Source organism: Antechinus flavipes, chromosome 1 (assembly GCF_016432865.1).
Source record: "Antechinus flavipes isolate AdamAnt ecotype Samford, QLD, Australia chromosome 1, AdamAnt_v2, whole genome shotgun sequence".
NCBI classification, from domain to species: Eukaryota; Metazoa; Chordata; class Mammalia; order Dasyuromorphia; family Dasyuridae; genus Antechinus; species Antechinus flavipes.
The window spans coordinates 216120107-216405417 of NC_067398.1; the positions used below are offsets into that span (position 1 = coordinate 216120107).

At 35.7% G+C, this 285311-nt stretch overlaps 5 protein-coding genes across 13 annotated transcripts; 3 read left to right on the forward strand and 2 right to left on the reverse strand.

The window, feature by feature from the left end:
- The first annotated feature begins 39984 nt into the window (after window positions 1-39984).
- Window positions 39985-44215, forward strand: MFAP4 (microfibril associated protein 4). The gene is made up of 6 exons (XM_051996618.1): window positions 39985-40076; window positions 40499-40574; window positions 41020-41174; window positions 41578-41674; window positions 41820-42002; window positions 42493-44215. Exons 1-6 carry the CDS (start codon window positions 40071-40073, stop codon window positions 42738-42740), a joined length of 765 nt encoding a protein of 254 aa, XP_051852578.1. The 5' UTR covers window positions 39985-40070; the 3' UTR covers window positions 42741-44215.
- Window positions 44216-44352: 137 nt separating this feature from the next.
- MAPK7 (mitogen-activated protein kinase 7) lies at window positions 44353-58735 on the reverse strand. 5 transcript variants are annotated; one of them, XM_051996607.1, is made up of 7 exons: window positions 58717-58735; window positions 51290-51545; window positions 49804-49969; window positions 48351-49429; window positions 47637-48205; window positions 47207-47340; window positions 44353-44845 (listed from the first exon to the last, which is right to left on the reverse strand). In XM_051996607.1, the coding sequence occupies exons 2-7, from the start codon at window positions 51525-51527 to the stop codon at window positions 44692-44694; spliced, it is 2340 nt and encodes a 779-aa protein (XP_051852567.1). In that variant the 5' UTR covers window positions 51528-51545; window positions 58717-58735; the 3' UTR covers window positions 44353-44691. The 5 variants fall into 5 exon arrangements, with proteins under 5 accessions (XP_051852567.1, XP_051852561.1, XP_051852547.1 ...); XM_051996601.1 differs by lacking the exon at window positions 58717-58735 and adding an exon at window positions 51969-52079; XM_051996587.1 differs by lacking the exon at window positions 58717-58735 and adding an exon at window positions 51863-51921.
- A 5948-nt stretch (window positions 58736-64683) lies between these two features.
- Window positions 64684-88033, forward strand: LOC127561351 (serine protease 33-like). The gene is made up of 6 exons (XM_051996628.1): window positions 64684-64855; window positions 81316-81476; window positions 84109-84256; window positions 85523-85782; window positions 86958-87124; window positions 87270-88033. The coding sequence occupies exons 2-6, from the start codon at window positions 81419-81421 to the stop codon at window positions 87468-87470; spliced, it is 834 nt and encodes a 277-aa protein (XP_051852588.1). The 5' UTR covers window positions 64684-64855; window positions 81316-81418; the 3' UTR covers window positions 87471-88033.
- Window positions 88034-92033: 4000 nt separating this feature from the next.
- B9D1 (B9 domain containing 1) lies at window positions 92034-138523 on the forward strand. Of its 2 annotated transcripts, XM_051996652.1 has the most exons (7): window positions 92050-92239; window positions 95439-95507; window positions 97412-97523; window positions 101200-101296; window positions 106031-106093; window positions 117324-117391; window positions 121166-121521. In XM_051996652.1, exons 1-7 carry the CDS (start codon window positions 92177-92179, stop codon window positions 121306-121308), a joined length of 615 nt encoding a protein of 204 aa, XP_051852612.1. In that variant the 5' UTR covers window positions 92050-92176; the 3' UTR covers window positions 121309-121521. The 2 variants fall into 2 exon arrangements, with proteins under 2 accessions (XP_051852617.1, XP_051852612.1); XM_051996657.1 differs by lacking the exons at window positions 117324-117391; window positions 121166-121521 and adding an exon at window positions 134340-138523 and having other exon boundaries at window positions 92034-92239.
- A 928-nt stretch (window positions 138524-139451) lies between these two features.
- EPN2 (epsin 2) lies at window positions 139452-227556 on the reverse strand. Of its 4 annotated transcripts, none has more exons than XM_051996639.1 (11): window positions 226610-227556; window positions 210407-210577; window positions 199659-200416; window positions 197615-197788; window positions 170164-170276; window positions 167674-167766; window positions 167143-167299; window positions 154388-154561; window positions 153483-153569; window positions 150563-150778; window positions 139452-143540 (listed from the first exon to the last, which is right to left on the reverse strand). In XM_051996639.1, exons 3-11 carry the CDS (start codon window positions 200251-200253, stop codon window positions 143215-143217), a joined length of 1935 nt encoding a protein of 644 aa, XP_051852599.1. In that variant the 5' UTR covers window positions 200254-200416; window positions 210407-210577; window positions 226610-227556; the 3' UTR covers window positions 139452-143214. The 4 variants fall into 4 exon arrangements, with proteins under 4 accessions (XP_051852599.1, XP_051852605.1, XP_051852595.1 ...); XM_051996645.1 differs by lacking the exon at window positions 226610-227556 and adding an exon at window positions 225974-226596; XM_051996635.1 differs by lacking the exon at window positions 210407-210577.
- Between the last annotated feature and the right edge of the window lie 57755 nt (window positions 227557-285311).

The window sequence follows — 285311 nt, forward strand, 5'->3', positions numbered from 1 at the left end:
GATCTGATTTTTCTTGTGCAGCAAGATTATCGTATAAATATGTATACATATATTGTATTTAACATATATTTTAACATGTTTAGCATATATTGAATTACTTGCCTTCTAAGGGAGAGGAAGGGGAGACGAAAGGAAAAATTTGGAACAGAAAATTTTGTAAGGTCAATGTTGAAAAATTACCATGCATATGTTTTGAAAATAAAAAGCTTTTTTAAAAAAGGAAAAAAAAATTGCCCCCAAAATCTCAGGTCCAAAGAATAAACTAGGAATTGGAAGAATCCACTAATCATCTTCTGAAGGATATACCAAAATGAAATTTCCCAGGAATATTATAACCAAATTCCAAACCTCTCATATCAAGGAGAAAATATTGCACACAGCTAGAATGAAGCAATTCAAATATCATGGATCCACAGTTAGAAATTGCACAAACTTCCATAATAAAAGATTGGAAGATTTAGAATATGATATTCCAGAAGGAAAATGAAATAGTATTACAATCAAAAATCACCTACCAAGCAAAATTGAGTATAATCCTCCAGGAAAAGAATGGATATTGAAAGAAATAGTGGACCTTTAGGAATTCCTGATGAAGAGACCAGAGATGAATAGAAAATTTGACATTCAAACAGAAGATTCAAGAGAATCATAAAAAGGTAAACATAATCATCATAAGGAACTCAGTGTAGTTAAACTGTCTATATTCCTAAATGGAAAGATGGTATCTGTTAACTACAAAGAACTTCAACATTATTAGGGCATTTAGAAGGAGTCTGCATAGATAGAGGGAATCATTATGAATTGATTATGTTAAGATAATCTCTAAAAGAAAATGTAGAGGTGAAAAGAAGGAATGCATTGGGATAAGGGGGAAAGAAAAGATAGAATGGGGCAAATTTTCTCATATAAAAAGGGTGTCTTATTGCAAATAATTTATGTAATATAAAACTTAATTGTCCTTTAAATCATAGTTGTACTTGTTGCAGATTTTTTTTTCTTTGATTTGTCAATTCTGAATTTTGTCTATAGCATTCCTCGATATGTTCAGGGTAAGGTTTCTTTTAAGAGGTTACTTGTGGATTTCTTTTATTTTCATTTTACCCTCTGGTATTAATTTATTTATGTTGTTTTCTTCCATAGTTTCTTATAATATAATGTAACATTTTCAATGAACCTGGTAATTCTTTTTTTCTAAGCTAGTTGCATTTGATAAGATATGTCTTATAGTTGTTTATTTGGACTTTTTTTTTTTCCAGTTGTTTGACTTAGTCCTTGAGTTCTATTTGTTGCAATCTTTTTTGACCAAGCAGCTCATTGAAAATGAGTCATGTTTTCTGCTTTCTGTTTTCCTTTTGATTTTTTCCTTCCTGATTTCTCAATTTATTTCAATCTAATTTTTAAAAATTTCCACTTAATTTCTTCCAGTCATTCCCGTAGACCTTGTGGACAAAATATTTTTTCTTCTGAGGTCCTTATATAATTGTTGTGAGGTTATTTTGTTCTTCTGGGTTTACTTATTGGGCCTCAATCATATATAGTGATTTTGTGTTCAGATAAGATCCCTAGGATGCCCTCAGATCAAAAAGACTTTATGTGATTGGGCCATTTTATGGCTTTAAATGATCAGGAAGTCCCCAGCAAGTCTGGGGTGAGGATGGGGGAAAAAAGAGGGGAACAATTTGAATTGAGGCTCAAATTAATAACATTACAGAAAGATATTCCCAGTTCTTAGGATAACTCCTAGCACTCTGAGAGCAAAATATAGCCGATATTTCTCTGGAAGAGTTAGTCTAAGTTAAGAGTCAGTTTGAATTAGTTTTTTTTTTTTGAATGTTTGATAGCATTAATATAAATCAATTTGGTACTGGGAATTTTCTCCTTTGGGAATTCAGTTATGGCTTATTCAAATTTTTTCTCCCTGATATTGAAAATTCTTTTCTCTTTTGTTAATATGGATATTTTACATTTTTGTAAATATTTATGCATGTTATTTGATATCAATATTGTTGGCAAATAACTAGATAAAACCGTTTCTAACAATTTCCTTTATTTTCTCTTAAATTGCTAATTGTCCTTTTTTATTTTTGATATTATAATTTGAGTTTTCTCTTTCTTTTTACAAAATCAAATTAGTCCAAAAACCAGATTTTAGTTTTATCATCAGTTCATTTTTTTTTGCTTTGAATTTTAAGAATTTATGTTTTTGTATTTAGATGAGACTTTTTTGATTTATTGGGGATTTTTTAGTTGCATGCCCAATCATTTTTCTCTTCTTTCTTTTGTTAATTAAACTGTTCAGTAATATGAATTTTCCCTTAAAAATTCCTTTGGTTGAGTTCCAAAAGTTTTGATATTTTGTCTCTTTGCTAACTCTTTGAAGAAATTATCTTTTGTTTCTATGATTTATTCTTTTGACTTACCTGTTCATTAGGCTTATATTATTTAATCTACATTTGAATTTGAATCCTTTCTTCAAATATTCTTTATTGATTATGCTTTTTCTTTCATTGTGGTCATGAAATTATAAATTTTCTATTTCTGCTTTTCTGCATTTGTTTTTGAGATTTTTATATTCTTAGCAATTTTGGTTTTGGTTTTGGTTATGGTTCCATGCACAACTGTTCAATGTGTTTATTCTTTTATTTTTCCATTTAGTAATTCATGTTAAAGTTCAGCCCTGCTTCTGGACTGGAAGGGGGAACTATCTCAAGCTTCAAGTTTTTTGTGCTGTTGTTTTCAGAGCTACTTTGGGGGTCTGAAAGTTTTCAGTTCTTTCAAGGGTGTATGATGTAAAGAGAGGTATGATCATTGCTCTTTTGGCTTATGCTCTAACTCATGAGGTTTCCTTTAAGCCCCAGAACCACAACCAGGGCCCCTGTTTTCCTGTGACCACAAGAGTTCTTCCTCTATCTTGTCCTGTAAGAACAATTCAAGTAAGTAATACTGCTCCTTTCTATCCTAGACTTGAGACAAGGTCCCTGACTCTCTTTTGAGTGGCCAGAAGCACTTCTCTTTGCCCTGGAACTGTGACCATGGCTGCTGCTCCCCTAGGCAAATACCAGAGCTAATGTTCCTCTTTACTTTGGGACTGTGCCTCTTCACTATGTATGGACCATGCAATAAGGTCCTACATCAGGACTAACAAAGGGTTTCCAGTAATTCCCTTCTGATTACTGGTCCAATCCCTCTATGGTCTGAGTTCTGAGAGCTCCCAAAGCATCTGACTCACTTAGTCCACTCCACTAGACCCACTCTAAGACCCAGCAATTATAACACAGACCTGCTGGGGACCATCACCACCCCAAAGAAACAAATCTTTTCCACTGACCTCAAAAGTTGTTTGGGGCTGGAAATTTGTTTCACCCTGTCCTTTTGCTGAGTCTACTATTCCAAAATTCAATTTGACGTGTTATTTCAAAGTTTTTTGGAGAGGAATTTACGAGTGTTTAGGTAAATTTCTGCTACTCCACCATCTTGGCTCTATCCTTTCACCCGATTTAATAATTCAAAGAGATCTTTTACATTTTAGGTGCTTAACTTCTTTCTTGTTCATTTTTTTTAGTTAAATTTGTCCAGATATTAGAAAGAAACATTAAAGATTCTTCTAGTTATATTTTGCTAAATCTTTCTCCCTGTAATTTGATTAACTTTGCTTTTAGATACTTAGATACAACACCATTGGGTGCATGTTCTAAGTATTGATATTTTATTGTCTATGGTGCATTCAGTGCCTTTATATTAAGTAATGTTATTATTTCATTATTTTATGCTTTCCCTATTTATCACTTTTAATTGTGGGGTTTTTTTCCTCCACTATTGCCTTGTCTGAGATTATGATTAGGACCCTTGAGTTTTCCTAAAGCATAATCAATTCAATTCCAGCCCTAATTTTTTATAAAGCTTTTTATTTCAAAACATATGCTTAGTTTTCAATATTCACCCTTGCAAAATCTTGCATTCCAAATTTTTTTCTCCCTCCCTTCCTCTGCTCCTCCCCTAGCTGGCAAATAATCCAATATATGTTAAACATGTGCAATTCTTCTATTTATATTTCTACAATTATCATGCTGCACATGAAAAATCAGATCAAAAAGGAAAAAAATGAGAAAGAAAACAAAGAACAAGCAAACAACAACAAAAAGAATGAAAATACTATATTGTTATTCATACTCAATTCCCACAGTCCTCTCTCTGAGAGCAGATAGCTCTCTTCATCACAAGACTATTGGAACTGGCCTGCGTCATCTTAATGTTGAAAAGAACCATGTCCATCAGAATTGATCATCATATAATCTTACTGTTGACTTGTGCAATGATCTCCTGGTTCTGCTCACTTCACTCAGCAGCAGTTCATGGAAATCTCTCCAGGCCTTTCAGAAATCATCCCGCTAGTCATTTCTTATAGAACAATAATATTCCATAATATTCATTTATCATAACTTATTCAGCCATTCCCCAAACTGATGGGCATCCACTCAATTTCCAGTTCCTTGACACTACAAAAAGAGATGCTATAAATATTTTTGCACATGTGGGTCCTTTTCCCTTTTTTAATGATCTCTTTGAGATACAGATCCCGTAGAAATACTGCTGGATCAAAGCATATGCACTTTGATAGCCCTTTGGATATAGTTCCAAATTACTGTCCAGAAGTGTTGGATCAATTCACAACTCCACCTATAATGTATTAGTGTCCCAGTTTTCCCACATCCCCTTCAACATTCATCATTATTTTTTTTCTGTCATCTTCGCCAATCTGAGCTGTGTAGTGGTACTTCAGAGTTGTCTTAATTTGTATTTCTCTAATCAATAGTTCTTTAGAGCATTTTTCATATGACTAGAAAGGATTTTAATTTCTTCATTTGAAAACTGTTCATATCCTTTGACCATTTATCAATTGGAGAATGGCTTGAATTCTTATAAATTTGAGTCAGTTCTCTATATATTTTAGAAATGAGGCCTTTATCAGAATCCTTGGATGTAAAAAGTTTCCCCCAGTTTACTGTTTCCCTTATAATATTGTCTGCATTGATTTTGTTTGTATAAAAACTTTTTAATTTGATATAATCAAAGTTATCCATTTTGCATTCCATAATGTACTCTTGCTCTTCTTTGGCCGCAAATTCCTTTCTTCTCCACAGATATGAGAGGCAGATTATCTTTTGTTATTTTAATTTGCTTATAGTATAACTGTTTATGTCTAAATCATGAACCTAATTTGACCTTATCTTAGTATAGGTTGTTAGGTTTGGGTCAATGTCTTGTTTCTGCCATACTAATTTCCAATTTTCCCAGCAATTTTTGTGTAACAGTGAGTTCTTATCCCAGAAGTTGAGTACTGTGTCTTGTGAATCTAACCTATTCCACTGATAGACTTCTTTATTTCTTAGCCTGTACCAAATGGTTTTGATAACTGCCACTTTATATATTATAGATCTGGTACAGCTAGGTTACCTTCATTTGGATTTTTTTTTCCCATTAATTCCCTTGAAATTCTTGACCTTTTGATTTTCCAGATGAACTTTCTTAATATTTTTTCTAGCTCTGTAAGATAATTTCTTAGGAGTTTGAATAGTATGACACTGAATAAGTAGATTCGTTTAGGTAGAATTGTCATTTTTACTATATTAGCTTGACCTACCCATGAGCATTTGATATTCTTCCAATTGATTAGATCTGATTTGATGTGCAAAGTGTTTAATAAATTGTTTATATAGTTCCTGACTTTGTTTTGGCAGATAGATTCCCAAATATTTATATTATCAGCTCTTCATCTTTTAAAATTTTTAAATTTAGTAGTAATTTATTTTTCTAATTACATCTAAAGATAGCTTTCAACATTCAATGTTGTAAGATTTTGAGCCCCAAATTTTCTTTTCTCCTTCCCTCTCCTATCTCATTTTCCCCCATAGAGCAAGCAATTTGATATAGGTTAACATTCTTTCATTTTTAATTTTATGTAAGATGTTCTATTTCAAATATGCAGAACAACATATTGGTGAATTCTGTTTTGTAATTCATCTTGCTACTCTACACTGTTGTTTTGTGGGTGAGATTACATTTGTGATTATGGTAGTTAACTGTTTATTTCCTTTCATCATATCCTCTTATATTCTTTTTTTTTTCCTACAACTTCCATTTTTACATAGATGAAGAAAGCAGTGAAGGGGAAAAAAGGATGTGATTAACACTAGAAATCTTTAGCTGAAGGCAGTTAAATGCCACAGTGGATAGAGTACTGGGCTTGAAGTCAAGAAAGAGATCTGAATTCAAATCGGCTCTCAGACACTTGCTATGTGACTCTGGGCAAGTCATTTAACCCTCTTTGCCTCAATTTTCTCATCTGTAAAATGATCTGAAGAAGGCAATGGCAAACTATTCCAGCATTTTAAAAAAAATTTTCAATAGTATTTTACTTTTCTAAATACATGTAAAGAGAGTTTTCAACATTCATTTTTGTAAGACTGTTCCAATTTTTCTCCCTCCCTCCCTTACTTCTCCTTTTCCCAGCAAGCAATCTGACATAGGTTAAATATGTGCAATTTTAAAAAATATATTTCTATATTTGTCATATTTTGCAAGAAAAATAAGGCCAAAAAAGTGAAAATACTATGCTTTCCATATTAAGTATCCATAGTTCTCTCTCTGAATGCAGAGGGCATTTTTCATCCCAAGTCTGTTGATTTCCATTATCTTTTGCCAAGAAAACTCTCAAAAAAGCAGGTCATGAAGATTTGGACATAATTGAAAATGATTTAACAACAATCTTCAACTAATGTGCTTTGAATATATTCCATTGCCTGTCCCATCTTTCTTTTGTTTAGACCTCTATCAATGCTCTCACATTGTGATTTTTTTTCACTCACCCCTTACAATCTATACTCCAGAGTTGAAGTTTGTTTTTCTTTGACTATTCCCTCCAAAGCTCTACTCTTACTCTTAAATAAAGAGAGGGCTGGGTCTGGAATCAGGAAGACCTGAGTTCAAATTTGACCTCAAAAACTTATTAGCTGCGTGACCATGGGCAAGTCTTTTAAGTGCTGACTCAGTTTCCTCATCTGTAAAACTGGGATAATAATATTATCTATGTTACAAGATTGTGGAGAGAATAGAATGAGATAATAATTGTAAAGCACTTTATAGTGCTTTATATAGTACTTTATATAGTGCTTAGCACATAGTGAGTGCTATATAAATTTTAATTATTACTATTATTATCTCTCTCTCCTCTTCCTGTTGATATCTGTTTCCCTGTTGTGTTTAAGGCATTTCTACACCAAATTCTTTGTGTATGTGTTCAACCTTCTCTTTCCAATTCAGATGATAATTATAGTAGTAATAATAACTAATATTTGAGCCTTCCTAGGAGCCAGGCACTGTGCTAAGTACTTTACAATTACTATCTCATTTGATCTTCACAACATTTTTGTGTCATGGATTCCTCTGGAAATCTGGGGAAATCCATGGACCTCTTCATAGAATGATATTTTAAATACATAAAATTAAATATATAGGATTTCCAAGAGGACCACTTATATTGAAATACAGTTATGAACTTTTAAAAATAAGTTTATGAATTCCAGGTTAAGAACCCTTGAAACAACATGATTCAGATCCACATTCCCTACCTCTCCCTCTTTCTTCCATGTTTGTATACTTCTCTGTATACCAAGCGATTAATTAGGTGTTATAGTGGATAAAGCACTAGATCTGAGTCCAAATCCAGGCTCAGGTACTTCCTGGTTGTGTGACTTGGGCACTTATTCACTGCCTGACTCATTTTCTTCAACTGTAAAATGTGGATAATAATTATAAATTTTCCACTCCTGTCCCTCATTTCTTTCCTAGTGAATTCTTTTTTTGCACTAACTTTTTTTCCTCTCTTAAGACCAACAAAACTCAACAAAACCATCTTTATTTTATTTAATGCCATCTTTGACTCTTGAAAACATTAGGATTCTGAAAGCACCTTGTTTCTTCTCCAGTTATTGCAATGTAATCACTTCATCATCATTTAGACCCTTCTCAAATATATTTGCTGTTTAAGTTTCTCTTTACTATTGTGTTTACATTTCAAGGTTTCTACTCAACTTTAATCTTTTTATATAATGGGCTGAAGTTCTTGAAGTTCCCATTGCACTGAGGTCCCCCTTAGCACTTGAGGCTAATTAGCAATTGGGCAATACTCTATTAATATATGCTTGGAGAAAGAATGGTCCTGCCCACTCTCTGTGCAAGTTTGATGTGTTGTATAGGAGATTGTGTAGAAGAGTTGGTGGGTAGAGTGAGAGAAGCAAAGGAACTGCTGGCCGGAGTCATGTTGCAATTGCTCTTACTTCATATTGCCATTCCCCTATCCCCAACCCCTCCCCCGCAAAGAATAAAGATCAAGCATTTTCCCTTATTCTGACTCCAGCTGATTTTAACATACTCTGGGTGCTAACCGAGGTCATCACATTTTTATTAGAAAGGCTTTAAAGAACTCTATTTCATTTAATGTCTATATTTTTCATTTAGGATTATTCTCACTCTTGCAAGCTAAATTATTCGTGTTTCTATGCCTTTATTTTCTTTTGGGGAATATCATATTGCAAGATTTTTTTTCCCTTAAAATACTATAGTTATCACCAAGTTTTATATGATGCTGACTGTGGTCCCTTGGTACTGTACCTCTTTCTTTTTGACTATTTGCAGCACTTTTTTTCTTTTTCCTTCCTTCCTTCCTTCCTTCCTTCCTTCCTTCCTTCCTTCCTTCCTTCCTTCCTTCCTTCTTTCTTTCTTTCTTTCTTTCTTTCTTTCTTTCTTTCTTTCTTTTTCTTTCTTTCTTTCTTTCTTTCTTTCTTTCTTTTTCTTTTTTCTTTTTCTTTCTTTCTTTGTTTCTTTTTATTTCTTTCTTTCTTTTTAAAAGTATTTTATTTTTTCAAATACATGCAAATATAGTTTTCAACATTCACCTTTGCAAAAACCCATTGTTCCAAATTTTTCTTCCTCTGTCTCTCTCCTACTTACCCAAGATAGCAAACAATCTGATATAGGTTAAACATGTTCAATTCTTCCAAATATATTATTCATCATGTTTTCAGTACTTCTGACCTGGAAGCTAGGTAATACAGTGGACAGAGTACTGTATGTGGAATCCAAAGACCTGAGTTTGAATCCTGCCTCAGACACTAGCTGTGTGATTCTGGGTTAATCACGTTATCTCCATGTGAGTCTCACTTTCCTCATACATAAAACAAGCATAATAATAGAATCTACTTCCAGAGTTATTGTGAAAATAAAATGAATGAACATTTGTAAGTCTTTGCAAACTAGCTATTATTATTATGACAATCCTTAGAGTTTTAAAATTTCTCTCAAGGTATTACTAATGGATTCTTTTTATTTTTCTTTTATCCTCTAGTTCCAATAGATCTGGACAGATTTGGGTTTTTTTGTTTGTTTGTTTGTTTTTTAATGATTGCTTCAAATAAAACAATTAACAATGGCTTTCAGGAAATTCAATGATTCTTAAACCATCTCTTTACTAAGTCCATAAAGTCACTAAATGGATCTAGTAATAGAACCATGAGGCCTATAACCTGAAAGGATATAAAATATTTATAGCTTTGTTTTGTTTTGGAAAAATATAAAAGGGTATTTATTATTTTTAAAAGAACTAAGAATGTGAGCATATATGATCAAATGTAGATAGATTAGGAAATATTGCAGTAAGAGAAAGAATAAGCATTTATCTTAGGCATTAATTTTATTCATGGCAAATTAGAAACATATAACCATCTCTGATACTGTTGTGGGAAAAAGAAGCAACATAATTATATTAACCAGTTTAAGTGGATTATGAATGTTTAACGATAGTGATACTTTTTATAGTGGTAAAGAATTACAAACTGTGGGAGCATCCATCATTTGGGGAATGACTGGACAAAATAATGAGATAGGAGTGCAAGAGAATATTATTGCCCCATAAAAAGTGACAAAAGGGATGGTTTTAGAGAAACCTGGGAATAATTATATGAATTAATACAGATTAAAGTGAACAAACCAGGAGAAAAACTTATCCAAGGACAACAGCACTTTAAAGAAAAACAACCTTAAAAGACTTAAGAATTCTGTTCAAAGTAATTATCAACTATAACTTTAGAGAACTAATGATGACACATGCTGCCTACCTGTTAACAGAGCAGGGATAGACATAAGATACAGAATGAGATATTTTTGGACATGGATAATATCAGATTTTGTTTTACTTGGCTATATATATTTGTTACAAGGATTTTGCTTTTTGAAGGGGTTTATTTATTTGAAGGGGTTGTTTTTTACTGTTCTTTAGTTGGTGAGGGAAAAAAGGAATGTGGGAAATGTGGGGAATAATATTCCGCCCTGCAAAAAATGAAAAGAGATAAGGACAAAAACCAGAAGGATAGCTTTGGTAGTTATAATAAAATAGTTTGATAATTAAAATTAAGCACTACATAATAGAGAACTTCCGTTTTATGTGCAATTTTTTCCTCTGTTCTATAATGTATATGGAAATGTCTATTTTATTTGGTGTTTGTAAAGTTTAGAATTTTAAAAATAAAATGAAATTTTAAAAGTTTCTCCACCTATTTTCTTTGCCAATAATTTTTAACAGACAATGACTTACCTTTTATTCTTTATGTTTAATCTTTTGATTTTGTTCTAATATTTCTTCTTATCTCATAGAGTCATTGAGTTCTGTTTTGTTTCTTTCTAATTTTCAAGATGTCTGCTATTTGAGGAATATATTTTTTATCTTTTCTTCTAAGTTATTTATTTTCCTTCCACTTTTTTCATCTCCACAGCTCTTCTTTCAGTTTTTATTTCATTTAAAAATCTCTGGCTTCATTTCTTCTTGGTACTCTTGTAGTCCTTGTGGCAGGTTAGGGGGATAAGAGAAACTAATCAAGGAATTTTGCCTTTATCCTTCCCATTATTTTCATAAAGCACGTCAGCAATTGCTAGAAGGATCATACCAGAGCCTTACCTAGACAATCTGGGAAATTAATGTACCAGCTGTAGTCCAAGCACACATCCTGAATTTTAAGTTCCTAGTTTTGCCTATTCAGATGAAGTTGTCCCTTCAGGAGTGAAGAGTCCTAAGTCTCATACTTCTATTTCTCCTCCCATCTATCCTATGATTCCCATCTATCCCCTTCTCCTCTTCCTGAGGCAGAATTACCAAATAATGTCTCATGTCAGAAATTTTTAAGTTCTTTACCTCTGACCTTATAGGTCTGGATTTGGAAGAGGGAGAAATGACAGGGTTATAATGCATATCTTCTATATAATCTTAAGTAGCAGATTCTGAGTCCTTAGTACTCAGCCTAGTTCATATTTTGGGTAACTGAGGACAGACAGTGTCTGTGATTAACATTCATGAAACATCTTCTTTGTGTAACAGTGTGCTGGGCTCTAGGGGAGACCTTAAACTTAGAAAAGACCCTGCCCTAGTCTAAGGATGAGAGGGATAGTTCACTTTGGGATCAGCCTAGAGGAAGGTACTAGAGAAAAAGTTCTGAGAATACCAATAAAGCTATAGGTAGTGGAGAAAACTCTTAGAAGAGAATTCAGAAACAATTAAATATAGAAGAGATTAGGATTTATCAAGAAATACTTACTGATGATTTTAAAAAGTCATGGAGAGACCATTGCAGAATGGAATGAATAGAGTCAGAAGAAAAATTTATACCATAACATCAATATAATGTTATAGTATAACATCAATATTCTAAAAATGAAAAAAATTGAGAACTTTCATAAATCGATGAAGAATGAAATGAAACAATCTGTACAATAGCAACTCTGAGTTCAACCTCTCAAAAAACAAGTAACTTTGAAAACTGTAAAAACTATGATTCTAGAAGAGTAATGGTGAAACTTGCTATTCAGTACAGAAAAGTGATAGAGTTAGGATTTTATAAACATCCATTAAGGAAGTTTGTTTAGATTGAAAATGAAGATTTAATGGCATATGGGGTAAAAGGAAGTTCTAGAAAACAGTTCATTCATAATTTTTAAAATTGAGAGGTAGGGGGTGATAGAGATATGAAATGTTTCATGTACTTGCATGACTTTTTGATGAAATCACTGTACTATTAGTTTTACCTTATTGCTTCACTTTGTTGCAAGAGCATTCTCAAAAGGTGAGAATGATCTAAAAATGATCTATAAACCTGATCATTTAAGAGCAAAGCATTTCAATAAAAATTAGAAAAAAGAAATAAATATAAGTTCATTATATACAGAGTTGGGTTTTTTGTTTTTGTTTTTGGTTTTGGTTTTGGGTTTTTTGGAGGGTTTTTTGTTTTGTTTTGTTTTGTTTTTTGGTACCTGTATCCTTGGTCTAGTACAAGGTGTGATAGGTATTTAATAATACTTATTGATTCTGTGAATACCTTAGCTAATTCTCAGCAATACAATGATTCATGACAGCTCCAAAGGCCTCGATGAAGAGTGTGATTCACTTCCAGAGAAAGAACTGATGGAGTATAAATGCAGATTGAAGCATACTATTTTTCTTTTCTTGTTTTTTGGTCTCTGTTTTCTTTTACATGATTAAAATGGAAATATGTTTTGTATAATTGATCATGTATAACCTGTATTAAACTTCTTTTTTTTTTTCAAGGAGAAGGGAGGAGAGGGAGAAAATTTGGAAATCAATTTTTTAAAAATTGAATATTAAAAATTTTTACATGTAATTGGAAAGAATCAAATATTTTTAGAAATAGTGCTTGTTGACTTTGGGAGGGGGAAAGAAATCTTTTCTGAGAGTTATATACATGGCACTGTCCTGGACAAAGCAAGAGAAACAAAGATGTGCAAGGCACAATCCCTTTCCTCAGGAACCCTACATATGGTATCACTGAAAATACATATGAAACGTCAACTAAAACCATGATAAATATAATGGGTCATAGGGTTATTCTATAGGGGACTTAGGGTAACTAGATGAGGACTAGATAACTATAGGGAAGGTGATCTAAAAGGAGACTACCTGGGTCTGGTCTAATTTTCCTCAGAATTTATTCTCCTCAATTAATTATATGTTTACTCACTAGGGTATAAGTACTTGGACAATAATTCCCCAAAAGTGCTAATATGACTTCACAGGGCACATGGTAAAAGACCTTTGGGGTTCCAAGACCAGGCTTTACTCTCCAAGGAAGAAAATCAATGTCTGAGGTGGAATAATGGTAACTGGATACATGATTCTGAAGGAAAGAAAGCTGGGTGACAGTCCAGGGTAAAGAAAAGAACCCTCCTCTTTCAGCAAGCTGAGTGGGAAGGAATCTGGAATAAAGAACTAGAAGCCAAAAGGGATAGCTTCTGGGTTCTGGGAGAAGATTGAAACTTGGGCTGTGAAGGGAAATAGAATTATATTATCATAGATTCCCAGACAGGCAGTTATATGGTTAAATGAGTTGAGAATTGGGTCTAGAGTAAAAAATATGAACTAAAATCTGACCACATATAGTAGTTGTGTGACCCTGGGAAAGTCACTTAACTCTGCTTCAGTTTCCCCATCTGTAAAATGAGCTGAAAAAGGAAATGGCAAACCACTCCAGTATCTTTGTCAAGAAAACCCAAATGGGGTTACAAAGAGTCAGACATGACTGAACAGCAATGAAAACAAACCTTACTTCATATATAAAGTAACTGAGGCTTAGAGATGTTAAGAATCCAGCCTCTAAAGCTTATTATCCAGTCAACTTTGTTCAGCCAACTCACCTTCTCGGAGGCTCAGTTTCCTCATCTGTAAAAACTTTGCTAATTACCCTCTGAAGACGTCTAGTTCTGAATCCATGACATTATAGTACTACGTGCATAGGTTGTAGGTATAATAAATTTGGGGTATCAAAGGAGAGACTTAGAAGAGTAGTGTTTGGATTCTGAAAGGAAAGTGGAGTCTTTGAGCTAGAGATGAGAATCATGCAATATTCACCATTTCTTCCCCTCCCACAAATGTCCAGCACAAACCAGGAAGTTTTGGTATTCTTCCAGAGGAATTTGTAGTTAGGGAGAGGCAAATACTGATTCAGTACTAATGGGAGAATTTCCTCTTCCTGCTTTAAAAGATTAAATCGAAGTCACCCCGCCCTGTATGATCTTCCTTCCCATAGACAAACCTATTGTCTCCCCAAGCCAATTGCCTTCCCCTCCCAGGTTTCAGTTGCCAAGGGTTCTTTCCTCCCCATGTTTCATTTCCCTCGCAGATCTGGCATCTGGTTAACTCTCCTTTTGACCTTTGATCCTCATTTGGCTGATGATAATTTTTGAAGTTACTGGTCTCAGAAAGAAAAAAATATTTATTCAAAACCAGCCTCTGAGGGCTGATATTCTCTGGGTACCAGTTACATAGACCGACAAATAGACATTAACTTTTCCAAGACCCAAACTTTCTAGACTTCACCCAATTGCCCTCAAATTTAGTCCCTTCTACTAGTTCACTTCACTCATCAATGCACATAAGTCTCTCCAGGCCTCTCTGAAATCATTCTGCTAATCGTTTCTTACAGAATAATAATATTCTATTACATTTTTATACCACAACTTATTTAACCATTCCCCAATTTATGGGCACACACTCAATTTCCAGTTTCTTGCCACTACAAAAAGGGCTGCCACAAACATTTTTTGCACATGTGGGTCCTTTACCCTTTTCTATGATCTTTTTAGGATACAAACCCAGTAGAGATATGGCTGGATCAAATGGTGTGCACAGTTTGAGAGTCCTTTGGTCATAGTTCCAAATTGCTCTCCAGAATGGTTGGATCGGATCACAACTCCACCAACAATGTATCAATATCCCAGTTTTCCCACATCCCCTCCAACATTCATCATTATCTTTTGCTGTCATCTTAGCCAATCTGAGGGGTGTGAAGTGGTGCCTCCGAGTTGTCTTAATTTGCATTTCTCTAATCTATAGTGATTTAGAGCATTTTTCCTAAAGTCACAGGTAATTTAAAGTTTCTGGGAAATTCTTAAGGGAAGAAAAAAGCAGGGAAAGAACAGAAAATATTGGAGATTTACTTGCAATTTGAAATGAAAATTAATTCATCAGCAAAGACAGTTTGCTGAGCCTTAGTCAAATGGCCAGCTTTGGTTATCTAGTTTTGATTATCTACCTGTCTCCTTTCTCAACAACTGTTTGAATCCCTCCCAGGTCTCAGTCCTCCTGAGTTCTCATCACCTGGACTCCTCAAGTCCCCATGCCTTGGAGCAAGGAGTAAGGCAGATCATCAGGCATCCTACATGTACCAGTCTGGATGAGCCTTTGTTTCCCCATCTAGTTATTCCTGAGCCTAGCTATGAGGTGGAATTGTTACTGCATGATTGGTTATAAAACAGAGCTAAGGAAGCTTTATCCTGTCATGTATGTGCTCTCAGGCTGAAACCTGAAGGACCTGTTTTGATGCTATTATAATCGTGTTCCTGCTTTTTCCTCTTATAGCAAGATTCTATAACCAGAGCAAATGGTCAGTAGCAGCCATGAGCCCAATACAAGTATCCCAGGGGACATAATGGTTTTCTAGATCTTAAAAATGCTTTCTTTTTCATACTATTGCATAAAGACTCACAATTTCTTTTTGCCTTTGAAGGGGCAAATCCAGGAGAATATAACCCCTACCAATTACCATGGACAGTTATGTCCATAACATGGAGGTAGCTCAGGGCTTCCATGACAGTCCCCCACATATTTGGACAGGGCCTAGCTATCCAGTATGTGGATTATATCTTGATCTTCAGCTCCATCTGAGAGGCTTCTCTGACTGCGCCATAAAAACCATTACCTTTCTGGCTTCCTGAGGAGATATAGGTAAACCAGGTTACCTATCAGTCTGTTAAGTGTTTGGGCCATGAATTAACTCCCTCCTTCCTTTTATTCACAGTTGAGAGGAAGCAATCTTATCACTGAACCTTCCTCAAAGAAACAGCTGAGTACTTTCCTGAGCATACCTGCAAGATTCTGACACAACTCCCCTTGAATGAGGTTCTGATCAGGTTTTTAAGACCCTGAAAGCTAATGTACTCTTTTGCCCCAGCCTTGACTAAACCTGACTAAACCCTGACTAAAGCCTTTTATGCTATATGTTGATGGAAGGTGGGTCAGGTCCTAGAGATCTCCACTCAGTCTCTGGAACCCTATCCCAGACTCCTTGCTTACTTTGTGTTTTTGGGGTGACCCTCCTACCTTAGAGCAGTAGCTGCCATAGCCCTTCTAATTGAGAAAGTCTCTAAGCTCATCCTAGACTGACCACTGGAGATTCTAACTCCCCAGCGGGTTCAGACTCAGAGTTTTAGAAGTAAAGAAAGGAATGAGAGTGAACATCTATTCTGACTCCAAATATGCCTTTCATGTTCTGAATGCTAATGGGGTTATATGGAAAGAAAGGGGACTTTTGACAACAAAAGCAAATAAATAAATAATTCCCCCATTAAATATATGCAGGGGTAATTCTACAATTATTGCAAGCTGTCCATGAGGTTTCTGTTATGTTTTGTAAAAGATAGCATAAAGGGGATTCACTTAAGGCCAAGGGAAACAGGCCGGCAGTTTCAGCAGCTGCCTGTTTGCCTCCAACCATGGTACCTTTATTCCCCAACTCCTTAACTCCTACACTCCCTCACAGCTCCCAGGAACAAGCCTTTGTTAAAGAAAGGGGGTACACCCTTTCTCCTCTGGAAGGTTTCAAACACCTCCAGGCCAACTTCTAATCCCGGGTAGCAGCCAGTGTAAACTTTTCTTTGGCCCACACTAAGCTACTCACTTTGGAAAACATGCTCTCCAATCCCTTCTGAAACTTATTTTCACTGGTCACAAGCTAGGAGAAACAGGTCTGTCAGGCCTGCCTAGTAGGTGCCCAAGTAAATTCTGAAAGGGGCTATTAAACCCATCTTGCAGCCTATCTGGAGAAGGGATACTTAGGGAAGGACTGGCAGGTGGATTTTATACATATGCCGCCTTGCAGGGACTTCAAACTGCTTTTGGGTTTTGTTGACACTTTTATGAATTGGGTAAAAGGCTTCTCTTGTAACACTGAAAAGACTCAGAGGTTTTTGCTAAAGGAGAAAAAAAAGCATTTAAAATTATTATCTCCACTCTGCATGTAATCCTTTCTATGCCTTTTAAATGCTCAATCCCTTTTAAAAATTATGGTGCTTGCATCCTAGGTCACCTGAACATTCCTTTCACTGTGTATAAGAATACTGTTCTACTCATTTTCCCTACTCCTTTGAAGAGACAAAAGCAGGGATTTGGGGGAAATGTTCTTTGGTATTTATCCTAGGAAAAGCTGTCTGGATGTGAGACATTCATAATAGCCTCATCTACCTGACACCCCCCAAGTTTTCCTCTGGGTGGGGTTCCTGGTTACTGTCCTTAGTAACTCCCATATTAATTCCACTTTTAATTATTCTTTTTTTGCTCATATTTGGCCCCTGCATTTTTAACCTGCTTGTGAGATTTGTGTCCTCCAGACTCCAAGCTATGAACTCCTAACTACTTGTTCAACCTGAATACCATGGGCTAACTGATTCTGACACTCAGCACCCCCACAAATCTGCTCCCATCATCTTCAAATTGTGTGTCTGAACACCACTAAGCAGGGATCCCTTATCAGCATGAAGCAGCTGCAGAAGATAAGAGGTTCATCTCTTTGTCCCGGATGAATTTGAGGTTCAAACTGCCTGAGGGAGAAAATGATGGGCTACAGCTTCTAGGGGAAACATAACAATGAGAAGGTCCCCTGACCTTAGAGTGCTTCTGTTTTAACAATCTATCTGTCAATGATTTTAAAGTTTTCTAGCTTTAGAAATCAGTGATCCTGAGATTCCCTGACCTTAGAGTGCCATTGTTCTAATAATCTATCTGTCAATGATTCTAAAATCTTCTGGCCTTAAAATAGTCCTATAAACATTACTGACTGTCAGATAATCTGTTGGTCAGTGATAATCAAGTTCAAATAGTTAACAGACCAACCTGCAAACATACCTATAAGCCATAAAATTAGCAAATAAGTAATATGAAGCCCTGGTCTAACTTTGTCCTATAAATCTATCTTCTTTCTCTTGGTCCCTTGCTAAATTCTTTTGGAACTTAGCCTACTTCAATTGGCATTAAAATTACAATAAACTTTGCCCCTTGACTTGGATATGGGTTCAAACCTGCAAATTCTTTTGAGACACCTCATGACAGCAGTCTGAGACCCCATTTTTGGGGGGTCCCTTCTGAACCTCAACAGAAGTATTTATTAACATCAATCCTTCATTCCTAGTTTCACTGCAACTGCTTTCAATTTGATGGGGCAGAGGTACAAAGGCACATACACACACACACACACACATACACACACACACACACACAACTTCTCTCTTCTATAAAATAAGAGGAACTGGGCTAACTAATCCCTAATGTCCTTTACTATCCTCTATGATTCCATGAATGTCACTTTTGCCATGAAGCCTTCTCAGATCCTTTTGTTGTTCAGTTGTTTTTCAGTCATGGCCTGCTCTTCTTAACCCCATTTGGTCTTTTCTTGGCAAAGATACTCAAGTGATTTGTTGTTTCCTTCTATGTTTATTTTACAGATAAGAAAACTGAGGCAAGCAGGATTAAGTGACTTGCCTAAAGTCACACAGCTTGTAAATATTTAAGACCATATTTCAACTCAAGAAGTCTTCCTGTCTCTAGTGCAGAAACCCTTTTCCCCAAAGATCCCTTAGCTAAAAGTAATTTATCCTGCCTACGGACTGACATAGTTCATTGGACCATAAGTTTAGAACTAGAAGAGATCTTAGAAATCATTTAGTGCAGGGGTTCTTAACCTTTTTGGTTGTCATAGGCTCCTTTTGAAATCTATGGATTCCCCAGAATTATGTTTTTAATTACTTCAAATAAAATATATAGGATTATATGTAAATTTCCTTAAGGGCATCTTTGAACTCTTCACAGCCAAATGAAGGCATTAAATTAAATTAGTTAATTAATATATAATATAATATTTATAATATATACCATTATAATATAATTACTTAATAACATACTATAATTAATAATATAATTATTTAATTAATTAAATGCACCTTGAAGGCATTTAATAAATGTCTATAAACTAAAGGAGTTAAGTAGGTTTTATTCAGAGAACAGTAGTAGACTAGGGTCTAGAACCCTAGTCTTGAAAACTCCCAGGCCAGCTTTCTCTCCCATTGCACCAGAATACTGATATTAGAGCCTAGATTGGAGGTGGTTGCTTCCTAAAGTGTTTAAACAGTCTATTGATGTTTTTTAGTTAAATTCCATAGAATAGAAAACTAAAATGATATGGGGAAATGTAGAGGCAAAAGTAACCAGTCTTTGAAGAATCACTGAATAATTAATTAATCAACAATTATTTCTTAAGAACCTATTATTTATTAGAAATGCTAGCTTTGGCAATAAGAGTTGAGAAAGAGATTAAAGGAATTAGAGTAGGCAATTAGGAAACCAAATTATCACTCTTTGCTGATAATATGATGGTATACTTAGATTCTAAAAATTCTACTAAAAAGCTATTAGAAACAATCCATACCTTTAGCAAAGTTGCAGGATACAAAATAAACCAACATAAGTCATCAGCATTCTTATATATCACTAACAAAATCCAACAGTTAGAGTTACAAAGAGAAATTCCATTTAAAGTAACTACTGATAGTATAAAATATTTAGGAATCTATCTGCCAAGGGAAAATCAGAAACTTTATGAGCAAAACTACAAAACACTTTCCACACAAATTAAGTCTGATCTAACCAACTGGAAAAATATTAAATGCTCTTGAATTGGGCAAGCAAATATAATAAAGATGACAATACTACCTAAACTAATCTATTTATTTAGCGCTATACCAATCAGACTCCCAAAAAACTATTTAATGACCTAGAAAAAATAACAACAAAGTTCATATGGAAAAACAAAAGGTCAAGAGTTTCAAGGGAATTAATGAAAAAAAAAATCAAATGAAGGTGGCCTAGCTATACCAGATCTAAAATTATATTACAAAGCAGCAGTTACCAAAACCATTTGGTATTGGCTAAGAAATAGACTAGTTGATCAATGGAATAGGTTAGGTCCAAAGGACAAAACAGCCAATATCTTTAATAATCTAGTATTTGACAAACCAAAGACCCAAGTTTTTGGGATAAGAACTCACTATTTGACAAAAATTGCTGGGAAAATTGGAAACTAGTATGGTAGAAACTAGGCATTGACCCACACTTAATACCGGACACCAAGAGAAGGTCAAAATGGGTTCATGACTTAGACATAAAGAATGAGATTATAAATAAATTGAAAGAATATAGGATAGTTTACCTCTCGGATCTGTGAAAGAGGAAGGAATTTATGACCAAAGAAGAACTAGAGATCACTATTGACCACAAAATAGAAAAATTTGATTATATCAAATTGAAAAATTTTTATACAAACAAAACAAATGCAGACAAGATTAGAAGGGAAACAATAAACTGGGAAAACATTTTTACAGTCAAAGGTTCTGATAAAGGCCTCATTTCCAAAATATATAGAGAATTGACTCTAATTTATAAGAAATCAAGCCATTCTCCAATTGATAAATGGTCAAAGGATATGAACAGACAATTCTCAGATGAAGAAATTAAAACTATTTATAGCCATATGAAAATATGCTCCAAGTCATTATTAATCAGAGAAATGCAAATTAAGACAACTCTGAGATACCACTGCATACCTGTCAGATTGGCCAGAGTGACAGGAAAAGATAATGCAGAATGCTGGAGGGGATGGGGAAAAACAGGGACACTGATACATTGTTGGTGGAATTGTGAACACATCCAGCCATTCTGGAGAGCAATCTGGAACTATGCTCAAAAAGTTATCAAACTGTGCATACCCTTTGATCCAGCAGTGTTTCTACTGGGCTTATATCCCAAAGAGATACTAAAGAAGGGAAAGGGACCTGTATGTGCCAAAATGTTTGTGGCAGCCCTGTTTGTAGTGGCTAGAAACTGGAAACTGAATGGATGCCCATCAATTGGAGAATGGCTGGGTAAATTGTAGTATATGAATGTTATAGAATATTATTGTTCTGTAAGAAATGACCAGCAGGATGAATACAGAGAGGACTGGCGAGATTTACATGAACTGATGCTAAGTGAAATGAGCAGAACCAGGAGAGAGGGAAGGAAGTCATGGAGTTACTAGCCCTCCATGTGAAGAAGTGTTGCTTTCAGAGAGAGGGAGAGCAGGGAAGAGGTTGGTCCATCTGAAAAGGACAGAGAAAAGTGGATGGTGCAATATAGGGTTGGAGAAGTTAAAGGCTTTCTTTATGGGAGGGAGAAAACAAATAGACTGCACAGATTTAGATTTTATTCTGATGAAATCTCTTTCACTGTGCTCTATTGCCCTCAGGAGGCAGCTGGGTACCACAGTAGATAAGACACTGGGCCTGAAGTCCAAAAGATTTAAGTTCTAATCCAATCTCAGATATTTCCTAACTATGTAATCCTGAGAAAGTCACCCAATCTTTATATTTTTCTTAAATTGTAAAATGGGAATAATAATAGCATCTACCATCAAGGGATATTATGAAGATAAAATGAGATAATATTTGTATAAAGTGCTTAGCACAGTGCCTGGAATTTAGTTGTTGTCATATAAATTTTTATTTTCTCTTTCCCCTTTCCTTTTTAGAGCAAGAAATTTCTCTTTAAAGTGTTGGAGATATGGCAGGAGTGAGGATTGGATTTCCTACTATTCACAGAATATGAGAGCCAAAAGGTACAAAATCATCATTCTTTAAGATGAAGAAAATCTAGAGGCCAAACTGGGAAAGTGATTTTACCTAAGGCCACTTAACCCAAAATATTCTTAAACTTTTTCTACTCATTCACCAAAGAAATTGTTTTCACCCCTGATATGTAGGTATATAAAATAGGTATATAAATCAAACATTTACTAATAATAAATCACGATTTCATGACTCCCACATTCAGTTACAAGACCCCATATGGAATCTTGACCCATGGGTAAAGAAGCTAGGATCTAGACAGTGATGGGGTATACCCCAGGATTCAAATCTGGGTCTACTGTTCTTTCTACTACTACATCTTTTTTTTTTTTTTTTGAGGGATGAGTTCCTTGAGATTTTCTTTTCAAGGTAAGAGATTATACCTTAAATATAAGATAAATATACAAATTTACTAAATATATATATTTATATATAATATAAAATATAAAATAGCCTGCTTGATTACTAATTGAAAGTCATTTCTCCAGTCCAATCATATTACCTCCATTTTTAATCTGGACATCTCTGCTTTACCATCCTATTTAAATAACATGTACTCTGAACTTGGGACCCAACAAAGAAGAAATGTCCTCCAAGGATAGGTGGTAGCTGGAGGAGGTTCAACTTCAGGTATATAAGGTAGGGGGAGGAGTCACTTGACAGTGAAAGGGAGAAGGAGAGCCAGAGATTTAATCAGTACACAGGATCCCAGGCCAAAATTCACCAGGGACAAACAAACTCTTGGGAAAACAGCCAAGACATGTTTCTATTAGGTCTTTAGAGAACTCACAAGGCACTGAAACAAGGAATTAGTCTTCAGCTAAATTCCAAGTCCAGATACACCCCCACAAGTTAAAAACAACATTTCCAGACCTCCCTCTCTTTTTTTGCAAAGAAAGGGGAAAATGGGTGTGGTATATTGCCTGTCCTATTAGCCACTGTTGATTTGTTGCTTGCAAAATTGCTTTTTTTCCACTCTTTTAAATTTTTCATTATACCAGATAAGGAGGGAAAGACATACTTGGCAAGGAAGATAATGGAAAAACAAAAGAAATCAATGAAATTTTTTTTAGGAAAAGAAAAAGAGAACATAACAGTTATGTTTAAAGGGTGGAGGGTCACTGAGTTCAGTAATTTTGGTTATCACCAGGACCTAGACTGAACTGCTGATAAAGCTTCTAATCACCATTGTTCTTTAATTTCTCTTCTCAATATGATGATCTTTAGCTGGAATATACCAAATTAGATGATTTTTTTTTCTCCTCCAAATCAGTTGGATGAATTTTTAATCAAATCAATAAAATTAAAGGACATTTATTAAGCATTTACTGTGTGTAAATGCTAAGCCCTGGGGAGATATAAAATTCAAGTAAAACAAAGTTATTGACTTAATGAAACCTAGTCTAATAGGAAACTAACCATGTTATTTTTAAGCCTCAGTTTACTCACCTGGCTTGTGGGAAAATAGCTCTTCCTCATTCAACATATATTAAGGGGAAATATCCAGAAATAAAATGGACTTCCTTAGAGATAATGAAGTATTCAAAAAGGGGCTGGATGACCACTTGTAGGGAATGTTGGTGGATGAGAAGGTGAGAAATAGATTTTGAAGGGAAGATGAGTTCAGTTTTGTATCTGTTGAGTTTTGAAGTCTTGGTGAAGTAACTAGGAGTAAAGCTTCGAGAGGTAGTTGAAAATAAAGGATTGAGAGTGGTTGGATGTAGGTACAAAACATCTGATAGAGGCCATAATTAAAATCTTAAGAATGGTTGAGTTTATTGAAGGAGAGAGTACAGAAGAGGAAAAAATAGGACTAAGGAGACAGAACCTGTCCCCTCCTGAATTCTCTCTTCTTTCTTTCTGACTTCAAAGACATCATTCTCTCTTGTTGAGTATGTGTAGTTTGGTGGAGGAAAAGAGGGGTGTTTCCCTGTCTCTTTAAGAGTTTCTTCTTAGTCTTCTTTGCTGGCTGCTTAATTGACTATAAATTCTTAAGGTTCTGTCCATTGCTTTCTTCTCTTCTCGCTGTAGATTCTCTCCCTTGTTAATCTTCTTCATTCTCATGGCTTCAGCTGATATCTTTGTATAGATAACTATCAAGTAAACCTGGAAAGACTTTATGAATTGATACAAAGTGAAATAAACAGAATTAGGAAGTCATTTTATACAATCACAATAATAATGTAAAGATACACATTTTTCAAAGACTTAGGACCTCTGATCAATACAATCACCAGCCACAATTCCAAAAGACTCATGAAATTATCTATCTTCAGAAAGAAAACTAATGGTCTCAGTGCAGATTGAAGCATAGTTTCTTTTCTTTTTTTTATACATGGCAAATGTGGAAATTTGGTTTGTTTGATTATACATAATTGTAATGAAGTGATTTTTTGCTTTGTTAATGGGGTGGAAGAGAAAAGTAGAAAAGAGAAAATACAAAACTGAAGAGAAAATTTTAAAGTTAAATTTTAAAAAATAGATGACTACCATATAGAGATATTTGTCTCCAACTTTTATTTTGAATTCTAGATCTGTTTCCAACTACCTACAGGCCATCTCCACTGGTACCTCAGATTCAACAAACTATGGGCATTATAATTGCCCAATTTGCTAGAAAAATCACTGAGATAGAGCTCTGAAACAATGGTACTTTATTAAAATGTCCATGATTCCTTCTAACAAAGGAGACCTAAGATCTTCCTCATGATCTGAGATGTCCCCTTCCTGTAGGGACTTATTTTTATAAAGTTTGATACCAGGTTTGAAACCTGAACGCTCTAGAAGGGGGCTACACAAAATACAGAATCCCATTGGTTGATAGACCTTACCTCTAGAGGCAAAAACAATATATCAGCCAATAAATGATATTCCCAGTAAGGGGGTCGCAGGTTGGGCAAAGTATGGGGTATCTCCACTAAGTGGTTATAACATGGTCATAAGATGTTCACCTGTTCATGTTGGAAGAGAGGAAGTGGCCCAGAGGCACAAAAATAAATTGAGGGGCTTTCCAAGAATGGAGATATCTGTCAGCATTCTTGTGGTTGTGTAAATGAGTTTCATAACTGATAAATAAGTATTACATTACATTAGAGTTTGAGGTCTGCTCTAAAAACTGAGTATAAGAACATATTTTATCTAATTATCTATATGTCATTTATATAAACTATCAAACTGATTAATACTGATTCAAATAGAATAAGGGTCTTCATGAATCATCTCTCACAAAACACAACATAAAATTCAGCATCTTATCTCCTAAACTTGTTCTTTAGACTGATTTCACTTTCTGCCTATGGCAGCATTATTCATTCAGCCTCCTACATTTATGATGTAAGAATCTCTTCTCCCTCAACTCTCACCCAATCTTTTGCTTGTGTTTTTATTGAGTCTTGGTCTTCAAATCTCTTGAAATCATTACCTGGTACAGGGCCTTATGTTACTCAACTTGATTATCATAATAGATTCCCTTTTTTTTTTTTTTTTTAACATTCACTTTTAAATTTTGAGTTCTAAATTCTCTGTCCCTCCAGCCACTTCCCTATCCATTGAGGAGGCAAGTAATATTACATTTACATCATATATATAATGCCATAAAAATTCTAATTTTGTTTTTCATTTACCTATTTGTTTATCTAATAGATTCTTAATAGGTGAGTTCTCACTTTCACTCTTTTCCTACTCTAGTCTTACTAAGTGAAAGGTATTATACTGCTGATGTAAATAAAAAAAACAAAACAAAAACCAGTTCTTGTCCTCAAGGAGCTTACAGTTCACTGAGAAGATACAACAAAGAAACAGATAATTAAAAACATGAAAACTTGAGGAGGGAGAGAATCTAACAACTAAAGGAATAAGGAAGAGCTTTCCATAAAAGATGACACCTCAATTGCACCTAGAAGGAAACCAGAGATTCCAAGAAAGAAGAGAATTTATTCCAATTTTGGAGGACAATCTCTCTAAAAGTATGGAGGAGTTAGATGATAGAGAAACTCAGGGAATAATGTTAGGTAGCTGGGTTCAATCATAGAACACATAAGAGAGAGGGATTTAAGGCTTTAAATGTCAATCTGAGGAAATTGGTTTTCTAGGCCATATAAACGAAATAAAGTCTCTTGGTGATCTATTGTGTTTAAGGATCATGTATATGCAAATGACTTCCCAAGCAATTTTCTTATGGACCTTTCCACTGAATGTCCTGACAAAATCTCAAATACATTCAAAACATAGCTCATTATCTTTCTCCCTAAGCTGACCTTCTTTCAAACTTCTCTATTTCTTCTTGCATCAGTCAATTGCGATATCATATCCATTCTGCCCCATTAGCATCACTTACATTTGTCCCCCTTTTTCCACTTGCTTGACCTATCATCTTAGTACAAGTACTTTTCACCTGGACTATTGTAATGGTTTCATAGAGCATCCATCCATTCTTTTTTTTGTTCTCTGGAGCATCCAGGTGGTACAGTACAGAGAATGCTAGGCTTGGACCAGGAAGACTTCAATTCAAATTCAGGCTTAAATACTAGTTGTGTGACCCTGGGCAAGTCATTTAATTTCTTCCTCCCTCAATTTTCTGAACTGTAAAATAAGAATAATAATAGCACCCACATCTCAGGGTTGTTGTGAGGATAAAAGAAGATAGTACCTGCAGATTAGCTTAGTGACTGGCCTATAGTAGGCATTTAAAATCAATTCCTTCTTTCTTTTTTTTTTTTTCTTTCTTCCTTCCTCTCCAATCTGCCCTTCACAGAGTTGCCAAAATAATCTTTCTAAAGCACAACTCTGATTATGCCATTCCCTGGCATTTTCAGTGCCAAGAAATTTCAATTGCCTCCAAGCTGAAATGCATGCTCCTCAACTTGGCCAAATTAGTCATTTGTATGTATAGCTATAGTAATATTACTACTTTGATCAAACATTTAGCTATTTATTTGGCTCTCTAGTAAATTTCAAAGGCGGTGAACAATTTTGATGAAATTTGCTCTACTTGATAATTTCAGAATCAGAAATTCAGATAATTTCACTGTATACAAACATGAAATTAAGTGAAATTTATACAATTCATTTATTTTAGAGTCAAATAGCATCAGCAAGTCTTTTATTTTTTTTTAATTTAAGCCAGGTCTTTATTATTATAATTAAAGCTTTTTATTTTCAAAACATATCCATAGAAGATTTTCAATAGTCACCCTTGCAAAACCTTGTGTTACAAATTTTTCTTCCTTCTTTCCCTCCACCCTCTCTCTAGATGGCAAGTAATCCAATATCGGTTAACATGCAATTCTTCTATACATATCTCCACATTTATCATGTTGCACAAGGAAAATCAGATCAAAAAGGGAAAAATGAGAAAGAAAACAAAGAACAAGTAAATAACAACAAAAAGAGTGAAAATGCTATGTTGTGATCTACACTTAGTCCCCGGAGTCTCTCTCTGATTGTAGATGGCTTTCATCGCACAAGACCATTGGAACTGGCCTGAATTATCTCATTCTTGAAAAGAGCCACAGTCCATCAGAATTGATCATTGTATAGTCTTATTGTTTCTGTGTACAATGATCTCCTGGTCTTGATCAATTCACTCAGCATCAATTCATGTAGGTCTCTCTAGATTGCTCTAAAATCATCCTGTTGCTATTTCTTACAGAACAATAATATTCCATAACATTCATATACCATAATTTATTCAGCCATTCTCTAACTGATGGGCATCCACTTAGTCTCCAGTTTCTTGCCAAGTCCTTTTTAAAAAAAAAAAAATCCTCTCTTCTCAAGATTGAGGACTGTCTGAAATCATAAAAAGGAAGACTCATTATTTATGGTAAAAGAAACAAACCAGACTGATCTAGTAAAGCAATTGTCATATATAAATTGCCCTTATTTTTTTTCTAGACCTGTCATATTACTGTGGGAAGACCTCCTAGAAAGGAAACTCCATCCACTGATGCAGATGGCAGTTCTATAATCTATAATTTTAGACAGTTGCTTGGGGGCACTGGGAAGTTAAGAAATTTTACTGAAGTCAACTGGGAGATTAAAATGTTTTACCAAGCTCAACACAATTTTGATTGCTGCAATGTATTCCATAATGTCTTATCTCTATAACTTTAAACCTCTGCTTATGATATATAACAATAATTCATGTCTACTATTTAGGATTTTTTAATGAAGTCTCAGACTTTATGAGTTAACCAACAATAAATTTAAATGAATTAATATAAATTGCTAGTAAATGTGTATTATACACATCTATATATAGCTATATTGTCAAATTGAGGTATTTTCTCCTTAACTATTAGAATCTTGGGGACTCCTCTTCCTCCCCTCCCCCAGATCAGTATTTATATATAGAATCCAAAGAGAAAGTTCTAAGCAAAGGCTCTATTGTTCGCTGCCTCTGATTATGCCTCCTACTCATTTCCCTTGGCAATGGAAAGAGATATTTAGAAAGAAAAGAAAACTCAAGATTATTCAATTATTAACTATGTATTTTACCCTAATTTCATTGTTTGGCCTTATGCCTCTAAATTATTGAGAAGATTTGTTCCTGCTTCCAAAACTGTAATAGTGTTGAGCCCAACCCATATGAAATAGGATGTTTTGTTGTGTTTCTTTTTTGTTTTGTTTTATGGAGGGTTATAGGACTTTTTGGTAGCATTCTCATATCCGTAGATAACAAATCCTAATTAGAGGAGCCTTTGGTTATAGGATTTCCATCCCATTCAATCAATCACTGCCAGAGCATCTTAGGAACTATAAAACAAAAACATTCATTCTTCAAGTTCTTCAGTGAACTAAGACTAATGGAGGTACTGGTATTCTGAGATTTATCCAGATAGATGAAGAAACAAATGGAGACACAGACACCTGAGGGCTAACTAAGGAGCACAGAGTCCAGGCTCCAGTCTTCCTGAACCCTCCAACAGCAACAAAAAAATCCTTCAAAAATAAACCTCTTTAGATCAAGAAAGTTCATAGGTTCATAGGATAATAGATTCATAGTTGATAAAAGTGGAAATATATTTAGAAGAATTATATATGTTTAACCTATATTTGTCTAGGGAAGAGGGGTAGGAGGAAAGAAGGGAAAACATTTTGGAATACAAGGTTTTGCAAGGGTGACTATTGAAGTCTATTTTTGCATGTATTTTGAAAATAAAAAAAAAACTATTATTAAAAATACCTTTTATCTAAGCATAATTTTAGAGTTTATTAATGAAGATTGTTTACCACCTGATTAAGGAGATAATAGACTCAATATAAAGAATGAGACGTGCATTTTGTGTCCAATGTGAGACCTCCTATGCTTGACTGTGAACATTTGTTAAAAGATTTTTGCCTTCCTTTTTTCAGAAGAGAAGGAGATAGGAAGAAAAGAAAACAAATGTTTGTAATATCTGTAAAGTGCTTAATACAGAACCTGATACAGAGCAGGTGTTCAATAAATGCTTATTCTCGTCCCCAACTTGTCAATTAGAGAAAAAAAAAAGAAAGAAAAGAAACTTCAGCAAATTTTATTTAGAAATAAAAATGCTTACTTTGTTGGTTGGTTCATTCAAAAAAAAAGATTCACAGCTGGAAGGAATAGTAGAGGTCATCAAGTCCAGCAGCAGCTCCTCACTTCCCCATTTTACAGCTGGGAAAATTGAAGCATAGGTAGGTCAAGTGACTTGTCCAGGGTCATAAAGCTAGAAAGTGTTTAGGTAGGATTTTAACCCAGGTCCCCTTAATTCTAAGTTTCTTGCCCTATACCCTGGATCCCATACTGTCTCTGCTTCTTCCCTGCATGTGGCAATTAGCTTATCACAAAAATATTCATTTAGAAGATAATTACCCTAATGAAGTAATATAGAGAGTTTGGAGAGTTTGATCAGTTCCTCTTTTCAATTATTTTCCGACGGACCAAAAGTAACTGTGACTTGATTAGAAAAAAGAGTAAGGTACCAAAACAGTACTTTGTCCAAAGTTTCAGAGCTTTCTACATCATGACATCCTGCTTCTTACATTAGTCTCAGATGAGAAATATGATGATATTTTATTTTGTCTTAGAAAGAGATAATGTCTTAGGGGAAAGAAGTTTGAATTTGGAAACACAAAAGTAGATCTAAAAATCTGCTCTGTCCCTTACTCAATCTAGGAATTTGGGGAAGCCATTTCCCTTCCTCCTCATTTATAAAAGAAGGGCAGCAGATTAGATCATCGATAAGATTCTTTATAATCTTGACATTCTATAATTCTAAAAATTATAACAATGACAAACTCTACCTGAAGCCACATTTAAACTCAGGTCTTTGTGACTCCAGGCTTGGTGTTCTACTTATTGTGTCCCCCAGCTGCTATAAAAATATATATAAAATTACAAACTATCAAGAATGTATTAGAAAAGAAAGCAAAGAAAATCTGATTCCCATCATCCTTTATCAGTTTTAAGGGAGAAAGAAAGGGCAAGAGATATCTCTCAGGAGGATTCTTGTAATGATAATCCAAGCAGAATATGATATTTTTAAAATAACCTTCCCCTAATCCAGTGGTTCTCAAACTTTTGTTTTCAGTATCTTTATCCTATTAAAAATTATTGAGGATCTCTCTTTTGTTTATCTGGATTATATTTATAGACATTTACCATATTGGAAATAAAAACTATTTTTGAATTTGTAGACCCTCTAAAAGGGTTTCAGAGATCCCCAGGATTCTCTAGACCATACTTTGAGAACCACTACTTAACCCTTCTATACTATCTAGCCACTATCCCAGGTCTCTATTTCTTCAGCATCTCAAATCCTTGCCTTTTCCCCTCTAGAGCTAGAGACTGAAAAGAATAGATTTGACCTTATCCTGGAAGCTTCTGCAAGCTTTGCTGGTTATTTAGCTGGTACAGTGCCCTAGGCTGCACACTAAAAGGGCTTGCATTTGCCAAAGGAGGCTCATTAGAGGCTATATCCTAGCAGAAGGTAATAAAGAAAAGGAAGTGGCTCTGAAGAAGCCGCAGGTGGTAGCAGAGGGCAGCCTGGTAAATACAAAACCTGCAGAAAAATCTAGAGAGAGGACATGATGTCCAGAGTGATGGAGAAGGAATGTAATACATGACACACCCAGCAGAGAGCAGCATGATGATATCATTAGATAATATCAGCAGTTCTGCAGCATTGGAGGGAGGAGGAACCACAATCATATGTAAAATCTGATTATATGTATCTCCACATATATTCTCCATGTGTGCTCTGACTACACTGGTTCCTAGTCCATGTTCCCTAGCCATATATTTCCCCAGGGATCCCTCCTTGTGTATAAATCTGTAATCTTCCCTACTCATGATATGGCAAACCATGGGAATACATACAATGTGTATGCATATGGAAAAAAAAAATTATCACTGAATTTTTGAGGGGTTTTTGCTTGTTTTTGCTTTGGACTCGAGTGTCTGGTTGGCTGGTAAAAGGACATTGATGAAGGCTTTGACCTAAAGTTTTGAGTAAGTGCTAACCCACAGAGTATATCAAGCTGGGGTAACTTTTAGGAAGACCATGTTTTAGGGGATCCTTGGGTGGTATACTTCCTTTAAAATTTTTTTATTTATTTATATTTGTTTATTTTTGGTGGTATACTTCCTTATGCATAAATATGATGTCTTTCTTCAAAAACTCAACCTACTGAATAAAAGTTCAGATTCTACATGCATCTACAAATTCACTATGTTTATCTACATGAATTTTGGAAAACTGCAGGTCTATGAATGAAAGTTTAGCTCCCCCTACAATCTTTTTTTTTAGAATTACAATCTATAATTTTTATTTTACCCTTTGCAACTAATACAGTGCTATGCTTTGATGACTTATAAAACTTGCCCCTGGTATATAGGGAAATCCTAAGATTAAAAAAGGATTTTTAGATGTCAATCAAGTTGAATCTCATTTTATAGATTAGGGCTTCTTAACTTTTTTGCACATAAGACCCATTTTCACCTAAGAAATTTTTTTTGATCCCAAGTATATAAGTATATAAAATAGGCATGCAAATTAAATATTCACTGATAATAAATGATAACTTCACAACCCCCACATTTGGTTACATGACCCCATGTGGGGTTATGATCCACAGTTTAAGAAGTTTTGTTATAGGTGATAAAACAGGTTCTGAGAGATTTGGTATCTTTCCTGAAGTTATTCAGCCTGTATAATTAAATGGCAGTCAATCTTTAAAATCAATCTCATCTTACTGCAAATCCAGGGAAATGATTTCATGATTTATATCACAATAATAATATCTGCGACATACAAAGGCTAAGTTTAGAAAAAACAAGATTCTCATAATTAACAAGCTTCATAATTTAGTATTTAGAATTTAGATCTAGTATATAGAATTTAGTATTGGAATGTGCCTTTAAACACTAGAGAAAGGTAGGGAGGAAATATGTTGATAGATAGAATATGGATCAACACTATTCAAATGTCACTTGGATGACTTTTCTACTTGGTCCCAAAGGTTACCTTAGGAGCTGAGAGTAGAGATTAACCTAAGTATAAAAAAGAAATTTAGGTATTATGTAAAGACATATTTCCCAAGAATCAGAGCTCTCCACATTGCCTCCTAAGTTCATGAATTGCCCATCATTCAATTTCTTTAAGCAAAGATTAGATGACCACTTGTCAAGTTTGATGTGGAAAGGAAGTGGTTTGCTCATCATTTGAAATCTTTGGATTATCAGTGATTACCATTAGTTTTGGAAAGCAATCAGGTATACCTTTCAAGTAGGGACTTGTGGGTTTGCTTCCAATTTTGAGCATCTGCCTTAGGGTACAAACCGAGAAGACTCCTTATTTTGTCAACATGGATTGTCTTTTCTTTTCTAGAAAGCTAACTTCTACTATCCCTCTTCTATTTTAAGGTAAAAAGAAAGGTCAAGAGACCTTTCAAAAGGAATGGCATCAGAAAAAGTGAGTTGGGCCAAGCAATGTTTGTAAGTAGCTGTAAGAATACGGGGTCACTTCTCATTTTTAAAGTATATAGAGAATTGACTCAAATTTATAAGAATACAATCTATTCCCCAATTGACAAATCCCCAAAGGTTATGAACAGACTATTTTCAGATGAAATTAAAGCCATCAATGGTCATATGAAAAAAAATGTTCTAAATCATTATTGATTAGAAAAATACAAATTCATACCTCTCAAATTAGCTAAGGTGACAGGAAAAGATAATGAAAAATGTTTGAGAAGATGTGGAAAAACTGGGACACTAATGGATTCTTGGTGGAGTTGTGAAACAATACAAACATGCTGGAGAGTAATTTGGAACTCCAAAGGGCTATAAAACTGTGCATACCCTTTGATCCAGCAGTTGAATCTGTAATCTAAAGAGATCATGAAAAAGGGAAAAGGATCCACAAGTGCAAAAATGTTTGTAGCAGCCCTTTTGATAGTGGCAAGGAACTGGAAACTGGGTGGATGCCAATCAGGGAATGGCTGAGTAAGTTATGGTATATGAATGTAATGGAATATTATTGTTCTGTAAGAAATGATCAGTAGGATGACATCAGAAAGATCTGGAAAGACTTACATGAACTGATGCTGAGTGAAATGAGTAGAACCAAGAGAACACTGTAGAGAGCAACAACAAGATTATGTGATGATCAACTCTGATGGATTTGGCTCTTTTCAACAATGAGATGGCTAATTCCAATAGACATGATGGAGAGAGCCATCTGCATTCCGAAAGAGTATTGTAGGGACTGAATATGGATCACAACATAGTATTTTCGACTTTTTTGTTATTGTTTTTTTCTTTCTCATTTTTTCCCTTTTTGGTCTGGTTTTTCTTGTATAGCATGATAAATATGGAGATATGTTTAGAAGAATTGCACATGTTTAACTTACATTGGATTGCTTGTTATTGAGGGAAAGAGGTGGGGAAAGAGGAAGGAAAAAAATTTGGAATACAAGGTTTTACAAAGACGAATGTTGAAACTTTTATTTGTATGTATTTAGAAAAATATTATTTTTAAAAAAGATCATGGCCATTGCAAAACACAAAACTACATTCTCAGATGGTATGTGGAGATAAAGAACCATTGTCAATTTATACCATAATGTAAAATCCAGCAGATTACATTAAAGGGACAAATAGAGAAGGAATGAGAGGGAAAGAGCTCACTCCACACTGTCCCCTCAAATAGGGGTAAGATAAAAAGACTGTAGCTGAGCCAGACAAGACTATCAGGAGTCAACAAAGTGTAGCTGTCCCCATTGGTTGAGAATTATGATAGTGATACTCTTCTCCCCACTAGGACAACATGTATCTATTCCGAAGCTTATCTCTGCTTCTTTAGAATCTGTTTTGTATTTCTTTCCACCTGGTGTCTAGAATGCTAAGATAAAACTATGATTAACTCAATGCATTCCTAATCTGTATTTCATTAGCTCAAAGGAAGAGAAGACTATAAGTTACACAAGGGAGATTCTCTTTCCAATGGATTCTTAATTTTTCTCTTGGATCCCTAACAGCTAAAAACTCAAAATGGCCCAAAGAACTTTTGGTTTTTTTAATGATAGCACATTATTAACCACCCCATCCCTCAAAGCATGTATCAAAATAAATCTGGGCATCCTGGATTACCCTGAGCACAAATGAAACTAAGATGTTGGGAGGAGGTTTGGTAAATAGAAGCAGGAGAAGCTTCCATTGTTCTCTTCAAATCAGACTAAAAGCCCCATTCTCCCCCAATACTTCCTCTCAAACCCAGGAACACTTTAAGATATGATATAGGAAAAAAATAGCCCTCCTAAAGAGGAGGGTGAGAGGTAGATGGAAAGGGAGTATCTAATTTTACTCAGATGACTGCATACTACTTCTGTTAGATGAATCAAGTTCAAACTATTTTGACATCCAAGTCCTTCCATAATTTGCATTTCAAGCTTTGTCTCACAACTTATGCTCCATTCTCAAATGGTGTGTGGAGTAAGGAATCATTTGTCAGTTTCTACCATAATGTAAAAACTCAGCATTATGTTAAAAGGACAGAGAAAGAATGAGAGAGGGAAAGAGGTTATTCACATTATTGTCCCATAGGACTCCTATGCTCCAACCAAAATGGACCATTTGCTGTTCTCTATATGTGTTATGAGCTATCTTATCTCTTTGACTTAATTCAGACTATTCCCTCTACTTCCACTTTTGCCTGCTATTATATCTATCCTTTAAGATACAGCTCAAATTTTATTTCTTTCATGAATCTTTCTCTCATCTCCCCACCTTTCATCTTTCAGAGCTCCCACAGCACTGGTTTTTCATTTAATATCTACTGATTTTATCTTATTTTGTATTACAGTTTGTGTATATGCCTTGTCTCTATTAGATTGTGAGTTCCATTAGGGTAGGAACTGTGGCTTGTTTAATTATATCTTTCTCAACACCTAGCACAATGTTCTGCCAATAGCAGATGCTCAATAAATGTTTGTTGAAGTAAAAGGAGATAGAAAAGGGGGGGTAGGAGTTGAAAAATGAAGAATTAGAAAAAAAGAAAGGAAAATAAGAATTAGAACTAAAGAAAAACCTCAGAGATTACCTAATTTAATTTACATATTTTATGTTTGGGGAAACTGAGGTAAAGGTTGTGACTTGGTCCAGATCATTCAATATTAAGTGGAAGAGCTAAGATTCAAACTTGAGCTTTCTGACTTCAAATCATTTAAGAAAGAAAAGAAAGAGGAGGTAAGGATATAAGAGATAAAGAAGATAGCCAGCATGACTATGTTTCCATATATTAAATTATCCTTTCCTTCAGAAAAGCATTTATATCTGCTTCTTTGGAGTCTATTTTCTGTCCACCTAGTCTCTAAAACTGAGTATTAAGAGAAAACTGTGGTTAGCTCATTGCATTATTTGCTCAAAGTTAAAAGAGAGGAAGACTATGGCAAACTACATAAAAGAGAAACTTTTCTGTAACTTGGATTTCTAATAACTGGAGGGTTCAAGATAACCTGAAGTTTTGTTTTCACAATTTTTTTTGATAGAATATTGTTAAATTCCCCCAAAGCAAGTATCAAAATGAATGTGAACCCTCTGGTTTTCTGCCTCAGTCCCTAATCCCATCTTCCCTGGTATACATGTAAACAGAAGCAATTGGAAGAGATCTCATTTATGTAGAGTCTTCTAGAGTCAGGGACCAAAAATCAGTCTTTTTGTGATGACCCTCTTCAAATTTATGTGAGCTAGTCCTTGAACAATGAACATATAGTGGTCTCAAAAGACTCAGTGTGGTTTTAAACTTTTGTTGTTTAGTAGTTTTTCAGTCATGTCCAACTCTTTGTGAGGAAAAGGGGGAAATTGAAGCAAACAAGGTTAAAGGATCTGTCCAGAATCACACACTAGTAAGAGTCTGAGGCTAGACTTGAATCCAGGTTTTCCTGACTTTAAGGGTTGATGCTCTATCCACTGTAACACCTAACTGTCCTGTGGTTTTAAGCTACTAAAACTAAAAACTGCATTAAGCTTGCCAAAGTTTAAAACCATAATAAGACTTCTGAGGACCTGCTCTATTATCAATCTCAAAGCTTTTTTGTTTTAAAAAGATTTATTAAATCACAGCACTCTCTGGAAATAGCTCCAAACTCTCTCTCTCTTTCCCTCCTTCCCCTCTCCATTCCTTGAGAAGGCCAGCAACTTGATATAGATTAAACATATGCAGTCAGACAAAACATATTTCCACATTACCTATGTTTTGAAAGAAAACATACAAAAAAAGTGGGCTTCAATCTGCATTCAGAGTCCATCAGTTCTTTCTCTGGAGATGAATAGCATTTTTCAACACAAGTCCTTTGGAATTGTCTTGAGTTATTGTATTACTGAAAATAGCTAAGTTATTCAGTTATTGAATAGTCTAAAAACCCAAGGTCACTACTTTTCCATGATGAGAAATCCAGATTTAAGAATAGGACTTTGGTGGAGAAACAGTGGTATAAATAATTCCCAATAGGCAAGAGTTCAAGTCTTTCATGTCTGAGTTTTAGAATGTATAATGTTTTGAGCAGCAGCTTTACCTTCCTAATTGTGTTTTCTGAGATTTGCACTAAACTTAGCCTGCATTTCTGGAATTTAGAAAAGTCAATAGTGAAAAACATCATCCTGAAGTATTCAGCCAAAGATTAACAATGGAGAAATTATACACTATCTTATAAGTAGAAAAGACCAAGGAAAGATAGATTTCTGGGTATGAGAGCTCCATTTTCATCCCTCTCATTTCCTGAAGCCAGTTTAATCACATTTAGCTTTTGGCATACCAATACCACACTAATTTCCCAAGTATATCCAGATTCAAGTATGCATCCAATGATTTCAGAAAAATCTGTAAAGTCTTATGCGAACGTTAAAACAAAGTGAATGAGCAGGACCAGGAAAACATTGTATATAGTAACAGTAGTAACCGAATGTGAAAGACTTAGTTGTTTTCAGTAATACAATAATCCAAGACACTTCCTAAGGACTTATGATAAAAAATGTTATCCACTCTCAGAGTAAGAACTGACAGAATCTAAATACAGATAGAAGCATGCTTTTTTTTAGCCTTCTTTTTTCCCCTTTATTAAAGTTTTTTATTTTTCAAACCATATGTGTGGACAATTTTTCAACATTAGCCCTTGCAAAATCTTGTGTTCCAATTTTCCCCCCTTTCCTCATGCCCTTCCCCAGATAGCAAGTAGTCCAATAGATGTTAAATATGGTAGAAATATATGTTAAATCCAATATATGCATACATATTTATACAATTATTGTGCCACACAAGAAAAATCAAATCAAACCAATAAAAAAAGGGGGAAAAAAAGAAGCAAAATAAATGCAAGCAAACAACAACAAAAAAAGTGAAAATGGTATGTTGTGAGCCACATTCAGCTCCCACAGTCTTCTCTCTGGGTGTAGATGGCTCTCTTTATTACTGAACAAGTGAAACTGGTTTGAATCATCTCATTGTTGAAGAGAATCACATCTATCAGAATTAGTCATTGTATAATCTTCTTGTGTATCATGATCTCCTGGTTCTGCTCATTTCACTTAGCACCAGTTCATGTAGGTCTCTCCAGGTCTTTCTGAAATCATCCTGCTGGTCATTTCTTACAGAATAATAATATCCCATAACATCCATATCCCATAATTTATTCAGCCATTCTCCAACTGAGGAGCATCCATTCAGTTTCCAGTTTCTGGCCACTACAAAGAGGGCTGCCACAAACATTCTTGCACATTTGGGTCCCTTTCCCTTCTTTAAGATCTCTTTGGGATATAAGCCCAGTATTGGCACTGCTGGATCAAGGGGTATGCACAGTTTGATAAACTCTTTGAGCATAGTTCCAAACTGCTGTCCAGAATGGTTGCATCCTATCACAGTTCCACCAACAATGTATTAGTGTCCCAGTAGAAGCATCCTTTAAAAAAAAAAAAAAAAACACTTTTTTGGTTTGGTTTTTTTTTTTCTTTGTTTATTTTGGTCTGTTTTTTCTTTCACAACATGGCTAATATGGAGATGAATTGCATGATTGTATACATATAATCCATATCAAATTACTTTCCTTCTCACAGAAGGAGGAAAGATAGGAAGAGAGAATTTGGAGCTCAAATTTTTTTAGAAAACAAATGTTAAAAATTTAGTTTACATGTAATTGGAAAATCAAGTATCCTTCTAGGGCACAATTATTGCAGAATGCAGCCCTGTCTTTCTAGGTGCTTTTCTGGAGTGGATTGCTTTGATTTCCAATCCTACACTTGTGTCTTTCCCAGAACGATTCTTCTCACCACAGTCTCCCAGACCTGCCTTGAATTTCTGCAGTGGAATCTGGGAGTTCCAAAGTAGGCTCTTGTTTGGCTTCAGTGACCCTAGTTCTATTTTGAAACTAATTGGGACCGGTTTTATACAAGGCCAACCTTTCTTTTTCTGCTATCTTCATCTCAATCTCTTCCCACAGCTCTGCAAACTTGAGTCTGCCCTTGCTAGTCAGACATCAGGTGTCCTCACACATCCTTGCCATATACCATCCCCTTGGTTATTTTGCCCTTCAAAAGGCAAAAGTTCTTGAAAGCTATGGGGAAGAATGAGAGTTCTCTGAGATAAGAAATCCTCTTTAAAGTAATTCAGAGAAACCAAGACACCAAAAAAAAAAAAAAAAAAAAAAAAAAAACACAGGAGAGACTAAGACTGATACTGATCTGAGGTGAGAAGACTGGTAACAAGACAAGTTATCATTATGTATAGAAATGGAGGAATCATGTGAACTGGGATTGATTGGGATAAACTGAGAGAAAAGCCGTGAGAAAGAGACTGGGCACAAAAAGGAGACGGAGGTGGGGGTGCTGCTGGCTCAAACTGGGGACAGACAGAGAGGCTGGAGTGGGGACAGAGTCTGTGCTCACAGCTCAGAAATGTCCTAGCTTAGCCAGCAAACACGACTTGGCCCCCTTTACCCCTCCTCACTCACCCTCTAACCTCCAGCAATCTGTTCCCCCTCACGGCATCCTTACTAGATTCCCAAGAGACAGAGTTAAGTCCTAAGACAGGGGCTCACAAATTAGGTATCTTGTCTTTTTCCATTCTCCACTCCCCTCATATAACCTTGGCACCTTGCCTTTCAGTCTCCATTTGTTTTCCCTTTCTAGAATTCAGGCTTACTACTTCAAAACCCTCATTTCTCCCTATTGGGCTCTATTCCCTTCCAAACCCCCCTCCGGGGGGGGGAAGAGGGGGGATGACTGATTAAATGCAGATCAGAAAAAAGAAGAGAAAATAAACAGATGTCTGCAGGGGGAACCATTGGGAAAAGGAAGAATATGGAGAGGGCTAAAATAGGATAGCTGAGAGCAAGAGTAGAAAGTGGGAACTGCAATGATAAGCTGAGAACAAGGAGATCAGAGCATCTCTAACTTGAGAGGAAAGTAGAGTCTCACAAGAGAACACATGGGTTGGGGGGCTAGGACGCTGGGTCCAGCAATGAGTTAACGTCTACTGTGGTTTTTCTCAGACAGCCTGTAATGAGAGCCAGGTGTCCCACTGGCCCCATTCCCATTCACCCCCACCCCTGACCCCCTCCTTCTTCTAGTGTAAACTGATCCTGTTTCAGTAAGGGAAGGGGGAGGGGGAGATTGCAGACAAGGGGGTGGGGGGGAGGGATCTGGGAAGACCTGGCTGGTGCTCAGACAAATAACTCTGTCCTGTCCCAGCACTGCAGAGAGAGAACAGCCTCCGAGCTGAGCGGACAACATGAAGGTATTGGGAAAAAACTTGGCTCTAGACAGGAATCTCCTACCAGAAAGGCCACTATTATGGCCTAGCATGAATCTGTCACCTAAGGGAGACTCTTACACAATTAGAAATGACTACCTTTTATGTGGGTACAATAAACTGAGAGGATGCAAAGGATGCTGGAGGGAGATAAAATTAAGAGTGATGGAAACTAGTTGTTTCCCATTATGATTTGGGATGGAAGGAGGCCTTATCATATAGGGGACTGTTAAGTTGGTCAGGGGTATTAGATTTTTGGAAATTAATCAAAGGAAGGACATTTTTTTTGGGGGGGGATGAAATACTATCTCTCAAGTAAGAATCTTAAAACATCAAACTGACTTTAGGGTTGATGTTGGAAATTTCCGGGTTCCTGTATATGTAACTATTTATCTTCTACTCTCCAGGTCTCTCTGTTGCTGCTCTTCTTCTTCCTTCATACTCCCTGCTGCTCCTCTCAGTCTTCTAGAATCCGGGGAGACGGTAAGTTGCTAATCAGGGACATTCACATCCCAATCCCTTGACAAAAGGGGGCTAAGGTGATGCAGGGAAAAGCATTCCTTTGAATCAGAGGGATAGGATGAAAAGCATTCCTTTGAATCAGAGGGATAGGAAGGGTGGAGACAGTTCTGAACCAGGGACATCAAAAGCATCTCGTTAGGAGTAGAGATGGCAGTGGTGGAAGTAAAGAGATAGTGCACTAAACAGGCAATCAGGAGACGTAAGTTCAAATCTCAGTTCTGTCACTGACTTGCTGAGGAACTTTAGCTCAGTATGTCAGCAAAATGACAGCTTTGGAAAACATCTCATTTAGCTTCTTGGATCTATAAAAAAGCAAGGTTTTCCACCCCCATAGAAAATCAGGTTGGGAGTTGAGAATTCGTTCACCCCAGAGAATAACTGATATTCTTTGTTCTTTTTCTCTTAGCTCTGGAAAAACCCTGCGCTCAGCAACCCCTGGACTGTGATGACATCTATGCGCAGGGTTACCGAGCTGATGGGGTTTACCTTATCTATCCCTCAGGACCCAGTGTTCCCGTGCCAGTCTTCTGTGATATGAACACTGATGAGGGCAAATGGACGGTAAGACACACGAGTGCTACTAAGCTTTCACAAGGCAGGGAGACTAGCGGTGAAAGCAGCAATCTAAGCTGTGTGATTAATTGCTTAATTGCTTTGGATTCCTATTCCTCCATCTATAAAATGAGTACTGTACTAGATGAGCTCTAAGATCACGTTTGGCTGACTCTTGGATTCTATAAAAAAGGAGGATCAGGGAAACTAGGTAAAAAGAGAGGAAAATCTTAGAAAGTGGAGGCATTTTATAAAAAGAACATGATGCTGTTTGAGGAGAGACCAGTAAGTGAAGGAAAAGCTGAAAACAGAAATTGATTCAAGGGATACCAGAATCAATTTCAAATAAAACTCATACTCTCTCCCCCCATCAGGCTTTACCCAGTTCAGTTTCCTACTTTCTTGGCTCCAGGTTTTCCAGAAGAGATTCAATGGTTCTGTCAGCTTCTTCAGAGGCTGGAATGACTACAAGCTGGGTTTTGGTCGAGCTGATGGGGAGTACTGGCTGGGTAAGGTGAAAAGAGAACGGGGGCCTGGAGGGCAGACGTCTAGGAAGGGTGTGGAGGCTGAGAGACAGCCAGGGACTGATGACTTGAATTCTGAGGTGGGAGCATTGGGAGACTGACAGGCTCCTAACCTCCCTTGGCCTTCTAGGGCTGCAGAACATCCACCTCCTGACTCTGAAGCAAAAGTATGAGCTGCGTGTAGACTTGGAAGACTTTGAGAACAATACAGCCCATGCCAAGTACACAGAATTCTCTATTTCCCCCAATGCTATCAACGCAGAGGAAGATGGCTACACTCTCTATGTAACCGGTTTTGAAGATGGGGGAGCAGGTAACACTCCACTCTGTCCCCATTCCTCTCGGCTATTTCCCCGCCATTCCCCAGTTTTGGTCATTTGGAGATGAGGGCCCTGGGGAAGGAGAGATGACTAGACGCTGGCACTACCAGACTGGTCCCCAAGCCTGAGGCCCTCACATTCCCTCTGAGGTCCCACCCACCTTCCCCTCCCACATCTGGCAGGATCCACAGCTGAGACAGGGCCAAACTTCAGCCTCAGCCTTGGCACCAAAAGGAAGCTAGTCCGTTTGCTCCAAGCCTTCTGCTTCCCTCTCCCCATCACAGAGCAGATGTTTTCCTTAATTTCAGAAGCACATTTGTCTAACATCTGGTACGGGTGGGGGAGGTAGCTATCTTCCCTTGCCCGCAGTGTGCCATATAGCTCTCATTGTCATATTCTACTGCAGTCACTCTCCACTCATAGCCATTCAATCTTTACAATCAATTCTCCAACCTGTACTCTCCTTTCCTCCCTTCTTCCCAGGTGATTCTCTTTCCTACCACAGTGGCCAGAAATTCTCCACCTTTGACCAGGACCAGGACCAATTTGTGCAGAACTGTGCAGTACTCTCATCTGGAGCCTTCTGGTTCCGGAGCTGTCACTTTGCCAATCTCAATGGCTTCTATCTGGGGGGGAACCATGTTTCCTATGCCAATGGTATCAACTGGGCCCAGTGGAAAGGATTCTATTATTCCCTTAAGCGTACTGAGATGAAAATTCGTCGTATCTGAGAGTAGCATCCCTTCATATAACAATTATAACCCTCCTTCTTTTCTTTCATCCGGCTCTCTATTTAGCTACTGACTTATGTGGCTATTCATTTTTCTACTGACTTCCCAGTCCTTGTATTTTTGTTATTTGTCAGTTAACACTTATTCCTGGGTCCTGAGCTAATGGCCTTTGCCTTTACTCAGCTAGTATCAGTCCCACCTAGTTTTAATTCATTTTTATGCCCAGATAACACTGAGGAAAGTGTTATACTGGATACAAGGCAGCCTTGGAGTTAAGACGAGCTGGGTCCAAGTTCTCTAATACAGATTACTTAAACTATCCTGGTGACATCATGTAATCTGTGTCGAACAACAACTCTATGACAACTACAGATAAATGATCTGACTATAGGAATAGGATTTTTAAACATGAAATTCTCCTTATCAATTAAATCACTTGTCTAGACCAAACAAAAAACCCAAACCCAACAAAACTTTGCTATTATTTAGCTGTTAAATCCCTTACCCCAGATCTAGTTTATTTTAATGTCCAGCTAATACCACTATCTCTAACTTAAGGCCAAATTACATAATGTTTCTCTCTCCCTAAAAAGGCTGAACGAATGGTTAACCTCTGTCATCTGAGTAGAGCTGCTTCCTAACTGTGCCCCCAGATTTTTTAATGAGCTGTGCTCACAGACTACCCAAGGAATAAGCTTAGTTTAGCTGTCATACTTAGCTACAAACTACATATTCACTCCCGAAATGGTTGATTTGTGACATATGATTATGATTGTCATTGGGAATCACCAGAGTCAGTAGTTCATTAATTGTGGTCTCTTAAATTCCAACTTGGAGCCAGCTGCCTTTGGCCATCTTCCACAGTTGTCAATTCTTTACTCCAGGGCCAGCTAATATCGTGCTGTCACAATGAGCTGTTATTATGTCCCACTGCAGATCCAACTCCACTCTAATGTTTATCTATAATGGCTGCCAATTCTCCTACCCTAGAACTCTACTAGTGTCATCATATCCTTTCCTGAAACCTCATTCTACTTCAGAGGTGAGTATCAGAAATGGCCACACTCCAGTACCAGCTGTTCCTAACCTTTATTACTTCCAAAGCTAGTTAGTTGCTTTCTGTTCTATTTCCCAGTTTATATTATATACTATTGATGAAAATATGTAAGTTCCAGCCGTCCCACCCCATCCAATCAAGTGCATTTTAGTGGCAAGTATAAGGAAAGGTGGAAAAGAAATGATTCATTGATGGGATAAAACTATCTTACTACAATACCTTAAGTCTATTCCCAGTCAGCAGCAACTACATTCCTTCAGATTGTGTTCAGGCAGGAAAACAGAACCCATCACTACAACAGTTTACTGGGAGCATAAAGTAGAGAACAAATAGGATGAAGAGTAGATCAGCTAAGAACACAGCAAAGTGAGAACCACAATTTGTCAATAAACCTACAGGAATACCCAATCTAAAGAAACCGTTTCTTCTGTTGATGGCTTGAAAGAACTTAGTAGACTTTCAACTGACTCATAAAACTAGGCAATCTGCTCTCCCAATGTTTTCCCTTTCAAATGTTTCCCTCAATTCCCAAAATGACATTTAAGGAGACAGAAGTAAGGATCATCTTATATTTTACTGTTCCCACAACAATAGGAATGTAAAAACAAACAAACAATTCAATACTGGAAGTGGCAGCTCTGAGTGGTGATAGGCAACAGAATTTCCTGAAGCCCTCTTAATTTCCCCAGAGTTTTACAGATACTAAGGCTTCCACCTAAGGTTGCAGGGTGAATTTGAGATGAACCTGAAGAATACATTGATACTCTTATTCTCCCCATCAAAACACGGATTGTACGTGTTTTGAAGCTTCCTTTCTAGATCTTGTCTTTGACCTAAAATGAAAAATTTAGTTCCCCTGTCCCCAGTTTGAGCCTGATTTGTAATATCTTGTCTTCAAGGCTCCTGAAGGTCAGGCAGGTCAGCCAGCAGCATAGGAGAGTCCATCTGGATCTCCCGTTGTAGAGATTCAATATCAGCTGGATTCATCCCATGGCCCTCTAGCCAATCAGTAAGCAGAGAGGCTGATAGTGGGGCTGAGTCAGCTTGGCTACAGGAAGAGAAGAGAACAGAGAAGGGAATAGAACATTAATTAATCAGCAAGGTCAAATTGTATCCCATGACTTAAGAATAAGGGTTCTTAACCTGGGATCCATTACCTGGAGTAAACATTTTTTTATATGTTAATAACTATCAATATAATTGGTTTCCTTTGTAATATATATTTTTACTTTATGTACAGACAGTTCTCACTGATGTAAGTGGATTGTTCCATAGACCTCTATGTAAATTGATTTTTAGGTAATGTGAATTTGCCCCAGCCACCCAATTCACTTAGCCTACATAACAAAGAAATACATAAATACCTTTACAAATGTCATAAAATGAATATATATTAAATACTATACCAAGATAATAAACAGAATTATGAAATGAAAGGTAAAGTTCATAAAGTATGCATAGAACTGTACTATAAAATTAACATAGCTATTCAGTATGCTGCTCCTTCCTTACCCACTGCACTTAGCCTTTATCACTAGTGTCTGTCTGTGCAATCTTTTTATTTCCTTGTATACTGACAATAGCAAGTACTATTCTCTTCAACAGGTCTTTGAACTTTTAAAAATCTTGAAGTATTTGGATCCATCTTTTCAATATAAGAAAAAAAAATCACTCAAATGACAAAATATTTCTGCCAACAAATTCAGTTGGCAATTAGCAACAGGTTAGACTGCAGTTCTAAAATTTCCTTCTTTTCTTCTATAATCTTTGCAGCTAGTAGCTCAATCATATTCTCAACTGACAGTTCTCCATGAAACTCAATAAATAGTAATACCCAACTCCTTAACATCATATACATCCATTTCTAGCTCCAATTCTTGTGCTAATTTTATAATCCTATTTCTCACTTCTTCAAATTCACAAAAATCAGGAATGAATTATAGTCACACTTTTTCCAAACTCTCTTCATACATGCTTCTGTTATATCTTCCCATGCAATATTCAGGATTGCACAGTAAATATTATAGGACTTCCAGAAATCTCTCAATGTCAAATGCCAATCCACATCCAAAGCTTCAATTGCTTGGGTAAAATTTAAATTTAAATCATTCAAATGGAGAGATTGAATTAGGCCATTATCCAAAATAAGTAGAATCTTGAAAGAAATTATCATTATCATTATATAACTTCTTGACTTAGAAAATGAAACAGTGTATAAATAATTATTCAAAGATGATAGGGATTATATTGAAGGGTTAATGAAATAATGCACAATTGATGTTGCCTAGCTAATTTCTCTTTAATGTTCTGGGATATTCTGAGTGGTGCACAAGAAGAGGTTTTAATTTGTAATTCCCAGATGCATTCAATGCAAGCAGAAGAGTTACTCTATTTTTCAAAAGTCTATGCCTCAGCATCATTTTTCTTCCATCAAAATGTAGATTCAAGATGGCATTCTTTGATAAAATAAACCAGTTTTGTGTATAATAAAGATTTGCTTCATGCAAGTAGGGTCTTTATTCACTATTTTTTGCAAGAACTATGGGACCTTCTTTGCTTTTTCAGTATCTGCACTAGCAGCTACTTCTGACACTTGAACATTATGAAATTTACAATTATACAAACCAGCCACTATTTACTGCAAATGCCTATGATCCTTCAGGTTACTTTATTTTTAAATCTTCAAAAAAGCTTCCAGTCTTAGCTTGAATTTTTATTGAGTCTGGTCTTCTATCCACAGTTAAGTTTTTCCATTTCTAGAACAGCACCTTCTCTTTGTTTTAATAGACATGTCAACTTAATGCAAAGCACCACCTTTTTTATGTTCCTTTATTGGGAAGCAGTCTTAACAATGATGTTCACACATACACTGCATGACTAAGTTCACATGCTATTGATGACAATGTTTGTCCCCTTTCATATTTTCTAATTATTTTCATTCCATGTCTATTGGTTTACATTTATACGATGGTTTACTCTTTCTCTCAAAGATATGTTTCCTGCCAATCATGGCAAAAATATAAGGATAATTATTGAGTATAGGGAAAGGCACAGTAGCACTCACTGTCTGCAGATTCACAGGAACTGACTTAGAGATGCTTCTCAGCTTCCCACCACCATTTATGTTGACCATAACATACAGCATCTAATTGTATAGCATCTGTTTTGCATAAGGAATTTTCATAATTTTTGGAATACAAATTTCTTTTAGAATTTTTTATGTAAAGTCAAATTTGTACAATGTGAATATATGTAAGGCAAGATATGTAAGGCAAGACCTAACAATATTTGAAAACCTTATTCTGAGAAGAGGGTCTATGCACAAAACAGATTAAGAATCTTTGCCTCCAAGATTCCTTCTCTTAGCTTTGTTCCTTTCAATTCTCTCTTAAACCATATCATCACTCACCTGTCATGAGGTCCATCAGCCACACCCATATCAAAAGACTGATTGAGGAATTCCTCCAAATCAAAGCCAACTCCATACCCAGCACCACTGCCCTTTGGGGTTCCCGAGAAAACAGGGGGCAATAGGTCATCCACCTGCAGAAGGGAAACAGAATGACTAAAATTCAGGTGGTTATTATAAACTATTCTCTTTTCCAAGAGTACTGTGAAGAGTCCATGTCCATCTCTATTCCTGAACTAACTAGAATATATGAATCTCTATAGACATACCCAGTGAATCTCCTTTTATCTTCACTGTAACTTTCCAAGAAACCCCAAAGAACCCCTAAATCCTACCTTTAAGTTTATTCCCTTTCTACTAAGCTTAAATAACACTCAAGCTGCCATGGCCTTAACCAAGATACTTCCACATACTCAATCTTTCTCCTCACCTGTGACTTAGATAGCTGTTGAGTCACCAGGTTCACATCTGGTGACTCTGAAGTGGGAGCTTGATGGGATCCCCCTAGATCTGATGGGGTTGGGCCAGATGGAAAGTAAGGCATGGTTCCTGTAGGGGTGGGACCAGGAAGGCTAGGGGGTGGAACCAATGGTTGGGGGACTGGAAGAGGTGTAACTGGGGCCTGGAGACCAGATGAAATAGTAGCTGGGAGTGGTGACGGTCCAGTAAGTTGAGGGGCAGGTCCAAGAGGAGGAGCAGGAGGTGGAGGGGTAGGTGCTGCTGGTCCAGGTGGTGGAGCTGGAGGCTGGGCCATACGAGTCCAACGTTCTAATAAGCTTCGGTCATTGTCACTCAACACCAGTCCAGCCAGGGGATCACCAGAGGGACCACCCCCTGCCAATACAACCCTTTCTTTGCGTTCTCTCTCCTTCTGTCGTTTCTCTCGCTCCTTGGCTCGCTCCTGCCGCCTCCTTCTCTTCTCTTCTCGCTCCCTCTGCCGCTCTTGGGCTGTAACTGGCTTCCTTGGCTCAGGGGCCTCCAGGGGTGCACTGGGACCATCTGCATGAGAGTAGGGGAAAAGATGAGGAGCTTGCTGCACCTAGCTGTACCTAATACCACCACCAAATTCTGCAACTGATTCTCCCATCCTTTTGCTTATTACTATTCTATCACCCTCCTCCTACTCATGCTTTCCTACTTTCACCTTTAAGCCGGTTCTTTAAGGACTTGAGCAAGGCAGCCTTGAGAGCAGCTTTGGTATTGTCTGAGATGGCCCCTTCTTTTTTAGGTGGGGCTGGATCTCCAGTGGGTAGAGAAGGCTGAGAGGAGGTCAAGTCTATGGTGTTAGATGTAGGTCCAGAGGGAGGTAGGGCTGGAGGTGGTGACTCCATGGCACAATCTGAACCAGGTCCTCGGGGACTGGGCATCTCAACATCAGGGCAGCATTGTTCTCCAGCCACAGGCTGCAATATGGGCTGGAAACGGATCTGCTGGCGAATTCCCTCACGTCGAGCATGAAAGTCACCTATCTCAGCCACAATGGCCTCTTTGATTCGTTCACGAGTTAGGGCCTCCCGGTCAAAGGCAAAATCAAAAGGTGGGGCACAGTCTGGCTCATCATCAGGGTCATGGTACTTGGCTAAAAAGGGGTGGCGCAAGGCAGCTGCAGCTGAGATTCGAGCACCAGGCTCAAAGCGCAGCATGGAGCCTAGAAGTGACAGTGCTTGCCTATCAGCCCCTGGGTATACTGTCTCCCAGGGCACTGGTTGGCGTGGAGGCAAACTCTGGATGTAGGCACGTACTCGCTCCGCTCCTACAGCCTGGATCACAGATGGTGATGGAGTCCCCAACACTGTCATGATCAGCTGAAGCTGATGTACATAGTTCTTGCCTGGAAAGAGCTGTCGTCGAGCCAACATCTCTCCAAAGATACATCCCACAGACCACAGGTCAATGGCCTGTGTGTACTCATGCAAGGAAAGCATGAGCTCAGGGGCACGGTACCAGCGTGTAGCAACATATTCTGTCATGAAGTACTGATGCTCAGCTGGAGAAGTACAAAGGCCCCGTGCCATGCCAAAGTCACCAATTTTCAGCTCACAGTTTTCATTCACCAGCAGGTTGGAGGGCTTGAGGTCACGATGGATCACCTGGGCTGAGTGCATATATTTAAGTCCTCTAAGTAGCTGGTATAAGAAGTAGCGTACATGCTCCAAGGTGAGTGGCTGGGAGGAGTGGATAATCTGGTGTAGGTCACTCTCCATCAAGTCCAGGACAACATAACTGAGAGAGAGTAAAAAGACTTAGGAAGACAGCACTTAGCTCCCCTTTCCCAATCCATCATTCTACCTCAGGCCTTATGCCTAGGACCTGATTCCCCCAAGAATAACTGGCTATTTTCTCAATGGACTTGTAAGAGGATCTACAGTTTTAACTCTTCCTAGGACCATTAGGAATTTATTCCCTTGGAAAATACCTCACAGCCTATCATAGGAATCTGTCTTCTTTAACTGTCATTTGTTGTGTTAGGGTGATCTGACAACCTGTATTCCATGAAACTCCTCTATTCATTTATAACTCAGGTGCTATAATCTTCACTTCAAGATACTACATTGACTCTAACCTCAAAAAGCCACACTACCAATTCTATTCCTTACACAGATTTGAATTCCCCATATGGCACAGTGGGCTTCAGAATGTCCTTGATGGCAATGATATTGTCATGCTTAAAGTGTTTAAGGATCTTCAGCTCCCTCAGGGTCCGCTTGGCATTGGTTACTACATCAAAAGCATTGGGAATCTTCTTGATGGCTACCTGCTGGCCTTGAGAGACAAAAAAAGAAAAATCAGCTATACTGCTTTCAAATAAAGTCTGATTTATCTATAGAGAAGAGGCTAAAGTTTTCCAACAATATAACTCCATCCAGTGGCCCAGCTTATTATCTCTGTTGAGTTACTAAATTTTTTTCAGCTAGGTAGTACAACAGATTGAGCACTGAACCTGGAGTCAAGAAGACCTCCTTTCAAATCCAGTCTTAAATACTTATTAGCTGCCACCCTATGAAAGTCACATAATTCCTGCCTGCTTCAGTTTCTTCACCTGACAAAAATAATATCTATAAAAGACTAAGTACAGTGCCAGCACAGAACAGACACTTAATAAATGTTTGTCTTCTTCCTTCCTTCCTTTTCCTAAGTTCCCATTTTCCCCAGTGATTTACACACTAGTGTAAAAGTTAGGAGGCTTGTACTATAGTTCCCGAGCTGCTATTTATTAGACATGATCGCCAGACAACTCATATTTTTCTGGAAATCTATTTCCCACCTAAGGATAAATATTTATATGTGTATATATATATATCATATTAGATATAAGCATGTGTGCATACACACATATATGTAAAAAATATATATGTATTCATATATGCATACATAAACACATATATCTTACTTATTTCAAAGGAGATTGTGAAGAAAGAAATCTTGGAGAAGTAGAAAGAGCTAAATAAGTTGGCCAAGAATAAATCTATGATTTCATTGGTTCATTCTACAAACACTTACTATTCACAAAGCACAGGGAGGGAGGGAGGGGGATAGAAAAAATACAATAACAAATACAAAAGGATCCATGGCTCTCCAGGTCCTCACATTCCAAAGGCTGTAAAAGAGTGGCATATATAACTCAAATAAGTAAAATGAAATATATAAATGAGTTCCTCAAAGTTAAAGTTCTCATAGAATTGTTGGGAGATTAAAGGTAGAGGACTACTTCCCAGGGATGAATGAAAGAAGGAATGGATAGATAGATGGTGAGATGGCAGGGCTGGTAGGCAGATGAATGATGTTTGGATAGATAGCTGGACAGGTGATGGATGACTGGATAAACAGGTAGATGAATGGATAGATGGACAGACCTAAGAGTGCACTGCTGAATGGGTAGATAGCTGGATAGGTGATAGCTGGATGGATACATGGATAGGGGAATAGATAAATGGACAGGTGGATAAATGGACAGATCAATGGGTGGGTGAATGGATGGATGGATGGATGGACAGTTGGCTGGGTAAGTGGATGGATGAATGGATGATGGGGGAAGAGCCACGGGCCAAGGCAGCCACGGGCGTCACAGGTAACAGAGCTCACCTGTGAGGCGGCGGCGGGCAGAAGAGACCACCCCATAAGCTCCGGTACCGATGGTCTCGATGATCTCGTATTCATCCCCCACCTCAAAAGTCACGTCGAAGGAGCGGGCTTTGAGCAGCGCCAGATTCTTGGCCACCACTGAGGCTGCGGGGTTGGGGGGCTCTGCCTTCCCGGCCTCAGGGCGACCCCCAGTGCCCCCTTCCTCATCGTCCTCCTCCTCCTTTCGGGGCTCGGCCATGGCGGCCGGGGGTCAGGGCTGAAGAGAAGCAGGGAAAATAAGAAGGGGGAGGCCAGGGTAGGAGCGCCCTGGGGACTGGGCAAGAGCAGAGGTGGGGGGCGAGCCCGATGCGGAAGGGCGTCCACCCGAGAGGGGCAAAATCATCAAGGACTGGGGGGAGGGAGCTTCCATAGGCTGCCCTCCCCACCTCCGATTGCACTCACGCACGATACAGGCCATCTCCGCACCCTCCCCTGGGATGTAAAATACCGAACATTCCCATATTGTCAAATAAAAGGGGAAAATGGAGGTAGGGAGGTGGGAAAAGGTTCACCTGGGGTCACCCGCTCACTTACTCACAGCAGCCGCCACCTCAAGGCTGCGCTCCTTCCCCACCCCCTCTGGCCACGCCCATTGCCTAAAACCCAATCGAAGACCTGTCCTCTCCAAGTCCCCACCTACTCAGTTCGCTTTATCCTATCGGAGGCGGGTAGAGGAAAGGGGAAGTGGGGCGGGGAACCTAGCTCCAGGAGCGGGCTGAGGGATCCGCCCAAGGGGTTCACGCAGCTTCGAATGGGCGCGCGCACCCCCAAGACTATCCACCTCAGAGACCTGCACGGGCTGCTCTGGGCCCACGAATGAGAAACGTCTCAGGAGGATGTAGCTCGAGCTTCTAACAGCCAATCAGAGCTTGTTCTTGGGGCCAGAGAAAAAGGAAGATTGAGGAGGAGGGAAATTGAACAATGTGGTCAGTCTGTCAATCACAGTCCTGGAGACTGGGGAGCCGCTTGGAAGATGCGACGCAAAGCTAAGCTAAGCCAATCACAAACTGCTCCCAGAGACGGATGGGCGGGGCACTAAAGAAAGACCCAAGGGGCGCTCAATCCGTTTCCTTGGCTACAATTAAGAAGCCCCGCCTCCTGCTTCTTGTCGATCTATCAGAACCTCTGCTTTACGCAGCCATTCAACGAGAGTTGGAGAGCTTGGAGGCGGGGCGAAAGTGAATGAAAAAGCCCGGCTAGTTGTGGAATTGGGAAGAAAGAGGAAAGGAGTCGGGCAGGAAGGGAGTAGGCGTGAATGGAGAAGGGAAAGGAAGGGAAGGGTGAGTTGGTTTTTCCGCCGGCGCTTGCGCATGCTCTGAGGTTGCTCGAGTTCTCAGCCGCTGGAGTGGTGCTTGCAGTGTGCTGCGAAGGGGAGGGTGCTTCTTAGTAGAATGATTCGCGGTGAAGGCTCAGATTGGCACCAGGTTTAAAAGCCTTTCCCTGCATCCTTCTGGAGCTGAGTTCGTCCTGGACCATTTCTTCCGTTTCAACTTCTCCCCATTATGAGATGCTAAATGGTAATTATGCGATAGGGACTGGAAATGAAATGGGAGAATATTGGTAACTGGCCCGGTCCGTAGAAGAGAATTCAATCTAAATCCATCGTTTTATAGATGGGCCCCAAGCCCATGTGACTTCTCCAAAATCAAACAGTCGCATAACCAGCATTAGAATGTAGATCTATTTGGACTCTCAGATCAATGCCATGGACGGTGTAGCATGTTTCTCCCTCTGTACTTCCAAGGTATACAAGGGCAGTAGAGTGAGTGATAGAGCGGGTTTGATAGCCGGGATAGGTGTCCAAAAGGTAGTAGTGTAGCCCTTGGACTCCCGAATGTAGGTGGGATAGAAAACCTATATAAGAATAGTTTCTCTGAGTCTTAAATATTTCTCCATTCCCTGAAGTCGTTAGTGGCTCCTGCTGTTTTGCACAGAGTTGTGCTAAATGCTAGAAGGAATAGTAAATGAGCACACAAACACATTCCTCAACTTTCTCCCCAAACTTGCCACATCTCAGCTTCAGCCCTCATTTCTCCAAACGGGTTAAAATCTATCATGCTGGGATACTAGAGAGGTTTGAGTGGAACGGGAAAATTCTAGTTGCAGGCCCAAACTAGTGGTTCACCCGTCATCTCATTTCATCGAGAAGCCCAATACCTGATCAGACTGTGGGAAAAGTTTCTGACAAATGTCCATACTTATCCAGCAGCAATGGACTCACACGGCTGAAAAACCCTTTATGTGTCCTAACTGCCCCCAAACCTTCAGCTGATGCTCCAATTTGATCCAACAGTAACAAACTCATACTGGTCAATGTGAGAAAACCTTCAGCCTTTAGCTTCCACATTGATCCAACACCAGATCACTCACAGTGAAGAAACCTATAAGTGGGAAGCCTGTGGGAAGCCCTTCAGCCCAACGTTTAACCCCATTAAACACCTGAGTAGCCACACTGGTGAATGGACTGTGCAAAAGCTTTTGTGAGAGTTCTACTTTGATTCAGCACCACAGAACCCACACTGGAGAGAAAACTTGTAAGTGCACTGTGTGGCAAGAGCTTTAGTCTAAGCTCTACTCTGATTCAATACCAGATCACCTACTTTAGTGAAAGGCCCTAAGTGTAGGAAATTATTTAGTCTGAGCTCTACCTTTCTCCATCATCAACACATTCATACACCTGAGAAATACCTCAAGCCAGGAGAATCTCAGCAGCTTCCTCAAAGGTCTGAGAGTTGTAGCGTTAAGGATGGTCCTTCAGTTGCTGAAAGACCCAATCACTCCCTATCTCTAAAAAACAATCGCAATCCTAAAAATCCAGATCCCAATGGCCACATAATGGAACGCATCCTCTAGGGAAATCCAATCTAGACTCTTCCATGTACCCCAATGAAGTAGAGCAGCTGGCAAAATATTGCAATGGTCCCAAGCCCTCCAGAGTTCCAAGTTGATTGAGCACCAAGGGATATACATCAGTGAAAAGTTTTTCAAGTGCCATGATTGTAGACTTGTCTTCTCCTAGGGGTCTGCCCTTGTTCTCTTCCAGAGTCCACAGGATTGAGAAGTCATATTGCTGCCCCCAGTGTGGCAAGGCCTTCAGTCACAGTTCTCCGAATCAACACATCCACACAGAGGAGAAATCCTATTGCTGTTCTGTCTGTGGCATCACCTTTTGATTCTTACTGCATTTCACTCGACACAAGAATGTCCACTTTCATGAGGCAGTCACTGCTATAGGACTTTAATCATTCTTGGGATTCTTGCTCTTTGTGAAAAGGGTATTTCTTAAGGGGCCTGGAAATTATTTTAGGAATATAAAGCATTTGTTTAGGCATTGATTTAAAAGGTAAATTCTCTTGGGGAAGAAAAGGAGAACAATTTCCCCAAGTATGAGTTATTTGGTATATTTGGTATATAAGAAGGTAGATACCCTAGAGTCCAGCTTCTTAAAACTGTGGTTCATAATCCCATATGAGTTCTTGTAACAGAATGTAGGAATTAGGGAATTATTATTTATTATCAGTAAATGATTTGTATTACATACCTTTATCTCCAGAATTATGTAAAAATTTTAAGGCACAAAGGGGTCATGAGTGGAAAAAGTTTAAGAAATCCTTTCCTAGAGCAGAACATTTAGGATTATAGCTCCTTGGGTGGGGCAAAAGGATATATTCCTTGGAGGAAAGAAACAGGAATGCAGAGTCAAGTAGAGAGCTAGCTATTAGCTCATTTTTAACTGATCTGGCATTTAGTGAGAAAAGAAAAAGAGGGAAAGACCTAGATTCTGAATCTAACTAGTTGTGTCAATAGACAGATCCTATATGTGCCAAAATAAATACATGTGGGTCATCCATGGTGACTTCTCCCAAATGTCCTTCATTTTCCCAAATTCCTTTACCTATTAAAATCTTGTCATTATGTGTCTTGTCTTTTCATTAGACTGTCAGATATACTTCTCTAATCCCCCACGTTCCCTCTTTCCATCAGATATATATAACCTGAAGAGGGGAGTAGAGAGGAAGTTGAATAGACTGAAAGACAGTATTCCTAATAAATTCTTTAAGGAGGGGTAGATTTTGAAAGAATATTCTGAAGGGTATGAGGGTTTCAAGAAGGAAAATAAAAGATGTCAGAGAATTCAGGAAAAGAGGTAGGATCACATTATTGAAGAAGAGAGCAAGAGATGTAACAAACTTTGAAAGAAAGTTTGAGGACATTTTCTTTTGGGTTTGACTTGGGGGGGACCCTGAAACTGTCCTCCCTGATTATGGGGGGAAAACCATCGAGGTGAACTCTAAGAAACTCTCCTCTGGGAGAGGCCCGCCTCAGGGACAAGATAAAGTGGCTTCATTCTATTATCTTGGTGGTGACTAGCTGCACCCTCTATTGAGCTGAAAATTAGTCCAGGACCACTCCTATTAGCTTGAATCTATGGTTTCATTCAACTGGAAATCTAGGTCTGGGGGCAGTGACAACATTGAAGGAATCTCATTCAATTGAAACCCCAGTCTCAAATCTCTTATAAAAAAGGCAATTTTAAACTCATTTTCTTGCAGAATGTCAGAAGCAGGATTATGCCTTGTCAAGGAACCTCTCTCCTTGGCATAGCTGCCTGCCAGGACTCCTGCCCGCTGTGAAGAGATCCTTTTCTCAGTGAAAACCTTTTGTTATTTCTCTGCCAGGACTTTGTTACTGAGGAAGTCAGTCTTCTTAGCAAAGCTGACTTCTCAGTGCCAATAAACTTTGCCATTCAAATGTGATTCATTAATTCTTTTCACTTTCTTTTTGTATAGGACTAAAGAAGGGGATTCCCACAACTCTTTGCACTGCCACTAACCACATCAGGTTGAGGTTCTGAGTAAGATGTGGAGTGGACTGAGCTTGACATTCAGCATCAGAATCCAGGAGACCTTGAAGGTTTTCTTAAGCTCAGCATTAGGATGGTAGATGCATGCATATAAAGAAAGAAGATGGTATCAGATGTTGGGCAGTAGAATCAGCAAGACTTAGCAACTGTATGGATATGGTGAATGAGGAAAAAGGAACAATTAAGGATGATTTTGAGTTTATGTAACTCAACCAAAAGGATAGTAGTGTCCCTAGAAGATATACAAGGGGTTTAGTGAAAAGACAAGTGGTTCTGTTTTGGACTGCAAGGAAGGCATATTCAGTACATACTTGATGAAATGTAATTACAACTCAGAGAGAAATTGATGCTGGATATAGAGATTTGGGGATTATTTATAGAGATATTATAAGGAAACCAGAGAAGTATCAAAAAGGAAAAAAAAGTAAAATCTTAGGGAATGCCCACACTAAGGGAGAAGGACATTTATGTGAGGGATCTCATATTAAATGGCTTCTGTCTTCTCAATAAGTAAAAAAATGAGCACATCTGAGTTAAAGGGATGTGAGGGGGGCATTATACAGTTTTTGAGAAGAGAAGAAAAGGTTTGGAAAAACCATTGAGGAGAGTCAGAGGGGCAATGAAGAAAAAATAAAAGTTTTTCCTTCAGCAATGAAGATACCCAGTTGAAATGAGATAATATTCATTAATAGTTGAACAGGTCCCCACAATAATATAACTTCCTTTAGTAGTTTAGGAGAAAGAGCACAGAACTTATTCAAATTTGAAGATTATCTGGACAAGAATGGTGATTGGAGGAGAGAATCAAGGATCAAAGACAGATATATAGTTATACATAACTATGAGGTCAAGACTGAAGAAAGGAAAGTCAGGGCAAAGCAGAGGTGATAGATAACCTGTTAGAATAGGGAGAAATAGAGGAACTGAAGGTCACAATGAGGACAGAGAATTGATTTAGGAGTGCATCAATGGAAGACATGGAAGAGCACTTGTTTATGGTCATAAAAGGAAATTTCAAAGAATAAGACCATAAAATTGGAATAATTCTTGATAATGGTGAGATCTAATGTATTAGACTGTTACTATTCCTGGGGTGGTTGAGATAGAAGAAGCCATAATAAGTCATGGGACTTGAAAAGGTTGGTTAATTTGGAAGTCAGAGCATTAAAAGAGATATCAGTCCCCAAATATAAAACTAAGAATTGGATTAGAAAGCCCAGGTCCTGTCTTAGATACTAAACTCCTTTAAAAGGGAGGGAGATCAACCTGGAAGCCAGTAGATTATAGCAACAAGGATCTGACTCAGATAATATAGATTGAATGAGTTCAAGGAAGAAAAGGAAAGGGATAGAGGAATTATCTGGAAATATTGATGGAGAGCAAGAGATATGCTTACTGCTACTTTTGGCCCATTTGTGATCATAGGATCATAGAGTTAGACCTAGAAGAGCTCTAGGTCATTGAGATCAACCTCAATTTAGTGATGAGAAAAATCATATTCAAGTTTAGTGAATTTCTTAACTAAGATCACTTAATGACAAAATAATTAATTGTAAATAGGATCAATTTGAGGGAAAAAAACAGAATCAATCTGATTAATTTAAACCCAAATTGTTTGTCTCCTAGTATTTCTGGGCTGTATAGTTTCTGATAATTCCACATCTGTCTCCTCTGCAAGGATGCAGTCACAAGCCTAGCCCTACCCCCTTCTGCCATCTGGTGGCCAGATATAATACAACACTTTTGGACTGTGTTCTGCAGCATCTTCTGGACAAAGGGCACAGTATCTGATGGAGACCTATTTTCTCAGGGAATGGCACACAACAGGCATTCAACAACTGTGAAAGGAATGGAACAGAACAGCAGAGAATAGCACAGGTCTGGTCTTGGGGCACTCATTATTTGAGTATAAAGTCTAACTTTGGAAATGTGAGGGGTCTGATACCCTGAGCAGCTCCCTCTGGTCTCCACCAGTGAAGTCCTTAACATAACTCAGTTGTCATGGGGGCATAACCAGCAGTCTCAAATGACTACCTGGAAGCTCCTCCTTTATTTGCTTGAGGAATAAGGAAGCCCATTCTCTTCCTGTTGCAAGTTGTATGTAATTGGTTTTTTGAGATCATACAACTCAGCCCCTAGTGTCTGAGACTATAGTACAGAGATAAATGCACTGCTAATGGGACATTTTTATATTTCACCCTGGCTTCGCAGTATACATTCCAACAGCCAAGTTTGGGTCAGTCTTGCCAATGGCAGCTTTCTGATATAGAAACTTCCCTTGCTGCTAGCCTATTCCTACTGATGCTGAAACCATAATTAATGGCTTCAGTGGACCCTGGTCTCTAGGGAACTTCAGCTGCTATCCCTCTTCTCATAGCCCTTTCGAATTCACAAAGTTACTTACTCAAGGAAAAGAAACAAAAAAGAAGGGAAGTCCAATACCAGGTTCATACTTGCATAGGCTAGATATGTGTTCGTGGTCACATGGAGACCAAGTGTTATATAGGTGCAATCTTTTCCTTACCTGATCCTTGAGATGCAGTTCAAAAACAGTTCTCCAAAGAAGGAAAACTAGAGAGTTGGAGAGGCAGGTCAATCTGAATTATCAGCTCCTCTAGTTCAGCAGCCAATTAGAGAACTCCTAATGTCTGAGATTAAGCTTGTTAGCCCTGAGTCATAGATGGCCAGAAGCCATCCTCGGAATTCCTTTGTGGTCAAACAGAAGCAAGTAGAGAATCTCTGTGAATATTCTGTAAAGTCCAAGTTACATTAGCATTCAAGGTCCTCCTAGAACCGACTTTTATCTATTCAATCTATTTCTTATTATTCTTCACTGTAATAGCTCATTACTTGTAAGATGTAAAAGAATAGAGACCTGCTGCATTGTCGAGAGACCTAAGCCAAATTCAGATGTTCCCAGTGACTGTACTATGAGTAAAGATATCAGCCATTATTGAGGGTCTACAAAGAATGAACCCTGAGTGCTTGTATACACCTGTGCATGTGTGCACACAACACAATACACACCCATATTTATACGGACAGAAGTGATTCTTACCCAAGCTCACAAGCTTTGTAAAGCATTTTATCCTCTGAGAGAACACTTTTTTAGACATCAGTAATATCATTGAGTGATTCCCAAGTGTGGAGGCCTCTCTCAAGTGAGGAAAGAACTCAGCATTGCTAGAGTAGTTCCCCCTTCCCCTGACCTGAACAGTCCATATGACTCACAATCCTAAACAAGAGTGGATCTTGGTTTGTTTCTCTCTGTCATAGATCTGTACGGGAAATCCTTCTTAGACTCCTGTTGCACTAATCTCTCTTTCCGCTTTGTCACTCCACCACTCCATTGCTGCTGCTAAACTGTTACTCTCCAGCCTGTGTGTGACCTGGCATTGTTCCATGCTCTTGTTCCCACCAAGGTTTGGAGTTTCAATTGTTTTGCTATTTCAACTAATTCTCCCTTTATTCCTCCTTCATCAGAAAAGTGTGAATTCTTAATGAGATAGCAGTGCTGCTGGGACAGTTTAACAGTTTTTGGTTTTTTTTTTTTGTTTTGTTTTGTTTTGTTGTTTTTTTTATTGAGGATTGGGGTCACAGCTAGGAAGTGTTAAGTGTCTGAGACCAGATTTGAACTCGGGTTCTCCTGACTTCAGGGCTGGTACTCTATTCACTGTGCCACCTAGCTGCCCCAACAGTTGGTTTTTGTTTTTGTTTTTTTTTAATTAAGCCCATAGTTTATTTGGGGTGAAACACACAAACAACAAGCTTCAAAATCCTTCTGATTTACCAATCTCAACCAATCATCCCATATTCCTATCCATTGACCTCTTCTTCACCTCAAGGTACAGGACTTGTATTTCATACATGTCCTCTGTTGAGCCTTTTTTGATACTAGGAGAAATTATTCATGCTCTTTTCCATTTATTTTGTCAATTCCCATTCTCTTCCCCCAATCTCCACACTAGTGACTCAAGTCAGGCCAAGTATAGAGAAGCTTCATGAAATCACTAGAAACACCAAAAGAGGAGGGACAAAACTAGTAGCCACTGCTGGTGACCTACTGCAAGGATAACAAAGTTTGGGGATCTCATGACATTTTTGTAGGAAAGGCATGAAGGATAAAGCTGGAAGAATTAATTGTATCCAGAATTGTGGAGAACCTTAAGTGCAGGGCTGAAGGATAAGCACCCATAGTGGCTTATAGTCAATGGTGAAATATCAGTGCTTTTTGAGCAACAGAGTGACACATTTAAAGTACTCTGTAGGGATACTTAGCTGAGAGTGATATTTGTTTATTGTATCTCAGATTAATGCCAGTTCCAATGATCTTGTAAAGAAGAGAGCCATCTACACCCAGAGACTGTGGGAACTGAATGTGGATCATAACATAGCATTCTCATTATTCTTGTTGTTGTTTGCTTGCATTTTGTTTTCTTACTCATTTACTTTCCTTTTTGATCTGATTTTTCTTGTACAGCAAGGAATTATATAAATATGTTTACACATATTAGATTTAACATTTTAACATGTATAACATATATTGAATTGCTTGCCATTTAGGGGGAGGGATGGGGGAAGGAAGGGAAAATCTGAAACATAAGCCTATGCAAAGGTCAGTGTTGAAAAATTATCTGTGCATATGTTTTGAAAATAAAAAGCTTTAAAAAAGAAAATGTTCAGCATTTATCTGCACAGATTACATAATTCACAGTACCAGTGAATAGAATGTTCCAGGTTGGCTCCTCCACACTGTGGTTCAATTCTTTGCTATTCTTCTATCTTGGCTCCCATTCAGTCCCCCCACACAGCTGCTATTCCTCCACTGTTACTATATTGCTTCCTCTCCTGAGATAAGATGTTTCCCTAGGAAGAGATAAATAGGCTCCCTTTCCAAGGAACTAATCTGAATCTGTGTAAAGTCCTCCTTCTTACTCCATGTCCTTAACTTTGGTTCTATCCATTTATATCTCTCTGGAGACCATGTCTAAAGGGTGGGCTCAGGGTGGACTATGAGTAAATTAGTCATCTTAAATGTGATATTAAAGAAGCAAGGGAAGAAAGCAGGGCCAGATCAATTCGTAGTGTATTAAAGAACTAACTTTATGAAAGGAAATTAACAGTGCTTTAGGAGAGGGAGAGTAGGTTAAGAGAGGGATTAGTTCTAAGTAAAACAAATTTAAGGTTATGCAAAAATATCTACAACTCCTTAAGAGATGGCAAAGAATGGGAATGTGAGAAGTGCCTATAAATTGGGGAACAGTTAAACATATTATAGTATGTAAATGTGACCAATACTATTGTACTAAACTCTTTGAACTCTTATCAACATAATGAACAATTAGGATTTCAGAAGATTAATGATGAACATGATGCTCACCATCTGTTAGAGAGGTAAAGGTTCCAGCTTGCAGAATGAGACAAATATTTTTGGACATAGCCAATGTGAACATTTGTACTGGTTGACTATATGTGTTTGCAATGGTTTTGGTTTTCTTGTGTTCTCAATTTCAGAAAGAGGTTGGGGCAAGATTGGGATGGAAGATTGAGAAAGTAAATCTTTCTGATTAAACAAAAGTGTGTGTGTGTGTGTGTGTGTGTGTGTTTTTATCGAGACAAGGGAAATTCATGAGGGCCTTACCAGTGATTATACCTAGCACAGAAATATAAAGATTGGACTGAAACCCCTATCTCATTGTAGTTAAAGCCCAAATTAGGTAAGAAGATGTTTCAATCAGTCATAAGTGATTCTTAAGACTAAGGGGGAAGGAATCTTTGAAAGCCATTTGATAAAGTAAAATAAAAAGATGAGAAATTTCAATTATATTCCATTTAGGAATTTTGTTATGCCCTTTAGGTTCGATGCAAAAACATCAACTTTGATGTTTTGAAGAAGCTTTTATAGAAATTGGAGTGTGTGACTTTCCAGCCTACACTTGAAAAATAATTGATGAGGTTTGGCTCCTCTCCATTCCTGATCAGGGAACCAAACGATGACAGTTGGCTCCCCTCAATTCCCAGTCAGGGAGCCAAAAATGATGATGTTTGGCTCCCCTCAATTCCCAGTCAGAGAACCAAATGATGAAGTTCAGTGCAGGGCAGGGAGTTGTGGGAACCCCCTTCTGGTCAGCGCAGGTCCTTCCTAAATGAATTTATGAACCTGAAAAGTTAAACTGGCAAAAGAAGTTTATTATTAGAACTTAGAAGTCAGCTTTTGCAGGCTGGCTTTCTTAATGGCAGGTCTCGTCAGAGAAGTAAGGATCTAGCAGAGAAATCCTGACAGAGAGGTAAATAGGGTCCTGTTAGGAAAACAGGTGAGAAAGATAAAGAGGGAGTAACGCTGAAAAGAGAATGTCTTTTCAGTGGACAGAGGGTCACAGCTATGCCAAGGGGAGAGAAAGTTTCCTTGTCATGATTAGGTCCTCTGCAAGGAATGAGGCCCAAGTTGCCTCTTTTTATAATTGAAACTTTGGCTAGAGGCTGGGGGGAGCACTTTGAGTTGGAATCAGACAGAGATTTTCGGAATTGAATAAAAATTTTCCATTTGAATGAGTGTCCCTAGACTAATCTCCAATATCCGACTCAATAGAGTCAGATAGAAATCTCTCCAGCTCTGGCTAAGTAGGAGTGGTCCAGGACTCAACTAGTACTATCCAGATAACAGAATGAAACCACTTTATCTTGCTTCCCTGGGGCGGGTCTCTCAGGGGAGAGCTTCTCTGAGGATATTTCCCAAGCTTTTCCCCCAGAGTCCAAGAGACAGAGTGAGAGAGAATTTTGGGGCTTTCCTCATCATAACCACTAGAGTGGAAGAAGGAAAGCTGCCTTCAGCCAGCAATTCTCCTCTCCTTTCCCCACCTTTGACCAGAGAGAGACTTTTTAAGCTGTGAAAGACATTGGATTTGCCATATTACCATCAATGCTCAACTTTTCTCAGCAGCAAAGAAACTCTTCTGTGCATAAGGGGAATTTCTCAAGCTGCCCCTTAATGGGAGAAAAGGCTTTCTTTCCAGTCACCAGGAACTGAATGATCTCTTTCACATATAGTCTTTGAACTTGATTTCACTTTTCCCTGAACTCTATATATTTGTGGAAGAGGGTATCATAGACTTTTAGGGATATGTATTATCCCAACTATTCTTGTTGTGCTAATTTTGTAAATATTCCTTATTTAAAGCTAGCTGACTAAAGTTTATTTTCAAATGATAATATTAAGAGATTAAGCACACTGGTAGGAATTCAAGCCAATGGCATTAATCACTCCCTATCTCTTAAGATTGCCCTCTTAGAACCTTGAGGGGGAAGTGTAGCTAATCAAACTCTGAGTACCTGACTCATCAGTGGAATTAAGAATTAAGATATAGATACTCAGCTATATACTATATACCAGTATCTAAAGATATTGATCTATCTCCCTGATCCCTAAGCGTTAGAACATAAGAGTTTAGATACCAGTTTTTTTTAAAGTGATAATTTATGTTTGTCTAGGAAATATAAGGAGTTACAGTAGTGTGAGGGAGAGACAAAAACACAAGGGGTAGGGGGGTGGTGGTGAAGAGGAGAACTGGGAAAAGATCCAAATCTTACATCAGCAGAAGGATCAGGATTAGAAGAGAACTATCTGTTCCTTTTATCTCTCCTTGTTTTGTATATTGTTCTAGGAATGGGGAGGTGGTGCTGTGGTTTCTGTTGGAGGGTGGGGTGGCAAGACAGGAACGATTGTGCAACAAGCAGTTTGTCTTCAACACCACCATCACCACCACCCTTTTCAGCACCCTAACTCCTCAAGCATCCAGAGCCCTCATGTCCCTGGCTTTATTCCCAGATTCCCAGGATCTCCCATTGGGAATGTTTTGGGGCCTCTCCTCCTGAACAGTACCTCCTGCTTTGGATCTTTCTTGATTCATTCCCCTAATCAACACTTTGAATTATAAAAGGCTCTTTAGACGCCATCAATCCATCCTATAAATTCTACAAAGAAGGAACCAGAAACTCAGAAAAGATTTCCCCAATATCACATAGCTAGTCATCATCTTGGTCAAGTTATTTAGCCTCTAAGCTTCAGTAATACTGTAGAAATGTGGGCACATAAAAATGCTTGTGTATTGGTTGTTGGAGTAGCTAAGTGGAATAGCGGAGAGCCAACCCTGAAGTCAGGAAGACTCATATTTCTGAGTTGAAATTTGACCTTAAACCCTTACTAGCTGACCTTGGACAAGTCATTTCACCCTGTTTGCCTCAATTTCCTCATCGAAAAAGCTGGAGAAGGAAATGGCAACTCACTCCAGTATTTCTACCCAGAAAATCCCAAATAAGGTCACAAAGAATACAACATGACTGAAGTAACAGAATAACGACAGTATTACCTAGTATATGACCATGGACAAATGCTATATGAAAGTCAGCTATCATTATTATATAGCAGAACTGAAACTAGGAACTTAATATCGAGTCTCATGATCTTACATGTTCTGTGACCCATTTCCTTAGGAACTTGTAAAGTAACAGAATCTAATCCGAGAAACTAATTCAAAATAAGTGTTAGTGCATTGCTATGACATCTTTTTGGTAAGATAGAGATGGTAACAACTAGGATAGAAACAAAACCTGTGCTTTAATTGGTATAGTAAGCTTCTGATGAGAAACCACATCTAACAATACAGGTGAGTAGTTTCTCTGATATTTATATTTATAGCCTTTGAAAGTTGTTTTGTGGGACAGCTAAGTGACACAATGAATAGAGCACCAGCCCTGAAGTCAGGAGGACCTGAAGTCAGGAGGAAGTTAGAACTTCCTGGATACATCTTGTCCTCTGTGGAGAAATTATTTTATATACATTTTAAATATTATTATGTTCTATTTTAAATGGTTACATAATTTAAAATATTGCTTTACAGGATAACTGTAAAAGTAACATGTTGAATTTATGATATGCTTTTTAATAATAACAATAATAGCTTTTATTTTTCAAAATACATGTAAAGATAGTTTTCAGCATTCACCCCTGCAAAATCTTGTGTTTCAAATTTTTCTTCCTCCCTTTCCTCCTAGACAGCAAGTAATCCAATATAGATTAAACATGTGCAATTCTTCTAAACATATTTCCACATTTACCATGCTGCACAAGAAAAATCAGATAAAAAAAAAAAAAAAAAAACCACAAACAACATGCTTAAAAAAAAAAAAAAAAGGTAACCTCTGAGATAATAGAGTTTGGGCAGGTAGGTGACACAGTGTATAATGCTTTGTCCTGAAGTCAGAAAGACCTGAATTCAAGTCTTGACCTTAGACACTTACTAGCTATGTAACCCGGGGCAAATCAATTCACTCTATTTGCCTTAGTTTCCTCATCTATAAAATGAGTTGGAGAAGAAAATACCAAAGACTTCAGTTCTTTGCCAAGAAAACTCCAAATGGGATCACAAAGAATGACACATACTGAAACAAATGAACAACAAAATTATAATAGGTGTTTGCGTTTTCATGCATAATCCTTTTCTATTTTATTTTGTATATAGGTTTTTTAATGTTCATTAAATTAAGAATAAAAATTAGAAAATATTGCATTGTGTATCATGTTTATATATATTAATTTCTCTCTGATAAATGCTATGCTTTAATAGAGTTATGTTTGAGGAAAAAAAACTTAAAATGAAATTTAAGTAATTCATTCAACTTCTCAAGGATTCAATTTTCTCATTAGAAAATTGAACTACTGCAAATATGTATTATATCTAGGATATACTGCAACATATTTAACATATATAGGACTGCTTGCCATCTTGGGGGGGGTGGAGGGAGGGAGGGGAAAAAATGAAACATAAGCGAGTGCAAGGGATAATGTTGTAAAAAAATTACCCTGGCATGGATTCTGTCAATGCAAAGTTATTATTAAATAAAATAAAATTTTAAAAAAAATTGAACTAGATGAGTTCAAGGTTACTTCTAGCTCCAAAATTCAACGCTACTATTTCAGTTAGATATTCTGGACTTAGTTCTCCAAATCCAGATGGAAAAATAGCAGGTTACTTCACCAGATTCTGGTTACATCTATTTAAGATTCTAGGAATGAGTAGCTAGTTTGCATATTGGATACAGCACTGACCTTTCAAATCTAGACTAAAACGCTTAACATTTGCTAGGCACATTTAACTCTAACTGAAAAAAAAAAAAAGATTCTAGGAGTACTCCTGATGGACAGTAAGGTTTTCTTTAATGCCAATATTAATTGCTAATGATTAGTGCCCTGATATCATTTAACTCTAGCTAGCATCAATTGATTTTTACAAAGGGAAATTTACTGAGAAGGTATAACGTGAAGAGTACAATCATTCCCCTAGACTGGAGGCACATTCTATTCCCTATCACCTCTATCTCTGGTAAGAATGGATTCAAGTTTAAAGCAATTCCTACAAGTCATTTGCCCCATCAAGTTCACAGTCTGAATGTAGCATAGGGGCTTGGTGAGTAGTAATCTTGCCTACCTTTGGGCTCCCCGTTACTGGCACCTTATCCAGATTAAGTACTAATAAAAACTGGCATAGATTCTGGAGCCTAAGCTTCTGACAACTTGTCATTATAACCTTTTGAAGCACATAAGGTTATAGTGATTTCTAAGATTTTTTTTTCCATCTAAAATGAAAAATCAGAAGCAGAAAAGATGTAGCAGTCACATGTTGCCCCAGTTGTGTAGAGCCTGAGGTCTCTCTGGTTACTCAGAAATTTATAGCACATTTTTCTCACTCAAAACAGTCAGGGAAAAGGGGGAAAGAGGCTTGCTTTGGACACTTAGTACCTTTTGAGTGGACTTTAGTTCTAATTCAGTAGCCACTCAAAAGTCCATTCTTTTATCACATGGTTAGTGGACCAAAAATAGTTTTAAAAAATGTTTGTGCATTTTACAAAGTCCTCTTGGGAATTGCATCTGCCAATGCTCATAAGGGTTGGGTTTGGTATGTCTCTTATTACGCTATGCTTTTTTTTTTCCAACTAAATACACATATGGAAAGCAGAGCTGTTTGGATCATGAAACTGTAGCCCAGACACTATTGTTTACCAGGTGACAGATAACTTAGATTGGGCAAGGAACCGTGAATAAAATACCAGAAATAATTACCTTGAAAATCTGAAGTTATAAATCATGCTTGTTTGCCAAAGCTTCACACCTAGTTTGGTGACTAGTGCTTATTTTGTATTTTTTCCACTTACTTGGACACTGTAAGAATGACTGAATATGATGGGATGAATTGTGGTATTTTGTTTATGAGAAGCACTTCACTATAGTGGAAAAAGCAGTTGCTAACTTGTTTACTTGTTTAATATTTAGGGGGAACTTCATATCTTTAGACATTTGCATCATCAAAAAGGAGGAAAAAGAGCAAAAAGTAGGCAAGCAACTAAAAAAACTTAGAAAACCAATAAACTAAAAGAGAAACAGATAAAAGAAAAAACAGAAATTTTAAATGAGCCATCAAATAGGAGTTTCTAACAACAAAAAAGACATATGTGCTGGTATAAAGACTCACTAATTTTTTTTAACTTCTGGGAAAACTGGAGGATAGTTTGGCAGAAATTAGGTATAGACCAAGATCTCACATAATCTACCACAAGAAGGCTAAGTAGATACACATACTAGACAGAAAAAAATCAAATTGTAAACAAATTAGAGGGAGTAAGGAAGAAAGTGAATTCTTCAACTGTGGATAATAGAAGAGTTTGTGGCTAAAGAAGGAATAGGAAGATTCACAGAAAAGAAAATTTATTGTTTTGATTACTTAAATTGAAAAGCACTACAAAATCAATGCAATTAAAATTAGGAGAAAAACAGCTAAATGGAGGGGGGGAGGGGATCTTTGTAGCAAATTTCCGTGATAAATATTCAGGATATTTCAAAAGTCTTAGTGAAGATTTAAACTCTTAAAGGTTTTTTTAAATTTCATTTTTATTTTCAGTTCCACATTCTCTCTCTCCCTCCATCCTCCTAACCCACTGAGAAAGCACGAAATATGATAACCACTATACATATGAAGTTATAGAAAACATATTTTGGTATTCTGAAAAAGACCAAAAAAATAAGGAAAGAAAAAATACTTCAGTCTATACTCTGACTCCGGTTTTCTGTCTGGAGATGAATAGCATTTTACATCATGATTCTTTTGAAATTGAGGTAGATCACTGTCTTAATCAAAGTTACTAAGTCTTCACAGTTAATTATTTTTATAATATTATTGTTATTCTATAGATTATTCTCCTGGTTCTGCTCACTTCACTTTTCATCAGTTAATTTAAGTCTTCTCAGGTTTTTCTAAAACTATCCATTTCATCATTTCTTACAGCACAATAGTATTCCATCTTATTCATATACCATAATTTGTTTATTCATTCTCTAATTGATGAACATCTCCTCAATTTCCAATTCTTTGCCATCACAAAAAGAGCTGTTATAAATGCTATATAAGGGAATTTTTTCCTTTTTTTTTTATTGTTCTTCTTGAGGAATTGTAGTTAGGAGATAGTAATAAGAGATAGTTGTCCTAGTAGTGATATTTCTGGGTCAAAGGATATACATAGTTTTATTGCACTTTGGATATAGTTCTGAATCATTCTCCAGAATGGTTTATTGCTCCATCAACAGCTTTTCTTTTCTCTTATCTCCTCCAACTCTTATTTCTTTTCTGTCATGTTAGCCAATCTGATGAGAGTAAGGGGATAATTCAGATAAGCTTTTTTAAAAAATAGCTTTTTATTTTCAAAATACATGCAAAAATAGTATTCAACATTCATCCTTGCAAAACTTTGTGTTCCAAATTTTCCTCCCTGCCTCTCCCCTCCTTCCCTTAAATAGCAAGTAATCCAATATATTTTAATCATATGCAATTCTTCCATACATAGTTCCACATTTATTATTCTGCATAAGAAAAATCAGATTAAAAAGGAAAAAATGAGAAAAAAAAGGCAAGCAAACAACAACAACAAAAGTGAAAATACTATTCACATTCATTCCCCATAGTTCCTCTTTCTGGATGCAGATGGCTTTCTATCTCACAAGTCTATTGGAACTGGTCTGAATCACCTCATTGCTGAAAGGAACTACATCCATCAGAGTTGATCAGAAAACCCAACAGTCAGTCATAAGAAAAATGTTCAAAATCTAATAAGAAAAATAAAAAATAAAACAATTCCGAGGTCAAGCTTCACATTCATCAGATTGACAAAGATAACTAAAAAGAAAAGTGACAATCATTGGAGGAACTGTGAGAATATAGGCACATAGGCACATTGTTAATAGAGTTGTGAATTGGTCCCCAACTTGAACTGTTGATTGGCCTGCATCAGTTGTGAGCTGCAATATTAATAGGATGTTAAGTCTGGTATTTCTGGTCTTCATTCTCCTGACATTTCTTCAGGGGACAAGTGCCCTGCTGCTTGTTTTTTTGCTGTTTAGGAAGGAGAATTGTTAATTGATTGGTTGATTGACTTGGTTTGGGTTTTTTCCAATCTCTTTCAGTGCTGCTTATCCTAGGCTCCTCACATCCTCAATTCAGGGTTATCCAGTAATAGTCCTAAGATAATTAAGTAATGGAAGATCTTCTAGAAAATCTCTAGAACCTTGTTGCAAAGGAGTAATGTATCATAGAAGAATCATCTACCCCATATAGATTAGGATAGTTTTTCATTGATTCAAAGGACTAAGGTTCAAACCACTGATATAACTTTTCAGTGGCCTAAGTGTAAAAGTCATCATGGGCTAATGGTCAGATGAGATAATGAAGAGTCAGTCAGTAGCCTCCCTCAGGCTTCACAAAAGCTTTCCATGGCCAACATAAAGGTAGAAAATCTGTGCTCAAATAAATCAAAGCTGCCTTCTGAGAAATGACTAAGTAAACTTCTTTTTGTTGACTGTTAGATGATCTAAAAGTGTCTTATTTTATTCCAATCCAGAACCTGTATCATAGGGCTGGCCTGATTCAGTCATGGCCTACTGCCAAGAGCATTATTGAACTTTCTTCCAGTGGGAGATAATCTACATGTAGCTTCACATTGCTCAGAAAACTCTTCTTATATTTACACTATTAAACAGAAATGAAGTATTATTGTTAAAGGTGGAATTTCAAATGTTTAAAATAATCTGGTTGTTAATATCTTCAGTCAAGGTAGCCTCCCAAAGACCTCTCATTTTTAACCTCCCAAATGCCTCTCATTTTACACAAGGCCAATCCTTCAGTTTATAAATAATGTAAATGATGTTTTCTTTATACCAGATGGCTTCAAATCAGTGTTTCAACCATTATCTGTCCTGTCTGCCACCCAAACCATCAACACAAGAAGTACTTCAACAATTAGGACTTTTTGGAGACTGCATGTAAATTAATAAATGCTATGTTCATTTTTTTCCTTTCTCTTCTGTTTTTATTTTCTCTCATGGTTTTTTTCCTTTTGTTCTGATTTTTTTCCTCCAATATGCTTCATAAAGAAATACGTATTTCTTTATATACATGTATAACCAGGAAAAAACAACAATAAAAAAACCAATGAGGACTTCTGGGACAATCATTTGATGAGGTAAATTGCATAATTTCCACTGTAATCATAACCATCCTTGGCTGGGATTAAGGAGATTTAAGAGTTTAATCTTGATTTGCTTCTAAAAGGTTATATGACATTAGGTAGGTCTGTTATTTTTTCTGAAATCCAGTTTTTCATCTATAAAGTGAGATGGAAAAGGAAATGGCAAATCACTATAGTACCTTTGCCAAGAAAACAGCAAATTGGGTCATGAAGGGTTGGACACAACTGAAATGACAGAACAACAATTTAGAGACAGCTAGGTAGTACAGTGAACAAGGTGCTGAGCCTAAAGTGAGGAAGATTCATTTTGTTGAGTCCAAATCTATCCTTAAAGAATTATTAGCTTGTGACCCTGGGCAAGTCACTTAACCCTATTTGCCTTAGTTTCTTCATCTGTAAAATGAGCTGGAGAAGGAAGTGGCAAGTTACTCCAATATTTTTTGCCAAAAAAACAAAAAACAACATCCAAATAGGGTCAGGAAGAGTCCAACATGATTGAAATGATCAAACAACAACAACAAAATAGGGACAATTAATTATTTACCTTTTTTTTTTTTTTAAAGAAAATTGGAGTTAAGTAACTTGCCTAGGGTTACACAACTAGTAAGCATGGGAGGCTAGATTTGAACGCAGGTTCTCTTGACTCCAGAGTTGGCACTCTGTCCATAGTACCACCTACTGTCTCTAATAGTTATTTACCTAAACAGGTTTTCTAAGGGTTCTATGAAATAATTTGTGTAAATTTGTAACAGTGGAATGACAGAAATGATGAATTGCTATTTGAATTTCAGTAATATAGGGACTAAAGTAATATAAATGGAAATAATTTTTAAAAAGTGAAAATGGATGCTGTTTAATTTTAACTAAGCTTGGTCTTAAAGAAGAGATGAAATAAATGCTTCTTGTAGTGTTGGGGAAACATTGGAATACTACTTATACTTCAGACTCAGTTGATGCTTTGGTTAGTTTTGTTTAATTCCTTTTTTCCCCTCTTTGTTTAAAAATAGATTTTCTTAATCTCTTGTATTTTTATATAATTTATACTTCCCCTTATATCCTTCCCCTCTTTCCTTCAAAGATTTGTCTCTTACAACAGAGACATTTGAGAGAGAGAGAAAGACAGACAGAGAGAGAAAGAGAGAGAGAGAGAGAGAGAGAGAGAGAGAGAGAGAGAGAGAGAGAGAGAGAAGGAGGGAGGGAAATGGGAGGGAAGAAGGGAGGGAGGAAGGAGATTAGGGACTTAATCAACACATTGGAAAAACTTAATGTTATATAAGCTGTTCCACACTCATGAATCTCAACCTCTACCAAAGGAGGAAGGTTGAGGTAGGAAAAGTATCTTCTTATATATTTTCTGTATAATTTTTTTTTTTTTACAAATAGGTTTTATTTCCCCTGCCCCCTTTTTAAAAATTTCTTGGGATACAGACTTAGTAGTGGTATTATTGGGTCAAGGGTTTTTGCCAGTTTTATAGCCCTTTGGGGCATAATTCCAAATTGATCTCCAGAATGGTTGAATGAGTTTACAACTCCACCCACTGGTGTTTTAGTGTTTCAATTTTCTTACACCTCCAACATTTATCATTTTCCCTTTTGGTCAAATTAGCTAATCTGATGGCTGTGAGGTGGCACTTTGGAGTTGTTTTGTCTTGCTCTAATCTATTCTAATATCTAATATCTCTAATATAATATAATTAATACTAAAAGCATTATTTTCAAATGATTATAGATGGCGTTGGTTTCTTCATCTGAAAACTATCTGTTTATATTCTATTTATATCCTTTGACCATTTATCATTTGGTAAATGATTTATATGCTTGTAAATTTAACTCAATTCTCTATATATTTGAGAAGTGAGGCTTTTAATCAAAGAAACTTGCTGCAATTTTTTTTTTACTGTTATTATTACTGTGTACAGGGGCAATGGTGTATAGAGTACTGGGCCTAGAGTCAGAACAAGACTCATCTTCCTAAGTTTAAATCTGGCTTCAGACACTAGTTCACCCTGTTTGCCTCAGTTTCTTCAAGTAAAAATGAGCTGAACAAGGACATGGTGAACTTTTCCAGTATTTTTACTAAGAAAATACAAAATGGGGTCAAAAAGAGTTGGACACTACTGAAAAATGACTGAACAAGAACTGAGTATTTCCCTCTATTCTATTTTTTCCCTATTTATACTTTTCTCTCCCCCTTCTGTTTCTATTTCTCTGTCTCTCTGTCTCTGTCTCTGTCTCTGTGTCTCTGTCTTTCTCTGTCTCTGTCTCTCTGTCTCTCTGTCTGTCTCTGTCTCGCTCTCTCTGTTTCTCTCTCTCTCTCTCTCTCTCTCTCTCTCTCTCTCTCTCTCTCTCTCTCTCTCTCTCACTTTCCCTTCCTCCCTTCCTCTCTCCTCTATGTCTCTGTCACTCTCTGTCTCTGTCTCTGTCTCTCTATCTCTCCTTTCACAGTCCTTCCTCAAAAGTGTTTCTCTTCTGATCACTTTATCTCCCAATCTGTTCTTCCATTTATCAGTCTCCATCATTTCTTTTATCTCCTCCTGCTCCTACTTTCTCTGTAGAGGAAGACAGTTTTCTATTTAATCAACTGAGTGTATATGTTATTCCCTCTTTGAGCCAATTCCAGTAAGAATAAGGTTCAAGCATTATCTGTCATGCTCTTTCCACTGTAAAAGCTCTTTCCTGCATTTTTTATGTGAGATCATTTATACCGTTCTACCTTTACTTTACCCCTTCTCTCAGTGATACTCTTTCTTACCCCTTAATTTCATTTTTTTAAATGTTGTTCTGTCATAATCAACTTACATCTGTGTTTCTCCTAACTGCCCTAATAATGATAAAGTTTTTAGGAGTTTTAAGTATCATTTTTCCATGTAGGAACATAAACAGTTTAACCTTATTAAATTCCCTATGCTTTCTCTTTCCTATTTACTTCTTTACGCTTTTTTTTGAGTTTTATATTTGAAAGTCAAATTTTTTATTCAGCTCTGCTCTTTTGAAAGGCTTTTATTTCATTAAATATTTCCATTCTGGTTCTAGGATATTGGAACAGTTTTTCTTGATGATTTCTTTTTTTTTTTTTTTATTTTCTGTATAATTTAACAACATTGAGTTTAAGTTGCTTTGTAATAGTTCTTTTCATCCACATTGTTTTACTTACTATATATATATTCTTTTCCTCACTCTGCTCGCCTCACTTTTTAATCACTCCATGTGTGATAATTCTTTATTCTTTATGTTCAGAATAATTTCTTATAGTACAATAAAATCCTTTTATAATAAGATACCACAATTATTTAGTCATTCCCAAATTCCAAATGTTTTATTTCTTTGTTTCAAAGGATGGTTTGCTGTGTAGGGGAGTGGGAAAGGATATATTTAGAACGGAAGATAATATAGAAACAAAAGATATCAATAAAATTAAAAAAAAAAAGAATGCCAAATACAATAATCATGCCATCCATTTAATGGACCCATAGCTGGGAACACAGAAAATTGTCTTTAAAAAAAATCTTGCTGATTGTTATATCTTAGTAACATCTGGGCTAGTTTATTTGATTCACTTCCCCTCAGAGACACCAGCAGAAGCCCCTTGCCACACATTGGCTGAATTGTGTCTTTTGTGGTGGGGTGGGTACATTAAGAATCCTGACTAGGAAATGTTTTTTGTCTGCATCCATGAACACTGGGTGTGGTCAGCTGATCTCAGAGCCAGATGGCTCAGGTTTGGGCACCATTTGTGTTTTCCTCCATGTCCCTCCCCCCCTTTTCCTTTAATAAGCACCAGCTTTAGTTGTGGGAAGAACCAATATTGTATGGTTTTGAAAGATGCCAAAAGTTTGTCCAGTCTCCACCCAAAATTGTCTCCTCCACTTCCTGTCATGGTGCTTGAGATTTCATCACTAGATCTGCCAGAAAAAAAGTCCAAAAGGCTTTTCAGCTCTCTAGAATTTTTTGGTTATAAAACAAAAAACACCTTGAGCTATCTATCAGTAAAAATTCATCTAGTAAACATCAACTAGCTTTATCACCCGTTCATCGAATGGCTACTATAATGATATTAGCTCACCTGTGGATGGGCAGATTTTTAGAATCTACATTTCTAGAATAAAAGACTGAAATACAAAGTAAGGACTTGAATAGCCAAAAGTTATCCACTTGATTAGGAGCAGAGCCAAGACTGGATAAAATCCAGATCTCCTGACTCTATTTTTTTCTGAAACTCAATACTCCTGAAGAACTGGTAGAGTTATGGTCATTGTTGACCTTAATGTTTCTTCTCCCAGTCACTGCCTTCAGGTACTACACAACCCCTCAGCCATGACCACCTTATTTTTGATGCTCTAACCAAAGAATCTGGCTTATCCAAAGATAGTTTTCTGGCTAGGACTCAATTTTATTTCATTCTCTTCTAGTGTCAGCTATTGAAAAATTTACCTGATTCAGTCAGGAAGTTTTTTCTCATATGACTGAGAGACATAGTGATGCTTTAGATAGGGTATTGAACTCAAAGTCAGGAAGATAGGGATTCAAATTACTAAAATTCTCTTCATGTATGAAATGGAGGAGAAATACCTTCCTTGTAAGTTATAAATAAAATTATGTACATTGAGTACTTTGCAAATTTAAATTTATATCTATATATCAGTTATTATTATTTCTAGTTCAGCTATAAACTAAATATATAACCTTAGGCAAGTGACTTCATCTTTCTGAAACTTGGTTTCTTCATCTTTAAATGAGGCAAGTAGATTAGATGTTCCTTATAACCAATCTGAGCTGACAGTGCATAGGACACCTCAGCTCCAAACAGGGCCACACTCAGGGCCAAATCAGGGAATAAAGTCATATAATGTCATACTCTGAAACTGAAGCTAATAAGAATGAACAAAAAAGAATAGGATTAGCCAAAAGAATAGGTTAGCCAACCATAGAAACAACCCACCCTTGGAGATGTTTGTGAATAGCAATAAGCATAGGGTGCTTTCCAAATGTAGGGTGTCAGCTAAACCCCACCAAGGATTAGATACCAATTTGCATGTACTTAACATAAAACAAAATGTAATTTTGGAAAGAATGATGTGTGAAAAATGACAACAGGAGACGAGGGGGTGTGGTTGGACAGCAAGTAATCTGGAAGAAAGAAAGTCAAAGAATAAGGATTTGTTAGTGTATGTCTAACATTGTTCAGGGAACATTGTGCTCTTGTTCTAGAGACATGAGAGCTAATTATCTAAACACAAAGAATGGAAACCTGAAGTTGAATCTCTACCCTATTTAGCAATGTGACTATGGGATAGCTACTCAACTCTTTCCATACCCTCAGTCTCTTTTGTAAAATGGATTCCAAGATTACTTCTAGTCTGGTGGTGGGTGGGTAGAGAAAGTAGGGGGTTACTAAGGAGAACTTGTTGACTCCTTTTGTATGTGAGAGGGATATGATATGGTTGTAAGTCTCTTTAAAAGTGTTGATGATCCTCCTCCAGAAACCAGCTGGAAGCCATTTGAATTACCCTGGCTAGGACCATGACTATCTGGATCTGCCATTCAGGCTCTTCACTTGTCTCTGGTTTAGTATTTCTTCCCTTATTCTGTTTCAGTTCTAAACATCAAGCTATCAGAGCTTCACTTGACAACAAGCCCAGAGAACAGGAGCTAAAGATAACTGTCAGCTGTAGCTATGGTATCTCCCAGTCCCCAACACTTGGCACAGTACCTAACACTTATTATTTCATAAATACTTATTGATTGATTGAGTGAGTGAGTGTAGGAAAGTCCTGTCATTCTTTTCATTGATTGCTAGTCCTCAGTCTTGACCTGACCTGATGACAAGGTCCTAAGATGTGTCATATATACAAAGGCTGATAGATGGTTGTTGATGTTGTGTGGTTTGAGAAAGGCCACTGCCTGGGAATATTTCTCACATCAGTTTACTACAATGCCTGAAATTCTATCGTTTATTCTTCATTTCTCACCATTTTAAAGCCATTTCTCTCCAAAAGATTGTGTGCCTCCCAAAGGCAGGTTAGTGTCAGAACCTTATCTTTTTAAGCTAAAATTTGAAAAAGGGAGATTATTTAATAAATACCTGAAAGCAAGACCCAGAAAAAAACAACTCAAAATGGTAAAGAGCAAGTAACTACAGTGTGGGGAGGATCTGAAATGAATTAATTTCATTTCTCAGTCCAATATTAGATCACCCAAAGGTCAATCAATGAACTCTGACTCTTTTCCAGAATTCTACCAACCTGTTAGTATGTTATTTAATGGAGTACTAAGGAAAGATATTTTTAAATAATTATGCTGATGTCAAATAGTTAATATAATTATTGACATGGCCCCATGTACATGTCTAGGATCAGGGAGAAGGATAAGAAAAGTATATATACAAAAATAGTGGAAGGACTCCCTTTTGAAAGACAGTCTCCATCTAGATAATCAGACTTGACTATGACTTTGGGTAGCATGAAAATACATTGCATGTATTTACCCAAAATCATCCAGGATAAAAATATAATTGAAAGAAAGTAGGCCTAGCAAAATGATATAAATTTCCCTGATACTTCACATGTCAGAATCTGAAAGAATGTAATATTCAAATTGTTTTTGTGATGTGTCCTTCTTTCTTTCCACACATTAAATTCCTCTGATCTTCAAAGAAAATACAAAGCTATTAAATAAATTCTGATGATAATAGTCTTCAAACCAAAAACTACATTACCTGGTCTAAGAATTTTTCGTTTAAATGTTGAACCAACAGGGGGCAAAGAGAAAAGCTCTCTTAATCCAAACAAAGCTGCTGGTCCCTAACAGCTGGTGGAATCAAAAGCTGACAACCTTGAACCCTGGGAGAGTCTTTGGAATTGGTGCTTAGTGCATTTGAGCTCTCTACTATAGGCCAAGAAGTTATACACTTCATTAATCTCTGCTTTCCTTCCCCCGTTCCCTCCCCTGCCTTATCCCTACCACATTCTTGCCCCGAAACCAGATATTTCTTTCAGGTAATCAAGCAGCTTTTCTTGGTTCCATGGAATGACTTTCCATACTCATCATGTGGCGGTATTTCTATGAGTTTCAGATGGTGACTTTTCAAGGTCTATGTGAACCCTGTAAGGTTTATGGAAAATAAAATAAGTTTTCTTTCTCCCCCTTTCTCTCTTTCCATTTTTCTTCTCCTCATCCTCTTTTTTCCTCCTTCTCCTTTTCCCTCTTCTCTCCCCTCCCTCCCTTTCCTGCTCCCTTTCCACTTAATTAGATTTCATTGAAATATTTCCCTTCTTTAGGAATAGAATCCCTCTCTTTCATTATCTGTTCAAATATTTAATAACCCTGTTGGTCAGAAAGTTGTTTATACATAATTTATTAAAGAACATAAAATTAAAGGAGGACTTTAAAAATGAGTTTTGGATGAAATGGACAAGAGACAAGGGTGCGGATGTGATAAGGAAAGAATTAGCCAAAAAGTAGTACTCTTGACTTCTTTTCCTTAGGGAAAGGAAAGAAGGTAACAATTTCATCCATTTTGCTCATGTTTGGTCACCAGTGCAGATCCAGTACAAACCCTAACTAATACTCTAAATGCCTCCATAGTACCCAAATCCATGCTAATCTGACTCTTTGTTAACTCTGAAGGCTTCTACTTCAGCTACCAACAATATTTTCTCCTCTTTTGTCCCAGAAATCTATCAGGGTCAAAGTCAGGGGTAAGAACATGAAACCTGGAAAATCTAACAGCCTGAGTAAGCAAGTCTCTTCTCCCTCAAGGCTTCCATGATTATACCAAAAAGTGGGCTACATTCTCTCTAATGAGAGATAGTTTGTGTCTATAAATCCAGAGTAGCAGTTAGTAGAAGGACCAGATAAAATGTAACTGGTTCTGTCCTCTTCAAGGATAGGAGATAGTTGAGTAAAGGTTAATCTTTGTTTGAAATGCTCATGCTCAATTAGCTCATATACTAACTTCTCCTCCCCCAGAGGAGCTTAGTCTCATTTTAATGGTCATGCAATGTATATAATGGGAAGGGGAACATATTTAGGGATAAGCATGTAATAGGCTTATTGTTAGTTGCAACCTCTGGAGGTGGAGAATGGGGAATATGGGATAGCAAGGGAGAGACTTTGTGGCAGGGAATAGGGATACAATGTTTAATCCTCCTCTCTCCTAGGTTGTGCCTATTCTATAATAGGACATATCCTCTTCTGCAGACGGGTAATAAAACATTTAATTTAATTTCATCCTTTTCTGAGTGCAAGAGGTTTATTTCTCACACCTAAGGCTAAGAATGTTGAAGTTCCTTGAGAAACTGACGCAAGTATAACTGAAATCTGCAAATATGTGAAATAAGCATCAACATGTTCAACAACATTTAAAATAACAAGAATTATTATAGCAGAATCTCCAGTATTATTCTCACACTGCCACTCACAGATAATATACATCATAGTACAAGGTAAAGTTCCAGTTATTAAAAGTCTAAACTATATGCACTGTATGCATATCAAAATAGTGCCTGTGTATTCATAATACAAAACACATATACATAATGGCAAAAAAAAAAGCAAACTGTAATACAATGCAATACTACATCAATAGTTCTATAAAATGTATAAAACTTATCATTCACAAATAGCAATACAATGCATAAGTAGTGGAGTGAAGTGACTATAGTTATTATTGTTTAGTCACTTTTGCCTCTTCATGACCTCATCTGACAGCCAATCTAACATTTTCACTTTATAGGTAAGGAAACATCCAGGTAGTGTCCAAGGAAGGATTTGAATCCAGTGCTCTGACTCCAGAGTCAGTGCTCTTCTCACTATATTATGATGTCACCTTTCATGAACTTTGCGTTCCCATCTTTTTTTCAATACATGGGTTTTCTTTGCCTGATTGAAGTGTGTTACTGTGAAGATTTGCTAAAACTTTTCCTAAGAAATTATTATCTGATTGTCTGATTGAATTTTCCATTTTTTGCTGATCAATGATTTGCATATATTTCTTTGGGCTAAAATTTTTTAGAATCACAATTTGAAGGGAGATTAGAAGTCATCTAGTCATATTTTAGGAAGGATAGCGATAAATTGGAGAGCATTCAAAGATAGGCAACCAAGATACTGGAAAGCTGAGAGCTTATCATATGGGTACCAGTTAAAGGAACTGTGAATAAGATTCTAATAAGGATAATATTCTAATAATATTATCCTAAAAATAAAGATGACCTCTGATTTAGCCTGGGAATAAGATTCAAAGGATAAATGCATTTCTGTGGCAGAGGGATTAAATTCATTCTAACTTCCTCAGAGTGGGGAATTTTGGTATACTGTAAGAAAAAGAAAAAAAGACTTCTTAACAAGTTAAATTTCGAAGGTGGAATGGGTATGATAAGAGAGTAACAGTGATCTCTCCCACATTGGAGAATTTCCAGTGAAAGCTGGGTGACCACTTGTTGGGGATCTTGTAGATTCTAGTTCATATTTGGCTTGGAGTAAATGACTTCCAAGAGCTATTTAACCCTGACATTGTGTGATCTTCTAACATATAATCATGCCTCTCATAGGAAACCATACAGCAGTCATCTACAAATCTCCAATGAAAGAGGACCAATTTGCTTTCTAGTATGGTCCATTCCACTTTTGGACAATCCTAATTTTTCTTTATGATGAGTTAATGAGTCTCTCTGTTCCATGGGTCCTTTGCTCCATCCTAGTTCTATCCTCTGGGGCCCAAGAGAAAAAGTTTAGTCCTGCATCTTTCCTATTTAGTCTATGAGCATCTTTCTAATTCTTGAAGAATGGGATCGGGTCATGACAAAGTCTTCCTACTCCAATTGAAATATCCTAATTCTTTTTCTTGATATACATGACACAGCTTTTAATCCTCTTGCATAATTCTGTCAGTTCCATAAATTAAAATCCTACTTTCAAAGAAGGACCTATCTAGTGAAAATTGTTGAACAAAATCTGCTTAGAAGGATAAACTTAAAGGATCCTAAATAATGAGATTCTTTGAATGTGTTTAGGAGAAATATGTCTTCATGAAAGGAAGCTCAGTGATGAGTCTTACTGACAGCTAGGTGGCAGAGTAGATAGAATGCCAGGTCTAAAGTTAGGAAGATTCATCTTCCTGAGTTCAACTCTGGCTTTAGACATTTATTAGTTGTGTGACCCTGGGCAAGTCACTTAACCCTAATTGCCTCAGTTTCCTTATCTGTAAAGTGAGCTGGAGAAGGAAATGTCAAGCCACTCTAGTGTCTTTGCCAAAAAAATCCCAAACGGGATCATGAAGAGTCAGACATGATTGAAATAACTGTATAACAAATAAGCCTTGTGATAGAGGTAAGAGGAAAAGACTTCCATGAGTTCCATTTTTACCACTGACATTTTGTGTGACTTTGGACAAGTCTTCAGGCCTCAGAAGCCTCTCATCTATATAATGAGACTAGACCAAATGGTTTCAAAGATCTCTTCCACCTTCTTTATAATTCTATGCCCTCCCCCATAGGAAAGTGACTTTTCTCTCCTTTCAAAAGAGTTTCTCAGTTCTCCTTTTTGTTTCCCCTAGTGACGCAGATCGTGCCCAGGGGAAGACGGGTAAGGTAATAGAAAGGATTGGAGGGGAGTCAAATCCAAAAAAAGAGGCAAAATTTGTGGTGAAAGAGAGAGCTATGGGAGCTGTATTGTATGTACTCCTGTTGTCGCTGCTGCTGTTGTTGCTGTTGCCAGGTATGGGAGGTTGGGTGATGGGTATGGGACCCTGAGGGACAAGATATAGGAGCTCTTAGAAGGGAAATTGTGTAGGGCAGAAAGCTAATGCTAATGATCCTGCCAGAATTATAATGGATGTGCTGGGGGCCTTAGGGTCAGAACCCCAGAGTTTTCAGAGTTCACAATTTTATTTGAGAATCAGATTCACATTTAAATTGGGAATGAATTCAATTTCCCTTTGGAGTCCTGCAAGAGAACTAAGGTAGAAAAATAGAGATAGCAAGGTAGAGAAAGTCCCTAACTAATGCAGAAAACAGAATACTGGACATGGAAGCAAGAAGAGCTAAGTTAAAAACTGAGCTCAGATAAGGCAAGCTTGAGTGCATCAGTTTATCCCTATCTGCTTCAATTTCTTCATAAAGATAATCATATATATATTCAGGATTATTATGAGGATCAAATGGGAAAGAAAGAGGGAGGGAAGGGAGGAAGAAAGGAAGAAAGGAAAAAAGAGAGGGAGGGAAAAGGAGAGGGAAGAAGAGAAAGAGAGAGAGAAAGAGAGAGAGAGAGAGAAAGAGAGAGCACTAAAAAGAACACTGGTGGTCTTAGAGTTGGGAGAAAGTGATCTGTAAATGTGACTTCTCATCAAAGGGTAGAAAGAGAGGAAAAACAGAAGTTGTTTATGTTATGATGGAAGGAAATATGATTCTAAAGTTTCTGTCTGAGAAGATTGGTAGAATAGCAAATTTTAAAGTTTTGTTCAATGTAATTCTATACAATTCCCCAGACAATTCTCAGGGATTTCTGATTTCTTTAGGATATACATATTTGCTTGGAATGTTTTAGTCTGGTCCTACATCCATGATAATTTTCTATTATAGTACTGGATACTTACATTCATACAGTGTTTTACAATTTACAAATTACTTTCCTAACAACCGTCCTGAAAATAGGTAGTGCAAGTATTTTATTCCTATTGAACAGCTTTGAAAATAGACTGCTTGTTTTGTTTTTTTGTTTTTAAAGAAACAAAGAAATCAAAACTCAAAGAGGGAAAATAACTTTCCTGAATCTTCATAATCTAAAGCCCAGTGAAGAATTCAGATGAAGACTGAGATTTTTATTTTTATTTTTTTTACATAGTTAACATGGGAATTTGCTTTGTTTAAGTATGTATATTTGTCAAAAGGGTTTTGTTTTCTCTGTTTTTCCATGAGGGGTTGGGAAAAGGTGGAAAGGAGAGAAGGTGGATTTCCTTAGTGTAAAAAAAAGTTTAGAAAATGAGAAAAAAAATTTTAAAAACACCAAAGAAGAAAATTGAGAATTCTGTTTAAAACAATCTAACACCTAGATTTTTGCCATAAATCTCCTTTCTGCTTTTGCTATCTCCAGTATCTCTTATCTCTTTCCCATTTTTACCAACCTCAATCTTATTCCCTAAATGAATGTCAGAAAGAACTTTGATTTTGTTTTAGGAAGCTGTCTAAGGCAATTTAGGGATTAAGTAATTTACCCAAGGTCACAAAATAGAGATAGTGTTTGAAACCAGGTCTTCTTGATTCCATGCTCAATATTCCATCCATTGCAGAATGATTACCACCAGATAAATTCTCCTAAAATGCCACTTTTATCATGTCACAATCCTCTTCAGAAACTATCAATATTGTGGTTCATCATTCTCAGTTGAATTAAATCTAAGTGCTTCATTCTATCACTCAAGGTCCTCTTCTTCCTATACAAATATTCTGTTTCAGCAAGGTTAAACTACTCCTCAATCTTAAAGCACATTTTGTGATTTTTTTCCTTTATGCCTTGCCTCATATTCTTCTCATTGAAATACTTTCTTCTTCTTTTCCCATTTCCACATATAGAAATTCTATATCCTCACAAGTTCATCTTAAATTCCCTACTTTTTTTTTATGAGGCAACTGGGGTTAAGTGACTTGCCCATGGTGGCACAGCTAGGAAGTGTTAAGTGTCTGAGGGCAGATTTGAACTCAGGTCCTCTTGACAGAGTTGGTGCTCTATCTATTGTGCCACCTAGCTGCCCCAAGTTCTCTACTTTTTTATCAAGTTTTCTTGACTGCCCTAGCCTACAATCATTTGACCTCATGATCTATAATGTGTATATTCTTCATTTGCCCCCATTTGAATGTTAATTGCATTTATACCTTTGTGCCCTATCTACCTAAGTATATTACATATTCCTAAAGGCAAGGATATGTCTTATACAATATACAATTGTGTATTCCCTATAGCACTTAGCATGGGGTTGAGCAGTGTAGATGCTTATAGAATGTTTGTATTTATTGTTAAGGAATAAATTAATCAACAAATAAAAGAATGATAAATAGATGAAGATTGACAAAAGAATGATGCCATGATGAAAAGGGCAGGGTATTGTGGGGAGATACATTCTCCTCTTACCCCAAGAAATCACATTTGTCTTCATGACATAGCAATATATGAACTTTGCTCTCCCAAGGCCTTTGGACCAGATCTCAGATGTTTCTCTCAAGTGACCAAGAACCAAACCCCCCTCCTCCCCAAAAGCTTTACTCTTAAAGCAGCCTGAGGACAACTTTCCTGAAGCTCTCTCCTCAAGTACCTAAGCAATAGATTCCCTAATGCCTTGTTCTTTCTGGATTAGGATATGGTTCCACTGAAGTCCTCACAAACAAGGACAGCCCTAGTTCATGGCCCTGGCTAGCCAGCATTTTCCTGGATGATAGGTACCGCTGTGAAGGAACCCTCATCTCTTCAGAGTGCGTGATAACTATAAGCGATTGCTTTGGAAGGTGAGTGCCAAAGAAATGGTTAGAAAAGGAAGCCTGGTGTGAATCTTCATTTAGTTGATCACAATTGCTCCCATCAACAGTCAGCTACAATAGCAATTTTGACTCTAGAATCAAGTCTTATTACAGAATCCTCTGGGTCTAAATGGAGGGAAGGAAGCAAAGGAAAGAAGGAAGGAAAGAAGGGAAGGAGGGAACAAAGAAAGGAGGGAGAGAGAGAGAGAAGGAAGGAGGGAGGGAGGGAAGGAGGGAAGAAAGGAGAAAGGGAGGGAGACAAGGAAGGAGAGAGGGAGGGAAGGAAGGAAGAAGAGACTAACCTCTCCAATAATAGGCTTCAGATTCTTTGAGATAGCTTAGATCAATTAATCAGCATAATTTATTATTAAGCATCATTATGTGCTGAGAGCTGTGTATTACTGAGAGAAAAGCAATTCCATTCCCTACCTTTTCCTTAAGGTAACACATATTCTATTGATGGGAACATGTATACAGATAAATAAATACAAAACGTGTAGTAATTGGGGGTGGGATCTCTAATAACTGGAGGATTAGGAAAGGATCTGTATAAAAGCTGGTACTTGTGTGGAATCTTGCATGCAGCTAGGGATTCCAAAAAGTCAATGTTAGGAGAGAGAGCATTGGTGGTTTGGAAAAGAGATTGTTGAAAAGTTTAGAAGGGATATCAAGTATGAAGAATCTATATCAGGTTCAATATGAGGATCAGTCTGAGTGAAATATATAGACTACTTAAAGAAAAATAATGAGCAGAAAGCTAGGAAAGAAACTAAAACCTGCTTATGAAGGGCTTTAAATGACAAACAAGAATTTGTGTTTTATTTTAAAGGCCCTGGGGGAGCTCCTGAAGCTTTAGGAATTTGTCAGCTATGTGAAGGATGGATTAGAAAAGGGAGAAAATAGATCAAGGGAGAGCCAATTAAAAGACTATTCCCAGTCATTCACAAGAAGCAAAGATGATGAGCACCTGAACCAGTGCCGTGAGTAAAAAGGAGTCATGCAAGAGATATCAGGGAAGTGAAATAGAGAATACTGAGTAACTGACTGTGTAAGAGGGACCGAGTAAGAGTGGAAAGTCGAGGATGTCTGGTTAGGATCCTACATGATTGGAAGAATGGTGATATCCTCACTAGAAGTCAGTAAATCAGGAGGAGGGGTGGGCTTAGTGGGGTTGGACAGCATCACTGTTCTGTTTTTGTGGCTGCCCTGCTCCTGGTCAAGCTGCCTTTCTCACTATCTGCCTCTTCCTCACAGCTTTCCTCTTTCCCATTTCACTGTGAGCATGGGTCAGCGACGGCTGAATCTGCACAATGCTGAAGCCTTGTCTCTTGTTGAGGAGCTGATCCCAGCCCCCAGGAGCCTTGTGGACAATAGGCCTGGAAGTCTGGTTCTGGTGAAGTTAACACAGCCCCCTTCCATCAGCAACTCTATCTACCCCACATCCCTGATCAAGGGCCCCAATTTTTTCCCTTGGAAGAGGATTTGCTGGGCTCAGGGCTTAAAACCAGATTTTGGTAAGGACAATTGATGAGGTCAGTAGATCACATGACTGAGACGTTAGAGTTGGAGTTAGATTGCAGGGGTTGGGACTACACTGGGACCCCAAAAGGGAGGTTGAGTGATTCTTGTCCTTCATTCTCTAAGAGAACCAAAATGACATCATAGTGTGTCTGACTATGGCTGATCGGACCAATATGAGCTTAGAATGCTCTGCCACAGGTCGGATACAAATAGTCCATATGAACATTTGGGGTGGCTTCTCTAATTTTATTCATCTTGCATTTCTTTGGGGCTAAGAGTGTAAGGGGAAGATAAAGTTGGTTCTCGGGCAAGTTTCACAGACAGAGGAGGCTGTTATAAAACACTAGCTGGGGTATTGGGAGACATGGGTTCTTGTCCCCTCTGCCATTACTAATTCACTGTGCAACTTCAAGTAAATGATTTGTCATTTCTGGACTTCCGTTTCTTTATCTTTGAGATGTGATTATTGAACTAGATAATCTTTAGCCTCAGTTTATCCTTTAGCGAATCTCTCATAGGCCTTGGCTTTTTCTGAAAATATGAATAAATGCTTTATAGGAATGTTATGAAAATTAAATGGGGTAATGGATGGGAAGTATTTTGAAAAAATATAAAATATGGTAGGAACAGGAGATGGCATTATTTTTAGAGGCTTTAGTCAAAGTATAAGATATAGAAACTGAAGCCAGAAGGGAAGAATGGTCTAAAGAAGGTATTCTCAATTTTTTGTTATTCTGTTTTTTTAAGTAAAAAAAATTTTTTAAAGGAAATGTACTCATTAGCTTCAAAATCGAGGTGGAACTCTAACTGGTGAGATGTTGCTGTCACAATGGAAGTTAATGTCTCTCAGAGGGGACTTTTAGATCACAACCTCCTCTTTTGACCAGCCTATTTCCATACTGTGAATGGAGACGGGTAGGAGCTAAATTAACCCAAGGCCAAACCCAAATCCTGCTTCTCAGAGGTCTTCCTGACCAATGTGAAAGTGAAGGATTATTCAACTTCTTTCTCTCTCCAAGATTTTTCTATCTCTCCTTCAAGCTACTGAGAACTGGACTTGAGGGTGGGAGCTGAAATAATTTTTTTCTCCTTGTATAGCCTTTCCAACCCTGACCCTGGACTAAAGGAAAAAGGGGTCAGCCTTTTCTCTTCTCTCACCCTTCCCCAGACCCTTACATCCCACCTGATGAGCTGTGGAGTGCTAAATTGCCTCTCATATCTCCAACCAGTTGTCAACTCATCTTCCAACTTCAACCTGACTGCCCCAGTCCAGAGATAAGCATGCCAAATGGGACTCTGTGCACTGGCCCTCCTATTGGTTCTTCAAAGATCACGGTTAGAACTCACTGCCTAAAGCTGTCTCTCCTCCTCTTATGCAGGCTCAAAGCCTGCCCCCCAATTTGTTTTGATCTCCCCTTCCTCCTCACTTCTGCCCATGTATGCTGCACATTGACTCAGTGACTCTCCTCTCTCTTTTTAGGTGGTGGATGGTAGTCCTCTCCTTTGCTTCTATGCTGGTCAGTGGGTGCTACTAGGGGTCATCACCTGGGGACCTTGCTCTTCTAATGGCCTCCCTGAAGTTTACATCCCAATTCATCCCATCAGCACTTGGATCCAGGACAAATTTCCTAGTGTCAGAGTTGTCAAGGATTTTTCTAAAGCCAAGTTGAAAAGCAAGTGAAGGTTTTTGGTGACCTTTCTCTTTGGTCCATTCTCCCTCATGCTCCCCCTCATATTGTCATGTTGCACTGCCCTTTTGGGTCTGCCCTTCTATTCCATTTTTCTTCTTCCTGATGGTCACCCAAGCTTTGCTATTGCAAAGTTCTACTTTTCCCCAATTTAAATCTTCAAAACTCAAAACCCATCATTCTACTACTCTTGGTAGAATCCTAGAACCATATTTCATGAAACAAGTATCTGAAGTCAGATCTTTCTGATTTTGAGCTATTCATCAACCTCCATTCTGAATGAGGCTGAGGACTTTGCCTCAATTTAATCAAATGACATCGTTTTCTTGATCTCATAGGTCCTTCTGGAGAAAGGCAGGGGGGGTGCACTGAAATAATTCTTTTCTCTTTGCACATCCCTTCCAATCCCTACCCTAGGCTAAAAGAAAAAAGGGTCATGAAAAACAATACCCCCCATTTCAACTATTCACTCCAAATGTTACTTCCCCCCAATATAAGAGGAAACCTGCATCTGTACATCTATATTTATTCATGCAAATAAAAACATTTTTTCTAAGTTCATTGGTATATTATTTGAAAAATCTGTGGAAGAAAGCATTGACATAAATAGCTTGGCATAGTTGAAAAATATCACATTGACATCAAAACAGGAAGTATCAAGAGATTCCTGAGCTCAAGATAAATCTCAGAGTAATAAAACTGTAGAATCACATAACTTTAGATGAATATAACTTAGAACCACAGAAATTTTGTTTTTTTTTTAAATAAAATTTTCAATTAACAAATATTTTCTCTCCTTTCCTCCTCCTCCATTGGAAAGGAAAAAAGAAAAAACAAAACCCTTGTAACAAATATAATCAGAAATCTATAATAGACCCTGCCAGCTAGGTTTGGGGTGGATCTCCTTGCTATATGGTACCATAGTTATGAAGAGCACCAAGTCTGAAGTCAGGAAGACCTGAATTCAAATCCAGCCTCAGACACTTCTAACTATCGGACTCTAGACAAATCACTTAAACTTTGTTTCCCTTACTTTCCTCATTTGTAAAACAGACAATAATAGAACCTTCCTCACAGTTGTAAGGATCAAATGTACAGAGCTTAGCATAGTATCTGGCACAGAGTTAGCAATTATTATTGCTTCAATTCTTGGTCTTCTAATCATCGTGCTATCTGTTTACTTTGGAGAGACAGTATGGTATGGCAAAAAGAGCATAGGATTATGTGAATTTGCTTTAATTGTATATATTTATCATAAGGAAGGCTTTAATTTGAGGGAAATGAAGTGGATGAGTAGTGGTGATGATGCAAAAAAAGAAGAAAATAAAGAAAAGAGTATCAATTAAAACATTAAAAATTACACAGAAAAAAACAGAAGGAAGTTTACAAGAATCCATGGTCAAGCAGGACAGAGATGGTACTTTCACCATTTAATATCCAGGGTATCTCAAAAAACTTAGTCCATTTTGTAACTTAAAACTATATTCAGCCTCTTGGGATACTCTGTAAACTTAAAAAAAATCAATCTGTATATGTAATAGATTCATGGATTAACGTACAATCCTCTTTTTCTGTGCCTTATATATTAAAATGTTCATGATTGTTGATATATGCTAGATTCATGATTAATAAAAGAAAAAAATAAAAGAAAGATTAAGTATTAAATTTGGAGGTCAAGGATATGATTTAAAATCCTGGCTTTACTCTTTACAACATAGATAAGGTATTTCACCCCTTTGGGCTTTAGCAAGACTTTTTACCCTTTTGGGCTTTAGTTTCTCAAATTTAAAATGAGGGGGTTTCATTTATTCATTCAACAAGAATGTATCAAAACCTTACACTACATGCTAGGAAATAAAAAGAATGTAAAATATATTTTTTCTGCTTTCAAGGAGTTTATATTCTATTTGAAGAAAGCAACATATGCACAGAAAAAGCAGACACAAAAAATATACTGAAAGTCATTTGGGAAGAAGGCATTAGAAACTAAGAGTATAATTTTGTTTCTTAGTTCTTTAATCAAATGGGTAAGGTTTCTTTTTGGAATTAATTGAAAAGGGGATATGCTCTGATTCATCCATATTACTTTCTGGCTTTAGCAACTAAATAAATAATTTTGTGACAAACTAACTTTAATACGAAAGAAGGAAGGAAAAGAGGGAGGAAAAGAGGGAGGAAAAGAGGGAAAGAAGGAAGGGAAGGAAGGAAGGAAGGAAGGAAGGAAGGAAGGAAGGAAGGAAGGAAGGAAGGAAGGAAGGAAGGAAGGAAGAGAGGGAAAGAAAAAAATTAGCAATTGCTTACTTAGTAATATGCTACTTACATAGTGCCAAACACTATGCTAAATACTGGAGACACAAACAGAAAAAAAGAATATATTTTTTCTGCTCTCAAGGATCTTAAATTCTAATTGGAAGAGACAACACATTTAGGAAAGTTTGGCTGCAGGACAGATTAAGGACCAAGAGATTCTAATGATTCACTTAATTGGCAACGGGGCAGTATTCTTAGGATAAGTGAGGCTGCTGACTGTTCAGCCCTGCTCCTCTAAAATCTAATTCATATGCAAATCAAGACATTGTAATGTCTTTGGTCCTATTCGAGAATGAAGGATCAACAAGGATGAAAGTTCCTTGAGAGCAGGAATTATTTCATTCCTTATACTTATATTCCTGGTAACTATTACAGGTCTTAGTACACAGTAGGTATTTATTTATTAAATACTTATTAATTGATTGGTATGTGAATGTATAAATTCTCTGACAAGTAAAGCATCCCTTCTGGGCTCAATCTCCAAATTCTCACTCATATTGGCTTATTGTATCTCCCCAGAGTGGAGATGGCGAGTTTCCCTGTCAGGATTTTATCTTTGGATCTCCTTGAGAGGTTGAGGTATTATAATTCAAATTCCCTTATTGAATATATTCCCCCAATTTCAATTAATCAGTCAATAGCAGTTAACTTTTACAAAATTTACTTTTACAAACTTTTACTGAGGAGATACAACAAGGATAGAAGTTACAAAAATATCTTCTCAAATGGGGAGAAAGGAACACACTTTCTCTGGGAGATACAGCAAGGATAGAAGTTACAAAAACATCTTTTCAAATGGGGAAAAAGGAACACACTTTCTCTTCAGCACAAATCTGGTCCCTGAGGAGAGTGAGCTCAAGCTTGAAATACAAAGATATTGAAACATTCATGAAATTTCTGGTCCTGGGAACCCTTTCAAGTTAATTGCTGATGTAAGAACCACTTCTCTTGCTCAGCTGGCCTCGCTCCTTACAGGATGTGGTGTCTTGGCTGAGGATGTGTCAGTTCACTAGCTAAGCTTGGTCTAGCAGGGTACTTGGTGGCCCCATGAGTTCCTCACCAGACTCAGTTGCAGTTAATGCTGACTCCAGGACTTTTGTTGCTGACAGGATCACCAATGATTTTGATACATCTTCTGCTGTTGCCTTTTCACTAGGTGCTAAAAGTACCATTCTTTTGGGGAATCCTGGTACCTGATAGTTCACAGTAGTCAATCCTTCCCACTTGAAATCCACCAGAATATAGAGGGACACATCTCTTGGTGAATCTTTTCTATTCAACAGTCAATTAAAAGGCTTTTTTTGTTACCATGCATCAAACTGAGAGGAAACAGGGTATTTGCGAATATTCTTTAGTCAGGGAAAGGGTCCCTACATTTATGCATGCCTGAGAAGCAATAATTGGCAGAGAATGTTGTTCATTTATTTTCTACCAGGAATGCATGTTCTAAGGACTAGGACCACAGACCAATCTCCAATTATACAAGCAATATCAGTCCATTTACATTCACAGAAAAAGGATTTCATTTTCAGTTCCAAAAATCTTAAATAGCTAGTATATCCTTCTATGCATTATGGAAAAGTTTGTGCAAACTAGACATTGTGGAATGCATTGTGGCAGCCAAAGTTTAGTTGGCACTAACACAAGGTATCAGGAAAGATCATTGGCTAGATGCTGGGTTTGGGATGAAGTTAAAGATTCTAAAGCTTGAGAGAGGGAAGGGAGTGCATTCTAGGCAAGAAGTTCAGCTCCTGCAGACCCAGAGGCAGGATATGAACTCCCAACGTTCTGGCAACACTGAATAAGCCTGTTTGATTAGAACAGAGGCTGCATAAAGGAACACAAAGGGCAAAATATTTATAATAAAGATGGACCCAGATAATTAATGATTTTTAAATTCCAAAAAGACAGTTTGTATTTTGTCCTAAAGAAAGAGGAAGGTTCGTGAACAGAGAAAACTAGTATGGTCAGACCTGTAGTTTAGGAATAGTAATTGTGGCTCTGAGAGGAAAATGATTCGTTACATAGTGAAGGGAGTGGCAAAAACAGGACTAGAAACCACTTCTAAATGGGTTAAGAAGCTTCAGCAGACTGCCCCAAAGGCTCAGGTTACAATAAAAATTAAGCATCCCGTGGCTCTAGAGCCTGGACCCCGGTACTCTACGCCTTCTTTTCCATACGCCCACTTCGCGTTCCCACCGCGCGCTCAAACCAAGCAAGTGCGCATGCTCCAGCAAGGCTCGCTTTGCCAACTGGGCAGCCGCGGGAGCATCGCAGGCGCGAAGGCCCCATTCTAAGGAAGCGTGTCCCACCCGGCGCACCGTCAGTCTCTAAGGGGCGTTCTAGAGACTCTTAGCAACGCGGACTGTGCACGGCCCCTCGCAGAGCCATGGCTACAGCCAACCCCACGGTCTTCCTGGTGATGGTGAATGGGCAAGTGGAGAGCGCCCAGGTGAGGGGGACCCCGATCGGCTGCTGAGCGGGCCTAGAGGAGAAGGGGGAGGGAAGAGGGAGGAGAGGAGACGATGGAATGCGAGGCCTCGTGGCCACGCCCCCGCGCCCCACGGGAGGCGTTTTCGTCACAGCCTCGGCCGGAGCCCCACCCCATCCCCCGTCTTTCTTACAGCCCTGGACCCACACGGGAGCCTCAAGTACACGAACATATATATATATATATATATACTCACACACAAGTGTCACTTACACACACACACTCTCTGCTGAGAGATACGTCTTAACGTAAGGGACTCAGTCACATCATATTGACCTCCTTCTTTTCCCCCAAGCTGGAAGGGACCCTCCTGTCTTTCCCTCTCTTCCCTCTGGGGAACTTGCCTTCCCCCTCAAAGCACCCACTCCGACATACAAGACCCTTGTATATGAGTAGTTATAGGATCATAGATGTAGAGCTGGAAAGAGCCTTGGAGGGCAGCTAGACCAACGCCCCCATTTTCTAGAGATGAAGAAAGTGAATTGGGGTGGATTTGAATCTGGGCCCCTTGATTGTAGCGTCTGTACTCTTTCTGTTGTCCCATGCTGCCCCCTTGAGGAGGCGGAAGAGAGCACAGCCTCCAACTTTATCCCGGTCCGATCCCACCCCTCAACCCGGCCATTCTCTTCCAGGAACCCAGGTTGGACTTGTTAGACTGGGAATGAAGAGACCCAGATTTTATTCCCAGCTTTGCATTGCCTAGTCTTGGGCAAATCACTTAATCTCTTGAAAAATCAGCTTCCTATAAAAATGAGGCTGTGGGACTTGATAATCCCCTTCCCCACAATATCTGTTCTGTTCTCTATAAATCAGAAGAAAGCATGATGCAGTGGGAAGCAGTCTCCAGATCTAGAATAAGGTATCCTCTGCTACTTCAGTCCCTTTCACTTCGTGGTCCTCAATTAAATTGTCTAAAATGAGCTTGGACAGGAGATTCTCTCGATCCACCTCTGGCTATAAACTCTTTCCCCAAACTCCATGGAGGAATTATGTGGAGACCGCTTTGCTTTCTTCCTGTTGTCTTTGCCATTCCCCCAGGAGGCTAGCTCTCCCTGCTCCCTTGCTCTTATGAAATCATTCTCTTCATTTCCATCCTTATCCCTTTTTAAAAGAAATCTCAACCACATGCAGTCACCCTAATCATTCTCAGAATAGGATTATTCTTTTTTTTTATTTTTTTAAATTTTAATAGTTTTTTTTTTTATTTACAAGATATATGCATGGGTAATTTTACAGCATTGACAATTGCCAAACCTTTTGTTCCAATTTTTCCCCTCCTTCTCCCCACCCCCTCCCCCAGATGACAGGATGACCAATACATGTGAAATATATTAAAGTATAAATTAAATACAAAATCCATTATTTTGCTGTACAAAAAGAATCGGACTCTGAAATAATATACAATTAACCTGTGAAGGAAATAAAAAATGCAGGTGGGCAAAAATATAGGGATTGGGAATTCAATGTAATGGCTCTTAGTCATCTCCCAGAGTTCTTTCGCTGGGTATAGCTAGTTCAATTCATTACTGCTCCATTGGAACTGATTTGGTTCAGTTCATTACTGAAGATGGCCAGGTCCATCAGAACTGATCATCATATAGTATTGTTGTTGAAGTATATAGTGATCTCCTGATCCTGCTCATTTCACTCAGCATCAGTTCGTGTAAGTCTCTCCAGTTCTTTCTGAAATCCTCCTGCTGGTCATTTCTTACCGAACAATAATATTCCATAATAGAATAGGATTATTCTTGCACAGTTTACTCCCCTCTTGCATTACTAAATCTGACTAAACTGAATTTTTACTCTTGTGCCTTTCTATCTTAACTCTGACAAAAAGTGTAGTTTAAACCTGTGACAATCAAACTTTTTAAAGATTATGTGTACCTTCCTAAAAAAATTTTAAATTAGGATGCACTTCCACCAAATACATATTATTTACATACATATTACATTATTAATAAATTACAACCTTAGGTAATTAGGTGAGATGTTATAAAAATAGAAATGGTAAGATTTAGCAATTGATGATTGTCTATGGTATGAGGGACAATAAGGACTCAAAATATTGCCAAGATTGTAGACATGGATAATAGTGTCCTCAACAGAAATAGAGACTTTCAGAAAAGGAGTGAGTTTTAGGGAGAAGTTGTTCTGTTTTGGACATATTATTTGAGTTGACTATGAGACACCAAGTTTAAAATATCCAACAGGTAGTTGATGCTGTTGGGCTACAGATCACGAGGGAGTTTAGTACCGGATATATAGTTAGATAGTCATTTTCATTAAAATAACAGACCCATGGGAGTTGATAGTTAACAAATGAGAGCTTATATAGCGATAAGAAAAGAGGGCCCTTGAAGTACACCCAGAGTTAGAGGATGTGATCTGGACAGTGATCCAGCAGTGTAGACTAAGGAGGAATGAACAGGTAGGAAGATAGTCAAAGAAAAAGTGTCACTGCAGCCCAGAAAGGAGAGAATATCTAGAAAGCAAAGGTGGTCATTGACATCAAATACTTCAGAGTCAAAAAAGATAAAGATTGAAAAAAGACCATCAAATCTAGCAATTAAGGGATTATTGATAACTTTGGAGAAAGCAGTTTTACACAGAGTCAAGGATAAAGAGATTGGTAACCTGATATCCTGGAAAGTTGAAAAAATAGGAAAGTTTGTAAATAGGTGATTTTGAGGGGGATGGAATTATATAATTGCAAACCATTGATGCCTATTTATCCTATGCTACTTTCTTTCCAACTAATAAATGAAAAATAAAGAATAGGATGAGTTACTCTCTAATCACTGTCCCTAAACCACAGAATTTACTGGGCCTGGGTCAGATTATAACCTCCCTGGGTGACACACAACCTAGCAGTCACATAGGAGATTTGACAATAGAAGATGGCCCAATAGAGCAATGTTAAAAGAAGCTGGATGGTTGTATTAGAGAAGTCCAAGACTGATCACACACCTTTTAGGATCATTCCACAGCCCTCATTTTGGAAACACTGTTCTAGAATAGACTTTGAGCTAGGTGATCTAAAAACCTCTCAACTTCATTTAATTCAATAATCAGTGCTATCTGTGTCAGCCTTGTTAGTAATCCACTGAATATAGAAAGGAAGTATTGGACCAAAATAAAGCAACTGTCTTTCTTTTTAAAGTTTCCTGAATTTGATGACCTCTACTGCAAGTATTGTTTCGTTTATGGCCAAGACTGGGCACCAACTTCTGTAAGTTGAAATGTAAAACTTTTTCATTTCTGTTGTTTTTTTACACTTTCCTCTCTTCATATTTCTCTCCACCCTTTCTTTCTCCCCACCTTGTAAAGAGATAAAACATCCAGATTCAGTGTCCTAATATGACATGATAAAAATGGACCATTTGTGAACAGGTAATATTTATTAAAGGAGAAGTTAGGTGGCGCAGTAGATAGAGTGCCAAGTCTTGAAGGCAGGAAGCCTCCTCTTCCTTTGTTTAAATCTGGCCTAATTTCCAGAAAATTAGTTGTGTGACCCTAGACAAGTCACTTCACCCTGTTTGCCTCAGTTTCCCCATCTGTAAAATGAGCTGGAGAAGGAAATGGCAAATCATTGCAGTATATTTGCCAAAAAAAAAAAAAAAAACCAAATTGAATGACAGAAACCAACATGACTGAAACGACATAACAAATATTTATTAGAGCTTAATGCTCTGTTCATGAACAACCAGAAATAGTGAACCTCTCATCCACAGATCTTATCTACCCAGCTTAATTTCAACTCAATGCAAGCATTAAGAATTGTTATTCCCATTTATCCTATAATTATAAAAATGCATTGTAATTTTAAAATTTCTTTTTATTGGTATCTTTGTATCACTTCCAAGAGATATATTCTTTTAAGGAAACTATAAGAAAAAAAGTTTGGTAAAACATACTGACACACTGAAAATGTCTAACATTTGCAGTGTGTATTTCTATAGTAAAATACCTTCTCATTTCACAGCATTTTGTTTTAATTATTTTATTGTTAATGTTTTCCATATATTATATTCTTATAGTCATTGCCTATATCACTTTCTTGGTTTTGCTTACTTTATATCAGTTCACATGGATATTCATGTGCTTCTATATATTCATTACATTGTTCTGGTTTATAGCACAATGACAGTGTTTTACATTCCTGGACCACAACTTACTGTATTATTCTATAAATCATGCTATTATAAATATTTTGCATGTGGGGCCTTTCTTTTTATCACTGACCTTGACATATATTCCTACCAATAGAATCTCTGGGTTAAGGGATAGGGATATTTTGTTCACTTCTTTACCATAATTCCAAGTTGCTTTCCAGAATGGTTGAAAATTTAATTCTGCCTCTAGTGCCTTATGTGCATGTCTTTCCAATATTGACTATTTCGATCTTTTATTTATTTTATTTTATTTTATATTTTATTTTTTTATTTATCTTCTAGTTTGCTGTATGTAAGATAGAATTTTAAACTTTAAAATTTTTTTTACATTTCTTTTCTTAGTGATTGTTAGATGATCTTTAATATTCAGGTTGTGTCTCCATTTTGAGCTTAGTTTTTGAAATGGTATAAGATGTTGGTCTAAAATTAATTTCTCCAAGCAATCTTAATTTTCCTAATAATTTTTGTCAAATAAGGAGTTCTTCCATTTTTGAAAGTTTACTGAACCCTAAGCTATCCAGTTCAGTGACTTAATATTTTTTCTTGGCTAGTATGTTCCACTAATCCACTGACTATTGTTTGGGTCTGGCCATTTAGCCATGTTTTATCATGGTCTAGCTCATAGTTTTCTGCCTTTTCCTCAAGAAAAGTATATGAGGCTTTGTTAAAATCTAGGGAGATTTGCATCTCTAATCTTCCAGTTTGGATCAAAAAAAGGTAATAAGATTAGTTTTGCATGACTTTTAAAAATTAGTACCAATAGAAATTTATAAGAAAATTAGAGGTTTAGAAGTGCTTTATCTTTCCCCTTTATTTCTACTTATTTTGATTGTTTCCTATGATGGTCTAGATCTTTATTCCTCCAAATGAAGGTTCATTTTATTTTGACTATTTCTGTAAAGTATCCCCTTGGTAGCTTGGAATAGCACTAAATTTGTAAATTGCTATTTTTTCCCTCTAGGGCTTAGAAGAGGGAATATCCCAAATTACTTCTAAAAGTGCAGATGTACAACACAGCCTGGTGTGGAACTTCCCTATTGATATCACCTTTAAAAGTACCAATCCTTTTGGCTGTAAGTAAAGTTGGAAGATATTAAAACTTGCTTTGGAATGTAAAGTTTTAAAACTTTAGGCTAATACCCTTAAGTGAAATCTGGAATGACATAGGCCTAAACTGGACAGGATTTGCCATTTCTTAAGACCTCTTGTTTTCAAAAATGGATGTATAAGAAACAGGAGCTCAGAACTGTGACTCTAGAAGGAAGAATATTTACTGAGAGGAATTTTCTTCCTTAAAATGCCATCATTCCATTACTTACAAAAAAAAAAAAAAAAAGATTGAGTTGGGGACATAGCTGGAAAGTTCCCAGTTTTGCCTACTCAGTCCAGTATTCTTAGATGTACTAGATAAATCAGTATTAATTCGTATTTGTTTGTTTTTTAATAACAAAAGCAAAGTAATCTAATAAAAATAAAACTGGACTAAGAGTTCAGTAGAGTTATTTAGCTCTGCTGTGTCTGTCTGTGTCTTGGACAAGTCACCCAGATTTTATGGTTTTTAATTTCCTCACCTATAAAAATGGAACAAAAATAACATGTCTTACCTGCCATCTTGTGAGAATCAAATGGAATAATGTATGCAAAAGCATTTTATAAACTATAAAATGCTATGAAAATATGTGTAAATTGTGATGATAATTATAATTATACAATTATACAATTATTTTGTATTGTGCTTTTTCTTCAATGATGTTAATTAGCTTGCTAATTTTAACATTTCTCATGAAATAGTTTGGAAATGTTTTGTTATAGTTGTATTTTTTTTAATGAAACAATAGAATTTGTGACCTTAGGGTTTTTTTGGGAGCTATATATGTATAGAATCTATTAATTTTCCTTAGAATATTTCTCTAAAACCAATGTGTGTATCTTAGAAGAACTTAATAAAAGGCAACTTAAAGTATTATTGTTTTTATATTTATTATTATATTTATTTTTGTGCTAGGTTAAGTTAACATTTTATTTAACTTGTAATATATTTGTTTATAGTGGAGTTGTGGAATCACCAACCTTTGGCTTCAATTTATTCTTGTTCTACTGGGTAAACAGCAAAAAGTGGCATGTGTAGTTGGGAAAAGTTTTCAGAATTTTTAGTGGCAGTATTCTAAAAGTCCACAAGATGGGGATGTTGCATGAAAATCTGTGTTGGAGGGGCAGGGGCATTTCAGAATTTCAGTCTTCAAGTCACTATTTTTCTGTCTCTTGTGTCTTTCTTACTCTTATTTCATACCACATTTCTCTTTATTCCTATACATATGTTGCTATGCCTCTTTGTCTTCTGTATTTGTCTAAATATCTCTCTGGGTTGTTCTCTGTTTCTTTCTGTGTCTGAGGAAGTGTCTTTAAATTTCTGTCTTTTTTACTTACTACCTATGTGACTGGGCAAGTCACCCTGGGCTTCAATTTTCTCATGTATAAAATGAAGGGGTTGGACTAGAGAGCTGGAGGTCCTCTCACCTTTCAGGCTACGATCCTAAGAATGTGTGATCATAGTCATTTTCGAAGAGTTGAATCTAAATCATAAGGAATAAGGATACACAGATAATTAATATTGCTTAATATTCATTGAGGGTAAGTTAGACTCAGTAGCAGGTTAGACTAGACACAAGTTATAGTTAGTTCAGTAAGAAATTAGGACTATATCCAGGATCCAAAGTCAGAAACTTTTCGAACTATCAAGGAGAGCTTTGTGCGGGGATCAGAGATGTCACTGTGTAAAAAATAGAATTGCTTTGACCATGAAGCTTTGAAATCATTAGCTTGCTCTTTGATGCTATCAGCCATTTCTACCTCTCCCCTACCACCAAGCTAAAGCTTCTCATTTTAAAGGGATATAGCTGGTATAAAAGTCAAGACTCCTTAAAGGGAGATAGTCCTCTTTAAAAAACAACAACAACAAAAAACTAGATTGAGGGTTTAGCAGAGGTGTCTAAAGAGTTGACTATAGAAGGTGAGCATCTGAGATGGTTCATTGGGTCTTTTCTGTGACCTATTAGCTTTGTAGGGAAGGAATACTACTAGAGGTAGAGAATACTAAGCCATTAACCACTATATTAACAAAGGCCATAGGAGATAATACTTGAGAATTTTTAAAATCCAAAGTTGAATGTGGCTGCCAGAGGCTTTGGGCAGACTGAGGGACCAATTTAAATAAGAAGATTTTAAATCTTTTCATAGAGTTGCAAGCCAACATATGGTTAACTAGTGCTTGATAACAAGCAAAGCTTAGAGAAAATGTGTTCATATTTCTTTAAGTGTTGTTTTAAGTGGCTTTTTCTCTTAAATTTTCATGAAGATCTCAGTAAGATAGATTTGATTTGAATAGAAAAACATATATTCAAGTGTGGAAATGCAGGGCTTCCACATGTCAGTTATCTGTGCTTGAAGAGCCTGGTGACAAGTCAAAAGTATATATACTTGAATATATTAACCTTAATATATTAGTAGGATGTGAACTTCTTATGGGCAAGAACCATTTCAGGTTTTGCTTTTGTTACCCCAGCACCTAGTGTAGTACTTTTTTGTGCTGCTTAGTAAGTATTATTTTATGGCAGGTACTATTCACAGAAAGAATTAACCATCAATTAAGGATCATTGCCTTGAGCAATATTATTCAAAAACAATCATTATCCTTTCTCCTTTATCATGTATATATCATTATATATCTATAAGTATATATATATTTATGTGCATATATATATACATATAATGTTAACTTTAAAATATTTATCTGAGGTTTATACTTTTTGTTTGATTTTTAAAAACAGAACAGTGTTTTAATTTTTCTTCTCTTAGTTATCCCCAAATCAAACCAAAAAAAAATTAAATTTCATATGACTTGTATGGCCCTTAATTGGCACAATTTTTTTTTTTTTACCTGTGCTTCAGTGACTTTCATTAGAAAAAAAGCTTCTTTGTTCCTACTTTATAGCCTTTGCTAAATCCCCTGTCTGCTGATGGGCTTGTCATGATTTGATTGATAGTTGTTGGTACTGTCATATTTACACTATCTTCCATAGCTGCATTTTCTTTGAGGCCAACTTTGTGTCATCAACCAAACCAAAAGCGTCCTCTAACCTGTAAGTGGCTAGAGCTGAAAAAAGCAGGCCAGAGCCAGGAAAGTCAGGGATCAAAGAGAAGCTTAATTAATTTCAGAATGAAGAAAAGGCTTGCAAGTGGAAGTCCTCCTAAGGAGGAGGGCTCAACATGCTGGGGCAAAGCCAAATCCTGTATACATGAAAACCACAAGTGTTGGACAATAACAGTCATTCTCAGGTCTTAACTAGCAGTTCTCACAGCAGGCTCCTGAGTCCTCAGACATTCCTGGGGCCTATGAAAACAGTCTTCTAGTTGATTTTCTCACAATGAGGTACAGAACCATAGTGTGGCGGGAATAAGAGTGCAGTACCTGGTTCAGTTCACTTAGTGGTTACAAAAAACAGGGATTGTGAGCATGTCATGAGGTGTGATGGGTGGCTCTGAGGTCCCTGGGAAATAGGGAGTTCTCCCTGAGTGAACACTTTGCCAGAGGGTGAAGTCATCCAGAGCGCAAAGCATTGTTATTAGTCCATGTTCAGGGCACAGCCTGCTTGCTCTGGGAAATAGGTCCCGCCAAAATATTTTGACAACAGACTTAACAAAATATACTTCTTTTTACCTAGTGTAGCTAACTATTACATTCTTTTCAAGGGCCACAAATAGTGATAAGTGTTTACGGACCTGACGTTTTTGGAAATGATGTGGTTCGAGGTTATGGAGCTGTACATGTGCCTTTTACTCCTGGCCGGTAAAGTCTCTTCCTGTTACGTTTATTCACTTGTATATCAGCCTTTTTTTTTTTTTTTTTTTTTTCTGGGAGGAACTTCATTTCTCTTATTTCAATGGTGTATTTCTTAAGACCTGTGCTAGCCCAATTTCACACTTTCTCAATTTTACAGTCACATTGGCAGCAAGAATAGTATCAAGATATGTATACATATATAACATATATTTTAGCATTTTTAACATGTATTGGTCTACCTGCCATCTGGGGGAGGGGAGAGGAGGGAGAAGGAAGGAGGGGAAAAATTGGAACAAAGGGTTTTGCAACTGTTAATGCTGAAAAATTACCCATGCATATATCTTGTAAATAAAAAGCTGTAATAAAAAAAGGAAAAAAAAAGAGTAGTAACAAGAGTCTTATTACCCTCTCAATTTGAAAGCTGCCACTATTTAAACTAGATGCTGCAAGTGTGACCCCATGCAATATAGTTTTGATTGGTATAGCTGTCTTTAGGTAGAACAGGGAACTAAGCAAATTTTGTCTTTTAACTCCTTATATTTCCTCTATCAGTGCCTCCCCATCCCTTTTAAAAACAAACAAATAAACTGAAACTTTCTTTCATCTCTCTTTCTAATACCACCTCCCAAAGAAGGGAATGAATGCCACATCTGCCTGCCTCAGAATAAATAGAAATTTGTCATATTACCTCTGAAAAGTAGCAAATCCTTGATTTAAACCATGTGGCACATTCATTGATTTTGATTGTTGTGGAATAAAGACTACTGCACAGTAGCAGATGAAGATTGCTCAGAATTTGTATTAAACAGCCAGTTAGTTGAAAGACAGCTTCTTCAAAACTGTTTAAAGTATTTGAATAAAATGAGATCTCATGAGTATGAAACTTCCAACAGTTTCTGAAAGTACAGGGGAAAGAAGTTAGTTTTATAGTTTTTGTAGACTGAGACAAAAGTAGACACTTAAAGGTTATTTGAGGATCATTTAGGTAATTTCATATAACTGGGTAACCTTTCCTTATACAGGGAAAAGCAGAACAGTTTATAATTACCACAAAAAAGTGAAGCAATTTGTGATTACAGAGGCAAGGGAGAATATATATACACTCCAGATTATATAGTCTTTCCTGTTTTTTTCATGTCTTAATATTTTTATTTTCCCCATTACATGGAAAACATTTTTACATTTGTTTTTAAAATTTTGCATTCCAGATTCTCTCTGTTACTCTTTATACTCCTGCTTTGAGAAGGCACATATGAAGTTATGCAAAACATTTCCATAAAAGTCATGTTGCAAAAGAAGACATAGATTTCTGCCGCCCCCCCCCCCAAAAAAAACTCTCAAGAGAAAAAAAAATTTTTTTAAAGTATGCTTTAGTCTGTAATCAGACATATCAGTCCTTTTTCTAAGTATGGTTAACATTTTTCCATAAGTCTTTAACAGTAGTTTTGGATCATTGTATTGCTGTATAATCCCTCTTTTCAAACTAATGGAGGACAGTTTTCAAAATAGAAATCCTTAATCTTAATCTATCTTCTACATGATGATATAGGAACAATGGATTTTAGTGATTGAAATTTCTAGATTTCTTATGAGATGAGATCTAGAGATTCTTATGAGATGAAGCTAGGGCTTATATAGATCTCTTAATTTAAAAAAAAAAAACTTTTTTTAAATACGAGATTTGTGATTTCATTCATTTTACCAATTCAGATTGGTACCTTCTCTTCAATTTAAACCATTAGATAGTTGCCTGGCACAGTAGGAAATTAAATAATTTGCTCAGGTTCACATCACCAGTGTGACCAATCTTCTGTGGTAGAACACTTCTATGGATGGAAATATATCCTCAATAATGTAAATCTTTTACCCTTAGGTTTGAAACATAATCTCGTGGGTTTTGGTATTTCATAATTGAAAATTTTCTGTTCCAAAGATAAAAGATTAAGGGGAGAAGGGCCAAAGATTGTTTTAATTAGAATGTAATAATCTATAGGCTTTCAGTACTACCTCCTACTTAAAGGTCCTAGCTCTGTACTCATGCAGACCAGTTTCAGTTCTGGCTTTTAAAAAGAGCTATCAGGCATTTTTCCCCTTGTAATCTCTGCTAGTTAATTACATCCTCATATATTTTGAACAAAGCTTAGATTTGGGGCATATCCAAATTCTCTCCAAAAGTGGTTAACAGTCCCTACTAGAACATACAATATACAATATACAAAGTAGATCTGGTATAGGACAGCTATTAACTTCCTCTACTACAAAAGAAAGTCTTAAAATGTAAAAGGCTTATTGATAAATACTTAAAAACATGAAAAATTTTCTATAATTGCAATTATACTCTTCTGGGAAGTAGATTCTTCCTGAAGATTATTCATTTCCTAAAACTCCATCCCTCATCTAAGCTGGACTAATTTTTCTCTAAAAAATATTGAAATAATTTCAAGACTTAATTGGCTCAGAGGACTAAAGATTTAAGCAGTTGACATAACTTCCTGGTAGACTAGATTAAAAAAAAAAGCTCCTTCCTCTGCCTCCTGATTAGTGGATGATTTTTGATAGATCCCCTCTCTCTCCATACAAAGTTATAAAAAGACAGTATACAAAAACAGCTAAATAGTGCAGTGGAGAGAATACCAGGCTGGAGTCAGAAAGCTTACTCCTCCTGAGTTCAGATCTAGCTTCAGATACTTCCTGGCAATGTGACAAGTTACTTTACCATGTTTGCCTCAGTTTCCTCATCCATTAAATGAGTTGCAGAATGAAATGCCAAACCACTCCAGTGTTTTTGCCAAGAAAACTTCAAATGAGGTCACAAAGAATCTGCCGGGACTGAATAGCAACAAAAACTAAGAAAAAGAAAAGAAAAAAAAAAAACCTCCTCCCTTCCAGAAGAAAAGTCTAGTCCCAAATGAACTTCTGGGACAACCAACCTCTCCCCACAAGGATTCAGGACTGAAAATTCCTCCTCCCCCTCACCTCCTGGTGAGAAACAAAACTGCCTCCTTGTGAAAATTCTATAGGTTCTTATTGCTTTTAGAGCAACCTAGAAGAAAGTCAAGATAAAATCTCTATAGGGTTCCTGTAGCATTCCCCACTTTTCTCCAAGGAGTTGATTGCTCTATAAAAAGTACTTCAAATGGAGATCTGAACTTAACTGTTGAGAGGATGAACAAGCTTAGTTCAAAAGAAGGCAAACTCAGTTGAGTACTATGTGGGGCTCCCCAAGAAGGATTAAGCACTAAGAGTTAATTAGAATTATGCCCTGGCATACTCCAAGATATGCTCCTTGAATGAATTATTCAAACAATGGAAGACAAGGTAAAAATGTCCTTTCAGCAGTCTCCCATTATGTTTCATTTTTTACTTGTCGAGGGAATATAGCAGGAGTTATAGATTATGATTTCATGTTTGTTAGTGTATGTTTAAAATCTTTTGTATTTTAGACATTTCTTTCACAGTGAAAAAAATGAATAACTGCCTTATAGCTGATCTCCTTTACATTCTGAATGCTATTTTAGATGGTATCATACTAATTCTTTTTTTGAAAAATTCTAGAGATGAGCCATTTGTAAACTTAGTTTAATTATAGATCTCAAAAATTCTCCTCTGATAAGGAAGTACATTGCACTAAAGACAATTAAAAAAAAAGAAAAGTTTGTCCCTCTCTTTTTAGAGCTGAACCTGGTCTAAATGAGTTCAGAAAAAAAGGGGCCTCTTAGTGCAAAATGGCACCTTAGTTTTTTGGCCATAGATAACAATCTATCTAGATAACAATTTAACAAGAAATAAGAATATTGCAGTTTTAATATCATCCTTCTTTCCAATTAATTAATTTAGGAATAGTGGTAGTAGAGGACATAGTGTCTATGAGACTGATGCTAGGGCAAGCATAGACTGGCCAAATAGAGGGTTTGGGTAGAGTTCATCTTAGGGAAGAGAGAGAAAAGCTGTCATCTGGTAGCTTTATTTTGTTGAAGGCCTGAAAGTATCGACCTAGGCCTCATTTTTAGAGGGAAAGGAGGATAGTATTTGGCCTGTGTCCCTTCCATCCTTGTCAGAATGCTTTAATTAGCACTATTTCACTTATAAATGGGACCTTTTGTGTAATTATTTCCAAAATGAAAGCCTAGATTCTCCCCTATATAAAACCAGTTGAGTTGATGTAACACTATGGTGAACTAATGGTTTTCTGTTTATGCAGAATTTTGCTGTATAGACATTATCAATTATAATCCATTTGTGTTGCTCCTAGAGCAGAACTGTGAAGTAGGACGTTAAGTTTCTTGGTAGAATGGGAAAAGTTCCAGATTTAGAGGAATACTTAAATTTTGAATCCCAGTTCTTCGACTTGCTGTTTAAGTTGTACCTTTTATGTGCCTCAATTTCCTCACCTTTAAAATAATGAGATGATCAGTTTAGAACACCTTTAGGTTCCCTTTCAGTTCCAAAATCCTTTGAGCCTAGATCTTTATAGCTGTAATTCCATGTCTCTCTTCCTAGTTATTCTTCCCTTGTTAAAAGCCTTTCAGGTGTATTTGCATTTTAAAAATTCTTTAGGGCTAAAGGTGAAAATTCCAGGCCTAGTGCTTGATTATTTGAGTGTTACAAAATAGAATAGGATCTTCGGGGCCCTTCCCCCATCTACCCTGATCACATAACATACTTATATATTTCTCTGATTGTGATTTCTTTTTGTGTTTGTTATGCAATTCCTAATTTGTGTTCAAATCTGTATTTCAGACACAAAAGGACTATCCCGATGTTTGTACCAGAATCAACATCTAAACTGCAAAAGTTGACAAGGTAATTGTAACACACTTCACAGAAACTGGAGTTTTTAAACTGGAATCCATACACTTAAAAATATATATTTTGATAACTATATTTTAATATGATTGATTTCCTTTCTATTCTTAGGTATTTTGTTTTATGCATTTTAAAACATTCTGAGAAAAGATCTTTAGATTACGCTGGAATGACAAAAAATTTAAGGAGTTTTGTTTTAGAAGATAGGATTAGCAACCTTGACCCCAGAAGAATTAAGAAAGTGAATCTCTCTTCTTTTTGGGAGTGAGAGGAGAAAATGTAAGTGTGGAACAGTGTATATACTGTCACACTCAATTGATGTTTTAGTTCATTTTGCTGAAGTTTTTTTTCTTTTTTTCTTCTTTGTTGCAATAAATGGCTCATGTCTTACTTGATAAAGAGGGAGGAAAGGATATATTTGGAATTGAGGTGATAGAAAAAATATAGCGTTAAAAATTTTTAAAAGTCTAAAGAGAAGTAATAAGCTACTGAGTTCATACTCTTCTCTTGATATCTACTGGTGGTATAATGCTGGGCAAGTCATTTAGCCTCTTAATGTTCTAGACCACTTTCAGAAATTATAAATTTCAAAAAGGGTGCTTATCTTTTTTGAATTAAGAGTGGAAAATTCTTTTTTTTTTCATTTAAATTTTATTTTATTTAATAATAACTTTGTATTGACAGAATCCATGCCAGGGTAATTTTTTACAACATTATCCCTTGCACTTGCTTATGTTTCGTTTTTTCCCCTCCCTCCCTCCACCCCCCCCAAGATGGCAAGCAGTCCTATATATGTTAAGTATGTTGCAGTATATCCTAGATATAATACATATTTGCAGAACTAAACAGTTCTCCTGTTGCACAGGGAGAATTGGATTAGGAAGGTAAAAATAACTCGGGAAGAAAATAAAAAATGCAAATAGTTCACATTCGTTTCCCAGTGTTCCTTCTCTGGGTGTAGCTGTCTCTGTCCATCATTTATCCATTGAAACTCAGTTAGGTCTCTTTGTCATAGAAATCAAGAGTGGAAAATTCTTAAGGGGAATTTCTCTATAAATGAAATGATAGCTCTAGACTCTATTCATATTTTAAAAAGAAGAATTAAGTCAAAAATTAAACTGACTTCTTGATGTCATTGATAGTAATCTTTTTTAGTTTCAGTTCTACCTTTTGAAATTTAAAAACCTTCAATTTCTATCAAAAGGCTATGGTATCAAAAATTAATACCATTAAAATAATAATAAATTGGGCAACTAAGTGGCGCAGTGGTTAGAGCACCAGCCCTGAAGTCAGGAGGACCTGAGTTCAAATACGATCTCAGACACTTAACATTGCCTAGTTGTGTGACCCTGGGCAAGTCACTTAATCCCAGACACCTCAGAAAAAAAAAATTAATAATAATAATAATAAATTCTATTTGAAATTACTATTATCATCTCCTCAAAAGTCTAAAACTTTCTATGCAAATTGTATATGAAGTTATAAACTATCCATCTGCTCTACCAGATTGTATGGCTTAGCTATACACAATAGATAAGATAAACAAAAGGCAGAGAGCAGGAAGTCTTTGCCTGAAAATCAAAACTCAAGTTGCTGTTTTCCTCCTCAAGCCTCTCCTCAGCATCCCCTTCCTCTATCTTCTCAGCTAAAGCCCATGTCTCATATTGTACTATAAAATTCACCTTCCATTTTTTTTTTTAAATAAATTTGCGAAGTATTTTAAGGCAACAATCCTGTGAGGGTTATAGTAGTTCAAGTATTATAATGTCTGTTAGTAAATGGGTCACATAGGCTTAAATGCTATAATATATATAAAATTACGTTTTTGACCTTAAATGCTATATAAGAGTTAGCTATTTTATCCATATTATATATGAGGAAATTAAGACTTAGAAAGTTTAAATTGTGCTTCTAGTCACACAACTTAGTGTGTGCTCCAAAGTTTCAATACAAAAGCTATTTAAAAACTAAGGCTTTTGGAATACTCTGTATAAGAGGCAGGATTGAACCTCTATCTAACATGACTTTAAATTCAATGTGCTATGATATTTGTTTTCTGAACCAAATAAAAAACAAAAAATTGAACAGAGCATATCTTTATAATATTCAGCTTTCTTTTAGTGGCAGAATGTTTTAATGAAAAGAACATTGGGTTGGGGAATAGCAAATCTGGTTTCCAGTTTAATTTCTATAATACCTGGGAGCTAGACAAGATATTCTATAAAGTTTCATATTATATGTTTAACTTTCTGGGAAAATTATTGACTTCTTGGATCTCTGATCTAGTTTTCTTATATGAAAGGAGTTTGGACAGATTAACTTGAAAGCTTTTTTTCTAGCCCCAAAATTTGACAATTCAGCAAAATCCCAGAGTTGTTTCTGAACTCACAAAGCTTATTTATAGCAAGATAATTAAAACCTCACTTTGCAAATACATTTACAAACTAGTTAGACTTGCTTTGCCTTCTAATATACAGTGATGACAGCTTGATAATTTTTAATGTACTAATACCATGAAAAGAATAATTAAAGGCAATGAAACTAAATATTTTATTTTCATAATCTTTCTTTTATTTATTTCTACTAAATATCTCTGCTTCATTTCTTACTTTAGCTTTAATTACTGAATGGGTGTTGCTTCAGACAAACTGAGACCAGTTAAAGATTTTATCTTCAAAAGGCCAGGTCTATGGTGGGATCCAGAGCTCTCTCCTATCATGCTGATCTATATCTATCCACTAGACCCAGATGGCTCTGGAGGGAAAAGTGAGGCAGGTGACTTTGCCCAGCCCTCTCTCATTTCAGTCCAATTCACTTGCATGTCATAGTATCACCTCTCTGATGTGTCTTCGAAAATAAAGGACAAACAACAACAATTAGAGATCTCATCATAAAATTGTTACATCCAAATTATTTTGCTTAAAATTTTGCTGTCTAAAAGCTAATCTAATATGATTTTTAAAGGTAATTTTGGGGATCAATTATATAATTCCATATATGTCACCTGAATATTTTTAATAAATATTTTTGCATATTATTGAATGAAAATGTCACCCAGCACGCTGCCACAATTCTTATGTTCTGTCATTTAGTGTTTTTATTATTGAAATGGAGAGAGAGAGAGAGAGAGTATTCTTAAGAATTTTTAAGTGGCACTAATCTAGAAGGTATGACTGGTATGTTTTGATGGTCAAATTAAGGGGAAGGAGGAGTGGTGCAGTAACACTTAGGGATCATAGGATTTAAGATGGAAGAAATCCTCTCATTATATAGACGACAAAATTGAGACCCTGTGAAGTTAGGTGATTTGCTTAAAGTCATACAGAAATAAGTTAGCAGAGTTGGGATTCTATTGCATATCCTCTGACTCTATGACCAGATAGCTTGGTGGCACAGTGCATAGAATATCAGACCTGAAGTCAGGAAGACATCTCTCTGAGTTCAAGTGTGACCTAATATAACCTAGACAAGTCACTTAATCCTGTTTATCTTAGTTCCATCTGTAAAATGAGCAGGAGAAAGAAATGGCAAAGTGCTCCAGTGTCTTTGCCAAGAAGACCCCAAATGGGATCACAAAAAGTTGGATATGACTTAAATACAGTCTTCAGATATTTGAAGGACTAGTATGTGGAAGAGGGAAGAGGCAGGCTGTGATGCAGACTAAGTTGCAGGGAGACATATTTAAGATAAAGATAAGGAAGAATTTTATAAGAATTAGAGCCTAGTTTCTTCACAAAGAAACAAATTCTCTGTTACTGGCTGATTTAAGGACTGGGTGACCATTTATGAGAGATGTTGTAAAGAATGCCTGCTTTGTGCCCAGACTAGATGGTCTCTGCTGTCCTTTCCAGCTCTTTGACTCAACGAGATAACAGGTATATTCTGAACCATTTAAAAGATGACTGCAAAAACAAAGCAAAACCAAACACAAACAAACCAAACCTCTTTAATATTTTAGAGTTTCCAAAAAAGAGGAAAATTGTTAAACTTCTATGTGTAGAAATCAGAATGACATCCATTTCTTTTGTGCACAAATACTTGTAAGATTTTTTTTTTTTTTGATATAAGCTGCTTCAGGAATTACTGTGAGATGGTTGTTATTAAGGGTATAACAATGGGGAAAATAAAATAAGAATGTAGTAAAAAATATAGTGTAGTAGTAAAAAGATCTTCTGGAGTCAGAAGGATCTTGATTTTGAATCCTCTTTCTTACATTTACTAGCTTTGTAGACCTGGACATTTCTTTTCACCTCTAATTCTTAATTTCCTTATTCTTAAAATGAGTCTAATAATATCTGTACTACCTTTCATAGAGGGTAGTCATAGAGAAAGTATCTTAAACCTTAGAAGTGCTATATAAGTTATCAGTATTAATAACAGTTGAAAAATGAGTGAAACCTTTTTAAGTGACAGCTTTACTTTTGATATATGAATATCCTCAATTTCATAATTATGATAGTCTCTCTATGAATAATAGCATCTTTTAACTAAACTAACCCACTATATGCACTGAGTACAGTATTCTACCACCCTAGCTTTTCACTTCTGCATAGAAGGGTTGGAATGCAATCAAATTAAACTCCTTGAAACTAAAGATTAAAGTCTATAAAGCGGTATCTACTATGATATACAACATTTTCAAAAAATCTTAGTGCATTTTAAAGTTATTAAAGCCTAAATTTAATATTGTTCAGCCTGGTTTTCTCATGTAAAAATGTAAGATAATTTATAAACTTGTAAAATCCATTTTTTTTTTTTACTAAGTACGATAATCAAGGAAAAATATTTAAACAATTAATCTGTAAAGTAGAAGACTAAAAAGACAGTCCTACAGCATACAGAGGTTTAAGATCCCATAGTATAGTAGAAGAAAATGCTGAACAGTTTCATTGAGGGAGAAATATAATAAGAAAGGAGAAGATAGAAGTATGTATTCTAGGGGCCTGGGTATGACACCCTGGTAAAATCTGGTGAATTGTTATAGGGTTATTTGGGTTAGTGCAACCCAGGCATTAATGGGAGGCAAAGAAAAGCTTGAACCTGGAGACTGGTGCTGATTTAGGGGAAGGGAGGTCAGCTAATTAACATTCGGACTTTTTGCCCATGGGAAAAGGGAATTTCACTCATTACTAAGCTTTACATTGACAGGATGATTCAGGATATTAGCTTCCTGCTAGCTTCTTTATTGGGGTGGAAGGATACTAAGTCTTTTTTTTTTTTTTTAATAGCTTTTTATTGACAAAACATATGAATGGGTAATTTTTCAACATTGACACTTGCAAAAACTTTTGGTCCAACTTTTCCCCTCCTTCCCTCTACCCACTCCCCTAAATAGCAGATAGTCCCATACATATTAAATAAAAATGTTAAATACAATATATGTATACATATTTATACAGATACTAAGTCTTTAAACAGAGTTAATGAATTTCTTAATAGTTCTGCAAATACTTGCATTTGTGAATTTCTAGAAAATTGGTACCTAAGAAAAAAATAACAATCACAAATTTTGGAGTGCAGTAAACAGGGAAAGCAAGTGTACACACACACGCACACACACATATACATACACACAGAAGAGGCAATATAAACAAATAGCAGTTCATTCCTGTAGATGCAAGAAACTCTGCATAAGAGGAGATGGGTCATTCAGAAAATATTCCCCAAATTGGGGTTCAGGTGACAAAATTATATATCCTCAAAATGGACTTGGTTAAGAATAGATAATCAGTGTCAGATGTAGGAAGAAGTATTACTAATCAGACCCAATTGTGCTCGAAAAGTTCTTGAAGTCCCTTATCAATTATAGGTAGATTTTTTTTATTGGGAGCACAAACCAGTGGATCTAAGACAGTAAAAGGAAAATGACTCAAAAAAAGTTCATCCAGACATATATTAACAGTGGAAAAGCACAAACTGGCTATTTTGCCTATCTGTCTCTATGGACATTAGGGTCACTTAGCATTAGTGACTTCTTATTGGAGTCCTATCATTATGAATAAAACTTCAAACTATAACATCAAACTATATAAAATTTAAAATGATCACATCTTTATACATAATACATATTAGCTAATGTTTAGTCTTCATATGTATATATTCTGTTCACACCAAAAAAAAGATACAAATTTTCATATATTGTAGCAAAAAAGTTTATGTGAAAGTGGATCTCCACTATATTCTTTTTAAAAGGTATATAAGTGTTACTGTAAGAGCTATTCTATTTTTCTATGTTTACTTTTGAATTTCTTAATTATTTGCATTTTTTAAAATGCTTCAGTGACTGATTTTTCTTAACTTATTCTTTTTGGGGGCAAGGTTATTGTTAGTTGATACTATATATTTTTTCCTTGTTTCTGTTCATTTCACTCTGCATCAATATATATATAGTTCTTTCCAAGTTTCATTGAAATTGTTCTTTTGATCATTTCCTATAGGACAATAATATTCCATTACATTTATATCACTATAGTGTTTTTGATTATTCCCCAGTTGATGAGTACCTCTTTTGTTTCCATTTCTTTGCCTCAGTAAAATTGCTCTGTATATATTTTTGTGCATAAATTACCTTTTCCTCCTCCTTTGATTTCTTTTTAGTGGTATGGCTTAGTCAAAGGATATGCAGAGTTTAGTGACTTTTTGGTTATAGTTCAAAATTGCTTTTTAGAATAGCCTCAAAGCAGTGCACGATTCCATGAACAATATACCAATGTGCCTTTCTTCCCTTTTTTTAGCCATCTTTGCTATTATGATAGGTAGGAAATGGATTCTTAAAGTTCTTTTAATTTGCATTTCATTAGTTACCAGTGATTTGGAGCATTTTTTTATTTGTCTGGTGATAGTTTGGATCTTTTCCTTTTTTCTGTTAATATTCTTTGACTACCTATCAGGGAATGACATTCTTATATCTGTTTAGTCAGTTTTCTCTATATTTTGACTTCCTTTGGTGTATATGTCTAACAATGGAATCTGCAGAACATAGAATTTGCATGTTTTGGTCATTCTTTCCCATAATTCCAGATTGATTGCCACAATGGTTGGACCAATTCACAGGCCTACCAGCATTGCACTAAGTATACCTGTCTTTTCACAACTCTTCCAACACTGACTATTCCCATCTGTGCTATCTGGTAGGTTGCTATTATTATTCCAGTTTTATGGATAAGGAAATTAAGGCTTATGTGAGATGGGATTTGAACCAAAGTGTTCCTGATTTCAAATCCAGAATTTTATTCACTATATCAGGTCACCTTTATATAGGCAGTTCTGTATAGAAGATAATCACAGAATTAATGTTAACAAACCTTCAAGTCATCTTTGACTTTTTCTCCCCAATATAATTTAGTTACCAAGGCCTGTTAGTTCTATCTCTGTAGTATTTCTTTCATCTGTCTCTTTCATTTCCATTTCCACTATTACAATAGCTGCCCAACTTCATGTCTCTTTTGTCTCTCCTTTATTCACTTTCTTCTCTAGATACTGCCAGATCATTTTACTTATTTACACTTTTGATCACATTGTCCTTCCATCATCCTTTTATTTCCAAATAAAATTCTAAACTTTTCCTTTTTCTAGCATTTCAAGCTCTCTGTGGCTCCATTCTGCCTATATCTACCACTACACTGTAATTAAATTGGATTTTTTTTTCCCCTAAGTATTGTTCATGAAGGGCAGGATTCTATGTTGCAGATGCCCTTTCCCTTCCACACCAATACTTGGTTAATTCCTACCTGTCTTTTAAAACCCATTTTAAATGCCACAACCTCTATGAAGTCTTCTGTCCCCATGTTCTACAGAGTTCCCTCTTCCTCTTTTTCTTTTAGAATCCTTTACATTTCTTTTGTGACTTTTTTTTTAATTTTTCTAATCTGAATTGAAATTTGTACTTGTTTGTTCTTTCACTAGATTTAAACTCTTTAAGGGTAGGCAAGGAATGTATCTTTTTCAAGTTTGTACCTTTCTTGACAGATAATAATACTATGCTTTTCACATAATAAACCTTTGATGAATGTTTATTGAATTTGAGTGATCCTTTTTATAGTGTGAAAGTGAATAAAGAGTTGCTTTGAATTGACAAAAAATGTTTTCTTTTGCTTTTCTCTTCAGGTTTACTCCTCCAGCTAGTACATTTTCTTTTGTCATTGTAGGAATAGGAATGGCCTGTTTTGGTATTTGAAAATCCTTTCAAGTCATCCTTGATTATTAACACTAAAGAGAATCAAAAGTATAATTTATCTAAACGGTATATAATCAAAATATCAAGTATATTTGGAGTTTGAAATGTGTATTTGAATTTAGTTGTGTATGATATTTTGGGAATTAAAGCAAAACACTGAAGTTGTGGTTAATACTTCATTCAGAAGAAGCCAAAAGTGGTTTCTCTATCCTGCCTCTGGTTTAATTGTTCCCTAATTAAGCTAGTAAAGGTAATGGAGCGTGCATGTAAAGCCTTTCATAGAAGAGTGTCAGGGCAGCACGGTGGTGCAGGGGGTAGCCAGGTGGCACAGTGAATAGAGCACCAGCCCTGAAATCAGGAGGACCTGAGTTCAAATCTGGTCTTAGGCACTTAACACTTCCTAGCTGTGTGACCCTGGGAAAGTCACTTAACCCTAAATGCCTCAGGAAAAAAAAAAAGTGTCCATAAAGCACAAAATATGCCAAAACTCAAAGCTTGATTTAAACTTAAAATCAAAACTAATTTTCCAACTCTTTGTGAGAAAGAATTGAATTCTTATTGGACATTTTCCCTTCTAGAACTCTGCAGAGTCTTGAATATCAGAAAGAGAAGACATAGCAGAAAACTATTTTGCCTCAAAGGAGGTGTCATTACAACTTGGAAATTCTTGTTGAAACTCATTGCCATTAAAATCTTCTTCCTTTCTTCTTACTTCCAAGTAAGCATCTAGAGATATAAAATTTCCCCTAATAACCACTTTGGCTGCAATTCCACAAATTTTGGTATGTTGTCTCATCATTGTCATTCTCTTAGAATTAAATTATTGATTGTGTTTATGATTTGCTGTTTCATTCTTTAGGGTCAGATTATTTAGTTTCCAATTAATTTTTGGTCTTTTTTCCCCTGACTCTCTATTACATGTAATTTTTATTGCATCATGATCTGAAAAAGATGCATTTAATATTTCTGCCTTTTTGCATTTAATTTTGAGGTTTTTATGTTCTAAAAGTTTGTAAATTTTTGTATAGGTTCCATGAAACTCTGAGAAAAAAAAAAAGTATATTATTTTCTGTCTCCATGCAATTTTCTCCAAAGATCTACAAAGAACTTCTTCTCTAGGAATTTGAATGCTATACTACTTGGTGCATATGTGTTTAGTATTTAGTGTTTAGTTTACTTCATTATTTATGGTGCCTTTTAGTAGGATGTAGTTTCTTCCTTATCTCTTTTAGTTAGATCTATTTTTGCTTTTGCTTGATCTGAGATCAGGAGCTCTACCCCTGCTTTTTTTTTTTTTTTTTTTTAACTTCACCTGAAGCATAATAGATTGTGCTCCAGCCCTTTACCTTTACTCTGAATGTATCACTCTGCTTTAAATGTGTTTCTTATAAACAACATATTGTGGAATTCTGGCTTTTAATCCAGTCTACTATTCGCTTCTGTTTCATGGAAGAGTTCATCCCATTCACATTCACAGTTATAATGGCTAATTCTGTATTTCCCTTTATTTTATTTGCCCCAAGTTATGCTTTTCTCTTTCCTTTTCCCCTTTCCCTCCTCCCCAGTATTTTGCTTCTGATCCCCACCTTCTTCAAACAGCCCTCCCTCTTTACATTTCCCCTTTCTTATACCTTTCCCTTACTACTTCTGTTTTCCCTTCTACTAGTCTTTTCTTTTCCTCTTTCCCCTCCTACTTCCCTATAGCATGAGACAAGTTTCTCTGGGAAGCTAAATAGGTCTTATATTCTCCCTTTGAGCCAAATCTGATGAAAGTAAGATTCCACACAATGTTAATCCCCCTTCCTTCTTTCCCTCAATTATAATAGGTTTTCTTTACTTCTTCATGAAATATAATGTACTTCATTTTACCTCTATTTTCCTCATCTTCAGTACAACCTCTTTTCCACCTCTAGTTTCTTATTTATGTTATCACAATAAAATTAAATTATACCTGCAGTCTCTAAGTATATCCATAGCAGGGATACAGTTCTTGAGAGTTCTTTTCTTTTTCACTTTTTTATGCTTCTCTAGAGTTCTATGTTTGGAGATCATATTTTCTATTCATCTCTGGTTTTTTCATCAAAAATAGAGGACATTCACCTGTTTCATTGAATATCCATCTTTTCCCCTGAAAAATGATGCTCAGTTTTCCTGGAGAGTTGATTCTTGGCTGCATTCCAGATCTTTGGCCTTTTGGAATATCATATTCTAGGCCCTTTGATCCTTTAAGGTGAAAGCTGCTAGGTCCTAGGTAATCCTGATTGTGGCTCCTCCATATTTGAATTGTTTCTTTCTGAATACTTGTAATATTTTTTCCTTGGTCTGATAATTCTGAAACTTAGCTACAATATTCCTTAATGCTTTCCTCCTACTGTTGTTCTCCAGTTTCCTGAATTTCCACTATAGATTAGGCTAAGACCACCCAAAATTGCCTTTTGCCTTAGTAAATATTCTCAAAGAATTATGGAACAGTGCTTCACTTTAACACACACACCCCCTCTTCACAATTGAATTCGTTTGGAAAAACAGTTCTTTAGATGATTACAGAGGAAAAAGCTTTATAAATGTAAATGCGTTATTCCAGAAGAGACTTTAAAGGTTTGGCAGAAAGAATTTATTTTACTTATGTGTCAGCCTCTGGCCTAGAACTCTGATTTTGTTGGCAGAGGGAACTCTAGACTACTCCCGCCACTTGGTCAGACTGGCGCCCTCTCTGTGGTATAGAGCCTTAGGGGAGTGACTGTAACACAGAGAGGATGTATGACTTGCTCTGTGTCACACAGCCAGATGGGTTGAGGTAGGACTTGAATCTGGGTCTTCCTAGTCCTAAGACTGGCTTTCTGTCAGCCATTACATGCTGCCTCTCATTTCACTCATACCAATTTTAATTTTCCTCTGGATACTTTTGAAGAAGAAAGAGAATTTTTGTTTGTTTTAAATCAGGAAGTATATAACAAATTCATTATGATGAAATTTCTTTACTTCAGATTGTAAAATTTAAGTATATGTTTAATGAGTCATTTTACTTCTTTTGTTGCTTTGTTTTTCTAGCTGGTTCATGGGACGAAGGCCTGAATACACAGACCCCAAGCTAATAGCTCAGGGAGAAGGAAGAGAAGGTAAAATTTAGGCTCTTTAACAAGCAAAATTAGCAAGTTTCCTTATTTTAAACTCAGATTTCATTCCACATGTATACAGTAAATGTTTAATTTTAAAATTTGTGTATATAAATACAACATATACTAACAGGTAACTAAAAGAAGCTATAGAAATATCATTCAGATAAAGCATTAAAATAACAAGTATGCCAGACTACACAGCTCCAAAGAGATCTGAATGAAAAATTGTCCAAGAGAATGACAATATTTGTCAAAATTTTGGACAAAGAATATTTTTGGCATCAGATATAAACTGAGCTTTGAGAAGACAGTGAATGAAAAAGTCAAATATCCAAGAGAGTGAGAAAATCCTCCATTGTGCACTTGGGCTTTTCATGTTATAAGAGTCTGAACCAAGGGTTATATTTTTTAAGTTTTTCTCACATCTCTTGGCTTGTAGCTTCTTCCCAGGAAATCTGGGGAGAAATATAAGCAAGTTCTTATCAATCTAGGAAGATGGAATGACTTGGAAGCATATAGTTTGTGGTTTTTTTAAGAGAAGGAAAACAAAGCTGAGATCCTTGAATTAGACCTAAAATTGGATGTAGATCATAATCATAGTCCCAAATATGAGGGTAGATTTAGGGCTTAGAAAGGACCTTAAAAATCATGGACTCCAGTTCCATTTTGTAGGTGAGGACTCAGAGCTTAAGCCAGGGTTTGAACCCAGGTCATCTGATTAGAAAAATCCTCCTGACAACAGTGGTACAGAGTATAGCAGTAGTTCTTTTCTTTTCCATTTCCTGTCCTTTTTTCATGGCTTTCTACAGTTCTTTTGCAGTGTTTCAGACAAGATAAAAACAAGTCTCTTAAGTTTCTCCAGACTTTAGATGCCATGTGACTGGTGTAAGATTAAAGCAGTGCCCTCTTCCTTTTGTCTGGTTGCACCAATCCACCTCTCAGCATTTCCTCCCATTGTCTATCGCTTACAACCCCACCAATTACCATGCCTGATAGAGAAAATGAAAAAAACTTTCTTAGCAACCATTTGAAAATGGTTTCAAAGTAGCAATTAATTACCTTTTAAAATGAATAATCATTGACTCAGTCAGAATATCATTTCCTTTCTTACTTTGGCATCTGTTTTGAAGTCTTCTTGAAAGAGAAAATACATTATTATAAACAGCAAATAGGTTATTTGTAGATAGCAATTCATTCATTGTGAATGGGGTAAGTATACATCAATAGGTTAAATTTCTTTAGAAATAATTTTTTATTAATTATGATTAGGCAATAGAATGTTCTATCTAGAGAACAAAGCAAGTATTTTAAGTGGAATTATGTTTGTTGGAAACTATATTTGACATTGTAAATAATGTATGGAGTCTTCAATTTACATCACTGGGCAAGTGTATAAATTTTCTGTTGAATAGCAAGAATCTATTTAACAGCTTTCAAAATAATTTGTAGCCCTAAAACAAATACAACAAAAATAAAACAGGATATTAAATTTTGCTTTATGAAACTAATAAATTAGAGAATAAATCAATCATACATAAAGTTAATTTTATAGAATTTTAAAACTACCCTAAAACTTTACTGTTCATATAGGAGTCTATATTTTAAGTTTTATCTGCCTATCTGGCAGATAGATGACAATGGATAGAGTACTGGACCTGGAATTACCGAGACTTGAGTTCACATATAACCTCAGCACTTACTAGCTATATGATCCTGGCAAGTTTGTTTATCTTATTTTTCTCACATATAAAATGGGAATCATTATAGCATCTACTTCCCAAGGTTATTGTGAGGATCAAGTAAAATAATATTTTTAAAGTGCTAAGCACAGTGCCTGTCATATAGTAAGTATTTAATAAATGCTTGTTTCTTTCTTCTTTTTTTCTACTTTGGGCTCTGCCATAAACCAGACTCCCCCCGCTCCCAAAAAAAATGTTCATCATGAGCTGCTGATATAAAGCCATCTCTTCTTTCCAAAGACAAAAGGAAAATTCCAGAATGATTACTTAGAATAGCAAAATAACTTTTTAAAATGTTTTTCAGAATAGTAGACATATAAATCTTCCTTTTTTACAGAGAGGATGTAGGTAGGGAATGGTTAAGAAGCTTATCAGTATGCCACATAGCCTCTAAAATATGAATAATTGAATTGGCTAAGATTAAAAAAAAAAACTTAATATCACCAAAAGTCATTAAATCATTTTGAATTAAGGGAAGAAGGAGGAAAGTCCATGTGTATTATTTCCTTTAGGGCAGATCCAATCAGCAAATATCCCTGAAAAGGCAAAACTCAGGAAAAATATTATACTTCTCCCCTTCTCCCTCCTTAGAAAAGCTTTTCCAGCCCATTCTTCCTCTGAATTCCTGCCTGATAGTCCTATACTTTAATAAAACTCAGACTGCCAGTCTGGGTAGAAACATGGAAACTAATGGCCTTTTAGGGAGAGGCATCCATAATTTTGTAATCATCATATTCCCCTGTCCCTTTTAAATGCTTAGGGACAGTAAATGGAAACAATAAAAATATATGATTCTTTTATAATAAAGTACAATATTTAATAAGGAGCCAATAGAAGGTAGTCTGACATTAGTTTGAAAGTCTGCCATTAGTGCTGGGAAGGAAGGAACTTTATTATTTTTTCCCTTCCCCCCACCTTTTTGAAAATTAACTATCAGTGAAATGCTTTGGGACCCACCATTTGTTGATTGAATGTTGTAAAAATCTTTTTGTTTGGTGAGATGCTTGCTGTTGGTTGAATAAATTTTACATTCCACAAGGTTTCTAAAAAACTAGAAAGGCACAGTAGGAACTGTTATGAGCCCAGCAGCATTTTTTAGCAGAGTGATAAGTGCTATCTGAAGACTTGGCAGGGCCAGATAGACCATGGGCTGGGTGACTGTTCAAGTCTCTGCCTCCTCATAACACTGATCATTCCACAGAGCTTGAAGAGAGATGTAGACTGGAACAATCTGTCGTCTTTGCATTTCCAAGTCAGGGTTAGGACATAGATTCCAGGACAGAGATGGCAGCTTTATCTGGTCCAAACAAAAAGATGCGGTGGGAAGAAATTTACAATATTAGATCAAGAAAATAAAAAACAACTTATCTATGGCCTTCTAGTTATCCTTAATAAATGAAGTAAAGAAATAATTTAATTTGGATTCATCCCAAATAAAGCTTCAAAGAATGCGTTCACTTTTTAAGATGGTCTTCAAGGAACTTCAAGATGCTTATTTCATTCATTTAGTTCATTCATTGATTCATATATTTTTTTGATCTGCTAAGCTGAGCTCTGAATAAGACACAATTCCTGCCCTCAAAATAACTTGTAAGCTAGAAGTCACTTTTTTTGAAGCCAGAAAACAATAGAAAATTTCCTGTGGTTCTTTACATTCTTGATAGGAATTGTGGGGTTTGAATCTTGTTTGTGAGCTAGAACTTTTCATCAAATCTCTTCCTTCTTGAGGTCAAATGGGAGTTATTCGTGGTGTTGTTTCAATTATGATACAGCTCCCAGATCTGATTTCTTGTTTCTTGAACTACAAAAGTGCTGTATTCAGCTCATAGCTTAAAAGTTATGTAAACATGGATCCAACTAGCAGACCCAAAAATGTGAAAATAGTCTTCGGGCAGCATTTGTGGCTTAAGCATAGTGAATAGAAAGACCATCCTGGGCTTCTGGAGACTGCAGGATTTGAAGCTTCACTCTGAGTGATGTTCTGAAAGTTTCCATTTCCCTATAGGCTAATGCTGTGGTTTCTTCCCACTTATAGTTACAAGGGTTCGCTCCCAGGGATTTGTTACCCTTTTGTTGAATGTGGTAACGAAGGACATGAAGAAACTAGGCTATGATACCAGCACTTTGGACATGCAGACTTCTTCAGTAATAGATATGTCAGAAGGCATTCTGAAGTGATTATGAAATATGACCCATATCCTTTAACTTAAATAACATTTACCTTTCAATATGTTTATATCCAATCTCTTTTAAAGCCAAACTGCAGATGTATTCTAAATTTTACTGTTGTTTTGTTTATTTACTTAAGTGTCATTTTACCTATGTCACTTTGAAGCAACAGCATCTGTAACCAAATATTTTTATATAATAAATGATTTTATTATTGAAGAACTAAGTATTTTCATGGTTGTTTTTCTAAAGTCAATACTTTCAGTACTCTGACACTTTGGTGCAAGCTTAAAACAAATTCCATTTATTTTAATAATAGCAGTTAGAACTATAAATCAGATGACCGTTTTATATATTTTTCAGACTGTTTTGCACAAGATTAGTTTTTGGGTTTTTGTTTTTTATAGAAAATGTAACAAGTACTAGACTAGGAGTTAAGAGCCTTAGATTCTAGAGCCATTTATGACAATAAAATAATAATAATAAAATAATAATAACTATGTGATCTCGAGCAATTACTAAGGTTCCTTTCATTAAGTTGCTTCTGCATGTGTCCTATGTTGGACACTGAGGATTTAGCAAGATTAAATAAGGAATAATCCCTGCCTTTATAAAGTATGTTCTAGTAGGGACATATGAAACAATGACAAATAACTATCATAATATATAGTAACTTATGATAAATATATAAGAGAAAGTTCACAAAAGTCTGGTGCTTTCTTGTAATATGAAACCAACCCCAAGTTTTCAAAGGCTTGCCAGTAGACCACAAGCTCTAAGAAAGTTTAGCATGCAAGAAAAACTTTTGAGTACAATCCCAGCAACAAGTGGTGTTTATTCTCTGAAAATCAGCCTAAGTATTAAGTGGCTCCTTACTAATTGGTTGGCCACTATGTGATGAATTCTATGGTTGTGACAGCCTGTGAAACAGATCCTTAGTGGTTCCCTTCCACTTCTGTAGCAGTTGTGTCAAAGTACCTAAAAAAGCAGAGAGGGTGCTAAGAGTCACTGTTTTTATGTTGTTATAAATACATTAGTATTGTTGGTATTCTAAATGTAAGATCTTTGTGAGATCTTTTAGTGAACATACTGTAGGGACAGCAAAACATAAAATTATAAAATATGACAAAACCAGGAAACTAAAAAGGTCAAAAGTTTATAGACTATATTGAAGTCTCACTCCTGCGTATTAATAATTTTTAAAAATAAGACAGTTGGGAGGTGCCAGACCTGGTGAATAACATCATGTAAAATGATATTGACTGTATTTTGATGGTTGGAAACAATTTGTTATTGATAGATTTGAGAGTTATTTCTGAATTGTCAGATCATCAACTAATAAGACCAGACTTTAAAATCAAGCCCCAGACCATTATCCATAGAAGAAAAACCAAGTGGATGAAAAATGACTATTATCCAGACTATAATATGTAATTAAATGGATACTCCATCCATGGAGTTAGTCCATTAGTACATTTATCTTGGACAGACATCACAATGGACAGTAAACTAGGGAGTTAAGAGGAGGAAGAGGATTCACATTTAGTAAACTGATTAATGCTTTCAGTGGTCTAAGTACTCTCCTTGAATTAAAAATGCATTAAAATATAGTCTGTATTCAGGTGATGCTATAGTGTTATAAATCATGTGATCCCAACGTTTTTGAAGAATCAGATTAATCCAAAGAGTGGTGGTTTTAATACAATATCAGTTTTAAATGATGGGCAAAATGAAGCATAAAGATGTTTGACCAAAAATTGGTTGAGCCTTGTAATGAGAGTGAAGGATACTGGAGTGGGGGGTATTGAGGGAGGACTAGTACTCTGCGGGGAAGGACTCGCTGATTCCTGTTAGGGCTGCTTGTCTACCTTCAGGGTCTCCCTGTCACCCATTTCTCACGTAGGGGCCACACCCCAGTAATATGGTTTCTGCAGTTGGGCTAAACCAGGAACATCAACAGACCTTGAATTTGTCAGTGAGTTAAAGGGAAGTCTGCTTGTGAAGACTTTCTCTGGAAAAACGGGGAGGGGCAGTCAGAACAATCTATTCAGATGACATGAAGGCAACCTGAGCAGGCTGGGTGGAGCCCCAGCATCCCTTCAGTCTGAAGATGCTAGTGTCTGCCACTGCACGCTAGGCCTTCTCCAGCGGTCCTGACTCTCCTGCACGTGGATGATTCTGGGGGAGACCATCAAGCTGACAACCTCGTGTCATTCTGCCCTACTTCTATCCGGTGCCAGCATAAGTCAAGAGCACCCTGTGATGCCATTGGGCTTTTTTGGAAACAAAGGAAGAATACCAATGACAATAATAACAACTTTCATAATTTTGTGGCTCTCTCAGCACATTGGATGGACTCCTTCTGGAGAACCTTGAAGAGGACATACAAGAATGGCAAAGTATAAGAAGGCATGGGTAGATTATAATCTGCACTTCTGGAGAAATGACCTCAGTAGTTAGGAGACCATGACTCCATTAAGTATGAGAGACCCAGAGGGCAAGGCTGAGGATCATGGAATTTAGAATTAGAAAGCATCTTACAGATAATCTTCTCCAACATTCTCATTTTACACAAGTGGACAGTGAGGGTCTTAAAGATAAGTTGCTCAGGGTCATTGCAGGGGACCCAGTGCCTCTCATCTAGTTTTCTCCGTAGGTATAAGCTGTGTGTATAAGAGTGAGACACCAGCAGCCAGAGCAGAGATATACTCCTGGAAGAGGGGAATGAGGGCATAGTCCTGTTGCAAACTGGAACCAAGGGCACTTGGTGCTTGCCCTTATCTAAGGCCTTTGCCCAGTGATCTGTCAGATCATAATGGCAACCTTTGACTACTTCTGACTTTGAATAGTACTTCACTGAGCAGGATGAATAGACTTAGCTGCCAGATCCAAAAGGGGGTAGTACCACCGTTCTTGGTCCTGAAAGTCTTTTTTTGGTCACCTTTTTGCCACAGCTATGTGAGCAAAGAGATGGCTGTGTCTTGACACTTGTGTTACCATCTCTTCTCTTGCTGTCTTCCTAGAGAGCTTTTTCTGAAGACACAAAGTTTTAATCCAAAAGAAATATCAAGCAGAGAAGAGATGGTTAGACAGTTCTAAGGTAAGGCAGGTACATGGTGTAGTAGATAAAGCACCAGCCCCGAGTTTAAATCCAGCCTCAGGCATTTAACACTTCCTAGGTGTGTGACCCTGGGCAAGTCATTTAACCCCAGTTGCCTTGCCAAAAAAAGAAAGAAAGAAAGAATTCTGGGATATTTTTGCATACATTGGGACTTTCTGAAGACCTCTTAGAGTATACCATCAAAACTGTTGCCCAGTCATTATTCTTCAAAAGAGAGACTGAAGGTTGGGGAGAAAGAGCCCTACATACTTTCATACATAGTCACAAAAACAGTTCCCAGGGGATAGGGTCATTTGTGATTGGGACAAGAAGCACCAAATTTTTTACTCCCAAACAGAGAGTCTTGAATTTCTAGGCTTTCTGATAAACGGTTATGTATTTAGGGGCCAGAAGGATCTAGCTTTAAACAAGATAGATATTGCCATGTGACTTTTGGTATTTGTGGAGAAATCATCTCTTCAAAAGATAGGCTAGGCTGAAAACAGAAACTAGTTCAATACACTTTAAGAGAATTCTTTGGAGAATATAACCTTATTAAAAAGTAACTAGGGAACTGGGTCTGTTTGGGAACATTTTAAGTTTTTTTAAATTTAATACTGTCACCCAAGGGGACTTCCTTAGCAGGCATCCACTGCCTGGTATTTCACATAATCACAGAATTAGGAAGGCCCTTGGAGACTACTTGGTTCAATCTGTTTGTGAACAGGAAAGCAGCATCTGCAACAAGTGATAATCCAACATTTTCTTGAGGATATCTTAATGAAGGGAAACCCTTGACCTACCAAGATAGCTTATTCTACTTTTAGACGGCTCTAATTATAAGAAAATTTTCCTTACATCTAACCTAATATATTCCTCTTTACAGTTTCTATTATCCTTAATTTCCCCTGTTCTCCCCCAAGTCTTTTCTGGGCCATATTCATCTTAGTTCCTGTAATTTATATTGATATGATGTAGTCTCAAGTTCCCCAACTATATTAATGTCTCTTTTGGACACGAGATTGTAAAATCCTTTCTGTAATATCCAGAACTGAACACAATAACTCAGATATGGTCTGACCAGAACAGAGCATAGTAGTGCTCCATTTTAGGTACTATAATGCAGGTCAAGATAACATTAGTTCTTTTGATTGTCATCTTACACAACTGACTGCAAGTTCACTGAAGCACATATAAGAACTATTGTCTAGCCATGTTTTTTGTATCCTATACTTAAGCAATTGATTTCTCACACTGAAGTTTAAAAGGTGCTTACTAATTCAATACATTAACCTTTGGGGATATTTTTGGATCCTGACTATCATCCATATTAATTATATCTATCAGTCTGTATCACCTGCAGATTTCATAATTATCACATCTATGCTTTAGAGTAAGTCATTGATAAATATTTGAATAGCACAGAACCAAGGAGAGACCTGGAATATCCATCTAGAATTCTCCCTTCAAACTGATATTGGTCCATTAATTATTGCTCTCTGGAATCAAAGAATAATGGATATAAAGTTGTAAAGTGCTGTAAAAATATCAGATGTAATTATTACCACTTAGATACAATCACTTGACCAGTTCTGAATCTATCCCACTTATTGTTATCTAGCCCATTTCTCTCCATGCTATATTCAAGAAGAGCCTAAGAGACTTTGTCAAATATTTTGCTTAAATCTTAGCATACTATATCTATGACATATCAATTTAGTTATTGTCAAATAAGAATATGAAAGTAATCTGGCATGATCTGGTTTTGATAAATCCCTGCTAACTCTTATTGATCAATGCTTTTTAAATACTGTAAAATTTTAGGGATTTAATTTAATTCTAGGAATTTAAATCAAACATGTTAGCCCATAATTTGCACACTCCACCTTCTTCTCTTTCTTTCAACATTAGGACATTTACCAGTCTCCAACAGTATTTCTTCAGTTATTTTCAGAAATCATCAAGAGTGGCTGAGGAGAGACTTCTACAAGTTCTTTCAGGACCCTGGGATGCAGTCCATCTCACTAAATCACAAAATGGCTCATATAACTCTTAACTCCTCCTTGTAGATATTTTTGGTTCCAAGTCCCTATTAGCAATTTTTATTCTATCTTTCTCAGTCTAAAGTCTATTCCCCTTGGCAGATAAAAATGAAATAAATGTCAAATTCTCTGCTGTCAGTTACTAATTTCTCTATCCTATCATCTCACGCAAAGCTTCTTAAAATGTGAGTTGCCATCTTATATGGGATCATGTAACTGAAAGTGGGGATCACTGAAAATCTGGCAATTGTAAAAGGTATCAAAGATTCCAAGGTTTAATTCTTTGTAAAAAATAACCAAGCACATAAATCTTATTAGTATGCAAATTTATTTTTGTCTTTAATAAATGGTAAAATTATATGTATACCAGAGAATTGTTTTAACTTTCAATAAATGTTTGATTTATATACCTATTTTATATACTTGTATACCCAGAATCACATAAAAATTTCTCAGGTGAAAAGGGGTCACAAGTGGAAAAAGTTTAAGAAGTCCTGATATAAAGGCCTTTTATTAATTTATTTGATAAATAATGAGAAAATGCTTATTAATTACTAAGGCTAAATAACAAACATTGTGCTAACGCTAGAGATGCAAATACAAAAGAGAAGTAGTAACTTTCCTCAAGAAGCTTATATTCTAACCAGAGGAGACAACACATTGAGCGGAATAGTGGATGTCTTGATCTATTGGGCAGTCCATAGACTTGCCCTTCCAGAAGCTATTGTATTGTCAGTCTCAGTCACTCAATATATTGGATGATTCTGCCTCACTGCTTTTTAATGGGAAAGTATTATGGGGAAGAAGCTATTGGTGGTGTATTGATTGTGATTCCCAAAGTAAAAGAAATGTATAAACCCCTAGTAGGCAGGGGGCACAGGCAGGCTGGAAATGAGGATCAGGGAGTGCTGAGCTGAACAACCTAGCTGCGGCTGGGCTTGGTTTCTCTGGTGTGGAGGGTGGAGCAACAGTAACAGTAGTAGGGCAGTAAATCGCCAGGAGGAAAATGAGGGTGACTGGTCCCAGGGAATGCAGATGCCAAATCCCTCTCTTCCTCCCCCTCCCCCCCAATTTGTCTAAAACTGTCTTTGTTACACTTAATATTCATTGCCAAGTACAGCTTAGTAGTTGCTACTAATGATGTTCTTTTCTGTTCTTTTTCTTATTGATGCTTTTCATTACCATTCATTTCCAAAAATAATCCTCCCCTACCAGAAGCCTTCCATTGACAAACAAGTTTGAAGAATGAAAAAAACAAAAAAACAAAAAAACCCCACATTGACCCTATTTGACGATATGCAACATTCCACTCCCATAAGCCCCACCTTTCCAGTAAAAGAAAGTACATTTTCTCAACTCGGGGGTCAGGTCAGTCGTTATAATTATTGCCACTGAAGTTTCATTTTATTGGTTTTTTCCTTTTATATTACAGTGGTTAGCTATTATTCTGCTGACTTCACCCTTTTTTATTATTCTTATAGGATCATGTTACTTTTATAGTCATCTTCAGTTCCTACTCTTGGTCCTCTGTGTCTCAAAAATCGCAGAGATGGTGAATTCCTTGTGCTTCTATGCTGATCTCTTTAAACAGTTCTCTTTTGTTGTTTTTTTTTAGGCTATATTTTGCTTTGACACAAAAAGTCCTTTCCAGCTAGTAATTCTTCCCCATAATACTTTCCCATTAAAAAGCAGTTAGGCAGAATCATCCAATATATTGAGTGATTGAGACTGACAATACAAGTAACTTTCTGCTTATTGTTATGTAACAAAAAGAAAGTGTATTTTAATATCAGTCATCTAGAAACAACTTTAGCTTTTGGGTTATACCTGAATTCTGTTGTCATATAATATTGTGTTCATTTACATTAGTATAATCATTATATATATTATTTTGGTTCTCCTTTTTCATTCTGCAAAGTTCTCTAAGTTTATCATTCCTTGCAGCACAGTAAAATTCCATTACATTTATATGATAATAACAATAATAGCTAACATTTATATAACATTTACAATAATGCTAAGCACTGTGGAAAGTGCTGTACAATTTTTATCTCATTTTATCCTCATAGCTCTGGGAAGTAGGTGCTGTTATCCTCATCTTATAGATGAGGAAGTTAAGTGACTTGACAGGAGTACATAACTAATTAGTGACTGAGATTGGATTTAAACTCAGTTCTTCTTGATTCCAGGCCCAGTACTCTATCCACTGGGCCATCTAGCTGTCTTCTATAACAGTTTGTATATCTATACCTGAATTGATGGCCATATAACAGTTTTTTTGTTATCACAAAGAGCTGCTATGAAAATATTTGTATATAAGGGTTTTTATTTGTTTTTCTTCCCCATTAGAAACTTTACTGCATATCTCTACTGGGTCTATATCCCAAAGTGATCATAAAAAAGGGGAAAGGACCCACATGTGCAAAACTGTTTGTGACAGGCCTTTTTGTAGTGGCAAGGAACTGAAAACTGAAAGGATGTTTTTAATGATGCCCATCAGTAGGAGAATAGCTAAGTTACGGTATATGAATGTTATAGAATATTATTATTGTTCTATAAGAAACGATCAGCAGGATGATTTCAGAGAGGCCTGGAGAGACCTACATAAACTGATGCTGAGTGAAGAGAGTAGAACTAGGAGATCATTTTATACAGCAACAGCAAGATTATGTGATGACAAATCCTCATATAGGTGGCTCTTTTCAATAATAAGATGATTGAGACCAGTTCTAATAGACTTGTGATGGAGAGAGCCATTTACATCCGAAGAGAGAGTCCTCTGACTGTGGGAACTGAGTGTGGCTCACAGCATAGTAATTTTACTTTTTTGTTGTTGTTGTTTGTTTGTTTTTTGTTTTTTCTCATTTTTTTCCCTTTTTGATCTGATTTTTCTTGTGCAGCATGATAATTGTGGAAATAAACATAAAAGAATTGCACATGTTTAAGACATATTGGATTGCTGTCTAGGGGCAAGGAGGGAGAAAAAATTTGGAAAATAGTTTTGCAAGGGTGAATGTTAAAAACTATCTTTGCATGTATTTTGAAAATAAAAAGTTATTATTTAAAAATAAAATAAAATAAGCTGGAGAAAAAGGCTAAATAAATAAATGAAGATAAATGAATGTGTGAAGAAAGAGAAAAAGGAAAGAAAGCAAGGAAAGAAAGAAAGAAAGAAAGAAAGAAAGAAAGAAGAAAGAAAGAAAGAAAGAAAGAAAGAAAGAAAGAAAGAAGGAAGGAAGGAAGAAAGAAAGGAGAAAAGGAGGGAGGAAGGAAGGAAGGAAGGAAAGAAAGAAAGAAGGAAGGAAAAATGGAGGGAGGGAGAAAGGGGAAAAGAAAAGAGGAAGGAGAGAGGGAGGAAATAAGGGAGGTTTTTTCCAGAGATATTTGGTGCCAAGATTCTTTCCTCCCATGTCATAACTTTTCTTCTTGATTTTATTTATGCAGATATTTTTAAATTCTATATAATTTATGATTTAAATAGTATTTTTATCTCTTTTATCCAAATTTAAAGTCTTTTATCCTTTTTTCTAATACAAATTATATTATCCTATGTCAAATTACTCCTAGTTTGCTTAGCATAAGAGTGAAATAACACACCCCTCCAGTCTCTAATTTTTTAAATTATGTAACTTTTTTACATTTAGATAATTTCTTAATATGGAATTTATTATGGTGTGTGATGTAAAATGTTGGACTGAACTTTAATAGAGCCTCTTCTCTGGTACTTTGTGTTGTTGGTTTTATTGAACACTAAGCTGCTATGCTTCCCCTTGCTTTTAGATCTCATCTATTTAATCTTTACTTTTCTATTTTTTAATCATTTATGAAAATTATTGTGGTAATTCCTTTTTTTATGATATAAGTACTAATAATCATAAGTAACCTTGATTCCTACTTTATAAAAATGATCTCCCTTGAAGTTTTTGACTTGTTCTTTCATCTTAATTTTTCTTTTTATTTTCTCTATAAAATAATCTGTTGATCTTTTGATTGTTATAACACTAAATCTGCATGTTAATTTAATAGTTATTTAGTAATATTATCAATTTTGTTGTATTGGCATAGTCCATTGATTTTCTTGAAAGGTCTTCCTTAATTTCTATAAATTCTGTTTTATAATTGCATTATGGAAATCCTTTATATCTCTCATCATTTTAAATCCCAGATATGTTTGCATTTTGCAGTTATTTGAAATGGAATTTTCTCAATTTTTCTTTTGACTTTGGTTAGTAAAATAGAGATACTGATGAATTCTTATGTGCTTTTTTTGTATACTATTATTTTGCTGAAGCTAATTATCACCTTGTTTTATTTCTTAAGCATAGCATCCAAACATCACATTGTCTATAAATAGGAATAATTTTACTTCTTTGCTGATATTTATTTCCTTAATTTCTTTTGCTTGTTTTATTGCTCTAGCTGCTGTCTCTATTAAAGTATCAAATCATAGTGCAAAGAGGGATTATGCTCGCTTTTGCCCTGAAATATTTGTGTAAGCTTCTAGTATTTCTCCATTACATAGATATTTTAGTTGTTGGTTTTAGCTAAATTCTTGTTTTTCCTTTCTTTTTTTTCTTTTGCTGAGGCAATTAGGGTTAAGTGACTTGCCCAGGGTCATTCTCTTGAGCATATTAAAAGCAAAATCTTTTGTACTAACTGAGTTTTGAGACTGAAAGTGTAAGGGAAAGGGTAGGATGCTTAGCTAGATTCTACCACTCCCTTTCTTCTCCCATCAGAAAATTCCTATTCCATTGTTACTGCCCTTTTACCCCAAAGAAGGGATGTGTTTTATGCATTCACAGAAAGTAAAATAGAAGACCACTTGACTAAGCACATCTATTACCCTAACCAGGCAATAGTAGATATTCTTATGCTAAAAAGCCTGAGGAAAAGGAAAACTGTGGATCCAGCTTAGTAAATAGCAATAACTCAATTTCTTAATTTGCTTAGAGTTCCCATTCAGAATAATATATTTTTTAAAATCCCCAACAATTGAGAAACAAGTAGAATTTTGCTGGATCCAGCTCAGAATGGCTCACCAAAAGACAAATGTTAAATTTTGATAATGTTTTGGTTTTGGTCATTTCATTCAGCATCAGTTCATGTAAGTCTCTCCAGGCCTTTCTGAACTCATCCTGCTGATTGTTTCTTATAGAACAATAATATTCCATAACATTCATATACCATAACTTATTCAGCCATTCTCTAACTGATGGGCATCCATTTAATTTCCTAAAAATTTCTTACTACAAAAAGGGCTGCCACAAACATTTTTGCACATGTGGGTCCCTTTTTCTCCTTTAAGATTTCTGGGCTACAAGGCCTATAGAAACACTGCTGCATCAAAGGTATGCCCAGTTAGGTAGCCCTTTGGACATAGTTCCAAATTGCTCTCTAGAATGGTTGAATCAGTTCACAACTCTTATCAACAATATATTAAGTGTCCCAATTTTCCCACAACCCCTCTAACATTCACCATGAGCTTTTCCTATTGTTTTAGCCAATCTGAGAGGTGTATAATGGTATCTCAGTTGTCTTAATTTGCATTTCTCTGATTAAAAATGATTTAAAACACCTTTTCATATGACTAGAAATGGCTTTAATTTTTTTCATCTGAAAATTGCCTGGTCATATTCTTTGAGCATTTATCAACTGGAGAATGGCTTGAATTTTTTTTTAAACAGCTTTTTATTTACAAGATATGTATATGCATGGGTAATTTTTCAGCATTGACAATTGCAAAACCTTTCGTTCCAACTTTTCCCCTGCTTCCCCCCATCCCCTCCCCCAGATGGCAGCTTGACTAATACATGTTAAATATGTTAAAGTATAAGTTAAATACAATATATGGATACATGTCCAAACAGTTATTTTGCTGTACAAAAAGAATAGGACTTTGAAATAGTGTACAGTTAATCTGTGAAGGAAATCAAAAATGCAGGCAGACAAAAATAGAGGGATTGGGAATTCTATGTAGTGGTTCACACTGATTTCCCAGAGTTCTTTTGCTGGATGTAGCTGGTTCAATTCATTACTGCTCTATTGGAATTGATTTGGTTCATCTCATTGTTGAAGAGAGTTGATCAGAATTGATCATCATATAGTATTGTTGTTGAAGTATATAATGATCTCCTGGTCCTACTCATTTCACTCAGCATCAGTTCATGTAAGTCTCTCCAGGCCTTTCTGAAATCATCCTGCTGATCATTTCTTACAGAACAATAACATTCCATAATATTTATATACCACAATTTATTCAGCCATTCTCCAATTGATGGGCATCCACTCAGTTTCTAGTTTCTGGCTACTACAAAGAGGGCTGAATGGCTTGAATTCTTATAAATTTGAATCAGTTCTCTCTGTCTTTTAGAAATGAGGCTTTTACCAGATTCCTTGACTGTAAAAATGTTTTTCCTATTGCTTCCCTTCTAATCTTGTCCATATTGGTTTTGTTTCTACAAAAACTTTTAAACTTAATATAATCAAAACGATCTATTTTGTGATCAATAATGAACTCCAGTTCTTCTTTGGCCACAAATTCCTTCCTTCTCCACAGATCTGACAGGTAATAACCTTTGTTTTTCTAATTTGCTTATAATATCACTACATCTAAATCATGAATTCATTTTGAGATTATCTTGGTATAGGGTGTTAGGTGTAGGTCAATCTAGTCAGATCTGAAGATTTGTTGCAAAGAATTATTTCTCAATTAGACATCTCAAGCAATCCATATGTCTTATCTGGAAACTAGACCTGTATTGGTCAATCAATTATTGTTTCTATGTTCCTTTTTTCATTGAATATAACCACCTGGATTGAATGGTACATCATTTTCTGATTTCAGGGAATTGTATCTATTTGTCTTCCCCTTTCAAACTTGGAAAGTCTCTTATCTTTTCTCCAATTAGAAATAAGGTCACCTAATTTTGTATCCTGGTTGTTTTCTTTTAACTAATTGATAGTATTTGTTTTTGCTGAGGCATTTGGGGTTTAGTGACTTGCCCAGGGTCATACAACTAGGAAGTAGTAAGTATCTGAGGTCAAATTTGAACTCAGATCCTCCTGACTTCAAGACCAGTGTTCTATCCACTGTCCCATCTAGCTGCCTGTGATTAGTTGTTTTTAATACCTAAAACTTTCTCCCCTGTGTTCAGGATCCAGTGCCAAAGCTACAGAGGCCTGGTCCTGATTTATTATGGAATTGGTATGCATTGCTTAAGAAATTGATATGCTTAGACGCTTAAACCTTTGTTTCCTCATTTTATTTTTCACTTGTTATAGTTAAAGCCTCTTGAGCTTTCATTCAGACCATATACCCAGAGTCTGAATGTCTCAGTCAGAACTCCTGTCATTTGTATTACTATTGCAGATCTCCTGTTTTAAACATGTCATGTCTCTCAGTCCCTTCCACATTTGGAAGAAATTAACAATGTCTGTTTGGGAATGGTAGTTCAAACAAATAAATTTAATGACATTCTCCAAATTATGTCAACAGTGATCTTGAAATTCACTGATTTCATTGAAAAGATAGGTTGAAAAATATGGTTTGGGATCAAAATATTAAAAAGGTTAAAGGCTTGTTGATGACACAGTCTCATGCCATATGTATTCAATGTTTTCTCCAAGAGGAGACCATTCAAGAATATGCTTGATATAGTGTATACTGAACAAAATCATCAAAAAATGAATTTGATTCTATATTAAAAATCAGAAAATGACCATTTGTCAATCATTTCTCAATCAGACATTTGCATCAAAAATAGAGGAAAGGAAGGATAAAGAGGAAAAGACAACATTATGTTTAGTTATAGTAGGTTCAACCTAACCTGAAAAATTGGAAATGAAAAAAATAAAAACATTGACTAACACCATTTCTTAGAAAAATTTAACCATTACAGGAACTACACTGAGGAAGCCAGAAGACCCCAGAAATCATTTAACCAGAAAACATATGACCTTGTTGCCAAGGGGACAGACATGGCAGTTAAGTACCCAGCTTTGCAAAATATTTAAGAGCAATGATGATAGAAAATTATGAACAGTATTGTCTCACAGCTAAATGTAGTGAGGGGGGAAGAAGCTTTCACAGAAGTAGGTATGAAACCCAACTAAGTCATAACATTTTGAAGCATCTATAAATTATGCTGGCAATAAATGGAGATGAAATGGAACTACTTTATCTTCTAGTGTTGCTATCTTTTTAGTGACAACAGTAGCATCCCCAAATTGAGACTTTGTTCCCTCAGGACCCAGTAGGTATGAGGAAAATAGCAATAGCATTAAATAGATCAAGTCTATTTCCTATTTTTCAGTCAACAGATTGTTTAATAGATTAGTTTGGGCCTGCTATAACTATTTCCTATTGTTAAGTTTCTTTCCCTGCAAAATCACCTAATATCTATTTTATTTATACATACACATGCACACACACACATATATGTTTGTGTGTGTATATATATATGCATATGTATACACACACGTCTCTTTAATAGAATATAAGTTTGAGGGCAGGAACTGTTTAACATACATTTTTATTCTATACCCAGGATCTAGTACAGTCCCTGGCACATATTAGATGCTTAATAAATGTCTGTCGATTGCTTTATTGACTTAAGATGGTTAAAAACTATGATCTCAGAAGGATCAAAAACAACTAATTCATGGTAGGCACAAAGCAGCTATACATATTGCTAAGACTTTCAGATGAGAAGGTCCATAAAAATTGTCAAGGACACGTATATTTGGAAAAGAAAGTTTGCCCATCATGTAGTGAAAATAAAGCATAACAGATAGACAGTCGATCCTACATTCATGTCTACAAAATACAAACCTCCAGAAAGTGATCTTTAACACCTCCTTAGGTTTGTGAAAAGACAAGAGGAAAGAATTGCCAAGCATGAGAATCCATAGTACAGGTCTCCATATGCATCAGTGGAAGGAGTGCCCACATTAAGGTATATAAAAGCCTTTTACCTGGGGACTCTTGGGAGACCACCAGACATTTGTAGACTTAAAGTAGGGAGGTTTGGATGTTGGGATTTAAGGTGTCAGTGACAAAAAAACTGGGAAGGATGATCTTTAGGGCCCAGGGCTTCTGAAACAGTTGATTCTATGTAGCCCAAGTAAGTCCTACTGAGGAAAAGAAGATTTATTGTAGGCAGAATCCTTGAAACCTACTCCAATTTAGAATATTTCCAATTGGAGTCTGAGATCATCAGTGTTTGCATTCTAAAAATTATGGGCTGATAAAAGGTGAGGGGGAGGTGGGAAAGGCTCATCTAGCAGCTATCTTCCTGTCTCCCTCTGCTCTATATCAGTTTCAAAAGTATTCAGGCATAGGCATTAATTATTCTATTTATACACATTGGAAAAAGTGAACATAGAAATAAGTATGGAACAGATTTTGGACTTAAATATGTATCTCTGAGTTAGAAATGGAAAAAGAAACCAGTTTCTTCTTCCTCCTCTGCTTCCCTCAAATCTTTCTTTTTGTAATGGCAAAAATGGAAACTGAGTGAATGCCCATTAGGAATAGCTGAATGAGTTATGGTATGTGAATGTTATGGAATATTATTGTTCTTAAGAACCAACCAGCAGGAAGATTTCAGAGACTTGGAGAGAATTAACATGAACTAATGCTGAGTGAAGTGAGCAGAACCAGGAGATCATTGTACATAGCAACAACATTATACAAAAATCAATTCTGACAGATGTGGCTCTTTTCAAGAATGAGATGTTTGAGACGAGTTCCGATGATCTGGTGATGAAGAGAGCCAGCCATACCCAGAGAGAGGACTGTGGGGACTGAGTGTGGATCATAACATTTTCACTCTTTTTGTTGTTTGCTTGGATTTTTCTTTCTCATTTTTTTCCCTTTTTGATCTAATTTTTCTTTTGCAGCAAGATAATTGTATGAATATGTATGTGTATATATATTGGATTTAACATATATTTTTATTATTTAACATATATTGGATTACTTGCTATGTAGGGAGGGGATGGGAAGAAGGGTGGGGGGAATTGGAACACAAGATTTTACAAGAGTTAATGCTGAAAAATTATCCATGCATATCTTTTGAAAATTAAAAAAAAACTTTAATAAAAATATAAATAAAAAACCCAAACCATTAAAAAAAAATAAAATTACCACAACTCAAGTTCTGTTTCTGGTCCTCTGGGACCCTGGAGCTGAGCTGTTCAGGAAATTCTAATGCCTTTTGTGCTTTCTTGTTTAATGAACTTTTGCAGCATCCTAGTGGTATAACAGAAAGGATTCAGTGGACCTAGTGGAGCTATTCTTGGCTCCACCAATTGATAGTTAAATTGAAAAAGTCATACTTTTGTAGACCTCAATTTTCATCTATAAAGTGGTATTAATAATAGAACTGTTAATGAGGATCAAATGGGGTGAACAGCAATAGCTAGCATTGTTAGAACACTTTGAAATTTGTAAAGGACTTTACAAATATCTCATTTTATTCTCCCAACTATCCCAGGAAGGGTGATACTCTTTATTACCCCCATTTTACAGAAGAGATGAAAGCATATAGAGGCTAAGTGACCTGCCCAGGTTACAGCTAGTAAGTGTCTGAGGCAGAATTTGTTCCATATCCAGTGCTCTAATTCATCTCATCCCCTAGATGCCAAAAGGCTGTGAAAGCCCCTTGAAACTAATCTACAAATGTAAGGTTTTTATTACTAGCATACCAGTCCATGACAGTGGGAGGAACACAAGTCAAAAGACTATGTTCTAATCCTGGCCCTCCACTAGTGAAGTAACTAAGTTTAAATGAGATTTATTTGCAATTAGAAATAGTAACATCCTACCAACCTCATGGGAGAATTAAGAAATGTAGAAGTGCTCTATGAATTGTTACTAGGATCCCAGAACAATAGAGACAGAGGACATCGGAGATGATCTGGTCCAATCCTTCATTTCACATGCGGGCCCACAGTGGGAAGATTACTTGCCCACAGAGACAATAATAAGGAAAAAATCACAGATTTTTAGAACTGTCACCAGTCTATGGGAGTGCTCTCTGGATATCATCAGTCGGGGCAGCTAGATAGTGACCCGAGTTCAAGTTTGAATTCATTCATTCAGACATCTAGCTGTGTGACCCTGGGCAAATCACTTAACTCTGATTGCCTCAGGGAGGGAAATCATCAGTCTTGTTGATTTAAAATAAGAAAGATAATGTTCACCTAGCCCTTCTAAGTAAATACTAAGCATTGTGCTAAATGCTTTATAAGTATTCTTTCATTTGATACCCCTCACAGGTGCTATTATCCCCATTTTTTAGTTGATAAAAGATGAGACAAGACAAGTTAGTCACACACTAGGAAATGCCTAAGGCAGGTTTTTCTGACTCTAGACTCAGTACTCTACCAACTGCATCACCTAGCTGCAAGACCTACATGCATCCAGTGTAAAAACCATAATGGAAAGGATTAATGTTACATATAAATTGGTTCTTTTGGCTTAAGCATTTCTAAGGATCATGGGCAGGGGTAACCACAACTAGTTGTTTTTAACTCTACCTCATAATAGTGCTGGGCTCAGAGAATGTAGTCTTCCCAAGCTGAACAGAAGAATCAGTCCCATTTAGTGGTGGCATATAGTCAATATCCAGGCAACTGTACAAATCCTGGCACAGAGAATCTATTTGCTTGCTTACTTAATACTATTTAAATGCTACTTCTGCCTTGTAAGAGACACAGAAGCAGAGTGGTGTAATGGAATTAAGGGTTGACTACCCTTCAAACCAGGATTACTCCTATTCAAGTTCTGTGACACATACTAGTTCTGTGGCTTACTCAATCCCTCCATCAATTCTAAGTTGCAAGACAGTAGGTCTGTAAAAACTTTTCTTCATCAAGGAGTTCCTTCTCCCAACAAAATCCTAGGTCTGACCCCCTTGAAACCCTCCATAGTGTATAGTACCTGGATTGGGAAGTGGGGAACCTACTCCCACAGAACCAGAATCTCTAAAACTAATCATTCCTGATTAAAAGGAGACACCTATCACTCAATTCAATGTTGGCTCAGGATTGTACCCAACTACTAAATCATCGGAGAGGAAGATGGTCATCAATTAATTACATACTATAAGTAGAACTGAGCATCAGACTCCATAAGCTAAGGAATTCTAGTCTTTAATTTGCCATTAATTCTGAGCCAGTTTCCTCCGCTGTATATAAAAGTTAGGATTAGGTTATCTCTTATAACAAAGTTCTATGATTCTATCCTTTCTCTTTCCATGGCTACTTCACTGGCCTGGATTCAGAGCACTTTATATCTAATTAACACATCATTAGGGGAAAATAAGGCTGTCTACAATGGAGAAAGTCAGTTTTGTGTACAAATTATATTAAACATCTTTAACTTAAACAAGGATTATAGTTAAGATAGAGGAATTTTTTTTTTCCCGGTTTCCCCACTGTTTCTTCTCCTTCAGATTCTCCCTTTACACAGGCAACAAGATGACTTTTCATCATAGAATTCCCCTGAATTGGAATTCTTGGAAACTAATAATGATAATAATAGCATTTATATAGCACTTATTATATTGCCAGGCATTGTACTGTACAATTCTCTCATTTGATCCTCACAACCACTTGGGAGATAGGTGCTATTGTTATCCCCACTTTACAGTGAAGGAAACCAAAGTTAGTTATTTGTCCAAGGTCACACATCTAGTAAGAATCTGAGGATGGCTTTGAACTCAGATCTTTCTGATTCTGGGTACAGCCTTTTGTACCCTGTACCACCTGGTTGCCTAGACTTAAAAGCTAGAATAGACTGGTCCTCTTCATTTCGCAGATGAAGAAATGAGGGCCCAGCAAAGGTAACCGATCTGCCCACAATCACACAATTGATAAATGACAGAGGTGGGATGATTATGCCCGTCATCTTGAGAGCTCATACATTTAATAAGATTTAAGGACAAAAGCAAAATAGGTCCTAAGCTCCAACACCTGCAGATGACAAAGGCAACATCACTCAGCAATGTAAGCAATACAGTTTTAATTCTGACCAGTGCAGCTACAGGCCCTCTTCTTTCCATCGTTCTGCTGGCATTAAACATGTCAGTATGACATCTTCAGGGTAAAAAAAAATGACACAAAGAGATACATAACATTATGATACAAATGATAAATTATATTTATACAGTAAATAGTGTCAATAGTCAGCACAAATTCAAAAAAGCAGCCTGCTCCAGGATTATGAAAACAGTTTGGTAAATATTTCAGTTGTAACACTTGTAAAAAGTAAGCAAGGTTTGTGTGAGATTCCACTTGTGAAAAATAAACCATATAATTTTTCCACAATCTGTGCAATATTAATACATACAGTACACATTAGAAATAGTAACAGCAAAAGGGAAGATGGAGAATATCATGAGCTGTACTTTGTGTGAGCTCAGAAAGACTGTAAACAGCACAAGATGGAACCCACCCACCCAAAGCCCCTACCCCCGACCGGCAGGGTCCCCTTCCCTTTTCCCCTCCTGTCCTGTCTTCTCCAGCACATACTATGGTTTCTAGAGAGTATAAAACTGACCGAATAAATAACTGACCACACTTTAGGGTTCAAAGTCATACCAAGATTTTTTTTGCTTTTTGTTTGTTTTATACAAAAGAATTGCTAACACTATTTGAACTTGGGTCAATTTGACCAGTAAGGCTATTTTTGGGTCCCTAACATATCTGACCAAAGCACCTTATTGGGAAAGTTAAAATCCAAGAGGGGAAAGAGACAAACAAAACAACAATTTCTTTTAATAAAAAAAAGGGGTGGGAAGGTGATTAAAAGGAGAGGAAAAGGGAGAACTCACATGATGGCCCATCAGAGGAGAGTAGCATATGATCCTGAAATGGCTTTAAAACTTGAACACGATGGACCTTTTTATATCAGCTACAGCTGCCCAGGTCTGCCACCTTTGGCAAATACTAAACAAGCATAAAAGCTGAATCTTTTCCATAGACTTAGTTTATAATAGCCAGAGGTTGCTCCAGGCTGGAAATGAAATCAGGGTCCTGAAACCTGTAGGGAGAGTCTTGTTTCCCCTTTACCCTCACCCAAAATTGGCTTCTGAGTTGCTCACAAACACTGCCTGACATAATTGTTTAAGTAATTAAGAAGTGTGATTTTTGTTTTCCTAAGAGAAAAAGAAAGTGTGTAGAGAGTATTTAAAGTGGCTTGGTTGAATCGTTTAAATAAGAGCATGCAAATTATTCTCCCAGATTCACAGCCTTTTATTCACACCTCCATGATGGTGTTTCCTATTTTCAGCTGTAAAAATCAGTTACTCTCCCTGATCCCAAGAAAAAAAAAAATCCCTAATACTCTTACGTGACTAAAATCCACCGAACCTGTAATGACAACTTTGTATTTGTATTAAAACTTTGTATATACTAGCAGAATTTTTTTAAATGGGAAATTTATGAATAATCAAACCCAAAAAATAAATAGGGTAAACCTTCTTGCCACAGTTCAACTGGAAAGTGCATTTTTCATATGCCAATATCAGAGCCTAGAAAATTCCTATTCTTAGAAATGAGATGCTTCTGGACTAATACCTAACTTAATTTTTTTTTTTATATATTGAAGTGGAGACAGTAGGGAAGGGCATAAGTAACATTTAATGCGCTCTTTGTTGATAACATAATGTCTCTCCCGCCCCCAATAACATCTCAGATGAGCATTCTTAAATCTGTCTTCATAAATTCAAAAGTAATAGGCAGAGAAATGAGCATATGTTAATATCCAAATTTTTAGTATTTTGAGGACTCTGAAGTTAATTTAATTTCAACCTGCATGGCTGACATCAGAGATGATAGTAAAGTTTGGACTATTTTCCGAACCTTGACTAAAGGGTACAACTCAATCCCTTATGTGTCAATGCTATTTTAGGTTACTTCAATATATACCGTTAAGAGCACAGCTGAGAATCTGGTTCTGACACCCCCCTGCCTCCCTTCCCAACACTGACATTTAGTTAATTTCATCAATGTTCTGACAAAAAGACTTAGTTGGGGTCAGAACTCTTATTCATGCACCTTTGAGTGTAACTTGTGGAATTTTGGAAGGTGGTGAGTGAAAATAAAATCATTAGGGGAAAAAAAAGGTACCCAGAATAAAGAAAGCCAGTTTTGTGTACAAATGATATTAAATCATCTTTAACTCAAGCAAGGATTAAAATAGATCAAATCAAAATCATGCAGAGTTAAAGATGTGTTGTTCAACTTACAATTCAAGTTGTAAAGAGAACTAACCTAATTGTTAATCTGGAAAGTGCCTTTTGTAAAAAATAATTAGTTGATAAAAATTTAGAGTCACATTCATACATTAGAATTTTTAAAATTTCAAGATGTGGATATTACAGTAAGAAAAATAGCCTCTCTCATGATCTACCTACAAAGGCTAAAAGTCGGTTCATTTTGGAAAGCTACCAAAAAGGGGAAGAAAGGAAAAGGCAACTTGAGGCTGTTGTTTTTTTCTTTTTTAAATAAATGTCATCTTAGTAAGTGTAATCAAATTCCCATTTTTTTTGTATAAAGTCTCAAGAATTTGCTTTCATTTTTCATTGTGAATTGTTCAAAGTTTTTTTTTTTTAGTGTTTTTCTTTCCTTTAAAATTCCCTTACAGAAACAGAGCTAAAAACCATAAATAAGAGAGCATTTTAAACCATAAAAATGACACCTGCCAATATTTTAATTCAGCCAGACCTGATAAAATTCTATCAAAACTAGACAGTTAAATAAGAACCACATTATAAAAATGTTAGCAAAAAGGACTATTTGATAATTTTGCAAACTCAAATATGAAACTGTACTAAAAACAAAATATGTGCAAAAGTATACAAGAATAACTGCATATAGCAAGGTTAAGCCTGAATTAGTTTTAAAGCTTGCCCTAGTGAATTTAATTCAAAAGTTGTTCCACTGCATTTTTTCTTTCAACTTATGTGGTAAGTCAAATAAAAATAAAATGCACACAATAATTTTTTTTTTTTTTTAAAAAGTCACTACTGGACAAGCACAGAGCAGAAGCCTCATTTAACACGAGTGTAGCATGCCATCCCCAGAAAAGTCACTAAGAGTCCCCATATAGTAGTGTATAAGATTAACACTGCAGACATCACATCTTATGCTTGACAGTGTAAGAACTCTCAAGTGAAGTTTTGGAGCAAACCTGCTTTCTGCATCCAAAGTTAAGAGAAGAGAGTGGCGTGATTTTGTGTTGCAAGTTTTGACGTGTAAATCTGGTCTTCTGTATGCCCAACTATTCTCCTAAGAATAAGGACTATGGGTGAACCAACAGTCAGGAACTGTATAGTTATGTGCAAAAAGCAGTCACTAGCACTCTGTCTTATATCTCCAATGACTAAGAGAAATGACTAATGCAGGGGATAATTTTAGAATACAGAACATTGTTCTGAAATCTGCAAAAGGTTATAGAAGGACCTGAAATGGCAGGCTTCTCCCTAAAGGGTACTGATAACCAATACAGACAGACCAATTTCACTTCTGGATCATCAGAACATTTTAAGAAATGCCTAATAACTGAAGTTAGGGACCATCTGCCAAGACTAGAGTTAGGTGAACCAGTAGAAGCCAACTCTTCTCAAAGTCATGACTGTAAACCACAAATTTATGTTCAAATCTCTTGCACATCATTCAGTCCAAACAGAGTTTTGTTCATTTTACTCCAATGAAGACTTCAATCTGCAAAATGTTCTGGAAAGGAAGCTCTGTTCATTTGGGATGTTATAAAAGGAAAGGATTGGTTGTACTTGTGGACTGGGATGCAGGTGGAGGAACTCCTGTACTATGAAGAGGTTGGGACATAGATCCTGAAATGGTGATCCCTTGGCCCATTCTAGTCAGAGATGTCACACTGCCCAAAGATGGTATTGGCGCCATTCCAACAGCTACTGGTGCCATGGAAGGCAGAGGTATTGGCTCCATGCTCACTGATGTACTGAAAGAAGGACTTGTTCCCATGATGGGGCTTGCTCTCATCTGGTTTAATGTCAAGGGCTGAGGCTGATTCACCTGGAAAGGATTGATCGGAGTTGGTGCTGTGGAAGAACCTATTAAAATGGAAGAAGTCCATGATTAATAACTTTTGTTAACCATTACAGAGATTTGGATTAAAAAAACCCTAACTTTCTTGGAGAAGGAGGAACTATGTCTTGGAAGAAAATATATACAAGATCTTTCACAAAAGTAAAAGTGTATGATATTCCTAGCTACTAGGAAGGCTAAGGTGGTTACTTGAATTTGAGAGTTCTGAATGCAGAACTCTAATCTGACACCATTATGGTGAGCCCATGGGAAATAGGGAGTCATCAAGCTGCCTAAGGAGAGGCAAAGAGCCTAGATTAGAGGCTCCCATGTCAATCAGCAGTGGGATCAGACTCAGAAGTCACTATATTTCTAGCTTTAAAAAGGGAGATTCAGTCTCCCCCCCAAAAAAAAACCAAAAACAACAACCCTCCCCCCCCCACACACACATACTCATACACACTACACTAGAACTTACCCCAAAATAAATTTTATTCTTCAAAAACACCTTAGATGTGTACATCAGGTTCATAAACCTGGAATTGGGAAGGGATCTCAAAGGCCATTTAGTCAACCCATAACTGAATAATAATCTCTTCTACAATATCTCCAACAAATGGCCATTCAAGTTTTGCTTTAATAACTTTCATGAAGGAAAATCTGTTCCCTCTGGAAAGAGTCCATCACAAATTATTTAATTGTCCGTTCCTCCTTCTATCAAGCATTAATTCTGCCTCATTGCTGTTTCCTTGTTGCTCCTGGTTCTGCCTCAAGGGACAAATCAAATCTATAGGATAGCCCTATGTCAAACATAAAAACAATTATCCTCTAATTCTTCTCTTTTCCAGTTCCTTGAACATTATCCATATATAGCATAATCTAGAGGCCTTTTACCAGCTCAACTGCCTTTCTCTACCTATTCTCCAGTACATCAATGTCCTCTCTAAAAATGTGGCATCTAGAATTGAACATAATACTCTAGATGTGATCTGACAAGAATAGAGTACAGCTGAATTTTATTATTCTAATCTTCCCTGGAGATTATCTTCAAATCCTCTAAATTTCTACTTGATTATTTAAAAATTGGTTTATAAGCCACAGAAGAAAAGCTTTTTTATTTTATAGTTACATTTGCTGGGGTGAAGGAGAGGAAGGCATATTCAGAAAAGAAAGGGAGAAGAGAAAAACATGAGCCATTTTTAATGAGAAAAAAATCAGGGAGGTGGCATGGAGGAATTTGTTCTACTGGAAGATGAGGATATCCCACATTATTACAGAATAGGGCAAAGGAGGAATGATGGCATAAAAGTGCTGCAACTAACCCAGGGATCCTTCTGGACAGATTAGTGGCAAATCTGGAAAGCAGAGAGTTTGGAGTCCTTATCAAATAAAAACTATCTGGAAGAATTGAGTATGACATGTGTTTCCTAGAGAAGACTAGAGGAAAAGGATAACAGCTGTATTCAAGTACATAAAAGTCTGTCATGTGGCATAAGAGCAGACTTTTTTTTTTTTTTACCATAAAGAGTAGAACCAGAGAAATAAATGAGTGAAAGTGGGAAAGGAGAACTTTTAAAGTAGATGTCAGGAAAATCTTAATCAAATTGGCCCACAAGTGGAATGGGCTGCTTTGAGAAGTGATGGGTTCCTTATTCTGGAAGGCTGGATATAATCTCTCAGTTATGTTATAGTAGGGATTCCTTTTGTCAATGGGTTGACCTGGATTTTTGCTGAACTCCCAACTCTCAAAATTTTATGACCCCATGATGTAGGATTCCCCCGTTCTGACCTCCAGAATTGTCTTAAAATGGCTTTTGGCTTTTTGAAAAATATCTATTCTCAAGACAACCAAAAACAGATCTACTGAGGACAGCTGGAATAATGTACCAGACTTCTCTTTGAGTACCTCAAACTATAAAAAGCCTAGCTTAGGCCCTCACCAGGACCGTTACAGCTGCTTAACTAATATCTTTGTACTTTGTGTGTCTCTCATCTATCCTCCAGAGAACTACCCAAAGATTCTTCTGAAACTACAGGTACATCCCATTCTGGCTTGAAAACTTTCAGTGTGTTTCTACTTCTGACAGAATAAACTTCTGGCTTATACAATGTTCCATAGTCGGGATCCAACCAAACTTTCTAGCTTAATTTCACGTTACTTCTCTTTTACATACTCTTATATTCTCAATGAATTATATATATTACTGGCAATTCCTTGACAATTCACCTTCCACTTCTGTACATTTCCATAGGTCAACTCCCATGTAGAATGTATTTGTTCTCTTCTTTGCCTTTTAGAGTCTTTTATCTTTATCTTTAAAATAAGCTCAGGATGACCTGTGAAGCCCCATTTCTCCCAACGATTAGGACACTCTTCTTCCTCAAACTTTCTTGTATATGCTATGTATTGTTATGTGCTAAACAGTCTAGTATAACTTTAGTTCCTTAAAGGCAGAGACTGAGTTACTTTTGATTTCAGGTATCTCTAGCATTTAGCATAGTACCTTACACACAAAGAATGCCTACAAAATTATTTATTGACCTAAAAACTATGCCTAAAGTGTCATTACCAAATATGAGATGCACCTATGAAAAAATCAAGCTTAGAAAATAGATTGTTTGCTTCACCTCTTTTCCTGCATTTGTCAAAGTAACCAGAGGAAACAAAGGGCACAAGCAGAGATTGTCAAAAGAATCAGAAGGAAGCTGAGATAATTTGCCTGAAATTCTTCTTCTTCTTCTTTTTTTTGAATAGAAAATAACCTACAAACACTATGGAGTGATTCTAAACATCTCAGTATTTATAGTGCCTAACACATAATAGGTATTTTCAATAAATGTTTATTCAATGATTGATGTCTTTTAATCCAAATCAGATCTTTTAAGCATTTGCTCAATTTTTACATATTATTAGAATATGATTATTGCTATCTTCCCCAAACCCACCATTAGCTTTACTGGCACTGATTTAAATGTCTATTTGCCTCAGCTCTACAGAGAATTTATAATTCACATTTCCAATTTTAATAATTTCCATTTCTTAGACTGAAAAATCTAAAGGAAAATTTTCTCAATATTTAAGTGATTGGTCAGTATCACTATTTAATACTTTGGGTGGTCAGAGAATGGTTCAGGAGGCTCTGATATATACTTAATGGAAAAAAAAGAAAGAAATACTTCTCATCTTCGATCTCTTTCTAGTGATAATTTCCCTATTATATATGAACATGAGCAAATCTCTTATTTTTTTTTATCTATAGGCCTTCATGCTATCATCCTTTACCTTTATTCTTTCATCATCAAGCTCCTAGAAAAACTATCTATTCTTACTATTTCTGCCTTCTTAACTAACTCACTCATTTTTCAAGTCTTTACAATATGGCTTCTGATCCCATCAATCTACTAAAACTTTTTCATAAGTTGTCAATAATCTCTTTAAAACAAATATTAGTTTTCCTGGCATCATTAAAGAAAAAAAAATCATTTGAATTTCCAAGTATATTGTTTCCCTCTTCCTCTTTTCAACAAAATCTTTTATTTTACAAATAAAATTAAAAAAATTTTAAAGCACTTCAGCAAAACCAACACACCCATGATCTCTTAAATAATATATACATATATATGTGTGTGTGTGTATGTATGTATTTCCAGTTACATGTAAAAAAATTTTTTACATTTGTTTTTAAATTTTTGAGTCCTAGGTTCTCTCCCTTTCTCCCTCTCCACCCCATAATTGACAAGGCACATGTGAAGCTATGCAAAACATTCCCATAAAAATCATGTTGTGTGGGGCAGCTAGGTAGGTCAGTGGATAGAGTACCAGCCCTGAAATCAGGAGGACCTGAGTTCAAATCTGATCTCAGACACTTAACGCTCCTTACCTGTGTGACCCTAGGCAAGTCACTTAACTCCAATTGCCTTCAGCAAAAAAAAAAAAAAAAAAAAAAAAGTTGCAAAAGAAAACAGATTTTTCCCACCCCTCCCCATAAAAATCTTAAGAAAAATAAAGTTTTAAAAAAATGATGCTTCAATTTATTCAGACACAAGCAGTTTTTTCTCTGAGTATGGATAGCATTTTTTAAATCATAAGTTCCTCAGACTAGTCTTGGATCATTGTATTATTGAGAATAGCAAAGCCATTCATAGCTAATCAAATGCACAGCACTGCTATTACTTTGAACACAATATACTCCATCTTGCATGAGCTCATGGAGCACTTTCCAGGTTTTTCTGAGAGCATCCTGCTCAGCACTTCTTATAGAACAATAATATTACATCATAATCACATACCATAATTTATTCAGCCATTCCCCAATTGATGGGCACTCTCTCAATTTCCAATTCTTTGCCCTGGGAAAAGAGCTGCTATAAATATTTTTTGTACATATAGTTCCTTTTCCTTTTTAAAAAATCTCTTTTGGATTTATGCCTGGTGGTGGTATTATTAGGTCAAAGGATATGCATAATTTTATAGCCTTTTGAGCATAGTTCATATCTTTTGATCATTACCAGCTGGTGAATGGGTCTTGATTTTTTTTTTAATTTGATTTAGTTCCCTACACATTTGAAAAATGAGGCCTTCATCAGAGAAACTTGCTAAGACACTTATTAGATGTGTAAGCCTAGGCAAGTCACTTAAGCTTTGTTTGCAATATTAGTTTAATGGTTTCTGTCCTGACCTTTATTCCATAAGAACAGAAGCCAAGTTAACAAGATTTTGAGGCACAATCATATTGTTAACTCCCTCAGGATGTCCTCAAAATCTTAAACCTTTTGGAACCTCCTGTATTTTAGGATTCATGATTAAGTTTAAGATGACTGGAAGTCTGTGCTATATGTGTCACATTAATGTTTTTGTTTCTTTAGATTATTGATTTCAAAGGTAGAGATGGGTTTGCTTCTCCCTATACTCCATATGCCTAATACAATACTATGCACTCAAAAATGATTAATAAATGAATTGAAATAAAGATAAAACCAAGACTAGAAATGCCAGATGATATCTTACCTTATTTACTGGTCAGAGGCAATACAATATAGTATAGATAGAAAAGTGGTCTTAGATTCAAGTCGTCCCCTCCCCCCCCAACCCATCCTAGCTATGAAAAAAATCTTTTCATGCCCAAAGCATCCTGCAATGTCTGTTAAGTGGCAAAATATCAAGAAGTTTTCTTACTAGCAGTTCCTTATGTTAATAAGCTCTGCTACGCCACCTTCCTAACCCCAAACCATGGGGAGTTGGCTGTGCATATTAACTGACACATGTTGACAAATATGTAAATGTTTAGAAGAATTACACATATTTAATCTATATTGGATTATTTGCTGTCTAGAGGAGGGGAAAGGAGAAAAGAGGGGAAAAAAATTGGAACACAAGGTTTTGCAAGGCTGAATGTTTAAAACTATCCTTGTATGTATTTGGAAAAATAAAATACTATTAAAGAGAAGAATTTTTATTGAACTGTTTTATGTTTATTGAACTGAATAATTCCAGTAGTTCAATAGTGCCTGACTTCTGAAACTATTACTAAAACTAACTACTCATGTATAGTCATTTTATAAGGAATTTTAAATTTGAGCTTCAAACTGCCACTAGAGAAGTGCAGACCAAACTTACAATGAGTATCTGGAAACTCAGGAAACTTAAAGAACATTTTAATAGCTTGTTTACAAGAAGACCAAATCATAGTATCATCATCACAAGAAGGAATAAAAGAATTATATTTCTCTTAAGTCTTGCCCATTAGGTCATGAAACTCAGCTTATTCTCAGCAATACAATGATCAAAGGCAATTCTAAAAGACTCATTTTTTATTTTCTTTATTTTTTCATTTTTTGTGTGTTTTCTTTCATAATATGGCATATGGAAATATGTTTTGCATAAATATACACATATAATCTTTATTATTAAATATCTTACTGACTCAAGGAGGGGAGAGGAAAAGGAGGGAGAGAGAATTTGGAACTCAAAATTTCTAAAAATGAATGTAAAATTTTTTATATGCACCTAAAAAAAGGCAATTGTTCAACGTTAATGCTTTAGCCTGCTAATATATCTTCACACAATTACCAATTGTTAATGTCTTTCTTAGGATTTCTTTTAGAATCCCTTATAAAAGGATTTGCTTCATTTTAACTCAGGAAATAGTTTTCCACTGATACAACTAATTGAATCAGGAAAACAAATCCAGTAATGTGTGTCTCTTAAGCAACTAAGATTGTAACATATTTGAGGAAGAGATGCAAAAATTCATGGCTGGAAAGCAAGAGTAGGGAACTATGGTCTAAATTTCATGTGTGACCTTAAGTACAATTAGTATCTATATCCAGAATGCTGTCCATCTTTAGTAGTAATATACCAAAAGGCCTCCAGATGGGGGTGTGACTCCATTAAGATATAACCTTTTCTATGGGGGCAAAAAAAGAGATATAATATAGTTCATAAATCACAAGATTGTGAACTGGAAGAGATCTCAGAAATTACCTAACTTAAGCTCCTCATTTTTAAAGATGTGGAAAATGAAACTCTAAGAAGTGAAGTTACTTGCCCCAAATTAGGAGAATTGAGATTCAAATTCAGATCCTCTGGTCTCAATGTAGTACTTGTTTCACTGCATCAGAGAATGGTGAGCTATTTTTTTAAAGAATAAAAAGATCTGAACAAAATATGTTTCTGAATTTCAAGTAGGAATTAAAACACTTTATTTTTAACAATTGTTTTCTATTTAAAATAAATCTTAAGATTTCCAAATAATTTCTCTTAAAACACATTACATGAAGCTTAAAAAGTACTATTAGCACATGATTCCATGGTTATGGATCATGACAGAAAAACAGGTTTCTCATCTTTGAAAATTAAAGCTTTGCTCTTGAGCAGCTCATAACAAAGGTATGTTGAGTTGGCGGGCTATTCATTTTTTAGGACCAAAGCAATGACTAGGGTAAGGAGACAGTCCATCAGGTTAACAAGGAAATATATTTGAAAAGCTAGATTCAAAAGCAACTATGCTTTGATATATTTGTCATTTAAGAGTTAAGACATACATACCTGGAGCTAAGAATGGATTCAGCGAAGGAACAGGTTGTGATGGCTTAGTTATTAGAGAGTCCAGATTCACTAAGGCTGCATTGGGGCCCAAGAAAGACTCTGGTGTTTTCCGAGCTCCACTATGTTTGCTTGAGGCCAAATTCACTGGTTGAGAATCAAAGAGATCTGGACTTGATGTACCGTTGTTTTGGGATGGTATAGAAGAAATGGATTCAGCTAAAAATGACACAGAAAAATTGGAATGCTTAGGCATTAACATACACCTACACACATACACACATACCCCTTTAAAAATAGCTATAAAACATAGCCAATATTACTTACAAAGACTTTATAAAGTTTAAAAAAAAAAAAAAAGACAAATGGTTCCCATTCAAAAACATATCAAAATTAAAAATGATACTATAATAGAGACTTTAATCTAGTTTTTCATTACTTCACATTCAAGTTTAATATAAGGTCACATAGACCTTTTATTTAGCTTGAAATTGGCCTAGAAAGAAAAACACTTGAAAAATCTTTTAAAATATATCCCTCCCACTTTTCAAAGATCACAAAAAACAAAACTTCCATATAAATGGCCTAATTTAATCTAACTGTATAAACTCTAGTTTATGAAATAGCTTCATGGAGATTTCATAATCAACTAAGTCGCAGTCCTCAAACTATTAGATGTTTTTGATTACTCCTCTTACCATTCCTTAGACCAAGGACATTACTTAATAATGTTCTGCTAGCATAGGGGGAAGTGGAGGAAAGAGAGAAGAAAAAAACACATAGAGAAAGAAGAAAGAAAATGAAGTTGAGGAGGGGGGAATTGAAAGGGAAGACACACACAGACACAGAAAAATAGGAAAAAAAGGAATACCAGGTGGGAAGAGTTAAGGATTTGTTAAAACATCAAGGTATTTCAGATGCGATGCAATGGCAATTGTCCTTAGTTACCTATTCCTACCAGAAAAAATTGAAATATCTTTTATCAGTTTCTTTTTTGAGATTGGACACTAATTACTCAAAATTATGTAAGAAACCTTTGGATTTTCTGGGTTTCTACTTTATTATCTGTGTGCTTACTAAGGTCTTCATTCTTCCTTCTTCAACTTCTTCACTCTATCCTCTCTTCCCCCTTTCACTTTCTCCCTTTTTTTCACACTTACCTGCTACTATAGACATATCTACTTTCCCTGTTACACAGGGACATGGATCTTCCTTCTTTGCCCAACCCTACTGTAGGGAAGAGTGGCTCCTGTCCCTCTCTTATGGGAAATGATGGCCTTGGGTCAACAAAAAAAAAGGTACTTCAGTCTCAGTTCATATTAGGAAGTAGCTACATGAAAGTGTTAACTGGGCCAGTATAATCCGTGGGCAACACAAGGTCAAAGGTAGCAGAAATATGTTATATCCATGGGCAGAAGAAAGTCATGGAAACCACAGCAGGTTAATTTTTGAAACTTTTATTTTCAAACACTTGAGCCCAAATGTTAAATCTTCTGTTAAAACCCAAACCATTTTCTTTTTAAAAACAGAAGCTATGGAAGGAGGGAAATAGTTAGGATTTCTAACTGAGCCACTATTTGCCAAAATAGCCTTGTAGTTATTGTAGAAGGTCTTGGTGGCAGCCAACAATTTTGAGTTAAAAGGGAACACCTCTGGAGAAAGGCTTGCTCAAGTCTCAATGATTTAGGGTGTTAACAAGGCCCTGGTACATGTGGGCAAGGAGGTTCTACAATATTAGAAGAAAAGGTCCATTACTGGGCACAAGGGAGAGCATGACCATCCATACTTTCCAGGTGGATTTGGGTTACTGCAATCATAAATGGGAAATGGGGAAGAAGAAAGAAATAAGGGCCAGGGCAAGAAACAGAGAAATTCAGTAAGTAATCTTCCCTGTTCTTTTTTACTTTGATTATGTGTTTTATTGGGTGGCACTTCAATCTTTATGGATTCCTTTTGCCTAAAGAGGCCAATAAAGACATATTTCCAAGAGTACCATAAGACAAGTGATGGAAGAGATGAGAGAAATGGCACTATAAAGTGGGTTCAGGGCCTGCTGAGGTTAAGTATGACCTGTGGTTTAATCTCAGGAAAAGAGGGGAGGAAAAACTAAACAATGTTTCCTTAAGCTGGAGCTCATACCTCTGAATACACTGAATACAAATCAGGCAATTCTTGCTGTGCAGAAGGCTGAGTGACTGAGATGGGGAAAAAAATCTTTTGGAACCTAAAGTTGGCAACTTAACTTGAACAGGTAAGAACAGTAAGCAATAATACATTTATGTAGCACTTCAAAGTTTGTAAAGAGCTTTCTTTATAAAAATTCAGTAAAGTGGGTAGTATAACCATTATTACAAAGTATGAAGAATAAGCTTAGTGATTAAATAATTTATCCCTTGCTACAATACTCCCAGGAGTATTTGTACCATATCATACAACCTCTCAATTAAAAAAATATCTTCTCAGGTATGTGGCCTAAGCAAGAAATCAAAGAAGTCTTTGGTGCATTTGTCATAATGAGAACAAACTAGAGAAGAAAAAGAAGTAATTTCTGAGATAGATAATGCAGGGCTCAAAATGTAATTTGGAGATTAGAGAAAAACTCTTCAAAAGCATCAAAGAATAGAGAAATAAATTCAGATGCAAATAGTGTAACTGTGACTTGTTATAAAGCTATCAAAAGCATAATAATATTATACTCCATACACTTTTGAGACATTGCATATGCCTTTCTAGAATTAGAAGCTTCATAACCCTCAAGACAAAACTGTAAATTATACAAAGTTAAATTCCTATAAGTAAATTTGAAGTACTTCCTTTTGAACCCTGAAACTTATTTCTGTAAACATAAATGAAATTAGTTATTGAATAAATATCATGGGGGGGAAGAGAAAAAACTATCACTGTGTCCATCATTGTTACATACCTGTCTTTTTTGAAGTTCGAAGGTTGTCAAATTCAGAAAAGTCATCTTTAAGTGTACCATTCAAGTTACTGAAGAGATCAAAAGATCCTATATTAAGGAAAAGAAACTGATAACTAAATATACAACAATGGGGCAGTTACTTTACTTTTTTCTATGTCTCTCTTTCTTAAAGACTTTTCTCTATTAGATCAAGACTGATTTTGCCTATGAGCAGAGTAAACAACCAATTACATGATGTGCTTTAATAGCATTAGAAAATCCTGCCCCCAAATACTGCCCTGCCAACAATTCCTATAAGTAAAGCACTTGGGTATTGGGGAGAGAAGAGTATTTGGAAAGAGATAAAAGGACAAAAACAAAACAAAAAAAAAAAAGATAAAGGACATAAGACTCTATTATGTAAAGGAAAACAGTAGAAAGAGAGGGAAATAATGAGGTTCCTTGGGCAGCCAAAAGTAACCACAAAGGCAATGAATTCCTAGAAAAAGTGAAGGACAAACAACCTTACAATCTGCCTATGGGCCCAACTTTGGCTAGAGTTATTAATACATGCTCATTCCTTTTTTCATTTGGATGTTGAAAGAATGAGAATATTTAGGAAACATACTGAGTTTCTGAGAAAGAAAGTGTTATATAACATAAAGGGTGGTGATATCACTATAAATGAGTGCTGAAATATGGCAAGTTGTGAAAGACACGGACCTGGAATCTGCTTTTCTATGTTACAATGCCATTCAACGTATAAATGCTAAACAGGTGAAATCAACTGTGTTTAGATTCCAAGATATAAATAAAACAAAAACATGAACAATTCAAATTTAAATTTATCATTAAATTATTTTTCTTAACATTTCAATTTGGCAGCGGTGTGGTAAAACAAGCTAAATACAAACATAAAGTCTTACCAGAAGTGGAAATAGTTTTGTTAGTAGACGTTGGTCCCCAAGGATCTGTGGTAGATTTTGCTACTCCACTACTTGACTGGGAAGGTACCCATGGATCTGTGTTCTTTGGAAGTGACTGAGTAGAAGACGTAGTAGATGCTCTCCATGGATCAACAGGGACAGCAGGATTGGCACCTATTGAAAGAAAACACTGCCACAGTTCAGAGAGTCTTCTCTATGAAAATTAAGGTAGAGCTGTATAACTAAATCTCTGATCAATGTTGTGAATAAAATAACATGCTCCAAGGCTGTCACAAAAAAAAAAATATTAAGCTTATTAGAAACTGGTTATCAAGAGAGCTACTGTCTCTTCCACTGGCATCTAAGCTGTTTGAGGGCATGGGTTGTTTTTACCTTTGCTTACCCTACAACTTAAGTACAATTTCTGGAACATAAGAAGTGCTTAATGCCTGTTGCCTGAATGACATTACCATATTATACTAACTACCAAAAAACAAACATACATGTAAAATCCACAATGATCTTGAAGATTTCCTAATTCTAGCAGCAGCTTGTGAAACGTGAAAAAAAAAAACAAGTTATTTCTCACATTGCCTGGTCTGATGTTTTGAAATGTGAGAAGCAGCTTCAAATCCTATCACACATGTGACTTTGAGTAAATTGCTTAGCTTTTCTGGGCCTCAGTTAACTCATATATGACATGAGAGAATTGGATTACAAGGCTTCTAACATCTCTTGAAGCTCTAGATCTAAGATCATTTCAGGAAGCAATTCAATGCACTTACACAAAATCCACTTGTCCCAAGTCTCTTGGGACAATAAAATTATAGCATGTTCAAATTTACAAGAGAAAAGTATTTGCTAAAGCAATTAACAAGGTTTTTATTTATTTAGAATAGAGAGAGGAAGAATGGGGTATCATGATAGTAGCAACTTATTTCAGTCTCTGAGAAGCCCAGATAGTTTCCTGAGTCTTGGGCTTGTGGCCATATAACAAATAGGAATGAGAAGCACTGCCACAGGTGCCTTTCTCTGCATTATCTTAGAAACATCCACGTCACTGCCTCTCTTCTCACCATGGCGCTTCAATACCCTTGGGGTCATGAAGTTATTATGGCATCAAAGATGCTGTCTCTGAAACAACCAAATGCAGCAGAGAAGGAATTGGTATCCCTTAACTTTTTGTCAGCTGGTTCTTAATTATTCACGTGGGTATCTCAGTAACAACTTGATAATCAGCTAAAAGCAAAAATGGGACAAACAATAAATATGTGTTCATGGTGGAGAAAAGAAGGCAGAAGGAAGAAAGGTGGCCTGAGTGTAGTTAAAATTCAAAGGCAAATGTTCACTTGTGATTTTGACCATTTTTGCCACTTCTGACATACTTGTACCAATCTATAAGTAAAAGAAAATATCACATAGGAATTAGAAATGGGCTAGCAGAGAAACACTGCCTTAGCTTAAAAATGAACCAAAAATATATTTCACTTATTTCCTGCATCAAAAATACATCCTTAAAAAATGTTTAAATACCATGCAATCTTTAAGTTTAGTTCCCTGTCCTCTTACAATAAAATCTATTTATCCTCATAAGCAAAAAGAAATAATAGTTTTATCTTTGATGCTTTTCTGCTTTATTATATGTTTTGAAACTCTTTTAAATTCTTTAAAATCTTTCCATCCGGTTCTTCCAGAGTCCTCCCTTCAGAAATATTATTGCCTTTCAAGGTCAAGAATTTTTTTCAATTCCCTCTGGTACATTAAAAACAAAACCAAAAATGTTCAGAGTTTCAGAATTCTTAAATTAAAACCACAATTTCATACCATGAAATCTATTTGAGCCTATTTACTATATCTTAAATGTACATTTAAATAAATCTCACTCAAATAAAAAGTATAATGATATAGCTGACAGAGTACTGGAGTAATTAGGTGGAGACATGTTTTAATTTCAACTCATCATTGATTTGCTTTTGGTCTAGGAAAAGTGATTTCATTAAGTTTCCTTAGCTGTTGGTCATGAAGTTTAAAACTCTCACTTTCCAATTCCAATATGCTAAGAAATCTCATGTTAAGTTTTCCTTCAACCCTAAATCCCTTTTTGATATTTTTTTTCTTTTGAATACTTGGATTTATAGAGCCCAGACTTAAATACTCTCTGGAATTCTTTATTTAATAAAACATTTTCCTAAACAAAGAATAAACATTTTCTTTCTAAAAAGTCACATTTCCCTATATCAGCCTCAGAATTTCTCTCCAGAGAATCATAAAATCTCAAAAGTTGGACAGGACCCTTAGAAGTCATCTAGTACAACTTTCTAAATAGCACAGAAATCCTTACCAAGGTTTTGTTATTATTGTTGTTGTATCTGTGATTTCCTTGGAATAGGAAGCAGCTATCAATACAGATCTGCGTTTACTTACACATTAATCTTACCGATTAGGGGGCACTCAAAACTTGTCTGCCTTAGGGTCTTATGGACAGTACCTACTGGAGATGAGACTAGAATCCAGATCTTTCTGGTCTTGAGGCAAGTTTGTCACATTCCAACTACTATAACAAATCTAAAGAAATGTTTAATTTCAAGATCAAATGAACCTAATCTTATGTAATGGAAAAGATCATATAACTAGGAACTCTTGAATTTCATAATTTTAATGCTTAGAGATTTGCCTTCCAAATGCTAGCCACTGAGTATAATTTCAATATTCAAGACTTACCTTACAATATACTACTACTGGTCATTCCAGTTTTTTGAATCCCCTCCTCCCTGCATTTCTAGCACTTATGTCTACAATATGGTGAGCTGGAAAGAACACTGGACATGGAGTAAGGAAGAATTGGTTCAAATTTTTTTTTTCCTTTTTAAAAAAATTATCTATATTGTATTTTTATTTATTTTGTTTAACATTTCCAAATACATTTACTATAGTTTACAGCACTCAGGCTGAATTAGATAACTCTGGATTGAATTATACATTCTAGGTGATTATACATTTAGGCAGATTTGAAACTAATTTAATGATTAGATCCAGAGAGTAGACATTAATGATCTGATGTTAATTTAGAGGGAGGTGTTTCAAGTCTTAGCCCTATGTTAATAGTGACTCTGGAATATAAGGACCTGAATTCAAATTCCCCTCCAATGACAACTGTCTCCCATTTTCCTCATCTTTAATATGAGGAGCTTGAATTAAATGATCTCTAAGGTCCCTTCCAGCTCTCGATGTGATTTTACATAGGAAGAGTCAAAGATAAAAGAAGAGTAGCCTAAGTTTCTGCAATCAACATTTACATGTTAAAAACCCTAGAAAAAGCACTATAGAAAGTTAAATGAATTTATGAGAAAGAAGCAATACTCACATAGATTAAGATCATGAATCCACCTAACCATGAATTATATAATCAATAGGCTTTGGTCAAGCAAGGTGATTTCTAAATTAAAGTTCTACTTAAGGAGGATTTATCTGGCAGTGTACTTGGGAAAGATTAAGAAATTCATTAAGTCCAACTGGACACTAGGTAGAACTTCTACCTAGTTAACAGGTAATGAAAGCTTCAATTAGTTTGCTCCTGTGTGATTGACAAAATGTATGAGAAGAGGTGAGAAAGAACAGTGGGGGAAAATAAAATTAAAAAACTAAAAACAAAAACACCTGATGAGATTCATTCAATTCCCAGTCTTGCCACTAATTCACAATATAGCCTCGAGCAAATCACATCGCCTCTCCTAAACTCCTTTCCTCACTTTTAAAAGGGAAATTAGCACAGATCAGGATTCAGGATTTCTTCATCCTTTTGTCAATATGGTGAAGTGAAGAAACTTTTCTCCAAATAATATGCTCCATTTCAGAGAAGGATGAAGGAACGCACACGTACACATATACATCCACACACGCAGCCTAGGGCTCTTGAAAGCACCTTCTAGCCACTAGCTTTGCATAGCTGGAAAGAAAGTGTAAAGTACTTGAGAGTTTTGCTTACTCCTTACATTTTCACTCCACCTCCACTCATACCCCTGGGAAATAAAACAAGGTTAGGATTATAGGATTCAGAATTGAAATCGACTATAGGGATTCTCTCCAAGTTACAGAAGAAACTGAGGTTTAAGGAAAAGAGAAGTGAGCAGCTTACACTTATGCTTTGCTTATACCAACAAGTTCTTCTAAGTTCAAAGAAGCATGAGTAGATCTGGTTCCTTCCCAGATCCTGCCCATTTTACAGATAAAGTAAATGAGGCTCAGAGAGATGAAGTTCAACAACTAGCAGATGGGCACAGAGCAGGGTTCTGGAAGTTTGTGGCCCCCTACCCACCGGCTGCGCTCGGCATAAATTTGACATTTTGAGCACTAGCCATATAATTTTGGTTAAGTCATGATCTCTTCTCTGAATTTCAAATGATACTTTCAGCAGGTCTATTTTTCTAAACAATTTCCTGTGTAGTAATTCTTTATTTGCTTCTATAAGGTGAAGAGGTAAATGAAAGTGCTGGACTTGGGAATCATTAAGACTTTATTTCAAAACCCATCTCAAGACATTTAACTGCCTTCTTTTCAATCTTTACTTCCCAATACATCTTTGATCCAGTGAAGTGGTCTCTTGGCTATTCTACATACAACCTACTCCATTTCTCAGCTTTGGGCATTCTCTCTGGCTGTGCCTGGAACACTCTCCTATGAAAAACTATGAAACTTGCTGGCTCCCTTAAGTTCCAACTAAAGTCCTATCTTCTTCAGTCCTTCTGAAAAAGATGAGGTGAGATCTCTCAAGACAGTTGTGAAAATCGAGTAAGACTTCATCTACTTCAGAGTTGAAGTAGGCCTGAAGGTCCTTGAGCACTGACTCAAGGGCATACCTAAGTTCCTTTCCTGCTATCCTCCCATGACATCATTTTCTCCCTGCTTCAATCAAATATGGGCAACTATGTACTTATCAATTTCTTGGGTAGTTCTCGAGTTTAGAATGTAAGACCCTCAGCCAATGAGAATGATGGTCAGTGGTGGGAGGAGTATTTGTGTTAGGGATTATTTAAAGTGTAAAACTGTCCCAAAAGGTGCCTCCTCCTTTCAATTGCTTGCTCGATGGGAGGGACACCTGCTTCTCCTAAGAACGTACAATAAACTTTTGTTTTGCTAAGAGATCTCTCCAGCTTTTTATTAAATGGTGACCACACACAATTCTGAGCCACACACTTGTGTAGACAGTCTCTCGGTTAACTAATTCTTACTTATACTGTACAGAATTGTTCTTTTCTTGTCTCTCCCATTAGACTGTGAGTGCCTTGAGGACAGGAATGTCTTCTGCTTTTTTTTTTCTATTCCCAGTGCTAAACACAGTACCCAGCACATAACAACCAACTACCTTACAGGGTTATGGAGAAAATCAAATGAAGTAAAATGTTACATTCTGCAAACGGTGAGATGAATCTTAGATAATACACATAAATTTTGGCTAATATTACGCACAAATATTTAATCTCACCTATCCTTCTTACTTTCCTGTAATCTAAGGTTGCTGGGCAAAACATGAATAATCAAATTTATGAAAATTCAATTAACCTTGATTTTACAAGCAATAAAAACTAAGTACAGAGGCTCTATAACTCCCCAAACAAAATGCCTCTCCCAATTCTCACTCCTTTATAAACTTCTGTATTATATCTCCAGAACTTAAATGATTTTCATTCATTTTGGCTGGAATTTGAGTGCACATCTCTCCCCCAGGGTTTGGGACAAGCTTCCCAAACCACCCATTCACTTCAGGATTACTGCTGAGTTTCAGGTGATTTAAATAGCTGAAAATATGGGTGCTAGAAAAGTATGAAATGATTTCTTTAGGCATCTGTGAATTCCAAAGGCTGGAAATGGCAAAATGATCTGCTTTTATATGTTCTGCAGAACAGTCAGCTTACACACACACACACACACACACACACACACACACACACACACACACACACTCTATTTACTGAGGAAAAGTAAATGAGGATAGAACCAAAGTTAGAAATAGCAAATTATATTCAATCACACTATTTGGTGGTGAGGAACAATGTGGTGCAATGGATAAAGCTGGTCATAGTGATGAGATCTATATTTTGGGGTTTCCTTCGGGCAAGGAACCAAATGATGAGATTAGATTCAGGGAACCAAAATGATATTAGGGTTTCTGGTGGTCAGGGAGTTAAATGATGAGGTTAGTGGCAGGTCTGGGGTTCAGGGAACCAAATGAAGAGATCTGGCTTCCCTAAATCCCCTTGGGATTCAGCACATGGGTAGGGAGTTTTGGGAACCTCTCCTTCTGGTGCTGCAGAGGTCCTTCGTAAATGAATTTACGAACCCAAAAAGCTAGACTGATAAAAAGAAGTTTATTATTGGCATTGGGAAGTCAGCCTTTGCTATGTACAAATAGAAAGGCTGAATTCCTTAGTGGCAAAGTATTGACAAAGAGACATAAAGTCTTGTTAGGGAAACAGATGAGCATAAAGAGAGGATAATGCTGGCAAAGAATATCATCCCAGCAGGCAGAGTTTTCTAATATGCCAGGAAAAGAGAGAGTTTCCTTGGCATGGCATATTAGCTCCTCTGCAAGGATTGGGTTTAAAATTGCCATTTTTATATTAGAAGCCTTTGGCTATAAGCTGAGCCCTGTTCCTCCTCCTGATGAGGCTGGTGGGTGGAGTTTGAGCTGGAATTGAATAGAAAGTCTTTAATTGGACAGGGTTGGAATCTCCAATTCCTGACTCAACTAATCCCACCTAGATAACAGAATGAAGATATTTATCTTGTTTCCCATAGAGTCCCACAGGACAGGGTCCAAGAAGAATCTCTCCTTCAAGAAATTTTAAAGAGTTTTGGGACTCCCTTCAATAGAACGAGGAGACTCTTGGGATAAAGTCCTGCCTACTACAAGTATAACACAGGTATATCATTATCAGGAATATTACTTAACCTCACAATGTCCCAGACAACTCTTTTTATACTTTTCTTTACATTACAATTGATTTTCAATCTACATTACTGTAAAATAAGCAAGTTTCCATGGTGGGAGCTCTCTCTAAAGATGAACTTTTAGTCTAGACAAAACAACCAAAAAAAACCCCTTCAAAATCAGCAGTGATGTATTCATAAGAGAATTTGTTTTTCTCTTTTGCATCTCTTTTTGCCCCATCTTTTATCTTTACAATTATATATTTGTGAAGAAAAAGAAGGAAATGAGAAAAAGAGAATATTAAAAGCATGAGAAACTCATAGGAAGCAGTAAGCCAAAAGAATGTGAATCAGTGCAAGAGGTCACTAACAAGAAAATAGGGCCACCTGCTGTACACTAGGCTGAAAATGGCCCTCTGTGCTCTTTTCTTGAAACAGGATGGTCAGGCAAGGGGGAGGGGACAGATGAGAAATGGGAAGAAGTTCATGTGTTTTCTTCAACAGGAAAGACGACCGGAACTCACCAAAGACCTTCTGAATCACTATGTTGTTAGCTCACTCAACAGCTGGCGGTTTTGCATTTCCAGAATAGAAAAGGAAATGCCACAATGACCCCGGCTGACTTTGACTTCCCTTATTCCAATCCTTATAATTTCTTTCAATTGAATTTGAGCTAAGTTATCTTCAGTGATGTAATGCAAAAAAATGCTAATGATATTCCTTGTCACAAATGGTAGCTTTCAAAACATCTTTTGTTCTTTCATGAATAGAGAGAAAAGACAGCATAGTACAACTAAAATCATTTAGGAAGAAGAATCCCACTAATCTTTAAAATTTATTGTACCACAGAGAAATGAAGAACACTAAAAAAAAGTTCAATGGTAGATTTGTCATCATTTAGACTCAGAAATCCAACATCACAACTCTTAGGTCACTTAACATAACTGATAAGAGGGTACAAAGGATTATTATGTGTTATTAATGAAGTTGGGAACCATTGTAACAACTAATTTTGATGATTTTTTACTAATTTAAGGTTTTGATGTATCATCCCGTTTAAAAAATAAGATTTTAAAATTGTCCTAAAATTCCACAACTTGGGTAACCTTAATTAATTAAAATTCAGAAGCAGTTTGGCATAGTGAAATGCACACTGGGTACTAGTGTGCTATTACTTGCTATATGACCATGGGAAAGTAGCCTCTCTGCCTGGATCTTAAGTTTCAAAATAATTGTAATGAGACTGTCCGAAGATAGAAAATCACAGTTTAAGAGTACTGAAAAGCCACAGTTTAAGAGTACTGATAGGCTGGCAAAGTACACTGAAGAGGGCAACAATCTTAGCTTTAAGTCTACCATTAGACTACTGTCTTTGTGCATCTGAAGTCATAGTGTTGTCAGACTGTTCTCTTTGGTCCAAGAGGACAGATCCAAGTAGTAGTGGGTAAAAAACTACAAAGACAAATTTAGGCTTGATGTTATGAAAATCTTCCAATAAGAAATGTGAAATAGACTACTTTAGGAGATGGTAGGTTTCTTCTCAAAAGAAATCTTCAGATTAATTGGTTAAGGAGTGCTTGCTTGATATAATGCTCAAATGAGAGCTTTAAAATGTAATTTTACAATTTGTAAAATATAAGTTATTATATATTTTGTAAAACTGAAAAGAATTGAAGATGGAATTTTATGAAGATACTCAAGATTAAGTAAATGTTAAAATTACTCTGTACTATGCAAAGTATACAATAACTGAGTACATTATTCTTACTAAGCATATGTGTCTATGATGTCATCTGTAAACTCTGAAGTCTTAGTGTACTTTTAATTTAAAGTATCTGTTCTGGGCCCTCTGGTGGAACCCAGCTGAGTTCCTGGGGGAGATGGGGTACCTTTTCCTAAAATTTTTTAAAAAGTTCTTATCTGAGTCTAAGCAGTACCAGACCACCCAGACAAGGGAGTGAGGAGCTTAGACCTGAAAAATGATGCCTAATCATTTCATATTAGTAGAGAAAGAAAGACTTCCAGGAATTAGTTAATACTCAAACTCTCCCTTATCAGGAAAAGGTTAGGAGACTTTTATACTGTCAGAATGATTCACCTTCTCTAGGAAAATTTTTTGAGCTTCTCCAGACTTCTTCATTTGGTGGGATAGGGAAGTAACTGGGATCATAACACTAGACTAATAATAGTAACTAATAATAAAAAGTAACTAATAATAACTTCTGTTATATGTTTTAAGGTTTACAAAGTACTTTTCTCACAACAGCTATATGAGGTAGGTAACACAAGTGTTATTATCCCTCTTGTACAAATGAGAAAAACAAGATTCTGAAAAATTTACTGTTCAGGTCTTATGATTCAAGATTCAAAATTCTAATCCTTATACCATAAAGACTTTTTCTATAGGCCTCCCTCCTAGTACCCTCTTCATATAGTCTTATAGTCATACTGCCACAGGCCATCTTTCCAGAATAACACTAATTTTGTTCAATTAATTTTCTTTTTGCCTCTGTATTTTTGTATTTTGATTCTGTCAATTCTTGTCCTCCCCTCCCCCCCCCCCCACTCCTGAGAATCTATTATATTGGATAATGTCTGTCCTTAAATTATCCATCTTCCTGTTACACTGACTTATTTTTTCCTTGAAAGCTCTAATTTCTGTCTTTTTTTTTTTTTGCTGAGGCAAAGAAAAGAGTAAGTTAAACAAAAATCTGTCCCCTTAGGCACAAACTCCTAAGAAAACTGGTGCTTTCTGAAGATACAAATGCAATTTAATGAAATCACAGAATTTTGGTGCTTAAGAGGAATAATTTAATTTATACCCTATGTATGACTTTCCTGCTCACCATACCTGATGGAAGGACATTCAATTTCTTCTGGACATTTCTACTGACATGAAGAGAGATATTTTGTAAGGTAGTTCAATCTGTGATTAAATAGTTCTGTTAATAGTTCTTTCTTATGATATTTTAATTTTTATTGTATACATGAGGAAATCGAGGTTCAGAGACATTGAGTAACTACCCAGATGGTTATTAAGAGATGTTGCTGGGACTTTAACTCAGGTATTGCAACTACTTGTGCAATGTTTTTTGTATTACACATATACCAAGTTGCATAAATTTTATTAGCAGTCATAGCATACTACTGATTTCATAATGAACTTGGAGTCAACTAAATTTCCTAGATCTTTTTTATATGAACAAAGGAGGGTTTCTCTCAATTTGTATTATACTTATGTTATTGTTTTTCCTTTACATTATTAATGTTTTGCAGCTTTATATTAATCTTTGTAAAATTTTGTTAGTTTGGGCCTTTAATCTTAAGACTGACAAGATATTATTTACAAATATGACTTTTGGCTTTCTAAATCTTTATCCAAGTTTGTAATAAAAATGTTCAACAGCTTACGATCAAGGACAAAATTTTATGTTGTATCATTAGAGAAATGTGTATCATTTCTAGGATAAAATATAAAATCTTGTGTTTGGCTTTTAAAACCCTTAATAACTTTGCCCCTTCCCACTTCTCCAGTCTTCTTATACCCTACTCTCTCCCACTATACACTTTCCCCCTCTCTCCCCATATAATTTTTGATTCAGTGACAATGACCTTCTTGCTTCTAGCGCATCAATTTCTCAATTCTAGATATTTTTACTGGCTGCCCCGCCCCCTTCCTGGAACTCTCCTCCTTTACCATCTTCTGGCTTCCTTCAAGTTTTGCTAAATCCTACCTTCTCCAAGAAATCTTTACTCATTCACCTGAAACTTAGTGCCTTCTCTTTGAGTATCTTTAAATTATCTTGTATATATGTTTTATTTATACCATTACATATGTGTTGTCTTCCTTATTAGTGTGTGAGCTCTTGAGAGCAGGAACTGGATTTTCATTTTTTTTTTTTTTTTTTGTCTTGCCTTCTTCAGTATCCTCAGCACTTAAACCAGTGCCTAGTACATAAAGACTACTTAATAAATGCTTGTTGATTTGATAACACCTATAACAATGACCATTAATATTTGGGTATGGTTGTTGAATTAGAAAAATTAACAATGTTCATAATTTTTGTTATTACATCCACAAGGACTTCATGAGAAATTTAGTCATGTATTTTGTGGAAATTAAAATCTAATTTATTTAGAAAGCTCTGATGGCTCAGGAGAGAGAACACTGTGCATGAGGTCAGGAAGACCTGAGTTCAAATTTGGCCTTATTAGCTCTGACCCAGGGCAAATTCCTTAATCTGTTTGTCTCCATTTTCTCAACTGTAAAATAAGAATAATAGTAGCACCTACTTTGCAAAATTATTCTGAGGATAAGTAAGATAATATTCAGCACAGGTAGATATAATATAAATGTCTTTTAAAAAATTTTCCAAATTATGTTTGAATCCAGTAACTATTATCAAAAGGGGAAATGAGGTTAGTTATCATATCATCTTCTTAATGTACCCATGCTGGTGTGTATGTAGTGATTTCCTACCTCTTTTTGCTTCAGTGTTTACAAACTATTTAGTCATTTTTTAAAAAAAATATTTGAGACTGATCTTGATTCACTCTGTCAACCACCACAACAAAAAAATCATTTTTCATGTTTAAAATGGAGTAATAGCATTCAGGTTGGAAGGCCACTTGCAAGAAAAGATACTTCTTTTATTTCAGGGTAGATCAAAAACACAGCTAATAATTTCATAATACTGCCATTAAAACCGAAGTATAATACAACTAACTATATTATGCTTTGTATAAATCCTGGGTAATCTTTCTTGTAAAATTTCTATTTATACACAAAGGTTATGTTAAAAAAAAAAAAAAAAAAAAAAAGGCTGGGATTAGCTCCGAGTCCAAGAGAATACCTGTGAAAAGAAGGAATTAAAGAGTTCAACTAAACTATGTGCTCTACACTCTTGGGGTTTAGTATAACCATCTTAATGTGAGGAAACCATCTTTTCTTTTAAGAAAGGAATTTTATTCTTATCTGAAATAGGAAAATAAGGTAATATAATTTCTATAGTGAATGAGAAGCAAGTCTTATGATGATAATAATTATCAAAGATAAAGGTGAATAAAATGGTGTTGCTAAGAACTATATAGTTTGTAAAGAAAATATTACAAATGTTTACCTTTATAAAGTTTCAGTATACTATATTTGATGTCTAAAAATACACAATAGGGCATCTAGATAGAGCAATAGCCCTGAAATCAGAACCTAAGTTCAAATCTGACCTCAGATACTTAATACTTAATAGTTGTATGACCCTGGAAAAATCATTTACCCCTAAATGCTTCATCCATCCACACACACACAATTATATTGTTTCCAAACCAGATCCTAAACATAACTTTTTTAACTAATTAAAGTGACTTTATATTGCTTTTAACAATAAGGAAAAATTAGAGCAAATATGTCTCTACTCATTAGTAGTAATGTTAAGTACATGATTTTCAGCAAACTACAGCAATGATTCAGATGCCTATTACTATTACAATTTATTTATCTAAATTTATCTAAACAGTTGAGACAGATAAGACAGGACGGAAACAATGGAAAAGAATTATAGACTAAGCCATCATTTCCTTTTATCTATGGCACACAAATTACTAAAAGACCACTCAAAATGTAAAGAAATAAGTATTGAAAATTGTATTCAATATCATTAGTTTTTTTTTTTATTTCAAAGTAACTGATCAGATCATTCCTAAAATACTAATCATGAACACTAAGCCAGTTAAGAAACCATGAACAAACCAAGACAAATTAAAAAATAAGAGCTAAAAAGCCAAGCCCTTTTCACTGTACAAATACAAAATATAATTAAAGATCTTTTTACCAAATGATTGCCAAGGATCAGAAGTAGTTGATGTAGTTGCAGTTCCTCCCCAGGGGTCAGTCTGATTGGTTACAGTTGATGTTCCCCATGGTTCTTCCTTCTGGGGAGCAGCAGCTGAATTGGGTAGGGCATCCATCAAATCCAACAGAGTATTATGCTGTGGGGGAAAGGAAGCAATGTTTTCAGATCAAACAAATCAAAAAAACCCCCACAAAATAATAAAATAAGCAAAAGACCAAATGAAACAAAACAAAAATAATCTTCCCAAAGCCAACCCTATTTCCCCACATTAGTAAAGTTTTTGCTAGTTCCAAAGTACATTAAAATAGATGACTCTTACATTTTTTTGAATGAAGACAATACACCAAAATACCTAAAATGAAATTCTACTAAAACCCAATGCATTACTCAAGATACTTTAGAAAACAATTATGCAACTTAGATAAATAAATGTCAAGATAAAATGAGAATGCATGGAAAAGATTTTGCAAGCATTATTAGTATTGTGTTGTTATAACATGTTATTTTTACCTCTTTCTTTCTTGGAATTTTAACAGTGTCTCTACGACTCTCCTCAAGGGCCATTTGTAACCTTAAATCATCTCCACGTCTGAGACGTTCTTCCTAAAATGGAAAGAGCATTTGGATTTTATTTTGATTGATATATTGGATTTTATTACAATAAGAAGTACTAATATTTCAGTTAAAAATAAAAACCTTAGGTATTTTTATGAAGTTCCATTTGTGTATTATTTCAAAATAAGAATCAGGAAAAAGATATTTCTTTTGCAAAGAGAAGAATTATGGGTTTTTGCCCCATGCAATTATAATGCCTTAGAAAGAGCTTGGATATTCATTGTGATAGCTCTATCTATCATCAGTGACTTTGATTCCACTAGTGCAGGGATAACTCTAGGGAATATTAAAATAGATTAATTTTGTTTTGAAATCTCTTGCCTTTTTTTTTTTTTTTTTTACCCCTGCTCTTCAACCCTATTCCACCTAACTTTCTCACACAGACTCTATGTCCGATTTGACAGAGCTTACTCTCAGATATAGTTGAAAAGGTTTTTAGCTAAGGATCAATTAAATACAGAAAGTAACTCTCTTACAGAAGAATTAATAAATGCTGATGAGATGCCATAAACATTATCTGGTGCTATTCAATGACCAATGCACTGGATAGCACTCATTTAGAATGTGGTGGTCAGAACTCTCTCTCAGATTGGCTAAGATGACAGGAAAAGATAATGACACATGTTGAAGGGGATATGGGAAAACTAGGACATTAATACATCCTTGGTGTAGTTGTGAAATGATTCAATCATTCTGGAGAGCAATATGGAATTATGCCCAAAGGGCTATCAAACTGTAGACCTTTTTGACCCAGCAGTGCCACTACTGGATCTGTATCCTAAAGACAAAAAAGGGGAAAGGATCCACATGTGCAAAAATGTTTATAGTAGCTCTTTTTGAGGTGGCAAGGAACTGGAAACTTCCATCAGTTGGGGAATAGCTGAATAAGGTTATGGTATATGAATGTTATGGAATATTAATGTTCTATAAGAAATGATCAGTAGGATGATTTCAGAGAAACTTGGAAAGACTTACATGAACAGATGCTAAGTGAAGTGAGTAGAACCAAGAGAACATTGTACATAGCAACAAGATTATAAAATAATTAAATTTTATTTTAATAATAAAATTATTTTTGGCTCTTTTCAATGAGGTGATTCAGAGCAATTCCAATAGACTTGTGATGGAGAGAGCCATCTGCATCCAGAGAGATGACTATAGGATTCACAATCTAGTTATTCACCTTTTTTTATTGTTGTTTGCTTGCTGCTTGATTTTTTTCTTTCTCATTTTTTCTCCTTTTGATCTGATTTTTCTTGTGCATGATAAAGATGGAAATATGTTTAGAAGAAATGCTCTTGTTTAACCTATATATATTACCTGCCGTCTATGGGAGGGGATAAGAGGGAGAAAATTTTTGATCCCTGCTGGATCAAAAGGTATGTATGCACAGTTTTATAGCACTTTAAGAATAGTTCAAGATTGCTCTCCAGAATGGTTGGATCATTTAATAAAACCATCAACAATATATTAATGTCCTAGTTTTCCCACATCCCCTCCAATATTTGTCATTATCTTTTCTGTCATCTTAGCCATTCTGAGAGGTATGGAGTACTGACCACTACATTCTAAATGAGTGCTGTCTAGTGCAGTGGTCATTGAATAGCATCAGAGAATGTCCATGGCATCTCATCAGCACTTATTAGTTGTCCTGTAAGAGTTACTTTCTGTATTTAGTTAATCCTTAGCCAGGAAAGCTTTTCATCTATATCTGGGAGTAATCTCCATCAAACAGAACATAAGGGTCTATGTGAGGAATTTAGGTGGAATAGAGGTGAGAAGCAGGGGTACAAAAAAAAGGCAAGAGGATACCAAAACAAACTTTGCAAGATTTGGAAAGAGTGAATGTTGAAAAGTATCTTTGCATGTATTATGAAAAAACTCACAAAAACTTTTTTTTTTTTAAAATGTGGTCAGAGACAGTATTAATGTTATAACTCTATCTTAAAATATGCCTAAAATTTATAATAAATTTAACTGAATAAAAAATGATTCATTTAATGGGGCTACCCTCTAATTTTCTATCCTTTTACAGGAGAAATTGAAAATTCTTAATAACCAAGTAAATTATTTTTTGAGAGAAAATAATTTCACCTGTTTTTCTCTTTCCTCACTTTGGGCTGACTTACAATTCTCACCTATATGCCATTTCCCCTCCAGACAATTCTCATACAGTGGGGCTATGGAAGATAGTAACTCCTGACAAAAAGAAACTAGCTCCTAATAAAGTCCTAAAATTCCTTCAGGACAGATGTGTTGGCTCCAGCCTTTGAAATCTCACATTGCCCAACATATTCTAAATGTGCTCAAAAAGCACATTTAATAAAAGCTTTAGGATGATTCTCATAGGGCTGTTGCATAAATACAACTACTCAGATAACTAACCTGCTCTGCAACTTCTCTGCTCATTGCTAATGCAAGCTGTAGCTGAAGTTCCTCTTCTCCACTTGTCTGTGGTCGGGCCTGTTCCAGCTCTGAAGAAACACGAGGGGAGGTAGCTGTTGAAGGAACAAGACAAAGTTATCATATGCAAAAGGCTACAAGACAATTTAATCCTATCTATTACTTGTCCCCATGTCAAGAAATTTTCCAAATCTTACAATATAGATACACTTACAAAGTAAGTAATAATGAATCTTAAAAGGTAAAAAATACACACAACAAAGTAAGTAATAATGAATCTTAAAAGGTAAAAAATACACATAACAGATGAATATGAGTACATGTAAAATACTTAGCAAAGGATGAAATGAACAATTATTCTTAGGATCATTAATCTTTACAATATATAACAGCTACATGGGGTGGAAGGGAATCTGCACAATTTCAAAAAAATTAAGTATATTAACTATAATAAAATATATTCCCTGAAAAGATGAACAAAATAACCAAGCAAACAACAAGCACTCATAAAAGTCATTAATTATACGCAAGGAATTACTTTATACTCTGAGAATACAAAAGCAAAATTTGAATATTTTCTGCTCTCAATGAGCTTACATTCTATAAGGTGAGATAATATGGTATATATAATATATACATATATTACAATATACATGTTATATATATCATATTTAAACACGATGAATATTAATTATAATTATATAACATCTATATGAATGCTATATATATTATACATAATAAGGAAAGAAAAAACATGAAATAAAAAGGTGGTGATTTCAGTAGAAAGGGCAGTAGGTAGATGAGGGAATTATCAGAAAAAATATTTATGTAGAAAGGGAAGCCTGATTTGAATCTTGAAGAAAACAAGATCTTCTAGAAACACAGGGAGAAGTATATTTTAGGCAAGTGGAACAGATAATGAAAAGGCAAGAATAGGACACGGAGTACTATAAGAAGCAGCAAGAAAGGCAACGTAGTTATGATTGAAGAGTGTAGGAAGAAAAGAAATATACTCTATAAAGAGGCTGAAGAAGTAGGTTGGGATCAAGTTGCTATGTCAAATATATATATGTGCCAAATAGATTTTATTTTCTCCTAGAAGCAATATGGAGTCACTGGAATTTATTGAGTAAAGAAGTTACATGGTGAGATCATGCTTAAGGAAAATCACTTTGGCAGCTGTATGGATGATGGCTTAGCATGAGGAGAGACAAGAGAAAAGGTAAGAGTCCAATTAAAAGGCAACTGCAAGAGTTCAGATTGTTAGAGGTGATAAGAGACCCAAGTAATGATAAGTTTTATGAGTAGTGAGAAGGCAATGGTTACGAGAAGTGTTGTAGACAACAAAATTTGGGCATATGGTATGAGAAGTAGTTGAAGAAAATACTGAGACCACATCCTAGGACAATGGCATAGTGGTGATACTCTTAAAAAAATTCAGAAATGAGGTGAATTTAGAGTAAAAGATAAATTTATATAGGGGGGAAGGGAAAGAGATATTTAAAAGGCATATAGTTATATAGTCTGGAATGTTCATATTGGATGGTAGCTCAGTGGATCAGAGTTGCATACACAGATCTGTCATTCCCCTGTCCAGAGATAACTAAATCTACAGGAGCTGATGAGATCACTAAGAGTATAAAGGAAGAGAAAAGAAAGGTAGGGAAAAAGCCACCCATAATTAGAAGGTATGAAACTGATGAGCCAGCAAAAGAGAGTTTAAGAGGTCAGTCACATAGGAGCATAATCAGGAAAGGAAGTATGGCAAAACCTCAGAAAAGAGGAACATAACCAGAACAAGAGAGTGGTCATTACTGTCAAATGCATCAGAAAAATCAAAGATGACTGAGAGGAGACCACCAGATTCAGCAATTAATATCATAAATAATACTGGGCACAGCAATTTCACTTGAGTGATGAATAAGTTTGGAAGTCCAATTATAAAGCATTGATAAATTTTATTTAAATATACACGTGGCACTCAAGAAACAAGAACAATGCAAACATATACACACACACAAGTTTTTTTTAAAGCATCATTACATACTTCTCAGCATACACACGTAGTACATACATATGAAAAGAGAGAGAGAGAGGGAGAGAGAGGTTTCTGTTATAACTTCTTGGATAATTTAAGTAATCCTCTTTATATAGTACTTAATAATATTTCACAGGTTTGTTGAGAAGGTCAAAACAAATAATATCTATAAGGTGATTTGAAAACCTTAAAAATGTCTACATAAATGCTGCTATTATTAACATCATTGTCCTGGATTGAAGATACAGCTATAGTCTCCTACATATTCCTACTGGATTGGAAAGTGAATTAAATTTGTAGCAATTTCAAGGCATAACCCAGACGATCTTTTTATTGTTATGGTTAAACACTAAGTTCTTGATTTGAGATTATTTCCTATGATTTTTTTTTTTTTTGACAAAATGTCAAAATAATTCTGGCTAATGGAGTGTCAAATAAATCAAAGTTTTCCTATAAATATTACCTGGTAAAGAGATAATAAATAGAAAATAAATTATCTCTTCACAAGGTAAAGTATAAAAACACTATAAAATAATCTTCCTTGTGCTTCCTAAATGTGTGCATCTTGAAAAATGTAGTCCTTTATCTTCTGATGCTCTTTCTGTTAGCCTAGCTCAGCTGAAGAAATAAGATAATGACAGGAACAAAAGGTAAAATGTTTGTCAGGACAACATTATTACTTCACATTCTCTTTAATTTATGTGGGTGTAGTCCAAAACTCCATACACCCAAATCCTACAAAATTATTGTACTTCCTAGGCCATCAACCCTAGTTCCAATTTAGTCCAGCAGCCAGCAATGCCTTTCAAGACACAACTGGACAAGTGCAACTGCAAGTATTGCAGATCCCTCTTCAACAGCTCAGCTATTAATATTCCTATTAAAACTATTTTTCTTATTAAAGTCCTTGAAACTGGTAAATGGATCAACATTGTGGTTTTATCAATAAAAATTATACTAACAAAGATGCATTATTATTTGCCTTGCTACTGCCCAAGACCACTAGGCCCTTTCCATCTGCCCCATAGCTGAATCCTAATATATGAGCTCCAAAAGCAGGAACTATTTTGCTTTTCCAATTATAACCCCAATACTTGGCACTTAATAAATGCCTTTGCATTTATTAATTTTATCTACACATAATCCTTTGGAGAATTCATATGTTTTCTGTTTTCAAAAATGACCTCTACTGTCAACAACTCTCAAATCCTAATCTCTAGAATTTACTCCTTAAACCCAATTTATAACAAGTCTTCTTCTATTTGGATATCCTACAATCATGTCATATTCAATATTGCTAAAATCACTTATTTTCCTAATAAATGATAACTCACAAACTAATGTAACCATTTTTCTGTTATCACCATTCTTTGACTTTCTTCCCTACCTTGAAAACAAACTTTTTATACTTTCCTTGATCATTTATAATTACTAAGTCATATTAATTCATTTGAAATGTCTCATGAAATAATCTATACCAATTGTGAACCTAATAAGGTTTAAGGTACCTAATGCCTAAATTCTTTTCTTCTCTTAATAGTCCTTAAGCATAGACTTTTTAGTCAAATCAAACTGCTCTTACTAGCTCTCTTAATGATCTTTCAATATACAATTTTTTCTTCTCTTTGCTTATTCTATTTTTCTTATCTTGAAAGGAATGTTAGAAACCAAAACCAAGTTTTGAATCCTACCTCTGACACTAGTTGTATGATCACATAACTTAATTTTAACTGTGCAAATACAAATTTTATATTTTTCCCAAGGTTCAGGTAAAGATCTTCCATAAAATTTCCCAAGCTAATGGTTATTTTTTTGCCTCTCACAATTGGGTATCCCACCTCAAAAAAGCTATATGTTGTGATAAATCAGTACTAATCTAAAAAAGTGAAGGACATTCCACCCCACAGGTTTCTTAGATCTAGAGTACAGGAAGATTTACTTGAGAAGGATGGTTTATTTTTAGAAGGCTTTTATACTACTTGGGAAAATGGTTCAGCTTTCCCTTAATTGGTAAGTCTATTTCCCCCTCCCCCCAAGCTCCAGAGAACTTCCTAGAAAAGACTTGGGGAAGTAATGGGTGGAATTATTGGGAGGTACAACTGTCTTTGAATAATCAAGGGAATGTTAACTCACCTGGAAAAAAAAAAAGTTCATTAGCTGATTTTGTACAAGAACTTCATCCTAGGATGAAGATAAGGAGGAGTCTTCATCCAATCTTCAAATGAGAGAGAAGCAGGAGAGAATTCAAAAAGGGCAACAATTTGATGTTATTTCCCTGATAGGGGTCCCAGGAAAAGGTCTTGGCTGGTGAACCAGCTAACAGTGAAGTATCAGTAAGGAATGAGTCTCAGGAAGAACATACATCTAAGCAAAGGTTGCAGATAAAAGACATATGATGGCTCTTAGCTACCTATTACAAATGACCCTGACCCTTGATGGGGATTGGTAACTACCAATAGTTACTATTGGTAACTAGTCTGTGTCATTACTGCCATTGCCCAGACACTTCTGATATTGTTCTTGTTCCCTACTGCTGTTTGCATTGAAAGACTTACTATAAACTTCCCCATGTATTATCCTCAGTATAGAGGCTATACTTTTTTTTTCTAACAGGAGATTTTAATTTTTATAATGTCTACTACCAATTATACTGCTTTTGAACATCTGCATCCCCTACCAATTATTTCTTAGCTGATTTCCTAATAACATCATCGGAGATGCTTTCCTGAATCAGACCTACGGTACACCTAGTCCAAGATATTGCTTCCAATAAAGGTTCACAACTTTGGTTACGTTTGGACTCCAGGGAACATCATGCCTTCCCTCAGGATAGAAGTGATCACTTGAAATTTTATCATCATGAAGACTAACAGCTTTTGATATTCAACACCTTTTCAACTCTTTCAGTTGCTTGATTGGAAGAAGACTAGAGGGTGAAACAATAAACTCATCCCAAAGTCTTTCTTTATAGAGGGCTGAGGACTTTCTGGGTAATTTTGCATTTTCCATCAGTGAAACTACTTAGTTTGGAAAACATAAAACATCATGCCCACTTGCAGAATAACCCTTAAGTGACCTCTGGCCTCTTCCCTCCCCCTCCTCTTTAGTATCCTTTTGTGTATTGTCTAATCCAATTTGACTGTAAGATTCTTGAGGACAGGAACTGTCTTTCATTTCCTTAATTGTATATTCAGCACCTAGCATCCCTATAATTAATAGAAATGTTTTATTTACTGATTAATTAAGTATTGTTGCCTTAGTGAATATAACAGAACTAGTAATATCTACTGTATATTTAGTAACTTCATCTTTTTAAATCCTTTTACAATGAAGGTTTTTTTATTGAATTTTTCTGGACAATGAATATTTTATTTCATTGCTTCCCAGACTGAATCACTGGCCTGAATTAGACCTAGCTCAGAATAGAACTCTATAAAGACTGTCATTTGTTCTCCCTCAAAGTATCTGAAAAGCTCAGGACACAAAGTTATTATTTTTGTAAATGCTTTTTTGGCAAATGAATAAAAATCTATTTATCTATGTGCTATTTAATTCAAATAAATATGCTATCAATGCCAGAATTGATATCAAACATTATATAATTTCTTGCCCTTTCCTTGATGGAATTTTTCAGTACTTATTTATTTGGGGAAGAGATAGTAAGAGGCCATGATTGTACAGCAATTCTTTAACATGGACAACAGAAAAACAAAACAACCACACCCTGCACATTGGCAAAGATGACAAAAGACAGGAAATCATTGGTGGAGGGGTTGTAAAAAGATTGGCAAATCAGTGGCAATTATCAGTTCTAATAATCATTTTGGAAAGAAATTTGGAATTATGCAAATAAAGTAACTAAAACACCCATATCTTTCGCCCGGAAATTCTATCATTCCCAATATAATGGAATTATTATTCCTTACATCCCAAGGAGTCACTGACAAAAGAGTTCCTGAAACACCAAAGTACTTAGCACAGCACTTTTGTGGTTGTAACATGATAAGTGTACTGGAAAGTGCACTTGGATAATCAAAATGTAGCTTAAATAAAGTATTTAGTTTACACCTAAAAGATTTCAGCTAACCCTGACCATTTTGAGCTAGATCTAGTCCTACATATAACTAATTTACCTATTTATCACACCCTTCAAAACATTTATTTATCCTAGTATAGGCGACAGAACAGATTAATCTATAGGCACAATAGAGAAAGTACCGTGAGGGAACTTTGAGAGATTCCATCCTGTAAGCCACAAAAAGCAAAGATTATACTTTCTATCTTTTGCATAATAATTTAGCTAGTCAACCCGGACAAAAAGAATTAAAGCCCGTATTCCTGAAATTAAGTGAGCTATTGTAGAACAGTTGTCAGAACGAACTCGTCTATGTAGCAAAATAGTGAGATGATTTTACAATAGGGGTGAAAAGCCTATCGAACTTAATGATAGCTGGTTGTCCAAAAAACAAATTTTAGTTCAACTTTAAATTTAACTCAAGTACTAACAAATGTAACTTAAACTTAAATGCTACTCAAAAGGGAGACAACTCTTTTGACATGTAAACAAACTTACTTAGAGGATAATGATTCATACACAAAACATTGTAGGCTTAAAAGCAGCCACCAATTAAGAAAGCGTTAAAGCTCAAACCAACCTGCCATTTAATACCAACAATCCATCAAAATCCCTAATCCCAATATTGGACAATTCTATTAAGATTTAGAAGATATAATGCTAATATGAGTAACATGAATATATTCTCCTTGCACAAACATAAATACAGATCGGAACAACCGCTTACACTTAATCAAACAAATAACAATACCCACATACTAGCACTCTATTATTCACATTGTTAACCCAACTCAGGCATGCATAAAAAGGAAAGATTAAAGCAAAGAAACAAAGTAGAGGCCATTAATTCAGGGATAGTTAAAAAAATTATGGTACATGAATACAAGAGAAAATGTAAAAAATGATGAACACAGAGAAGCATGGAAAGATCTACATGAACCAATACAGAGTGAGGTAAATAGAGCCAAAAAAAATATATGTACACAATGGCTACAATAATGTAAACAAAAAGAATGACCACATGTTATTACCTGTGAATAATGCACACTTATAAAGAATAAGCAAGACTTGAAAGAACAGATATTAAAAGACAGTTCTACACTTTTGGTTCAAGACATAATAGGTCCACAAATGTATACTGAATATATTTTCAAACTTTTTTGATCTACTAACTGATCAGTTACACTGATTCCCTTTCCTCCTTTTTTCCTTAAAAAAAAAAAAAAAATACAGTCAAGCAGGTGGCACACATTCCCATATAAATCATGTTGTGTGGGGCAGCTAGGTGGGGCAATGGATAGAGCACTAGTCCATAAGTCAGGAGAACCTAAGTTCAAATCTGACTTCAGACACTTAACACTTCCTAGCTGTGTGACCCTGAGCAAGTCACTTAACCCCAATTGCCTCAGCAAAAAAAAAAAAAAAAAAGGAAAAAAAAATACCGTCATATGGGATGGCTCTCTGGGAGGAAGATGAGAAGAGATACCAGGGGAAATTAGTGATACTCCCCCCAAAAAATCAATAAAAAATAATTAAAAGATTAATAATAGGGAGGGAAGCTAAGTGTGATGGTACATTCACACTTCTATAATTATTCTTACTAAAAGATTAAGGCAGGTAGACCACTTGAGTTTGAGAGTTCTGTGCTACAAAAAGACTAAAGCCAATTGGGGTATTTTCATGAAGTCTAGCACCAATTTGGGGCCCCACCTGAAAAAAGGGAAAAGTAGGGAGTGAGGAGAGCACTAGACTAAGGAAGAATGAAGTCATACAGATCAGAAACTGAGTTCAAAATTTGGGTCTATATCAGCAGTGCAGTGAAGACCATGAATGGCTGATGCACTTTCATATAGGAAGACCCAGTCTTTAAGGAAAAAAAGGAGGCAGGAAGAAAAGAGGCAGAGTCAGGAAAACGGAATAGAGGTTAAGAGGGAGGGCAAAGTTAGGAAAGAAATAGTCACAAAAATCTTCAGCTATGGAAGACAGATTAGAAAGGGAGCATTAAAAGAAGGAGAGGCTAAGATAATTTAAATCTGAGGTAAGTAAAGAAAGGAAGGGCAAAAGGATAGGAGTAAACTATTACAAGTAATAGTAATTCTAAATTCTTTTACCTTTTTTTAAAAATAATTTGAGGAAAGATAGAGGAAGAATGAAAGAACATATTGTAATTTTAAATGAGGCAAAAACACAGCTACTTCAATAAACATTAACTGTGAACGTGAATAGGATGAACTCCTCTAAAATGGAGGATGAGAGACTAGAATCCAACAACATGCTATTTATAAGAAACCGACTTAAAACATAAGGACTCACACAGAGTTAAGATGAGGTACTAGAAAAAAATCTATGAAATTTCAGTTTAATACTAAAATAGCTAACTATGATAACTACAATCTCAGATAATACAATAATGAAATATATGGAAAAAAGCGAGGCAGAGAAACTACGTTATGTTTAAAGACCACATGAACAGCAAAATAATGTCAATATTAAATATAAGTATGTATGTGTGTATGTGTATACATACACAAGGAGGAACAAAGTTATCAGGGAGCTGGTGGCATAGTATCCTCAGTGAACTGGATTTAAGTGAGGGAGGGCTGTGTAAAAGTAACTTTTTCCTCCAGAGCCATGTAAATCCAATGACAAGATAGATATCAGAACAACTGGAAATGGCTCTGGAACCCACTGGAGACCTTGGCTTTTAAGATAAAAGTCTTTAACAGGTCTCAGTTTGACTAAAGCAATGCCCAATCATTGATTAAAGTTAGGTAAAAAATGAGGCACAGAATGACGGCCTCTTTTACCTAATCTATTTTTACATCTATCTATATCAGGGAAAGAAAGACCCTAGGGTTTCTGGCTAAAATAGAAACCAATGAATATTAAATGTGTGTGTGTGTGTGTGTGTGTGTGTGATACACAGGGGAAAATTGACTTTAAAATATTAAGTCTTCTTAATGTCCCCCTTTCAGATTTAATTAAATCTAAGCAAAGTGTCAAAGTGCTTACTCTGTGCTAGATACTGTGCTAGATAAATTCCAACTTAAATGAAGTCAAAATAGCATAATACTATGTGGGGTTACAGAACAAATTATAAAAACAAGAAAAATTATTTCAAAGAAAATGACAATGCATCAAAACTTGTCGAAGTCAAAGCAGTAATTAGAGATAAATTTTTCTCTGAAAATGATTTTCAACATGAAAGAAGCAACAGATTAACAAATTTTCATGAAGCTTTTTAAAAAAAAGGAAAAAATTCAAACTAATCAAAAAGCCTTAAAAAAATAAAAATTGAAATGCTAAAAAGAAGCAAAACTAAGTTAATAAATAAAACCATAATAATACATTTTTAAAGAGTTGTTTTTTAGGGACTAAAAAAATAAGCAAACTATTAGCTTATTTCATTTTTTTAAAAAAAGAAAATGAAAACAGAAATCATTTAACAGATGAAGAAGCAAAAAAGACATGAAGAATTAAATAGAGCTTTATGTTATTTTGTTTAAGAGAGTAAAAAAAAAAAAAGAAGGGAAGTGGAATTTTTATAGAAAAGGACTAAAATATCAGTTTTACTTGTAGGGGCCTTGAAAAATTATGATTGTTTTTTTTCCTCCAGGAAATAAATTACTTCAATATTCCCTACTGTAACTAGCATTCAGCGAAGTCATTATTTGTTAGGTTATTTGTACATGGTTCTAAATAGAAATACACTAGACAAACAAATTAGACCTCTCTAGTCTTCTAGGCTTATCAGAAATCTTGAACTTATTTTAAATTGCATATTATTGATAACAAAGTGGATTACATTTAAAAAATGCTCAGAACTATATCATAAATGGCCTATTATAATAGTTAAAAGAAAGCAGTTCTCATCATTACTGTCTTAGTAAATTAATATATAGCTTTAAATTTCATTGTAATCAGTATTCATATCAGCTGAGCACTATACAATACTTTTTACTTGCAAAAATTTAGCATAAAAGTTATTGCCTTAGTAACAGCATCTTTTATTACACAAAGAATCTCTTATACTATTGCACATGACAGTTAACTCAGATGTTTATGTAAGATGGGTCTGAATAAGTCAATTCTGACCTATTAAGCTCAGTTTTGTAATTGCTTTAAAAATTTTTAAGATTCATTACTCTCTAGGCTACATGGAAAGAATAATCTGGGATAGTTGGCTACTACTGGAATAAATGATATTGGCCTGATCTCTCCTTAAGCCACTTTTTAAGAAGTAAAGAATAATTTCCAACTTCAGCTAATTACTGAAGGATTCCAATCCTCTCATCTCTTTCTGCTACTAGTTGTCTTCTATATAATGTTTACTGATAATATATTTTGGCATGATGCAAAATCAAATGGAATATGTTAAGATTTCAATTTCTATAATTAAAGAATTATATTTTTAAAAAATACACCACTTTGAATATTTACAGTTAAAAAATTCAAAGAAAAAAACTAAAAGCCTAACTGTTCCACGAACATTAATTTATTCAGCAAAATCACACCAGACATTTTTCGTGTTTAGGAATATTTTTTCTTTCTGATCTCTGATCAGGTTCGAGACAGATAGATCCTTTATATCTGAGTTATTTTTACTTGCCTAAACATACATTAGATATTTACTTCCAGGATCTATAAATTCTTCTTTTTAGTCTGCCACAACAAAAAGTATTTTACATAAAAATGACTTTTTGATAGACATGGGTGCATGTGCTTTAGTTTGGCTATGTGTGGAAATGAAAAACAATAAATTACTGAAATATTACAAAGCTCTAAACATTAATAATGCATTGGCAAACAAAATGGACTTAACCCAAAATGAATATTAAAGCTCTGATAATTAATTTCTGCAAGAATATTTACCTTCTATCTCTTTATAGGTGAAAAGTGATTAAATACTGCTAATATAAACTTTATGTAAAGGATGTATCCTTATAATAGTTCATGAAAATCTTATCTGAGTTTTTCTAATAATGATATACAGACTGGGATTCTTTATTTTGAAAAGAAAGTTACTATATAAATTCATCATCAAAAATATTGCCTACACTGATAAAAGTATAATCCTCTATGCCTTATAGTTTTTTCCCCTCTAAATCTTGAGTGTTTTGTGAGCTGATGGGCAGACCAGATAAAATATATGCATATATGTGCATTATGACTTGGTGAAAGAGGTCATTCTTTGCCTCAATCCTTACCTAGACTTAATCACTGAATGGATATTCAGTCAAACTGAGATCTGTTAAGGATGTTAGTTTAAAAAAGACAAGGTCTACTATTACATCCAGAGCCATCTCCAATTGTCCCAATCTGTACCTGGTCACTAGACCCAGAAGTCTCTGGAGGGGAAAGTGAGGCAGATGACCTTGCCCAGTCTTCCCTCACTTAAAACCAATTCATTGCATGTCATGGCATCATCTATCTCCCTGATGTCATAGTCCTCTTCGAGAACAAAAGACAACACCACATGTGTGTATATATACACACAAAAATATACAGATATTTATATAAATATAGATATATCATCTGATTTACTATCTGGTGGCTAGATAATAAGTTTCTTACTTGGCTAAATTTACTGGATCCTCTTCCCAATCATATATTTTTACATAGGTGTTCCTCAGGGTTCTGTCCTGGGTCTTCTTTTCTTCTCTTTCTATTCCACTTCACTTGCTGATCTTATCAGCTTTAATCATCATGTCTATGCTGATGATTCTCAAGTCTACCAATCCTGCCCCAAAACCTCTGCTGACCTCAAAATCTCACATCTCCAACAGCCTTTCAGACATCTTGAACTGGATGTTCAATAGACATTTTAAATTTACTATGTCCAAAATAGACATTAATTTCATTTTTGCAACATCTCTTGAATGCACCTCCTTCTCTCCTCTGACACTGGCCCCATTCTAGAATAGGCTCTTATCACCTCATGCCTGAATTATTGCAATAGTGTGCTGACAGGGCTGCCTGCCTCAAGTCTCTACTCTAAACCATCCTCCATCACTACAGTGATTTTCTTAAAAATTGTAGATTTCACTACCCTTTATACAATAAACTGCAATGGCTCTTTATTGCCTTCAGGATCAAAAAGAAAATGCTCTGTTTGGCATTCAGAATCCTTTATAAACTAGCCTCCTCATATCTGTCCAGTTTTTCTTATATCTTATTCCCTGTCATATACTATTTGATCTAGTAATACTGATTTCCTGGTTGTTTCACGAACAATTAGATTTTGCTCAGCTTCAGGCATTTTTTCTGTCTCCCAAAACTTTCCATGCTTGGAATACTCTCGTCTTTGTTCTGACTACAAATCTCTCTGGCTTCCTCTGAGTCCCAATGAAAAATCCCATTTTTTTTAACTGACAACCACTATTCAATCCCCCTGAATTCCTAATGCTTTCCCTCTGTTAATTTTCCATTTAACCTGTGTAGCTTGTTTTGTATATGTTTGTTTGTATGTTGTCTGCCTCTTAAAACGGTAAGGTCCTTAAGGGTAGGGACTGTTTTTCAGCTTATTATGTGTATCTAATACTTAGCACAGTATCTGGCACGTAGGTGGTGCATAATAAATGTTTTTTGATTGACTGATTAGGTCCCAAAACAAAAACTGCAGTTCACAGTTTAAGAGTTACAAAACACTTTCTCCACAATAAATTAGCCTGTGTGATAGTGGCAGTACTTCTCCCTTTTTACACTGCTAGTTATTAGTAACTGAAGCTGGAATCTGGACCCAGGTTTTCATACTTCAAATTTACTGCCCTTTTACTTTGTCATGCTGATTCTTAGTTTCTCTCTATGGTATGTTTTTAATCAATTTTTTTTCTAATTTTGCATTTAAAAAAAAACAACACAGTAAAGGTGACAAAAAAAGAAATTGGTTCTTCTCTTGCTGTTTGGCAATTTCCCCACAACATAGTTAACCACCATTTCCCATTCATGTAACATTAAAGAGGATAACAGGATGTGACTTCAGCATCCAAAGTACCTTTCCCAGTACCTAGAATTGTGCTCCACACACAATTCCTTAATGTGTACTAAGTTGAAAAATTAATCAATTTTGAAATAAAATGCTTCTATTAAAATGAATCTGTAGTTCTTTTTTTTTTTTTTAATTGACGCAACTGGGGTTAAGTTACTTGCCCAGGGTCACATAGCTAGGAAGTGTTAAGTGTCTGAGACCAGATTTGAATTTAGGTCCTCCTTACTTCAGGCTGGTGCTCTATCCACTGCACCACTTAGCTGCTCCACCTGTAGTTCATTTTTAAACAAACTTTAAGTAGAAAGCCACATGAATTCAATAAAACAACATTATAAATGCATATGAAGTCCAAAATATAAAATACTTTTATTTGAAAATAATTTTTAAAAATATTTCCAAGTTATAAAACCTGTTATCTATGTATATTTCTAGACTTCCCTCTAATCTGTGCGCCAATAAAGTGAGGCTGTAGAATACATTTTTTAAAATGTATGAAATCAAAGATGAGAATTTTAAAAGTTTAAATCTAATTTATTGAAAAATTAACAGCAATACCATTACCACACAGATAAAAGGTCAAAGGATATGAACAAATGGTTTTCAGAGGAAGAACTGTATTCATAACCTAAAAGAACAAAATCACCAATAACGATATAAAATACAAATCAAAGCTATCTTGAGGTTTCACCTCATACTCTACAAATAGTCAATAGCCAGTGTTAGAACAGTTGTGGAATTATAGGACCATTAATTCATCATTAGTGGAGCCATGAAATGGTACAAAACCATTTTGACCAACAAGCCACTTTATTTGCTTAATTCCAAACTACTTTCCAAAATGACTGACCTTTGAACCAGATACTCAACAAATGGATTTATAGCCCAAGAAAGTCAGTGACATGAAAAAAGTCCCTCAGATACACCAAAGTATTTATAGCAGCACTTTGGGTAATAGCTAAGAATGTGAAACAAAGCAGAAGCCCATCAACTGAAAAATGGCAAAATAAACTGGGCTACCTGAATGTAATGGAATATTAATGTACTATAAGAAATTAAGCACATGATAAATATAGAGAAGGGAAAGATCTCTATGAAATGATGCAGATTGAAATGTAGTCAAGAAAAAAATTCATAGTAACTACAATCAGAAAATATCAACAAAAAAACTTAAAAAATAGAACACAACAATTCAATCCAATTAAAAAGTTAGGGAGAGAATTTTCTTAATATGTATTACTTTCCACCCCCTTCCTTTTCTCCAGTATGTTTTATTAAGCTCTAGATGAGCTATTACAGCTAAAATGTTAAACATCTCTTATATCTAAGAAGCAGACGTGACTTTGTAGAGAACAATTTCAGTAGAATGATATGGTTAGGAGATGAATTGTAAGGGATTAAAAAGATAGTGAGAGGACTTTGATATTACATTTTTATATGGGTGATTTTTAAAACTTCAAATAGTAAAGCTCCACTAATTTGTAATAAGAAATTAAGGAATTAAAAATAAAGTTAAAATACTACTTTATTACCTTTTTACCTTTACCAAGTGATGGCACTTGATGGTGTGATGGTCACACAGTCAGTATATGGCTAAGAAAGTACTTTTAATCCCAAATTTTCCTGATTCTGAAGTCAACTCTCTATCTGGTATATTACGCTGCCTTTCTTATAATGTGAAAAGAGATGACCAGATGACTTCTAAGATCTCTTCTAGCTCTAGAGCAATGATCAAGTAAGTACTTGAATGTCCCATTATTATTACAAAACTACAAGGCCAAACCTGAGTTCATCTTTAAATAAGTTTCCCTGTCTCAGTAAAAAATAATTCAGTTAAAACATTAAATAACTACTGCATCCAAGGCTCTTAGGGAGGAGAGGTAGTGTGCTATAGTATAAAGAACAATGAGCCTGGAATCCTGCAGGACCCTGGAATCAACTGAAACCTTTGAAGTTTACCTGTGTGACCTTAGGCTATCACTTGACATCCCTGGGTTTTAATTGCCTCCTCCATAAAATGAAGAAACTATACTGGATCGCCTTGGAGGTTCCTTCCAGTTACATCACAATCACACTGCTCACAGACTGGAAAACTATCTGTGACTTTTCTTGCATCCCAGATTTACCCTTTCTAGGACATTCCTATTGCCAGCATCCTAGTCTTAGTGCTAAGTAGAACAGTTTTCTATTCTTTTCTCCAAATTCCTGTACTACTGGCTCTTAAGACCGATTTTCCTTAATTAGCCTTCTCACCATGATTTCAAGCCAAACTCCCTGGGTTATGCTTTTAAAATCTGTTATCTTACCCAGCATTAGAAATCAATCCTGCTCCTTTCTAATCCTCATCCATCATTGGTCCCAATGGAAACATATTCATTTCTAATTCTGTGTTAGATAATTAGTTTAATAAGAGACCATCAGGTTCACCTAATAAACCCACACCTAAGAATGCTTTTTTTTACACCTTCAAATGTTCATCTAGTCTCTGGCTGAGGACTTCAATGGAAGAGAAACTCACTTCTTTTTGAAGTAATCCATTTCATTTTAGTCCATACCTCTAATTTTAGGTAGCTATTCCTCACAACAAACCTAAAACTGCTTCTCTGCAAATTCAACTCAGTTCTTTGAGTTCTGCCCTTTGAAGCCAAGCACAAGTCTAATTGCTATTCCAAAGGGCAGCTCTTCAAATACTTGTTCATTTTAAGTTCTTTTCTCAATTTCTTTTACCAAACCTTTGAGCACCTGTCATGCTCTTACTAGATTAGCAGTCCTGTTCTAGGCACTCTCCAGCTAGTCTCTTTCCTAAAGTGTAGTGCCCCAAAAGTGTGGAACACTGGGAAGTATTCTAGATGTGGACAAGCACAGTTTTGTCCTATTATCTTCTTTGTCCTATTCACTTAGGTTTCTAAATTCAGTCTAAATTAAAATTGGCTTCTTTTGTCTTCCATATTATACTGACTTCTCATATGACGCAACCAAATCCCTAGACCTTTTTTTATTTTTCAGGAACTGCTGCCTGTATCTTATATATTTGTAAAGCTGATTATTGGAAGTCCAACTCATAGAAGGAAGAATTCCTTCTATGTAACAAAGCCAACAAATTCCATCTGAGACCAGTTGTCTCCTGAATTTTATATTTCTATTAAATGTCATTTTATTCAATTTAGTCTTTCATCAGTTCAATAAATCTATTGGGATTTGCGGTGCTTTTTTTTTTCTTTTTGGGATCTGGACTGTACTATCTATTTTATTAGCTATTCCTCCAACCTTTATTCTGGATGCATAATTGACAAACAAGCTACCTATGCCCTTATTTAAGTCAGTGAGACCTGTAGAAGACCTTAGCTTAAAAAACCAAGATCTCCCATTATATTCAGGACCATCTCTAATCATCCTGATCTATATCTGACCATTAGACCCAGATGGCTCTGGAGGGGAAAGTTAGGAAGGTGACCTTGCACAATACCCCCGATACCCCCTCTCTCACTTAAATCCAATTAACTTGCTTGTCATAGTATCACTTCCCAGAAGATCCAGTCCACTTTGAGAACAAAAATCAAACAACACACCCTAAAGCAATCTCCTGGAAGACCACTCTCCCAGAAAGACAATGAATGACTGACTACTCTTTAGATCTAAATCATCAATCAACAAGCATTTATTAAGCATCTATTATGTGTAAGGAGGATCTCCTGGACAGAGAAATCTGAGTTCAAATCCAGCCTCAGATAGCTTAAAGTTATGTGACCCTGGGCAACCACTTAACCCTATCTGTCTCAGTAATATCATCTGTAAATAAGTTAAGGAAAGAAAGGGCAAACAATTCCAGTATCTGCCTAGAAAACTCCAAAAGGGATCACAGTCAGCCAATATTGAAAAATAACAAAAAAATTTTAAAATTATCATACAACTGTGCCTAACTTACATTTCATATTTTCCCACATTTCTTGCCCACAAGAAATTTTCCCATTCCTTACAGGAATCTAATTGTACTTTTTTTACAGTAATGGTGTCAAACTTAATAGAAACAAGTTCCCAGCCCAAATGCATACTGATTTACATCACAAATTAGCATTATCTATATTGTTAAATATTTCTCAATTACTAATCCGGTTAGGCCACAACTGACTTCTGTTCTCCAGCATTCCTCTGATACACAGTCTGTGGCTCTCTCTATTCATACTTGTGATTTTACTGATATAAAAACAGTGCTGATGAGAAAAATTCCCTCTACTAAGGCAGATCAGCACCTTCTCTGAAACTGAAGGTCTTCTGTGGAAGAGGGAGGAATTTATGACCAAAGAAAAACTAGAGATCACTATTGACCACAAAATAGAAAATTTTGATTATATCAAATTGAAAAGTTTTTGTACAAACAAAACAAATGAAGACAAGATTAGAAGGGAAACAATAAACTGGGAAAACATTTTTACAATCAAAGGTTCTGATAAAGGCCTCATTTCCAAAATATATAGAGAATTGACTCTAATTTATAAGAAATCAAACCATTCTCCAATTGATAAATGGTCAAAGGATATGAACAGACAATTCTCAGACGAAGAAATTGAAACTATTTATAGACATATGAAAATGTGCTCCAAATCATTATTAATCAGAGAAATGCAAATTAAGACAACTCTGAGATACCACTACACACCTATCAGATTGGCTAGAGTGACAGGGAAAGATAATGTGGAATGTTGGAGGGGATGTGGGATAACAGGGACATTGATACATTGTTGGTGGAATGGTGAACACATTCAGCCATTCTGGAGAGCAATCTGGAACTATGCTCAAAAAGTTATCAAACTGTGCATACCCTTTGATCCAGCAGTGTTTCTACTGGGCTTATATCCCAAAAAGATTTTAAAGAAGGTAAAGGGACATGTATGTGCAAGAATGTTTTTAGCAGCCCTCCTTGTAGTGGCCAAAACCTGGAAACTGAGTAGATGCCCATCAATTGGAGAATGGTTGAGTAAATTGTGGTATATGAATGTCATGGAATATTATTGTTCTGTAAGAAATGACCAGCAGGATGAATACAGAGAGGACTGGCGAGACTTACATGAACTGATGCTAAGTGAAATGAGCAGAACCAGATCATTATATACCTCAACAATGATACTGGTTTGAGGATGTATTCTGATGGAAGTGGATCTCTTCGATAAAGAGAGCTAATTCAGTTTCAATTGATCAAAGATGGACAGAAGCAGCTACACCCAAAAAAAGAACACTGGGAGATGAATATAAACTGCTTGCCTTTTTGTTTTTCTTCCCGGATTATTTATACCTTCTGAATTCAATTCTCCCTGTGCAACAAGAAAACTGTTTGGTTCTGCACACATATATTGTTATCCAGGATATACTGTAACCTGTTCAACATGTAAAGGATTGCTTGCCATCTGGGGGAGGGGGTGGAGGGAGGGAGGGGAAAAATCGGAACAGAAGTGAATGCAAGGGATAATGCTATAAAAAATTACCCTGGCATGAGTTCTATCAATAAAAAGTTATTTAAAAAAAAAAAAAAAAGAAAGAAAATTTTCCCTGACTATATTATGGATTTTCCACATTTTATTATATGCTTACAAAAAAGTAGCATAGACCAAACTAAATTGCAATATTAGCATGAGTTATTTTAGAAGACAACGGACTTGATATTAAAAAAAGAGAAGAAAAAGTTTATAGAGTAACTTTATTGTATATTGCAAAGGAATAGCAAGTTGCACATAATAAATTAATGTATAATCATCTTTTTAATACTATATTATAGAAATTCTTGTTTTATTCCATAAATTAAAAATAAAATGGATAAAAAATTTAAAAAAAAAAAAAAGAAAGAAAGAAACTGAAGGTCTTAAGACCATTGCTTAGCACACTGAAAGGTTAAGTGACTTGCCTGGAGACATTCAACCAGTCTGTAAGAAGGGAGGACCCAAACCTGACCAAATCTTCTTGTGAAGCCAGTTTTCTATATACTATGCCACACTGTCTCTTATCAATTTAGTTGTCCTATGAATAAATTAGCTAAGCCTAATGGCTTGTTTTTTTAAAAAGCCTTGATAGATTTTAGTGATTAATGCTCATAAACCCACCTTCTTAATATTTAGAAATCTGACAGAAATAAAAATCAAGTTCATTGGTCTATATAGCTCATAGATTCTACCAATTTCCCTTAAAAAATTTTTTAGGGCAACATTTGCCCTTCTCCATCCAGTTCTGTGGCATCTCTCCCATTTTCTAAGATCTTTCAAAGATCATGAACAATAGCTTAGAAAATCACATTGGCTAGTTCTTTCAGGACTTTAGGATGTAGGTCATTTGAGACTGGCAGGTGACTTGAATTCACTAAGGGAAGTTAGATGCTGACATTCTCTTGATCTATCTTGGTTTTTGCTACCTACTAACCATTCTGTTTGTCTCTTTTCAACCCAAAGATTATTCTATTTGGAAAAGATAGTAGCAAAATAAGAAAGCATAATGAAGTCTTCCTGCCACTGTATTCTATCTACTTTGAGCAATAGTTCTATTCCCTTTTGGAGCTTTTTCTTCTCCCTCTTATAGCTTAAAAAAATTACAAACTTTTTTTTGGTCATCCTTAGTATTTAACAAGAGCTTCAGCATTCTGCTTTATAGGATTCCTAACATAATTCTTGCAGGAGGGTGCTATTCTCTTGCATTTATTCTCGATTACTGTTATTAGTTCAATCTTCTATATTTGTATTTTTAAAATCTAAGTTTCCCTGCTGGGATAACTGGAAATTAGTATGGCAGAAATTAGGCAAGGACCCACACTTAACACCACATACCAAGATAAGATCAAAATGGGTCCATGACCTAGGCATAAAGAACGAGATTATAAATAAATTAGAAGAACATAGGATAGTTTATCTCTCAGACTTGTGGAGGAGAAAGAAATTTGTGACCAAAGATGAACTAGAGACCATTACCAATCACAAAATAGAAAATTTTGATTATATCAAATTAAAAAGCCTTTGTACAAACAGAACGAATGCAAACAAGATTAGTAGGGAAGTAACTAACTGGGAAAACATCTTTACAATTAAAGGTTCTGATAAAGGCCTCATTTCCAAAATATATAGAGAACTGACTCAAATTTATAAAAAATCAAGCCATTCTCCAATTGATAAATGGTCAAAGGATATGAACAGACAATTTTCAGATGAAGAAATTGAAACTATTACCACTCACATGAAAGAGTGTTCCAAATCACTATTGATCAGAGAAATGCAAATTAAGACAACTCTGAGATATCACTACACTCCTGTCAGATTGGCTAAGATGACAGGAAAAAACAATGATGAATGTTGGAGGGGATGCGGGAAAACGGGGACATTGATGCATTGTTGGTGGAGTTGTGAACGAATCCAGCCATTCTGGAGAGCGATCTGGAATTATGCCCAAAAAGTTATCAAACTGTGCATACCCTTTGATCCAACAGTGTTTCTATTGGGCTTATACCCCAAAGAGATACTAAAAAAGGGAAGGGGACCTGTATGTGCCAAAATGTTTGTAGCAGCCCTGTTTGTAGTGGCTAGAAACTGGAAAATGAATGGATGCCCATCAATTGGAGAATGGCTGGGTAAATTGTGGTATATGAACGTTATGGAATATTATTGCTCTGTAAGGAATGACCAGCAGGATGAATACAGAGAGGCTTGGAGAGACCTACATGGACTGATGCTAAGTGAGATGAGCAGAACCAGGAGATCATTATACACTTCGACAACGATATTGTATGAGGATGTATTCTGATGGAAGTGGATTTCTCTGACAAAGAGACTTAACTGAGTTTCATTGGAGAAATGATGGACAGAAACAGCTACACCCAAAGAAGGAATACTGGAAAATGAATGTGAACTATTTGCAATTTTGATTTTCTTCCCGAGTTATTTTTACCTTCTGAATCCAATTCTCCCTGTGCAACAAGAGAACTGTTTGGTTCTGCAAATATGTATTGTATCTAGGATATACTGCAACATGTTTAGCATATATAGGACTGCTTGCCATCCTGGGGGGGGGGGGGGAGGAGGGAGGGAGGGGAAAAAACGAAACATAAGTGATTGCAAGGGATAATGTCGTGTAGAAATTATCCTGGCATGGATTCTGTCAATGCGAAGTTATTATTAAATAAAATAAAATTTATTATAAAAAAAAAAAAAAAAAAAAAAAAAAATAAAATCTAAGTTTCCAAGTAAGTTTCCTGTATCTCAATCTCTAAGATCGCTTTTTTTTCCCTCTTTACTGGAAGCACTGCTGCTGCTTCTGTCTTAAAAATGTCATTCCTGAAAGCTTCCTATTCCTCTTGAGCCAACTTTCCCCGAAAAATACTAAAGTTAACTGAATCCTTATCAATCTTTCTTTGATTTCTTGGGGAATAGATTCTGCTAAATGAAAGTATGTCAGGCCACACTCTCTCCTCTATTACACACTCTATGATGGAGAATTAGTTGCTCCTAAAGTTCCCAATGTTTCTTTTTTAGTAATCAGCAACCCCTCATTTGTCAGAATCAAGTCTAGAACAGCCATCTAGTTATTTTCTTCACCTTTTAAAGGATTTAAACTAACATGAAGGGATAAATAATAAATGCATATCATGTTTGGCTTTATTTTTGTATCCAAAGCATTTAGTACATAAAGTGCTTAATAAATACCTTTTCATTAATTTATTAATTTATTCATTATAGACTCTTTCAGGGAAAAGTGCCAGCAGATTGTGTGGAAAGTAATAGCAAAAATTAATATAATAATGCTTTGATATCTGTAAATGTTACCTCATTTGATCCACACAGCAACTCTGGAAAGTAGATACCAGTATATTTCCATTTTACATGAGTAAACTGAAGTAGACAAGGTTAGTGATTTGGCCAGGGTGATATACCTAGTAAGTGGCCAAGGTCACATTTGAACTTGGGTTCTCCTCTTGAGTCCAGTGCTCTATCCACTGTGATATGTCACTAGATAGATGAGAGTCCTTTATAATATCAATGCCTCCATTGTCAAGTTTCTTATGTTTCCCAAAACTCATGTAATGTAGAGCTGCAACACTTTTTAGAATTCCAGTAATCATGTAAGGTGATACAGCAAAAAGAAGGCCTTGGAGTCAAGATAATCTTAGTCAAAATCCAGCTTCACTCATTTATTAGCTATGTGACCCTGGTCAAGTCACTTAACCTCTTTTCCTGTTTCCTCATCTGTAAAATGGGGATAATTATAATACTCACCCTTCCAAGGTTGTTGTGAAGATAAAATATTTGTAAAGTGCTTAGCCTGATTCCAAGCACCTAGCAGCACTACAAAAATGCTAGCTATTAAGCTTAATTTTACAGATAAAGAAACTGAGGCCTAGAAAGTTCAAAATGATGTCCAACATCAGATAGTAGTAGCAAAACCAGTGATCTCTTTATGATTGTTTCCCTGCTCTACATCACCAACTTTTCCTCCTATTTGATTATGGCCTGAAGGATGGATAGAATTCAAATTCTATACTATAGAAGAAAACTTTCCTGGAAAAATCAATTTCCCATCTCTAAATGATTTTTGAGTAAAAATAGTCTGATCCATAGAACATTTTAAATAAAATGACACTATCATTATTTACTGCTCTCAAAATGTCTTATAGCTCTGAAACTGAAACTTTCTATTTCTCATGTCCATTTTTCTAATGTCCATCCAAAGTGCCTTGCAGTGTTGATACTCAATGAAATAACTGCTTAACTGTCAAAGACAAAGTTCATTCCTTGTCTCTAGATTATCTATATACTTGCCAAACTGAAATTTTAACCTTTATTTCCTGGTCAAGTCAAGGGCTTGTCACCTCCAGGGAGCAGTGAAATTAAAATCACTGTGACACACTGAATTATCAAAATTTCCCACTTAGTAGAATCTAATTTTATTTTACTACAGTGTAAAAACTAATATTATAATAATAAAAGAAAACTATAGCAACTTGTTTTAGGTTAATTTTCACAAAATCTTAGATAATAAAAAAGATAAATATGAATATTTGGTGTACAAACATTTAAGTACTTTCAAATTCTGTGATTTTTAAAGAACACTCTGAAATGCTAAAGGAAAAAAAAAAAGAACCTAATCTTTACCCACTTCTTAATGATTTTGCAGGCTTTTGAAAATACATTTAAGAGTCAATAAAGTTTCCCTTTTTAAATTGTATTTTATATATTGGGAGAAGATTGGGTCTCCTCCCTACACACAGACTGGAGATAAGTTGAGTGGCCACTCAATTATCTCACTACCAGCTCATGATCAGCATGAGTTTGGACCTGCTCTACTCTCTTATATGGGTTAGTTTAAACGTGTTAGGCAACATGGCAGACCCTTGGAGGCTCACTGTACTGTTTTCCCTAAGAACTCTCAGATAACAAAGAAATGCAGTTAAGCAAAACCAACACATCGGTCCTGTCTGACAGCATTTGCTTCATTCCATATCTGTATGCATTATTGTTATAAGTCCTCTGGAGTAAAGCCTGTCCTAATTCATAGTCTCCATTTATGGTTCCCCTTGATTCTAATTCTTTTGTTTTAAAAATAATTTCCTTTATATTTTGTATTCATTGTTACTATCTTATCTATTATTCTTTTAATTCTCTTTGCTTGAGTTGCAGACAGCTTCTCAAGAAACACTTTATCTACCTTGAGAAGTTATAGAGCCATTGTGTTGTGAAGTTGGTGTAATCTTCCAGCATAAATTTTTATTTTTTATTCATTGTCATTATTTACAGTGAATGTTGAAATGTCAGTGTTGACATGTCATAGAATTTGAGCTGGAACGGACATCAGAGGTCATTGTTTGCAAAACCTTTTAATCTGATGATGATTTTATTGAGAATTTCAAAATAATATTTATACCGATATCTCCAAGTAGTGTACCCTGACTTTAAAAGTAATTTTAATATTATTCTAAGTTGTGAAATTGGTATTTATTTACAATATTTAGATTTGTGACTCTTTTCCATAGGAAAAAAATAGTAATGATACTTTTCCCTTAAGATAAAAACAAAAAGTATCTTAAGCACATATCCAAGTTAGTACTTAATTTGAAATTCAGGACTTGCACAAAGTAAAATTGATTCTCGCTTTGCCCATTTCCTTTCCGTCAGGGAGAGCTAAATGAAACTCAGTGGTAAGTTTCTCTTTTTCTCTTCTTTAAGGGAATCCTATTAATTAGACTGTGAACTCATTGAAATCAGGGATTGTTTTTCTCCTTTCTTTGTATCCTCAGTGCCTGGCACAGTAGTAAGTGCTAATTAAATATGTTTTGACTTGACTTTGGCATTTAAAGCTCTCCACAACTTAAGTTACTTCCCATCTTCCCACACATTACTACCATTTCTACCTGCTATATGGTTTACACTATTGGTCTATTTGCTTTTCCATCTTATTTCTCTTTCTTAGGGTGTTCTCCTCCACCTTTTAGAATTGGTGATTCCTTGGGAGCCTTCTCTATCATTGTATCCTCAACTATTTGCACAGTTCCTGGCATACTATAAGCTTTTAATACATGCTTATTGATTAATTGATTGATTTTCTAGGGGAGATAGTAAATTTAAATAAAATACAATTACTCATGAAACTTGCCCAAAAAGTGCTAAATGAGATCCACAAGGAAAGATAGTTATCAAAAGAAGGTTAATAAACTTTGGCATTTGAATTGAATTAAGTGGTGTGATAGAATTCCTAAGGCACTGAAGTAGAGAGAAAAGAGGTCATTAGGTGTAATAGAATGTCAAAGGCAGTAGGATGGAGAGAAAGCTGACATTTCCAGGCATAGGAGTCATAAGCAAAGGTGAAAATAAGGAAAGCAGAAAGTAAAATGTTTTGAGACTGTAGGTAAGAGAAAAAGAAACAAAACAGTCCATTTTGGTGATGCATGGGAACACATGGAGAAAAATAATATGAGATACATTTAGAATAGCAGTGACACCATATGTACAAGGGTTTTAAAAACCAAACAAAGAAGTTTGAACCTAACTTGGTAGTCAATGAAAAAAAGCATAGAAGATGATTTATATTTATATAACTAGAATGATGTATAAAGAAGATTATTTGGCATTTTATAAGAAGGACAAATTGATGGAATATCTTCTCACCTCATCCCAAATCCAAGATATATTCAATTTTGGCTCAGTGATCCTATTTCTGTTTTGGAGAAATAATATTGGCCACATTCCAGAAAGTATATCAAAAAACCTTCCTCAAACAAATTCTGGATACGAAATGTGTTAAGTGATTGGAGTACAGTTTATCAAGTTGTAATATGTCAAAATGTAATGGAATACTCTTATAACATAAGGAACAATGAACAGAGGAAACATCCAGAGATATATGGGAAAAATTGTAAGAAGTGATACATCAAATAAAGACTGCAGAGCCAAAAAAACTATATACAAGGGTAAACTGAGAAAACTCAAATGGCAATAAAATAGTGAATACAATGGCTCATAGGGCACTAGATTAAGAATACATATCTTTTACATAATGAAATTTCTCTACTACATAAATTTATTACATAAATCCAATAATACATGCCTTTCCATTTAATGAACCTATCTATGGCTCTGAGTGAGTTTGAAATGAGAGACAGGTAATCCTCTATCTTTCATAAGTCCCTCACTTCTTATAAGTAAAATGGAGTAACAATTAACATTTTCTAAGTGTCTTCTGTTTACCAAGCACTGTGCTAAGCACTAGGGATACAAAAAGAGACAGAAGACAGTCCCTTGCCCTCAAGGAGTTTACCATCTAATGGGGGAAACAACGTGATAAAATATGTACAAAACAAGCTATCTGGGATAAACAGAAAATAATTAACAGAGGGAGAAGGGAAAGCACTGGAATCTAGAGAGGTTGAGGAAGCCTTTTTGTAGAAAATGGGATTTTATTTGGGATTTAAAGGAAGCCTTGGAGGAATGATGAAATTAGTAAGTGAATTATAGAGGGAAAAGAAAAGAGGATGACATATATATGTATACCAGAAATTTTGTGAAGGAAAAGCTTTGTAGACTTGAAAGTACTATTTAAAGATAGTCATTATTGATAATGTGTTAGACAACTTTTTTTTTTATTGAGGTTATCTTTATCAAGAAGGGTTCATGAGTAATCAAAATAAATGGAGAAATGTATTGAAGAAAAAGTAGTTAGGTACTCAGGAAAGATAGTGGCATGGTGAAAAAATATTTCAGAGATAAAAATAGGGAACATATACTGAAATACCTTCACTGGGTATAAATCAAACAAATTAGATATATCAATAAACTGGAGCTGTCTTTAGAACTGAATGAATATGTTTTCTATATTTTCATGAAAAATTCCTCTATTGTACTATCTTCCAATACTAAGAGAATGAGTGGCATTTTTATCATTAGTAGTAACTGGAACTGACGGCAAAGTATACTAAAAAATTCTTCTAAGTTTAGTAGACAAGAGTAAAATTATCCCTTTTTAAAAAGATTCTTCTAAGTTTAGTAGACAAGAGTAAAATTATCCCTTTTTAATGTAACCCTTTAGGTTCAGACGAAGATGATTTTTCCATTAGTTGGTCAAAAGAGATGCATTTGTTACCAACTGACCCTATCTTTAATGAAAGTGACCTAGAATTTTTAGTATAACAAACTCTCAATTATTCAGAGTGGATAATTGAAATCTACTAATTTTATCTTCACAAAGCTATTCTTAATAGAAATGACAATAAGCATTTAAAGTCCATCTACTATATACCTACACCATAGTTGTATGAAATCTAAACATCACATTTCCTGTTTAAAAACAATTCAATTGTTTGAAATGCTAAAGTTCACACTGGTTTCTGAAAAACACAGTATTTTAGAAGTGGACAGAATCCTAAAGATAAAGTTCAAACCCCTAAACAGAAGTTAGGAAACATATACAAGATTACACATCATCCAGTGACAAAATGGGACTAGAAACTAGGTCCTACTCTATTGCTGAAAAACAATATAATAGCTTCTATTTTTCCATAGTAATGGAAGACAGAGACAATGTGGATAAACAAAATGTATGCCTAAATCCAAACAATTCTTCCCCAGGCTCTTTATCAGAACTTCTAACAAGTAATATCTGATTAGGTTTCATTATATTTTCCAATAACAGTGCTAACAATTAACAAAATAGCCAAATCCAGAGGCAGAAGGAAAAAAGCAAAGCAAAAGGGCCCAGATAATTATCAAACCACACATTCTATCTCTAAAAAATAGAGCTGGCTGTACTTGAAAGATATGCAGAAGACTTGAAAATGTGCTGATCATTTTTACTGAACAAGTAAAGTTAACAGCCATACCACGTTGGGCTGTGAGATCACAAGTTAAGCAGGATTGGGGCCAGTCATTATTTGGTTGGGAGGAAAACCCAAAGTGCTGCAGGAAGTGATGATGATGATTCAGTTGATGAAGCTCTTCACTTTGATTCAATAGGGCACCTGCACGGTGCTGGGGACACAGTGCAGCTTCAGGTGCTGTCATTCAGTTCACACACACACACACACACAGATATAAAGAGAAAAATGTGATTAGTGATCCCATGGCAGCTCTTGAATAAGAAGGGAATTCATGGTTGGCCAATTAGACTTAAACCTAAACTCATTCCTCCAGCCTGTACTTCATTTGCAAACTCTGTTTTAAGATCAATTAAATATAGGTAATCTCCATAAAATAACAGTTTTATTTGTAGTTAATTAAATCATCTTAAAACTAGAAATATCTTTGAAAATCATCTAGTTCAATTCCTTTTATTTTGTATGTGAGAGAACTAAGGTCCCAAGAGAGAATGATGCTGTCTCTTTTTAGTTATGATCTATATAGGAAGCACAAATTTTTTGATGTTTTCATTTAATGTCCTATGAATCCTTTACAGCCAAGGAAAATGTTGTGTCGGTGATCTACCAGAAATGCACATTAATCAATCTCATTTAACAATTATGAATAAATGAGGACTCTTGGGGGTAATTCAAGAGAGAGGGAAAAAATACAAAGGGTTTCTGCTTCTCATTACCTTTAACTTTTAGATAAAGGTTTATATGTGAATATTGTAGCTTCCTATCTGAAAATATATGTAAAGATAAGCAGAAAATGTTCAAGTGGTTAATAAGCTATTTCTTTTGCTTAAATACCAATGTTCAAATTATACAGGAAAAAAATTGTAGCACTTGAAAATAAGATCTATAACAAGGTTTGAATGTCAACTCAAGATTCCTAAATGTATGAATAGAAAATCTGTTTCTATACCCAAACAACCCCCTTTATACGAGGCAAAGGAACTGCATTAGTGACATAATGCAATATAGATGTGAACATTCATATATCATCTAATTACATCTACCCATGCAGACTAATACTCTTTATTTGAGTTGTCTCAAAGCAACTTAATTCTATTACATTTATTTCTACTTTCATTCTTTCTGTATTCTATTTATAAAGGAACACCATGTTAGCAGGGACAAATACAAAACCAAACTAGTCCAAATGGGCAAAATGAGAAAACATTTCAGTGTTCGTATTTCAAATCCAGAAATAAATTTAAATTGCCACAACGTTTTCAATAGATAAAAAACTTTTCTTCTAAAACAGAATGTTTACTCATTTATGATGAAAAATTGTACAGACAACATATGTCCATTTTGATAATGAAACAATTTAGAGGCATCAAAGAGAGGTATTATTATATATTCACCGATTAGAAAAATTCTAACTCAATTCAAAGATTAAAGAAATTAAAACCTAGCAATTTTCTCCATAACTACAAAAAAAGTAGATTTGTAATATGCCTAGGGAGGGAGACTACCCATTTCCTTGGGGCAAACCCATTTTGTGGGAACTGGGATGCCAGGCTTTCCTTTCAATTTCCTTATCAATTTCTGTTGATATTACCACTACCTTTGTTTATTCTTGATCCTAAAAATAAACTAGAAAAGAAGTTCTGCTCATAATTAAGTTTCAGAAAAGGGCTTTTAAACAAAAAACAATATATTGCCTCCCCAGAGTTTACAAATTAGATCTAGTCACAACATGTTTAGCAAAAACAGGAATAGCTATACTCAGATTGATGGTATGTAACAACATTTTTAGAAATGATATTATGTGCCCCTAGAAAAAGAGTGGAGAGCCAAAAACTTGGGCAGGGACTGGGTTAAATAAAAAAACTACACACTCTCCTAATTCCACCACAATCAATTTTTTCAAAATTCTATGACTATTCAGTGTTATGAATGTATGGATTATCTTTGCAAAACAAATCTTAAATCGAATATAAACAGTATATATACTACTTTGGATGAATGTCACTTCATTTAATATACATTCTTTAATGAAAGAGACTATGGTACTTACAGCCATGATAAGATGCTGGGGAACCTCCAGACTTGCCATATTCTTGTTCCGAGTAGCTAGTTGAGAGGTTAGGCTGACTAGAACCTCTACCAAAGGTAATCTGGTTACTACCAACCCCAGTGGCCACTTGAGCCATTCGTTCTTTGGTCTTCAGGGCTTGAGCCCTCTCAATTTTAAGTCGCTCATCATCCTTCAGAAGGGACACCAGCTGTTTAGACTTCTCCCTTACATTAATACCTTGATCTTTACCATCTCGATCAATGTATTGGAAATCTTTTAGTGTTTGGATAGCAAATATATTTTCCTTACACTGCTGTGCTACTCGTTCTGAGCCAGTTTTAATCAGGTAATCCAAGAGGGTCAGGGCCTTATACACATGTCTCCAGTTTTTCCCATGGTCATTTAGCCGTTTCCAGATCATGCTCATGATTTCAGAAAATGCCACCACATTGTAAGTCAGATCTGCTATTTCAGTCATTAAAGAGCTAGAAGGACCCCAAGGGTCATTGGAGGTTGCTTCTCGAACTTTAATTTCAGCCTCTGAATAATTGTTCACAATGTTTTTCATCTGTCGTCTTATAGAGGAAGTCGTCATTTTTATTTTCTGTTATATTTTTAAAGCCCTTCAAAAAGATGCAATTTGGTAGTCAGCAAGTTTATGTCCTATGAAAGTTTTATTTTAGTGAATGATCTGAAGCAAAGACCTTATAAAATCATTTTCTTCTGAGTCTCAAAGGCAAAAAACTGGAAGCCATAACCTAGAGAAAAAATCAAAATTATTAAATGTTTAACATTTCTGTAATGGCTAGCAGTCTTTTTTACTAATATTTTAAACAAGTATTAAGTGCTTATACATGTCATTCTTTTCAGCTTCATTCAAAGTCACTTAAGTTAATATGTACAATACTAGCAGCATGACACAAATGGAAAGAGTATTGACTCTGGAGTAAAAAGACCTATCTAGATTCAAATCTGATCTTTGATGCTTACAACTTTTGTGACCTGAGACCAGTAACTTAACGTCCCCAAGTTTTTTTTTTATCCCTCAGTTTTCTAATCTGTATAAAGAGGAGTTTTGGACTAGTGGTTCTGGCAAGCAGAAATGCCTAAGCCACTACACCAGAAACATTTTTCCACCTAACTACTATTTTGATCCAGTCACTGACCCTGTTTTAAGTTTTTTACTAATTATCATTTAGCCTACACTTTACTCTATCTTGTCCAAAATAAGGATAGTATGAGACACTGACAAATACTTTGCTTAAATCTCTGTAAAAAAAAAAATCATTCTACATCTATCCCTAGACCTACACTTATCCAACTATTTCCACATCTCTTCATAATTGAACATTTGGCCATTTTCAGTCCTATGTCATCTTTCCTGTTCTCTACTATCTCTCAAAGATCAATCACTCATTCCCATGATGCACTTCATCTAGACCTGATTATCTGAACTCATTACAATTAGGTGCCCTTTTAGTTTCTTTCTTATCATTCAGGGTTTTTAATTCTTTATTTCCTTTCTTGTTCTGTCTTTTCCAATCTAATTATTATTCTCTTTGTCAGAGAAAATAGAAACAAAATAAAACAGTAATTATGCTCTGTCCATCAGGTTATTTTGTTATCTACCTAATCCTCTATTACTCCTTTTCCCAAAAATAATACTTATTATTTTCTATTGCTGTTTCTAGGATTCCTCATGAACCTTAGGTCCTTCTGTGTCTCTCTTTAGTGTCTTATGGCACATTCAGCTCTATACTGTTATAAAAAAATCAAAGTTGATTGTGTTAAGTTCATTATGCATTCACATTTTTCTTTTTAGACAATTCTCCTTTCTCCTTACTGGAATTATGTTCCTGTTTATGTCTTTAGAACATTGTCCTTAGAGTTCCTCAATCTTCCCAGAATGACTTCTCATAAAAGAATTTTGGAGAACTAGAACCAATCTATTGTTTTTCTGAACCTTTTGAAATCTTTTCTCCACAGATATTTATCAAATTATGGCTGGCTTTTCTTTCTTTCGATATCATAAATTCTAAGATTCAATACTCCCAACATTTCTTCTACCTGAACAATTAGCTCCTCACTCTTGGTCAAAATCAGATCCAGAATATCAAGGGATTTTTTTGCCATTTCCCACAACCTTTTAAGGAATGAAATTATCACTACCCCAAGCCAAGACTTTAGCTTTTTTACTTTTGGCAGATGAAAAGTGTTATAGCACATGTGTCCTCTCATCATTATTATTGTATCATTTCGTCATGTTAGACTTAACCATTTCTGAACTTATTTTTATTTCTTCCTGTTCATCACTTCTCTTTTTCCCCTTATTGATGTTACTCTAAATATTCCTCCATATGGTTGTTGGATTTTCTTATATGAATTTATAATTTTAACATATGATCCTCTTCTTTTCATCAGTATTTGAAGAAATATTCTGCCCCCAACCCCAAGAGGTTTTTTCCAGGTTTAAGGTTTATCTGATCAAGACCCAGTGATAACTATGAAAGTCAACTTTGTTTCCCAAAGTTTAATGGTTCACCTTGTTTTTTTACATTGTATATTTTTACATTACATTGTATAGTTGTACTTAAATAGCTTTGAGGCTATTAGTAAAATTTAACTGACTCTTTCCTTGGATCTTTTTTCTTCCCCTTGATTTACTGGGTTTTTCTACTCCTTCACTGGAACCACTCTGTGAGATTTAGTTTGGTAGACGCGCAATTTCACCTCTTTTCCTTTTCACTTTAATGCCCACTTGGATCAGGTTTGTAATACCAGGACAAATATACTTTTTACTATCCCTCCTTAGGTTCACTCTACCTGTAGCCAAGAATCCATCATTTCTATATTTTAGGTAGCAGTATGAAAACTGAAATCCTGTTCTCAGAAACCAATTTATCAATAAGACTCTATTAAACACTTAACCTGTAAGGAACATAGTATTAAGCTTTGAAAGATACAAAGAAAGAAGTGAAACTCCCTGCCCTCAAGGAATATACATTCTAATGGAGGAGACAATGCGTACACATAAAAGAATATACAAAATGAATCACAAGTATTTTGGGGAGGGATATGACAACAGCTAGAGGGAATCAGGATAAGTGAAGCTTTTTTAGAGGCAAATTAAAGAGATGCTAAAGAATAGAGAAGATGAGAAGTTATTTCAAATATGGGAGACGGCTTGTCCAAAGGCACAAAGATAGAGCATTGGGAACAATAAGTAGGCTAGTCCTCTGTAATCCAATTGATTAGATCACAGACTAGAGGAAAGTAAAATATTAACAACTAAAAATGGCAGGAAGAAGGTACCAGGTTGTGAAGACTTTTAAATGTCAAAAGAGCTTATATTTAGATAGCTAGGTAGCACAGTAAAAAGAGCACTGGCCTTGAAATCAGACTTTTCACTTCAATCAATTCAGCTTCAGAAACTCACTAATTGTGTGACCCTGGACAAGTCATGTTTGTCTCTGCTTGTTTTTTCACCTGTAAAATGGAGATAATAGCAGCATCTACCTTAAAGGGTTTTTGTAAAGATTAAATGAGAATGACTATAAAGCAAGTGTCTAACACATAGCTAGAACTATATAACTGCTACCTATTATTTGATCATTAACAGCATTAAGAACCCCATCTGGTATTTGGTAAGTAAGGCTGGGGGGAAGGAGAAGAAAGATTAGATCAAACCTGCCCTTTGGGAAATTATCTTTTGCCACTTTTGTAGAATATGAATTAGAACAGGGAAAGGCTTAGGGCAGAGAGCCTAAACAGCTATTAAAATAGTAGTGGAGAAAAGATGCTAAAAGGCTGTGGAGCGTACATAAGCTAAGAGAATGGGATATATGTGAGAGATGTTGTATAGTTTGAATTTTGGCATGTTGAGTTTGAGATACCTATTGGATATTCAGTTTGAAATTTTGGTTACCAACTGTAATGTGGTACTGAATTTAATATGGTAATGAGTTTAGCAGAATGACTAGGCCTGGGAGCCATCTACATATTATATATAAGTGAACCCATGAGACCTGATGAAATCACTCAGAGGAATAAAGAGAAAAGAAAAAAAGGCCCAAGATGGAGAACATGTACATCCAATTAGAAAACATGCTATGGATGATGAAAATTAGCCAGAAACAGTCAGACAAAATGAACTGGGAGAAAGGAGAAAGCAGCATCCTGAAAACCCAGAGGGGAGAGAATATATCCAGGAGAAAGTAGTCAACAATATCAAATGCAGCAAAGAGGATAAACATTTTCTTAACCAGTTATTCACTTCCCCAAACTGACAAATCTTTTTTCTTTAATACCCAATGGTGAAGACAAATATTACAAATGATCATTACTAATGTTTTCTAGAAGTCTGTTCACAACATTTTTCCCTTACTTCCCTTTTCCAGGACTCAATTTCCTCATCTTGTAAAACGAGTGGGTTGATCTAGATCAAGGATTCTTAACCTTTTTTGTGTCATGAGCCCTTCTTAGCAGTCTGGGAAACCTATAGATCCTTTCTTAGAATAATTATTTAAATGTATGAAATAAAATATACAGGATTACAAAGGAAACCAATTATATTAAAATAGTTACCAAAATATTTTCAAATCGTGATGTAGTGATATATAAAAGGTTTGCATACTAAATAAGATATATTTAAAATATTAGCAAGTTAAATATAAAATTTTATTTTTTAGAAAAAATGTGAAGACTTTTGCTTAGCTTGAATAAGAACATTACATTTCAGAATGATCTTTGACTATGTAACATATATCATAAATATCCCATCAATTTTCAACTGTAGTTGATATGAAAATATAATTTCTATTGGTGACAGAAGTCACAAGTATTATGAATATTACCAACTATGGTTTATTGTCTATATTCATCATATAAGGAAATGCTAAATTTCAGGTGGAAAATTAAGACGTAATTTTTTTTCTGACAACCAAGTTCACAGAATCCTGAAAATCTATTTATGTGACTTCTTGTCCTCAGACCCCAAATTAAGAATCCCTGGGTCTATGTGATTCTCTAACACTCCTTTCAGTTCTAAAATTCTAATTCATCTGCTTTGTCCATACTTTTTTCTTGAGAATTCTAAGACCAGCAATGATTTAAAAAGCTCAAAAACTCTTGGGGGAGAGCCAAAGGTTCTTTCAACTCCATACTCACTCACATTAGTAGACCAACCCTTTTTTGTAGCTGCATTCCTTTCTGAATTAAAAATAGCTTAAATTTATGATTCTAAGGCATCTTTGTCCTCATAAGGTTTCTTTCCTCTCTCACTTCAAGAAGCCTCCATTTTTCCTAAACCTAAATAATAGAATTAGAATTCTATTTCAGCAATTATATTTCAAATGACTTGAAACAATGTATGTACAGACTGACAGAACTAGTAATTGAAAAAGCAGTCAAAACTTACACTAATACCTAATACTAAAGTAAATTAGAGATCATATTGTTAATTCTTTAGAAATAAGACCCTATTTGATGACTTTTAAGTTCCCTTCCAATTCTAAGATACTGTCATATCTATTTTCACCATCTAAAGCTTGATCTTCCTTGGAACACTATTTCCAATTTTAGGCAAAAAGCAATGAATATCAAAAGAATACTAATGGAACAGGTATCATCAATTTAATTCAAACATTTACTAAGAAAGTGCTCTGTTTAAAGCAGAGTTTTAGATAAGGCACAATCTCTGATCTCATAAAAACTTATATTCTAATAGGAAGCTAAGATATTCTACTAATGACCTAAAGCAAATCATTTCATTATCTCTGAACCTCATCTTTTTTTTTTAATCTGTAAAAAAAAAAGGGGGGGGGGAGAGATTTGCATTGTTAGTGGAGTTGTGAACTGATCCAACCATTCTGGACAGCAATTTGGAATTATGCCCAAAAGACTATGAAACTGTGCATACATACCCTTTGATCCAGCAGTGTCTCTACTGAGTCTGTATCCCAAAAAGATCATGAAAAAGGGGAAAGGACTTACATGTGCAAAACTATTTGTGGCAATCCTTTTTGTAGTGGCAAGGAACTGGAAGATGAGTGGATGCCCATCAACTGGAGAATGACTGAATAAGTTATGGTGTGTTAATGTAAAATAAATACTATTTTTCTGTAAGAAATGATGAACAGGCTGATTTCAGAAAAGCCTAGAAAGATTTACAAAAATTAATGCTGAGTGAGATTACCGAAACCAACACAACATTGTATACAGCAACAAGATTATGTGATGATTACTGTGATGGACTTGACTCTTTTCAACAATGAGATGATTCAAGGCAATTCCAAATGACTTGGAATGGAAAATGCCATTCACATCTAGAGAAATATGGAGATTGAATCTGGATTGAAGCATAGTATTTTCATTCTTTGTTTTTACTTGCGATTCCTTTCTCTTAGCTGTTCCCCTTTTGGTTCGATTTTTCTTTTACAACAAGACAAATATGGAAACATGTTCGAAAGGATTATTCATGTATAGTCTATATCAGATTGCTTGCTTTCTTGGGGAAGAGGAAAGTAAGGGAGGGAGGGAAAGAAAATTTGGAACACAAAATTTTGCACAAATTAATGTTGTAAACTATAAAAAAGAGGCCACCAGATTAAATTATATCTTAAATTACTTTTAATTCTAAATACTATGGTTCTATGCCAACTCATTAGCAAGTTATCAAAGTGATACATGAAGAACTGGGATAAAAATCATTACTGACTGGAAGAACTCTAGAAGGCTCATGAAGGGAGTGGCATCTGAGTTGGGTTTTAAGGAATAAAGAGAAAGTCAAGAGATAAACTGAGGAGGGCATGCCAGGCCTAAAGCAATGTGAGCAAAGATTGAAAGTAAGAGTTTAAACGTGGGAGATTGAGTCTATAATGGCAGTATTGATAAAAACAGGGAAGTCAGAAGAAAGAGCAACTTCTGAAGAAATACAATAATCTTTTAAAATCCAAGTAATATGGTTGGTACTGTTGGAACAAAGGTAGAAAAAGAAAAAAAGAAAGTTGAGAATCCATTATGCAGTATTTGTGAGGGCAAAAATTAATTACTACAGACTCTAACATAAAGGAAATGGCATTAGCTTAGGAGTTAGAAAACCAAAGTACTACTCCCAAACAGTGCCATTGGATAGCCATGTGGCTACAGATAAATCATTTTCCTTCTGTGAGCTTGGTGGCCTCTGTTCAGTCATCATCCTTCCTGATCTCTCTATTAACATGACATCATAGACCCTTTCTTCCTGGATACTTTCTTCTCTCTAGGATTTAGGGAGATAGCATTTTCTCTCTCTGTCTCTATTTTCCTCCTACCTATCTGAATAGGTTGCCAAATCTTTCCATTTCTACCTCCATAATCTCTCATATACATCCATTTCTCAATTCACATTCTAATACAGATCCTCATCAGTTCTCATTTAACTGATTAATTTTCCTGCTTCAGATCTCTCCCCAACTTTAAGCTAGCCTCTACTTCAACCAAAAGGATTTTACTACTATTCAGTTCTGACTATGCAATTCCACCCTTCTACTCAATAAACTCTAGTAGTTCCCTATTACCACCTGGCATTCAGAATTTTTTACAGCCTGGTCTCAACTTATCTTCTCATATTTCTTATACATTACTTCTCTCAATGAACTCTTAAAGTTTATAGCTATACTGGACTTTTTAACGTTCTTCAAAATGAACACTCCATTTCCTGTCTCTATGATTTTGAACTGGCTGTCCCCATACCTCAAATGCACATCTCTCTTACCTCTGACTCTTAGAATCAATCTCTAATTGACTTCAAGACTTAGCTCAAGTATCACCTTCTACACATCAAGTCTTAAGTCAACAAACATTTATTAAGCATCTTCTATGTACTAGGTACTGTCCTAAACACTGAAAACACAAGGTTAAAAACAATCTCTGTACTCAATGAGCTCACAATCTAATGAAAAGCTCATAATTGAATGCAGGCCTGGCCTAAAAACCCTAACTACTAGTATACTTCTCAAAAAATTGCCTTGTGGTTATTTCGTGTAAATCTATACCTGTACATGTTTGCTTCCCCCAGTGGAATGTAAATTCCTAGAGGGAAAGATTTATCTTTTATCTCTAAAACCTAAGTCTAGTTCCTGTCAGTGTAAATGCTTAGTGATTAAAATTATATGTAAAATGAAAGATGATAGTTTTGGTGATTTCTTAGGTCCCTTCAACTTCTAAAATTCTTTGAATACGGAATTCTTCCTCCTGTACCAAACACTCCTCAGAGATGACAAGCTAAGTAAGATATTTAAAAGGATGTCAATATTTTTCACCTAAAATGATGTATCAACTCCTCCAGAGAGAAGAAAAATAAGCACTACTAGCTTCTGCTAGAACTACTCTTCCACTTCAGAAAATGTAATAGGTACTTACCAATTGCTATCTTATTATCATTAATACCTACCAACATTTATTGAGTGTCTTTTGTACATATAATCCTCTAAAAGGTGCCATTTTGTCCACAAATACTTAATTAAATCCATTAAGCAATAGTTTTTGTTCTTCAAAAAGCTAACTTGATAATTTAATCACCTTCTAGCTTGAAAAAAGGAGATATTAATAATTTAAATCAACAACACCTACAAATTCTGTTTTCCAATAAAATATAGTACTTAATTGTAACTTATTAAAAGGTCCCTAAACTTAATGTACTCATCTGGACAACATAGCTGCTTGAACAAGAGTCAAACAACAGATCTCCCATTTACAAATTAAAATGAAAACTCTTAGCAAATAATGATGAAGAAATCCTTCTAGTGAAGGCAGCTAGATAGCAAAGTGGACAGAGCAACAGACCCTGGGATCAGAAGGACCTGACTTCAAATACAGCCCGAAATACTTAACATTTACTAATTGTAAGACACTGGACAAATCTCTTTATAAATATCTGCCTTATTCTTCCAGCCTCTACTATTTCTACTTGCACAAGGCACTTGGATCTAGGTATCAGCCAGAAACCAAAGAGTAATAGGAAAGGGGAAGGTTGCCAGCTTCCCAGTGGGATATGGATGGTCAGTAAGGTTCCTTGTCTACAAGCATCAACAGCATGAAGGGGTGCCCTGAGAAAGTCCTTGGGCAGGTACTTTCGAAGCATCGGAGGAATGGCTTCAGACCAGTGTAGTGTAAGGCCTAGGGGCTTTAAGGCCCATATTGCTGCCCCGAGAAGCAGAGAAAGTCCAGGAGATTCAGCACTTTGAACCTCAAAGATACAAGGGATCTTAGCATGGGAGAAGGAAATCAATGCAGAACTCAGGAAATCCCAGGAAAGACATGTAAAAGTGGCATAAAAGCCTAATTCAGGAAATAAAACTGAAGAGATAAGTAAATCACAGTATCGCTATCAAAATGAAACGAGATAAAAAGTGAAACAAAAGCTCTGTAGGAAAACTAAAAGGAGAAATAGTTTAAAAAGAGGTAAACACCTAAAAAATGGCTTCCTTTGAAAATAATAAACCATACAGAGCTCAATGACTTCATCAGAAATATTTGAACAAAATCAAAAGGCTGAAAAAAATAGAAGAAAATTAGGCCAACTGCTCAAAAAAACCTAAATGATCTAGACAACAGGTAAAGAAAGATAACTTAAGGAATGCTGAATTCCCTTGAAAATCATAATAAAAATTCTGAAAATTTATTTCAAGAAATCATATATAAAAACTGCCTTAATCTATTTTAGAACTATAAGGAGAAAGATAGGAATCCACAAAAAATCTTGAAAGGAAACCCAAAAGTCCCACGAATATCAACCAAAATCAAGATTTTTCATATCAGATAAAAAATACTAGTATTTGCAAAAGAATTATGATTATGTAAATTATTTTTTAAATGAATTACAATATAGATATAATGGAAAATTATTATGCTATAAGAAATGACAAAAGTATTTTAGATAATCTTGCATAGAATTGACTTATGCAAAGTGATTACTATCAAAACAATTTATAAAAGGCTAGCAAATACTATAAAGGAAAACAACTTTGAAAGTGCCTTATCAATAGAAAAGCCAATCATGTTTCCAGATGAAGCAATTTCTGATAGGAAAGTGATAGACAAAAAGTGGAGAGGTGTTTTTAATATGGCCACTATGTAGATTGGTTTGGCTTGACTAAGCTTGTTAACTCATCTGTTTGTTTTTTTCCTTTAAAAAACAAAATATCAAAAATAAAGTCACCAAATATCAAGTTTCTACTGAATGACTTGGGGGATTCTATGACTATGATAGATTCAAAAAATAGAGAAAAGTACATTTTCTCTTAAGAGACAAGTTTGGTCATTATAATTATGGTGTTCAATTCCATATTTTTATTCTTTGTATTTACATTACAATTATAGTGTTAGCTTTTTTTTTTTTTTTAATCTTTATGTTAATACACAGCTGCAGTCATTTGTGCATTTTGTCTTCCTCATTCTTTGTAATAGTGGAGGTCCAGAAGTACAGAACACTGAATGTACCATTAAATTTGGTTATTAATTAATTTTACTGAACTGCTTTTCCCACTTTTTCATTTTTTGTTACAAGAAATAGGTAGAGCAGGGAATGATCTATTCTGAAATGAAGGCTACATAGAAACAAATATCAATAAAATTGTTTAAAATAGTTTGAACTAAAAAAACTAGATGAAACTAAAATGTCAAAACATTAACTAAATCAAGCAAGCACTTCATTTCAGAACCTAGAGTTCAGTATTGCCCAATTCATTAAACATTTATTAAACACTTACTATGTGAAAATGTTTCTAAATGCTATGAATACAAAGAGAGATTAGAGAAATCTTGCTCTCCATCTACAATTTGACGACTGAAGAAGCAGGGGAGAAGAATCAGAACTTCCCATTAATGCTGAGGAGGAGTTTGGGTCCCCTGAGAAGATTGTACAGTCTTGATGTTGATCCCTTATGAAAATAAGGCAAACAAAAGAGATTAATGTGTTAGCATAGTAAAGTCAATATGCATTTTAAAAACTTCATTAGGTTGCATTAACTTATACTATAAAATGTTATGATTTATTGTCCCCCAAATGTCATGAGAAGATTCCAACATGAAACTGTCAAATGGAAACCAAGAAGCATCTAGAAAGGTACATTTGAAAAAAAAAAAAAAACTCATGAAAAGTTCTTGGCAAGAATTCTTTATGGTCAATTGCTACAGGCTTAGTCCATGCAGTCAGTAAACAAAACAATTTACAGCAGACTGTAATATGGATAGATTAAAAGTAATCTTAGACAATAGCATAATATTGAATTAAATGGTGAGGGAGTACACATTCTAAATCAACAGATCAAAAGCTACTCCACTGGGCTATGAACACAGCTTTCATTTTTGTAATCGCATCTTTCTGGATTAACCTCAAAAAATGAGGATAAAGTATTACTTCTGTTTGAGTTTGAACTATGTTATATAATCCCTCAGGTTTGTGTAACTCATGGCCCCGAAACTCAGATATCAGTTATTATGATCACTATCCAAACCTGAGGACTTTCTCATGAATATATGTTTTCATTCAAGGTTTCCACTAGCAATATCAAAATTTGTTTCCTGTATCATAGATCTCTATAACCAAAGAAAGGGATCTTCTCATATCCAATGCAGGGTAATAATGAATATAAAACAATTTTTATGTAACCCAGCAAAAGCAAAATTTAAAGGATATTCCCCAAGGACTCAAAGTAGTCAAAATAACTTTTTCTCTATCTAGTGAACCCCCCTCTATGTTAAATCTTCCAGACTAATAGAAATACTACTAGAAGATTGATGTGTTCTCCCAAAAGACAGACAGAACTAGATGATAGTTAGAAAGTAAGAGTTCTTTTTGCAGGCTTGTATAGTTCATATTATTTACAACATTAGTCAAAGCCAAAAGTTCAGTTTGCTCTTCTAATATAATAGATCTGTGTCATGGTATTCCTCTAATCAAATTTCCACTTTATCCATGGACTTGATCCAACAGTTCCTGTTTCACTGTGTCACTCTACAGCTACCTTCATTGACTACAATATCTGAATTCATTTCATTTTCTGAATAGATCCTCAAAGATGCACACTTGTCCAAGATTCACAGCTTGTCAGCTGGCTCTTCAGTCCCTGTATTTCTAACTTTAAAGTCGAAGTCCAAGAGTTTATCTCTATTTTATGAACTAGTCTTGAATCAATAAATCATCTTCAACAAAGTATCCAATCCTTTTCACATGCTACTGAATGGAGCTCAAGAAAATTCCCAGAACAGAAATGACTGAACTACTGCAAATTGATGTTGCTTAAATCTCAAGTAAGTTGTTACTGTGACAAAGCAGTCCTTTTACACCTTTCTAATCAATTCACATCCAACTCCTGGTGACTCTTCTAAATCTTTCTCTCTCTTCAAACTTCCTACAGCTCTTCCTTCTTTAAGGCCCCTAAAAGAAGCATGCTTCATTTTTTACTGAAAAAAAACTGAGGCTTTAGTCAAAGCTCCCTATTTTCCCCTCCTCCTTGTATCACATCACTCAAATGATTTCTGGCACTACCTTTTCACTCAAAAAGATGATCTTTTTTCTTAGTAAGACAAAACCATTCCACAGGCACAAGTGATTCAATTCTGTACCATCATCTCTAGCAGATTAATGCTAATGGGGAAGATATAGGATCTAATTTCAAATTTCTCCCTTTCTACTATGAACTTTCCTGATACCTATAAATAGACCCATTTCTTTCCCATCCTTAAAAACTCGCACTCGATCCATGCAATTCCAATACCTATAATTCTCTATCTTTCTTTTGTGGCTAAACTCCTTTTAGAAAAACTACCTACAATGAATGCCCTCCCATTCTATTCCTCTTATTCTCTTTTTAACTCTTGACAGTCTGGCTTTTGACTTCATCATTCAACTGAAATTATTCTTTCCCAGAATTATCAATGATTTTTGAATTGCCAAATCTAATCACTTTTTCTCAAACCTCACCCTTTCTTAACTTTTCTGTAGTTTCTGACATTCTGTTTCCTTGATACTCTTTTCTCTGTTTTCATGACCGCTTTCCCCTGATTAACTTCCTACCTTCAAGACTGTTCTTTCTCTGTATCCTCTGCTGGCTTTTTATCCAGGTATTGCCTGGGTGTCTCATTGGGTTTAGTTCTAATCCTTCTATTTTATTTTGCTTGGTGATTTCATCAGATCCTGTGGACTCAATTATCATCCTTATGAAGATGGTTCTTTGATATACTTATTCAGCCTCAATCTCTCTGTTGATCTCCATACAATTTCACCCCTCCAACTACTTCTTGAATTGGTTATCCTTAAGACATCTTAAACTCAACATGTCAAAAACTAAACTCATTAACTTCTCTCTCAAACCTACTGCTCTTCCTGACTTCCCTATTACTGATGAGGGCACTATCATCCTGCAAGTCTTATTCTTGACTATTCACTTTATCTCACTTCCTATATCCAAATTTGTTGCCATATCCTGTTGAGTCTATCTTTGTAAAATCTCTTGTTTACATCCCCTTCTCTCCAGCATCATCTCAAGCTTGGACTATTACAGCGGCCTTATTTTCAGTTGTATACCTCAAATCTCTTCTTACTCCAGTCAATTCAACTTGTAAAGTGACCTTCCAAAAAGATCCTTCCCTTACTCAGTAAACTAAAGTATCTTCCTATTTTCTCCAGCATTACATATAAACCATTCTATCTGGCTTTCAAAGAAAATACTTCCTTAATAACCTAGCCCCTTCCTGCTTCTCTGGTCTTCTTTTATTCCTTACTATTGTCCTATGATTAACTCTATGATTCAATGACACTTGGCCCTTGGCTGTTTCTCACAAAGGACAATCCAACTTCAGACTATGCACTTTCACCCATTATCTCCCATACCTGGAATGCCCCCCCCCCAACTTCTGTAAGTTCTACAAGAAGCCTTTCCTGTGTAATTCCATCCCCCAATGCTAGTCCCTTCCTTCTGAGATTACCTTCCATCTACTTGTATGGGATGTAAATAATTTTTATGTAATAGTTGTTCCAATGTTTTCTCCCCCATTAAACTGTGAGCTACTTGAGAACAGAGACTAGGGATTTTTAAAAAAACCTTTATTTGTATCCTTAGCACCAAGCACAGCAAACTGGTACTGTACTAGCCACTTAGTAGTCCTGTAGAATTGATTTGACTTTGTATTTATTACAAGGCCAAGATAATTCACATTTCATCAAACAAGTGGCATTGTTGGAGGAGTTTAACAACCCCTTAAGGAGGGATTCAAAAGGGATCCCTAGAAAATACCCTCTATGTTTTTTAGATATTTGTCATTATCTATAATAAAAGACATACAGTGATACTTCTAGTAACAAAGAAGACTATAATACATTTCTTTGTGACAAACTTCATTATAAAGGCTATGTTATATCTGAAAAACAGGAATACATGTCTCCAACAGGAGAGGACATACTATAAGATTACTTAAATAAAAAATAAATGCTTAAACTAGACAATTGCAGGGTGTTGTTAGAGTTGGTAAAGGTCTTAAAAGTTATCTATTGTGGCAGTGGCAAACTCAAACAGAACTTGGAAGGCTATTCAACTATACATAAGGATTCCTATGCTATGTTCCATTGAGTTTTTATTTTGTCATATATTTTGGCAGGCACTTGGAATTGTTCACTTGTTTGATACTTCTGATCTAGTCCAGCTTACCATTTTTTCAGATAAAAATGACTTGTGTGAAAGACTTAAAAAAGAGAGAAAAGATATGTTACGTGAATTAATGCAAGAAAGAGAAAGGGAATGGTAGAATAATAGTGTTATGGGGCAGAGCTAGTTACAGTGATCCATACTAGAATAGAAAGTCTTCCAAATTTTGGAAGATTTTAATGAAATTGGGAAGACAAACTTTTCTAACTCCAGCAGCTTCTGAAGTGGATCTCCATTCAAGGTCCCAGAAATAATCACTAATATTATTCATAACTAAGGCATAAGTTGCTGGCATGTTCATCCTGGATAAGTAGGGTCTAGAAGGGGAAGTGTAGAATGACTTGAAAACAAGTACAAATGATTGACATCACATTTTTTTTTTCTCTTTTGATCAGGGCAAGGTGACAGAAAAGCAATGATGCCTAAAATGGTAGACAGATTTACACTCAGCCAGGAGCTGAGTGAAGAGAGGTGATTTGAATAATTAAAACAATTGTCATGAACTTTCCACTTCTGCTTAAGTTGGTCCTCCTTTCCATTGCAAAGGAGCAAATCTTATCTCTTCACAAAGGTTATTTTTGATGTGTGAAGTTCCAGTTAACAGGAATACTACAGTTGAGACATATACAATACCAACTCTGCTTCAAATACTTAAAAAAAAAAAAAATCCCACTACTAACAATTTCATAAAGAAGTCCTAAAGAGAAGATAGTATCAAAAAGGAAGGAAAAGTCAAGTGTCAAATGCTACAGAAACTCAAAAAGAATGAAGGGGGGAGAGGGAACTGGATTTAGTAATAAGGAGTTCCTTATTGAGTGTAAAAAGAGTAGTTTCAGCAGTGATGGGGGTAGAAAGAAGATTGTAAAGACCTGAGTAAAGAATGAATGGTGAGAAAATGGAACAAAAGAATGAACTTTTCTAGAAGTTTGGCAGTGAAGGAAAGATGAGAGATAGGCACAATTCAACAAGTATATTTTGTTAACCAAGATTCCTTTGTGATGGGGACCCTAATTAGTCTCCACTTCTAGGTCAGAGGAAACTAGAATGTGAGAAACAAACTAGTAAGTAATTAATATATACATACACTGCCTGGCTCTTTAGATTGCAGCATAGTGAAATACTGAACAATATATTAGGCTTCAGGAAACTTGATTTTTGTTCCCCATTTTGTCATAGGAGCATAGCTAGAAGCCATCTCAGAGGCCATCTGGTCAAATTCCCTTAATTTAGATTTGAGGAAAGTGAAATCAATGATGGTTAAGTGACCTGACAAAGGCCATATGTGTATTAAGTATAGGATGCGAGATTTGAAACCTGGTCCTCAGAATCCAGAATCAATGCTCACACCACTATATCATATATTAAATAGCTATGTTGGCTTTGGCAAAATACTTAATATTATTCTATTTCTTCATCCATAAAATGGTGATAATTCCTGTCCTATTTATTTTCTGTAATCTTGCCCATCTTACATACAATATTGCAAGAATCAAATGAGAGTACTTTGCTCTCACTCATATTTTAAAAAGCATTGTAAGTGCTGAAATAAAGTATCATTATCACCAATTGCATTAATTGATTTTTACATCCTGTTTATAAAAAAAAGTTTACAAAGTAATAATGAGGTTTAATCTCCATACTCCAGTAATGGAGAAGTATCAAATTATTGAAAAGTTTTAAATACACTTCTCAGTTAAGTATATAAGTAACACCACTAATATTCTATACAAATTGAACAGTAATGAATAAGCATTTGAAACTAAGGTATTTGCTGTTTGCAAGCAAATGAGGCTTTATTCTATCACTTTAAAGTGCTTTGAAAATATGTGCAACTACTTAAAAAAGAGAGAGAAGCAGATCTTATATCTCTGACAGCTATGGGTAGAAGATATTTCCTGGTTAAGGGAAGAGGTACAAAGATAGAAATGAAAATGAAAAACAACTCTTATCCTGATTAAATTCACATTCTACTGAAAGATTCAAACAAATAAGTAAATACAAGTTAATTTAAGTTTAAGGAGATAGAGAGCATGAGCAACTAGGAAATGGGTTGGGGAGAGAAAGGAGTCAAGAAAAGGAGAGGTAGTCCCTTAGCCCAAGTCAAACCCCATCAGGAACAATGAATTCAATTTGAGGGGCTCAGGAATTAGAAAAGGCATACACACATGAACTGGAGCATTTCCTGAGGCAGCAACCAGATTACTAAAGGGCTTTGCTATCACTGGCCTTAACCTTAATCAGAGGATATAATAACTGTCCTCAAGTGGCAAAGTGATTGGCTTTTTCTACTTGAGCCCATAAGTCAATACTAGGAATAAGGAGTTAAAAAGAATCAAATTTAGACCAGTCCTGAGAAAAACAGTCTTACTAATTAGAATTAATCAAAAGTGGCAAGAGCTTCCGCCTAAAAGGCAGAAAGTAGTATGGGCTGCCTACGGATGTATTAAATTTTCCCTTACTGAAGATCTTTAAGTAAAGGCTGAAAAATGTATTTCTCAAGTGTATGTACACAGGAAGAGATTCCTGTTCTGATATTAGTTAAGACTGGATGGTCTCTGAGGTTTCTTTCAATTCTGAGATCCAATAGGCCTTGCTCCCATAACCATTTCTCTTCTTTGTAGCCATGTTCAATTGATTCTTCTACTTCCCAACATTTTTTCAGGGCTCTCATATTAAAAATAAATAAAATTGGTTGACATTATTATTCCTTCTATCATCCAACTTCTTTTCTTTATTCCAATGTCAGACTTATTAAATATGGTCTACCCTATCTGTTTCTATCTTCCATCCACACATTTCTTTTCTTAACTTTCCACAGTATGGTTTCTGTTCCCATTACTTGGACTGAAGTCTTAGGTTCCATTCTAACCTCTGTCATTTTCCTACACTTAGATTTTAGGCAAATAAATCCCTTAATCTTTCAGGATCTATTTTCCTCCTCATTTTACATGAGGATGTTGGAATAAATGTTCTCTAGGGCTTCTTCCAATTCTAAATTTAGAATTACATGTGAACATTTCCCAAGTCTTAGTCCCCCATCTTTATCTGTCAACACTCTCTGCCTCCATGGGTTCATGGTTTCGATAACCTGTAACTTTCCCAAATCTGTACCGATAATTTTATACTACAGTCCTGTATTTTCGCCTGCCAAAAGACCACACTCCAAATTCTACCATCCTGTTACCCAAAATTCATCATTTCCTGATTTGAATTTTATTCTTATAGTTACTTCACTCCTGTTAACAGTACCACCATTCTTCCAGTCTCCTAGAATGAAAATTTTGAAGTCATTTTTAATGCTGCCTCATCTCCCACCCCGCCAAGTAATCTAGCACTAAATTCGGTAATTTCTTCCTCTGAAAAATAATTTTAGATTTTACTTTCTTTTCCTCTACATTTTTTCATTGCAAAACTTTTAATATCTTATGCTTAAAAACACAGCATCCTAGTTGATTAGACTCTATGCCTGCCCCCCCCCAATAAATTTTTAATTTAGTTACCAAATGGTTTCTAAAACACCATCTTCATTATTTGTACTACTCTACTTAATTCTTCTGTCTCCTGAAAAGTCCAACTTTTTTTTTTTTTTTACATTTCATTTATATTCTTTTACACCACTGTCATTTCCCAATGATTCTGCTCCACCAAAAGATCCTCCTTAAGAACAAATAAATATTATCAGGCAAAACATATGAACACAGACATTAACCATGTTTGAAAATTTGTGTCTTATTCTGAATTTATAAGATCATCAATTTTCTATCTATAAGCAGCAGTTTTCAATATCCATCAATATCTATCCCTATTCCAATGAGACAACTAAATACCAGTATTCAGCAAGCACTGAGATTCCAGACTAGAGCTTAAAGAAAAGATAAGGCTGGATGGTTAGATTTGTGAGTCATCTGTAGATAATGATCAATGGACTGAGGGGAATTGATGTGATCAACAGGACAGTAGAAACAGAAGAGAAAAACTGGGATATGGTAAGGTATAGATGGCAGAACAAAGTAGATGATCTAACAAAGGAAATCAAAGCATCAATGTATACCATCAGCAAATAAAAGGAGATCTAGAAATAACAACAATACAAGGAATAAGAGAGATTCCAGAAGGAAGTGATGATCAAAACAAGCCAAATGTTTTAGTATTCAAGAAAGATAAAGGCTGAGAAAAAGCTATGGGATTTAATAATTAAGAGACCTATCTATAGGTAACCTTAAAGAAATCAGTTTTAATCTAGTGCTAAAGTCAGTATGCAAAGGGTTTAAAAATGAAGATTTGAGGGGAAGGGGAAAAGTGAAGGCTACTAATAGGACAGCCAAGAAAAAAAGAGAGTCACTGAAAAACTGAATTTCAGTTGAATGAACAGAATAGAAAGACAAGCAAGACAACTTAAATAGTTAATTTGAATTTAGTATATATTCAAAAGGAAAAACATGTTTTATATTAAAGAGATTCAGATTTGTGTACAGTCTTCTTGTTCGTCTTCTTGTTCTGTTATGCTTTGTTCAGATTTTTAAAAAATAATTTTTTTAAAAAAGGCTTTTTTTTTTTTTTTTTAGAAATTTGATTTCAAAAGGAATAAGATATAGAATAGTAACTTTGAGGGTATGCCACAGACAAATCAACTGGTTTGGTTTTTTTAAAGGAGGGAAATGTAGACCTCTTTGTAGACAGCAGGAAAGGCACCAGAGGATAAAGACATAGGGGAAGGGGATGTGTTACATCAAATGAACAAAAGGGTAAATAAATTCCAGAGGAGGGGATTAACAGGCACAACAGGGTTGACCTAGACAAAAAGAAAGTTCACCTCTTCCCCAGAGAATGGAGAAAATGAAAGAATAAAAATTGTTAGAGGGAACTGGAAATGAAGAATGTGGAAGAAAGGTAAAGACAGATAACCTCCATCTAATTAATTAACTATGATGAGGAAGCCAATCAATCAGTGGTCTAGGTCAGGGCTACCTAGATTTTTTCCACTCACAACCTCTTTTTGCCCAACAAATTTTTACATGACCCCAGATACATAGATATAAAAAATAAGTATGCAAAGCAAACATTTACTAACAATAAATCATAATTCCATGATTTCCCTTCAGTTACCAGACCCCATATGGGGTTTCAAATCACAGTTTAAGAAGCTGAGGTCTAAATGATTTGATAAAAGAGGTTTGGAACACAGTCTATTAGGAGAGATTGTGAGTTTTTTATCTCATTAACCAGACTATTAGCTTTTTGAGTGTAGAAATCACAATCTTGGTCTTCTATTTTGAAATCAACACAAAACTGAAACATTATTAATAGGCACTCAAATACCTGCTGCCTAAAAAATATTGGGTTTAGTTTTGTCAATTTCTTCTTCTTCTTCTTCTTTTATTTTTATTTTTATTTTTATTTTTTTTTTTGCTGAGGCAATTGGGGTTAAGTGACTTGCCCAGAGTCACAAAGCTAGGAAGTGTTGTGTGTCTGAGGACAATTTGGTCCTTCTGACTTCAGGGCTGGTGCTCTATCCACTGTGCCATATAGCTGCCCCAGTTTTGTCAATTTCTAGTCCTTACTATTATTTCTCCTTCATGTAATGCTTAACCCTTTTTTACTTTCATCTATTTATTTTCCTCTGAGTTTTTGAAGAGGTTATAAAATTACAATTATAAAACCCTAGTGGCTATTGCTATAGGGTAATGGTAATTATTAAATGGCTATTTATATATCTTTATTCATTTATTTATTTGCCTTTAGACAACTTTGAATCTGTGTAAAGGTGATCATATTCCAATTACTTTCAACTAATTATTTCAATTACTAGCCAAAACTAACAATATATTCAACATTTTCATTTTCTGATATTAAAAAAAAAACTAATTTTAGCATTAGCTTGATAAAATAGTTACAACAGCATTCAAGATTAATCCTTAAAAAGACATGAGCATAATATATTAAATATCACAATTTTTAGAGGGCAAAGGAAAGAATATATCTGAATTTAAATTATTATGCAACAGCAAGTACATGATTGTTTAAAACAAGGTAAAAAAACCTTCTACCAGTCACCTGTCAATATTTTACTTCATGCTATCTATAGCATTTTTAGCAGGTACTATTTATTATTTGGGAAAAAAACCAAACAAAACAAAACATTTACCACTAAAAATGTTAGTCTAGAGCCAGGGGTCCTCAAACTACAGCCTGCCTGCCAGATGCAGCAGCCAAAGACTGCTTATCTCCTTCACCCTGGGCTATGAAGTTTCTTTATTTAAAGGCCCACAAAACAAAGTTTTTGTTTTTACTATAGTTCAGCCCTCCAACAGTCTGAGGGACAGTGAACTGGTCCCCTATTTAAAAAGTTTGAGGACCCCTAGAGTCACTCTATATTATAGAAGAATGAGATTTCAATCAGTATTATTTGTACTTAAAAGATCCTAGATTACGTGCATTATGTACTAATTGCTATATTCTAACTCAAGCTTCCACAAAAGAGATCTATACTTCACACATAAATTATTTGCTCCAAGAAAAGCACCCATACAAGTTTTTAAATGAATCTTTTAAAATTAATTCAGTCAATTATTTATAATAATTATTAATCCTATTTAATTTATTCTAGCCACTGTATAGCTATAACTATATTACATATTTAGTTGATAGCTGATTAAGGAACATAATTCAAATAAGAACTCTAGAAAATTGAAAAATACCTTAACACTTTACTTTTCAATTTGCCAAATTATCTTTGGGAGAATCATGAATTCTGATTTCAACCTATTTTTTGCATAAGGCCATCTTTAAAGGGCATAGGCTTCAAACAAATTTCTTCACTAAATCAAATTAAAAGAAAAACACAAGAATCTACCTTAATACTTGTGACCAGTGAAAATTGTTAAGAAAATGCCAAAAGTAAATCCCTTTTGTGAAATCAAACTTCATTCCTGAATTTGTTTATCAATTTCAGAGTAATAATTAGGAGTCTTTAATAATTATATTTTTACTATTCCATACTTATCATTGAAATGGTGGCTTTGGAACAAGCAGAGAAGGAACCTGCACTCAAAAGCAACTGCAGATTAATTATAGACAGTTTCAAATATACAGCATTTCCAATAACCAATAATCTCTCAGGATGGAGCTTATTTTGCCCTTATCTATTATTAGTGTAATCTCAAAAAGAAGCATTGCATATGTAAAAGTCATTCCTTGAATAGTGAAGGCTACTAGGTAACCCAATAGATTAGTGCTAGACTTGGATTGGGAAAGACCCGAGTTCAAATTTCACCTCAGAAAGTTACTTAGCTATGAATTTGAGAAAATCTTTCCCAGCCTCTATTTCCACATTTTCACTTACCTCACAGGGTTTGTTTTACCTTTTTTTATACTCAAATGAGGTAATATTTAAAGTTCATTACAAATCTTAAAACTATATATAAATTGTAAGTGTTATCATTATCACTAAATCACCTGTTCCCTAGAACATTTTAAGACAATAAATATTTTTCAATATTACATACTATAAGCCTTACATCAATACTAATATCTAATACTTATATAATGTTTACTGTGTGCCAGGCACTGGGCTAAATAAATGTTTTACAGTTATCTCAGTTGATTCTCACAACAACTTTTAGAGTTGGACACTATTTGTACCCACATTTTACAGATGAGGAAACTAAAACAGAGATTAAGTTAATCTGCCCAGGTTCACACAGCTAGTAAGTATCAGAGATTAGATTTGAATTTAGGTCTTCTTATAGATGCTCTATACACTTTACAACCTGGCTACTTCACATAAGCCAGGACATGCAAATAAAAATGATTTTAACTGGTAGATGGCATAGCAAATACAATTAGAAGTATCTAAATTTAAATCCTGCTTATGACATTTACCAACTAGTGAACCAGAGACAAGTCTTTAACTACTCTTAGCCTTGGTTTACCTGTAAAATGGGGATAATAGTAATAACTTTTATAGAGTTGTGCAAAAACAAATGAGGTGGGGATAGCTAGATGGCACAGTACTCTATGCACCACCACCCCTGGAGTCAGAAGTTCCGGAATTCAAATTTGAAGTCAGACACTTATCATTTACTAGTTGTTTAACCTTAGGCAAATCACTTAATCCAACTGCTTTACCCTTCCTCCTTCTCCCCAAACAAATGAGGAAAGAGATGTAAAACGCTTTGCAAGCCTTAAAATGCTACAAAAAAACAGCAACAGTTATTGTTCTATATGACTCACTGAAAAAAATAAGGTAAAGTTTAACAGCTTTTTAGCACTGAGTACAGATCTGGACTGAGACAGACTGGTAAGCTACTAGAATTTCTGGAATTAAATTCCAAAAGTTTTAAGTTTTTTTGCTTTTGGTCCACACCTATGATTTCAGTAGTATAGGCAGTTCCCCAAGAGGAAATTCTTTCATAAATTCAAATCAGCCACTCTTATGCAACTTGCTATCTTATGGAGGAGTCTAGAGTAAGGAGAAGTTAAGTGACATCCTGAGTGGTGGTAACATTTATGTGTCCACTGTTAATACCCGAATCTGATCTTTTTAACTCTGAAGCCTATCAGCTTGCTGCTCCCTATCCACTCCACCGTGCTGCAGCTCCTCAAAATTAATTTAAAATCAATTAGAAGACAGGTTAGTATTAAGCTGACTGCTTCTGATAGTCTCATTTGTCTGTCAGCTGCCAGGAACCCATTTAATCCTAGTCATACAATTCACAATTCATGATCCTAAACAACTTTTTTTTTTTTTTTTTTTTGGCTGAGGCAATTGGGATTAAGTGACTTGCCCAGGGCCACACAGCTAGGAAGTGCTAAGTGTCTGAGACCAGATTTGAAATCAGAATCTCCTGACTTCAGGATTGGTCTTCTATCCACTACACTATCTAATTACCCCAATTCTAAATTTCTAAACAAGCATGAATATTATCACTGAAATCAGAACTGTGTAGTACAAGAGTCTGAATCTAATTTTGTTTTTGCCAATATCTGTATGACCTTGGACAAGTTACTTAACTTCAGTTTCTTCATCGGTTAAAGGGTTGGACCTATATTGCTTCTAAGGTAATTTTCATTTCTAAAACTATGATCCCATGATCTATTTGAACAATTCTTCAAGTTTTAAATAAATTTTTGTAATTTCTGGAAGAAATTTTAAAGTCAAAAGCCTATTCTATCATTAGGATACCACTAGAGTTTCTTCAATATATTCAAGAAAAATTCAGCCTTTTAAGAAGCTATGCATTAAAAGGCTAATAGGTAACATGATATAAAGAGAACACAATTAGTCAAAAAATTCCGTTTAAAAAAGTGCCCATGTTTGTTTACTTAATTTCAGTGATTCTTTCTCAACCAAGTGTGTATTTTATTTTAAAAAATACACACTTGTTTGTGGTGGCTTTAGAATATGAGAGGCAGTAAAATGATTAAGTGGATAGAGTGGTGGACCTGGAGTCAGGGAGATCTGAATTCAAATCATAAGTCACTTAAATCTCTCCTTTAATTCACTAGAGAAGCAAATGGCAAAACACTTTTAATATCTTTGCTAAGAAAACCCAGTATGGTCCATGCGGTCATAAAGTATCAAGACACAACTGAATAACATGGAGAAAAAGACAAAATAAATTACAGAATTTGTTTCAAAGCAAATCAATTTTTAAATACAATCTAAGAGAAACAAAATAGGTTTTAACCAAAACCATCTATACAAAACAATGTAAATTATATTCAGTATAGGATTTCTAAATTTATATGGAACAAAACAAGTACAATAAGATATATTTCCTGGACCTTTTGGGGAGAGTGGGGTTAATGGCTTCAAGTTAAAGTTCTCAGAAATGTTTTATCTATGGAGCTGGAGGAATTTCGACTATGAAATAGCTTGTTACTAAATTTGTTTTAGAATTTAAAATTCTACATTTGAAGGGTAGTGTGGTACAAATTAAAAAAAAAAAAAAAAAAAAAAAAAAAAAAAACGATGGGGTCACCAAGCCTGGGTGTCAGTTCTAGCACTGTCCCTATCTATATGGTCCTCTCATCTATAATATGAAGGAAGTAGATAAACTCTCAAGATGCCTTTCAAATCTAAAATTATTAAGACTCTATTTCTCTAAGGTGCCTTTGGACACTTGAAAGGCAGCCTTTAACACTAAATAACCTGGTAACGAGGACATGTCATTTGCCTAAGCAACACTAGAAGCTAAAAAATTACAAAGGAGTTTTGGATTTTTATTATTTCTGGGTGAAGTAAATTCTCTATACTAAATGAAATCAAAAGATCCCAAGATGGATAGAGCTGAAGACAGAAGGGGTTAGTACACTAGTTTAGTTCTTTGCTTTACAGAGAGACTGAGGCACAGAAGTTAAGTAATTTGATCTCAGAGAAATAATTCCAGTTCTCTCTACCCAGTATGATGAGGCAGACTCTATCCACAGGTGCAGACCTTCCTACTCCCTCCATCAAAACAAAATGTATAGAGCCTTCGTAAGTTGAAATCTATAGTTCCCCTTAAAAAATGTTATAAATGCTTCAAGTTAGAAAAGTTAAATATTTAATCTAATAATCAAATGAAAAAACTGTTCGAACTATTTTTCATTACATTAAATAAAGTCATATCACTAAAGAAACACTGGATTTGCCATGGAAGACATATAACATATAAACATACTAAATAACTCTTTGCCACTGAATTAAAGTAATGTCCCATTTGTCAATGGAATAGAAAATAAAAACCTTAAGAGCTAAACAGCTCTTTACAATTCTACCAAAAACTCTAAAATGAAAATTTTATCCATTAAACTCAATTCATGACATATGTGATAAAATCCCAAATATAATAGCAAGTTACTGCATTCAATGGCTTATGGATTGTCATCAGATTCTTTTGGATGAGTAAGAATTTAGAGGAAATTTAAGTAACAATATTTAAACCAGGTCAACATTCAGTCAAATAGAGATTAAAATTTAGTTATCAAAACAAAACAAAAAAAAAATACACTTTTTTTCGTGTAATATGGATCCCATTTATCACTGTGGTAGCTAGAAATTTCTGCCAAACCTGTTTTCTGGTAGTACATGGGGAAGCAGAGATTGTATAAAGTCAATCTCCCTCTCACCCCCACTAAGAGTCCAAGCTTCACTTAACCAATAGTTTCCTCCTTTGTACCCTAGAACTTTAAACAGATGAAAACCATGAGTTTTCATCTTTTCCTATGCACTTTTGGTGGAACTGCTAAAAACACTTGGACATAATCACTCCCTGAACAAGAATTTCGTATAAAATACAGGCAGAAAACACAAGCATAGTAGCCAATTATTTACACAGTACTTTTACAGGTTTGCAAAGCACTTTACATCTTTTATCATTTGATCTTGAACATTAAAACAATTAGTATGAGGTACCAATTCCCCAAACTACCATGTGGCCGTAATCTATCAGTTCTCAGAGCCTGGATGAGGAAGAATTTGCTTGGAAAGAACTGTGGAGACGGAAAAGCCATATACAGAAAAACTTTGGACAGGGAAACACACAAAAAAGGGAGTTAAAAAAAAAAAAAAAAAAACCTGTTGGCACCTCTTCCAAACTACAGTACACTGACCAACCAGCCAGCCTTCTCAAATAAGTCTTAGCTCACCTTAGAGCCTGAACTGCCATGATCTGAAGGTAACTGGTGATCTGCCAAAATGGGAAGGAAAACAGAGCCCCGGGGTTACTTAGGGGGATTGGGGAGTAGAGTGGGGGAGAGGTCAACCCGGAGACGATTAAACCGACCGCGGGTGTGCAGCGCTCACAACCTACACCCGGACAGGCAGTCCGGGACCCCCGACCCAACTCGCTCTCACACCCACACAAGGAACAAAAGACAGGCTCAACCCCGGAGCTGAAGGGTGACTCTCAGCGTAGGGGAGGGGTCAGGGCTGGGGAAGCGGCCGTGGGAGCAGCAACAGCGGCAGCCCTGCCTGGGAGCAGTGGGGCTGCAAGGGGAGAGAATGAAAAGGGGGGGGGGGGGGAATCTAGGAAGGAGGGGCACTCCTCCCACGCCCCCACCGTCGTCCGCGTGGGGGGAGGGGCTCGGGCCTGCCGGGCTACCCTTTCCTCCCCACCCTGAACTAGGTTGAGGGCGTTGGTGGCTCCTCGAGCCTATGCCTCTGCAGCCGCCGCCGCCGGTCAAGCGCTGTCTCCAAGGCTCGGCTCCCGCGCCGCTCCCAAAGGAAGGAGAGAGCCGAAAACCTCCCCGCCTCCCCCTCCTCCATCGCCGCCCAAAGCTCACCTTCTTCTTCTCTTCTCCTCCTCCTCCGGTCCCCCCCCGCGCCGGAAGCCCAGGGGCCCTCAAGTACAGGGCGCAGGGGGAGGAGGGGACGAAGGAAAGGAGCCGGAGCCTAGTGGGGGGCCACCCGCCCAGCTCGCTCGCAGCCACCGCGTCTGCCTAGGTTTGACACCCACACACCATCCAACATGGCGGCCGGGAGGGGGCGCGCCTGCTTGCGTGCGCGCATCCGTGCATTCCGCGCCCCCTCCCCCTTGCCTCCCCCGCTTCCCACCCGCCCCCTCGAGCAAAGTAAGTCAAGCTGACTCGCGCGCCGGAACATACGCGCGCCTGTGCGAGAACGCGCTCCCTTCCCCCCGCCTCCAGGTCTCCTAACCCCAACCGCCTCTGTCTGGCCCCCTCCTCCTCCTCGCGGGGGGCGCCGCGTGCACGGGAGCCCCGCCTCCCTCCCGCCCTGTGTACTTCCCCAAGCCCCAACTACTTCGCTTGGGGAGGGAGCGGGGAGCCGAGGATCTGGAACTGACTGACATCCAGACACACTGACGTCTGAGGAAAAGAGGACCCCCCCTTCCAAGAGCCTCAACCCCCATTTCCCTGCCCCCTCCTCGTCTCCTCCCACCACTTGGCTTCGTCGAGGTTGGGACTCAGCTGTGGTCCCCCGCCCGGGACAGACACCACCCCTTTTCCCGTGATCATGCCTCCTTCCACTGGGATGAAGGGTGCTCCTTTCTAGTTTAGTTCCCACGCACCACGCCCATTTCCCAGACTGGGAAACTGAGGCATCCCCAAAAGGGAAGCACCCTCCCGTCCCTCCCCTCTTCCTTCCCACCCCAATCAGGTCCCTTGAAGAGAAGTCCTTGCCATCATCAGACAGCTACTCATTCCATGTAACCTTCATGTCCCCTACAATCGAGTTATGACAACATCGCCCGTGGCTTTCTTCCCCCATCCCCCCAGTTTCATTTCCTCTGCAACCCCAGATTGACCAAACATTACTCTTGGAAAGAAAGAGCCTCTAACTCTGGAGTCGGGTCAGACCCGTGGGACAATGCTCTACGATTTTCACTTCCTCTGGCCTCAGTTTCCTCGTTTTTAAAGGAGGGGCTTGCATTTGCTTCTGTCTCAGACCCGAGAGGGCTCTGAATTTAAGACCCACATCAGCGGGGAGCATGATTGAGAGCCAACTATTCACCGAACATTCATTAATTAAGCACTCATTGATTGTACTAAGCACTTGGGACACATATGCACCCCTAAAAATTAGACGTGCCATTGAATAGCTTTGATTTTCGAATTTGTTGTTCTAAGGCGTGGAACTCAGAGGCATGTTCATTGGGCAAGTAGTTAAAGATAAATAGGAATACAAAGTAGCAAGTGTTAAGTGATTTCAGGAGCTCCACACATAATGTCCAAATGAGTTCAGAGGAAAAGATAGGTCTGTAATGGCTGGGATAATGGGGGAAATGTCAGGAGCTGTCCATCTTAAATTGGTAGGAAAAAGAAAGCTACCTCTCTCCCTTCTCCTCTGCTTAAGTACCCCCAAGTCTCTATCCACAATACCTAAGAGCCACCTTCAAAGCCCAACTTTGTTGTCTTTCATAGCAGTGATGATAATCCAGTTGACTTTAATCAGTTGACCCTTACAACTTCTATGTAGTGCAATTACTGTCTCCATTACACAAATGAGGAAATTGAATAGTTAAGTGATTAACCCAAAGTTTTGCCTAGCAAGGTTTCTAGATCAAACTCTGAAACCCAGCTATTTCTGATTCTTGTTCTAGCTTATGTATCATACTGCCTCTCAAAAGATGAAAGCATCACTTCTCTAGCTGATCAAAAATGCCTATCTGTCAGCCTCCACCTTTACAGTCTCTTAAACAGCAGGATTTTGGTCATATCTATATTTTCTATAAGGCAGCTAGATGGCACAGTGGATAGAGTGCTGGACCTGCATTTAGAAAAAAAATCTAGTCTTAAGACACAGTAGCTGTTGACTGGGCGAGTCACTTAACTCTATTTGCCTCAGCTTTTCATCTGTAAAATGAACTGGAAATGGAAATAGTAAACCACTCCAGCATCTTTGACAAGAAAACCCTGAATTGAGTCACAGAGTCAGACATGATTACAAACATTTTCTGCTCCCAAGTATTGCTATCAATTAACAGCCCCAGAAAACCTGATACTCTTCAAGATAATAAGTTTGACTGAGGAGAATATTGAGAAATATTATGATGTAGCCAGCCCTCAATAAGTAGGCAATTTAATTGTGGGCATAAGAATCAATAGAAAATTCTAGAAAGCAAAAGAGATAATAAAGATCATAGAAATTAAGAGAACAGAATGATACTGTTGAATTAAGATGGAATAAATTTCAATTAAATGCATTCATTTTTTTCAACAAATATAGATCAAGCCTTCTCTATACAAGGCACTATGTTCAGCTGGGGAGAATATAAAGAGGTAAGTCCCTGCTTTTAAGGAGTTTACAATGAAGTGGGGAACAGGAAGAAGAGCAATATGAAAATAATTATAATTCAAGGCGGAATATGTTAAACACCATCAGAAAGTTACAGAATGTTCTGAGATTTCAAAGGAAAGGGGAAAAATCACTTCTGACAGTGAGTCAAGGAAATATTTCTAGAAAGAGTAGGCCTTGGAGAATGGGTAAGATTACAAAAGTAGAGAAGAAGAGAGGTGAGGCATTCCAGACAAATAAGTCAAAATAATAATTTACAGCTATATAGTACATTAAAGTTTTTCAAAGTATTATATATATATGTGTGTATAATACGAGGATATAATGTGAGGATAATATGAGAATATATATATACATACATATATACATATATATATTCTCATATTATCCTCCCAGATGCAAATATTATTTTAAAGTTGAAGATAATGGTTTAAGGAAAGTAGAGGAAAGGTAGGGGTGGAAAGGCAGGCTGGAGATCATGTTAGGGGAAGGTTTTTCAAATCCAAGCCAAGTTTGATTTTATGAAATCCAAAGAGTAAAAAGCCAACCCGGAAGTGAGATTGCATGATGAGGGTTCTGCATTTCATAATGATAGCATAAGCCTCTGAGCTAGGAAATGACATTTTGAGGGAAATTAATCTTAAGCTGGTAACCTAGTGCCTTTGCTCAAAAACTACATTTAGGAATAGCACCATCACCCTCATACTTTTGAGTTGACGTTCTAGAGGTCTGGCTTCATTTTTCCCCCCTTAGGATTATGGGGATAACACCAAGGGATATGGGACTTCCTAATACTATCAGTTTGAGCCCCCTTTTTAATGTGCTATTTCTAACATCAATTACTGGTACTGATAATTTTTCTACATCATCAATTTCATTGATTAGTTTTGCAGTATCATTTAACTCATCAATTAGCTTTAATAAAAAGACATTAATTGAGAAGATATAGTAAGAACAGAAGTTACAAATGCCTCCTCCTACACCAGGGGCATGTTTTCCACAATATCACCTCAGTTTCAGGAATGTAGACTCTGACTTAAAGAGATTACTACAAAGTATTCATTTCCCCCAAAAGGTTACTTCTAAATGTTTAAAGTTACTCCTTTACTTGCCAAACATCCTCAGCCTTACATCAATCTACTTTCTGGGATGGAGCCTTCAAGACATTTCTCAGGGTTATACTTTTCACTAGGGTTAGCTTGCCAGAAAAATTGATGTGGTAATCAGTTCCTGAACCTCTTTGTAGAGCCTCAATCTTCTGATTTTTCAAAGCTAACAAAATCAAAGCTATCTTTGATAGTACATCACCTAAGAGTAGGAAAAAAAAAATGGATCTAATAGAGGCAGAAATAACAAAAGGACAATGTGTTTATAGGCCATAGACTGGATGAGAGAGTGTCACAGTCACCCCCACCCAGAAAGAGGTTCATTTAGTTGGTCAGTGCCTTTTTGTATGAACAATCAATTCAAGTTCCTTCAATAATTATTACGGGTACATCTGGCACCAGTACCATGTTGTTCAGTTTCATTATCAGGATGCAAGGATGCAGTCATAAGTCATTAAATAGTTAACAAAAGGAAGTTTACTTAGACCTAATATAGCAAAGATGTGTAACAAGGACACAGTTGCACTCAGCTACAATAATTATGGTCCTCTCCCTCATGTTCATATGATCTGCAGGGAAATTGTGATTAGTCTCTTAGTCCTCAGCCCTCCACCAAATCAGACAAATCCTATTCATTGGGGCTGGAAGGGAGTTTTTATTCTCCTAGGTGAGTTTAAGCCAAGTAAACACAGTCAGAGACCATTGGGAAGCACTGCTTGAACTTTCCCTACTACTGAAACAATAATTTCTTAGCTTTGCTCCTTTTTCCTAGTCCAAGTTCTGGGAAAGAATGTGGGGAAGCCTGGTAGTCATTGGGTCTGTCACAACAGTCAATCAAAAGGCCCTCTTTGCCATGTAATAAGTGTAATAAGAAACATCCATACAAGACCTTTGCATGCTCCACATGAAGGATTCCATACTACATCATACTACGTATGTTCATAAGGACTAAGGTCTCACTACCAGCCCCCTCTAACACTAATTTCCAAGGAACAGTTTGTACATTATAAGGATGCTGTCAAATATATAAAGTACTAGAAATTTAATGCAGGAAATGAAGCATTTAATTTATCTCCCTCTTTTCTATGTCATTCTTCTTTATCATATGTGTAATAATAAACATTGATGCTGGGACATTCACATCTTCACACTCTAATAACATGCCTTATCAATTCTGGATACCCTCAAGCATAAACCTGACTCAGCCTTGTGGGATCCTAGTTCACTGGAGATAGGAATCAGACTCTTTCTTGAACTCTCAAGGTCTTTATATCTCCAAACTGGAACTCCAGAGGAAAAAATCACTTGAAACAGGTCTTTTTAATCATCCATTTACATGAACAAGTGAAGTAAGTAAAGCCAAGAAAACAATATATACAACAACTACAATGTCAAAAGAAAGAACACAAAATCAAAAGCAAATGTTGGGAAATTATAAAGAAAAGCATCAACAGAAAAGTTATAATAAAACACTTCTACCCCATTCCTTTGTAGAAGTGAGAGATTCACAAGTGTGTACAATGCATGTATTTGCAGAGGTTTTTGATGATCAATAAACCAATTATGATGGCTTTTTTTCTCTTTTTTTTCTTTGTCTGTAAAAAAGTGCTATTTGTTCAGGAAGTTGAGTTTTAAAGAAAATGAAAAGGTTAGATTGATAGGAAAGGTAGAGAAATGGGGGGAGAAGGGGAGTTATAATCTACATATAAGCAAAAGCAAAAATATTTACATTTCCAAGCCTTCAACCATAAGGTCTTGCATCACCATTTTGTTGAAATGGAGAAGTTGTTTTCCCCTTATCCAATCTTAGCCTAAGCAGGCCAAATTAGTGTTTGTCCAATCAAATGTTTGTGGCTCAGGCAATTACTGATATTTCTAGATCAAATGATAGTTTTTCCCAACCTATCTGAACCAATACACAGTAGAAAAGGAAGCCATGAAACCCAGATACTGATGCTATTATAGCCTCTTATGGCTCCTATTCTCTAAATTCTATTTTTGGTTGGATTGGAAGAATAAGAACAATTGTAGATAAGTAAGTTACCTCAACCATTTCTTCTGTGAACCTCTTGATTTTTTTAGATAGAGGCAACATGTCAGAAAAAGTTGAGAACAAGATATGTAGAGACCACAATTATTCCCCTTCTTAACTGAAAACAAGCTGGGTGACCTCCAGCAGGTCATTTCCCTTCTCTAGGCCTCAATTTCCTCCTTTGTGAATTGAGGGGCTAATATAGATTCCCTGGATGGGGGTAGTAGGGAGGTCTATCTAGCATGTGATTTCTAAAAGCTCCTGTGATTTTTAAATATTCTGGCCTTGGTTTAAAAAAAAAAGAGCAGTTTTTCTGGTGTTATAAGATCTGACTCAAATTGCTTCAAGACAGATTTGTATACCTTAGGTCTTTGCAATTGTTTAGCAAATCAGACTCAAGTTCTAAGTCATAGATTATCAAAACGTTATCTATTTAATATGTCTTCTATTGCAGTAGATGGTAGCATTGGATAAAGTCACTCAATTTCACTTATTCAATGGAGCTGTCACTTATCATAGATGTGATAAGAGCATATAAATGAAATAATATTGGAAAAGTTTTCCATATTATTTGAAAAAAAGAATTTCTAGGTGTCATATAAAGGACACCCTTTAGAGCACAGATTCTTAATTTGATTTTATGAACACCCTTGTCTAGTAAAGCCTATGGACTCTGCAGAATACCATTTTAATATAGTTGGTGTAGTAATTGAAGCTAAATTTCAGTTAGAGGCTAATGAAAATAAAGATGTATTTTTTTCCCATTCAAATTCATGGAATCCTTGAAATCTATCCATGGATCCCTAGACTATGGTGAAAGCCAGGTTAAGAACCCCTGATTTAGAGAGAGGGAAAATACTTCAATCTGTGGTCATTAATTCCATTTTCAAATAGCTGCTGGTAATTGTTCTACAATACCCTTAGGCTTTTATACTTATAGCATTAATTAAATTGATTAATAAACTCATAATTATAATTGGTATTTATATACTATTTTCTGAAAGAATTCAAAACAGCCTATAAATGATGTCTCAGTTATCCTCCTAAAGTTTTTCATCATTTCTCTCTGGGGCATTCATTAAGTATAAAAACATATGCAATATGCTTAAACCTTTTCTAAAATTTTCTTTTGATAGCTCAACATAGCAGAAATGCAACCCTGAGTTCTTGAAAGCTACACAAGAAGAACATAGCTCTGACAGATTCTACCAAACGGAAAAGAATTTGTATAAGACCTTCTTGGGCACTACACATCTTCCACTTGAGGGAAAAACAGATGAATCACCTTGTTGGGCTACTAGGTAATAAATTATTTAAACACAGTTACTGGTGAAGGCAGGTAGAAAGGGTTCTGCATTAATGGGGAGAATACTTACACCAATGAAATCACAACTCCACAAGCAGGACTTACATCTGAAGTGAGCAGAACCAGGAGAACATTATACAGAATTACAGCAACATTGTGCAGGGATCAACTTTGATAGACTTTGATTTTCTCAACAATATAATGATCTAAGGACAATTCCCAAAGACTCATGGTGAAAAATACTATCTACATTCAAAGAAACAACTATGGAGTCAAAGCATACTATTTTCACTTCCTTTTATTTTTTCTGTCTCATAGTTTTCCCTTTTTATTCTGATTCTTCTTTCACAACATCACTAATGTGGAAATATATTTAATATGATTATACACATATAATCTATATCAGATTTCTTGCCTTCTTGGGAAAGGAGGGAGAAAAAATGGAAATCAAAATATCATAAAAGTAAATGTTGAAAACTATCTTTACATATAGTTGGAAAATAAAACATTATTAATAAAATTTTACTAAGTGGAAAAAAAGTAGCACATAAGTTTTTTTTTTTTTTTAATTATAGCTTTATAAAGTCTAATCTCATATGTAACATCTATTCCTTTCTGGTGAAAAGTCTTTAGATTATTTCTATTACTTTGAATGTAGCAAACCAAACCATTTTCCCATTCTCTATTGTTATTGATGTGGAACTGGAACTTCAATCAGTCCACTCTGCCTCCATTGTTAGAACTTTAATTTATCCATCCAGTTTTCATTGTCATGCAGAGGTAAGTCAACTCCTGAGACTGTCTTGATTAGCATACCTAAAGCAGATTCAACCTTTTCAAGTTACTGTTCTCACAAAGTACTTGGTCACATTGATACTTATTCTCGTTTGTTCTTCACTAGGCTCCTCTGTTACTCTTCCCTAACTTTCCCCTAATTCCTCTCTAACTACCTAGACTCCCCATTTTAGTTTCCACCATCTCTTCCTTCTGACAAACAATTTAATATATGTACAATCATGTAAAACACATTTCCAGATTAGTCATTTTGTGAAAGAAGAAACAGGCTAAAAGAAAAAAAAAATGAATAAAAAAATAGTAAAAATAATATGCTTCGTTCTGCATTCATTTTCCATCAGTTCTCTCTCTGAATGTGGATAGCATTTTTCATCATGTGTCCTTAGGAATTATCTTGCATCACTGTATTGTTCAGAATAGCTAAATCATTCAAAGTTTGATCGTTGTACAATGTTCTCCTGGTTTTGCTCACTTCACTTTGCAAAATCAAATTACTTTTAAGTTAATGCTATTTTAAATGTACCAAGGAAACTTCTCATAAGAATATTACAGTGATTACTGTTATAAAACTAAGGATATTTTGAAAAGCAAAATCACCATCCCTTAATTTATTTTCTAAAATCTGAATTTTCATATGCTGTCTTGAATTTCTTAAAGGAAGGCATACATGTATCTGATGATGTGCTGGTAAGAATTGGATCTTTGGAAAAAAAATTCAGATCAATTGAATGAACATTATATTAAGTGCCAGGCAAAGTGCTGAGTGATGAAAGAGGAAAGAGAGGAATATAAATTAGAAAAACAGTTTCTGTTCTTAAGGAGTTTACAATCTGATGGAAAGACAACACACAAGGGAAGATGGATAGGAGATGGAGGTAGGGAGATAGGGAAACAGGGGGTTGAAGTTGAAACTAACAAAAAGTGCTGATAGAAAATGAGAACTTACCCGGAAAGTTCAAATCTGACCCATGAATAAAGGAAGGCTTTGGTGGTTTTTGTTTTGTTTTGTTTTGTTTTTTGGTGTTTACTTTTCTCCTTTGTGCCTTTTATCTGTAAGATCTACTTATCAAAGGAGATTGCCCTCTTTGATTTTGTCAAGATGTTATGAAAGGGCATTGCTCCATTCGATTCTGTCAAAGCTGCATGGTTCTTTTTAACATTGAGGTGATACAGGCCAATTCTAATGGTCTTGTGAGGGAGAGAGCCATTTTCATCCAGAAAGAGGACTATGGGGGCTGAATGTGGATCATACCATAGTATTTTCACCTTTTTTTGTTGTTGTTTGCTTGCATTTTGTTTTCTTTCTCATTTTTCCCCTTTTTGATCTGATTTTTCTTGTGCATCATGATAAATGTGGAAATACGTATAGAAGAATTGCATGTGTCTAACAGATATTGGATTACTTGCTGTCTAGGGGAGAGGATGAGAGGAAGGGGGGGGAGAGAAAAATTTGGAACATAAGGTTTTGCAAGGGTGAATATTGAAAACAGTTTAAGCATATATTTTGAAAATAAAAAGCTATTATTTTTAAAAAGTGGGCAGCTAGATGGTACAGTGGATAAAGCACTGTCTCTGGACTCAGGAGAACTGAGTTCAAATTCTGCCTCTGACACAGAACATTTACTTAGCTATGTGACTCTAGGCAAATCATATAATCCCAATTGCCTTGCCAAATAATTAAATAAACAAAAAGGCAAGCAAATTATATCAATTATACATGTAAAATAATGCAAAACATCTTTCCATATTAGTCATATTGCAAAAAGAAAAAAATTGTCAAAGCTCTATCTATCTTTCTCCTTTTCCCCTTACATTGTCTCTCCTCATAAGTCTCACAGTTAGAAACCTTTGATGAAGTGATTGTTATATCAGTTAGTGATTCACTGAGGGGGCTATACCTCCTAAAAAAATTAAAAGGATGAATAAGATAAATGATGATTAATAACCAATATCTTGGGGAATATTCAAAGCTCCCCCACCCCATCTCTTAGTAAGTCCTGACTTTTAAATTTGGTTCTTAAGGACATTGCTGATGATGAGATTGGACTCATTGTTTTGTTCAAGACCCCAATGGTGAAAGCTATTGTATTTTGCCCAGGTTTGAGTAGGGTATAGATTTTTCTTTTCTTTTTTTCCTCTTCTCTTTTCTTTTCTTTTCCTTCCTTTCCTTTCCCACCATCCACATAGGATATCATGTCCTTACCTGTAGGTGCTCTGCCCAAAAGAACATATATTTTAATTACTGAAATCTCCCAAAATATCTTGGTAATTAAGATTAGATTTCTTTCTTAAAAAGCATGCCTTCAGGGAAAGACTAAAATACAAATGAAAATTAAATAACCTAATTCTAAAAAAACGAGTGGGTCAAACAACAAGTTATAGAAACAACCAATAATTTCATCTAAGAGATTAACTATAATGACATACTAAAATCTATGGGATGTAGTCAAAGCAGTTCTTAGGTGGAAATAATTACAAAAATAAAATAGAGAAAGAGGAGATCAGTGTATTGGGCATGCAATTAAAAAAGCTAGAAAAACAAATTAAAAACTCACAATTAAATGCCAAAATTGAAATTCTGAAAATCAAAGGAATGAATAAAACTGAAAATAAGAAAATTATTGAACTAATTAACAAAACTAAAAGTTGCTTTTATGAAAAAATTAACAAAAGATTAACTTTTGGTTAACCTGATTAGAAAAAGGAAAGAAAAAAACCAAATATCCAGCATCAAAAATGAGGAGCTATTTTACCCATTGTATGCCAATAAATCTAACAATCTAATTGAAATGGATGAATATTTACAAAAATATAAATTGTCCAGATTAACTGAAGAGGAAGCAAATTACTTAAATAACTCAATTTTGAGAGCAACTAATTAGCCAAGTGGATAGAGCACTGGCCCTAAAGTCAGGAGGACCTGAATGCAAATGTGACTTCAGATATTTAACATTTGCTACCTCTGTAACCCTGGGCAACTCACTTAATCCCAAAAATAAAATAAGTAACCATATTTTAGTAAAAGAAATTGAACAAGCCTTCAATGAACTTCATAAGAAAAAATCTTCAGGATCAGATGGATTTACAAGTGAATTCTACCAAACATTTAAAAAACAATTCCAATACTATGTAAATTATTTGGAAAAATAGGCAAAGAAGAAGTCTTGCCAGTTTCCTTCTCTGACACAAATATAGTATGATAACTAAAACTAGGAAGAGTCAAAACAAAGAAAATTACAGACCCATATCCCTAATGAATATTGATGCAAAAATTTTAAATAAAACATTAGCAAAGAGACTTCAACAATCTATCAGTAAGATAATACACTATAATCAAGGGGGGATTTATACCAGGAATGCAAGGCTGGTTCAATATATGGAAAACCATTGGCATAATTGACCATATCAATAACAAACTAATGGAAATTATATGATAATCTCAACTGATGCAGAAAATAGTTTTTTAACAACTATAATACCCGTTCCTTTTAAAAACAGTAAAGAACATAGGAATAAATGGAATTTGCCTTAAAATGATAAGCAGCATCTATCTAAAGCCATCAGGAAGCATTATTTGTAATGACACATTCCCAATATGATGGTATATTTAGAGAATCCTAAACAATAATTCAAAAATTTACTTGAAACTATTAACAGTTTTAGCAAAGTTGCAGGATATGAAATAGACCCACACAAATCATGAGCATAATTAACAAAGCTCAGCAACAAGAGATACAAAGAGAAATTTCATTTAAAATAATTGTATGTAGGGCTGGTTCAATATTAGGAAAACTATCAGTATAATTGGCCACATTAATAACCAAATTAACAAAAACCATATGATCATCTCAATAGATGCAGAAAAAGCATTTGATAAAATCCAACATCCATTCCTATTAAAAACACTTGAGAGTATAGGTATAAATGGACTTTTCCTTAAAATAATCAGCAGCATCTATTAAAAACCATCAGTAAGCATCATATGTAATGGGGAAAAACTGCAACCATTCCCAATAAGATCAGGAGTGAAACAAGGTGCCCACTATCACCATTACTATTTAATATTGTATTAGAAATGCTAGCTTTGGCAATAAGAGTTGAGAAAGAGATTAAAGGAATTAGAGTAGGCAATGAGGAAACCAAATTATCACTCTTTGCTGATGATATGATGGTATACTTAGAGAACCCCAGAGATTCTACTAAAAAGTTATTAGAAATAATCCACAACTTTAGCAAAGTTGCAGGATACAAAATAAATCCACATAAATCATCAGCATTCTTATAAATCACTAACAAAATCCAGCAGTTAGAGTTACAAAGAGAAATTTCATTTAAAGTAACTACTGATAGTATAAAATACTTAGGAATCTATCTGCCAAGGGAAAATCAGAAACTTTATGAGCAAAACTACAAAACACTTTTCACACAAATTAAATCTGATCTAACCAATTGGAAAAATATTAAATGCTCTTGGATAGGGCAATCAAATACAATAAAGATGACAATACTACCTAAACTAATCTATTTGTTTAGTGCTATACCAATCAGACTCCCAAAAAACTATTTTAATGACCTAGAAAAAAATAACAACAAAGTTCATATGGAAAAACAAAAGGTCAAGAATTTCAAGGGAATTAATGAAAAAAAAAAATCAAATGAAGGTGGCCTAGCTGTACCAGATCTAAAATTATATTATAAAGCAGCAGTTACCAAAACCATTTGGTATTGGCTAAGGAATAGATTAGTTGATCAGTGGAATAGGTTAGATTCAAAGGACAAAACAGTCAATAACTATAGCTGTTGGAATCCTTACTAACTGCTAACTAATTAGAGTTGATTTAATCTTACAAGAAGATTTTGGGCAGAACCTGAAACAAGGTACTAAATAGAACTAATTAATACAAGGCTTGTGTTCACACCTTTACTCATTGGAGTTCAATGAGTTCACACCTCCCTTGAAGCTCTTTGGGCCAGAGAGCACTATGGGAGAAAACCCATAATCCCTCTCTCTTGTATCCCACAATTCCTCCCTCTTGGATAAAAGAAACAGCCAGAGGCTCTCGGTCAGATTTCAGTGGAGTTACACCAGAAGCCCTCTCTCCGAGGCAAGGCAAGAGAGAATACATTTTTTCCACTTGGCTGGCTGGTCGCGGAAGAGAGTTCAGCTGGACTGGAGAGGAGCGACTTTGGTGTAAACAGAGAGCACTTTGCGGAATTACGCCAGAAGCTCTCTTTCCGAGGCAAGGCAGAATATATTCCACTTGGCTGGCTGGTGGCAGACGAAGAGTTTTCAGAGGATAAAGCTACGAGTGGAGAGTTCAGTGGACAACCAGATTCATCTTCATCTCACACCACTGTAGCTGGTGGCTGCGCTCCTGCACGCCCTCCACTGAGACCAAGCTGGTCTGAAAGACTCACCAGAAAGCTAGCCGAGCCCCAAGAGAAGGAGACAAGAGATTCATTCCATCTCTGTATTGGTCGGAGGCTGAAGAAAGCAGAGGCAGAGGCTGTAGGACAGAACCTTTGGATTTGGAGACATCCGGAGGGCTCTAAGCTAAACTGGCTGTGTTTTGAGAAGAACAAGAACTCCAACATTTGAACTCATAATATATAGCAATCTAGTGTTTACCCAGAGACCCCAGATTTTGGGATAAGAACTTAATGTTTGACAAAAATTGCTGGGAAAATTGGAAACTAGTATGGCAGAAACTAGGCATCAACCCACACTTAACACCATACACCAAGATAAGGTCAAAAGGGGTTCATGACCTAAACATAAAGAATGAGATTATAAATAAATTAGAGGAACACAGGATAGTTTACCTCTCAGACCTGTGGAAGAGGAAAGAATTTATGACCAAAGAAGAACTAGAGATCATTATTGATCACAAAATAGAAAATTTTGATTATATCAAATTGAAAAGGTTTTATACAAACAAAACTAATGCAGACAAGATTAGAAGGGAAGCAATAAACTGGGAAAACATTTTTACAGTTAAAGGTTCTGATAAAAGCCTCATTTCCAAAATATATAGAGAATTGACTCTAATTTATAAGAAATCAAGCCATTCTCCAATTGATAAATGGTCAAAGGATATGAATAGACAATTTTCAGACAAAGAAATTGAAACTATTTCTAGCCATATGAAAAGATGCTCCAAGTCATTATTAATCAGAGAAATGCAAATCAAGACAACTCTGAGATACCACTACACACCTGTCAGATTGCTTAGAATGACAGGGAAAGATAATGCGGAATGTTGGAGGGGATGGGGGAAAACAGGGACATTGATACGTTGTTGGTGGAATTATGAATACAACCAGCCATTCTGGAAAGCAATTTGGAACTATGCTCAAAAAGTTATCAAATTGTGCATACCCTTTGATCCAGCAGGGCTATTACTGGGCTTTTGCCCCAAAATGGTACTAAAGAAAAATGTTTGCCAAAGTGTTTGTGGCAGCCCTGTTTGTAGTGGCTAGAAACTGGAAACTGAATGGATGCCCATCAATGGAGAATGGCTGAATAAATTGTGGTATATGAATGTTATGGAATATTATTGTTCGGTAAGAAATGACCAACAGGATGATTTCAAAAAGGCCTGAAGAGACTTACACGAACTGATGCTGAGTGAAATGAACAGTGTCAGGAGAGCATTCTATACTTCAACAAAAATATTATATGATGATCAATTCTGATGGACCTGGCCATCTTCAGCAATGAGATGAACCAAATCAGTTCCAATGGAGCAGTAATGAACTGAACCAGCTACACCCAGCGAAAGAACTCTGGGAGATGACTAAGAACTATTACATTGAATTCCCAATCCCTATATTTTTGCTTGCCTGCATTTTGGATTTCCTTCACAGGTTAATTGTACAATATTTCAGAGCCCGATTCTTTTTGTACAGCAAAATAATGGTTTGGTCATGTATACTTATTGTGTATCTAATTTATACTTTAATATATTTAACATCTACTGGTCATCCTGCCATCTAGGAGAGGAGGTGGGGGGAGGGAGGGGAAAAATTGGAACAAAAGGTTTGGCAATTGTCAATGCTATAAAATTACCCATACATATAGCTTGTAAATAAAAGCTATTTTAAAAAAGGAAAATAAAATAAAATAAATAATTGTAAATAAAATAAAATATTTGGGTGTCTCCCTGCCAAGACAAACCCAGGAACTATATGACCTCAATTACAAAACACTTTTCACACAAATAAAGTCAGATCTAAACAATTGGAAAAATATCAATTGCTCATAGGTAAACCAAACTACTTTAATAAAAATGCTGGTTCTACCTAAATTAGTCTACTTGTTCAGTGCCACACCAATCAAACTTCCCAAAAATTATTTTATAGAGCTAAAAAAATTAATAGAATTCATCTGGAAGAGCAAAGGGTCAAGAATGGCAAGGGAATTCATGAGAAAAAAAAAAATACAAAGGATGGTGGCCTAGCAGGAACAGACTCAAATATTATAAAGCATCAGACATCAAAACCATACAATACTAGCTAAGAAAGAGAGTAGTGGATCAGTAGAATAGGTTAAATATGCATGACACAATAATCAATGACTATGGTAATCTATTATGTGAAAAACTGAAACACTCCATCTTCTAGGACAAGAACCCACTATTTGACAAAAATTGCTGAAAATACTGGAATATAATATCAAAAACTCAGCATAGATCTACATCTCACACTCTATAGCAAAATAAGAACAAAATGGTACATAGTTTAGGCATAAAAGGTGATATGAGAGCAAATTAGGAGAGAAAGGATAGTTTACCTATTAAATCTTTGGAGAAGGGAGGAATTTATGTTCAAAGAACTAGAAAACATTATGAAATACAAGATTGACAATTTGATTACCTTAAATTAAAAAGGTTTTGCACAAACAAAATCAATGCAGCCAAGATTAGATGGAAACCAAAAAGCTGGGGAAAAAATTTTACATAGTGTTTCTGATAAAGACCTCATTTCTAAAATCTATAAAGAACTGAGTCAAATTTATAAGAAAAGTTATTCCCCCAATTGATAAATGGTCAAAGGATATGAACAGGCAGTTTTCAGATAAAGAAATTTTAAAAATGTATAGTCATATGAAAAAAATGCTCTAAATCACTATTGATCAGGTATGCAAATTAAAATAACTCTGAGGTACCATTTTATACCTTTCAGATTGAGTAAAATGACAGGAAAAGATAACTATTGGGGGGGGAAGTGGGAAAATTGGGACACTAATGCATTCTTGGTGGAATTTTGACATAACATAACCATTCTAGAGAGCAATTTGGAACTATGCCCAAAGAGCTGTATACCCTTTGATCCAGCAGTACCACTATTGGCTCTGTACCCCAAAGAAATGAAAAAAATAGGGAAAAGGACCCATATGTGCAAAAATATTTGTAGCAGCTTTGTATGTGTATGTGTGGTGGCAAAGAATTTGAAAATGAGCAGATATCCATCAATTGAGGAATGACTGAATAAGTTATAGTATGTGGATGCAATGGAATATTACTGTTCTATAAAAAAATGATGAACAGGCTAATTTTAGAAAGGCCTAGAAAGATTTATATGAATTAATACTGAGCAAAACAAACAGAACCAGAAAAACATTATACACAGCAACAGCAAGATTGTGGGATGGGCAATTATGACGAACTTGTTTCTTTTCAGTGATTCAGTGATCCAAGGCAAATTGCAGTTATAAATTTTGAATGGAAAAAACCATCCAAATACAGAGAGAAAGCTATGGAAAGGACTATGCATGTAAATCAACACATGCTATGTTCACTTTTTCCTCTTTTTCTTTTTTTTTCCTCTCATAGTTTTTCCTTTTGTTTTGATTTTTCTCTCCCAATATGATTCATAAGGAAATATTTTTTAAAATGAATGTATATAGATAACCAAAAAAAGTTGTTTCTATATGTAACTGAGAAAATTTTAAAAAAAATTTTAAAGAAAAAAAGGAGAATTCAGGAGTATCACCCCAAAAATAATTGAAGTATTTATGGTGAGTGTGAGCAGGCTGTAATTCATAAAAACTATGAAAAACTGCAATAAACAATGTCATCAAAGGGGCTGGGGGGGGGGAAGGGGAGAGGAGAAAGACCACACCTTAAACCCAAATTACTCTGTCTCTCAGTGATTGACCAATGCTTCCAGGTCAAGGTCCATTTGGTCATTGGTTCTGATTGACCTGGAATGAATGTAAAAAGCAGTTGTTTCTGTTTTTGCTTGAAAATCTTGAGGATCTTCTCCTGGGGATGGATTTTTTTTTTTTTTTTTTTGACTAAGTAAAAGAGGCCATTCTTTGGCTTCAATTCTTACCTAGCCTTAATCAAGGATTGCTGCCTTAGTCAAACTGAAACCCATTAAAGACTTTAGTTTAAAAAGACCAAGGTTTCCCACATTATCCAGGGCATCCCTAGTCATCCTGATCTATATTTTGTCACTTGTTACTCTGGAAGAAAAGATGAGGCTAGTAATTTTGTACAGCCTCCTCTTCTCCACTTAAATCCAATCTACTTGCATGTCATAGCATCATCTCCCAGATGTCATAGTCCTCCCTCTTCAAGAACAAGGACAAACAACAACTCTAGTCTCCAACCTTTGAATCAGAGAATAGAAGTAACTGAGGAATTTGAAAAGGTGTTAAGTCTCCAAAAAATTGAGTCACTCAGCATATTGTTGAGATTTTAAGTGATCAATTTATTCTGGATGAGGCATTATGTTCTGTGCAATCAAACCAAGCAGACTTATTCTTGGAAAATGGATAGTAACTATTTAATAATTCAATTTAATAAGCATTTATTAAGCATCTATTTGTGCCAGGCACTGCGCCAGATACATTTTTAAACCTAATTTTCATTTTTAACACTTTCTCCATCACTTTCATAACTAAAGGGAATTAACAAAATAATAAAATCAAGAACTGATTTGCCAGTTTCTAAGGTATAAATGCTCACACCAAAAGTTTAGCAGTTTTCCAGTTCTAGCTGGCTCCAACATACCCCTGTGTTTAGACCAATACTTTCTTTTAAATTTTGCTTAGTTCCATTTAATTTTTCACTTTACCCTAAAAAATGAGCTCTTCTTTCCCTCTGCCATATTTGCAATTCTACAGTTTGTTTGTACTGAATCAATTTTCTATATTCAACAAACTGACAAATTTCCAACTCAAATCTCTACCAGTTCTTTCCTCCAGGGCCTGGCTGAGGTGCCACTTTTTTAGTTTAGTTGAATTTGACAAGTAACTATTTAGGGCAAGTTAGTGTGCTAGACTATGAGCATATAAAAATGAACACCAAAAAACCCTTTCCCTTATGGAATCTTTGCTTTGGAGAAGGAGAAAATAAGATGTAAGATATAAGTAAACACAAAGTAATTTGAGAAGAGAGAAGAGACTAATAGAGGCAGGAAAAGCTTAATGGAGGAGATAGTTCCTCAGCTAAACCTTGATAGAAGATTAAGGTAGAACTGAAAGATTTCATTCTAAGAATAGTTTATTTGAATGCAAGAAGTTGGAATATCTAACTGGAATATCTGCAACAGCTACAAATGAAATTGGTTTGGAAAATAAAGTGCATGAAAAAGAATAGACTAAAACAAAACTGAAAAGGTAGCTTGGATCTAGATTGTGGAAAGTTTTAAGTGCCAACGTAAAGAGTTTGCATTTTATCCTAGATAGAAAAGAAAACCACTGAAGATTTTTGGTTATAATTGTGATGTGGTTATATCTGCATCTTAGTGAAGATTGTTTTGACAGCTATGTGGAAGATGGATTGGACAGGAGGAAGTTTGGAATCTGGCAAATCAAATAAAAACCTATTAAAATAAACCAGAGTGGTTGTTATAAGGGCTTGGATTATGATAATAACAGTACAATCAGAGGCCTTTTCTTTTGAAAATTACTTCTCCAAATGGAAATAATCTCCCTGCTCCTCTGATCACCCAGCACTTTTTTGTACCTCTGTTATATAAATATTCTAATTGGTATTGTGGTTATTTGTGAGCCTGTTTTGTTTTCCCAACTGTTTTGTAAGTTCCTTTAGGGTAAGAATAGTATATTATTCATCACTTTTGTGTCCCCAGTTTGTAAATAGGGCCCTGTGCATAATAAGTCTTTATTAAATGTTTAGGAAGCAGGAATGGCTGAGATGGGGAGCAGACTGCATTTTCCATGAGATCTGGGCTTAGAGAGTGATTGCTCATTTAATAACTCATATATTTTATAATGGTTTAGAGTTTTCTGGGACATTTATATCTGAAACTCATTTGATGGCCTTGCCCACAGAGAACAGACACTCTCAGAAATCTTGGGAGAGGGGACCACATGCTAGCGAGGAGAGGTTAGGCAGCATTCTCCAAGTTCCTGGGATTTGTACTCTTGATCTTGAACTGGAACAGGCTTGTGGGAAGAAGAAAAAGGATGCCAGGAAGTCATAGCAGCTTGACTGCTGCAGAAAAGCCATAGGAGCTGATTGCCAGGGGACAATGGAGACATTCCAAGCATGAACTCTGGACTAAACAAGGTCTGCATTGCTGATCAAGCATGGACAGGAAAGGCAAGACAGTGACTCCCCCTCCCTTTTTTCTGTCTCAAGAAAGCAGTTTAATTTCCCTTTTGGCTAGTCACTCCCTTTCACTTCTAGCTTCCATTGTCCTTCTCATCTGTCTGAGTAGCAGGCAGCATTTGGAAGCTTTGTTCTTATCCTAAAGAGTTCACTTTCATTCTTAATCCATTAATCTATGCTAAGTGTTGGCCAATGAAACTGAGGCTGTTTTGCTGTGTTTATTAAAGACACCGTACAAGAGAACAACTTCCTTTTTCAGAGATGAGAGAAAATTTTTGCTCAACAGAAGCTAGTCAGACAAGGGAAAAAAAAAAAAAACTAACAACTATTGTCCATAAGCATTACAGATTGTATGAGCTCTGATTTTGTTTATTTAAAATGTAGGTAAAAAAAGGAGTAGATTATGAAAAGAAAAAAGCCACCTTCACTACTGTCTGAAAGGCTTTGGGTTAAAACAGGAGCTATAGTTGGTTGATATTAATTTTGTAGAAGTATTATGCTTAGTATACATTTATTATTGGTACATGGATGCAATTATTGTAACTTACATTGATATTAATTTAAAATTTTAAAAATTAGATATTTATTGCATATTTTTATCGCATTAGCCTAAATTGCTACATTTTTGTTGCTTACATTAGCATTACTAATTTTTAAAATATACGCATTATAGATCAATCTCTTAAAAATGATGATTGATTTGACTAAAATGTACTGTCATGTAATGGGTGTCAAAATCCATAAAGGAGTAGATTTAGGAATGGACTTAGTTGAAAACATTAAGATCATTCTAAGAACATAAAAGAAAGATGAAAGAGATGGGTTTTAGGCCTGGGACACTATTGAGCAAATTCTCTATGAATCATCTGATCAATTTAATCATTCAATAACATTTGATAACTGCCATCTATTTATAGCACAAGATAACACATTTTATTATTCCTATTTTATAGATAGGAAAACTGAGGCTGAGAGATTAAGATCTCTCTCTGGCTCTCATTGATTGGCCAAAATAGAAAGATTCTGACTCTCCAGGTTTTAGAAATACGGTATTTGGATGCTAAGTGAAATGAGCAGAATGAAGAGATCACTGTACATGGCAATAACAAGGTTATATGATGATCAATTCTGATGGACGTAGCTCTTTCCAACAATGAGATGATTCAGACCACAATGATCTTGTGATGATGAGAGCCAACTATACTTAGAGTGAGGGTTGTAGGAACTGAGGAGATATCAAAACATAACATTTTCACTATTTTTGTTGTGGTGTGCTTGAATTTTATTTTCTTTCTCATTTTTTTTATTTTTTATTTGTTTTTTCTTGTGCAGTAAGATAATTGTATAAATATATATGTCTATATTGTATTTAACATATATTTTTACCATACTTAACATATATTGGATTACATGCCATCTAGGGGAGAGGGTGGAAGGAAGGAGGGGAAAAGTGAAACACAAGATTTTTCAAGAAATGTTGAAAAATTATCCTTGCATATGTTTTGAAAAATTAAATTTAAAATTAGTTTATTTTTTAAATTAAAATTAAAAATTAATTTTAAAGTCAGATACCAAATAATAAAAATTTCATTGTTTGAAAAAAAAGAAAAAAGATCCGTTATTTTGAATGTTTAGTGTAAGGAACAAAATAGTGAATGAAATTGGCTTTGAAACTTAGAAAAACTAAAAATGGTTGTATTGCTTATGGTATCATAGGAATAATAATTATCATTATTATTACAAAAAAATTTAGAAATACCGCATTTAGATCCTACCTCTAATTATTTATAAGCAATGAGACCATGGACAAATAACTTAATAGAAAAACAAAACAAAATAAAACAAACCAGGAAGACCCTTGGCTAGAGAACACACTACAGAGTCTGAGCCCATAACAAGTCACTTTTAGGAAAACATGCGGCTCATTGCTAAAAAGGACCTGGTGCTTTGGTATGATGAAACAAACCCTGAATAGTTCCTTGTTTCTCAACCTGTCTCATAACAGCAGCAGGGGAGCAGAATGCTGCCATAGTTAGAGGAGAGTTAATTTCCATTTCACTCTCTTTCCCATCTCTGGAACATGAAGCAATTCATTTTTTCCTTCCTGCAATAAAGAAGCATAATAGCTAATGAAGGGATTTGATCAGGTAAAGTAGGCCTGCACCTTTAGTTCCAAGCTGACTTTTCTATTTTGTATTTCTTTCTGAGCATAGGTTATTTAACAGTAATCCTGAGATTTCTGTCATTGGAGTCAAACTCATGAGTTTGACAGATCAGATGACTGGGCATCTTAATCAGAACTAACTGATTACAGGAGGATTTCCACTTCAAAGTACATGACAATCAGAAGGAAAAGGAGTCCATCACCAGTCTACCTTGCCTGGAAACATGAACCTGGAGGCAATTTTTTTGTACAGTGCAAAGCTGAAGTAAAATCTCAGCTTTTATGGGTAGTCTTTCCCAATCTCTTTTTATTCTAGGACCTTAAATCTGTTATTACCTATTAATTCTATAAACAGTTTTGGGGTACTTTTTTGTTTATTCTTTCCTCTCCTATTAGGTTGTTAGTTCCTTGAAGGCAAGGATTGTCTTTTGCTTCTTTGTATCTCCAGTACTTAGCACAGTACTGGGCACTTATTATAGGCACTTAAATGCTTATTGATGACTAAAATGTGAGATGCTGGTTCACCTGCAAACTTTTTTGGGTTTGATCTAATGGTATTCAGTCTACTGAGAAAGTATAATAGTTATGTTATTACTTCTTGTTTAAGCTCTTTTATCAAGGCATACTTGTGAATATTTTGTATTTTTACATTTCTTTTGTGTGTAAAGGAAATAAATAGATGACCTATAGCTGACTTACATTGTGTACCTTTTTATTTACCCCTTTTTAGGGAATCCCTAGACGGTAAACAAAATCTAAAAATTATTTGTTTTATTTGTTATCTGTCCTTCCTGTCTTCCCACTGAACAATAAAAAAAAAAAAAAACCCTCAAAAACAAAATCACAGCAAACATGTATAATCCTGAAAAGTAAATTTCATGATCGGTCACATCCAAATATAAATGCTTCATCCTGGATTTTAAGTTTATCACTTCTCTGGCAGATCGGCTTGATTCTTTAGCCTACTGATTCATTACAGTTCATTATGGAATTATTCTAAAGTTTTTCAAAGTTCAAACCTAAAATTTGTTTACTTATTTATTTTTGCTGAGGCAATTGGGGTTAAGTGACTTGCCCAGGGTCACACGGCCAGGAAGTGTTAAGTGTCTGAGACCACATTTGAACTCAGGTCCTCCTGACTTCAGGGCTGGTGCCCTATCCACTGCACCACTTAGCAGCCTCCAAACCTAAGCTTTAAATTTTCCCAGGCCCTAGAGATAAGAGTGTAAAGTACCATAGGGTTCAAAAAAAGAGCCTGGCCGGGCTTAGGCCTGGGATCTACCAGAACTGAAACCAGTTTGTGAGTGTATGACTCTGTAGCTGAGGCCATCCTTGGACCTGTTAGTATTATTTCAATTCTTTATTAAACTATGGAGTCACAATTACAATTTTTTCCATTTGTACTTATCATTTTTGAGTTTTTTGTTACAAATCTGTCTCCTTTGTGCGATCAGAAACTTGGCTTCAAATGGGTGTCATGAGAGATGTGGTGTACCTTTTTGTAGATTCTCTTTTTATCCCCACCATTGTCAAGGCAGCTGGATGGGGATGGAAAAGTATTTGTTTGCCTTTCTAGAGAGGTTATTTAGGTCCACTAGGAAGTAGACTTGCTGGCATGTGTCAATTGGTGGTTTGGAATGCAGGCCTGGAAACTATGAGCATGTTAGCATAAAAGAAAAATCAGATGTTGTGATGAGTGTATTGGGGTGTGCATTTGCATGAGATTAGAATGTTAAGAGATTTGGAGCAGAGGAAATATTTGGAGTAAAAATGATTTCTGGGAGTCTAGGTTTGGAATTGTCTTGAAAAGGAATCAGGGCAGGTGTTCCCTGATATGTGAAGCAGATAAATTTGGGACATTGTCACCATAAAACTCTTTGCACAGGCCCTTCTCTTGTCTTGCCATATCAAGATGATGTGCAAAGGGGCTATGTTTATAATCTGTTTGCTAATAGTAACTACACAATTTAGTATAGATAATAATGAAGGGATGCTTTTTCACTCTTTTTGTTGCTTGTTTGCATTTTGTTTTCTTTCTCATTTTTTTCCTTTTTGATCTTATTTTTCTTGTGCAGCAAGATAATTGTATAAATACGTATACATATATTGGATTTAACATATATTTTAACATGTTTAAATTGGATTACCTGCCAAATAGGGGAGGGGTTGGGAGAAAGGAGGGGAAAATTTGGAACATAAGGTTTTGCAAGGGTCAATGGTGAAAAATTATCTATGCATATGTTTTGAAAATAAAAGGTTTTAATTAAAATAATAATAATAATAATGAAAGGTTGCAAGATGGAATTCTGTCGAGTGGAGCATATAAGAGTCATGGTCTCTTGAATTTCTTTATGTTTTGTTGAAGAGTAATGCCTAATGCATACAAAATGTTCCTATGTGAAATGACATAAGTAGGACTCTTGTGGTAGTCAGTAAGATTTCCTGTTCTTTGGATCCTTTGAGATCCATAAAACTTATTTTGTAACAGGCTATCTCTGCTCCTTCCTTCCTGACATCATTATTCCTTCCCTTTTCTAGCAGCTTTCTTACTTGGAATCTTCTTTTCTGGAAACTTCTAAAACCCATGTTGGAAGGAAGTGGGGGAGGTTTGGGGGTTGGGTATTCTCTAGTCATTCCTAAGTATTTTTTTTCTGTAATATCAGAGATGACAATGCAATAAGAAAGACCTGCTAGAAATCTCTTCTCCTTATTAAAATTAAAAAAAATTTCAACTGGAATAACTGAGCAACAGAACCCAGGCATTCTCCTACCTGTCTAATTATAACTTAAAATATATCCTGAGTGTACCCCAAAATGATTTGCTTCTGTCATCAACCTCCTTCTTCCTCCTCCTTCTCTAATCTGAAGATCTGAAGATAACCTTGTTATCCCCCACTCCTCAGCAACAGAGACCCAGTTTTATCTTTGTTCCTCCCAAGATTAAGACCTGGTTGTATACTTTGCCTTGAATCCCTCTTGCCTTTGGGTATCACAAGTTAGGTGTTACTCTGTCATTTGGATGAGCTAAAATAAAGGCCCAGTGTTGCTTTTAGCATCACTTCCCAGAGCATGAAAACATCTAAGTCCCAAAGTAGCTTTAATGGATTGAACTAACTCTAAAGTAACTTGTCATATTTTAGGATTTAGCCACAAGCACTCAAGACAATCTGGGAGAAAAACCCGTGCTACCTGCTTTCTTCATTGCATCCCTACAAGAGTTGCTGCACCCGGGGAAGGGTTAAGGGAATAAGCTTTCACATAGTACCCAATGTGTGCCAAATGGAGCAGCTAGGAGAGTGTTGAGCCTGGAGTCAGAATGACTCATCTTCCTGAGTTCAAATTTGAACTCAGACAATTACTAATTGTGTGAGCCTAGGAAAGTCACTTAACCCTATTTCCCTCAATTTCCTCATCTGTAAAATGGCAGAAGGAAGAAGGAGATGGCAGTTTTTTTGCCAAGAAAACTCCAAATAGGATCTTAAATTAGTTGGACATAACTGAAACAATCAAACAATATGTGCCAGTACTTTATTATCTCATTTGATTTTTGCAACAACTTTGGGGAGTAGGTGCTTTTATCATTCTCATTTTACAGTTGAGGAAACTCAAACAAATAGAAGTCACTTGTCCAGAATTACAGTTAATAATTGTCTGTAGCTGGATTTGAACTTAGGTTTTCCTGACTCCAAGCCCAGTACTCTATCCAACATCCAACATAGCTGGAAAGCATACTATCTCACATGGAAAATGGCAGAAACCCAGGGCACTGCCTTACCAACACCTATCATTTTCATTTTGCCTCTCTATTTGCTCATTATCACTCTGAATCCAAAGAATGATGAGGGCTATTCTCAAAATACAGCAACAATGTCTTGGGTGCTTCTCAAATATTTTAGCAAGCTGCAGTCCTCAAGTGTATGGGCACATTGGGGAGTTCTTCCCACCTGTCCTCTTTCTGCCTCTACAATTCAGTAGTTTTGTCTTCCACATTGTATTAAGTCAAAACAATGTTTTGCTTCATTTTCTAGTTCAATTTATCAACCATGAAACCATAACTATATGAAAACTCCTATGGTTTTTAAAAATTTTTAATAGCTATTTATTTACAAGATATATGCATGGGTAATTTTACAGCATTGACAATTGCCAAATCTTTTGTTCCAATTTTTCCCCTCCTTCCCCCCACCCCCTCCCCTAGATGGCAGGATGACCAATACATGAAAACTCCTATGCTTTAACATAGACAATAACTAATTATTAATGAGTTTTTTGTTGTTGTTTAAATGCATTTTTCTCTGAGCCACTAGGCAGTCGGATGAAACCAAAATAATACTTAAATACTCTTCATGTGGAACAGCATTTGCTGAACCTCCTACATTGTCAGACAAATGCTGGGATAAGCATATGGAGCTAAGAGGATAGTCTTCTGGTGCAATGGAGAGGGGTGATTTGAAGTTAGAATATTTGGATCAAATCCCAGCTCTGCCACTTATTACATGTGGGACCTAGGGCAACTGATTTAACTTATCCAAGCATCAGTTTTTTCATCTATAAAATGAGGAAACTAGATGAATAATGTGATTGTGTACTGTTGTTGGGTTGTTTAGTCTTGTCTGACTTATTGTTATTTCATTTGGGGTTTTCTTGCAAAGATATTGGGATGGTTTGTCATTTCCTTCTCTAGCTCATTTTGCAGATAAGGAAACAGAGGCAAGCCGAGATAAGTATCCAGGGTCACACAGTAAATGTCTGAAGCTGGATTTAAACTCCTGAAGTTGAGTCTTCTTGATTCCGAGCCTAGTGCTCTATCCACTTAGCATCATTTAGCTATCCTTGGGTCCTGATTGACTCAGTTTGAATGAAAATAGCAATCTTTTCTGCTTTGTCCAGAAACCCCAAAGGTCTTCCTCTCCCAGATTTATTCATTTAGATTTTTTTTAATTAAATGAAAGAGATTTTTTTTTTTAACCTCAATTGCTACTCAACTTTAATCACTGAAATAAGTCAAACTGAAATCTGTTGAAGACCTTAGCTTAAAAAGGCCAATGTCTTTCATTGCCTGATGGTCATCTCTAATCTTCCTGATCTGTATCTAGCCACTGGACCCAAATGGCTCTTGGGGGAGGAAGGGGAAGTGAGGCAGGCGATCTTGCACAGTTCTCTCTATTAAATTTAATTCACTTGAATGTCATGGCATCACTTCCTGCTATCATGGTCCTCTTCAAGATAAACAGCAACCAGATAACCTATAAATCTATGAAACTCTGAACCAAGTCAGTTAATAAGCTAGTAAGAAACAAAAAGAAAGGTGAGCAAGATCTTTCCAGGGAAATGTCTAATCCCCATGCAGCCAAGATTCAAGTCTATGTGCCTAACAGTAGAAACACTCAGTTACAAATTCCTGTAGCTGGAAAGAATATGCTGATGGTTTAGATCTCTAGAGCAGCCAAGCTAATTATTCCAGATTCTAATGTTTCACCCCAGGGATAAATAGTGTCATCACCTGAGTGTTTTATTTTTCCTTTCTTTGTTTCTCCAATAGTTAGAACTGTACCTGATTTGTAGTAGATAATAAATGCTTTTTGATTTGACTTAAATTTACATTTAATTGTCTTAATTTGAATAATATCTCATTGTGATATTGGTTTTAAGAGAAAACACACTGATACTAATGAAATTAGTCAAAGAAAAAACCAATAGAAATAGTTTAAATATAGAAGCACAATGTAAAAAATCCAAATCTAGAAAACATAATCAATCCATTTTGAATATAAAAAAATCTTCCTGTTTGGGATTGGTCATAGATTTAGAGCTGGAACAAACTTTATAAGCTATCAAGTCCAACACCTTCATTTACAGATTAAGAATATGAGGCTCTGAGAGCTTAAGTGATTTATCTAAGGTCATACAGCTAAGTATCTGAAGGAAGATTTGAACCTGAGTCTTCTTATTCTGTCTCTACTTCACCTTGATCTTTAAGTGAATGTAATGAAAGTAAGTTTTAACTTACTTTACATGTAAGTAAAGATAGTGAATATGTAGCACCTGACTCAATATTCCTCAAGCTTGATTACTCCCAAACCCCGTCCTTTGTGTAGTCCTAACTTCTTTCTTTGTTGATTGTGTTCACTTTCACTCTTCCATGTATTATTCATAGTCTCCCCTACTTCATTTCTGTTTTTCTACTCATTCAGGCCGGAGCTGGATTCTTCTTTTGATTAGACTGACTGAATTTTTAAAAGTAATGAGGGGATCATTTGTCTTGTGGCATTACTCCCTAATTCAATTAAGGAAATTGTTTACATAAATAAAAGGATCACAGAGTTTTCATTTTTTAAATTAGTTTAACACTTATTATTGACTCATTTTCAGTGATTAGGACCCTTAATGCCAGGTGAATAAAGAAATATCTGACATCAAATAACTGATACAAATTTCACTATCATCATGATTAAATCAAATGAGAATAAAGTGCATATAAAATGCTTTGCAAACCTTAAAGCAAAATATATAAATGCTAGGTATTATTAGAAAATGAAAAGAATTATTAGTACAATATCATCAATGATACCATACTTTGAAAATCTTTGTTCTAAAAAAGTCTCTCCTATTATGAAAGATTTTATCAACAAAAATTTTGTTATTTTTATTACATATTTAAATTTGGGTTATGACAATTGTAATAAAAAATATGTATACACATAACCTATATCAGATGGCTGGCTGTCTTGGGGAAGGGATAAGAGGAATAGAGGGAGAAAAATTCGGAGCTCAGGATCTTACAAAGATGAATATTGAAAACTATCTGTACATGTAATTGGAAAAAAATATGATTAAGTTTTAAAAAAGGAAAAAATTACACTTTGTAATTTTTGTCTCATCCAAAAAAAAAAGAAAAAAAATTATATGTGTAGATGATTTTATGAAAAGTGGGGGGCTAAAGAACTTTGACATCATTAGGCTGTTAAAGAAAGTATGATCTTACATATGCCAAAATAGTCATAGCAGTACTTTTTGTAGTAGCAAAGAATTGTAAACAAAGGAAATACCCATCAATTATGGAAAAGATAAACAAATTATGTATACATGAATGGAAGAGAGTATTATGTTACAAGAAATGTTGAAAATGAAGACTTCAGAGGAACATAGGAACATTTGTATGAACTGAGATAAAGTAAAGTAAGTCGGATCAAAAAAATGATGACGATGATAATGCAGGTAGAGAAAGAATCCCTGCTTCCCACTCCTCCCCCCAGAAAAAGCAATTCATGTGTTGGTAGATTTTTGCTGTGCTTTTTTTTCTTATTTTAAAATTTTTTTTCCTGTGGTTAAGTCAGGGAAAAACCAACCAATACATCAACAGTGTCTACAAATATATTCAATATGCTTTTTTTCTTTCTTTTTTTAAAAAAAGCTTTTTATTTTCAAAATATATTCATAGTTTTCAGCATTCACCCTTGCAAAATCTTGTGTTCCAAATTTTTTTTCTCCTTCCCTTTCCCCACACCCTTCCCTAGATAACAAGTAATCTTATATATGTTAAAGCATGTGCAATTCTTCTATACATATTTCCACAATTATCGTGCTGCACAAGAAAAATCAGATTGAGAGAGAGAGAGAGAGAGAGAGAGAGAGAGAGAGAGAGAGAGAGAGAAAGAGAGAGAGAGATAGAGAGAGAAAACAAAATGCAAGCAAACAACAACATAAAAAGGTGAAAATATTCTATTGTGATCCACACTCAGTTTCCACAGTCCTCTCTCTGAATGCAGATGGCTCTCTCCATCACAAGACCGTTGGAACTGGCCTGAATATCTCACAGTTGAAAAGAACCATATCCATCAGAATTGATCATTGTATAATCTTTTTGCAGCATACAATGTTTCCTTGGTTCTACTCACTTCACTCTACAAGCCTTTCTGAAATCATCCTGCTGATCGTTTTTAATAGAACAACATTCCATAACATTCATATACCATAACCTATTCAGCCATTCTCCAATTGATGCGCATCCACTCAATTTCCAGTTCCTTGCCACTATAAAAAGAGCTGCTACAAACATTTTTACACATGTGGGTCTTTTTCCCTTTTTTATGATCCCTTTGGGATAGAGGCCCAATAGAGACACTACTAGATCAAAGGATATGCACAGTTTGGGGATAGTATCCCTTTGGGGATAGTTCCATATGCAATATACTTTCTACACATAGTCCCTTGCCTTTGCATAAAAAATATAGGGAAGTACATTGTCTCAACTTTTCTCTGGGGCCAAATTTTGTCATTATAATTACATAACATTCAATTATTATTATTTCTATTTACATTATTGTAGTTATTATATAGGAAGGTTAAGTGACTTGTCCAAGATCATACAAGGTAATAGAGCTAGAGTTTGAATGTAGGTTTTTCTTACTCCAAATTAAATCTTTTTCCCTCTATGTCATGATATCTTTCCTCCCAGTCCCTCAACATGATAACAAGAACAAGTTATTAATTGCCTAATGGGTATAGAACATTATGTTAGGTGCCATGAATTACATAACATTGAATTTCAGAAATGAATTGTATTTTCAACTAGATATTCAAGCTGCTTGGATGTTAATGTGACTATATTTTAGTTTTATTTTCACTGAAATAAGTAAAATTTAACCTATATTTTTATTGAGTGAATTCTTTAAGAGGTGATACTGAAAAGGTAGTGAGACTGGAATCTAAGTAGGTGAGGGCATGAGCTAAAAGAGAATTATGAGATATTATTGATAATATATACTTTTAGGTAAATTTAAAATACAGAACCTGGTAGCACTGAGAGAGAAAGGTTGGGATAGCGGGGTATTTTCTGTGCATGCAGAATTGGAAATAAGTTGGGATTGCAAGCTTTGAACACCCCTTTATTGGCACGGCATAACTATAATGCTCTAAGTCACTGCCTCAAAACCTGAAAGCCATTAGAAACACTGCCTTTGGGAGCAAAAGTTTAATATATTCTGCAGTTGTTATTTACTTGTCTCTGACTCTTTGTGACACCATTTAGGGTTTTCTTAATAGCGATACTAGAATGGTTTGTCATTTCCTTCTCTAGATCTTTTTACAGATGAGGAAACCGAATTGAGTAACTTGCCTAAAGTCACACCAGCTAATAAGTACATGGCTATATCCATAGAACAAAGATATGGGAATTATAGAGACCTACAATCTCAGTATGAATCAATAGTTTGACATAGCAGTCAAAAGAAGTAATTCAGTCTTAGGCTATATTAATAGAAGAGCATACCAAAGGGTCATGATAGTACTACTGTACCGTGGCAGACTACATTGTGGAATATTAACTTTGAAATGTGAAATTAAGGACATCTTAAAAAGGATTCTGACAAATTAAAGCCTATTTAGGGGAAGGAAGCATAATGAACATAATCAAAATTATGTCTTTCTTTTCCTTCCTTCCTTCCTTCCTTCCTTCCTTCCTTCCTTCTTTCTTTCTTTTTCTTTGCTTCTTTCTTGTTTCCTTCTTTCTTCCTTTGTTCCTTCCTTCCTTTCTTTAAAAAATATACTTTAAATGTTATTACCCAACTTCAATTCAACAAATCCACATTTTCTTCATAAAAATAAGTGAAGTGCTTGTCCACTAGTCCACATCTCAAACCATCTATAATTTAGAGCCTGAGAGACTTGCCTGAAGCTCGCAGAGATGACTGTCTTTGGCTTTAAGTCTAAATCTCTACTCACTATGCAAAGTTGCTTCTATACATTTATGTCTCTTAATACAAATGAATATGTAAATAATTGTAAATAACAAATTAGGCAATACTTCTGTGGTATATGTTAGGACACTGTCACTGGATTGAAGAGATGGGAACTCTATTCTCAATGATGCTGATTACCCATGTAATCTTGGGCAAGCCTCTCACTTCTCTGAACAATGGATATCTATAAATCAGGATGGCTAAAGTGGGTAATCTCTATAATCCCTTTCAACTCTTTAAATGTGTAGTTCCATAAAATTTAAGTGATAATCTATACAATAAGCTTTAGGACAGCTATGTAGTATTAACAAACTAGTCCCAAATTTTAAGAACTGGAACATAATGACTTGAAAACCATGCATTTCAAGGATAAAATAAAGAAACTGAAATGTTTGGCATGAGGGAAAGGAAAATGAAAAAGGGCTATTAACTGTTTTCAATATTTGAAAAACGAGGAATTGAACTTGTTTTCCTGGTAGCAACAGGTGGAAGTTACAGGATAAGGAAGAGCTTCCAAATAAGCTCCAAATATTACCTCACTCAGCCTCCCATCCCAAAATGGGATGGGAGGCTGAGTGAGGTAATAAACTTCCCAGCACTGAGAGATCTTCAGTTGGAGGCCATATGACTACTTGTTGGGAATGCTGTGGAGATTTCTGTTTAGATTAGATTTGACAAAACCTCTGCAATCACTTGTATGTCTATGATTCTGTCTTAAATCTCACGGTACTTCCAACATTTCTTGTTTCCTACTCCTTCCCACTTCCCTTTATAATCTCCTTCACAAAACTGGTCTAGCCTAAGGTTGTGTTAGGATAAGATCAGGAATTATATCTGTAATTTCACTGTGTGAGGGAACCCTTGGGCGAAGAAACTCTCATCAATGCAGATTGTTCCTTCTCTGAAATTTACAATGTTAGGGAACTGTCTCACAGGGGTCCTCAAACTTTTTAAATAGGGGGCCAGTTCACTGTTCCCTCAGACTGTTGGGGGGCCAGACTATAGTAAAAACAAAAACTTTGTTTTGTGGGCCTTTAAATAAAGAAACTTCATAGCTTTGGGTGAGGGGGATAAACATTCTCAGCTGCTGAATCTGGCCCATGGGCCGTAGTTTGAGGACCCCTGGAGAGGATCTGTCAAATCAAGAAGCATTTATTAATTGCTTATTATATGGTAGGCACTGTGGAAGCAATGGGGATAGAAAAAGCAAAGACAGTCTCTGTGTTCAAGGAAATTACATTGTAAAGGAAAATAACAAGGAGAACAAAAACCCCTGAAAATCAGAGGGAAATGGGGGTTGGCAAGGTGTCTAGAGTCAGAAGAATAAAGGCTTTCTGGAAGGAACTCACCAGTGAGAAAAGGGGGCAACAGGAAGAAGGCAGCTAAAGGATTGTGGCAAAGTCTGGAGAGTAAAGTATGGCTATGACTTGCTCAGGATCCCACAGCCAATATGTACCAGAGGTGGGATATGAATCCAGGTCTTCCTGATGTTGAATCTGTCTTTCTATATCATACTATGACTCTCTGGCTCTTCTATCTCATAACACTCTTCCTCTCAAGATTTTGTAAACACCTCATTAAGTACTGTTCTGGTGACATATTGAACATAATTAACTAAAATTCCCAAATCTTTTTCAGTAGAACTGTCCTCAAGCCAGATTTCATCAGTTCTGCACTTGCATTTTTAAAAAAACCTACATTACAAAGAAGCAGAGCTTTCTCTCATAAGAAACCAAGTTGTGAACTCTTTTGGAGTACATTGAAAGTATGATGGAAAGTATGTACAGGGTACATTGAAAGTATGAAGGGGGTGGGGTGCAGTCAGATTCTCTCTTATTGGTTCTGGTTCTTTATGCCTTCATCTAGAATGATTCTAGGGAGATCTCTGAAACAAAACTTATGTATGGCTCCCACCCAAAATCTCCCCTGAAATGGGTAACAATTCTCCTTTAGAAAAGTTACTCTTTTATAATATGAGTATCAAGTATAGGAAAGTTATTTATTTCATTAACCACAGAAATCGTATTAAATATAAAACAATAATAACCTGTTACACACCTTATACTTTTCCAGGATATAAGACAACATCTTGGGACTATTTCAACTCCACTTCTATCTGCACTGTCTAAGCAACTGACAAGACCCAGATCTCCTGTCTGGCCAGACATACCTCTTTTTAGTGCTTTGTGGTTCAGATCCTCTTCTCCTCAAAAATGCGTGGTATTATGGGAATCACTGGGAGGGATATTGGCAATTGGGTATCAGACTCTTGAATTTCTAGACTCTTAAAATCCCCAAAGCAGCTACAAAGCTGGAAATAATTCATTTTTGACATCACTATTTGTACATCTGTCTTTAGGGAAGGAAATAGAAAAGCAGAACAGTAGTTTCCTACTGAACTAATAATTGGCTTGGACTTCCAGGAATAAGTTTTTCTCGGTCTGGAAAGGGGCTGAACTATTAGGAAATCAAGTCCATTGAGGAAGTGAATGGAAGACCCTGCACGTAGTAAATGACCACAATGAGCACAATCAGCTATATAGTCCTTCATTGTTGTCTGATCTTAAGGAACATTCGTGGACCGTGATTCCAAAAGGATGATGAGATCTGGTAAAGTCCTTCCTCTCATTCTGCTAAGTTTTCTTGTTGCTGGGGCAAATTGGCAGCTTTATTTTATTTACATTTTATTTTATTTTTTAAAATTTTATTTTCTTGATGTCTGTACTTTAACAGTTGGCTTTGACTCAGATAAAGATAAGATAATTTTACCACAGAGGGTGTGGCTTGAGGGGAAGGGAGGAAGCCAATGGCTTTGAAGAAGGTCCATGTCTGATATTCTAGGCGAGACCTGACTCAGATCAGTCCCCTCCCTATATGTTCAATATTGAAACAAAATGAGACACCAGTAAACTATTCAATATCTAAGAAAAGATTAATCACAGAAAGAAAATAGACATTCAGCAAGGAATTGTTTAATTCAATTTGATTTAATTGATTGATGTCCCCTTGCCTAAAATGCCCATCATTTTCTACCAATTAAGTTTCAAAACATTCCTGGAGCTCCTGCTACGAATGTTGAATTCTCCAGAGACCAGAAGTGAAGTCAACAGTGGAAGTGTTTAGTCCCTGGAGATAATCAAGTTTCAGTATGAATACAATACCTTTGAAAGCAAAACCAGCCTAACTTGCCTGAGGGCAGGAGTTAGAATATTGCTATTACCTCACTCTCGGATTCTGTCCTATGGTCCTTAAATCTAGAAGACTTTCTATTACTTAAAAGAACATAGGGCAGCAATAAAATGGAAAAAGAAAAACTAAAACAAACACTGCAAAACCAAAACAAAATAAGCCCCATAAAACCACGGAGAAGGAGGGGCTGAATTCTGGTAGAACAAAGACGGGAAATCCCAGGCTTCCTCGTGCCCCACCCCACTTTTGGAAGAATAAAGTCTCCAGGTCTAAAGGATCAAGTTGTTGTGCTAAGTGATGCCAGATCTTTGTAGTTCAAAGTAGGTCTCTCCATGTAAGGAGGTGACCATGAGCAGGAGAGCACAAGGAACAAGATGATGACACTTCCTGCAGAGCTGCAATCTTTATCACAGGTCAGAAAATGTCCTGGCTGCCATGTGGAAGAGTCAGTCTAGATTACAATATGCAATGATTTACTACGAACCTGCCTGCCTGCTGCTGCTGCCCATGCCAGTGACCACTCTTAAACTGTTGATGAGGAGGATACTGACACGTAGGATAGCTCACAAAAAGAATTATGGATTTCCATGCCAGGGCTTGAACCCCCTTCTTGTTATTTAGTCATCCTTCTAATTCAAGAATTCCTCCTGCTTCTAGTCAGCCCCCTGTTGATTGAGCCAGGAGCCCCCAACATCTCAAATTCACAATACTGCCACAAAGACTAGGAAGGTCTAGCTCAGGATCACCAAGCTATCTAAAATGGAAGAGGGCTCCTGGGAAGTGAGCTTTTCGAGGGAACCCTGCTGGAAGTTCCAGCAACAAATCATAGTAATGGCCAGATAGTACAATTTCAGTTGTTTTCCCAAGTGCCCAATAAACATTAAAAAACAAAACAAATTTCAAATATTTCCTCCCACATGTCTTAGAAAATTCTAAACTTTCAGGCATCTGCCTGGGTTGTCAGTTTTCAGCATTTCTGATGCCATCACTAAATGGCTATATCCATTTATAGTTATAAGAAAGTGCTTTTTCAACAGCATTGTTATTTCCAAAAAGCTATTCAAACCGAAGAGTATTTTTCCTCATTAGCACACATTAAATTAATTCCCTTTAAGCTGAAAAAGACCTCCTTTAAGTAGACCTTCTAGAAGCAATTAGATGATCAAGACCATTAGGGGAAAAAGGTATCCAATCTTTGCAAAGGAAAAACTCAAGCTCTTTCTCCTACACTTCCCTCTCCCCCTTTCATTCCTCCCTCCTTTTTCTTTTGTGAAAAGAAAATCAAGAAAATCACTTTCAAAACTTACTAGCTATTTTGAAGGTAAACAAATCTGAAGAAATCCTCTAGTAGAACTTGGAGAAAACCAAGTGAAGGCTAGAAGGCCTAAGGAGTACACAGCTTAATTAGCCTGTGGACGGAAAAGGTAGTTTACTGAAACTGTCCTCAAATTCAGTATATTCTCTTTGGTCTCCACCGGATGAATAACTACAAGTTGTTGACTTTCTAATCTCCCAGAGGTGGGAGAAAATTGGTGTTATCAAACTCAAACAGAAATGGAAACTCTTAATAGTACTTAAGGATCCCGGAGCACCCACATATGAACAATATCTATGTTCTATTTTACTCATATTATTCTATTAATTATTTTCCAATTATATTTTAATCATGGAAAGTGATATGATCTGAGGTGCTAGGAAAAAAATCTCTTTGTACAAATATTTTCCCACCCACGACAAGAAACACTTAGGTGTCACCATGTCAATTTTACCTTTAGTATTACCACGTCCCTCTTCTAAATTTCTCTTTTAAATTTACTTAAATCATCTTGAAAATAATCCTTAAAAGGGGGAGATATTCTCTCAGATTGGCTAAAATGACAGGAAAAGATAATGATGAATGTTGGGGAGCATGTGGGAAAACTGGGACACTAATACATTGATCCAACCATTCAGGAGAGAACTTTGGAACTATGCTCAAAAGGGATTGGGAGTTTTGTGAATCCCAAAGCATTGGATGAAGTTTGACCTCTGGGATAAGCCACTATAATCTCTGGAGAAACCAAGCATAAAGGTGATTTGGGCTCACCTTCCTCTGAGCTGCCCACCCTCCACTTCAACAAGTTGCATAATGTGCATTTCCACTCCCCTTCTCCTTGCCTAGGCCAATTGTTCTGAACTGGGTTTCACTCAGACTAGTATCCTGGTAGTTTTTATTCAATATTATGAGGGGGGATGAGATTGTCAGAGGTCATTCAACAATGAACTAACAAAGTAAAGATAGCTATTGAAGACACTTGGATTTGATTCAGCTGATTGTTTTTGCCTCAATTGCCCGTCATTTTCCCACAGTCATGAGCACAAGTGCATTGTTGATCAATGTGATTGTTTTGTTCTCAGGTGACCAGGAAATGATATCAAGAGCTGGAGCTTTTAGTCCCCTCAGCCAATCAAATCTTGAGAATGATTTCCATACTTTGTGAGAAAAACTAACCTAATTTGCTAAGGAACAGGGGTTAGAACATTATTCCTATCACACCTCATAATTTCATCAGATGGATTGAGGCTACTCAGTTGATCGGGGTTCTCTTGATCAATCACCAGTTCCTCTCTAAATGCCTTTTTTTTTTTTTTTTTTTTTTTGAAGTTCAAATACTGCGCTATGAGAAGAGCTATGAAAAAAAAAAAAAAAAAAAAAACAGCTCCCCTCTTCCTCATAATGTTCTATCGCAACTGGCCTGTTCAGATCTTTCACTTCAGACTCTTTTGGGCTCCGTTTATTGTGGGAAAAGTCTGACTCACACCAGTCTCTTCTTAAGTTTTGTTTGATATTAGAAGGAAATGAAACACCTGTAGAAAATCTGAGAGATTTACTCTCTCAGTAAGAGAATTACTTAACCACAGCACGGGGTTTATTCAGCTGAAAAAAGCTTCCTTGTGTCTTTGTTGCCCATGGGGGTCCACAAGTCAAGTATCAAACAGCTAAAGCTGCACATGACTTTTTGTATTCAGGGAAATAGGAAGTCTGGATCTTTAGTCCTTTGATCCAATAATGTCTCAAGAATGGTTTTGACACATTTTAAGGAAAAAATTAGCCCAATGCACAAGATGGGAGATTTGGATAGATATTCCTCCTAAACATATTTCCTACTTGGGATTTCAGTGACTCTGGGACCCTCTGATATTCAGAATCAGTCCTTATCAATTTATTTAAGGAAATCACCCCTATCCATATCATAGAAAGTCATATGATCTGAGGTGCTAGAAAAAAAAAATCTCTTTGTACAAATATTTTCCCACCCACAGAAAAGCATACACTTAGGTGTCACCATGTCAATTTTACATTAGTACTACCACGCCCCTCTTCTAAATTTCTCTTTTAAATTTACTTAAATCATCTTTGAAATATCCTCAAAAGGGGGATATATTCTCTCAGATTGGCTAAAATGACAGGAAAAGATAATGATGAATGTTGGGGGGGGATGTGGGAAAACTGGGACACTAATACATTGATCCAACCATTCTGGAGAGCAATTTGGAATTATGTTCAAAAGGTTATCAAACTGTGCATACCCTTTGATCCAGCAGTGTTTCTACTGGGCTTATACCTCAAAGAAATCTTAAAGGAAGGAAAGGGACCCACATGTGCAAAAATGTTTGTGGCAGCCCTTTTTGTAGTGCCTAGAAACTGAAAACTGAGTGGATGCCCATCAGTTGGAAAATGGCTGAGTAAGTTATGGTATATGAATGTTATGGAATATTATTGTTCTGTAAGAAATGAGCAGCAGGTTGATTCAGAGAGACCTGGAGAGACTTACGTGAACTGATGCTTAAGTAAAATGAGCAGAGCCAAGAGATCATTGTACATGGCAACAGCAAGTTGATCTGTATAATGATCAATTCTAATGGACATGGTTCTTCTCAACAATGAGATGATTCAGGCCAGATCTTGTGATGATGAGAGCCATCTACATCCAGAGAGAGGACTATAGGAACTGAGTGTATGGATCACAACATAGCATTTTCACTTCTTTTGTTGTTTGCTTGAATTTTATTTTCTTTCTCATTTTCCCCCCTTTTTGATTTGATTTTTCTTGTGCAGCAAAATAATTGTACATATATATATATGTATGTATGCCTATATTGGATTTACATATATGTATATCTATATGTATGTCTATCTATATATATTTACCATGTTTAAAAAAGGGGGGGAGGTATTTTTTTTATCTAAAACTCCAGTATAGATGAGTTTCTCAATGTCTTTCCTCCTGAATGGGTGTGACCAAGGCAACACTGCAGTACTGAGTGGGGGCTGGGGAGAGGGAGAGCTGGAGGAGAAATGGGTACAGAAAGGGAGGGCAGATGCCTCATGACATATTTCACTTCCTTCCCCCTTTTCATCAAAAGCCAACAGGGTGTGGTTGGTCAGGTGGCTCTTCTAAACTCCCAGGAAGCAGCTGGGAATTGTTTTGCATCTCCATCTTTCTAGATAACAGAGAAAGCTCCATTTGGTTTGGGGGAGGTAGGTATTTAGCACTTGGACCAGGCCTGCCTATCCCTGTAAGGACAGTCTGTCTTTGCTGTAGGGAATGAACAGACCTGCAATGCTCTTGTATGAGCTCCCTGTCCCACTGCCACCCCAGGCCAGGAAATGGCTCCCTCCCCCAACCCTGGGGACAGAACATGCTAAGAATACTGAGTGACAGCTGCAGCAGGACCCGGGCTAAGACAGAAGGCCTTAGTGCTCCATCTGGTCTGGGCTCTCTTTCTCTCCCTCTCCCTCATTCCATATTTTCCTTCATGAATTGTTTATTTCAGGGCTGAGAGCTTGTGGGACTCTTTCTTTTTTGCTCCCACTCCCCTCCTGTGTTTCCTAAAGAATTTGGCCTTCATCTATTCATCTATCAGCTTCCGTTTGCTCTCAGTTTGACCCTCCTTGGAGGTGAAGAAGGTGGTTGAACAATTATGTGATATGGCTTGAGAGTTCTTTTTGGCCCCCTTAATACTTTTCCTACAAGTCCTAAAATTCCACTATTAGTGAGTAAGTTGTTAGGTGAAACCATTGAAAATTCTGATAATATGCAAATATATATAGAATTTCAGAGCTGGAAGAACAGAGATTTTTGCTATTATTTAGTTCTTTCCTTTTATAGAGGAAAAAATCAATCCAGAAAGGGTAAGTTGTTATCACTAAATTAATGGCTATGTACTTTCCTGAGTCCTACTCCAGTTCTCCTTATACTGAGGGACTCGGACCTGGGACCAGGGACCAGGCAGAATCCTTTGTTGCACAGACTGTGGCTAAGTTGAGAGTCAGATGACGCTTATTGATCGTGGCAGCAGGAGGGAGAAGCCACTTGTCTTTTCTAAGTTACATTCATGCTGCTAGAAATGAACTTCTGTGTCTTTGGATTCTGAGGTAAGAGTAAATGTTAATTTTTTTGTTTTGTTTTTTCTTGCTTAAAGGAGTACACAATTTAATCTGGATCCATCTTCCATAGCCAGAGAAGAAGCTTCAGGAAGAAATGCCAAAGGAATGGAATTCTGGTGAAAAGAACTCTGGAATGGGAGTCAAGAGAGTGAATTGTTGTCGTGGCTCTGTCCTTCTCAAAACAAATCACTTTGTCTTTTTAGACTTCATTTGCCTGCTCTGTAAAATGAAGGAGATAGACTAGAAAGATGATCTCTAAAGTCTTTCCTAAATCTAACATTCTAGCATTCTGTGACTCCTTTCTCAAGGGGCTTGTAGCTATGATGTTGGATAAATGAGACACAGGACAGTTGAGAGGACTGAAGGCAAACAGAACCAGGAGGGAGTTGCTAGTGAAATGAGTAATATTGCACAGATTAAGGATTGATGGGGAGTATCAGCTGAAGAATGGTTGGTGACAAAGCAACTGATGGATGGAATGGATACTAATCTTCTTCCTTCCTATCCCTTCTCCCACAAGCTCCTCCCCCAGAAGAAAATAAATGCTGAGAGAAGGTATCTCTTGATCCTCTCCAAAATAATTTTTTTATGTCCTTATGTGTAAATAAAACTATTTTGTTTTTAATCTTTTTGATCTGAGTTCATTCAAGGGTCTGAGGATCATTCTTTCACATTGTGCAAGGCCAGTGGGCCAGAGGGCCTTGAAGTCATTGGAATCCTACCACCCAGGTTGATATTGACTCCACTTATACCTACAGTTATATGAACAGTTGACAAAACTGTCTTTTCAAGATGACTGGGAAAGTGTTGAGTCTGTGGTAAATATTCAGAAAAGACCTTCAACCTCATAGTCTGGTATGAGAAAATAAGCAATCAAATTGTTTTCTTTGAGGAGTTTATAATCTTTTCTTTTGCCTGATATGGACAGACTGCCTTAGAGTAAAAGTTGCCACAGCAAAATGGAAGTATCTTATTTCTCTATTGACTTCTGTTCCTTCAGAACTGAACCATCCCTTGTAAAAAAACCCAAAAAACTTAAATCACTAAGCAAATCCACCTAATACAGTGACCTCATAACAAACCATATAGATTTCTTTCTTTCTTTTTCTTTTCTCTTCTTTCTTTCTTCTTCTTTTTAGAAGATTCAATATTTATTAAGCACTTTTAGTGTGAAAGGCACAGTACTGTATAGTATTCTTTCTTAGAGGAGGGAAGATATGTATGTTCATTATCTGTTCTCTAGGATTGATTTTCCAGTTACTCAGAGTTCAAATTCATGATAGCAATCTTTTCATTTACATTGTTTTAGTCATTGTGTATATTGTTCTTCTACTACTTATTTCTCTCTGTATACATTGATTCAAATTTAAAATTTTTTTCAATAGTTTTTATTTTTCCAAATATGTGTAAAGATAGTTTTCAACATTCATTTTTAAAATTGCCTTTTATTTTCAAAATATATGCAAAAATAGTTTTCAACATTCATTCTTGCAAAACCTTGTGTTCCACATTTTTCTGACATCAGCGCCCTATTTCAGTCAAATGTGGGCAGCTATGTACTTATTGGTCAAGTTCAATTTCTTGGGTAGTTCCCGAGTTTAGAATGTAAGATTCTCAGCCAATAAGGATGAGGGTCAGTGGTGGGAGAGGAATTTGGGTTAGGGATTAAAAGCATCGACCCTGCCCCCGAAGGTGCTTCCTCTTTTCGATTGCCTGCTCGTGGGTGGGACGCCCTTCTCTCGAGAATGTATTATAAACTTTGCTTTCCTTCTAGAGATCTCTCCAGCTTTTTTTATTAAAATGGTGATTCCTCATCATTTCTGAACCACACACTCCCTTTCCTCATTCCCTCCCCATGACAGCAAATAATCTAATATATATTAAACATAAGAATTCTTCTACAGATATTTCCACATTTGTTATTGAGGAGGTGAGAGAATTCCCCAACAGCAATGGGATCCCCTTGGCTGGTTGAAGTTTTGATAAAGAATTCTTAAATCCCAATAAATATGTGAAGTTTATGGTAAAGAATGGGTTTATTTACACTAAGAAAACAGTATGCTAAGAAGACAGCTTTCTTAGCAGGCAAACTCCTGATTAGGAATTTAGCAAAGATGGGTTTACACTGAAAAGAAAATATCTTCATTAGTGGGCTAAGTCCAGAAGGGCATTTAGCAAAATTTTGGGGTTCAGAATCATCTTTTATTAGCCTTCAGAAGTCTGGGGCTTCTTTGATCTTTGGCCCCGAGTGGGTGAGTGGGAACGGGGAGAGAAGGAGGAGGAGGCAATCTCTGGATGAATCTGAGATACTGATTTTCAATTCAATTCAATTCAAAATCTCATGAGATTACTTATCTTGGGAGTTGTCTGGGAAGGGTGTGCCCCTCCCAGAGTCCAGGAGGGCTTGAGAGTCAGGAGCACCCTTACCCTCAAAGAGGAAACAGTTTACATCAGCCCCCCCCCCCCAAATTAAAGAGGACACAATTTACATCAACATGATGCACAAGGAAAATCAGATCAAAAAGGAAAAAAAAATAAGGAAAACAGAAAGTAAGTAAACAACAACAAAAAGTGAAAATACTATGTTGTGATTTATACTCAGTTCCCATAGTCTTCTCTCTGGGTGCAGATGATTCTCTCCAACCAAGAACCTTTGGAACTGGCCTGAATCACTTCACTGTTAAAAAAAAGCCACTTCCAAGAGAATTGATCATTGTATAATCTTATTGCTGTGTACTATGTTCTCTTGGTTCTTACTTCACTTAGTATCAATTCATGTAAGTCTCTCCAGGCCTCTCTGAAATCATCCTGTTGATCATTTCTTATAGAATAATAATATCCCATAACATTCATACCCCATAACCTATTCAGTCACTTCCTAACTAATAGACATCTACTTAGTTTCCAATTTCTTGCCCCTACAAAAAGGGATGCTACAAACATTTTTGCATACAACATTCATTTTTGTAAGACTTTGTGTTCCAAATTTTTGTTCCTCCTTCCCTTCCCTCTCCCCTGCAAGATAACATGTAATCTGATATAGGCTAAATATGTGCAATTCTTTTAAACATGTTTCCATATTTGTCATGTTGTACAAGAAAAATCAGACCAAAAGAGAAAAATCCACGAGACAGAAAAAACAAACAACAACCAAAAAAAAAAAGATGAAAATTTTATGTTTCAATCCATATTCAGTCTTCATAGTTCTCTCTTTGCAAGCAGATTGTTGAGAAGAGCCAAGTCCATCATTGTTGATTCAAGTTTTTCTAAGTTTCTTTAGATTTCTTATATTTGTCATTTTTACTACATAATAATTTTGTATTACATTTATTTCCTATCTTGTTTGGCAATTCATTAATCAATGAGCACCTATATTAGTTATCCTCCTAATAGTTCTAGTTCATACAGTATTTCTTTATGATCCAGCTCCCTAAAAGTGATATGGAAAAAGTAAAACATGACCAGAAAAGGATTAGAAGGGTGAAAGATGTGAAAACCATGTCCTTTTTTGAGGTGAAGAAACTAGTTATTCTCAGACTGAAAAAGAGAAAGCTTCAAATATGTAAAGAGCTATTATATGGGAAATGGATTGGACTTTGTAGCTGTAGGAGAAAAAACAGTACAAATGGACAGAAGTTCATTCTACTATCTTGTACTTTGCACTCCAAACAAACTGGTCTACTTGCAGAATTTCTAATTCTGGGTCTGTATTCCATCTCTGTGCTTTTATGCAATCTATTCTCCATGTCTGGAATGTTCCCTAGGCTTCTTTCAAACTTTATGTGCCTCTATGGCCCATTTCTTATCTAGACAATCTTTGATGGATGGTTGCCTCAATCAAATTGAGGCTTGTTAAAGACCTTAGCTTCAAAAGACCAAGGTCAGGCCATCTTTAGTCATCCTCCTGAGCTATGTCTTGCCACTGCACCCTGATGCTTTGGAGAAAAAATTGAGTCTGGTGACTTTTCCTCACTTCCAATCCACTTGCGTGTCATGGTATCATCTCCCTGAGGTCATAGTTCTCTTTGAGAACAAATAACAATATTATTTCCAGTTCTTTGCAACTGCAAAAAATGGTGTTTATCAATATTTACTGTATGTTGAACCTTTGTTTCTCTCTCCTTGACCACCTTTGATTCATGGCCTGCAGTATGTTCGATCAAAGTTGTGGATATTTTAGTCACCTCCTTGGCATAATTTTAAATTGATATCCATAAAACTTAGTTTAATTCACAAGGCTTTAATAATATATAAGGGTGTTTATATTTCCATAACTCTTCTAATTTTGATTATTCCCATTTGACAACTTTGAAGAGTATTAACATTTAGAGTACTTTAAATTTTCATTTTTTTGAGGCAATTGGGGTTAAGTGACTTGTTCATGGTCACACAGCTAATAAGTATCTGGGATCATTTTTGAATTCAGGTCTTTCTGATTCTAGGGTTGGTGCTTTATTCACTACTCCACCTAGCTGCCTCCACATTTCTTTTATTAATAATGATTTTTTGTTTATTTATTAATAATGATTTTAATGTTTTATATAAGGCATTTATATTTTTAATTCTTCAATTGAAAACTGTTCATATGTCAAAAAATGGAAATAGTCAATTTAAGTAGAGTTGTAAAAACACATATACACTGATATACTGCTGATGGAGCGATTTCCATTATTTTGAAAAGCAATTAGAATTGTGCTGAGAATGTGACTAAAATGCCTATGCCTTTTGACCCAGAGGTATCATTGATAAGTATATGCCCTAAGGATGTCAAAGAAAAATAGAAAGGCATAATATATACCAAAATATTTATAACTAACTGCATTTTTTATAATAACAAAAAAATTGGATGCCACTAATTGGTGAATGGTTTATCATTACATTGATCATAATTCTAAAGTCTTTCAGGTTGTTTTCCTAGTTCTGTTCACTTTATTCTGCATATGTATGGACTGGGTTTAGCTGGGTAAAAAGATATATAACTTTATGGATCTACTTCCAAATTGTTTTCCAGAATGGCTATACCAAATCACAACTAAGATTGAGTTCATTCTAAACTCAGTTTCTTCAGTTTGGCTTCCCCAAGTTTATATTTAAATATAGCAGAGCTGCTGGATAAGACCAATTATCTTTTTAAAAAATCAAGTTTTTATTTTTTTCAATTATACATAAAGATAATTTTCAACATTTATGTTTCAAAAGAATTTGAGTCCAACATTTTTCTCCTTCCTTCCCTCCCTCTTTTCTTCCCTCTCCTCCACTTCCTCCAAATGGTAAGTAATCTGATATGGGTTATACATGAGCAATAATGTAAAACATATTTCCATATTAAGCATGTTGTGAAAGAATGAAAAGGGAAAAAAACCATGAATTACTCCCCCCCCCCAAAAAAAAAAGCAAAAATAATATGTTTCATTTTGCATTCAGACTCCATCAGTTCTTTCTTCAGATGTGGATAGCATTTTCTATAAAGTCTTTTGGAATTGTCTTGGATCATTTACTGACCATCACACAGTGTTATTATTACTGTGTACAATGTTCTGGTTCTATTCACTTCACTCAGCATTAGTTCATGTAAGGATAAGGCCAATTCCATCTCGATGTATGGCTCAACAAATTAAATGTGATAAAATTACCCATGGAAATACCTTGACTAACTCCACATCCAAAGTGCTAGCTAGCTTTTTAATCTTCTCAGGTCACATAGTTGTTAACTTCTTGTTTCCTTTCCCGCCATCCAGTCTCCACTAACAGCATTCACTGGAGCCTTGCACTAGCTTATCTACATTGTTAAGATTTTTTTCACCCAGGACAGACTGTTTTTTTCAGAAATACTTACGACTGAAGCTCAAGGATACAGCCACTAGATTATATTTCATGCCTTGATTAGTTAGAGTTTGAAATCTATGGATTGAAATCTAAAGTAGACATAATATTAATGTGACAATGATTTTGAAAAAAAAACTCCCCCCAAACTCCAACTCCTCTGTAATTAAGTATAGTTTATGAAGTATAACTAAGTTTTCCATGAATACAACAAACTTATCGAAATATACAGAGCCAAATCATCACTGTATTTTGAATTTTACTTGCTAAACAGCTCAAGTTAGTAACATTAGATCAAAATAAATTGTTTGCATTAAATATTATTCTTGTCAAACATTAAGAGATGAGGCTGCCAGCAATAATACAGACTACTTAATAAGTACTAAAACTCCCCTTTCTTTGTAGGCTTCAGAATTGTTGAATTTATGTTCAGATATTATTGTTTAATTCAATAGTATCATTGTACTTAGCATATTTTCTTTTCTAACCTCAACTGCACATTATTATCTTTTGTTATTATTAGAACCTGGCACGTTGCTTTGAACAGAAATGTTTTTCTCCTTAAGATGTCACTGTAACATTCCTGTGTAGTAGCATGATGAATAAATTGTAACACAATAGATTATATTCTGTTAGTAAGATTTTTTTCCCTATATAATCATGCCCAATTTTAAAAAAAATCATAATTTGACAAAAACACATTAGAAAAAATTAACTGATTTTAGATTTTAGTTTACTTCTATTAGAGGTCATTCAGTTTTTGTTGGGATATTGCTTTTTTGGTATATATAATAACTATACTACTTATAACATTATTTTAAATTAATCTATTAGTAACAATTGTACAGTATTGCTTGGTTCACATGATGATGCAATCAATATATTTCCTTGCAGGAGAAGAAAAACATATAGTTGTTATGTATCAACTATTAAAGACAAAGAATATTAAGAGGTTGAAACACATGATTGTGTTTGCACATGATTGAAGTTTGAGACTACTAAATATGACAATAATAATGATGACAACAAGCATTTATAAGGCATCTTAAAGTTTGCAGAACTATACATATATTATCGATCTCATTTGAGTTGATATTATTATCCCTTTGTTACAAATGAGGAAACGGAATCTCAGAGAGGTGACTTACTTATCTAGTGATACTTTTCAAGTTCTATATTTTGTTGTTATTGTTGAGTCAAGTCTGATTCTTTATGACCCCATTTGGGTGTTTTTTGGCAAGGACATGGGACTGGTTTGCATTTCCTTCTCCAGCTTGTTTTACAGATGAGGAAACTGAGGCAAACAGGGTTAAGTGCCTTGCCCAGCATTATAGAGCAAGTAAGTATATAAGGCTAGATTTGAACTTGGGAAGATGATTCTTTCTGACTTGGGGTTCAATTTTCTATCTACTGTGCCACCTGGGTGGTCTATCAAACAGAAACCTTAGGAAATGTCAAGTCTTATATATACTTTTAAACATTGAATACCCATCCAGAATGTTGGTTCTCTATTCTTGACATAATTTTTCCATTGATGTTTGCTTTGAAATGTATTGTTAATGATATATTTAAACGTGTATTGGACTGCTTGTCATCTGAGGGGAGGTGGTAAGGGGAAGGAGGAAAAGATTTGGAACAGAAGATTTTGCAAGGGTCAATGTTGGAAGATTACCCATGCATATGTTTTGTAAATAAAAAAGCTTTGATTAAAAAAAAATGTATTGTTAATGGCAACTACATGGTATAGTGTTAGATTTGGAGTCAGGAAGACCTGAGTTCAAATCCCATTTTGGACACTTACCTGGACAAGTCACATAATTTTTTTCATCTCGATTTTTTCATCTATAAAATAGGCATAATGGCACTTACCTCTCAATATCATTGTTGCAAACAGAAAATGAGATGATATTTGTAAAGTGATCTGCAAAACTTATTTAAATATAAGCTACTGTTATTTTATATTATTATTAATAGATATATGTAAGGCAGTTCTCATAGCACAGAAAAAAGCAGGAGCTAAAAGTCAGTTAAGATAATTTATATTAGCATAATGGGGATAAAAATATTTGTGATGTATTTATTATTTACAATGTAATATATTTATTTGTATATTTATATTTTCAATGTAATATTTATTTATTTATAATATTTATAAGGTAATATATTTAATTGTGATACAAATGTAAACCAGAACTCATACAGCAGCAGAGTTTATTATTATTTATTTATTATTTTAATCCCCTTTTAATAACAGAAATTCTTTTTTTAGTTAGATGGTATTTTATTTTTTTCCAATTACATATAAAGACAATCTTCAATATTCTTTTAAAATAAGGTTTTGAGTTCCAAATTTTTCTTCTTCCTTTCTTTTTCCCTTTTCCAAGATAGCAAGAAATCTGATATAGGTTATACATGCAGAATCATGTAAAACACATTTCCATATTAATCATGTGGTGAAAGAAGAAACAACAAAGGAGGAAAAAACTATGAAAAAAACAAAGTGAAAATAGTATGCTTTGATCTGCATTCAGATTCCATCAGTTCTTTCTCTGGATGTAGATAGTATTTTCCATAATGAGTCTTTTGGAATTGTCTTAATAGCAGAACTTCTGAGATAATGAGCAGACTGGGCCAGATCTTATTTAGCCTCGAACAAGGAAAAGGGTTAGGAGTCTTAGCGCTTTGATCCAGGACGCAGTCTCTTCCCCACTCTTCCACTTCTCTTTCCTATCAATCAGATATTTCTACTCAGGCTTTAGAGCTAGATTTGGGCCTGGGCAGCTGCTGTCTCATCATACTATGAAAGCATGCCATCTTAGCTTTTTTTTTTTTAAATGTTGTTTCAGACTTTTTCCCTCCCAGAAAGGAGATGGTTGTGAGTTTGTGTCCTGTTTATTTGAATATTTAAATTAAAAGTAATTTTTAAAAACAAACCCTAGGATAGTTAGTGTTGATGTTAATTTAAAGGATGTCTACATCCTGCTTTAACTTGGTAGCACTGTAACTTCTTGAGTGACCTGAGTCTCATGCGGGTATAAATTTGACTTAGGAATTGTCTTGGATCACTATATTGCTGAGAAGAACTAAGAATCTTATATTTGATCATCACATAATCTTTCTGTTATTGTGTACAATGTTCTCTTGGTTCTGCTCATTTTATTCAGCATCAGTTTATTTAAGTCTTTCCAGGTTTTTCTGAAATCAGCCTGCTCATCATTTCTTACAGAACAATAATATTCCATAACATTCACATACTATAACTAATTAAGCCATTCCCTCATTGATGGACATACATTCAATTTCCAGTTCCTTGCTACTACAAAAAGAGCTGCTACAAACCTTTTTGCACATGTGGGTCCTTTCCCTTATTTTATGATCTTTCTGCCATACAGACCCAGTAGAAATACTGCTGGATCAAAGGGTATACACAGTTTGATAGCCCTTGGAGCATTGTTCCAAATTGCTCTTCAGAATGTCTGTATTGTTCACAACTTCACCAACAATGCTTTGTTTTTCCACATCTTCTCCAATATTTAATCAATATTTTTCCCTATTATCTTAGCCAATATGACAGCAACAACAACAGCCAATGAGAACTGATATTGTTTGAAATATAGACTTAAATGTGCTATTTTTCACTCTTTTATTTTTTTCCTTTTGAGTCTTCTTGCACAAAATGACTATGTGGAAATACTTTACATGATTGTATATATTTAACCTATTTTTGATTGCTTACCATCTCAGAGAGGGAGAAGAAAAAAGAAGAAAGGAGGGATAGAATTAGGAACTCAAAACTTTAAGTAAAAATGTTTTTTAAAAAATACAGCAAGTAAATCTTAGTCTGTAAAACAACTTGAAGACTTTGAAGCCCTCAGTTATATAGCAGGACTTTTAGCCCCATCCTCTTCTCAGAGCCATAACTTACTCATATGTACCATGACCAAATGTGGGTATATATGATTATGATTTAAATGAAATAAATAAATATTATTTAAATAAATAAATAAATTTAAATAAGCATTAGTTTGTTTTTATATCCTTTCAGTATTGTTCAAATTCTTCTATCTGTAGGCAAATCTATAGCCTGCTGAGAGGAAGAAAAAAGAAAATTCAGCTTATGCCCCACTACAAGGAATTATTTTGAACATGCAGACTGATTTTTTTTTTAAAGGCAAGGTATTGTTCTTTTAAATATATATTTAAAATTTATTTACAGATTTAAATATATGCATATATATGTACATACACAATTATATACATATATATTTAAATACATATTTGTAGTTGCTGATGTATATAGTCTCTCAAACTCCCATTTGCACTGGCAGTCTGGGTACACAGAAAATTGCTATTGCTTGTCACTTCAGAGTCTAAGGGTAGCCCTGAGAAGTTGGGGGAGATTTTTTTTTTTGCCCTAAAGTTTAGGGCAAGTTCACAAGAGTTCACTAGAGTTCACAACCACCTAAAAATATGTTTTTCTCATTAATTATTGATTGAAATTAATTAATCAATTAGATTTAATTAGCTTTTTTTTTTTAAAGAAGGGAATGTATTGCTATGGAATGGGCAGTAAAAAACCCATTTTCTCTTTCTCTTCAGTCCTGCTAAATTCTTGATGTACTCTCTCATCAGTACATACAGGGGAGAGTGGGATCAAGCTTACAGAGAGTACCTGTGACATAGGAGTAATTTATAGCTTAAAATTCTTTTGCTGGAATCTTTTGGTATGGTGTAATTTTTTTATTGGGCTCTTTGTAGATTTTAACTTTTTCCTCATGTTACTAGTATGACAATAAAAAGTCCAAATCTTTTGTTCCCATGAAATTACTAGGATCTGTTTTGGTCAAAATGGAGGATGGAGTGGGAAGCAAGACTGAATCTCAGGGCTCTTCTATTCCTCTCCCCTCCCCCCCAATGATTCCTTCTTAACATCAACTCTCCCCATCTCTATCACCAAACATTTGAATTCCTGGGTTCTGAAATAATCTACTATTTTATAATTAGCATAGGACACACCAAGTTTCCTGAATACTTCTTATGCAATATCACTCTAGTTAATTCAGTGACTTTTAAAGACATATAAATTAATCAAAGCTTTTTTCATACTTAATATAAAGCTAATATCTGATTCAATAGAGACCTGTTTTCCCTTGACAAATGCATCATGACAAATGTAGTTAATTACTTTAAGTAGGATAAGTTAAATAGGATATGGTGATTTAATTGATTGACCCAATAACTCCCCATTTTTATACTATTGACTACTTTATTTTATACTATTGACAATTTTATTGGAATCTTGAGGCTCTTGGGGCTAGACTATATATTCCACTAATATTTAGGATGAATTAGAGTCATTGAAGAGGTGTGCCATGCCCAAGTCAGGATGTCTGGGGGAAAAGTAGTCTCTTAGAAGCTAAGCAAGGACTGGTGGCAATACCAGGGAAAGAGGCTAGTACTCTGAGAGCTTGAACCTCTTGGAAAGGAGAGAAAGAGCTCCAGGGAGAGTAGGTTAGGCACCGAGTGATGGCCTCCTTCCCTCCTGGAATTGTCACTTTGGCACAGGATTGCCAGTTCCTCCAGGGCAGTCAAGTGAAATCATCAAGCTTTTATTAAAGGTCTGCTGTGTTCCAAGCAGTGTCTAGGGATAAATGCAGGAATGGAAACTCTCCATTACAACCTTGTTCCTTTGATCTTTCTTATTGTAGACCATTTCTAAGGCTTTATTTAGATAACTATACAGAAGCCTTCCTTCATAGCCCAAATTGACAGAGAACAGAAGATTAATTGGATTATTGACAATTGGATGATTGAGAACAAAGGATTATTGACTTTTAATATAACTGAGTCTAGTTTTATCTGCCAGTAATTTGCTCTGTGACCTGGGGAAAGTGAATTGATATTTATAGGTTTCGATTTATTTATCTTTAAATGAAAAGATTAAAAAAGACAGTACTTCAAAGACTCTTGGTTCAGACATTCTGAATTTAGTCCCTAGGGATTGAATTGCATAGTTAGACTACCCTCTTTTGCCCATAATTGGTACTGCAATGCTTTTGTGTAGTTCTTATTTTCCTCTCCTTTCTTCTCCTTTTCTCCTCTTTTTCTCCTCTCTTCCCCCTCAGTTACCATATATGCAGAGACTGATTATCCACCAGGCTTCCATACAAGTTATTATTAATATGAGCAAATATAATTCAACAATTATTTAAATGCCTACTATATGAAAGGGATTGTGTAAGGTTTCAGGGTTTATATAAAGAAAAATAAAACAAATCCTGCCTTCAAAAGGTTTATGTTCTAAGGGAATGGGATACAATATATATTTGGTTTTTTTAAAATGTTTTTATTATTATATCTTTTCATTTACAAAATATATGCATGGGTAATTTTTTTTCAACACTGATCCTTGCAAAACTTTTTGTTCCAAAATGTCCCCTCCTTTTTCCCATCCCTTCCCCTAGATGGCAGGTAGTTCAATACAACAACATGTACTTGTTAAATAAATACAAGGTAATTTCAGAAATGAGTAAGTACTAACAACTGGAGAAGGCAGGAAAATTTTTATAGAGGAAGTGACCATACAGATTGAACATTGAAGAGTTTCTAAGAGGCAGAGATAAAGAGAAGGTTCATTCCAGTAATGGGACCACCTTGTGCAAAGACAGTGTTGTTCAGACAAAAGCTTTTTTTTTTTTAAGTGAAGATGGCATGTGTTGCTTTACATTTGCTCTCCATACTTCTCTCTGTGGAAGCAGATGGCGTTTTCTATCTAAAGTTTATTAGGATTGTCTTGGATCACTGAATTGCTGAGAAGAACCAAATCTTTCCTAGTTGGTCATCACACAATCTTTCTATTACTGTGTACAGTGTATTCCTGGTTCTACTTGTTTCACTCAGCGTCAGTTCACATAAATCTTTCCAGGCCTTTTAAAATCTGCTTGTTCATCATTTATTATAGAACAATAATATTTCATTACTTTCATATACCATAACTTATTCAGCCATTCCCTAATTGATGGGCTTCTACTCATTTTTAAATTCTGTCATTACAAAAAAGAGCTGCTACAAACATTTTTACACATGTGGGTCCTTTTCTCTCCTTTATGCTTTCCTTGGGATACAGACCCAGTAGTGGCACCCAGTAATGGCACTGGATCAAAGAATATTCACAGATTTATAGTCCTTTGAATATAGTAGTGAGCTAGTTTGAATAAAGAATGTACAATAGGTCTGGAAAGGTAGATGGATGCCTTGTAGAGCAGGACCTTTAACTCATATACATTTACAAATTTTGGATACCCTTATGCTCAACTCATGATTATTCATATATATAACCCCAGCCACTCTGTACCCTACTTCTCATGATGTTTTATGGGGTCATCCTCCTATCTGTTGCCTGAACAGTCAAGATAGAAGTTCTGGGCACTGTAGAAAATGCCTACTTTAAAAATTCATTGTTTGCTATTTAGTTTCAAGATGACAGATCAATCCATCCAGTATAGTATAAAAATGTTATATAACAATGTAGCCATTATTATACAGTATGCAGTATAATGTAACAAAAAGAGAATCAAGGAGTTGGGAGCCTGTGAATTGGATTTGAGTCTTGGCTGCAACTTACTATTGGTAAGATTTTCAACAAGTCATTTCTCTTTTCTGTACTTCATTTGGCTCATCTGCAAAATATGGATATTAAATAAGACAAAATTAGAGGGTTCCTTTCAGCACTAATATACTATGAGTCTATCAGCTTTGTTTGTACTGTGCTTTTGAAGTAACATTGTCAACTCCTCCACTAAAACCCTACTTTGATGATTCAGTGTGACATAGAGGTATGTGTAGATTCTTAAAGGTCATGCCAAGAGAAATTTATCTTAGGAAAGTTCAATTAAGTTGGAGAAGCTGCAAACAGGAGTCATGGAATCACTGTTTATTTTAGTTCCTCTAATTTGTTTATGATATCTATATCTATATCATAATATGATATATAGCTCTTATATCTAAGACATGTATCCATTGGGAACTTATATGGTGTGAAATGCTGGTCCAAATTTAATTTCTGCCAAACAATTTTCCATTTTCTCAGCAGTTTTTTAAAATAGTGAGTCCTTACCACAGTCGTTGGGGATTTTGAATTTACTGAACATTGTGCTAGTATATATGTTTGCCTTTTTTATCTTTTGTATCTATTTTGTGTCTATTGTGTTCTACTGATCGACTTCTATATTTTTAACCAGTATCAATTAATGTTGATGATTATTGCTTTCTACTACAGTTTGAGAGTGGTATTACTAATATCCCTTGACTTTCACTTAAAACATTTTCCTTGTGATTCTTAATTCCTCTCCCTCCACCCCCAGCTTCCCAATGAATTTTGTCATTCCTTTGTCATTTTAGAAAGTAGAAACTCTGGTAGTTTGATTAATATAACACTGAATCTCTAGATTATTTTAAGTAGTATTGCCATTTTGATTATATTTGTGTTGCCTGACCATAAGTAATTACTCTTTAATAATTTTTCTTACTTTAATCATACAAATAGTGTTTTTAAATTGTACTCCTATAATTCTGTATTCTCTGTATCTTGGTAGGTGGACTCCCAGATATTTTATAGAATCTGAAGATATTTTGAGTAGCATTTATCTCTTCCCCGTTCTCATTTCTTCCTTCTGAGAGAGCACTAAGGAACTATATAATATTAGAGAAATGGTCCCACAGACTATCCCAAGAAAATGGAGGTATGAAGGTAGCAACGACTCATTGGACTATACCTGCAATTACTTTATGAATCATGGTAGTTGGACTCATAGATATTTTATATATTTTGAATGGAATTTCTTTTACTATTTCTATTTCTGGGTCTTATTGATAAAATCCAGAAAGGCTGATTTTTTTGTGAGCTTATTTTATGGCCTGCTACTTTATTGAAGCTAGGATTTTAATTGGAATTTAAATCTTTTTTAAATCTTTTGAGCTAAGTAAATCAACATACCTATTTGGAAAACTTCTTCTTGTCCTTGTCCTTGTCTTTCTCCTTTTCCTTCTCCTCTTCTTTTCCTTCCTCCTCTTCCCTCTTTTTTTCTTTTTCTTCTTCTTCATGTATGTTTAGTTTAATTATCTTGTCTGACTGCAATAGTTAGCATTTCTAGAACTATTAAGGGTGACACAAGACATCCTTACTTTATCTTTGATCTCATCAGGAAGCTTTTACTTTTTCTCCAATATGGACAATGTTAGCTCTTGGTTTTAGTTAGATCAGGGGTCCTCAAACTTTTAAAATAGGGGGCCAGTTCACTGTCCCTCAGACTGTTGAAGGGCTGGACTATAGTAAAAACAAAAACTTTGTTTTGTGGGCCTTTAAATAAAGAAACTTCATAGCCCTAGGTGAGGGAGATAAACATCCTCAGCTGCTGCATTTGGCCTGCGGGCCCTAGTTTGAGGATCCCTGAATTTAGATACTGTTTAGAATATTAAAGAAAAGTCAATTTGTTCCTTTACTTTCTTTTTTTTTTTTTAACATAATGAATGTTTTATATTATAAAAAACATTTTTATATCTATTGTTGTGATTTTTGACTTTCACTATTTTTGGTTCATCATATTTATACTTTTAAAATACTGAACCAAGTTTATATTAGGAAATCTTATTTACTAAAGCTTTTTATAATCACCAATATAGCAAACTATTGTGATATGAGAGCCACTTGCTAATGGCTGCTGGAGGTTTAACTCAGACCTGTAGAATGGATCTCTTCATGTGAGAGAATGATGATGATTGATGATTGATGATTGATGATTGATGATTGATGATTGATGATTGATGATACAAGGAGACTGAGAGGCAGTTGCTGTTCTCTGACCTCTCTCCTCTTCCCTCTTGCCTCCAATTTATTTCATTCCCTATCCACAAGCAACAGCTGCGTCAGTAAAGGCTGCTTTGCAACTCTTTAAAGTGTTGTGATTCCCAGCTGTGGAAACTCTCAGAGAATTGACCTGTCCCTTCACTTAGGCATAGTCTTCAACAATTCCCTGTTTTTTGCTTTATGGAAACACGATTATTCCCCCCCCCCCCCCCAAAGCATGGTCAGTAAGTTTGAGCATTAGCTGTTTTCTGAGTCGGCACACTGGGGAATGCAAACAGCACTATCACCTCTGAATGGTTGTAGGGTCTCCAATCTGAGGTCCTTGCTCAAGACACAGAATAGCTTCTGGCTTCTCTTTCTTTCTCCTATTTCTGAGACATCACAATAGCCTGTGTAGAGAAGAGAGATCTGGAACTTTGCCATCATTTGCTATTTCCATGAATTACTCAGGCAGTACAGATCTGATAGAAAGAGTATTGCTTTTTTACTCAAAAGTATACTTAACTATAGTCTAAACCAAATTTTGTGGTTTTCTGTGTGAAAGAGGAATTCAATGAATTGCACTTTACAAAGATTTGCCCTAATGGTAGGCTCAAATTTAGTGTCCTTTTGTGTGGAAGTGGTGAGAAATTTTAGTGGTATTTGTTTATCTATCATCTCTCTCTCTCTCTCTCTTCTCTCTCTCTCTCTCTCTCTCTCTCTCTCCATAAATAACTTGTTTGTTAGCTCTTGTGAGTTCTTTATATCTTTTCCTTTATCATTTGAAACTAAAGTATCATATCATGTACAGTTAGATGGCACAGTGGACAGAGGGTTGTCTAGAGTCAGTTAGACTTGAGTTCAGATCTGCTCTAGTTGTGTGACCCTAGTCAAGTCAATTAACCCTGTTTACCTAAGTTTACTCATCTGCAAAATGAGCTGAAGAAGGAAATGGCAAACTACTCTTGCATCTCTTCCAAGAAGATGCCAAATGAGTTTATGAAGAATTGGACATGACTGAATAAGACCAATACTACTATATGATATGTGTATCATTGCCTTTACTGCTTGCATAGGAGCTAGGAACCCTGCTTCTCACCTTTGAGGACAACTAGAGTTACCATGCCCATATTTGGAGATTTTCCCAAAATAATTCTACATAGGGGCACTGATTTGAAGAAAGATATTGAACTTTTGTAGTTCAGCCTCCAAGAACAAAACTAGTGCATAAGAGTCCAGATTCTTGGGCCATAAATTATCTGTGGAGACTCTAGGAGCAAAATACTTAGAAGTGGAAAGGACCGCAGAGGCTCTATAGTTTCAGATATGGATACTGAAACCTGGACAGTCCCATCACAATATCATATGATTGTAATTAACAAAGTTGGAATTCAAACCTAGATCCTTTGAATCCAAATCTAGTGCTCTTTCCACGTCCCCTCTAGGGGGAGACAAAGATGCATTCAAGTGTAGGTGTTGTAAAAAAAATCTTAAGATTTATTTATAGTTCTGAGAAGAAAAAAAAAAAAACACTTGTTTATTTTCTAAGACAGAGTTAAAGGGACTGAACTTTCAGTTTGGGATAGGGGTAGTAACCAAAATGAGAAAAGTAGGAGGCTTGCGGGGGCTTAACATTTCAGCTTTCTATCACTAATAAGATTTATACTAGTCCTGGAGCAAATAAAAAGAGGGACCAAGGTTTCCAGAATTGCTCATCAAATCCTTCTCCAAGTAGAAATATGTATAGTTCATTTGAACAAATCAAGATATTGTTAGAGTTCTGCGGATTTTCAGATAGGTTTCCCCTTATATTACTTGGGTCATCACAAAAATTGTCCTCTTTCTTACTTCATTCAAGTCTTTTCATGTTTCCATGACTTTATCAACTTCCTCATTTTTAAAATGCAATTTTATCATATTCATTTAACATAATTTGTTCAACCATTTCCCAACTTACGGACACATACTTTTTAAAAAATGTTCTTTGCTACAATCATACCCTATAGCCTTTGAATTCCTGAGGATATATCTTTTATATCACTGAATCAAAATATATGCACATTTTGGTGACTTTTGTACTGTACATACCCTATAGCTTTTGAACTCCTGAGGATATATCTTTTATATCACTGGATCAAAATATATGCACATTTTGGTGACTTTTGTACTGTACATACCCTATATAGCCTTTGAACTCCTGAGGATATATCTTTTATATCACTGGAGCAAAGTATATGCACATTTTGGTGACTTTTAAAAATATATAGTACCAAACTGTTTTTCAGAATGGTTACAAAAAAATCCAGTTTAACCAGTACTGCACTAGTATACTTATTCTTTTATAATCCCTCCAATAATTACTATTTTCATCATTTTTTTTCTCTTTGACAATCTGATGGCTATGAAGTGAAAACTCAGACTTGTTTTGCTTTGTATTTCTCTTATCAATGACTGAGTATTTTCTCATTTAATAGCTTACATTTCTTTGGCCTGTTTATATTGTTTGACCATTAATTTATTGGAGTATGGGGTATTTGAAGTCTGCAGGGAGGACTAGCACCTTTGGTGAGAGGGCTTGCTGAGTTCATTACAAGGATCCTCATCCATCTGTTACCCAGTTCTTACCCATGGCTCCAAGAAGCTGTAGCATGTGAAATGACCACACCCTGTTAGAGCTTGATCAGACATTGAAGACACTAAAATTAACCACTACATGCTGGGCTACCACAAGTTGTCCTAACTTTTGTTTTTCCACTTGTCTTTGATGACTTGAAAAAAGGATAAATCTGACAACTCCTCAAAACTCTGTCTCATTTAAATGCAATTCATGACATTATTCTAAAAGTAATGTCACTGGTTTTCTTCAAAAAAAAAAAAAAAGCACAAACAACAACATTAGAGAATAATTCTTGTTCTTAAATACTTGTAACAAGTATGGCTAGCCTCACATCTTTCCCTATTGTAATTCATTCCACATTCAGTTACTAAAATGATTTTCCTACAACACAGGTTCAAGTTCCTAACTCTCTTTCCCTCCTCCTCCAAAAAACCCCAATTTAAAAAACCATCAGTCCCCTGCTTTCCTATTGTTTTTAGGAGGAAATCAAAATTGCTATTTGGCATTTGAAGCCCTTCATAATGTAGTCTCACCTTTTCAGTATTTTTACAGTTACTTTCCTACGCGCACTTTTCAATCCAATGACAATGGTGTCCTGTC

Coding starts and splice junctions, on each gene's coding strand:
- MFAP4 (XM_051996618.1), top strand. Junction 40,575..41,019: donor TTCTAGAATCCGGGGAGACG/GTAAGTTGCTAA, acceptor TTTTTCTCTTAG/CTCTGGAAAAACCCTGCGCT. Junction 41,675..41,819: donor TGATGGGGAGTACTGGCTGG/GTAAGGTGAAAA, acceptor TTGGCCTTCTAG/GGCTGCAGAACATCCACCTC.
- MAPK7 (XM_051996607.1), bottom strand. CDS start 51,527: ATGGCCGAGCCCCGAAAGGAGGAGGAGGACGATGAGGAAGGGGGCACT. Junction 49,430..49,803: donor TATGGGGAATTCAAATCTGT/GTAAGGAATAGA, acceptor ACTCTCTCTCAG/TTATGTTGTCCTGGACTTGA. Junction 44,846..47,206: donor GCTGATGGACCTCATGACAG/GTGAGTGATGAT, acceptor CTCTTCCTGTAG/CCAAGCTGACTCAGCCCCAC.
- LOC127561351 (XM_051996628.1), top strand. CDS start 81,419: ATGGGAGCTGTATTGTATGTACTCCTGTTGTCGCTGCTGCTGTTGTTG. Junction 81,477..84,108: donor GCTGTTGTTGCTGTTGCCAG/GTATGGGAGGTT, acceptor TTTCTGGATTAG/GATATGGTTCCACTGAAGTC. Junction 85,783..86,957: donor GGGCTTAAAACCAGATTTTG/GTAAGGACAATT, acceptor ACCCTTCCCCAG/ACCCTTACATCCCACCTGAT.
- B9D1 (XM_051996652.1), top strand. CDS start 92,177: ATGGCTACAGCCAACCCCACGGTCTTCCTGGTGATGGTGAATGGGCAA. Junction 92,240..95,438: donor GGCAAGTGGAGAGCGCCCAG/GTGAGGGGGACC, acceptor TTCTTTTTAAAG/TTTCCTGAATTTGATGACCT. Junction 95,508..97,411: donor AAGACTGGGCACCAACTTCT/GTAAGTTGAAAT, acceptor TTTTCCCTCTAG/GGCTTAGAAGAGGGAATATC.
- EPN2 (XM_051996635.1), bottom strand. CDS start 200,253: ATGACGACTTCCTCTATAAGACGACAGATGAAAAACATTGTGAACAAT. Junction 167,767..170,163: donor GCAGAGAAGTTGCAGAGCAG/GTTAGTTATCTG, acceptor TTTCCATTTTAG/GAAGAACGTCTCAGACGTGG. Junction 143,541..150,562: donor GAATCCATTCTTAGCTCCAG/GTATGTATGTCT, acceptor CCATTTTAATAG/GTTCTTCCACAGCACCAACT.